This window comes from Manis javanica, chromosome 8 (genome assembly GCF_040802235.1).
Source record: "Manis javanica isolate MJ-LG chromosome 8, MJ_LKY, whole genome shotgun sequence".
NCBI lineage: Eukaryota > Metazoa > Chordata > Mammalia > Pholidota > Manidae > Manis > Manis javanica.
In genome coordinates this window covers 13071208-13359565 of record NC_133163.1, presented here as the reverse complement: position 1 = coordinate 13359565, position 288358 = coordinate 13071208, and the positions used below count along the sequence as shown (strand labels likewise).

Genomic DNA, 288358 nt, shown 5'->3' with positions numbered 1-288358 from the left:
TAGGAGAGTATTTCTTCTCCATTTGGACCTCAGCCTTTTTACCTGCAAATAGGGGTAATGACAGTTAATACCAACATACAGGGATTTTGTGAGAATTAAAATAAGATAAGGCAGGTCAACTGCTTACTGTCTGGCATACTGCAGGGCTCAGTGAATGGTAACTACTACTATTTTTATTTTTCATAAAACCCTGAGTGTTTAATAGTGAATATACACTGTGTGGTTTGGATGATGTGTGATATAAGATATCCTAGGGAGCTGGCATCACAGCGAAGTATTGTATTAAACCTTCAATGATAAAGAATCAGAAACTACTAACTGCCCCTCAGTATCCATTCTCCCCTTTTCACTTAGTAACAAAGCTGAGACTGCATTTTCTAGTCTTCTTTGCTGCTAAGTTCTGGCCAAAAGAAGTGAAATCACAAGTGTTACGTAGGACTTCTGGAAAAGCTGATTAAAAGCATCTGACTCAGCTCGGAGGAGAGTCCCTTTGTCCTCATTTTTTTCTTCTGGTCTGGAATGATGATGTGATGGCTGGAGCTCCAGCATCCACTATGGAGTGTGAGTTGACCTTGCAGATAGAAAATGTACCTAAGGATGACAGAGCATTATAGGAGCCTGGGTGTCTGATGACACTGTGTAGAAGATATTTACCAAACATTATGGAAGTATTTTAATATTCTAACTATACTAGCCCAGCCAATATTAACTGATAACAATGAATAATGATTGAGAATAGCAATTGAAAAAGGAAAACCAAGGAGAAGGTCTTCAGGCCATAGACACAGCTTGAGTAGAGGTTTAAAGGGTGAGCAAAGCACTTGAGTTATAAACAGTGAGAACTTGTAAATCAACCTGACCTGACGGGAATATTTTCTCTCTTTTTTTCCCCCAATTTTTTTTATTGTGTAAAACACATGTAACATAAATTTTGCCATTTTAACCATTTTTAAGTGTGGAGTCAGTAGTATTTAATACATTTATAATGTTATGCAACCATCACCACCACCCATCTCTCTAACTCCTTTCGTCTTGTAAAACTAAAACTCTATACCCATTAAACACTAACTGCTTAATTCCCCCTTGCCCTAACTCCTGGCAACCACCATTCTTATTTTCTGTCTCTACAATTTTGACTACCCTAAGTACTTCATGTAAGTGGGATTATATAGTATTTGTCTTTTTATGATGGTCTTATTTCACTTAGCAGAATGTCCTTAAGTTTCATCCATGTTGTAGCTTATGTCAGAATTTTCTTCCTTTGTAAGGTTGAATAATATTCTATTAGATGTATATATTACATGTTGTTTATCCATTCATTGTCAATGTTTCTCCCATGTTTTAGTTTGTGAATAATAGTGCTCTGAACACAAAGTCTCTTTGAGACTCTGCTTTCACTTCTTTTGGGTATATACCCAGAAGTGGAATTGCTACATCATGTGTTCTATTTTTAGTTTTCTGAGGAACTGCCATACCATTTTCACAGTGGCTGCACCATTTTATATTCCCACCAACAATGCACAAGTGTTCCAATTTTTCCACACCCTTGTCAACACTTGTTGTTTTCTGTTTTTCCGTAGTAGCCATCCTAACAAATGTGAGGTGGTATCTCACTGTAGTGTTCATTTGCATTTCCCTAATGATTACTGATGCTGAGCATCTTTTCATGTGCTTATGGGCCACCTGTACATCTTCTCTGAAGAGAGAACGTTCTCCTGAGTGTATGTGTGTACATGTGTAGGTTTTATGAGGAGCTGGAAGGTATCATTGGAAATAACACCAAAGAGGTCAAATGAATCAGATTACAGAAGCCTGTAAGAGGCAGATTCAGAAGCATTCTTGTATTTGAGACAATAATGAGCATTTGTGGGTTTTCAGGTGGGCACGGGACTAGATGACCATTGGAAGTAAGAAACTGTGATTCTGCAACGCTGGATAGTGTTTTAGTTACCACTGCAGTGGAACATCCCTTATCAAAGAAGTTACAGTCTAACCAGAGTCAAGGGGGACTGGGGGACTGGGTATGGGTGGCCCCCTCCTTGGGAAGAGTGTCAGGGTCACACTGCAGAAACACACAAGATGGGAGACACTATTGCTGCCACCTTTGGAAACTACACTGTGGCACAGTGTCCTTCCTTTTCAACACCTGTCTTGCTAATAAGCTCCTTAGGGTGGATGCCTTCTCTGTCCTTGCAGTTCTAGACTATTCAGAAGTATCAGGAGGCTCTCATTATTTTCTAGATGGGATATGCAATGTGCACCTAAATTATTTATGGAAACCAACCATATCTTTGATGGAAAATGTCCAAGGAAAAGCTTAAGCATTAAGCTAATTAGCTAATGTAATTGAAGCAAAGGAAATAGTTGAGACTCTAAGTATGACTCAAAAATGAAGAGAAATGGATTTTTCAGTGGGAGGTGATACATTTCCTATCAATATCTAAAATTACTGGCTTTATGAGTCATTCATTTAGCAAAATTTCCTTAGTGCCTACTAGATATATGCACTGTGCTAGGTAGGGCCAGGTTGAAGATGCAGATGACCCAGTTCCTACCCAGAAGGTGCTTAAACTTAGCAGCAGAGACCACACACAACACAAAAAATGTGCACTATGATGTGCTAAGCTCTTTAATGGAGGGATGCAAAAGGTTCTCTGGTAACACGGAAATAGGTATGCTCAAGGTCCCCCTAGAGCTAAGTTTTGAAGGAGTTTAAATGTACCAGGAACTCAGGGGCAAAACAGGGTGCTGACCTCCCAGGTGACCCTAGAAGCTTCTTGAGTTTGAGTCTTCTCAACCATGGCTGAATGTTGGTTAGTCGCACAGGCCCAGAGGTTAAGAAAATATATATATGGTTTCTGTCTCCCATGATAGCCTTAAGATGAGCAATAGCAAGTCAGATACACACCAGAGACCCATTATACAGCAATTGGGGCCATACAGTAGAGGGGCAAACATCCCCCCAGATCTCTACACATCCAGAGGGAATTATCTAGTCATAATAGGGACAATAATCAATGTCCAAAATTATGATTTGGGGCCATCCAAATTTTAAATGATCTCTTAAAGATCCATTGTTTAAATGAGGTACACTGCATGGTTACATTTTAAAGAAAGTTTTGTATCTTAAAGGAAAATCAATTATCCTTGTATAAATTTACAAAAACTTTTACACTCACTTTGATCTAATTTTCTTGACATCCCTGTGAGAGAGTTCATCCCCATTTTCTTAATGATGCTCAGAAAATTCAAGTGGTTCCTGCAAAGTCATGCAATGAAAATCAGTGGTTTAACTCCAACCTATTTCTCCTGACACATTTTACTTTCTTTACTGGATAATTAACTTCTGTGAACAGCTGATCCTTCCATGATGCCAAATAAATGACAGGGAAATGAATTTGAGTTAATATCACCAGGGGAGGAAGCAATGATCTTTTATGATTTAGACCTCCCTGCTCCCCAAGGTCACTCTAAGTTTCCGCATCCACACTGGTTGGAGAGGGAAGGGAGAATGCGGGGCATTGCATGGGATATTTTCTGGGCCAGGTCAGGATGTGGTGTGCATTATGTTCCCGGTATTCTTTTCACCAGAGCTCAGTTACATGGCCCCATCTTAAGGCCAGGGTCGCTGGGAAATATAGCTCCCAACTAGCCTCAAGTTCCCAGCACCACTTTCACTAAGAAATAGAAGCGTGATTACTTGGTGTTCAGTTGGTCGTCCCTGAAGAAGCCAACACTTATTGAGTGATTACAATCTACCAAACAGTATTATAAGAGTTCTACTGGTATTCATGCATTTAATCCTCACAACATAACTCCATGCGGAGGTGCTACTATGAGCCCCATTTTATGGATGAAGAACTTAAGGAACAGAGTTGGTGAGTAACTGGGATTCAAACCGAGACCCTGGGGCTTGGCTGTCCCTGTCCCATGCATCCCTCGTTGATCTGTCCTCTGAGGTATGACCTGCACCTGGTGCCTCCTCTCCACCTCTCTCCCACTGTTCCAGGTTATGCCCTCTTCAGTGTCTCATGTCCCTCACGTCCTCTAGTTTGTTTCCTTCCAAACACTCTCTCCTGGGCGCCAGCAATCTTAAATGTCAAGTGTGAGCCTGTCCCCGTACCTTTCAACCAGCTCCGGTGTGTTGTCCTCAGGATAAAGTCCAGACTCTTCCCTGTGTTCTAGGCTGACTCTGACATCTCCACCCTCATCTCTTACCAACCTGTGCACTCCAAACACTCTAGGTTCAGCCGCTCTGAGCTGCCCACCATTTCCACACTCACCAAGGAGCCTCGTTGTGAACCCACACTTTTGTAATGCTGGTCCTTCTTTCTGGAATGTTCTTCCCTTCTTGCATTTGCCTAATTCCCAGCTCCTCACGATGGGGCTCAGAAGCCGCCTGCCCCATACTTCCTTTCTGAGCTTCCCCAAGCAGGTCCCTCCCCTCTTCCGTGTTCCCTGACTTTGCACGCAGACCCCAGCCCTTCCCACACTGCCTTGTTGTTTCACTCAAGTGTCTCCATCCCCAAGCCAGGAGCCATTAGGTTCAACACAGTGTGTCACATGATCATTCCCATGGGGCCCAGAGCAGCAGCTGAACTCTCACGCTGCCACAGTGTCATGCAAGGAGGAAGGGAACCAGTGTTCTGTGGCCTTTGTGACCCTGGTTGGCCTCTCTGTGAAGGAAGAGGATTTGTCTAGTGAGTGGTTCTTAACCCTGGAATCCTTGCAAACATTACTGATGGCCACGCATCACCCCAGAGAATCTGATTCAACTGCCCTGGTGATGCTAATATGCAGCCAGGGTTGAGAACAACTCTGGATGCTTCTCTTTAATGTGCCCATAAGTCCACTGGGATTTGGTTGAAATGCTGGGTCAGATCCAGTAGGTCTGGAGCAGGGCTGGAGTGTCTGCTGATCATTGTAGCTCGTGCTCACCATGTACCAGGCACTGTTCTAGACTTCTATTCTAGTAGCTCATTTAATCCTCCCTCCCATTTTATAGATGAAGAGACAGGGCACCTGGAGACTAAATAACACATCCAAGGTCATGCATCTAGGAAATGACAGAGCCCAGGTGGTCTGGCTCCAGACTGTGTGATTAACCCCTTTTCCATATTGCTCCTCTAGTTCTGCCAGTGAATATTCATTTACCTGTGCTTCCCACCAAATATTTGACGAGCCCCTGCTTTGAGCCAGGCTAAGGGTTGGGCACTGGGAATACAAGGACTGCCCAGGACAGAGCCCAAAGGCAGACCTTGAAGATGAACCTGGGGGGCTTTCTCGTTGGAGTGTCCCTGGGCCTATTTGGCCATCCCACAGAGAATCCCAGCCCCTCCTGCAAGATCCACACTGATGAACAGCTCCTAACATTTGTCCTGACCCCTAGGTGGGGGGGGTCAACATACAGCCACCCATGGGCTTTGGATGGAGGTGGGAAGAGCGGTCTGGGGCTACTGCCCCTTTCAGCTCACAATCTCCTTCTTCTCCCATCCCAGCTTCTTGGGTTTCAATCCTCTTCAGGCCCCATGCTGCTCCAGCCTTCGCATCTAATAGGCTCAGCCCAAGGGGCCACATAACTGCCAGCTGTTGACAAAATCAAAGTCAATTCCATTCTGTTATTTACTAATTACTTAGTTATTATTTTGATGGCTGGCACCCAGCCCTCTGGGCTCCCGTAAAACAAATTATTTTCCAGCCCACACCCCTCGGGTATATAATAGAATCTTCTGTTGGAAAACCCAGCAGGTGTACTGGGACTCCATGGTTCCCTGTGTCCCTTGCTCCTGGGAACTGACTGCCTTCACCTGACCAGGTGGGCCCTCCCAGGGTGGCTGCCCCATCTGGTGACCTCAGGAGCTGAGGGCAGAGCTCTCCCTGTGGACCCTGGTTGCTATGCTGGCTGATGCCCTGAGCTTCAGGTTGGGGAGAGGGGAGGGAGACTGGGTCAGGATGAGAGTTACCCAAGTCACAGGGAGACAGACAAACTGAGGGAAGGCTTAGCCAAGGCCAAGTCCTCCCAGGCCCCAGCTGCTCTCTCACTGGGTTTCGAATGCCCCAGCATCATTCCTCCACTGCCAGGCTGGGAGCTCTAACAGCAGCTGAATTTTATTCGTCTGTCACCCCAGGAGGCAGTGTGAGGCTTGACAATCTGATGATGTCATTTGCATCCCATGGGAGGGGAGAGCCCAAAGATTGCAGTTCTGCCATTCACATTTGACTCGCCTTCCCAATAGCGCACATTTGTCACACATGCTTCCCATACTAGGTTATGCTCTGGCATCTTGTATGTTCATAGTCAGTATTTCCACTTAATGAAATCCTGTAAGTTGCAAAATCAGCTTATAAAATAAACTCTTAGGCAGCATTTGCTATGAGGTTTTATTAATTCCCTGAATGCTTCTAATGGCCCCATGAAGTAGCTATACTCATATCCATATTTTACAGAAACCTGAAGCACGGAGAGGTTAAGTAGACTTGCTAGTAAGTGCCTTAGCTAAGCTGCCTCTCCTGATCTTCTCATCGCCAGCCTTCTTCTAGTTCTCCGATGTTGTATGCCTGCCTTGATCATCATAAAGTAGCTTCCAGACTTTTTGCTCATGCACCCCACCAGCAAAAATTTCCGAGCCTCCATCCATCCCATATATGTATGTTCAAGTGCCGACAAATTCTGTTCAAGCACTGCTAACAGGAATTAACAGCTCAAGGCCCAATGGACTTAGTGTCAAGGACCATCATTTACAACGATGGAAATAAACCCATTATTCAAATAATCTTCTTGAGAATTTCAAATTGGAGGCAAGGGGTAATTGCTTATCAGATCTGCCACCAGGTTTATGGCAATGCAGATGAAAGTAAGGGCTGTCCTCAGAGGAGGGGAGGGTCAGCTTTGTCGTTTGCTTTTTCTCCTGTGCATCCATGATTAATGCTATCTTTAGTCCATAGATTCTTTGCAGGAGTCTTTTAAAACCATCTGTCCACTTAGTGAGAATTGGTTTAATGAAAAGTAGATAGTTTACAACCTAATTGTCTGAGCAAAGCTGAACTACCATTGGCACATAACCAGTTTCATTATGCCACTTACCCCTGCACACTGCGGCCACCTGCCCCAGGACAATCTAGAGTTCAATTTGAAAATTAAACATTAGAAAAGCTTCATTTCTTTCCTAATTTTTACGTAAAGGTCCAAAGAAAAACTCTAATATTGCCTTTCTGCACTCAAATGAATCAGTTTTTGCACTCCCTACCCTGAGAGTCTATTTCTTTGCTCCTTTAATGTTTATTAGCATTTCTTCTACAGTTTTCCAGAGTTCTTACATTTGATTCTGCCATTTTTACACAGATTAAGCCTTAGGATGACCAAATAAACATCTAAAAATATCCATGGATAACTACTTGGTTAAATAAACACACACTCAGAAACACAGTTTTCAAAAACACTTTTATGTGGGTGTCAAGTTCAAAATAGGTGATTTGTGTTTAGTATTATATATGGTAGAAATTCTAAGCTTGATTTAAAGACATCAACTAAACAAATGCTCTGAAGGGCTTACAATTCTTCTAAATAGTCCCTACCTACCAGTCACTTGTTAAGTCAATATTTATAAAGTAACAGGCATGCGTCTTAGTTGGTCATGAGCTGGAGTGATCATGGGATTAGAGGGCTCAGATAGGCTTGTAGTTCCCAAATAAGAGGAGAGATTTAATAAAGGAAGCACCACTATCTTGGAGAGGTTAAAGGTCACACAATTGTGAAACTGGATTAAAAGTCAGGTCTTTGGTAGCTGCTGTAGCATACGGACAAGTACTTTACTCTTTGGTGTATTAGGCAGCTATTGCCACAGTAATGCTGTGTAAGAAAATACTCCCAAGCCCAGGGGCTTAAAAAAATCAATTATGGTCACATTCATAGGTCTGCAGGTCCTTTGTACAGTGAGGCTGACCTGATTCCAGATGCCAGTCCCTGGGCCCCAGGCTCCAGGCTGCTGGTCAAATTCAAGCCTGCTCTACACACAGCTGGCTCATCTTCTGGGCCCAGTGTCTCCCGGGGGCTTGTGGTCTGCTCCACTTGTTTCATTATAGGCCTCAGACTGAATGGGCGTGTTCCTCCATGGCCATCACCAGAGCTCGACAGAGCAAGCCCAACTGGGTGCACTTATTTCAAGGCTCTGCTCGCTTTATGGCCACTAATATTCCAGTGTCACATGGGCAAGTCCAAAGCCAAAGGGTGAGGAAGTACACTCCATCCACTAGGAAGCTGCAGTAAGGGCGTGGATTCAGAGTGCTATCATGGGAGAGGGACAAATTGAGACCAGTGACTCCAGCTATGCATCTCGTTTAAATTGGTGGCATGTACGCTGGCCCCAGGATCCTGAAAGCATCATTACCGTCTGAGCCTTCTGGATGATCTGAGGAAGAGGAATGCACAAAGTGAAACGGGGAAGGCTTGCCTCCTCACCCCGTTTTTGCTGAGACATTTAAGTAAGTGGGGTGATTTCCCCTGGCTCCCTGATGCCTTGCAGAGATACTTTTCAGCCCCTAGGGTGTGAAGGTAGTCCTGACAGGTAGTCCTGAATTTCCCCGTGCAGGGCTAAGAGGCTAGTGCTGCATCTCTGCAGGGGCTCGCTGAGAAGACCAGAGGAGGCCCCAGTGGGCACCGTGGCACTGCCAGGTCACCTCCCATAGGCTGAGCTTTGCACAGTGATGGAAGGAGCAGACGCAAAGTCGGAAGACTGGGAGGCAGTCTACTTGTGCTCCAAGTCCCCACAAGGATGGAGGCAAGTCTAAGCCTCTCTTCCTCCCATTCTCTGGAAATGCCCCAGCTCTTGCGGAGGAGAGCACCACCAGAAGCAGGGATTTCCTGCCACCAGAAGCAGGGATTGGAGCTCACAGGAGCCCAGTCCCCAGCTGCCTGATGGGACTGAACTTGGGGCTGCCACCTGCCCGGAGGATGGGGCTGGGTCTGTGAAGGATTGCAGTTCTGCCTCCACTGGGGCCTTCTTTTAACTTCTTATCAAAATTTTCCAAACATACAGAAAAGCAGAGAGAATAGTTGAATGAGCTACCATACATCCATTACTTAGCTGTAACATTATGCCATAAATCTTTATCTATTAGTAACTAATATAACCATAATAAGACTACTGCTGCAACATTAATATTTAATTGTTTATCATCCTCTGGTACCTTTAATTTCCCCCAGTTCTCTCAAAAACAAGCCTTTTCACAGTTTGTTTAAATTAGGATTCAAACAAGGTCCACTCATTGCATTCGGTTGGCATGGCATTTAAGATTCTTTCAACGTATAACACTTGACCTTCCTTTTAAAAATGCCATTCATATGTTGAAGAAACATGGCCATTTGTCCAACATTGGACATTTGCCCTACAAAATGGCCAACATTCTGAATTTGACTGATTGTGTTCTTGTGCTGTTTGGCATGTTCCTCTCTCCTCCATTTTCCTGTCAGATGGATCCAGTGGCTTACTTAGATTCAGATTTAATGTTTTGGGGAGGAGCGGCTTCACGGGTGATGCTGTGTACTTATAGACATCACATCAGGAGGAAAGTTCTATCCAGTTGTCTCACTTTTAGTGATGTTAAATTGATCAATAAGTGCAGGTGCTGTCAGCCTGACCTATTATAAAGTTCTCCACGAGTCTTCTACCACTTCTACCAGTTTTAGCAGCCAGTGAATAGACAGGTCCAGTATTGCATTAGGAGTTGCAATGGTGATATTCTATTTCTATCATTTTTCCTGCTTTTATTTGTTCTAATCTCTCTGTAAAGAGGAACTTTCTCATATTAGCTATTTGGTTATCTTCAAGATGAATTTATACATCGAAGGCATGATAAATGCTTGATTCTTTCTCTTTTTTAGTTTTCAAAATAATGAGGTGTCACCTTGGCAACCTTCAAAGGTGTCCAATAAGGATTTTCTTTTTAAAGCATCATTATGAGTAGGTTTTTAACATATTTAAGTGTTTTAATCCATTTCAACCATTACCTTTGATAAGTAGATATTCCCATCTTTGGCTAGTGGGAGCTCATTCAAGTTGGTTCTTATGTCCTTTTGACGTGAGTCCAGTAATCTTTGATTGTTTCCTTGCTTTCACACAGAGCAAGATGATCCAGATTCATCCTGTACATTTCCTGCTCCAGCCCTAGAATTAGCCATTTCTCCAAGGAACCCTGGTTTCTTTTCATGAGAAATAGTGCTTAGAGATCACAGTCTAGATGCTAAGTCTGTTTACTGCTACTGGGTTGTTATTGCTTCTAAGACTTTTCAGTGAACAATGCTAAGGAAAAAAAATGTAGAAGGAGGGAAGCGATCCTGACACTTCAAATTTAATTAAAGACTCTAGGGTAAAAGTTTATTTAACTTGCTAACTTCATATTTGTCTCTTTCCTCTAACTCAAGTACTTATTTGCCCTGTCTATCCACCCATCTATATCCATCTGTCTTTCTACAAACATCCATCCATATACTCACACACATTAGTTTCAAACTAACCATGCCAACATTGACACTAATAGTAACCAAATGAATTCACTTAAAGATTGCTTTGTGTGTGGTTTCTTCCTTAGGATTTATAGTAAAAAATGTGCTTTAAAAATCCCTGGAAACCATATGGTTTTTCTCCACATGGTTACAGTACCAACTTGATGTATAGTCATTATGACACAAAATTAGGTTCATTTAGTTTCACGTGTAATAAAAAAAAATTTTTTTTAGAGATTCTTTGATTTCTCTAAATTTTTATTTATTTGATCCAAAGTCAAAACTGTAAAACAAGATACATTCAGAAAAGTCTGCTTCTAGCTTTGTTTGCCTCCCTTGCTCTTATTAGTTTTGAAATTCCTTCAATTATTTCTTTTTGAAAACATAAGTGCATACACATATGTGTATATGTATTTCCTCCTGTTCTACACACACAATAAAACAACAAACTATGCACTCTGTTCTGTATCCTCCTTTAACAGCATGTTTCAGAAATGGAAATACCGTTATTTAAAGATAGTTCTCATTCTTATATATAGCTCCATAGTACTCCATTGTATGGATGTACATAATATTACAACCAATTCTTTATTGATAAATATTTGGGTTATTTCCAGCTTTTTATTATTACAAACAATGCTTCAATGAATTATCTTGTGCCTATATCATTTTGTATTTTTTTCAGTGTACTTTTGGGAAGATTCCTAGAAATGGGATTACTACATCAAAAGCAAATGCCTGTGTAATTTTGCTAGTTATTGCCAAATTCCTGGTAAAAATTGCATATTTTTGTTTTTTTGTCAGTGTTGCATGAGAGTACTAGCTTTCCTGTGGCTTCTCTCTAATAGAATAGCTTTTTAAATTTTGGAATTTTGCCAATATGATAGGTGAAAATTGGTATTTTTGGTTTAGTTTTATTTGCATTTTTCTATCTTCATAGATATACTGGCTATTTGCATTTTTTTTCTGGGAACTGTCTATTCATATTTTTTATCCATTTTTATATGGATAGAGTTTTTGAGTTTTTGTTAGAGATATTAACTCTTTGTGATAGAAGTTAAAAAATATTTTCCAAGTTTATCATTTTATCCCTGTACTTATGGGTTTTCTAATATGAAAAATTAAAAAAAACTTTTTATATTATGAACTTGCCATTCCCTTTATTGCTTCTGGCTTTTTAGTCATAGTTAGGAAAATCTTTTTCAACCACAGGCTGTAAAGGTTGTTTGTATTGTTTTTGTTTTTACAATTAGATTTCTGATTCAAGTGAAATTCATCCTGGCATACAGCATATGACTAGATCTAATTATATATTTTTTCTGTATGGTTATCCAGTTGTTCCAACATGATTTATTAAAATGTTCTTCTTTTCCTTCACTGCCTTGAAATGCTGCCTTTATCAAATATTCAATTTCCAAATGTACTTGGGTCTATTTCTAGATGTACCATCAATAGGTACATTCGTAGTATTTATGTACCAATACTACACTGTTATAATTATAGAGGCTTTACAGTATGTTTAATATCTTATAATGCTAAGACTCCTTATTACTCTTATTTTTTAGTTTTTTTTCTGACTACTCCTAGTAGCTTTCTTTCATATGAATTTTATAATCAACTTCTGATGCTCCAGGGGAAAAATGATGGTATTCTGGGAGGGGGAATCTCATTACATTTATAAATTAACTTATGGAGAATTGACATTTTTTTACAATGTTGAATTTTTCCACTAAAAACATGGTATATGCATCAGCTTGCTCAAGTGTACATTACTTGCATTTCAGGAACTTAAAAATTACCTCCCTATTGGTTTTACATATTTCTTAAGTTTATGCCAAGTATATATATTTTTATTAAGGTATCATTGATATACAATCTTATGCTTGGGTTTCATATGGGGAACATTGTGGTTACTACATTCCCCCTATTAGCAAGTCTCCGCCACATAACCACATTACAGTCACTGTCCATCAGTGTAGTAAGATGCTGTAGAGTCACTACTTGTCTTCTCTGTGCTATACTTTCTTCCCCGTGCCCCCCCATAGTATGTGTGCTAATCATAATGCCCCTTAATCCCCTTATCCCTCTCTTCCCACCCACCCTCCTCAGTCCCTTTTATGCCAAATATTTTGTTTTGCTATTATAAATAGAATCTGCTCTTGTGTTATTTCATTCTAACTTATTTTATATTTATGAAGACTTGGTTTCTGCATGTTAATTTTATTTTATTACTACTTTATTAAATTATCATTGTTTATAGCAGTTTTTCCATATTCATTTGGCTTTTCCAAATATATATAATCATATCATCAGCAGATATTGTTTCTACTTCTTCCTTCCTGATTCTACCTGCTTTCTCTTGTCTGATTGCATTGGCTAACACCTCCAACACATATAAATAGTCCCAATGTGCTACTCTTTAACATGTGGTTGGGTTTTACTTGCTAGTAGTTTTGTTGTTTGCTAGATTTTTATTGAAGATTTTTCTATCTGCATTTGTAGGTGAGATTGGTGGGGACTGATTTTAACCACTTCTGTGGTACCCATTCATAGGTGACAGCCTGAATGCAAAGATCCTTGTGAACTTCATTTTGCATCTTTTTTCTTCCCTTCCTTTTCCACACTGGCTGGTGTTATCACCTTCATGATATACCCTCTCTTTACTTTCTTTGCCTCACTCTCCACTGGTTTTTTCCCAGTCTCCTCCATTCACACTCATGTTTGTTTTCTGCTCTTTCTCCTTCCTACAGATCAATGAAGCTTGATGGTATTGGGAAAATCAACAGGCTTTGGACTCACACAGACCAACCTGGTATTAAATCACAGCTCAGCCACTTACATGCTCTATGACTTTAGGGTTGATTGAAGAATCTTTTCAAGCCTCAGCTTTCTCATCTATAAAATGGGGATGATAAAAACTCCTTACTTCACAGGATTGCTGATAACAGCAACACAATTAAAAAGATAGCACAAGAACAAGTTTGTTAGAACTGTTCACCAGTCGCATTCCTTTTTCCTAAGCTTAGATTTAGATGACAATTTCTGCTCTTCCTTGCAGTTAGATATGACCATTTGCCAATGCAGTAGCCAATGGAATGTGGTCAGAATGATGTGCGCCACTTCCAGGTAAGGTCTATAAAAAACTTCCCACATGTAATTGCCCACTGCCTTTTACTTTCTGCTAGTTTGATGCAGACATGCAAGGTGAAGATGGTAGAGCTGCAATGTGGAAGAAAGCTAAGCCCCTGAATCACCATGTGGAGGAGAATCACCTGCTAATCAGAAACCTAGTTTTCAGCTTTACATGGATAAATAACAAACTTTTATCATATTTGACCCATTGTCCATTTCAGGGTTTGCTTGTTACAACAGCTTACATTGCCCTAGTTAATACCATGCTCAATAAACATGACATCTTCCTTTGACTTTCCCTTCTTCTCTTCTCTCATGACCCAGCTCAAAATGCCAGCTCCCTGGTGAGACTTCCTCCAAACTCTTTAAGTGAAATTAACGAGTCATTCAATATCTGTGCTCCCAGGGTACTTACTATAAGCCCTGTCCTAGTCACAAACTGGGTTGTGAATTCTTTGTTTCCATGTCTTGTCAAGGTTCTGGTCCAGAGCTGGTGCCCACTCAGCAAGGGTTAGTGAATTTAGTGGGGAGTAAGTAGGTAGTATGCAGATGCATCAGTTACATGTTCTGAATAAGGATTGAAGGCTGGCTAATGTCTGCAACAGGGTGAGGCAATAACACATTAACCTCATACAACCTTTTTTTTTTTTGTAGATAATTATTTTTTATTGAAGGGTAGTTGACACAGTATTACATTAGTTTCAGGTGTACAATACAGTGATTCAACATTTATATACATGATAATTCTAGGTACCAGCTATCACCATACCAAGTTGTTACAATATTTTGACTATATTCCTTATGCTAATTACATCCCGATTACTTATTTATTTTACAATTGGAAGTGTGTACTTTTTTTTTTTTTTGTGAGGGCATCTCTCCTATTTATTGATCAAATGGTTGTTAACAACAATAAAATTCTGTATAGGGGAGTCAATGCTCAATGCACAATCTTTAATCCACCCCAAGCCTAATTCTCATCAGTCTCCAATCTTCTGAAGCATAACGAACAAGTTCTTACATGGAGAACAAATTCTACATAGTGAATAAGTTACACGGTGAACAGTAGAAGGGCAGTCATCACAGAAACTTTCAGTTTTGTTCATGCATTATGAACTATAAACAATCAGTCCAAATATGAATATTCGTTTGATTTTTATACTTGATTTATATGTGGATACATTTCTCTTTATTATTATTATTTTTAATAAAATGCTGAAGTGGTAGGTAGATGCAAGATAAAGGTAGAAAACATAGTTTAGTGTTGTAAGAGAGCAAATGTAGATGATCAGGTGTGTGCCTGTAGACTCTGTGTTAATCCAAGCTAGACAAGGGCAATACAACATCCACGGATGCAGCCGATTTCTCTCAGAACAGGGGGGGAGAGGTTCTAAGCCTCACCTCTGTTGATCCCCAATTTCTCACCTGATGGCCCCCCTGCGACTGTGCCTGTCTTAGGTTGTTCCTCCCTTGAGGAATCTTACTCGTCTCTGGCTAACCAGTCATCTTCCGGGGCCATACAGGGAAATGTAAAGTTGGTAAGTGAGAGAGAAGCCTTATTGTTTGAAAAGGTTAGTTTTTTACTTCTTTGCATATTTATGCCCTGTGGCTTCTATGCCCTAACTTCATACAACTTTAAGTCTCAGCAAATTGTTGGCCTAGTTGCAATTTTGGGACACTGCCAGGGACAGCTCTCAACAAAAGCTCCTGTTTTTGCACTGGTACAAATGATGTAGGTTGCATAGGCTCTTCATCTCATACCACATGAAGTTCAAGTCTTGGGTCTGTCTGGAACTGGCTATGTGGCCTTGGACACACATACACGCACACACCCTGGCTCAGAGAGCTGTATCTGGGAGGGGGAGCCCATTCCTTCCCTGAGGGTGGGCCCAGGGAAGCTGAGCTGCAGGGAACCGAGGTTGGCAGAGGCAGCCCTATGGCTTCTCTGAGGTTCCATGTGGCATTCATGTCAGATTCTGAAAAGCCAGAATCAAAGGCCCAGGCCTCAGCTAACGTGCCTTAGTTAGCTCTGCCCATCTGTCTTGCTTCTCCTCAAAGGTACCGTCACATGAAGACTTTCTGAGGCCCTGTATTTGGAAGAAATTCTGGGGCCCGCCACCACCCCACTAAATCATACAAAATTAAAACAATACTGGTAGCATGTAATCCAACTGAGTTCTGATTTTCTTCATGATTATCACTTTGATAGTGCTTTTATGACATTACGTATCAAAATCTTTTAAACGTATTTTATTTTTCCTCATTTATTTTTGGTGCCCCTGTTTGCTGTCCTCTTCAGCACCTGCTGTAGGATCCAGGAGGCAAGTGATAGTCATCTTAAAGCACCTTGAAAACTGTGCATCCCTGGTACCCGTGGGAGTGGAGCCCAGTTCCTGTCCGTGTGGGTAGGTGCTAATACTTCCCCTCACACGTGGCTGGAAAGGAGCCAGGTCTCAGAGCTGCAGCACCTCTCCCCAGTCCCTGTGGTGCTCAGAGGAGGCAGGAAGTCTTGCAAGCTGCTGAGCGTGGGGATGAGGGTATGACAAAGGGCGCTGGGGACGGGAACAGGCAGGGAATGGAGAGGCTGAGCTGGGAGAAAAGCAAGCAGGGAGGGGCCTGTGGAAAACACTACCTGCGTCATCCCTGGGGCTCTGGGGGAGGCAGGAACAGTGTGGAAAGAGCCCAGGTGCTTCCTGGTGCAGGGGCCTCAAAGCAGTTGGCTAGGATGGTGGCTTTGGGGAATGGGGGGTGGGGCTTGGCACTGGGAACAAGGAGCCCCTGGCTGGCCTCCCAGCCTTTCTTCTGATGTCCCAATTGGCAGCAAAGCAGAACAGTTAAAAAGCATGCACTTTAGAACCAGATTGTCCAGATACAAATCTGGGCTCCATAGTGCACTAGCTCCACGACCTCGGGGAGTCACTTAACATTTCTGAGAAAAGAGTTAGTTCAAACTGGAAGGGATCAAAAAAGTCAACTAATCCAGCATCCTTGTTTTACAGATGCTGCTGCTGAGGTCCTGAGGGGGGAAGGAACCCTTCGAGAATCCTAGCTGGTAGGAGGCAGCAGTGTAGCCTGAACAAAGAACTTGTGATTCCCATGCAAATACTTCATCCAGTATGTCATTGTGAATATAGGTACAAACATCCACCCACCAATTCCCCTGTTTAATCATTAGCGTCCCTGACCACCTATCATCCATTTGTAAATTCACTGATTCCTCCATATACCCAACCATGTATCTCATCCCGCCCATCTCCTATCTATCACCCATTTACCTGTCCATTCACCCACCCATCTATCCATCTGTCCCTCTAATCAACTATTCCTTATTCACCCATCATCCTTTCCATCATCCATATATCCACTCATCTATCTACCCCTCTTTCCATCTAACCACCACTACATCTTTCAACAGGGAATGACTGTTGGGTACCTAACCATCAGTGTTTGCCATAAGCTATGAGAAGTTACAATTATTACTTTTAAATCTTTTGCTCCTAATTCAGCTCAAAGTGGCCACCGAACTGGTATTAAGGTCACAACATTGTGCTAAGCACTGCTGGGTTGGGATAAGGAGTCGGAAAGCAAAATAAAACAGAAAACATTTTCTCCTAAAGAAATTTGACAACTAAAAGCAATTCAAACCTCTGATTGGATCTTGAGCTGGGAAAATAAGTAACTATAAAGGACATTATTGACACAACTGATGAAATTCTAATATGGACTGTGGAGTAGAAAATAGTATATTGATGGAATGTTTGATTTCTGATTCTTATAATTGTACTGTGGTTGTATATATATATATATATAAGAGAACATTCTTTTTCTTAGAAAATTCATACAGAAGTGTTCAGGGATAAAAAAGATATCTCCAACTTGCAAAAGATTTTTTAAAATTATGTATTTATTATATACATATGCAATATATATAAACATTGCAACATGTAAAGTAAAATGTTTATATAATATATAAAATATATAAAAGTATATATATGTAGAGAGAGAGAGAGAGAGAAAGGAAAGCAAGAAGTAAGCAATTGGTGAATTTCAGTCAAGAATATAAGGGGGAACCTTGTAGTATTCTCATAAATTTTCTGTCTGTTTGAAATGATATAAAGTTAAAAGTCAACCCCCCAAATCCAAAGTCCCTTTCTATTGGAGGTTACAATTAGATGAGGGAGATACCCATGGGAAATCCAGATGTATGTGAAGTGGACAAGACGTATTGATCTGAGTGGTCATGCCCCTGCCCCTGATCCTGTACATGTACATAATGAAGAACTAGAGGGCAGAAAATGGGAGAAAAACTGTAGGGGCTGGGGGGCTGAGAGGAATTTGTGGAGTGGGCTTGTGAGAGCTGCAGTTTCAGAATGAGAGGCAAAGGAGCCTCTGGGAAGTCTGCTATGGGTTATGAATCTGTTTTTGTGAAAATCAAAAATAAAGATAGAAATGTCTTTTAAAATTCCTCTTGGTTGCTAGTCTGTCTTTTACAACTTCATGCAAAGACTGATTCTCATAGAGTGTTGCATTTTGTTCAGGTTACAGATATGTAATGGCTCCCCATCAATCAGTGCTACGGCAAAGAGGTCACGGGGGAATGGGTGGGTCAGAGAAGCTCTACCTCCAATAGTCACTGGAAGATGTTGGGGGTAGAGCTTGAGGTGTAAGCAGCAGCTGGCGAGGCAGGGAGGAAGAAGCCGCCTTGGCAAACAGGTGGGGAAAGGGGCCGGCAGACAGGATGGATAGTTATGGCGCACTGTAGTAGGCCCTTTTACATATCTATATTTCACTAAATACATACAATATCCCTGCTAACTATGTTATTATTAGTTCTGTTTTACAGTTAAGGGAACTGAGTCACAGAGCGATTGGCAGAGCCAGGAACTGCATGGCCCAAAGGTCTGCAAGGCTACCCTGCCACAGGAGCCATGGCTTGAGGAGATGGTAGCGAGAGATGAGATGGGATGCGCCTGAAGGGAAAAACCTTGAATGCTAGGAAGAGAAGCCCACTTTACCAACATGGATTCCCAGAAAACTCTTAGTTAGCAAAAGGGCCTGGGGGGACATGGAATGTTAAGAATTGGGGCCAGGGGCTCACGATCTTACCCAGCTACAACAGTAGCAGGGACAGAGGAGGCCACCTCTTAGGGGGCCCGGCTGGCAGACCCCCTAAGCCTGATTGGCTCTCCTCAGGGCAGGAACTGCTTCTTTCTCCACGGCACCAGGCACATTGAAATTCAGAGAGAAGGAATTGTGATTCCGCGTGGGCAGACTCCAATTGTGAACTTGCCAGCTGCCGCTTCCTATCCCTCCTGCCACAGGACTGGGGGTTGGGTGGGGAAAAGCCCCCACCCCCAGCTCCTTGCAGAATGGATGATGATCGGACGCGTACCAGCTCGGTCCATCCAGCCTTCCACTGCTTGGTGGCTTGGACTGCAGCCCTTCCCACCTGGCCAGCCCTGATTCCAGAACAGGCCGTTCCTGGAGGGGCCGAGGGGCCAGGAGATGGCTGAGGTCGGGAGGAACGGCTCGAAAGCAGGATGAGGGGAGCAGGGAAAGCCAGTTGAAAGTCATTTGGAATTTCAGCAAAGTAGAAGTAGGATTTTTCTGACCAGGCCAGGGCTCCGTCTCCTTCCGTCGGCTGGAGGGAACCTTTGACGAGGCCTATGGGATGGCTGAGCCACACGATGGAAGGGGCCTGGGTCTCTAAAGGACAGTGAGGAGAACAGCTAGCCAGCCATTCTGAATGCCTACCGGAACTAGGGTGACCAGAACTAATGTCTGCTGCAGCAATCTGTTTCATGTTTGGGTCTATTTGTTATAGCAGTTAACCTACTCTAATTAAAACACAATCTGAATTGTCAAGGCATCATGCAAAGAGTCCCCTACGCCTGACTTTACCACCAATTCTCTCTGTCATCTTGGACCAGATGTCCAGATGGCCCTTTTCTGGGCCTCAGTTTCACCATCTGTGATAAAAGAGTAGTTAGATGATTTCCAAAGTCCCTTCAATTATGTGATTCTTTTTTTCTAAAAGGTGGGCAGCGAACCTCGAGAATAGAAACCCAGCCAAATATTTGGCAAAATGCCTCACAACATCCTTAGTGATAATATGGTAAAAATGGAACCTTGACGGTTGTAGGTGGAGATGGGTCACGGCAGGTAGATTAATGATACCTCAGGAGCACTGATTGTAGATCAATAATAAATCTGGAAAGGAGGTCTTCAGTGACAGCCACAGGGCTCTTTTAGAAATCAGCAATTTGGATGAACACACAGAAAGAAAGCTGAACAAATACATGAAAACACAAAACCAGGAGTGCTGGCTTGTAGATGGATGAGAGACTAATGGCAAAAAATGGTCTTCATAGAGCAAGAGGTTGGGATAAAGGCAACAAAGGGAAATGAACTAAGAGAAATGCAAGTCCTACAAAACTCAAGGGCTGAGGGAATTCTCTGCTGTGCAAAAGTGACCTGGGCATTTTTGCTGACCACAGGTTTTCTTCGAGTGAAGACTGGGCTGTGGCTGCTGGAGCCCCACAGCATCGGAGGCTGTACCAAGCAGCCACATACTGGGTCCAAGGAAGGGAAAAGGAGGTACCCATCCTGAGAGGTCATACCTGGGGTCTCCTGTGCCATTTAGGGGACCACTGATGCTTTAGAACAGGGGTCAGAAAACTCTGTAAAGGCCACATAGTAAATGTTTAAAGCTTTGTGGGCCACATAGTCTCTGCCTTAACTACTTGGTCTTTGTAGCACAAAAGCTATAACAGACAATAGTAAACAAGTGCGTGTGGCCCTGTTCTAATAAAATTTTATTTACAAAAGAGAAATAAATGTGGTAGACCAGATTTGGCCCTTGGGCTATAGTTTGTCACCCCTTAGTTTAGAAAAAGGACAGACATGTGACTGGTATGGTGAAGGTTCTGGAGGTTGAGGTATGTATGGATTGGTAAAAGAACTGGGTGGAAAGTTCAGCATGTCCACTCAGTGGTCCCAGAGAGAAAACAATAATGGGGGAAAATTACAAAGAGCTTATTTTAATTCATACCAAGGAAGACTCTATAAAAATAAAGGAGTGATTTTACATCATCAGAGGTGCGCAAGCAGAAGCTGAGGGACGTGGGAATTGGTCTGGGTGTTCCTTAATGTCCAGTTGTGCTTTGGGGTGAGAACTTCTCTGCCTCCCATGACAGCCCTGTCTTCCCAGCATTCCCAGTACTCAGTGCTGAGTTGGTACATCCTGCCCACACAGTGAGGCATGAGTAATACATTGGTGATGCAGCCACAGTCCCTTTGATTGTGAGGCTCTAGGAGTCAGCGACACATCTGTATGGCTGGCTTGATTAGAGACGCGTGGTGAGCCCTGTGGGGGCCAGCAAGGCTTCTGGCTGCAGATATGCTCCCCCTGCCTACATGGGCAACAGAACACTGGCTCTTCAAATGAGGGGCCTGGCCTAGGACTGAGCATTCAGAGCTTGGTTTGTGCCCTCCCCTGGCCAAGATGGTGAGAGGGATTAGATAAGTTAATTTCTCTAATCTTTTTCAGCACAGTCATCTCGGGACCAGGGCACAGCCACCATTTGATTGCAGATGGAAACACAAGCCTCCCATCTCACTTTTGGCCGACCCCTGGGAGGAGGCTTGTGAATAGAAGTGGGTCATCCAGGTTTTCTTGAGGCAATATTCTGGATCTCTTCACCTCAGTTCCATAAGGTCAAGACTGAGCTTGAACAGGTCTCATTCAATCCTGTGACAAATCTATGAAATGGGGAGCTAGCCAGGAGGTTTTGGTTGCTAGTAACAGAAACCCCAACTCAGCTGGCCATACTGAAGCAGAGGAGTAACTGACTCATAACCAAGGGCATGAGCTGTCCAAGTTAGTGGGGTGGCTGCCAGGTTAAAAGAAAATCCAAATGGCTTAAACAATGAGGAAACACAACCATTATCTCAGCAAATAACATTAAGCAACATAGGATCCCAACCTCTCTGGCCATAGCTGATTGGACCAAGGGGAAGCATCAGACTCAGAGCAGCCAATCAGTACCCTGGCCAGCAGCCAATGGGAGAGTCTGGAGTGGGGGCTCTGCCCAATTAGGGTGCTGGCAATTAGGAGGTCCAGGTTAGATCTTGCTCTTGGGGTTTTGATCCAGATTGTTGGAGAAAGTTTGGGACAATTCCTAGAGGCATCTGAAGACAAAAACCCCACTTAAGATATTGAGTAGAGAAATGTGAGCCACAGGATGAGGAAGCCGCAAGGGAATGAGGAGTACAGAAAGCCAGCCTAGAGAGGAGTCTGTCCCTGTAGCTGAAACGGATTTTTTCCAGTCTCCAGTTTGTCCTGGTCCCCCCACTCCCCCAACATTCTGGCCTTTATAAGCCTGGCTGAGTGGCTCACCATGGTGGCCATGCCAAGTGACTGCCTGGCTGGGTTGCTGTCCTTGCTGTTCCCGCATCTTTATCTCTGACCTCCCACCAGCCCCTCACTATCACCTGAAAAGCTTTGAGGAGAGCAGTGAATCCCCTGGAATTCTGAGTAACTCTCTTCCAGGATCATGATGGGGCATAGGCCTTACTTTGTGGGTCAGCTTCTCTCTCCCCAGGACACCCCTCGAGGAATGAGGGGTTACTGGGATTGGCACCCAGATCTCTGGCTCCCTGGACCTCTATGCCATCAGGGAAGGGGGTAGGAAAAAGAGACCTAGAGAAAGGAGTGAAGGATACAGACAAAAACACCAAAAGAAGGAGGAGGGATGAGGAGGATAGAAAGGAAACGTGGGGCCCCTTTGGGTGCTGGCCTTGTCCACTCAAGGCCTGCTCAGCCCTCACTTTCTTGTTCTTCCCTCCTCCGTATAATCTCCCCGGAGTTCTGCTTCCACCCCCCAGCAGTTGCCATGGTTATGGAAACCTGGACCTAGAGGAAAGTTCTCTGTGCTTGGCAACGAGGCTGCAGCACTGCCTCCTGCCTGCCTGCCTGCCTGCGCGTGGGTGGCCAGCTAGACTGCTGCCAGGATTTGGGGCCAGCACCATGCTCCGTGGAGACCCAGCCCTCCCCCCACAGGATCTAGGGTGGAGGCCCTGGCATGACTGGCACCAAGAAGCCTCAGAGAATAGGGCTAACTCTGATATGGGACATTGGGCCAGAGAGCTGATGGGTGACAAGGGCAAGTGCAATGAGCCTCTGACTCCCCTGGGCACCCTCTCCTGGGCTTGGCTGTGAGTCCAGCAACCATGGTGCACCTGAGGACATCACAGACGGCACTAACGACACGGCAGGCCAGCCCCAGGGCACAGGCAGCTCCTGAGCCAGGGGCATGATGGTCGGAGCCTGGGGACAGCACCTCTGCCCCCGGTCCCAGACAAGGTGGTGGGTGGGCTGTGCTGGGTGCCACGGTTGCTCTCAACAGCCCTGATTTTCAGTGAAAGTGAGATCGCAAAGCCAGCCTTTGGCAGCCTTACTCTAGTCTCTCCTGACAGGTCCCACCGCCCCATCCTGGTCACTTTCCTCCGTCCGCATCCTCCCCCAGACTGAGCCTTGGTTCCCAGCAGGAGGCCAGCTACCGCCTTCCGGGGTTGGTAGGTCCTGGCTTCACCAGGAGTCTCCTGCCTTCCACCTCCCCAGCTCCTTGATTTGTCTTCTTTGGACCCTATGTTTTCAACACCTTTGTCCTTTGAGTCAAAAGCATTTACTGAGTAACTCTACACACCTTAATCCATTTTTTGATCATCAAAATCTCTTAGAACCCAACTTTGACTGCCCCAGAAGCCGAGACATGGGACTTGCGTGGTTGTAGGGTGGATATATGGGACAGTTTCAAGACGTGAAAACTGATGCTAACTAAGGGCTTAGTTGCCCACTCCTCAGAACCCTGTAGTTGAAGGCCCCCAGGTTGGCGCGAATGGAATTTCCCCCAGGTGGCATGTGGGTTGTCCTGGGAGCTCTGGCCACTGAGCAGACTGAGGCCAGGCTGAGCCATATCATGCCTACCCCACTTCCCCATGGACCTTGACTGTCCAGGCAGTTTGGATGTACGAAAGGCTCTTGTAGTTGCTGCTGAGAATCCAGTTCTTGGGAAAAAAAAAAAAAGGCCTCTGCCCTGTTCCCAGTGATATGACTTGGACAGCAAAGCGGCTCATTGGGAGCAAAAGGCTTTCTCTGTGCAATCTTACTAGTCCCAGAAGCTATTATCCAAAGAATAGAGACTAAGTCCATGGTTCCTAATTTTCCATGAAATCTAGCAGTTGGAAAACTTTAGAGATAGATTTAGCCCAATGTCTTCATTACACAAGGGTGTGAACTGAAATGCATGCATAGGCAAGGGATGGGGTAGGGGTGCAAGTTCCACCTTTGTCACTCCCAAGCTGTGTGATTACAGAAGATCTGCATCACTTCTCTGAGCCATATGTAAAATTAAGTTATCAACCACTGTTAATTCCTCTATCAGGTTATATGTTCCTTAGGGAGAGGACCATGCCAACCTCTTGCTTTTTTTCCACATTCCTACCACAGAGAACCTGACATAGTAGTCTTGGCTTAGTCAAAATGTAGGGTAAGCCATGAGGACATTCCTTCCCCAGACCATACACCACTCATTCATTTCATTCACTAATTTATTCACATTTGTTCAAACAAAATTTATTGTCATCACTTATGTGTTGACAACACAGCAGTGCAGAAGACAGACTAGGAGCGCATACTTGACTGAAGGTGTCAGACGGGTGGTCCCACACATTGGAATGTGGGAAGTACAGGATGCCATGTGAACAAAGATCACCCTCAGTTTTGCAGAGCTGAAGACTTCCCTGAGGAGGTGACAACTTAGCCAAGATCTCAAAGAGAAGGTTTAATATAAACAAAAGAAGAAGGATCAGAGTTCTAGAAAAGATAAGTGCAACCAGGATGTGGAGGGGTCCTCTGGGGACCCACAATTCTCCTTCCCCAACTTCCACTTCCCTAAGAAACAGCCTCACCCAGAGGCGGGACCATGAGGAGGTTCAGGACCACGGAGAGCACCACAGCAACTAGCCGCCATTTTCTCTCCCTAATCCTAAAGGGCAGAGCAGAGCCTAAGACCTGAGACAGGGGAGGGCAGGATCTCTGGGGGTTTGGGAACTATTAGCCTGGGAGCGGAGGGAGAACATGGGGGACTGGCCGAAGGAGTGTGAAGGGGAGTGTCAGTGCAGGGAACTGACTGACATGTCCATTGGGGTGAAGGCTAAAGTCAGACCCAAGGGGAGCCCAGAACTGGCCACAAGGAAAATAGTAGGATGATTGAGATATGTGGTTCTCAATTGGTTAGAATCTGAAGCCCTTTGAGACTCTGATGAATAATAAGAATATAACATAATAAATGAGTAAATTACATAGTATATCAGAAGGTGATAAATGTTGTAGGAAGAAGAAAAACTCCCTGTGCTCTCCCCCAGACCCCCAACAAAAAACCCTGAAGTGAACCTAAAATTTTGGTATGATTTAAGTAAGAGGTTTTCAGCATGGCCAAGCCCTCTATGGATACAGTAAAGAAAGATTCCCTCCCCAGGGTATAGCCTACTGTGCATGAAAGTCAGAGAGGGGTGGGAGAGTAGGTGAGAACAGAAGCGGCGCTGAGACTGCCTGGATCCCCAAGTCAGGTGCGAGGGAGGACTCCATGCTCCCTGACCAGTTGCTAGGTGAATCCCCAGGCCTCTGGCTCCTGGCTTCCCTGCAGCCCCATCCCTCCATCATCATATTTATCAATTGAGCACCTATGTCAGATCAGTCACTGTTCTAAATGCTTAGGATATATCAGTGAGCAGACAAAGTAGTCAGTGACTCCAGAGAGATTATATTCTAGTGGATGGAGGCAGATAAAAATAAAACAACAAAATTATGTGGTATATTAAAAGTGGTAAGTGCTATGGGGGGAAAAAAAGGAAAAAAGTCTCACAGGGTAAGAGGGATGGGGACCATCAAGGACGGGCTGGGTGGGGAGTCCACTGTAATTTTAAATGTGGAGGTCAGAGTGGGTTCACTCAGTGCAAAGATGTGAACGGGTGGAAGGACGTGGCCACGCAGATATGTGGGGGAAGAGGGCTCCAGGCCAAGGGAACGGCTAGTGTGGAGCCTGGAGGGAGGGGACTGCGGTGTGTTGGAGGAACCGCAGGAGCAGTCAGGAGGAGGTGAGAGGGATGACAGGGGACCAGGTGGGTAGCTCGGGCCGTGGAGGAAACAGATTGGATCAGGATAGATTCTGAAGGTGGAACAAATGGGGTTTGAGAAAGGATCCAGGGAGGGATGGAAGAGAAAGGGAGGAGTCAAGGGTGACTGAAGTTTTGGCCTGAGCAGCTAAGGGGGTGGAGTTACCATCAACAGGGACATGGAAGCTGTGGGAGGAGCAGGTTTGGGGTGACGGGACAAGAGCTCAGTTTCAGTGTGTTCTTTGGAGACAGCCATCAGACGTCCCAGCAGAGACCCTGGAGGCACTGGGAGGCGTTTGGGATTTGATTCTGGATTTCACAGCCAAGAGAGGCTCACATGGGACAGACCCTCAGAAGGCTTCCCCGGCCCATGGCCCTGTCAGAGCCGGCTCGTCTGCACACATTTCCCACCGCTGCTTGTGTTTGTCCAGGGCGGGTTGTCACTGTCTGCTTGGACAGCCACTGTGTGTCCGAACGGTCCTGACTGAGAGAAGTTCTTCTGACACTGAGCAGACTGATGTCCTAGGGGCCTCAGACCACAGAGAAAAATTCAGAAAAGAGACCCAGGGCCTCCCAGTGTGAGAGAATGAGGTGTAGAGGAGATAGAGGGGTTCTTGACATCTTCCCCCTGTCTGACTTCAATCCTTTGTGAGATGAGGTTTCCCCAAGCCACCCCAGGGCTTCCCAACAAATGCTTACCTTTCTCTTAAGCGGGGTTCCGTAAGCTCTCCAGCCACCAGAGACCTCCACCCAGCCAAGCCAAGTACTGACAGAGGGGCTGGAGGACTCAGTGAGAGAGTGTCAAATGCTCAGCCCAGTGCCTGGGGCAGAGACAGTGCTAGAAGCAATGAGATAATCACTTGCATCCAGAAGGGTACAGGGCAGGGAAGGAGACTGTGGAGTTAAGTCTTAAGAGGTAGGTGGAGTTAACCAGATGAAGAGAGGGATAAAGGGATTCCCTGGCCCCAGGTCATCTCTTCTCCACACTGAGCACACCCAGCTCCTGTCACACACCCCTCCTCCATGGCAAGTGTGGTCTTGGTCTTTACCGGCAGTGCCCAGGCCAGAGCTTTGGGAGAGAACATAGCACAATGAAGAAATATGTGGAGACTACAGCCAGATCTTCAAATCCAGGCCCCATATCTCCTAGTTGTGTGGCCTCAAACAAATTCCTCAACCTCACTGTGCTTCCGTCTCCTTATCTAGAGACAGGGGGATCATATCAGGACCTACTCTGTAGACTTGCTGTGAAGATGAAGTGGGATAACGCCTGGGAAGAGTCTAGATACGGTAAGCACTCAAGAAATGTGAGCATCTTTTATACTGGGCCTGACACAGTCCTGGCCTCAGCTTCTGCCCAGCCCAGCAAACCCCAATAGGTCTGCTGCGGTTCAAAAGCCTGCTCCAGTCCCTGAGCTCAGGTGGTCCCGTTTTACAGTGAAGGAAATGAAGGTAACTCAGAATGCCCGAATGACATTTCTCAGAGCTTACAGCTAGTCCAAGGTAAACAGTGGGTGGCTCAGGGTCTGGCTAAGGAGAGAGGCAGTTTCTGAGGGTCGGAGTGAAGGTGTGGTGGGAAGTCGGGGGCTGGGAGCAGGAAGCAGAGGAGACAGGCAAGGTTGGGGGTTGGGGGCTGGGGGCTGGGGGCTGGGGGCTGGGGGCTGGGGAGGCAGTTTCCAGCAGGAAGAGGGAGAGGAAGCCAGGCAACCCCCTGAGGGGCAGTGGAAACTCTGGTTGCAGACACCTGGCTGTCCCGTTAGGTCCTCACAGGCCCCTCGTGCTTCAGCTCTGGGTCTGGGCTGCAGCAGAAAAGCCATTTGCTGGGTCACCCCGCAGCTGGGACAGTCCTGGAGCTTTCTTGGCAGGCCAAGTCAGCCGCCCCCACCCTGTTTCATTCCTCTGCCCAGTGGCTCCTCGGAGCCTCAGCCGCTGCTCCAGCCTGGCCACGAGCTAATGGTGTACCTTGGGTGGGTTGTTTTACCTCTTAGACCCCAAAACCATCCAATGGGAGTGCCCATCACCAGAATGGAGTGCCCCGGGGAGCCAGGGACCTTGTGGCCTGTTGTGTATCCCAGAGCCTACAATGGAGCCAGATACATGATTCTCGGAGAGTATTTGTCAAGGAAATGAATCAATGAATGACTGAATGCCCAGCTTGCTCTGAGGGTAGTAGTGGGAACCAGATGAGTGAACAGGCAGCAAACCAGCTTGGTGCCATGCTCCAGACTGGTGCACACACCGGCAGGTGGACCCCTTCCTCAGGGGTCAGGCTTCAGACTCTGTAAGTGGAGTCTGGCTCATGGTCTCCCCTCCCACCCCAGCTTCTGCTCCCACATTCCTGGTGGCAACATCATCACCCCTGATCACCGAAGAGGAACCCCCTCAGTATTACCCCCTTCATCTCCTGTCCATCATCTGCTCACTCTACGTTCTAACTAATCCTCAACGTCACCTGCGCTCCGCATCAGAACTCCATCACCTAAGCCAGACCGCATGCTTGCTCTCCTCTTACCTACCAGAGTGACCCACCTGGTCTGTCTCAGTCACTCCTCAGCTCCCCAGCACCCCACACACCATTCCATCCACTACGCTGCAGCCAGATGGTTCTTTCTCTTCTAGGGCTGCTCACTGGCCTCAGGACAGAGTTGAAATTCCTCAACAGGGCTTTTGCATGGCTATTAGAAACGGGCCCCTACTGATCCCCAGCCTCCTCCTTGTCCATACTCCCCTCCTCTTCCTATACAACACCCCCTTATGTTTTAGGAACCACTGTGCTCTTTCCATGCCTCTGTGACTTTGCACATTCCGTTCCTTTGGTCTGAGATGTGCCTGCATGATAAACATCCATCCCTCAAATCCTTCAAGAGTGCCCAGGGAAACCCATCCTGACCACCCCAGAGTTGCATAATTTCCCCTAAGACTTGAACAACTTACTGTGAACACATCTATTATATGAATCTCTTATGTTGTACCTTAAGTATTTGGATGTCTTCCTCCCTTATGTGATATTTCTAGAATAGGCTTATGGTTTATTCAGACTGAACATGAATATAAATGTGAATATTTAAATAATGAGCAGTATCTCGCTCAAGTAGGCATTCATAAATATGTAATCAATGAATGTATTGATGGATAGAAATGATGGGTGGACAAATGGAAGGATGGAAGAAAGAATGACTGGATAGATGGAAGAAAAAAGGCAAGATGGATGGATATACTGAAGGAATGAAAATGGCAGGAAGAAAGGACAGCTGCATGGAAGAAAAGGACGATAAATATTGAATGGAAGGATGTAAGGATAACGGATGGTGAATGGATGGAGATATAGGTGGATGGGTGGATGGATGAAGGGGAAGATTAGGGTTTGGATGGATGGATGGATGGGAAGAAGGATGGAAAGATCTAAGAAAGGAAGTGTGAAAGATGAATGGATAAAAGAATAGTTGGATAGAATGGATGTATAGAAGAATGAAGGGAAATAAGGATGAAATGACAGAAGATGGATAGGTGAATGGATGGATAGAAGAAGAATGAAACGATGGAAGCAAGAATGTATGGAAGATAAGAGGAAGAATGGAAGAAGGCTGAGCGAATGGGTGAATGTGCAGATGGGATTCATGGACAGATATGAAAGTTTTTATGCCACTTGAGCTCCTCAGCTTTCTCATGGGGCAGTCTGGAGCTCCCAGGTCGTCCCTAAAGCGGGTCCCAGCTGCCTGACCTGGTACATTCACACTGTGTATTTTGACCTTAGACAATCCATTTGTGGTTATTAAAAACTAGAATGCTGGGGATCGGTTAGTTCAACAGATTCAAGACAGTGTCAGAGAAAATGGGCTCAGAGAGTTTAAGCAGGTTACAGGCAGTCTTGTGGTAGCTACCTTGAAGGGCAGCTCTTCTGACTCCCTGCGGAGCTCTGCATGCTACTCTTTGATTTGCTCAGATCCCCTCCCTGGAGCCTCATTCTAGCTGCGCCTGCTTGTCTGCTAACCTGGGAGAGGTTTTTGCATGGAACAAATGAGAAAAGGAAATGAGCTCAACCTAGGGTTGGAGCTGGGGAGGCTTGAGGGGAGTCAGCAGCCTTTCCACACCAAACGTGACCCAGGGCACATTCCTGAGCAGGAGAAAGAGAATCTGGTCCAGGGCCAGCCTGCAGGCACCCTGCCAGGGCCATAACACAGGAAAGGTTTGGGCAGCACTAGAGAGCCGTCCTGGTGCCCAGAGAACCCCCGGGGGAGCTAAGGAGGCCAGGGGGCCCCTCACTGACTCAGAGCAAGTCCTGAGCAGGGAGGAATGTGTGGCCCTCAGCTCCTGCCTCACCTGCCCTCTGCAGCCAAGGTCCGCAGGCTGAATCTCGACTGCGTCCCCAAGCCCCACCCCCCTAAGCCTTGTCCCCCTGAATAGCACTCACTGCTATTCTCTTTTGTAACTCTTCACCGCAGACTTCATTAAGGCAGCTTCCAGAAGATGCCTGGATACCTGTGAGGCCCACACATTGTCCTGCATCCCCACACTCAGGACCCAGGAGAGCCATGCCGGGGATATCATTTGCTCGGTCTCCTTCTGCACATGGCCCCACTCTGGGACACCTGGCGGTTACCTTCCCTGGACCCTCTACCTTCACCCTCCCGTGGAGGCTAATCAGAGCCCCTTGAGGGGAGGGGTCGGGCTTTCTACTACACAGACGTGGACCCGGAACCCAAGAGGGTCAAGAGAGGTTACACAGTTTAGTCAACAGCAGTCGGATTCTGGAAGGTACTATGAAGGGGAGCTAGAGACTTCCCTTTTTTAGCTTCTGGGCTAATTTTGTGAATCCTGCTGCATGTTGGTCTCCTTTAAGGCAGCCTAAGGACAAAGCATGTGTTTTTGAAACAAACATGTTTTTGGTGTTTTCTTTTCTTGTTTTCTTCCTGGAAAACAATTCAGGGCTTTCTTTTCATGCTTCATGACCATCGTGACTGAAAAAAACCTGCTTTGGAAAGTCCGGGGAGAGTCCAAGTTTCCTAGGGAGGCCGGCCTGGCCGGCGAAGTGTGGGCTTTCTCACTTCCTTCGGTGCAGACGTGGTTGGCCGATCCCTGCCGGCCAGCCTCCAACACTCAGCTCTTTGTGGGCCTCATGCCCGCTGTGGCTTTTAATGTTGTTATTTTTCAGAGTTGAGAATCTGTGGTTTTTAATTGCATCTCAGGATACCACCCCACTCTGTTCCCAACCACTGCTCCCCTTACAGGGGGAACAGAGGGACTCAAAATTAGGTTTGAGGCTCTGTCATGCTGATAATTCACTAAAACACACAGATATCTGTATTTATTCATCCAGAGATAAGTACTAGGAACCTTTGCAGAGAACTAAATATGACGTCTAATTTTAAAATAGATGTTTGTGTAAATTAATAGTGAATTGTACAAATATATAGCAAAAGTGTGATAATACTGTACTTTGGGATATTCTTACTGCTTAAGAGTCCAGCATCCTAATGGGCCTCCTGGCCTCTACTCTTGACCCTTTGTGGTCTGTTTTCAGCATCATAGCCAAAGTTGATACTTATTGCACGCACATTTAGGACAGGGGTCAGAAAACTTTCTCTGTAAAGGGCCATTTTAAACTTTGTGGGTCACACAGTCTCAGGGCAGCAATTCAATACTGTACAAAGCAGCCATGGACAAAGGTAAATAAATAAGTAAAAAAAAAAAAAAGTAAATGGACTGGCTGTGTTCCAATAAAACTTTATTTACAAAAACAGGCTGAGGCCCTGATTTGGCCCTGGGGCTCTATGTTGCCAATCTTTCTTTAGAAAGAGGACAGCCATAACTGACTGGTATGATGAGCATTCAGGAGGTTGAGGCATGTGTGCATTAGTGAAAAAACCTGGTGGGGCTCACTGGGGAGAAGATGCAAAGAGCTGGACACCTGCCCTTAAAACATCATGGGGTGGGGGAGGGACCCTCTCAGTGGCCCCAGGGGTCGGCCAGAATGAGGGGGAGCTAAGGGAAGTTCATTTTATTCATGACAAGACAAACCCCATAAACAACAAAGGGGTGAGTTTACCATCATTAGAGGCATGCAAACAGACACTGGGGCATTAAGCTGGGTGTTCTTTAATGCCCAGTCTTGTTGGAGTGAGAAGTCCTCCGTTTCTGCTCAAAGTTCTCCATAGCCACTCTGTGGCCCCTGCTTTGCTCAGAGCAGAAGCCGAAGGCCCCCCAGAGACTGGAAACTCCACATGTCCTGGTCCTACTGCTGCCCACTCCTCTGCCTCCCTCTTGACTCCTGCCCTGCAGGCCTCTGGGCTGCTTCCTGGGTCCCTAGACCCACACCCACCCCAGTGCCTCTGCTTCAACTGATCTGTCTCCTGGAATTTCATGCCCAGACCTCCCCATACCAGCTCTTATGTTACCCACCACCAAAACCCTATGTTACTGTCCTTCCTTAGCACTTACTTCTACTTAATAGGCCTTTTAGTTTGCCGATTTATTTGGCTGATGGTCTGTCTTCTCAACCTCAGTGTCAGCTGCCTGAGGCAGGACTTTGTGGGTCACTGCTATACCCAGTGTTTAGTACAGCGCTGACTCATAGTAGGTTCTCAATTAATAGGCACTAAAGATAGCAGGGGGGATTTTTCAAAGAAATTCCTGTATGTCCCACCCACCATATGTCCCACCCCACTTGCTCTTCTTACAGCGTGATGCTGACGTGCCTTCCTTTGAGTAGGGGTCTGCGCTCTCTCCCCTTTGAATCTTGGCAGGCTTGCTACTACACTGGAAGTGACATCACGTGACTCTCGAGACTGGGTAGAGAAGGCAACAAAGCTCTGTCTTGGGCTGGTCGCCCTTGAAATCCAGTCACCATGGCATGAGGCAGCCCGAGCCACATAGAGGTCACGTGCCAATGCCCCGCCCGGCAGCCCTGGCTGAGGGCCCAGCTGCCAGGCAGCCTCAGTTGCCAGACACGTGCATGAGGAAGTGTTCAAAGCAACTCCAGCTCCAGCCACCGTAACCACAGGAGAAGCTCTAAGCAGGAACCAGTCAGTCCCCAGAACTGTGGGCTCTAGTAATGTTGTTTTAAGCTACTAAGCATTGGGGGTAACTTGTTATTTAAAGAATACTCGGAGCCAGCAGGCTGATGTGCTGTTTGTAAGTTGCAGGTCCCCCACCTCACTGTTCTGGGCTCCCCCTTGCCACTGACCCCTTGCTGGAAGCCAGGCCCCCTTGGGGTGGGCTCTACTGTTTCTGTGCATTTCCTTGGGCCCTGCCTCCCTTGTGCACTCTCCGGAAGCTTCTCTTGGAGCTGGTGGCTGGGGTCTGGGGGCCTGCCCTCTCCTCTGGAATCGCTGAGACTCCTGTTCCCAGGCGTGGCCCTCTGCCGGGGACACTGCTGATGCTCTCCGGGCCTGGGGAGGTGAGGGGACATGCCCTTCTCAGGCTGCCCGCCCTCCCTAGAGTGGCCAGAACAGATATGTCTGCATGGAGGCTGAGGGTTCCTCAGTCATTGTCCTTGATTCTGGTTGTCCTGGAAACAGCTTGCTGCTCTGGGTTCCAATTGCTGCCCCTGCCAGCAACAGTGGGAAATTGAGGCACCGCTTGTTTTATAACCCCCAGCTGCCTCCAGGTGATCTGGGAAACCTCTCCTATTACCACAACCACTTCAGGCCCTGGAGCTAAAAATATGAGTCCAGGGAGAGGAGAAAATACTTCTCTTCTCGTTGCCACCCAAAGCACTCCTCTTTTATGGATATTCCTCCCAAGATGATAGGCGGCACCTACGCCACTCAGAGTTCACCTGAAACAGGCCCCTGGTGCCCGTCTGGGATGTGGTTCAGCATCACCATCTCGGCATGATGATACTGAAAGTCTGGCCTATTCGGGGTCACCGTACATGAGTGCCCAGTTCCACTTTTCTGCTGCCAGTGCCCTCTGGCCTGGGCTGGGGCAGGTTCCCCTGCACTGGCCTTTAGGAGAGATGAAAAAGGTACTGAGAGGCAGGACAGGACTAGGGCTAAAAGCTTGGGCTTCAGAGTAAACCAGACCCAGGTTTCACCTGGCTTTGTGACCTTGGCCAAGTCATTATCCTCTCTGATCTCTGAACGGATTCATAGTAGCCCCTTCTGGGGCTGTTGTGAGCATCAGTGAGGTAATGCGCAGAATGTGCTTTGCAGAGGGCTTGGTGCATAGGAGGCTTGCAATAAACAGCAGCTGTCATTTTTGTTAGGTGGCTTGCTGAGATCATGCCACCAGTCAAGGCACAGGCAGCCCTGTGTCCCCATCTCCAGCGTTTTATCCGGTTCTGACTGCACCCTGCCTTGCGTCACACTTGCGAGCGCATGCCCCCACCCCTGGGGCTGCGTCCTCTCCTTCCTGTCACCACTGGTCGGGAGACAACCCAGGGACCCGACCACAGCGTCACAGAAACATCATCCCCTGGGGCTTGCAGCAAATCAGAATGAGCTCTGTCCTGGCAGACGCCCCCACCCCCATCTTTCTTCTTGTTCTCTGCATACAAAACAGAAAGCAGGGTCCAGGAAAGGAGGGCATTGAAGGCTGATCTTTGAGTCAGGATCAAGTGGGCCAAGGCTCAGCCGTTAGAAGCAGTGTGAACCCTCAGAGGGTTTGGGAGATGTGGCCCTGCCCCTTAACAGCTGTCCTTGGGCAAGTCCCTTTACTTCTAGGAGCCTCAGGTTTTTCATCTCTGAAATGGGCAGTAGTTCCAGCCCTGGAACACTGGGCATGCCTGCCTGGCTTGGGTTGAACCAAGGCCCTTCTCTGAGGCTACCCAGAAGTTGGTCTCCCCTTTCCTGGGCCCATAGTCCCTTTCACCCCACCCCCAATAGGACTCTCATGGTGATATATGTGTACAGGCCCATTTACCATTCACCTGTGAGTACAGCTGGGAGGGAGGCCCATGTCTAGCCCAGGACCTTATGCAAAGAAACCAGGCTGTCAGAGGAGCAGATGCTGACTAACTTGTGACCCCACAGCTCCAGCTGGGACTGAGAACCAGCATCTTGGGGTGAGTCCCAGGCAGAGGGGCCAAGGAAGGCTGCTGTTAGCTCACCTCATCTTTGGGGAATTCCTAGGCACGGCCCAGGGAGCAGCCCAGCACCGACCACTGCAGGCAGGGCTGACTCAGAGGGCTTCTCCACCTCCCAGAGTCCTGGAGCCCCAGTGGCACCTCAGCCAAAGAAATGTCTAGAATTTACCAGCCTGAGCTGTTTGACTTTCCCCAAGGGTTTCATCCTGAAAGCTTTGTCATTCTCATTGCCATCATCCAAAAAACTTACGTTCTAGTTACGATATACCAGGACTATGCTAAGTGCTCAACACATGAGTTCACTCGGGACACCAACTCCAGACGGTGGGTTCTGTTTACTGGCCTGGGACCCAGAGGAGCTGGGTAACATGCCGCATGTCACATGGCTGATGGATGGCAGAGGGGGACTCTGTGTTTTGTGTTTCTGAGAGCAGCAGCTGAGAGCCACACACAGAATGGTTCTAGGCCCATTTCCAGGTACGCTGTTAGCCTGTAAGCTCCCCCATGGGTCACCTGGGGCCTTGTGAGCGTTGATTTCTTCATTTGTACATGGGAACAATAATGGTTAGATCTGTGGGGGCACAGGGCTGGGTACAGGAGGAGCTCAACACCCATCCAGGCTTCAGTCGTTCCCATCCACCATCTGGCCAAGGCCAGCTCAGAAGTCCCCACTGTCATCCTCTGGATCAACATCCCAGGGTGGCAGGGGTAAGAGCAGAGCCAGGGAGGAGCCCCTGACTTCAGAGCTGCCTACGCTGGGGGATGACATGTGTCCTTGATCCTCCTCCGCCAGGCCGAGAGCCTGGGTAAGCGCCTTTATAGAACACGGGGTCAGGCTCACAGCGACCTCAGGGCCTGGCCCTGAGCTGCAGGCTGTTTGCCAGGGTAGGGTGACCCTGCGGTCAGAAGGCCTCCCCAGGACGGCCCACCTCCACCTTCAAGGAAATCCACTCTGTTCTCCAAAGGATTCCCTGTGTGAGTGTCCTGCTGGCCAAGGTACACAGGATCTTTGTTTGCGGAGCCCTGGGTGCAGCAGGAGGGAGGGTGGGGCTCGGCCAAGAGAAGCACCTGGCCTGGAAGATGTCCATCAGGCACCTGCCCAGTGGTCATGGGTATCCCTGGGAATCAGCTTCTGACCCCGAAAGCCCCCAACCCCAGCCCTCCTGGGTTCCCTGTGAGGCGAGTCTGAACAGGAACCTCAGGGCTGGAGAGGTAGGGGTTTGCCCTTCGTCTGCCGAAGAAGGGAGGCAGGGAGGGTGGCCCTGGCTGAAGGTCACACATTTGCTCTGGCCCCCAGCCACCTCGGGCTGGGCCTGCCCCGAGGAGCCCGCTCACACGCCAGGGGCCTCTCAGGTAGCCCTCTGACAGTCTCTCTGAAGGACGGAGGCAGCCTCAGGCCTGACGGATGTCTGCAGGGCTAATGGAAGTTCATTTTACAGCCACCAGAGAGGATCTTATTGCTGGCTGCACCTCCCATGGCCCCTAAGAGTGTGTATGTGGAAAACAAATCCTATAACCACCTTGTAGCTACCACTGTGATGTTGCCCTGGGAGGGGCATTAAAACGTGGTAATTTATTAATTGCAAGCATTAAAAATAGCACTGTGATTCTTACAACTCTGTCTTGATGTTAACACATTAAGACCCTTAAGAAAGATCATGGTTGGATTGTTCTCTGCTTCTGGAGACCTGGCCTCAGGGACTTCAGGGCAAGTGGGCTGGGAGGCCTCCTCCCACCCACCCCAGGGATGGCAGGAGGTGGTGAGGAGTCCGGACTGAGGCAGGCACTGACAACCAGGGTGCGAGGGCAGGTGGGTGCCTCCCAAGTCAGCTCCCTGCAGGAGACGGAGCCTTAGCTGCCAGGCCTGTCACAGCGGCTTCGCCTTCGGGACCCTGGGTCAGGAACCCTCCACGCCCACCCGGAGCCTCGATGTCTCCATCGCCACTTCAAGGAGCTGAGCCGAGTGACCTCTCTGATGTCCTCCAGCCCTGCCCCTGCATGGCGAGGACCCCCAGCTCAGCCCCAGGGAAGCCCCTCTGACTGGGGAATCACCTCAAGCAGCCTGGGGCTTGAGCAGCCTCAGGAAGGAAAGAAAATGCTCTGTAAGTTGTCATAACACAGCGGGCCTCCAGGCACCTCCTGTTTACCAAGGCTGAGTAAATACAGCCAGGCCTTAGCAACAGGCACAAAAGGGCCCTTGTGCCACCCGCCCGGCCTCCTGCCCTCCCCTCTCCCTGCTCAGTCCCAGCTGGTAGCGCTCTGAGAGGCCAGGCGGCCTGGAGGGTGGCGGGGCGGGCGACAGATCTGCTGCGTGCAGGCTCTGTGGCATGTCCGGAAGGTAGCCCTCAGGGACCCCTGCCCTCACAGGCAGGACATTCTTCCCATTTCAGATGAGGCTTGCTGGTCAGAGGTGGAGGCCTGGATCAGGGAAGCAGGGGGGTCTGTGTCAGTCTTGTCCGTGAAACCTTAGGAAGCCCTGAGCTGCTCTGGGCCTCATGACAAGGGGCCACACCACCCTGCCGCACCTGGCTGACTGGGCATCAAATGAGGCAGCGTTTATTCTATGGCCCCTTCCCCTGGGCAGACAGAGGGGATTATTTCAGGCCAAGGGGCAGAGCGGGGTTAGGCTGATAATAAATGGTTTGTGGCCCTGTCCAGAGCGAGGAGCTCCCAGAGGCTGCTTTGAGTAATGAGGGGCTCCACTCCTGGAAGTCTGCTCTGGGAGAGGCATGGGGGACAAAGGGCTGAGGACGGCACCCCCTCTTCCCACAGGCCCTCACTGTCTCAACAGGGAGTAAGACAGATAATGGCAAAGGGCTTGTTTCTGCAGCATGTGGAGTGTTACTACAAATCAATAAAAGGATGAATGGCCCCATTGAAAAATGAAGAAAAGAATGAAAAAGTAACTCATAAAATAATTCATAAAAGACTGGCTGGTAACACTTAGGAAAAAAAAAGATCAACCTTACCAGTAACAACAATGAAAACTAAAGCAATGAGATCTTCTTTCTTCCCTCCTATTTGATTATCAAAAGGTTAGAAATGTCACTGCTAGTCTGGCAGGAATGTGAAGACGTGGGTGCCTTCGGAAACTAACACTGCTGCTTACTAACTCTTGGTTACCGACCTGAACTTCGTGTGCCTCACTTTCCTCATCTGTAAAATGGGTAATGACAGCACCCACCTCACAGGTTTATGGGAGGGCTTAGATGAGTTATTATGTAAAAAGTGGGTAGAGCAGTACCAGGCAAAGAAAAGGTGCTTCAAACATGTAGCTAATATTTATTTTTATCCTTACTGTTGGTTCAAAGGACAATATAGAACAATCTTTCTAAAGCCCAATTTGGAAACACGTATCTCAGTTTTAAATGTGCCCATCAATTTCAGATCTAAGGAAATAGACAAGTGGGAAAAGAGCTCTACACAAGGATATTCATCAGAGTATTGTTTATAAAAACAAAAAATTGGAAATAATCTTAATATCCATTAGGAGGGTACAGAATAATTAGATTACAGTCCATCTATCCAATGGAATACTGCCCAGCAATTAGATCAGATAGGGTGGAGATGTTTGTATTGACACGGAAAGTTCTACATGTTCTACCGACGCCTGAAAATGCAGGTCACATGACAGCCGATACAAAGAAATCCCATTTACGTGAAATTGTGGGCACACAGATTTATAGGTGTGCTGAATAGAAACATCAAGGCCCACTTTTTGTGTCTGGAAATGGTCCAGGGCATGGAGTTAAATCGGGGGTTCTTAATGGGGATGGGATAAGGAAGGTTCATCTTGATCGCAGTGCGTTGGAAGACTTCATGGAGGTGCCTGCCCTCCTTGGGCAGGGGAGGGCCCCTGGTCAGTGCAGAAGGGCCCCCTGCAAGGTCAGGACCTGGGAGGAGTCCAGGGGTATGAGAGACAAAATAGTGCAGCTAGAAAAGTAGGTGGAGGCCACGTCATAGTGACTGGAAGGCCAGAGGCAGGGACTGGATCTTTTTGGAAGGTGCCAGGAGTTTGGGGCATGGCACGGGCTCTTATCTGGCACCTCTGCCCTCGTTTGGTCACTCACATCCAGGCCTCACTGCCCCAGGCAGGACAGCCTTGGGAAGGAGGGGACAATCCCAGGGAGGCAGCTGGCGTCCCACATAGGTGCAAGTCCTTTCTGCTTGAGGGCTGCCGGAACTGTGGCTGTGACGCTTTCCTCGTCCTGCAGGCCTGGGCCACCCTGCGACTGGAAATGAGAGCCGGTCCCCGTGGGCCTGCTGGGACTTGGAAGCATGAGGAAAAGGGCTGGAGGCATCTGGGGTCAGCCGGCTCTCCCACCCCGGAGTCTGATGAAGACCGTGCACCTCTCTCCAGAGCCGCCGATGGCAGCCTGATCAGTGACACAGGGAGTGGGCCGGGAGGTATCAGGCAACCGAAGGGAGTCCCTGCTCCGTTCTGCCTGCCAGGGCCCTTGTCTGGTTGTCCAGAGATGCACTGCTGACACTTTGGGGCTGGGATAATTCTACGTGGTGCGGGCTGGCCCGTGCACTATAGGGTGTTTAGGGACACCCTTGGCCTCTACCCGCCAGATGCCATAGTAAACACCCCCATCCAATTATAACAGCCCAGAGTGTCCCCAGACATTGCCAAACAGCCCTGGATGGCACAACTGGGTGCTCCCAGTTGGCAACCAGGTCCCTACTGTGACCTACATGGCTGGCAGCCCTTTCTGGGACTGGGTAGGGTACCCACACCCCAGATCAGGCCTGGCACCCAGATGGTGCTTCGGTAGCTAGTGATGGCTGAATGGGGGGCTCAGGCCGGACCCCCCACCCACTGCAGAGAGAGCAGTGGTTGCCAGAGAGCAGCTCCCCCTGCCCTGCTCAGGAAGCTGAGAGCCCCACTGTGTCTTCCCACCACCCCAGGCTCTGGCCTCCAAGTTGCCACATTGAAAAGAACCAACTCCTTTGAGTGAAACAGCCTTTAGGGACCTTTTCAGACAACTGCCCTCCCCACCACCACGCCCTCCCTGCACACGGGGAAGACAGCCCTGCTGACACGGCTACCGGCTGGGGGGTGGGGGCCCCCCTCTCCTTGGGCTACTGAGCATGCACCCTTGACACCCAAAAGCACTGATGGCTGTTACATTCTCAGAAAAGCAGCCTGGGAAGGTGCTGCAGGTGAAGCGCCTCTTGATGTGCAGGGAGGGGCCAGAAGGAGGGCCCTGGGCCTAGCACTGTGTTCCTTCACAGCCCTGTGTGGAGAGCTCTGCATGGCACTCCTGCAGCAAGCGTCCCAGGGTCACGAGCAACACAGGTGGGGGTTAATTCCAACTCAGACTCTCATCTGGGAGGGATTCTGTCACCTCCTTCTGCCAGTGCTTGGGACAAAGACAGCTGCTGTTGGAGGGGAAGCTGCAGGGCCAGATGTAAAAAGCAAGAAGCCATTCTAGTTAGGCAGTTGGCCAGCGGGGCACAGACTGCGTTGAAGGAAGGAAACGCACAGCAGCTGCCTGGCTGGGCTGACCAGACGAGCGCTCAGAGCATGCGCAGAGTCAGAGGCTCCAGACCTCGTGCGCACAGTGATGCAAGGGCTCCTTCCCAGAGCTTGGACGGGGGCTCACAGGGCACACAGGGCTTCAACACAAACCTAACGGCGAGGCTTTCAGACAAAAGCAGAAAAGGACACGTCTATGAGAAAACGATTGTCACCAGTCCCTGGAGAGGACAGGCCAGACCCTGATGACCAGGGCCCACTGTCAGGGCTCAGCCATGGCTCCCCATCCTCGGGCTCTGTCAACCGAGGGGCAGACATGTAGTCCAGAAGGGGCCTGACAGCCAGCTTTCCCCAGTGAGTCGTCTTCGTAAAGTGCTGCCACCTCAGGGCTTCTCCGCTCCAAGCGGTCCCTGGAGTCCATCAGGAGGGATCTCACTAACGCACCCGAGCTTCTAAACGACTTCCCATTTTTCCACAGTTAAAGGGGATTCCAGGTACCCGGTGACATTGTGAGCAGAGGGAAGATGTTTGGGTGAGGCCTGGTGAAGAGTGGGACCCTCTCGAGAATGCCGTGGTCAGATGTCTGGGTTGGGGGACACAGGACATTATGATCAAGATTCAGAAGCCTGGGGTGGGCACACCAGGTAAGCTGTCCTATCCCACTTAAGCGAGCTGTCCACAGCAGGCCTCTTTCTGGCTGGGCTTGCTACTGTTATGGGCACAGCTGTACTGGAACTTGGGGTCCCTTCCCCGCTGCCCAGGGAGTTTAAACCCTCGTGCTTTCTGCGTCTCCTGTCCTCATATTGCCCCCTGGAGGAGGGATGCACGATGGCGTTCCTGGTCACACGGGCACAAGTGCCAGACATTGTAACTGGCTCTTCTCCTCCTCTTTCTGGCCATCAGAATCCCAATTTTGTTCAAAATAACAGAGTGCCCAGGCCTAGGCGATGAATCTTGCCTCACTGATGATCCTGTGGCCCTTTGTCAGATTCACTCTTTCCCAGCGTCCCTTGAAGATCTAGGTGGCCATTAACTGAGTTCCAGGCAGTGACATGTAAGGGCAAAGCTGTGGGCAGGTAGTGGGGAGGACATCTGGGAAAGCTCTGCTCTCTATAAAGGGGCAGCTGTGAGAGAAGAGCTCTCTGAGGCTGCCTTTCCTCTTCTTCCATGCTAGAAGGCAGACCTGACGACAAGAGCTGCAGCAGCCATCCTGCCACTATGTAGCACCCAGTTAACACTGAGGGTGATGGGCAGAGAGACAGGAAAAACCTGGGTCCCTGATAACCTCACCAAGCTGCCAAACCACCGAGAAACCCCCTATGCACAGAGTCCTTGTTAAACAAGTAATTACTGTTGTCATGGCTTAGCTGGATTCTGATACTTGTAGCCAAATGTCAGGCAAGCAGTGAGGTGTGACTTGCTCCGCGTGGGCTTATGCCAAGCACCTGGCACGGTGGCCATGACCAGGATCGTGTATGTGGTGCACGTGGCTGCTCACTCTCATGGGCTCATGTGGATGAACAATGGGTGTGAGAAGTGTATGTACACATGACCTCTGCGGTCAGAAGATGATTTCAAGCCCAAGTCCTGTGACATAGCCCTGGCCCTTGGGCCATGCCCCTGGCCTTCCTGAAGCACAGTTTCTTGAACTAAATGGGGAGAATAATGACAACTAACTGAATTGGCAATGAATATATCAAGTCTCAGGATAATCCAGAGGTAGGTCAAGAGTCTTGGTTCCACTTGGGAAGACTGAGGATTAAAGAGGTGCAGCGACAGGGAAAGTTGTGAGCTAAGAAGTGGTGAAGGTGGGGCTTGGGCAGGTTTTCTGCACCATCCTGTGGCCTCACACAGCGCTTCAGGTGGTAGAGGCTGCGTGTGCATGTGTGTGCAGGGGTATGCAAGCAGGGGTGCATGTTCACAGTCACAGGCCAGTCACACAGACTCTCCCAGACTCCCCGGCATGTGCTCCCTCCATCTCCCTCGGGGTCCCTGGGCCCTGAGGTCCCTCAGCGGCTGTCCTCTGCTCCCTTCTCCAAAACAACATCAACAGCAGCTTCGGGCGACAGCTCCCAGGGGAAGGCCACCTCCCTCCTGTTTACCAGCTGCCGGCACCTCACCCCCTGGGCTGCTCCTCGCTGCCGCCAGCAGGTGTGTTTCCCGGGCTCCCAACACTTCCCCTCAAGGGTCGGTTTCGGGGCAGCTGCTCCTGAGGAAAGCTTCCCTCCCCTTTGATGCCAAGACCCCAATACAAGGGGTGCTTCTCAGCCTTCCCCAGCGGGACCAGCCTGGGGGGCCGGAATGGGGGGGGGAGGGGCTTGTGTGGGAGAGAAAGGAGGCGCAGGAAGCCAGAAGCTCACAGAGATGGTCCCGGGCTCCTGAGCCCACCCTCACCCTCTTCCCTGTCGGAGTGGATCTTTCCGGTTGCCCTGAAGGCAAAGATCCCCGGGGACCTCACGCTCCGGCCCAGGGGTTGTCCAGCCCTGGCGAACACACTGGGAAACCTCCTGCTCTCACCTCGCCCTACAGGATGCCTTTCTCCTTCCCTGGCTCCTGGTTCTCACCTCCTTGCCCATTTTCCTGGCACAAGGAGGTTCCAGTCCCTGCCCCGCTCTCCACAGCTCAGGCAGGCCCGGCTCTTGGGCCCCACCGCTCACCTCCACCCTTGAGCCACAGCCTCACCTCCATCATTGTTTTTCACAACAAATAGGCTGTCCTGTTGTTCTGCCCCAAGGGAGACTTTGATCCAGCCTGGGACCTGAGCCAAACAGTCATTAAAAGAAAGTACAGCCAAGGAGAGGGAAACATTGCTCTTCTGACAGGACAAAGCCAAACACTGTCCCACGCCAGGCCCACTGGCCCTATCCCAGGAACTCAGGGAGAATCTCTGGGAGGGCCAGGCAAGGTGGGGGCCAGTAAGGAAGGCGGGAGAGGGGCGGTTATGACCGGGCCTTGCTGTCCGGTTGGGGTGCAGAGCCCAGCTTCATTCCCGCTGAGGCCTCGAGGGAGTGCCCGGCCTCCTGGGGATGACCACCTTGCAGGGCTGGGAGCCCCGGAGGCCTGGCACGGAGCGGGCCCCAGTGAGGAGGGTCTCCTGAGCTCTGTTGATTCCTACATCTTCTAAAGGTGTTTGAGAGGGGACAGCACTAACCTGAGCCTCTCACAGGACAGGGGACCATCCGAGGCCTGTGTCGGGTGGCCTGCCTGACATTGCAGAGCAGTTGGGGCATCCCTGGCTGCATTCTCTGTGGCCCCTGTACTCATCCTCTGCCTGGCCGCCAGGAGACACCGGGCAGTAAAGATGATGCCCTTTAGAAGCCTCACGTCCACCCCCAGCTGGGGAAACTGAGGCCCAAGTGGGAACTCTGATGGGACAGGGCCTAGAATTCACGTCTTGCCCTACTTAACTATATAGCTGTTGCCTTTGAAACATGATTACATTTGGCTTTTACAACAAACTGACAAATGAATACCCTCCATTTACAGGGGAGTAAGCAGAGAGGGGAAAGGACAGACCCAAGGTCACACCGCTGGCACACAGTGGAGCCGGGAGTCTAACCCAGGGCATCTGACTCCATCAAACTATCAGACCTAGTCGTTAGTGTTGTTAGGAAAGAGCACCACTGAGTTTGGAGCCCTTCTGAATGGAGGGACGGGGGGGTGTCCATGAAGACGCAGGGACCAGGGAGCACAATGTAGAAGGAGCAGCGGGGCAGAGTGCAGGGGACGTCTGTCTCCGGGAACGGTGGGAGGAGGAGCCCTCAGCTGGGGGACACAGGGCCTGTGGGCAGAAGCAGCTTCCTCCGGGCGCCTGGGCCCGCTGGGCTTGGTGGGCTTCCTCTGTCTCCCGGCCACAGGCCTTCCCGGCCTTGCTGCCCCCATCCCCTGACCCCAGAGGAGCCGTGTGGTCTTGGTGGGGCGTTAGGGCAGGACAGGCTCCCTCCCTGACCCCTAGCACAATGTCCCTTCTTGCAGCCGCAGCTGGGCTGCGCGCTACTTCTGCCCTCCCCCATCTGATCTCTCCGTGAAAGCTGACGTGGCCAGAGCCCCCAAAGAGAGACCCCCTCCTGCACTGGCTGATGGGGGAGCTGTCCTGCAGCTCCAGGCCCTGAGCCTGTGTTGGTTGCCTGGACAACAGCAGCCCTGGGGAGGCAGGCCTCACTGCTGAGAGGAGGTGGGGAGCCTGGGGGCTGGGGAGTCGCAGCCCAGCCCCCTCATGCCTCTGCACAGTAAGGGGGGGTGTGAGGGCAGGGTGTGTGACTGGGGGAGAGTTTCTATATGTACGCGGGAACCCGGGGCTTCTGAGCATCAGCTTCAGGTCTGCAGGGGAGAGGAGAGGTTGCACTGGCTAACCCTCCCAATAACCCTGTGAGTCAGGGAGCATCGTCCCCCACTTAGTAGATGAGGAAACTGGGGAGGCCACTTGTAGGGAGGCGGGGTTCCCCTGTACCTGCTGGCTCTAAGCCCAGACCCTTCCCCTGCCCCCTTTGTCACTGTGGGTGCAGGGCCGCATCACACATTTCTCTCTGTCCTGGTAGGCGGGGCCTGGTGCTCCTGGCGCACCTGTAACTCCTCCTCCTGGGGCAAGCTGGGGGCAGCTGTGCAGGAGGCTCCATGCAGGTGGGTCCCTGGGCAGGGGCAGGGTGTGGGCCCCACAGGACTGAGGACCAGGGAGCGCCAGGAGGAGGCGGCAGGGGAGAAGGCCATGGGTGCTGAGCACCCACAGGCAGGTGGGGTCCCCAGGCTCCTGTGCTCATCCCTGGCCCTCCCACACCTGACTGCTGGGAGGGCCTGGGCTCTCTGGGAAGAGAACTTGGCAAGCCCTGTGCTGACTACCCACAGCCTCCTCATTGGCCACCCCATTGGCTGGGCCGCCCTCACAGCCAGCACCCGCCCTGGGAGTAAGGACCACTTGGCTTTCCAGGGAACTTGGTGGCGAGAGCTTCAGGGACGGACAGTCCTGGCTACGAGTCCTACTCCAGCCGCATGTCGGCTGTGTGGCCTGGATAGGCGTCTTCTCCGAAGCCTCAGCCTTCTCATCGGTCACAGGGCGCATGTCAGTCTGTGGGGCTGCCCTAACCAAGCACCGCGGACTGGGGGGCTTGGACAACAGACATTTATTTCCGTGCAGTCCTGGAGGCGGGAAGTCCCAGGTCAAGGTGTCGGCAGGGCTGGTTCCCTCTGAGGCCTCCCCCGTGTCTTCCCGTGGTCGTCCCTGTGTGTGTGCCTGTGTCCTAATCTTATAAGGACACTGGGGCCACCCCAACAGCCTCATTTTCACTTCATCACCTCTTTAAAGACCCTCTCCTCAAATATAGTCACATTTTGAGTCACTGGGGGTTAGGACTTTAACATAGGAATTGGAGGGGGTGCACAATTCAGACACCATGAGTGTGTGCCTTGTGGGTTTCTTGTGAGGGTCATTAATCATGAAATGCAGTCAGCACACCTGGGCGCTGCCATCTGCCCCGGGTCTTACACACCCTGACAGCTCAGGGGGTGCACAGGCCTGTGCCCAGAGGAGACGGGGGTTACTGGAGTCTGGTCCCTGGCTCTCACAGCCCAGCTCTGAGGGGCCAGGACGAGGTAGTGGCACACTCTCCTTCCTAGATGGGGAAACCAAGGCGCAGAGAAGCCATGCGGGGACCCGCAGCCGCACCTGGTAGGGGGCGGAGAGGCACCGGGCTGGGGGCCCAGCCCAGGGAGAGGTGAGGACGGGGAGGTTTCCTGCTCTACCATGTGCTCCTGGAGACTGGAGGAGGGCCTGGCCTGAGCAAGGGGAGGGTCTCCATGGCCCCAAGCCATGGCCCCTGCCCCAGGCCCTGCTTGGCCAAGCCTCCACTTCCTGAGCTGGCCTCCAGGACAGGCTGGGCTCCCAAAACCCTTCCTAAAAAGGAATCAGGCTGTGGTAGCCCAGGCTATTTTTAGACAATTGTGTTGAAAGAATCCCCAAAGTACATGTAGCATGATGCTTTTTCCTTCAGGAAGAAAGGAAAGGGAGTAAGTGGACCCTCCTCCACTGGAGAGGCCGTAGCCGTGGCCCTGGGGTTCGGGAGCTCGGGGCCTGGGCCCAGCGGCCTGGCTCACCTCGGCCGCCTCCCCAGCCTGGGCTCTCAGGAGGTGAGGCACACAGGAGCACCCACTTGGCAGGCGAGGAGACTAGGGGCGTGCTGTCCTTGACCCCATCCCTGGGCTTCAGTTTTTACAAACAAAAATAAAAACAGCACATTAAAGTATAACTGGCACACAATTAACTGCATATATTTAAAGTGTGCAATTTGGTATGTTTGGACATATATATATCCATGACCATCGCCACAATGAGGAGAATGGGATGCCCACCATTCCCTCAAAATGTCCTGATCCCTGTGCACCTTCTCCAGCCTCCTCATTCTCCTCCTGCCCAGGCTGCTACCCGTGTGCTTTCTGTCATATAGATTAGTCTGCATTTGCTAGAATTTTCTGTAAATGGAATTACACAGTATGTCTTCTTTTTTGGATTGGCTTCCTTAACTCACCATCATTATTTTGAAATCCATCCATGTCGTGTATCAATAGTTCATTCCTTGTGATCGTCAGTCATATCCCATTATGTGGATACACCACGATCTGTATCTCTATTCTCTGTTGATGGACACATGAGCGGTTCCAGTTTGGGGCTAGAGAAAGCAGCTCTGAAGGTTCATACACAGGTCTGTGTGGGGACAGATATATCCTTTACTTCTGGGTAAATATCTAGGAGAGGAATTCCTGGGTAACTCTATGTTTAACTTTTCGAGAAACTGCCAAACAGTTTTGCAAAGTGGTTGCACCATTTTAGAGTCTCACCAGAAAGATATAAGGGCTCCAGTTTCTCCACACGCTAGTCAACACTAGTTGCTGACTGTCTTTTTGGTTACAGCCATCCCAGTGGGTGTGAAAATGGAATCTCGCTGTGGTCTTGATTTGCAATTTCCCTCATGACTAATGATGTTGAATATCTTTTCACATGTTTAAGGGCCTAGATACCACTTTTTTTAAAAAAAACATAACGCTTTAATTTTGAAATAATTTTAGATTTACTGAAAAGTTGTGAAGATACAGATACATATGCTCTTCAATCAGGGGCATTCCCATAATATTGGCCCATAATATCCCCACAATATTAGCACCGTGTATTACTTAGCACATTTGTCACAGCTAGGGAATCAACATTGGAACATTACTATTGACAAAACTCCAGACTTTATTCAGTATCACCAATTTCTAACACCACCGTTCCTTTCCTGTTCCAGAACCCCACCCCAGAACCCATATCACATTGTATTTCTTGTCTCCACAGGCTCCTCTGGCCAGTGTCAGCTTCTGGAACTTCCCTTGCTTTTCATGCTCTTCACAGTTTTGAGGACTATGAATCAGGTATTTTATAGAAAGACCCTCAATTTGTTTTTTTTTCTGATATTTTTTCATGACTTGACCGGAGTTGTGGGCTTTGGGGAAGAAGGCCGAAGTGGAATGCCTTCTTATCCTGTTCTGTCCAGGGTACCTGCTATGCACATGACTTTCTGCTAGTGATGTGGACCCTGAACACTTGGCTAAGGTGGTGTCTACCAGGTTTCTCCACTATAACGTCACTATTTTTCGCCTTTACAAACTCTGCTCTTTGGATGCGAGTAAGTCCAGCCCACACTCAAACATTGCACTTCCCCACGCCTCACTGTTATTGGAGAATCTTTGCCACGTGTTTCACTCTGACTTAACTTAATCCCAGCTCCCCTCACTGTCCCCTGGCGGAGCTCCCAATAAGCCCTAGGCAATATTTAAAGTTACAAAGAATCGGGGATTATTTAGCCAAACTCTTTTTATCCTTTTTTAAAATTATGGCATCATTGATATACAATCTTATGAAGGTTTCACATGAGCAACATTGTGGTTTCAACATTCACCCATATTATCAAGCCCCCCCTGGCCCCCTGCAGTCACTCAGTGTGCTAAGATGCTATAGAGTCATTACTTGTCTTCTCTGTGAGGTACTGCCTTCCCCGTGACTTACCTATATTGTGAGTGCTAATTATAGTACCCCTTAAACCCCTTCTCCCTTCCTCTTTTTCTTACCCTTTTCACAGATGAAGAAAGTGAGGCCCAGGGAGGAAGGTGACTTACTTAGGATCACACTGCAATCAGAAGGCAAAGGGCCCTGGGCACTGTACCAAGGCAGAGATCCGGAAGGATGTCATAGCCCAGATGAAATGCACAATAGATATAGATATGAATTGGTACATGTGGTGGGTGTTTGTTAAATGAATGAATGACAAGGACTTCCATATGTGATAAGGTTTATCTGTGGACAACACAGCCAGCCATGCAGGACACCTGCCTCCTCCTAGTTAGCTGAACAAACTAGGGAAGCAAGAACCGGTGATGACCGAGGGCAGATAGCCACACAGTCCCGGGCTGTGTGCCCCCAGTGACCCCCCCAGGCTAGCCACACAACAGAAAGGCCAGAGGATGCCAGATTCAGGGTTTCATCTGGCTACAGATGACTTTCCAAGCAGTCAGTTGGCAACTAGGGCCCACACAGTGACAGACACAGTCACACCCTGCAGGCGAGAGTGGCAGGGCAGTTTATTAATACATCCCAAGGGCATTAAAAATGTTAATGGCTTTTGCCCTGGTTCCTACAAGGCTATGGAACCAGCTGGTTCCTGGATGGAAAACAGGCTGTCCTCTTTGGCAAGGCACCTTATCACTCTCTCAGTTTTCCCATTTATAAAATGAAGATAATCACTGGAACTACCTTTGTGTGTCTTTAATTACTTTAATAAAACTCCAGCAAGCTCAGTGCAACATATGTGTGTGTGTGTGTGTGTGTGTGTGTATATATATATATATATATTTGGATGTATATCTATAGATGATTAGTTAACATTGAAAGAAGCCTAATCAGGAATGCCCACTCCGGGGCTGGTTGGTCAGCATCTGAAAGAGTCTAAGAAGAAGCCCATAGTCTAGAGGCAGCTATGATCTACGCAGCTACTATGTCTTCTGTCAGGCCCAGAGGTTTGAGGGTGTGCTAATTAGTTCAGTGGATATAAAAAGTGCTTTTCTTTGGGCAAAATTAATGGTGTTAAAGTGTGGATTTGCACAATCCACGATATTGTACAAGGACCTCTAACATGCCCAGCAGCATCTACCCCTGCAGGAGTACGTCAGGATCAAAGACTCAATCTCATCCTGTGTCTAGATGCCTTTGACTATTTCACTGACTGATTTGACCAGAAGGGAAGCCGGGTTCTGAAACCTGTTGTTAGAATCCTGTGGCATCAGCCTCAAGCAGACCTTTCATGAGATGCTTCTCAGTGCCCAAGGTGCCAGAGAGCTGGGACCCCACTAAGCCCAGACCATGTACCTGGCTTGGCATCTTCTGGCTGATGGCACCATTGTCTTCACCTTGCAAGGGGAGCTTGCTTGGGAGGAGCCCATAGTCCTCACTACCAATAATGATTGGCCTCCACACAGAGCCGCCAGACGAACGCAGCAATTCAAACCGCCCAGCTTGTCTCTGATTGGCTTCCAGACCACCTCATAGGATCGTGAGAGTTAGGTGACATAACCCACAGAAAGCGTGTAATGTGGTGTCTGAACCAACTAACATTTCTTCTAGAAGTCTATCCTAAGAGAGATAATCAGAGATTCTGGGGAAAAAAATGTGAGTATGTGAGTGGCTAAGAGCATGGATTCTGAAGTCAGATGACCCCGATTCAAATCCTACAATGCCATCACCTGACCTTGGGCAAGTTTTTCCGTCTTCTGAAGAAGCCTCATTCCTCATCTGTATCAGTATCTGTAATACTAGGATCACATGCGTTAATAAATGCAGGATTCTTAGATCAATGTCTAGTGCACAGTAAATGCTCAATAAGTGATGGCTAGCTTTACTTATGCCATCGCATGTGGTATAACAATTGAGATAATTTCAATAGCTGACAATAAGGGGCAGGTTAAATAATTTACAGTGTATCCGTGTGATGGAAAGTTATGCTGTGTTTAAATTGTCTATAGGGCTTAATGACAAGGGAATATTAAGTGAAAAGGTCTATAAGTGTTATATATAGTATAATTTCACTTTATTAAAAATAGACATTCATAGGAAAATGCTGGAAGAAAATAGGCCCAAATGCTGAGGAGGTAAACACTAAATGGTGGAATTTAATAACCTTGGTCTTAATATTTTTGAAACTGCCCATGATGGTATAGTTGGTAGAATAACGACCCTCAAAGATGTCCACGTCCTAATAATCTTTCGAAGCTGTGAATGTATTACCTTACATGGCACAAGGGACTTTGCAGGTGTGATTGAATGAAGGATCTTGAGATGGGGAGATTATTCTGGATTATCCAGGTGGGCCCAAGGTAATCACAAGGTCTTTCCATGTGCAAGAGGAAGCAAGAGTTAGGGGCCAAGGGAGGGGCAAAGAAGATCAGAGGTCAGTGATTCACGGCTGGCCTTGAAGATGGAAGGAGGTCATGAACCAAGGAACATGGGCGGCCTCTAGAAGCTGGAAATGCAAGGAGCAAATTCTCCCCTAAGCTGCAAGGGGAAACAGATTTGTTGACACCTGATTTTTGCACCATGAGACTGGTTTCAGACTTCTGGCCTGCGGCACTTTAAGATAATAAACTTGTGTTGTTTTAAGCCACTGAGTTTGTGGCAACTTGCTACAGCAGCAATAGGAAACTCATACAGTGGGTATGTATTTTATAACCACAGAAGAAAAGAAAAAGCTGCTCATTACTTAAAAAAAAAAACATGGGTGAACTCATTCCATTTCCACACAGGGCTCTAAGACAGGAGCTGCCCAGGTTTGGGATGTTAAATGCAATGAGGTGAAGTTCGTAAAATATCTTTATGAAGTCGCAAGCCAAGGTTTCAAAACACTGTGCCAAAAGTCTCATTGTTTTTGAGCTCTACTTGGTTTCTTACTTAATTTTACTGTGTGTAAGACCACCGCTGGCTTAATAAAAATATTTGTAAATAGTTACTTTGTTATCTTTGAACAACCATATTAAAAAAATAACTTTGAGAGAATTTAAAGTTGATCACATATTTTCAACTAGGAAAATGCTCTCCTCTTCACGTGGTCAGATCCCTGTTGCCGTTTGAGGAGGGGCCAGCCCTTTTGCACACAGGCCAGACCCAGGCATTGAGTAGAAAACTGCAGAACCGCAAGTTTCCTGGCTGTGGTTTGCTCTCTGGAAGTCTGCACAGGGTCTTTAAGGCAGAGAACCCAAGGCTCCAAAATGTTTCTGTGGCAGGCATCTTCCTGTCATTGTCACCACGTCGCAGAGATGTCCCCTGACTACCTGATCTAAAACCAGTCCTTTACCCATAACTTAAAACTTGCTCCCAGTAATTATTTATTTAGACCTCTCTTCGCTGTCTCCCCAAATGCCATCTAGACTGTGACCTTCTAAGGCCAGGGACCCTGGGTCTGGCTGCGTGAAGTGTTTGATACATAGTAGTTTATGAAGGTAGGAAAGCCTAGTTTCTGCTGGGATGAGGCTCCATATCAGGCTGGGTACACAGGAAGCCTTGGGAATCTGGCGGTTTGGGGGGGGGGTCCACCCTCCCAGGTTCTGCCAAGGGGAAGTGGGGCTGAAATTTAGGCTGGAATGCCCTCCTTCCCACCAGGCTTTGGGGAGTGGACCCACAGGGGTGCTGCAAGGGAGGGTAAGGCTTGGCTCTAGCCCGTGAGTATAAACACACTGGCAGTGAAAGTCATGCTCAAACAGGCACTGTTGGTGGAGCACACAGGCGTGCTGAGCACTGGGCTTGTGTTTTACACACGTTCTGAACCTCTGCAGTGATCCTGTTCTGCTCATTTGAGAGATGAGGACGCTGAGACTCAGCAGGGACTAGTGGCCCTGGTAAGGTTGCTGGGAGTGGGCATCCAGGCCCAGACTCAAACTCCAGCCCAGCTGGCCCCACAGCCTGAACTGGACCCCAAGGCACTGCCTTAGGGCTGCAGATGGGAGCCGCCCGCAGCATCCTCAGGGCTGGTTTCACCTCCCTCCTGGACCCCTCTGGCCCCTGTGCTTGAGAACAACCCTCTGGGGCTGAGGAGGTGACGCTACCTGCTGGGCTCCACCCACCCAGCACAAGCCCCTGGCCTCCTCTTCTGGGCAGTGGCTTCCAGCTCTGCTTCAAGTCATTCTGTGTGGGAGGAGGGAGAAGAGAGCCAGCATGGCTCCTCGCCACCCCGCTCCCAGCCCAGGGCGGTCCAGGGCGGCTTACCACTGATCCAGCCTCCAGGCAGGGAAGAACGGGTGTCCTTCAAGCACACCTCTGGGCTCAGGCACTGTTGTTCTTCAAAGTTATGTGAACAAGCCCAACAGCCCTGGGAGGGGAAGTGTTATGCCGCTTCGAGACACCTGCTGGAAACCCTTTTTACCCTGGAGGTGACAGGACCTGGCTAAGCTGGGATTCCAGCCAGATCTGTGTGACCCATAGCCCAGTGGTCACCAGGAAACTCTATTGTCCTCAGAGGTCAGGAGCCAACCAGCAGAAAATGGGGGTGTGTGTGCAGGGAGGGCTGCGGAGGCCGTGGGCAGCTCAACCTTCAGAGGGTCCTGCTACAGCCTGGCCCTGAGGCCTCACATGGTGGCCCCATGGGGTGGGGTCCCCTGCCTGGCATCCAGAGCCCCTACAGCTGCCTGCTGACTCATGTCTCAGCCTGGAAGACAGGCTAGGCAGGGGTTCCTGTTTCCACTGAACCCAGAAGCCCAGAGAGGGACAGTAAATGACTCAGTGAATGTCATCCCCAGGCAGGTGCAGAGCAGGAATGGGTCTCCCAGGGCATGGCCTCGAGGAGGAGGCCTCAGCCTGGACCCCAGAAGACCTTCAGAGGAGCCCATGCCTGTCTGAGACATTTGCAGGATGTCCTTTCCCAGGTCTCCTCCGAGTGCTGCCGGGTGTGTGGGCAGCAGGAAATGAGCGTCCAGGAGAGAGAGGAAGGCTGCTGCGGGGGTGGTGGGAGCAGCAGCCGCTGTGAGGTCAGCCTCCTGGGGACCAGCCTGTGTGCTGTGTATGTGTGGTGGGGACCCATGGGCTCCTCGTGGCCCTGCATGGCCTGCCTGCTGCCCCGTGTCCCCTGGGACAGAACCTGAGAAAGGCCTAAGGCTCCTGGTAGGAGGGAACCTGGAGAGGAGACAGAGCCCAGTGTGGGGGGTAGGAGCCAAGAGAGTGCCAGAGGGCTGGCCACCGTGTACCACCCTGCACTGGTCACAGTTTGGCCTGAATTGGGCAGCGTTCACCCTGCCAGCCACGAGAGGCAGTGGAGAAGAGCAGGAAGGTCATGAGGAAAGGGGGCTTCGGGCACTGAGAGGCTCCCTGAGGGGTAGGGGTCACGGAAGAGGGACAGCAGGGCACGGAGAGGCCAGTCCTGCCTCGTGATTCCCTTCTGCTGCCCGGTCCAACAGCACCGACTGTGCTGGGGGCACTGGGGAAGGGCGGAATCAGGACTGAGACCCATGCCCGGGCAGCCCTGGGCACCTTTCAAAGATTTATCCCTCAGGCGTGGGTCGCAGTCCTGATTCTGCCAGGCCATTTCCACGTGACCCCAGGTAGGTGTCTTAAAACCAGCTTCTGCTCCCTGGTGAATGCACGACATCATTCATGCAGCGGGCTGGAGGGCAAGGAGGAAGGCCAGGGGAGCGAGAGCGCACAGCACACGGCCTGCTTCCAGGCCACGTATGGGGAAGGCCTGGTGGGGTTTAGAGGGTGGAGGCCGGATCCATCCTCACCTTTAAGGGGGCACTCAGGGCTGTCAGAGAAGAGATTGCAGGGCACAAGACAGAAGTAGGGAGAGCACTGCAGGGAGAGGTGGTGGGCTGCGGCCACGCGGTGGGGGAGGTGGAGGGATTGGAGCTGATGGGGTAGAAAGGACAGGATTTACTGAAAGGCAGAACGTGGGCCGCGTGGGCGGGTGGGATTAGAGAGTTCCCAGGTGGGGAGCGATGGGCTTGATCATACTTCCCCCATTCCCCAGGCCCCTTTCAGAAACTCACTCTGCTCTAGGCAGAACAGGGAAATGTATCAGCTCCCACGATGGATTCCAGGGCTCCGGGGCTCCCACCATAACCCTGGAACCCAGTCTCTTTTCCTGAACTGGCATCAGTTGCAGGAAGGCTGCCCCCACACGGTGCCAAAATGGCCAACAGCAGCTCCAGGCTGGCATCCTAAACCCAACAGAAAGGGGCTTTTTTCTAATGTTTTCATAACACAAGTCCTAGGGGGCCCTCTCACTGGCCAAGCTGAACCAATCACTGAAATTGAGGGCTGGCTGGCAACACTGGGCCCATCTTTGACCATGTGGATGGAGAGTGGGGGGGGGGTTCTCCCGAGGGAGAGGGGACACTATGGAGGGGACAGATGGTTGTCAGGCAGGCAGGCAGGGGCCCTTGCCAGCACCCCAGCATGGGCTGATGTGCACAGGAGTTTCTGAAGCAAGGGCCTGGCACAGAGCTGGCCTGGGAGATAGTGGCTAGAATGGTGCCTGGACCATTATCCTTGGGTGGCTCCAGCTTCATGCCTTCTTGGTCCTGACCTGGGTGGGCCCTGACCCTCCAGCCAGGGCAAGCTGCTGCCCCACTGAGTACCTACCCTTTGCTGCCATTATCTCATGTTAAAAATTCCATGACCTGTGACCACCCCACAGCCTCAGATCCCACCTGACAGGGTCATTGCCGAGGTTGGGGTGCCAACTGCTTTGACCAAGGTAGGCTCCTACCTGCGGTCTCTTCCCAGACCTCAGCTGCCCCCTCACCTGCCTGCCCAGTGAGTTAGGAAGGTTGTGTTCAGCTTGGGGGAGGCTTTGAGACTCTGAGGTACCTAAAATCAGGACTCCGGCCCTCCACATTTCCTTGGGCCTTGGCAAGGTGGGGCTGCCCTATAGCTGCTCAGCAGAGTAGCTCCAGGGGATTGGAGAGGCCTGCTCAGCCTCTCTGGTTCTTGGTCTTTATTATCTGCTGTTGGATTCAGTCCCCAGCTTCACATTTGGCCCCAACACCCCACATCCTCCCTTCGTGGTGGCAGGAGGGTTGCTGCAGTTCCAGCCTCACCTTTCAGATTTAAGTCCAACAGGAGAGTAAGAGCCTTTCCTTACATACAGTTCCCACTTTAATTGCACCACTTCAGGTCACTTCAGGTCACATGCTCATTCCTGATCCTGTGTAGCCAGTGAATGCAGGATGTGGGTTGCCACACCTGAATCCCATGCTCCAATCCCAGACACATGGGGGGAGTTGGAAAGGTAAATTCCCACACTAAAATCAGGGCTGGGCCTCCTACTGCCCAGGACTGACCTGTCCAGGGGGGCCCCCAGGAACAGAGCCTTAACCTCTCTCAGGTCTGTGGGCTTTCATGAATGACACAGGCCATAGGTCCATTTAAAAATCATTTTATTATTAACATCATCTTCCCATTTAGCCAAGTGTCTGTCATGTATAAGGAATGTCGGTAAATATTCCATTTGAAGCTTCTTTGTACATATTTCCATCGATAAATAAACTCTGAATTCACATAAAAAAGTTAAACTTAAATAACTCATATTTCCTTCTCTTGTAACAGGCATATATTGGTAAAATATAAATATTCTCGGACTCAGGCTTTGTTTTAAGTGAGGACAGTAATTCATCCTGTGGTACAATTATTGACAACAAAACCAAGAAACTGTCAGCTGGAGTCCTGGCTTGGACCAGCACGGAGGCGGGAAACCGAAAATTCACATTTGGTTTCTGGGCTAAGGGTTGGGCAGGAGTGGTGATGGGGGGGATAACAGTTTTCTTTACAGCTCTGATAAAAATAATCTGTTTTGTCACTGAATTTTAACTTTGAATATATTCTTCTACATTTGCTGATTAATTCCATAATCGTTTTACTTAAAACTGAGATGTCAGCTAACAAAATATGGCACATAATCCATTTGTAACAATGTCAGTAGATTCAAAAACTATCATTGGGCCGGCGAGAACAGCAGGCGTGGGGAGGGCGGACTTGGGCTCGTCTGCTTCGTTCACTGTGGTCACTCGCATGTCCATCCATGCCCGGTGTGCGGACGGGGCCTCCTGGGCTTGAGCGGCAGTGAAGCTGGCGGGCGCTGCTCAGAGCACCCGGGGGATGATGGTGAAGGGCACCGCAGGGCTGCTGGCCTCCAGCTCCAAGGCCGTCAGGAAGCACTCGGTGGCCGCCGCGTCGTTGCCCTGAGCTTGAAGGACCTCCCCCAGCCCATTCCAGACCTCGTGGGCTGTCGAGTTCACCTGCACTGCATCTCGAAGGATCTTCTCTGCCAGACTGTAGCGGCCCAGCTGGTGGAGGATCAGGGCCTGCAGACATCGGAGAGACACAGTCAGAGAGACTCTATAGAGCTCTGGGCTCATCTCTGTCCTTAAGTTGCAGCTACTCCTTACAGGGGTGCAGGCTCAAGCCCTTCCCCCACTCTGCCCTAATAGTCAATTGCTTGAACCACATGAACTGGCCCACACTCAGCTCAGCCATTTTTAGACAATAAAAATGTCACTTTACATGGTTCATCTGAATAGTTAACACCTAGGCACGAAGCAGCTGGAATGGCCAGTCTGCACTGAGCCCACAGGCCAGTGTGCATGTGCTGGTGGCACCTAAAGACATGTCATCTGGCGCATTTACTATCATAATGATTAGAACAGGCAAGTTTCAAATTGCTCACAGTCCCCCTACCATAAATAAGCTTTTGCTTTCATTGTCCCCTGCACACCCCAGGCTCACTCCGGCACAGCTGTCATTTTACACAGCTTTAGTTAGGTGTTCTGCGTGGGCCTCCAAGTATTTTATCATAACCATGTTTCCAAGTTGTGCATCCCCACTGCTGACATGTTGGTGCTCTTTCACGCACCAGACACGCCCTCATTTCCTCCATCTCCTCCTCATGGGGACACAGCTGGGTCACACCCAGTCTCTTACTATTAAAAATTGTGTGTGAAGAACACCTTTCTAGACAGTGTCTTTTCACTTTTTTAGAGTAGCGGATTCAGATCTTCTTTACAGCTCTGGAAATGGAATTTGACTGAGAAATACTCATGTATTCTGGGTATAAATGGATAAAAAGGAATCGATAGAGGCAGGACAACAGGGGAGGGACGCAGAGTCCTCCTCAGGCTCCTGCAGAGGCCCTGGAAGAGGCTCAGTGGAACCAGCCTGACAGGCACTGGGGGATTCCTCCATTTGGGCAAATTTCCCCAGACTGGCGTGACTGGTTCAGGAGATAAGACTCTCTTTAGGGTTCTCCAAATACTTTGCCAATTATATCCCCAAAGGGCCATCTGCCCCCATTCCCCCCCATCACTGCTCTTTATCTTTGTTCATTTCATAAGAACAGACTGTCCCTCCTTATTGAAACCTGCATTTCTGTAATAACAACTGAGGTTGAATATTTCCCTTGCCTTTGTTTACAAGCCTTGTAGAAGATTGCTAGTCATCTGCTATCATAAGTGTCTAGACTGTTTTACAACTCTGGAGATTTTTTTCTTTGAACAAAAGTTTTTAGTTTTCAGTATTGAATTAGCCGATCTTCAGTTATTTTTTTTGTCACTTCAAAGCCTTGAAAGTTCTCCTTTTAAAGAAGTGACACATGTTCAATTCTATTTATTGTGATTTGCCTTTTTAAAGTCATTGTCTGCTTTTTACCTGGGCAGACAGGAGTCTAAGTGGATTTCTTCTACTTTGCCAGACATGAACTAGCTAATCCTCCTGCCCCTCACTCCTGCGAGGTGCCGCCTGTCGCACAGTGAATTACTAACTGACACAGGGGCCTTCTACAACTTCCCACTGAGCCCCAACACTTCACTCTCACATTAGTACTACACTGTTTTGATTCCTGTTACTCCACATCATGTTTTAACAGGTGGGATTAAGCCTTTCCTCATTGCTCTTTGCTTCTAATGTATTTTTTGACAATCTTGCCTTGTATTATTGCAGATGAATTTAAAAATCATTTTGTTCATTCCTCTTAGGAGTTGAATTGTACTTGCATTAACTCTCTAACTACACGTGGAGAAGCCTGACATCTTTACAATGTTTAGTCTTCCCACCCAAGAATGTGGCATGGCCTGCTGGCCCTTCAAATATCACCCTAAATCTCCCAATAAAGCCTGGCATTTCCTTTCTGTGGCCCAGGTGCAGCACGGAGGAGGCCTCCCCAGTGTTCTAAAGCCTGAACTTCACTAGGGGACGATGGACAGCAGATAGGCTCTCAGGAACAGAACCAGCCAGCAGCAGGGCACAAACATGCTGTCCAGGGGCCAGCTGCACGCAGCCTGAGCCCCAGGCCCCAGGCAGAGGCTGGGCCTCCTCGGAAAAGCTCTGGTCTCCAAGATGGGCTCTGTGAGGCAGGCAGGCTGATGACTTCACGAGGCAGCTCGGGCTGGCCTCTCCCCAGGGCGTGTGGCCCTGAAAGTGGTGTCTGCTGGCTGAGAAGCGGCCTGACTGCTGAGAATTTCCCACACCTAGAGTACCCAGCCCGGGAGCTATGAGGCTGAGCTGGGAGGAGCACAGGGTCAGCAGGGTGGCAGCCAAGGAGACCCACGGCCCCAGGACAGCGTGTGACACTGTGGAGGAGTCCTCCCTACAACTCCAGCCCTGGGAGGGGAGGCAGGTCAGGAAGCCTTCCTGGGCCAGGAGGATGAGGCCTCAGGCAGAGAAGCTGTCCTCCCCGTCCAGGGTGCGGAAGGCTTCAAGGTCAGCTCTACCCTCTCCATGAAGAAAACTGAAAGGACAGTGTATGTTTCCTTCCTCATGAACATCCAGACATGCCTTAACAATGTCTGTGCTGGAGTCCCTGCAGGGCGCAGGTCCTAGGCCAGAGCTGAGGCTCTGAGAGGGTCGCGCCCTCCCTGGAGCTTTAGAACGAGAGAGGTGGCTAGAATCCAGTGCTTGAAATTAGGCCTTCCCCTCAGCTTCTGAAATTTGCTCTCCTCAGACTGCACGGCCTTCCTGGCCTCCAGGGTGAACTGCTGTTTTGGCTGCCTTCCCAAGGCTGGTCAGGGTCAGGTTGGCGGGGACCACAGTGAAGCTCTCTGTGTCAGCACACGGAGGCCCCTGCAGAGGACCCCTTCCCAGTCTCCATGCGGTTTCTCCTCTCAGCTCTCTCCCCAGAGCCCCCACTCTCCACACAGCTGTGAGGAGATATGGGACCTGTGGGCTGAGAACAGGAGCAAACGGTCAGCATGGGCCCGGCTTCCTAGCAGGAGGAATATTAAGAGCAGTAGCAGTAGCAGTAGCAAGCACTTCCACGGTGCTTATGTCCATGGTTCACTTACTTCACCTGGGGACCCTTCCAAAGCAATGTCACGTGGCACCGCCAGGACAGGTATGCACTGGGTCCAGGCCTGCTTTTTCTGCTGTGGAGAAGGTGCCCACAGCTGAGGAGCACCTATTCTGTGGTGGAGAAATATCCCCACGCGCCAGGTATTCTGATCCCCTTCTGCAGGTGAGTAACTAGGCTCCCGGGAGCTCTCCTGCACTGCTGGCCACTGCAGAGCTGGGTGAGCACCCGCATCTCCTAGCTATTAGAGCACGGCCGAAATCCACGTGGGTGTGGCAGTAAGTAGGTGCTCCTAGGGTGGTGTTCTGCCCACCCTGGCCCTCCTTTAGAGAAAATCTGAGCTCCATACTCTCACTTCCCAACCTTGATGATCAGGTGGAAGAATGGGAGGCCATTTTCCCAAGTTACATTCATTAGGACATGAGGGCTAATGAGCTCCTGCGTCTTTTCTTCTAGGGGACATCAGTCTGAACTCACTCTAGAATATTCTGATTTAACCAACAGAGAAATGAGAGCTGGGAGGGGGTCTGGGTAGTGGCAGCAAGACAGCAATAAAAGGAGCCACATCATATGTATGCCTTTAAGTCATGATGTCTGCGTATCCAGTTACTGGAGACACACCACCTTTTCTCTGGGTGGCTCTACCAGGCAGGACACACATGCTGTGTGGGCTTGGCAAATGGGCGATGAAAGACAAGCCACCTGGTAAGATAGGAGGCATCCTTGGCTACATGGCTGCAGGTGGAGAACATCAGGTAGGTCCCACCAGGCTCTGCCGCTGTAGAACCAGCCCTGTGCTGTTTGCTGTTTTCTTCCTGCACATGGTCAGTTTTCTCCCCATCAGGCGCCATGCTAGGCACCCATATAGCTTATCTCATACTTACTTCTTCTTTAGATACAAGGAGACAAGGTTCAGAAGGTTCCAGTGCCTTGCCCACGGTCACAGGGCCAATGAGTTCGGAGCTGCAGGCCAGCCCAGGTCTGCCTGAGGCCAAAGCCCCCCTTCTCCCAACATCTTCCCGCCTGCTTGCTGCTGCCTCTGTCACTTTAAAAGACAAGCCAGGAGCCCCTTGAGGCCCCCTCAGTTTTTCCTGAGAGACAGCAAATGAGCATCTGCCACAGTGTGTCTCCCTTTCATTTCTCCAAGCACGGGGGGCTGGTTGTTGCTCCTTCCCACGGTTACGGTTGGGAAATTGCTCCTCTCCAGGCACAGCTTTTCTCCGGCCTAGGCCCGCTGTTTGAGGACACCCTGCGTGTTCACTCAAGAACTGGGAGGGCTCCTTGCCTCCCTTTGGTGGCTCCCATGCTGGCCGTGGTCATGAGGCTTGGGACGGCTGCAAGCGCCAAAGGCCTGGCAGGGCCTGTTAACCCGAAGGTAGACCACTGAGATGTGGACACCTGGGAGGACCAGGGCCTTGGCCCAGTGGGACCTGGAGGTCACTGCTCTCAGCGGCAATGACCTGCCCCACCCTGCTGGAGTGGGGACAAGGACACCAGCACTTCTGCTGGAATTTTGTTTAGAGAGTGGCAGGCACTGAATCTGGGTGTATCTCCTCCGGGAGGCTCCAGGGTATATGGCAGGGGGCAAGTCTGCCTGCAGAGAATCAGCCAGTGGACGAATCTGTCCCATCACCCCCAGCCCTGGGAGCTAAGATTGTTTTTGTGTTCTTGGGTTCTTGTGGGCTGGGAAATTTCCAGCCCATATACCTGGACTTATATTCCTAATGTAGGAACAAGCTACCATTTCCAGATGACCTTGAATCTTCCTGAGCAATCTGTTTAGTGGAATTAATTCCTCAAGCTGGAGCTGCTCAGGGAGACTGCCAGCTCAGGCTTGGCAAAGGAATGAAAAATCAGCTTCTCCCCAGTGCCCCCAGCAAGCCAAGAGCAGCTCAGAAATCAGTCACACAATGGGATCCACCAAACAAGCTCCAGCTGGGGTCTGAGCCATTGCTGGGTGCCAGTGTTGCTGGCAGGCTTTGGCCAGAGGTGGGCCGGGCCCTGGCTGTGCCTGGCCATCAGGACTGCCACACCACCCAACCCCCTGCGCTATGAAGGCCTCCCTGGGTCTGATGTGATGTGCTCTTATGCACTAGAACCCTGACATCCTTCTCAGTGCTACAGGACCTACTTCCTTTCTTCTCCAAAGATCAAAGGCCCAACTCCTGAGGCTGGCATTTAACCGTTCTCACCACCTGCTAGATCTAACTCTTTCCCCGCAGAGACCTCTTGGTCCCACCAGGCTGGTCTGACAGCCCACGCTCTTCCCAGGATGCAGCCCCTAGTCCCCATCCACCTCTCCAACCTGAGTCAGCCCTGGCCTGGCCCTCCTGCTGGAGCTCTGAGTCCTGATGATCCCCATGCCCCCCAGAGGCCAGGCCACACCGCCCTCCCTCCCCAGGCAGTGCTACTCAGAGGCATGGCTCCTGTTCCCAATGGGCAGGAGACAGATTCAAAGAACATACTTTATTACCATAATCACCTGTCTTCTCATTATCAAAATCCAAAACCCACTGAGTGAGTGCTCAGATCCCAGCTATGGAGGGCCAGAACGAGCCTGCTCTTAAAGTTCCAGGCCCAGTGAAAATCTCAACAAAACCTCGTAATGGCTGTCAGGCACTGGGCGGTGCCCTCAGCCAGCAAGATCCTGTCCGGCACTCGGTCACCTCTCCAAGTTGGGGATTGCGGATAATGTTGGATAGAAAAGAAGACCTGCCTAAGACACTTCCATAGATAGTAAGCGGCAGAGCAGAGACGTGAGGGCAGTCCATGCTCACAACACCAGGCCCCCTTCCCACTTGGAGAGGTTGCACAAACAGGCTCCCATCCTTCCCAACCCTGGCGTCTCCGGAGCCGCTGTAGGTGAGGAACCAGCTGGGGCTGGTCGTCGAAGAAGAGGGAAATCACTGAGAGGTAACTTATTCATCCTTTCCTTCACACACAAATGAGGACAGACTCTCAAGCTTGTAATTATTATAATCAGGTGTTTTGTACAAATAAGATCTTGGTGCTGTACCAAATTGGAAGGGATTAAATTAAACCTGTTATTTCAAATGAGACAAAATGGACTTGGCTGGTGTGCGGACAATTAACATCTTCCTTGCTTATGTCTTTCTTTTTTGGTGATAAGTGATGCCTAAGGACTCACCACTTCACCACACGCTGAGAGAGCCGGCACAGGAACGCTGGGCAGGCTCTTGCGTCCAGTGCTTCCTGCCATGGCCCTGACTCAGCTGACCAACAGCAGGGCTTCAGGACAAAAGCCCCTTTGGGAGACTAGACATTCCCATGGTGTTCTGCCCAAGTGCCAAGTCAGCCCTTTGCTGTGCTCAAGGGCATGTTGTGAGCCACTGCTTGTCCCTCTAGGAGTACAGGTTCAGGGAGATAGTGTCCCTGCAAGAAAGCATCTTCCCAAAGCCTAGCCATGGCTAAGAAGAAGTCACGTGGCTCAGCTCTGGTTGGGTTGAGCGAGCAGTCTCTATGTGGCTATTGCTTTCTCCCAGGCATGCTGCTTTGGAAATTGGACATCTGGCAGCAGGACGGAGATGAACAGCTCCCTCATGCTTTCCACGCTGGGCCTACTGCTACTCCGAACTTCACCCCGTGGGCACTGCACTTGGCTTCTCGGGAAGAGAACAGCACACTGTTCTTGCCTCGCTGTAGCTGGCCTGGGTTTTGCAAAGGCTGCTGGACCCCTGACGTTAAGGGTGGGATTGGAGTGCCTAAAGATCTTTCTGTCCCATCCAGGGTCGGAAACTCCACCATCATACACTGCAGGGGGTAGAGGTGGGAGTGGGGGGCTGAGGGCAAGGGTTGTTAAGAGGCTCCTTCAAAAACACAAACCTGGGAGGACAAATGCATGGATCCACCAGGCTCTACGAATTTTTGGTGTGCACGGGATTATAACTAACATACCATATGTTATATTGATTGCAAAGTACTTTCGCAACTATCCTGTGCAATAGGTGCATTAATCAAGTTGGCTTATCTCCAACTCTGCTCCCCACTAAGTTTTGCTGTTATGCTTGCAGGGTAGGGGCTGGGTGAGCTGTGGTCATCTCTGTACCACCAGGCCTGATGCCAAGCAGGTGGGCAGTAATCAAGACAGAATGAACAAATGAGCAAACCCCAAATGTCTAAGAAATAAGAATGATGCTTAAAGCCACCATTGCCTGAGTTGAGGTCTGTCTCACCCAGAGCCCATGTTCCCGCCCTCTACAACATGCTGGAACAGGGTGGAGGATTCTCCCAGCACCCATGAGCCAAGGGCCTCAAGGTGGATCTACCCTGGAGGGGTGGGTAGGGGCTGATGACCAGACTGGCCACTGGCCTCAGAGCTTGGCCTGCACCTGAGCTTCTGGGGCCATTTGAGCCGAACTGGCACTTCTAAGGCTTTTGGACAAAGGTACATAAGCCTTTCCCTGGTGGGATCCTGTTATCAGGACACTGGGTTTGTGGTGGCAGCTAAAGGAAAGCCAGTCTTCCTCGTTTGTCAGCCCCCGGGACAATGACAGAGCTGCTGAGCTGGCTGCGGCCTGAGCTGTGAGACTGTGCTGGCTGGAGATGGCACATCGGGGGGTCAGGACACAGGCAATGGGTTGGGAAGGGCTCTGCAGGCCCTGGGCACTGCTGGGGACCGGCCTGGTTGGAGGCGGAAGGCTTGGCGCTCTCAGGTAGGGGGTGTGTAGGCTGAGCATGTGGACCCCAGGCTCACAGTGGCTGAGTTTGAATCCTAGCTCCACCATTGACTTGGACAACTTCCTCTGGGTCTTAGATGCTTTATCTGTGTAATGGGGACAAACCCAACACGCAGGGGAGTCGCAAGGCTTAAATGAGACAGAGTCTGTCAAGCGCTCCACAGAGTAAACTTCTGGTAGCTGGCTGCCATCACCAATGTGAACGTTATGATCTTCATCATTACTATTAATGACTGAGGGGAGGGGAGGGGAGGGCTGTCCATGACACCACAGTGAGATGATGTCACTGCAGTCCTGTCTCCCTCTGGGCCAGAGACCATCTGATTTGCCTTTGCACGTGTGGCACCCACAGTGGGCCTGGTCCAGAGGAGGGTCTTGGTGAACATCTGCTGAACGGTTGGAAGGATGGACATGTGCATGGTGGGGAACACTGGGATGGTGGGGAGGAGAGAAGTGGGCGTGGCCTTTTGCCAGTGCTTTCCACCTATTAGCTGCCAAGAGTTATGGCCTCAGGTCACCCTCATCCATGCTCCCAAGTCAGACATGGCTCATTCAGGGCCTCCTCTGCCTTTCAGGGGTACCAAGGCCGCTGTCAGGGTGGGAGAGCCCCAAGGGAGATGGTGCTGTCCCCCAAGAGCCCAGTGGCTTGCCATGGCTGCCCTTCAGGCTGTTTGCTTACACTCTGTACTTCTGACACTGCTCCCAGGAAAGCTCTAGAGCCACCTACAGACTCTGCCTGACACCCCTTAGCAGATGAGGAAACAGAGAGCCAGAGACAAGAGCTTGCTCAAGGCCATGTGTCTGATGGATGCAGAGCAGGGCTAGATGCTCGAAGCGCCGGGAGAAAGGGCCCTGGTGTGGCACAGGGCATGCAGCAAGTGCCCCAAAATTTAGACTCCAAGCACAGTGCTCTAAACTGCCTTCCGCCCAGCTGCTTACTGCTTATCCTGCCTGTGGCTACATGCATGGCAGAGTGAAAGCCTTCTGGAAGCCTACCAGAACCCCAAGAGTGGCTTCCATAACCGGAGAGATAACAGGGACCCCACATGAGCTCCTGCCTCTTCCCAGAAGCTGTCGACTGGTTGGACTGGAAGTGTGTAACTGAAGTATAAGCATCAAATGAGAAAACCCACCATTTCTTTTCAGGTATTTGCATTTTTCTCCTGAAGATACACTTGATAAGAGAAAGCCAGGTAGGTGGTGGTGGTGGTCTCAAAAATGTTTTTCTTGTGAACCAGAATATAAATAGACTGCAAACCAGTGCCACTCTGAGAAGCCCACAGGAGGGAATGGCTTTGGAAGGATCTCCTTGGGGAATACGAAGCCTAGGGCTGCCCTGCCTCCCTTCCTTCAGAGCGGCCCTTTCTTTTCTGGCAAGTGTCAAAGGCACTGTCAGTTCTGAGCTTGAGCATCTTGTGGGCGCAGCTGAGGGGGCAGCCCTGAGCCTGCCCTGCTTTCCAACGATGCCTTGAAAAGGAGCTGAAAACATATGAGGGTGGGGTGGGGGTGGGGCCCAACTTCCCTACCTGGGTTTCAGCAGCTCTGGGTGAGGCCTGGTCTATACTGGGCTCTGTTTGTGATTCATTTCTGTTCTGAGTGCTTAGAAATTGCGCTGGCTTGCCGGGGGCCGAGTGTGTGGGTCCTGGCCAACTATGCCAGCCTTGGAAGGGCCCGATTATCCAGGCCAGGAGCTGCAAAGGAGCCAGACTCTAGGCATCTTGACCAATGTCCCCTATATTTCTCTGCCCACTGGAGCGCCAGATTGGGGTGGGGTTCGCACATTGCAACTCAGTGCCCTTCACTAGCTCGGTCAAGATGCGTCAAGGGAGGCCCTGGAGGAGGTGCCTCTGGAGTTGGTGCCACTCCATTTCCTTCTCAGCAGGTTGGAAGTTTTGGGGAGGGACTCGTCTTTGTTTTGGCTATTTTACTCCATTTTGACTCAGGTTCCCCCAAAGGCCAAGGTTAGCTATTCCTGACAACCCTGCACCCATTGAAGCCACAGAGACACAGGGCTGGCACAAGGCTGCCGCAGCTATTACCTTTCCAGGTCCCATCTATCCACCCCCAGGCTCCGGTGTAGACAGAACATTCATGAAGCCACTTGACCTTCACAGTGACAGAGGGCTGTTGAGGTCCTGTTCCAGGGTTCTGGGTGGAAGAGCACAAAGGAAGACTCTGGGGGTCAAAGGGGAGGAGGGCACATCAGCTAAGTGGCTCCTGTCCTGGGCAGGGCTGGTGACTGACTGCACATTTACTGAAGAGCGGCTCCTTCTGACTGGGCTCTGGGATTGAGAAGAGCTCTGGACGAGGCTAGTGGATGCCAGGCCCCCATGGCAGCCAGCCTTTATCTACGACGGGGCTGGAGACAGAAATTACCAGAAAATCTCACATCCTTACAACTGGGTAAGTCTGGGGCCAGGAGCAGCGCAGTCGTCTGGGCACAGAACAGACATCCCTTGGAAGCTCCCTCTCAGGGTGTGCTGGGAATTGGTGCTGAGCATTCCAGAAGGGAGGAGGCCCAGGCCCCAGCTGCTCCCCTCCTCCACCCAGGGGATGACCAGATGCGGCTGCAGAGGCTGCCTGCACCTTCGTTCACACAGGGTATTTCATGGATTCAGGAGGCTGTGCTCTCAGGGGGGCCCTTTTCTAGGTCAAATATTTTATTTGAAGAAATGTGCCTTTTGGGGAACAGGCCTTTCTAGCATTGAACTCAACTCAGAAGGAAACAAAACTCAATTTTTCAAAAACCCCTTATTTTTCTAAGCCAGCAACCAACAAGCCATGGAAGCAGAAACCCTCAGGATTAGGAAGGGGGCTTGGGCCTCTGCTCTGTGATGTGGAGCCTCCCGCTTTTGCTTGCACTCTCCAGTGATGGGGAGCTCATCACTTCCCTGGGCAGCCCACACTGGGCAGTCTGCACTGTTGGTTAAAAAATGTAGAGCCCTAAGCTTTTACCTAATTCCCTCTTTCCGGTGTTTACTGATTCCTCTGGAGTCATGTGGAAAAATCCCCTCCCCTTTCTACCTAACAACTCTTCAGGAGCTGAAGAAAGTTTCCAGAACAGCTCACACACACTCAGACAACACACACTCACTCCAGGGCTTTAGAGGAATGGTAAATTCAGGCCTCGCTACTCCCCCAACCTCACTGAATCCCGCTGCTTAATGTGGCCCCAAAGGAGTCCTCACTGTGGGTTCAGAAAAGAAGCCAACACGCCCCAGGAAAATGTGAGTGCGGCTTTTCTTTATGTAAACATCTGATCGGCAGAATCTTTTAAAGCTGTTTTCTTCTGGGATGGTTTGGAATATTCTGGAGCTGCTTATTCTACAATCAGCAGAGTGACGGGCTGTCAGGCAGAAAATACCAGCAGTGAGGAGTGGTGGACCGTTTGGCCATCAGCCAAACAGCCTGCCCAGCCTCGAGGGGATTTCCTTTGGCCTGATTTCTTTGAAACTGGGTGCTTCCGTATAGCTGCCCGAATATCCACAGGCGGTGGTGTCTTTTAGAGAACAGTCATTGGGGATTGGTGGGAGTTTAGGGGTGAGACCTCAGTCAGCCAGTCTACCAGCCACTTCCAAGCACCGAAGACCAGTCTGCTCCTACCGTGGACAGACGCCCAGAGGGCGGTCAGGGAGGGTAAAAGGCATGTGAGCATTCCCCAAAGGGCCAGCCTTCTTATTTTATAGGCAGGAAAAGGGGTGAGGGGACCCTGGGCAGACAAGCCCTCTGCTAAGATCACAGTGAGCCGAGGAGCAGCGGCCTGGGTCCCAGGCAGGGGCTGTTTGCTCTGCCACAACCAAGGCTGCTTCTGGTTCTTCGCTCCCTCCCACAAAATTGGGCTGAGTGGCTGTGCATGTTCTGACCACACTGTACTGGGCACTGGGAGCTCAGTGGCACAGGCTGCCCCTCTGGCCTGGAGGGGTCAGCTTGCTGAGAGCTCCGAGCTGGGCAGGCCTGTCTTTCATGAGCGGAGGCCCAGCGTCTGGAGCAGAGTGAGGCCTATTGGAAGGACGAGGGAGGATATTCCAGAAGAGATAACATGATGCTCCTTGTTTTTTTAAACAAAGAAGGTGGCTGAGGTTCGGAGTCAGGGTGACTGGCTCACAGGCGCATAGCTACAGCTGTCATCCAAATCAGATCTGACCCTCCAGCTTCTAAAACTCCCTGTGAACAGAGGTCCGGCCCTGCAAGTCTGGTTCTTCCTGGAGATCGCCCCTTCTCATTACACCTGGTCTGGGGCAAGAGCCTAGTTCTTGGGCAGTCACAGCCGAGAACAGCCTTACTGATGACAAAGAAATGAGGAAACGGCCCTGGGAAGGCAAGCACCTAACTCAGTTACCAAGCCAGGTGGAGGCCAAGTGGGGTCTCAGAATGCAGGTTTCCTGAGGGCCAGCTCTGGGCTCTGCTCTGTCAGGCCACCAGGATCTCCTGAGAGGGTGGCAGGCATTTAGGGGACCAAGAGAAGCATTCTAGGAGGCTTTCTCTGGGTTAGCTGGCTCTGGACCCCATGGCTCATGGCTGGGCTGTCCAAGAAGCAATCCTCCCCGGGGGATAAGTTCTGGGGAGGGGACTTCCCGTCCAGCTCTGTTGGCCTGCCTGGGCACTGCAGGCCCTTCCTTCATGTGGAAGCTGCCAGACTCCAGAGGCCCAGACTGTGGGCTCTCCAGGCCCAGGTGACCACCAGAGGGCCTGGCTTGAAGGGGCGGATGGGATTGCCCATGTCTGTGTGACATGAATAATGCCCACGCTACAAGCCCACCCTCTTCTGGTGGCTGGGAGGGTGACCCCCTACCCAGTGGCCCGGGTTCTGGGTTACAGATGGGACCTGGGACGGCCTGGCTCCCTTCCCTGTGACCCCATGCCCGCCCCAGCAGCATTCTGCCTGGTGAGCTAATCTTACAACACCCCCCACCTGTAATCTGTGATTACAGATGGGCCCTCTGTGCCCTGGCAGTCTTGCCATCCCAGCTACGACCGGCTGCCGAGACCTGAGTCCCTTTGCTTGCCCACCAGGATGAACGGTATGGAGGCCTTGCTAATTGGGAACAAGAGGGAGAGCTGACGCTCCTGACAGAAGAATGGCTCCCCCTCAACATCAGTGTGTCTGCACCCCTCTCACATCAGCCCTGGGAAGATGAGGTGGCATCTGCTTCCTCACTGAGAAACAGTGCAAAGGCAGGCTTGGAACTGCTCCCTCTCTTTACCCCCAGTGCCACCCCACCCCCAGCCTGGGAGGTGGATCACTTCTATCAGTGCACCGGCCGGGTGTCAGGCACTGCTGCAGGCAGGGTCCCGCCACCAGGCTGGGAGGGTGACAGGAAGTGCTATGGGCAGACAAGCCCTTTGGGGGTCGGGTGAGCTCCCTGCCAGCTGCACTGATAAATTCAACGCACATGCACACAGGCACCACATACGCACTCCAAGCTCCGCACAGTGCACTGACCTAATTGCAGAAACGTCAGACTGAGCAAGTCCCAGGCAATATCAAAGGACATCAGTGGAAGGAATCTCAGGTCTGCCTCTGTGCAACTCAGGTTGAGCAGGGGCCCTGGCAAGGGGTGAAGAAGGGACAGGAGGAAGCCTTGGGGTCCCCAAGATGCAGGAATGCTGGGCATCCTTGGAAGCCTGAGACAGTTCTTGGTAATATTCCAGATGAATCACCAGCCTCCCCTCCCCCAATTTGCCATTTAAATTACATGCTTTGTTGTTGCAGTGAGCTTGAGCTCAGGGGCTGGGCGTGAACACGAATATTAGCTACCAGTTCTTAGGCGAGAGAATGCTGCAGTTTGGCCCAGTGCCATGGACCTGCCACAGCCCAGCCAGCATTTTCTGGGGGTGCTAACACGGCTCCCCGTGCTCGTACTTTTCCACTGGTAATGGGCAAGAGACTCCTGTTGACTTACTTGTGCATCTCCCTGGTTGACTTATTTATTTTTATCTGCCTTCCCCAATAACAAGTCAGGCAGGGACGCAGTGCAGGGCGGCCTGGAAGGCAGTGCTTCCCCATGGCCCGAGTTACCCACGCAGTGGAAAGTTTGGTGCTAATCACTCCCCAGAGGTCGAAGCCCAGCCTCTCACTCTCAGGGGATGCGGTGTTTGGGAAGACAGCATCCCACCCCAGGCCGGTGTGGCCCAGCCGGAGAGGTGTGGGCCTCTGGGAAGGGCTGAGTGAACTGGGCCTGCTTCAGGCCCACTTCCCTAGGTGAGAACAGAGGTCCAGACAGATGTCTCGCTGCCCCCGGAAGCTGGTGGGGACAGGGGTGGGGGGGGCGGGAAGAGACACAGCCCTACACTGGTGCGGGAAGTGTCTGACAAGCTCTAGAGGAAGATTCTACCATCAAAAATAATTCACACAAGGCCACCCCAGAGCCAAGGTGAAGGGCTTCCTGGGGTCCTCCGGCCAGACAGTGGGGGACTCCGTGAAAGCCCAGTGCTTGGCTTTCTTCCCAGTGACCGTGACGGACCCTCCTTGTGCCTCAGTTCAAGCTGTCCGCAGAGGGAGTGGGGGAAGGGTGCTGTGTCCCTGCATTTGGGTCTGACCACGGATCACCAAACACTGAAAGCAAACGCCCGTCCGCTTTCACTTCCCCTGGGACGTCCTGGCCTTCCCCGAGGCAGGAGAACAGGGCTGGGAGAAGCCCTGCTGGTGGAGGACATGCCCTCCCAGGCCTGCTCCGCGGTCCACCACCAACTGACCGACTTTGGCGGAGCCTTCTCTCAGCCTCACCTTCCCAATGTAGAGGACGAAGGGGTGGAACAGATGATCAAGATGCAAATTCTAGGGCTTGGTAAAACCTTCTGTCCAGCAAGTATTTTTTGGAGCACGCACTGTACATGAGGGTGTATCCGTTCTTTCAAGACATAAACCTCAACTGGAGAATCAAGCAGAAAACACTGCCAGACAGACGCTCTCTCCTCTGGTATGTGTGGTGAGGTGCCCACGGCATGTGGTGGGTGAGGGGTGAGGGGTGAGGGGTGAGGGGTCAGGGGCACAGCTGACATGGCTGGGAAGGACTTTCTGGAGGAGAGGCCTGGCACAGTGCTGTCCCCCAGCAGCAAAACTGGACACAAACAGAAGAGTGGCCCTGGAGCCACACTCCCCAGTGTGTGGCAGCAGAGGTGGGAGAGAGCTGCATGGGCGCTACTGGACCCCGCATAGCGTGTGGTCCCAGGCAGCCAAGTGGAGTGGGACTCTGCAGGGTCACTGTGCGGTGCTGTGTGGCTTTCCCTCTGACTTGGGCCCAGCGTGTGGCAGGGACAGAAGGTGTGCTCACTGTGAGCACCGGAGGACTCCTGGATTTACAGGAAACTCTGGAAAACTAAGAAAAGCCAACAGTGCAGAGGGGAAGAGCTCTGAGCTGCTGGACTGAGCAGCTCAGGGCAGCGAGAGGCAGGGGCTGTGGGAACCCATTTCCATACCCCCAGAGACCTGCATGGTCCTTGAGACCCAGTGCACACCAGTAAATGCTACTGACTGAAAGGCAGTCCGGCACCTGGCACATGCTTAGTATACTGTAGGCACTCAACAAATGACTGTAGCATAGGTATCACCCCCCCAGCTCTGCACATCACCCACTCACAGCAGCCCACAGCCCACCAGGAGAGGGCTGGAAACCTTGCCCAGCCTCCATGCCAACTTGTGCCTCTGGGCAGGCTGGACCAGGAGGAGAGGGTGCCATCCGGGTGGTGGGATGACAGGTGTGCTGCTCAGCCAGGAGGCCTTCCAGGTACCCTCCCTGAAGGCTACCCTGGGAGGCAGCCTCTACCTGGACTTCGTGGAGAATATCAGCTACATCAGTAGCCGCCAGGCTGGCAAAGCCCAAGTGCTCCCACAGCCTGGGTTTTGCACAGGCCCTGCCGGGGTCTGCCCATGGCCCTGCAGCCCTGAGGTGCACAGTTCCCTGACAGCCACTGAGGCACAAACGCCGGGGGATCCACTACCTGCTGCAGGGAATGTGGTCATTTTGGCCAGCACCTCCCCCATCCCTGCCAAGGTCTGGCATTAACTATTTTTCCATTTTTAAACAGGAACAAACAGAAATGATAAGATACTTTCTGATGGAAGGAGGACTGGAATTGATAGGCCTTGGAAAGAATTTCTTCCACAAATAACAAGAGAATTCACAGCACAGATCCGGGCAGGAAGGTGGGGCAGAGGGCTCACTGGACTGCGCTCCATTTCCCCTCACACCTCTGGGCTTTCCTGGTGTGCCGGAGCTGAGGAAAGCTGAGGTTTAGTAAGGAAGATAAAAATGTAGTTTGCTTGGAAAAGGGGATTTTTTTTTTCTCTTGTGTTTTTGTTATAAACTTTCTTCCAGGGCCCCAGATCTTGTCCCAGGGCTGGAGTGGTGATGCTCAGATAGGCTGGGGATGTGCAGGGAGCAGCTGCCATCCGGGAATTGTATGAAGTGCATGGCTGCTGTGGACATGGAGCAGAGACTCAGCCCGGCGCTTTTCCCATACAACTGAGCTCTTATCACTGACCACTTCAATACGGAATAAATGAGCATCAAGATTAGAGCCATTTCCTCAAAGTTCCCCCATCAGCTCTGCTGGGAACAGCAGTGATGTGCCTGCTCCCCGAATGGAGGTGGGGGGCTGAGCCAATGTGCAAGAGCCACCTGCCGGTTAATGGGCCGGCTAACAAGGGGCACTGACGCCTGTGCAGAACCTCCAAAGTGGCTTCCCCCAGGGCTGAAACAATCACTTGGAGGGATATGGGGGAAGTGAGAAGAGTAAATTAAAGAAACAGCAAATATTACTCCTGTGGTTAAGCTCATGTGACTCTCACACCGTGTGGACTGAGGAAAGGAAATTCACGGGGAGCCACAGCAGTGGCCTTTCACAGGCAGGGGTGACTTGCCTGCAGGCTCTGGCTGCTGAAGAGCTGAATCAGGCCTCAGCCTCCCTGTAACCCACCTGGGCAGCCCCTGCTCTCTGGGGTGCTTGACGAAGAAGTACACCCTTTACTTCTCTCAAAGAATGGGGAAGGGCAGGCCCACTGGGGCATGTCCACCCACACAGCCTCGTGGAGGCCGCTCTGCTTCCCATGGGGTTCTCGCAGCCACACTGTCCTGGGAGAAGGAAAGGCACAAACACTGGCAACTGCTGGAAAGATCCTACTGCCCGGCAGGTGCTCAGAGCTGTGCCCGGCCCTCACAACAGCCCTGCTAGCATGGCGTCTTCATTCTGCACGACAGAGGCTAAACAACAGGTCCAGGGTCATACATGTCGCCAGTGGAGGGCAGAGCCAGAATTCAAATGTGGGTCCTTTTTGCTCCAAAATGTGTCCCACCCTTGCCTCCCTCCCTGCCACCTGCCCCAGCAACGGAAACTTGCTTTCTTTTCCCTGAACCTCCACTCTGCTTTCTGTCTCCCCCTAGAGTGGCAAGGTGAGCCCAGCTGTACTGTGCCAACAGCACCCTCTACCCCAGAAGTCCTGAGGCAGGGACACTGTGTTCTTCTCTGCCAGTGTCCCCTGCTCCCCCTGCTCCTTTCCCCTCATTAAACCTTTGGATCTGTGAGTCCATGGATGTGCCAGTAAACTGGTTCTCTACAAGAAAAAAAAAGGCCTGATTTGTAGTGTTTGCCAATTTCTGTGGTATAAATACTCCCATCGTGGCCGACTTCAAGCTGCCCACAATGTCACTGTAGGAGGCAGGGGGAGATGAGCAGACTGAGCCTGCTGGCTCCGGCCTGCATGCCTGGCCCTCCTGACTGGCAGGAGCAGCACGGAGCCCTGGTACCACAGTGGAGGGACTGCTGGAAATGCAGGCGACGCTGGTGTTGCATGGTATGCTCTCTACGGCTGAGGGTGGTGCCAGCACAGAAACATTTTCTTCAGGGTTGAGGATACAGAAAGGGAGAGAAGAGAAACGTTTTCTTCTGTCACAGAGCAACTTGACTTGGGGAAGCTTAAGGCACCAGTGAAACAGCCTCAGAACACCTCCGGGAAAATGGGGCCGGAGGCTCTGTCTTCTCCCACCCAGTCTCCAACCATTAAGCAACAAGGCCTTCTGAGGCTGATTTCCCTCAAGACAATCTTCCTGTAAACGGGGCTGTGTCCCGCGCCACCCTCACTGGTGGGTGCATGGCATGTGTGTGGCGGTGGGGGTGCCGGAGGGGTACTGGCCAGGAGGACGACACTGCAGCCGGCCTTCTTCAATCATTCCAAAGGCAGCAGCAGGTTTGTCGCCTTCGTATGAGATGCCAGGCAGCAGGCAGAGGATGTAACAGCTTGTAGAGTTCTGATTAGATCGCCAATTATAACTCCATTGACCTGCCTGGCTTCAAAAGGCCTGGAAAAATGCATGTTGCTTTTAAGAGGAAGAGGATTTTGCTTCTAGTTTGTTCGGAGAGAGCCCTGCAGGGACCCCTTGCTTCTGCTTTGGTTCTAGCCCCAGGCATCTGTCTGGATGCCCGCTGGCCCAGTGCAGAGGATGAGGGAAAACCTGTGGGATATGGATCCCTGGAGGGGAGGGGCTCTTCCTTGCAACACGCAGGCTTTGTTCCTGTAGCCACGAAGAAAGACACAGAGTCGTAGCCCACAGGCTCCCCTGCGTGTGTGCGTTCGTAGGCTAGCAGTTTCTCCTTCATTTGGAAATGACATTGTTTCAAAGAAACAAAGGCTCTAATCAAGACTGGCCTCTTCTCAAGGCAAGATCCCAGGCTTAGAGTCAAGGAATTCCGAGATTCCTTGCGGAAACAGTCACTATTGGTATTAGCTTGGGGCACCTGTCCTCGCCTGGGAGACTGACAACTGGCAAGGGAATCACGTGTCCAACAGACGTGAAGAGGGAATGGCTCACGTTGCTCCTAAGAACCAAAGCACACGTCACTGTCAGACACCATTACAGTCCTCCTGGTGCCTATGTGTGATCACATCTCATTCCCCCACGGCCCGGTGGGACGGACACCATCATTCCCACTCACTGAGGGAGAAAGCGAGACCGAGAGAAGAGACCCCGCCCCTCACGTGGAAGCTTTGTCCGATTCATGCCATTCCTGCTCCTGATGCTTATCAGTGGCTTTGCTGAGACCCTTCCTCTGCGTGGTGGCCTCATGGCCATCAACAACCACTGCAGGGCGCAGGGCCAGCCGCAGTCCAAAGCCCAGAGTGGAGCGGGGCAGTGGAGACAAGGCGGTCTGTGAATCTGGCCTACATCCCAGCTACAACGGGGATGAGCTGGGCAGATGTGGGAAAAGGATGCAGATGACCAGAACCCAAGTTTCCTCAGTAGTCAGGTTCCCGTCCTGCTCCTGACATGTTAGTGCTCCCTGGGTTCTGTCCTTGGCCGGCTCTCTCTCTTTTCCTCTGTGAAATCATGTCCCAGGCCCTTCCACAGCTCCAGCTACCACCTAGGGGCCGCCCCTGCCCCCTAACCATGGCTCCAGCCTCCAGCCCGGCCCACCAGCCACGTGCCGTGGAGCACCTTTCCTGGCAGACTGGCTGCCCCATCTCAACATGGCCAACCAGACCTGCACCTCCTTCATCCCACGGCGGCTCCTCCTCCTCGTCCCCTCACGTCAGCGAAGCAGCCTATCCGCGCAGGAGTCTGGGAGTCAGCCCGGGGCCTTCCAGTCCCCTCACCAAGCCTGACTGCATCTACCTTCTCAACAGCTCTTATCCTGAACTGTCCCCTGTGTCACTAGCAGAGTCCAGTACTCAGTGTCTCTCAGCTTCCACCTAACACATCCTCCAGCTTCTAGAACGGTCTCTCCAAAATGCAAGCCTGACCACATTAAAGTTATTCTTGATCCTGAAAAACTTCAAACCTGCAGAAAAGAGGAATGGCTAATATAATGAGCACCTGTAGACCACCTAAATTTAACCATTAACATTTTAATATTTGCTTTATCTTGGGGGCAAAGGATAATATTTTAAAGTAAATTATAGGCATCATGACATATTACCCCTAGAAACTTAAGCAGGAATCTCTAAAAAATAAGGATGTTTTCTTATATAACTACCCCACCATATGACACCTAAGAAAATCCACAGTACCTCCTTACTACCATCTACTCCCGGGCCCACATTCAGATTCCCCTAGTCGCTCCATACGTATCTCCAAGAGCAGGTTTGTTTATTAGCTATTTGAGCTCCATCTGATCCCCAGCCTGTGGGAGTCTACACCGCTGCTGAGCGGCTGACACTCGGCCCCCAGGTCGTGCTTCCTGTGGAGACTTTTTCTGTCCCTCCACTTTGTACATATGGCCCTTGTGCCCTGAACATCTGTCGGAGTCCCCATGACTTCTTATATTTATGTATACAGATTTATGACTCTCTTCCAGACTTTCAGTCCTCAGGATCTGGTCCAGAATCCATCACAAAACTAGGTTCCATGTATCTTGTATGTATCACCTTATTTAATTTTGACCACAGTTACTAGGAGGCTGCGCTGAATAAGTGGCCAGTGACTGTGCGTGGGGCTGGAGGTAAAGCTGGAACCATGCCTGACACAGAGCAGGTGCTCAAATACCAAGTCCTTTCCTGCTTCACAGCCTTTTGAGTGACTAGCTACTGTTCTGAAAGGCTTATAAAGAAACAATACCTGCAAAGGTATTTTAAGAGACAGGTGTTACATAAATAACCAGCAGATGAGAAAAGGGAAGGGTGGCCAGGAGGGGAGGGAGGGAGCCCATGCCAGCCAGTATGCCTGGTAGGAGGTGAGAGTGGCCAGTAACTGGGGGGAGAGGGAATCTGCTGCTAGGGCAGAGTTGAGTTCAGAGTCCCAGGAGCCTCAGCAGAGGAACTCTCTAGCTAAGGAGCTCTCAGAGTACTTTCTTAAAGCTCTTGGAAACCTAGAGCCTTCTGGAAACTGGGGCCCTAATTCAGTGGGGCTGAGAAGTAGTGGTGGCCTGCCAGGCTATGGTCCTGTTCTTTCCCCAGGAGGCTGCTGGGGCCCTGGGAAGGCACACTAGGGACAAGGCCACCTCCGGACCCAGGCCAGTGCTCTCACCAAATGTCCCTTGGGGGGCTGCGGCATGCCTGCACCCCATTCCTCAGTCAGCAGTGCCCACCAGGTTCAGAAAGCAGGGCCCCAGGCAGGCTTCTGCTGGTCTGTGTGGGAAGAGGGGCTTGCCTTGGCGCTAAATCACGGCCTTCCCAGAGCCTGAGGGTTTGGGACTGGGTGATTTATAGTATTTCGTCACTGGTAAATGTCTCTGCTTCTTCCTAAGCAACCCCTCACCCCTACCCTCTTAGCAACAGGGAGAGTGCCAAAGATTACCCTGGAAACTTCCCTGCTCCCGACTGGGCTCACAGACAGTGCCACACTGCTGATCTAGGCCCTGCAGAGACGGGCACTACCCAGTGGCAGTGGGCAAAGCACCTCTAGGCAGCCCGGAGGCAAGCAGAGAGACCAGGACTTCACTCCAGCTGGGAGCAGGAGGGAAGGGAGGCCAGCTTGGTGGCTCTGGGTGGGGACCTGCACTCGTCCCCACCGGAGCAAGGCAGAGGACCCTGGTCGCTGGGGCCAGGGTCTGCCCTGAAGGATTCGGAGAGGTGAGGTCTTTCACCCCACCCCAAGAAGGCAGGGCTATGATCCCATTTCATAGAGAGTGGGTGTGAAAACTTCAAAAGTGCCAGAGTCAGGATTCCTGGTTGGGTCTGCCTCTCCCTGCTCTGTGCCCTTGGCAAGTCTTTTCCTCTGCCTGGCCTCAGCCTCCCCATCTGTAAAAGGGGGTGCTTAGATTAGGGAATTTCATTGGCGTTCTAAAGCCTGCAATGCTTTCAGTGCTCTGGGGAGTGTCAGGTTCAAAGCTCTCATCTGCTCTCTGCCCATTTCAGACCCTCATCCTTCACGTTGGTGCAGAAAAGCTGCAAACAGCACTAGGAAGAGACGTCTCATGGGCTGTCCTTCCAGACCTTGGGGCTGAAGAGTTCTAAGCTCAATCCAGACAATACATAGGGTGCACCTGGCTCAGAGAGAGTCCTGGAACACTCAGTGGGGAGTCTGGGCCCAGCACCAAACGATGGGGAAGCAGTCTGGGCATGAGATGAGTTGGAGGCAGCCCAGGGGGCCCCAAACCCACTCTCCTGTGGTGGTAGCCACACCCTCTGGCCGAGTGCAGAGGCGGGCAGGGGTGAGGAATCTGACGGACAGCAGCAGGGCTGAGACCCAGGAGGCCTGAAATAAGGAAGTTCGGAACGGCATCCAAGAACGTGGAGCAACCCAGGTAAGTGGGAACACGGATCAGGGAGTCTGGTCCAGGCTGGGGAGCAGTGACCGTGGCAGGGCAGGAAGGCAGCGGAAGTGAAATGCCAAATTATAGTGGAATAATGGGGCAGAATTTCTAAGAATAAATGGTTTGGATAGAGTATGTCAGATTTTAAATAATTTTAGATCATAATTGCTAATGAGATACTGAACTGTATTGACTGTAATTAGTCATCTAAGACTCCAAAACAGAAGATAGAAATAAACATAGAATTTTTTCCTTAAGCTGCAGCAAAGGACGCCTAGTGACATGGCTTATACTTCAGAGCCTGGAGCAGGTGCTGCGGGTCGACCTGGGGACCTGGCTGTGCCAAGCTCACCTGGCAGGAGCCCTGCCTTGCAGCCTGACACATCCCCTGTGAGCTCCAGTCTGTAATATGTCTGGGCTGAGATCCCCTTACACAGGAAGGTTCCATTAATTACCCCTGGCCTGGCCTCCACACAAAACCATGTGGCCACATCCTCCATACCATGTCGACACAATTTCCTGCCCCCTTTCAGGAGGCACCATGCCAAGGTCAACCCACCAAACACTGAAGTCCTCTCCACAAAGAGTCAGCCTATTTAGAAACAGCATGTTCCAATGGTATCAGCTCAAAATCTAGCCAAGGGAAAGAGCACCCAGGCCTCTGGGGAGCTGCATTGGAAAGGAGGAATAATGACATCTGTGAGTTCAAGGTCCCCCCGCCCTCAAACTGCCATCTCTGGTCTACAGAGGCCACTTGCCACCTCAGGTATGGCCTTTTCCCCACGGAGTTGACAGATCTGTGGACAAAGAGCTCTACACTGGCTTGGCAAGTGCTTCATAAGAGGGAAGTCAAGGGACTGCAGGACCCTCTGTAGGGGAAGGGTGGGGGTCAGGAAAGGCTTCTCCCAAGTGGTGAGAGCCAAGTCAAGCTCCATGACAGCCTGGCCCCTCCTGACGCCCAGGCCAGCCTATGGTGCCTGACCAGCCCCTGCCCTTCCGGTGGAGGGCTCACTCCCATCCCGGCCGCGGGGAGGGCCTGTGCGTCTGGCTGGGTCCGCCTCCCCTCTGAGCCCAGACCGGAGAGAGGCTTTCAGTCTCTGCTGGACAAGTGACGCCAGCCGGGCTCCACTCATTCCTACTCCTTTCCAGCCGAACAGCCTGGGCTATGGGCTCAACAGAAACAGTCAGAAAGTGATACTTAAAAGCAAAGGAATCATGCTTTGGGCCATCTGTGTGCCATGATATATTCTTTTTTTTTGTAGATAATTATTTTTTATTGAAGGGTAGTTGACACACAGTATTACATTAGTTTCAGGTGGACAACACAGTGATTCAACATTTATATACATGATAATTCTAGGTACCAGCGATATATTCTTATTTCAGCTCTTCCAATTGCTAAAATTTGGTAATGCTATTTCAGAAGGAAAGCCACACCCATGGTCAGATCATTTGGAAAGGAGATGCCTCACACACCGGCAAGTAGACATGGAGGGGCGTCCACCGTTGGTGTGCCCCAAATGACAGGGCATGCCAGTAATACAGCTGGTGTTTACGGAGCTCTGGGCAGCCCGTATGAACTCATTCCCCACATAGTAAGACCACCAGGGGCACTATAATACTACGATCCCTGCTTTATGAAGAAAGCTGAGAAAACGGAAGTTAGGAAGATTAAAGAATTTAGAGGGTTATATAGTTAGGAAGTGACAAAGTTGGGACTTGAACCCAGGCAGGCTGGCTCCAGCACTATGCTCTTCCATCCCTGAGCTGCCCTGTCATTCAAGCTGTAGGCTCTGAAATGACTCTCCTAATGTCCAGCCTTAGTATTTTCCAGCCCTGGTTCTGCTCCTAAACTCGCCGCGTAATCTGGGGCACCGAGAGCACTTTCTCTGTCACAGCCAGAAAGACATTCTCTGTTTCACCGCATACGGTGAGAATGAACACATCAGATACGGCACAGAGGTTTTAAATTTCCTTGTAGAGGTTAAGGTTACATTCATGCCAAATATTAATAATTCTGGAAAAGCCCTCAAGCTGTTAAAGGAGCTGAAATGCAGTGTGTATCATTAAAAGAAGGGAGAGAAGGCGGAATGAAGAACAAAGGCCAAAACATCCAAGAATGCACTACTTTTTCCTTTGCACTGTTAGTTTGAATCCCAATTTCAGGAAGTAAAGATATTAGAGAAATTAAGGCTTGTACACTTTTCCAAGAGCCCTACCAACAAGCACACAGATGCACAGGAAAGGTGGACATCAAATATTTCATAAGTCCTTCTTCAAGGAAAAAAATTGTTCTCAATTTTAAAAGCACTTTTTTAAATCCTAAAAGTAAATAAAGTGCAATTAATAGATGAAAGGGCTTTCTCATAGACGATGGTAGTTTTGTTTCCTGCCAATCATTCTATGTACAGAAAGAAAATTAATACTTTGGATGAAAGAGATCCATTTCTAAAGATCAGCCCTTGAAAGACAAAGGTTATCTCGACTGTATTTCATTAGCTTAACTGTACCTGGGTCTTACCCAGAGAAAGAGGGATCAAAGGCCCCCCGACTCTTCAAGACTGGTTTTCTCCACAGGGAAAAGTGGAGATGTGCCAGTGTGAAACCGTGCCCTGTGTGTCTGTGCCCTGGGACCCCCTCGGGCCCGTCCCCCACTTACTAGACTGATGGATAAATTAGACACACAGCGCAGCTGCCAATCTCCAAAGTAACCCTGAGAAGTTCACCAATTTCAGCTGTGTCTTTCCCCCAACAGAGGCACAGATTGGAAAACATGATTCTTTACTAATAAGATATGAAACACAAGCAATTTTCCCCAAATCTCATTGAACAGACTGACATTTTAGAAGATGGGAGAGAAAGAAAAGCACCCAAGTCTCATCATTTCGCAGAGCAAGCTGCTTTCAGTAAGCAAGAGCTCCCCTCTTTCACCAGTCCCGGAGTCAAACCCTCCCTGCCATCTTCCCAGCTTAGCGTGCATAACGGGAAGAGGCACTTTCCCCACAGCGAACACACAGTCAGCTGGAAGGCAGTTTAAAGAAGGCTCCAACTTCAGGGCCCCTTTGAACTTCAGAAGCACCTCTTCTCTGAGTAATGTTGTTAGTCAGCCTTGACGTGATGAATACTTTTGGATTAACCTTTAGAGGTGTTGAAACAACTCAGAATGTAGTTAACACTCCCTGAGACATATCCCGCTGCACTGTACAGGTGATGTCCTCCTTCCAGGCCTGTCAGCTTGGCGGGCCTTTGGGTTCTTCACGATAAAATGCACATTTCAGACAGCTCAGCCATTCCCTACACATGTACTCTCTGTGAACACACCTGCAACACTGCCTCTGAAGTTTTATCACGCAATGTCACTCCAGACTTCTAATGTTTCAGAAAACATAAGATTATGGAGAAAACTCTCAAATGTCCAGAAGCCATCTTGATCAAACTGGGGTGTGTTCATGTCTTACAGCCCACCCATGGAAGACAAGCGTGCGCTTTTGGGCCCGTGGTGCCCCTAACAAAAGGCTTATTCTGTTAGCAGACTGATCCCTTACGGGAATGTGAAAACTGCATGCCCACTGAGCAGACACCCCTTCCAGCCCTCCTGGGGTGTCCTGTCCACACTGCAGTCCAGCGCCCGGGCTCCCGGAGCAGCCGGCTGGCCGGCACTAAGCCACCCCTTTGTGTGGGGAGCTCCACCAAAGGTCTGTCACCACTACTTCCTGTGGCAGAGAGGGTGGCTGCCCCTTTCTAGGCCCCCTGCCTCCTCGCTGGCCCCTCCCCAGCTCACGGGCCTCTCCAGGCTCCCCAGGCATGCCTGCCTCCTTCCCGCCACATGCTGCCCACTCCACTAGCCCCGGGCCACCTGGAACTAGCTCCTGTCCACACCTGTCCTCACCCTGTCAAGTGGATCACAGGAAGACCTGAGCAGCCTGCTGCTGTGCTCTGGGATAATTCGTTTCTTGGCAATACTGCCCCTCCTCGCCTTACCCACTGCCCTCCACGTAATCCTCTCGGCTCCCTTGTCTCCTGAAAGCTCGTCTTCCTTTCTTACCCTTCAGTCCCGCACGTTGCCCTCCGAGGCCCAGGCTGACCTTGTTAGAGGGCATGAAGGTGTCACCGTCGGCAGAGCCTGTCCCTGTCCTGGTAATGTGGGCCACGGCAGCCCGGAGTCTCTCCCTATCCTTGGCCTGCATACAGTCACCCTGGGATGCCATCCCTCTGCCCTCAGGCCACTGTGAGCCCCGTTTCCTTCGTCTCCCCCTACTCCAGATCACAGAATAGCTGGTGTGGAGAAGGTTCTCTATGCTTCATTAGCTCATTTTGGGTACTGGGAGCAAAAGGCTTTTTCACATAGCATATAGAGGCATGTAGATGTATACACTCGTGTGAAAATGATAGGAAAAGAGGCCTTGAGGTTTTCTGGAAGAAGTCTGATCACTCCATGAATTCCTCTCCCTCTGTCAGGCCGTCTCCCTTCGGCTCGCCGCTCCCTTCACACCCGCCCGCACTCAGCTCCGCCTCCCTTGGCTTGTGCCAACTCATTATTAATATTAAACACACCATTTCTCTTCTGCCTCCTGTCTATACATGAATTCAAACACATACAAGCAGGCTAAAACTATTAGAAATATGTCCATTCTCACCAGGTTTAATTTACTATACCTCTTGTCAAGACTGACTTTCTATTAACTTTAATGAATACCACCTGCCCTCAAGTCATTATTGCTTTTTAACAATAGTAATGTTTTCAATTCTGCTTATATCACACCTCTCCTCCAAGCTGGGTCTTGTGATCTGGCACATGCTACTGCTGACAACCCCTGGAAGTTAACCGATAATTGCTCTTCACAGAATCAGCACGAGGTCCTGACTGGTTCTCTGCAGTCACCTGTTTGCACCTGTAACAATGTGGCTTCCCTCCTTCAACGCAGTTTGTTCAATGGTCCCTTCAGCTCCTCTCCTTTCCCCTGAGTATCAGTGCTGCTACCCACACCTGTCCATCCTCTGGGTTTCCCACGAACTCCAATTGGCCTGCAATGGGAACCTCTGTGCTTGGTTCTCTGATAGTCTCCGGTGCTCATGTTCTTCAAATTCCTTCTAGTCTTGGCCTTCTGGGCCTCACTCTGGCTTGCACTGTCACGTGCACACCCCTCTCCCTGGGTGCCAGGCAACTGTCAACATTCATTTCTGTTTCCACCTCCCTTTGCCATGTAAGTCTAGTGCCCCTGGCTCTTTCCTGGGACTCAACCTAGTAGAAAGACAGCTTCTGATCTCTCTGTTGACCCCTTCCCCTTAATTTAGGAGATTGCAAACCAGTCTGGTTTCCATGAGGGGAGAGGCAAGACCTTGTGTGACTCGGTAAGAGGCTTTAGTTCTGGGTCTAATTTGTGTCTGCTAATATTATCCCATTCATACAACTGAGGAAACTGAGGCACAAAGAGGCTGAGTAATTTGCCTAAGATCCCAAAGCTAATAGGTGACAGCACTAGGCTTCTAATCCAGGCCAGGCTGGACTGGAGCCTCATCTTGGGCCTTTGGCGTGTCTGGAAACAAAGCTTTCCTGCACAGCTTGGGGAGCGAGGCAGGAGAGGGCTGTGGTGTGTCAGGGCTGAGGGCCGGGGGCCTGGGGCTGCCCATCCACAGGCACCAGGAGCCCCACCAGTGCCAGTAGTGGGGGGACCTGCCCTTGGCTGCAGCGGAACTGTGGGGTGTGGGCTGGACTGTGGGGGGCAGGCTGGGGAAATAGGCCAAGGTGCTTCACTCACAAGGTCACCAAGAAGGAACCATCCCAGTGGCACTTTGGGAGTCACACTGATGACACTGGGCAATTTTGTATGGCAAGAATCTAATCTCCTCGGCATTTGTAGGCTTGCTGGTCTCCACGTGCCTCAGGTCTGGATAGTTTTTGAATATATCAGGTTGCACTGAGAAAGGTCTTGAGAGTTTATTATTATTACTATTTCCTACTGTTTATTATTATTACTATTTCCTACTGGCAAGACCGCCACAGCAGCTAATGTCTCTGAGCTTGGGTATTGCCCCCCGAGCCCACAGGCGGGCTCCACCTGGCCACCACCCGGCCCCGCCAGCTCCCGTGTTGGGCCCACAGCCGCTCCTTCCAAGGGGAAGCACCTGGCGTTTGTCAGGGAGCTCAGGTGTCCTGAAAAGCTCCAAAGGTGAAACAGAAAACTCTCCCAGTGCGATTTTCCTATTTGATCTTTCATCTCATGTGTTCCCCTAGGGGATGAATAAGAAATACCTCTCTGAATAATTCATAGGCCACAAGGTAGAAACATGCTGCCTCTTTTTAATAAAAAGGCCAGATACATGGTGCTGATTATACCCCTTCTGTGATGCTCTAGCAAAAGTGTGGAGATCTGAGCTTTTTGCAAATTCTTCTTACAATGGTGAGACAAAAATTAAAAGCCGTGTAATATTTGTAATCACACAGACTAATGTTTGGATAATACGTAAAATTATTTATAAAGCTGTATGGAGCTACAAAATGCTCATAAAGTGAAGTTGAAAAAAAAATAAGTAGCTGTAATTATAATAAGGTCTGATTTATTTTTAAAATGGAAAACCAGTAGTTAGTTATTTTTAAAACTGCTCAGCCCCCTTCTACATTTTGCAATGTTAGTAGAGAAATGGCAAGAGAATGAAGGCTTTGGGATCCTTTGGAGAACATCTGCCTTATGAGGCATGAAACCACATCCTTTTAGCATGGGACGGAAACTCCCAGCCTGTTGAGTCGAATGTTTTCATTTTACAGGAGGGAAACTGAAGCATCCTTGTGGACTTTTCCCAAAGTTACAGAGCGAGCAAGTGACCCTGCTGAGGCCAGAACTCTGCCCCCAGACTCCCTGTCCAGTGCTCAGCCCTCATTTCACATCCCACTGATTATGGAAGCACACTAAGGGCATCTCAGCTCTTTCCAGGGCTTTTCTTTCCTGTGGTTCATTACATCAGAGATCTCCAACCACTAAGTCTGGAACGAAAATTCAGAACCCCAGTCTGGGCTGCAGGCACTGGGAAAGCAATGTGCTGTTCGCCAGCTCCTCAGACCCTGTCCGCTTCTGCGTTCCGATGTGGACTCACAGGAGAACAGCAGACTGACAGCTTTGTGGGGCAGCTGTGCCCAGATGTGTCCTTAGCAAATGAGAACCCGCCAAATTGACCGAAACCAAAACCGAGGGAGGGAGAGGAGCCGGGCAACCCCAGGCTCTGGCCCAGGCATCCAAATGAGGGACGTGCGCGTTTCTGGAGAGCCACCACACCCACACGGCAGTGTGGGAACTGGGTGACTTACCTGGGTCCTCTCGGTGCAACAGAGCCCCCTCCTCTCCTCTGGTGGGATGCCCTACGGGCCAGTGGCCTCACAGAGAAGCTGGAGTCTCCAGCTCCCCCGAGGTAAGAGTCCCCCAGTTTGTAAAACTCTGACTTCAGTATTGAAGTCTCCCTGGGGTGTGGATACACCCCAAGGTGGCAGCTACAGTGGCTCAGAGACCAAGATGAGAAACAGTGCCCAGGAGACCACTGACTCAAACTCCCCCTCACACCGAACAGGACGCTGTGTAGGCCTCCTGGGGCTGGGCCCTGCCACCTCCTAGGGCCTCCACCACACAGATTACAACAGGAAAGGCGCCACTGGCTTTGTGCAAATGACAGCCTGGCAGGCTAACCGCATCTGGCTTGTGGAACTAGAGGAGGCTTAAAGGTCATAAGCTCCCTGCTGCTCCCACAGGGAGCCCCAAAGCAAGAGTGGGGATCCCTGCCTGGCTCTCAGACTCACCAGTCGCTGCATGCTCTTCACATGGGTGGGACTGATGGATAAGGCCTCTTCATACCACCGCCGGGCTTCGTCGATGTTTCCCCGTAGCTCAGCAACCTGGCCACGCATGTAAAGGACGTTGTGGGACATTGGGAAGAGGTTGGCAGCTTCCTGGGTACAGGCTGTGGCTTCTGCAGGCTTCCCAATGCCAATGTAGACCTCAGCTGTGGGGAGGAGAGCAGGAGACAGATGCTTTCCTGGTTCACTGCCCTGCAGAGGCCCTGCAAACAGCTATGACTCTGGTTGGGCACATGTACATTCCCCCCATGGGAGTCTGTCAGGGGTCCATCTGGAATAGACAGGGCCCAGAGCCAGCCATCCTTCCCCCCGAGTGCAAACAGCTGCTGGCTCAGCCCTTCCCACCCACCGTCACACAGGGGCTGGGGTCACTCTTGCTGGGGAGCCGCAGAGGGTATATATGTGGCCACCCAGGAGGCGGAATGAGGCCTGCCTGGCCCTGTCCACAAGAACACCCACCCGCAGGGCCCACCTGGAGCACCCTGGCATCTGGGACACCTGCCCTCAGCTCTGACACCACAGAGAAAGGGCTGGAATGAGCCCAAGGACAAGCAAACCTTCTGGGGCAGTGTTTCCTGATGCCGAAACATGTGGCAAGGGCAGCAGGCTGTGGCTTCCACAAAATAAAATGGCTGTTCCATCAGACCCTACCCTCTGGCCAGGGAAAGTTCCAGCACTCTGGGGACCATTAACCGTATAACATCGACAGAGCCCTTTGACAAGCCAAGCTGTCCCTTTCAAAAGAGCAGGAAAATGACCTTTGCTCCAAACTCAGGCCTCAGTTCTCTCACATGGCAAGTCCCAAACTGCTCTGCAGCCCTGGCCTCCCTGAAAGAGCCCTTGTGCATGTCCTAGGGCCCCCTGTCTGTCTCTGAGGCCCTCAAGCGCCATCTGCTCCTGAGGGCCCCGTGACCATGGAAGCCCCACCTTCCCAGTGCTGGGACTCCTCTCCCGCCTCCTCGGCCGCATCTGCGGAGCGGTGCCGGAGCCCTGCTAGGCGGTTGCTGGGCTCTGGACCCCGGGCCCTTCTCCCTCCTGCCTCCGGGGCAGCCCCTCCTTATCTGTTCCTGCCTGGCCATTGGCCTCTGTGCCTCAGTCAGTACATTTGTGCCCGTATGTCCTAGGTACGTGTACATTAATATATCATGTATTATACGATGCACACAAAGCAGAAATGGTAGACCACAATACAAAAGACAGGAAGTTTTACTCTTTCCCCTGGTACCTCACGAGTTGTCTCCTGGAGGCCACCATGGAACCCGCATTGATGGCACAGGCCTCCTCCCAGCCCTCACCTCCTGGCTGCCCACAGTGCCTCTCTGACCCATGCAGCTGCTGCCAGATCAGCCTGTGAGGCAGAACTCCTGACAGGTCACCTGCCTGCCCCCAAATGCTCCTTCTTGAAGTCCTTCTACTTCTGTTTGCCCCTCAGACAGCCCCCTATGGAGGCCTTCCTGACCACCCCAATTAAAATCTCTGCTTTCTACCCTGAGCACAGCCTGGTTCCCTCCTGGCCTTCTTTCCCTAATGAACTGACAGGCTTACCTCATTCCTCATGTACTGTCTGTGTGACTTCCTAGAACGTGAGCCATAAGCCACCTGAGGGCAGGGACTGTACTCACTGCTGTGTCCCCAGAGACTAGAACAGTGCCTGTCACAGCCGGAGCTCAAGAAATGGGTGCTAAACGCAGAAATGAGTAAAAGGCAACACTACCAGTAACAGTAGGGAACACGCAAGGCGCAAGGGCCTTGTGCCAGGACGTGCTCCAATTTCTCCTTTTATCTGTATAGATTCATCCCACAGGTACTAGTTTATCCTCATTGTACAGATGAAGAAACTGAGGCACAAAGGGGCTGATTTGTCTAAGATCCCAGGGCAAGTTAGACAGAGAGCCTGGCTCAAAGCCTGTGCCCTTGGCTTCTACAGAGAACAGTAACTCTCCTGCCCAGGAACAAGCGCCAGGTGCTCTGCCTGGCATTTGGAGTGCTTGGGTTATGGCTGCACTGCTTCCTGCACACCGGCTCTGCCAGGGTGAGACTGCTGTTCCCATTTGTTCATTCTCTTGCCTCGGCTGGTCACCCCCTCAGGCCCTGTCAAGGCCTGGCTCGCTTGCTGCCACCTCTGGAAGCAATCTCTGACTCCTTAGCTGAGAGCGCAGCCCTGCCTTGGCACCTGATGCCTGTGTCTCTGGGCGTGTCTTTGTGAGGGCCACAGGTGTGCTCAGGACCGCAAGCGCAGCTGGGGGTCGTCTGTCTATCTGCCCACCTCCAGCTCCCAGCGCAGAGCCTGGGCAAGGGCAGGCTGCTGTCAGTGTTGATGCTGCTGGCATTTTGCCCTCAGCCAGGTTGGATGGCCCCTCTCCTGAAGCACCCCCACTTCCCTGATCATATTCATGCCAGTTACTGACTCCTCGGGCCCTGATGGAGCGCTTGAGAAAGCAGGTCTTGCCAGGGCACAGAAGCACCTGCACCTCCTGTCTGTTCTTCTGTCAGTCCTGTCCTCTCCTTGGAGTATAGAGATGAAGGGCTGGCCCGGGGACCTGTCGGGAGGGCCTGAGGGCCTGTCAGGCATGCAAATTCGGACAATTCAAAGACAACTGAGCCCTACGGGGCCATCGCTGGTACTGTGCCCACCTCACGTCCTCCAGAGATTCAGCTTACCAGGGACTTCTGAGCACTTACTACACACAGGGGCTCCACTGAAACAAAGACAACATGTACGGTCCTTCGGTTTGGGCGCGGACAAAGGGCGCCCCTCCTGGGAGACACACCCTCCTAATGACTGCAGGGCTGTCCAGTGTCTTTCAGTAACATAATTCCCTCTAAGCTCTTGCCAGAGTCGGACGGGTGCCCACTGTGGTCTTAGGTTACCCGAGCGTGGCAGTAATTCAGGAGAGCTGTACAGAACGTCCCTCTCACTGTACACTTGGCTCCTGACTTGCTTCCATTTTGGGGGTGAGCTTATATACATTTCCAAGATCCCCAGGGCCTAGATCTGTCTCTGGGTGAGATACACTGGGCCTCTCCCATCTACATCTCTGGGGGGAAAAGGCCAACCTGGGAGAGGAGGGCCTGAATGCTTCCAGAATTTTTATAACAAGTATCACGGTGGGAGGAGCCTTAGACACCAACATGACAATGTATATGCAAGTCCTGTTCCGTGAGGGCCTCTGGGAGACGGTCTGAGACCTAGCCCCTGGGCTCACATGAGGCCGACTGTGTCTTCACGGCCCCAGATCTGGTGCTGTCATTCCCTGCAGGGGGTGAGCAAACGGAAGACAGACTAAGCTGAGTGATGACCACAAAGGTGGGGGAAAGAAGTCAGACCTCCAAGGACTTCTTCTCAGGGCACAGAGGTTAGGAGGAAACCCATCCCTCTGGTAAGTCCTGTGCTCCTCGGGTAGATGGAACAAACACATGGCCTCGGCTGTTCCCAAATCTGTCCATTTTAAGCTCAAATGGAAGGACACAGGGCAAAATGTACTGCAGTGATTTTCAAGCCACTTTCCCCAGTGGAGCCTCTTTTTTCCAGAGATCTTAGCAATGGGCAGCCTGCTTCTCTCTTGGCTTGGTTCCCTTGGGGCCTCTGAAGCACTGCTGGGGACTCTAGGGCACCCAGCCTGTAAGCCAGTGTCCCGAGAACATGGAGGATTCAGGGCCTGGGCCTTGTGTGCCGACTTGGGCAAGGTAGGCAACTTCTCTGGGTCTGTCCACCTGTCAGATGACACATCTCTCCTGTGCAGTGGTGAGGACCTGGAGCCGCCAAGAGGGAGCTGCAAACAGTGAGGGCAATGCTTAGCCAAGCCCTGCCCTGTTCCAGACTAAGGAAACTAAGGCAGGAGGAGGTGGAATGATAATCACATTTGGGCGGTACAGAGCCAGCCTTTCCCTTTTACCACGGCTCCTTTGAAACAAGGTCTGAGAATAGTCATTCCCCCTTTATGGGGAAATAACATCCTAACAGAACATACAGTTTTAGGCTCCAGGATGAAACCTGAGTAGTGGGATTTTTGAGATCAATCAAGTCATCTGATTGGGTTAGTGGAGGAAGAGGAAATAGTCACGAGGCTTCCCCAGATCCCTGAACTTCCCAGAGGCGGCCTTTACGCCAGGTGTACAGTTGGCCCCCGGAATGCAAGAGGCCATGTGGGTAATTAGTATGAGCCTGTGCTGCTTGCAAAGTCTGCCTTCCTGGGAGTCCACAGCTCAAACAAGGACCAATGTCTTCCTGGAGGAGTTTCACAGATGTCCATCTCTGATCCCAGAGGGTAGTATCTCCCTCCTTTGTGTTCCCATGGCACCTTCTAGAACCTCTATCATCCTCTTGATCACATCACCTTTTCTGGGGGACCTGCCATTCTTTGCCCCTTGTTTCGAGCAGGAGCTCATCTGCTGCAGCCCTGAGCCCGGCCCCTTCCCCAGTCCTCCCCCAGGTCCTGCCTGACAGCTGCGTTTGGGAGACCTGGGTTTACCCACAGGGCTTTTCAGGGCCCTCCCGGCCAGTGCCTTGCTCCTGGGATGCTTGCATTCTTGTTTTGCTCTGGAACACATGTCACTGAGCTATACCCTTGCTACAGGGAGGCCAGCAGTTGGGGACGGGTTATTCAACACAGCGGTGCTGCATTGGGGAGCCAACTAAGACCAGAAGGCCACATTCTCCAATTCCAGCCCCCTAGTAACGAATGGAGCTGGGAGCTTGATCTCCATCTGTGCCCCTGCTCCATCTATTTCTTAACTGTTCCAGAACTCAGGAGGTAGATAGAGGAGTACTGTTCAGACTTCTTTCCCAAATAGGATCGGTGTTTTCCCCACTGAACTGTGACCCACTCCCAGCCATAGGCATAGGCTTAGCACAGGCTCTAGCATGCAGGAGACGTCAAGCCAAGTCTGGAGATACACAAATGCTGGAGGACGGTCAGACGGCAAGCATTTCTGCGGCCCAGGTCAATGAAGAAAGTCAAAGGCCAGAGAAGCAACAGCAAATGAAGTTTCCCTGTCCCTTTCACCAAGGGCTGGACTCAAGTTAAAAACGTAAGTGAACAAGGGGCCTTGCGAGCTTAGGAAGATACAGGAGCCTGCACTGAAGGCATAGTGACACAGAGCAGCGCCGGCTCCGGAGCCCATGGGCTCCCGAGCGGAACTCACTTCGCTGCAGCCTCAGTGCCCCCACCACAGGTGTGGCTCTGAGAGGTCACTCTGACAAGGTCACGGGACAGATTCTGTCCTGATCGCTGGCAGCGGACAGCCCTCCACCAAAGGTAGAGAGCGCAGAGGAAGCTCTGACTGCCCTCTTTGGAATCCCTTGGTTTGTTCTTGTCATTACCATGAAAAATGCTGGGAATAAAATCTGCCTCCCTTCCCCTAACTGCAAACCTTCAGTGGGTCCCTATTGTGGGTGCGTGTAACCCAGCTGTTTTTACCTATGGTGCGTTACCTTTCCACCTCTCCCTTTCCCCCCGGTCCAATTTGAGGGCTTACCTCCACACCTCTGCTTGCGCTGTTCCTGCTCAAACTGCCTTCCCTGAATCTCCACCTGTCGAAGGCCCACTTCTCCTCAGTCTAGGCTCCACCAAGCCCACCCTGCACGTGATTTCCCGGGGGTAACCACCTCTCACACTCTGGTTCTTCTGCCGCCCTGTGTGTTCTGCCTCGTACTACGGTGACCTGTGCAGGAGCTGGTTTTCCCACGAGATGCCATGCTCCTGGAGGGCCGGGATCAAGGCTGCTCCACTTTGCATTGCACCATGCCCCCTGCATGACTCTGCCCTGCACAGAGCGCCTTCTGAAATAGTTTGCTGACCCAAACTAGATGTGATGTGAAAGGGCTAAACTGTACTGGGAAGAGATGCTCCTGACTGGGGGACTGGCAGCCAGTGCACCCACAATCCCGCACAGGTCAGTTTCCTCAGGCATTCATTCATTCCTCTAATGCTTGCCAAGGACCTGCTTCATGGCAGCTTCAAGGCTGAGAACTGGCTCACAATATGCCTGCCCTGGGCTCAGGGCTGTGCAAAGGCACTAGGCAGAGCAGGTCTGCAATCTAGCCTGTACTCCACCGGCAGGCTGTGTGCCTGGCACAGGGCTGTGTCTGTCCAGAGGAAACCCTTTTCTTCTCACAAAGGTGCCTTAGGGAGCCAAGCCTGCTCCCTGGGGGTCTGTCTACCCAGAGGGAACACCTCTTCTGAACTGACACAAAGGAGCAGTATATCTCAGAGGCAGCCCAAGGGCTGTACCTAGTGTGGGTGCTGTCCGAGCTTCCATTCCCCCTGCGGGCTGGCAGTGGGAGGAACAGACTCATGCGCCATCAGGGACTCCCCAGTCTGAGGTCTGGCCTGCAGGCAGGGAGGTAGGCTAGCAGATGCCCTGACCCCTCAAAACTATTTCCTTTACCCTAAACACTGCTTCCCTAAAAGGGGGTGACTTGTGCTTGGGAAACAAATCTTAGCAACTTAGGTCTGGGATAGTCCAGCCCATTGTGGGCAGAGGAGTCCCTGGAGCGGGCAGGGGCCTCTGCTTGGAGCAGCAGGTGCTCCCTGAGCACACCTCCAGTGTTTCCACAAATTCCTTCTTTCATGCAAAAATCAGCACAAGGGCCCAAGAAGAAAGGGGTCATGTGTCCTGGTGTGTTTCTGTCACCCTTCCAAGTCACCAAGGGCCAGGGGAGGCATTCATCCTTATCAGCTCTCCCTGGAACTGATCTTCATTCTTAGGTGGGGAAGGTGGGGAAGGTGGGGAAGGTGGGGAAGGTGGGGAAGGTGGGGAAGGGAAAGGAGGCAATGATTTTGTTTTCATGGGTCAGTCCTGACCTGAGCTTCTCTGGGCCAAGCCCCAAGCTGGGGCCCGTGGTTCCCCAAGATGAACACAGCCCAGGTCCTGTCCTCGCTGAGTGCCTGGCCACGTGCCTCTGCCAGGGTCCCAGCTGCATGTACTTTTGAGTTTGCAAATGGCTGTGTCAACCTGTGAAGAGTGACTGCTTCCCCAGGGGTTTGGTGGCATGGCAATGAGCTCCTCATCCCTAGCTGCATCTGTGATACGCATTCTCCCTTCTGGCTTCGGCCCAGCTCTTCACCTCCGGGTCCTTCCCCAGAGCCCCACCCCTTTGGCTGACCTTGACTCATCCCGCAAAGAGGACAGAAGCCAGCAGGGCCTCTTCTCACCCCCAGACCGACTGGCCCATCGGGGGCTCTACAGCCGCCCACTGTCCCTCTGCCTGGGCCCTGACCCCACCACTGTTGCCTCCTCGAGGGACTCACGCCTTCACCTATCCTCTCTCTCCTGGATGTCAAGGGTCCCAGCCTTGACTTGATCATCTCCATCTGAGCCCAACATATTTCTGGGTCAGTCATTTAAGCCCCCCGACTCAACCCCACATTCCCTCCCAGCTATGCTCATCTCTCTTCTACTCCACAGGGGCTATTCTTGCAGAGGTGGTACCCCCCTCTGTCTGCATGTGCTCAGTATCAGCAGGGCCCCATGTCCACCACTCCGAAACCTGAGCTGTCACCATCACCAGGAAATCCCACATGCCACCTCCAGCAAAAGCCTTTGTCTCCACCTTACTCAGCCATTTAGCAGCATTTCCTACAAACCACATCGCCCTTAAAAATAGTTATTTTAATAGTTACTACGTGCCTGCACCTGCTGAGCAACCTCCATGCACCATGTGGGTGACTGCCAAGCTGACCTCATTCTGCAGAGAGCACTGGGGCTCAGAGCAATTAGGAATGACCTGCCCGGGTCACACTACCAGCCATGGTGGGACCAGGACCGTCCGTACCTAGTCTGAGGCCAGAACCCAAGTCCTTGACTGTGCACACAGGCCCCTTTGCGAAGCCCTCTGGCTGCGACACCACCCCTCTTGGGCTTCCCCCTCCAGCCTTTCTGGCCACTCCCTTTAGATTTCTTTGGCTTTTCTCTCCTCCCCAAATTTTAAATGTGAGAGGGGCTCAGGTCTTGGCCCTTTCTCTGCTCCATCACCATCCCTCCCTGGGTGCTCTCATCATACCCCCTGGCTTCAAACCCTCATTCTACATTTTGCTTTTAGCCAAAATCTGAAATGCAGGCTTGAATAACCAGCAGCCAGCTAGTCATCTGCACCTGCACGTTCTCAGGCACCTCGTACCGCCAGGTCCCAACAGGATCCTGCTTCTCTTCCTCGCTGACCACAGCACATCAGTTCTGGCCCCAGCCTTCCCCTTGCAGAAGATGGACTCACTAGGCAACCACTGACTTAAGCTCCAAATGTAGGATTTTTCCTCTTCCTTTACCCCCATGTCAAATCAACAAGTCTCATCAGTTCCACCTCAGAACTCTCTCAGCACCCACTTCTCTCCACCCCTAGTGACACCACCTCAGACCACGCTGTTCCCCATCACGTGGACCAGTGCCCCTAACTTTCACTCTGCTCTTTCTGCTGCCTTCCATTCCATTCTGCACATTTAGCTGGAGTGATCTTTTAAAAACCTCAATCTGATCTTTTCACTCTTGTGCATGAGGTCCTTTGATACCAATGCTTTGGGGATTAAGTTTAAAGACCTTAACATGGCTATTGGGAGCCTTGGCCTGATCCTGCCTCACCTCTGACCACTGTGTTGCTTTCTATTTAGGTTTCAAGCCCTGAGGCCCCTGCCACGTCTAATACTCCCCCAGACTCCTAACAGGCCCTCCTGCGGGCGGCCCCAGGCCTCCCACCACCATCCCTACCACGTGCTGATCCCTCCTTGGGTCTCTGCTCCCATGTGCCCAGGCCTCCTCTGGCTGCCTGGCTGGAAAGGCCTCTGCTCCCAGTTCTCCCAGGAGCCATGCTGCTCCTTCGTGGCACTTGGCAATGTGGGAACTAAGTGCTTCTGCAATTTTTTTGTTTCACATTCTGTAAACTGTAAATAAAAGCAGGGACTGTGTCTCATGACCGCTGTACTCCAGATGGCACAGAAGCAGATGCTCAAAGATGCTGTGTTGAACAGTGCCTACCCTGGCTGAAGACTGGGGTTCTGAGGACACACTGGCTGTGTCTGAATTCTGGCTTCTCCACTTATTAGCCATGTAACCTTAGGCAAGTGATTTGACAGCTGTCTCAGTATCTCCATCTGTAAGATGGGGTGAGTAGGGAATTTATACCTCCTAAGGCTATTATGAGGACCAAGAAAGTTAAGACATATAAAGTCCTTGGAGTATGTCTGACACATGCAGAGTGCTTGGTAAACATTAATGGCCTACAACTTGCAGGTAGCTAATCAAACCCTCCAGGGCAGGAGCAGGGACAGGTCTGGCAGGCTGACTGATCTTGACTGGCACTGTTAGGGGCCAGGCCTGGCCCCTGGGAACCAAGTGTTCCCTCCTGCGAGCTCTCCGTGCAGTGACCCACATACCACCTGTCTGGGAGCTGTCTTCACTTCATCCTGGTGGCCATGCCACAGAATTACCCTCCCGGCCCTGCTGAAGCTGCCTCCCAGAGGCTGGGAGGAGCCTGGCAGGTGGGGAGGGTACAGATCGGGCCAAGACCAAGGAATTTGTGCGAGTATCACAGCTTTAAATTCCCGGCAGAAATCAGAAAATCTGATCTTGCACATCTAAGAATAGCCGTTGGTTTTGACTATGAGAGGTGCCAAAGTGAAAGCTATAATTATTAGTAAGTAACAAGCAGAAATTAACCACCTACCGCAAAGTCATTTTTAGCTGCCATCCCAGTGGGGAAAATGAAAGATGGGCCCCAAGAAGCTGCCTGGCTTGGGGAGGACTCTGCTTGGCTGGTGCGACCCTGAGTGACTGTGAATGTACGAATTTCCAATGGCCAACAGGAAGGCTTGCATTCTAAAGAGGAAGTTGAATGGTTCCCAGGAAATATGTCTTGAGGTGCAACAAACATCAGATGCTCAAACTCAGCTCTCCTGATTCCTGCCCCAAGCAAGATCACGGAGGCACTTTAGTTCTATTTGGCCTGGGTTTCCCTCCTGCTAAGTGGGGGAAATAACCCCTTCTGACCTTCTTGTAAGATGATTTATATACAAATGGCACTGGAAGGCTCTTGGAACTTTCAGGGAGACCTTAAAAATGGATAGTTAAACCCTCCTACACTGCTGGTGGGAATGTAAATTAGCTCAACCATTGTGGAAAGCAGTATGGAGGTTCCTCAAAAAACTCAAAATAGATATACCATTTGACCCAGAAATTTTACTCCTAGGAATTTACCCTAAGAATGCAGTAGCTCAGTTTGAAAAAGACATATGCTCCCCTATGTTTATTGCAGCACTATTTACAATAGCCAAGAAATGGAAGCAACCTAAGTGTCCATCAGTAGATGAATGGATAAAGAAGATACAGTACATATACACAATGGAATATTATTCAGCCATAAGAAAACAAATCCTACCATTTGCAACAACATGGATGGAGTTAGAGGGTATTATGCTCAGTGAAATAAGCCAGGTGGAAAAAGACAAGTACCAAATGATTTCACTCATCTGCAGAGTATAAGAACAAAGAAAAAAACTGAAAGAGCAAAACAGCAGCAGACTCACAGAATCCAAGAATGGACTAACAGTTACCAAAGGAAAAGGGACTGGGGAGGACTGTACAACACAGAGAAGACAAGTAGTGATTCTATAGCATCTTACTACACTGATGGACAGTGACTACAATGGGGTATATAGGGGGAACTTGGTTATGGGGAAGTCTAGTAGACATAATGTTCCTCACGTAATTGTAGATTAATGATACCAAAAAAAAAAATGGATAGTTACTTTCAAAATGTCAAACCCAGATGCAGAAATGAAAAGATTGATAAATGTATTCTTTTTAAAACTAGCCAAAGAACAAAAAACACAAAACCAGAGGAAATATAGCACATATCATAGACACAAGGCACATTTCTTTGACATGTAATAAATGCTTACAAATCAAAAAGAAAAGCTCAGTATCTAAGAGGATAAATGGGCAGAAGCCATGAACAGACACTGGAAATACCACTTTTCACCTATCAGATTGGTCAGAAGTTTGATAGTTTGTTTTGTTGGCAAGGATGTGAGAAAATGGACACTCACATGTTGACTGGAATGTAAATTGGTACAATTCTGGGGAAGGCAATGTGACCAAATTTATCTATCAATTGCCCTTTTAGGAGTTCATCTTACAGAACAATATATAGAAGGATACTGATTGAGGCATTGTCTGTATGGCAAGATACTAGAAATAATCTAAATGTTGATCAATGGAGTACTGGTTAAATTATGATAAACTCATACAATGGATTTATATTATTCAGCTGTCAAAGTATGAGCCAGCCTTATTTGTGCTGATGAGCAATGACCTCCGAGTGTGCACAGCATCTCTGGAGGGCAGAGACCGCTGACGGTGGCTCCCTGTGGGTGAGGGAGCCGAGGCCCAAGGGGAACCTTTTCACTCTCTTTTGTACTTTTTCCACTGTGCACCACATGCATGTATTAAAAAATAATTTAATGTCAGTAAAAAATTTAAAAAAATACAATTGTCATACAGGTCTAAACAAACCAAAGAACTGAAGCACACAGCCCATGCTGGCTGGTAACCAGGTGTCACAATGAAAGGCCTAAGGCTTGGGGTCAGAGGTGTTCAGGACAGGAGGACAAGGGGCACAGAGGCAAGGGGGTACCCAGGGAGCAGGTCCCCCCCCCCACAGGAATGGAGGGGCCCTGTGTGATCAGGCATTCCTGGTCTTCCTGGGTCCGGGCTCCCTGCCTTGGCCCATTTCCTCAGAGCACCTGGTGGGTCTCAGGTGTCTAATTCATGAGCACTTTGCCATCTAAATGGATATACAAGTGGCCCAGGGACCTGCACATATAATAGGCTGGAAATCGGAGGTCATCTCAGTGGGTACTGACCTGCAAGCCAGCCTCAAATCTGGGGCCACCTCCACCAGGGGCTCCCATCATAAACTCCCTCTAAGCTCTCCAGAAAAATAAACCAAGAGAGAAAGAACCCACAAATGCCACAGAAACCCCATGGCCTTGGGTGCTAGGCCTTGATCTAACTAGCTTCTCCTAAAGCTTACAAAATTTACATAATCAGAGTCTGGAATCTGGCAGTATTGCTAGAGCTGATGATGGAAGCAGGTATTGCCTAGCTTCCATAGTTCTCAAGAACTGCAGGCCTTTTATTTTGCTTCTCAGAGTGGTAGAGCTCAAATCACATATGCTAAAATGTATAGCTCAGTGGAGGCTGTTTTCTGAATCTTCTGAATTTACCTCTTCAAAGACTATAATATATGGTATGATTCTAAATCTTGACTCAAAGTCATGGCTTTGAAAGAATGTGGCACAAATCTATAAAGATTCCAATTTACATCATTCATTCATATTACGTAAGTCTTCTGCATACTCTGCCCAGAGTGTGTAAGCCAAGTATGGCACTCACTTCCCATCACTCAATTTTAAAAGCCTGCAGAATGTTAAAAAAGCCAGAGCCGTTATAGCAATGTGAGCTGTGTTCTGTTCTATAAGTCATGGCAATGAGACACGGATATTACATGGTTACATAAAACTCCAGGATAGTTCCAAACTGAATTCTAGCAACCAAGTTCTTCAGTGTTCTAATAAGCAGCTACAGTTTCCTCCCAAGAATCATGGCAGGCTATGCAAAGAGGAACAAAGTCCGGAGAACTGAGCGAGGGGCAGCAAGCTACGTGGGGAAGCTGTCCCGGAACTTCCTGCTCTCATGCAGGTCATTAACTCTTCTAAGAAACAAGCAAGAGAAGCAATGCCTGTGAGGCCCAGGGACAGAGTTCCAGCCTGGAAGGCCTGCGTTCAGCCCTCTGGGGTTAGACTTGGCCCTTCAAAACCTTGACTTCAATTCCAATTTGAAAGCCAACTGCCCTCACACTGGCCCTGCAGGATCAGCCAGTCTCTCCTGGCCCAGAGACTAAAGTATACTCCTCTCTACGGTCTCTGCAGTCACTGCTCATGAAGGCGACCGAATAGGACAGGCACCAGGTCCCACACCAGGGTCGGGGCTGCTCTGTAAGAGCCACAGAGGAAGGCTTCACTGCCGCTCCTGGGCCCTTGGAGTCAGCTCACCCAGGACCTAGCTAGAGGCCAAGTGCTGGCAAGCATCTGTGCAGGAAGAACAATCAGCACATTCATGAATCATCCCTCTTTTGTACTTCTGCTTAGAAGAATATAATTTGTTAATTTGCAATAGTTGTTATGGCTCAATTAAAGATGCCAACACAGAAGAGGCTGGCTGAGCTTGGCTCCAAGAGCCAAAGCCAGGTAAACCCAACCATGCTTCACAGACGAAGGTCTGCCAATGGTTCCAAACATCAGGCAATTAGCCTTGGCAAAAAAGGAGTAAACAGATAGACGCTGGGGGATAAAAAGCACTTTACCCAGCCAAGCTGGACTTTCACCACGCACCCTGCGAGTCAAGCCTGAGAAGGCCCAGTTAGGGTCTTGCAGATCAAGTGATACAACTTGAGGAATAGAAGTTAGCTTGTATGTAGAAATGTAAATTCGTAAGTAAATCAACAGCCATCATTTGCTGCAGCCTCTGTATAGTGGGATTCACTTTGCTAAAATGCCTGCATGCTGATTTATTTTGGGGATTTCCAGTGATGCAGAAGGAGCCATGTTGAAACTGGAGGAGGGGCAATCATACCTGCTTTCCAGGCAAGGGTCCCGGTTCTGTGGCTGCTGCTCCCTGCCTCCCGCTGCGGATTACCAGGAGCGCAGAGGGAGGGAAGTGGGAAACACCAAACACGTGGCCCCTCCGCTGGCTTTGATAAAGACACCTGTGTTGTTGACATGACCCTCCCCTCTCCCAGGGACTCTAAGACACCACTGTCAGGATGTGCCAGGCATTGCGCCCATTGATCCTAGGGGACAGGTGCTATTAACTCTACCGTACAGATGAGGAACCGGAGGCTTAAGTCTATACAGCTGGCAAGCAGTAGAGCTGGGACCCCACTCTAAATCTACAGGGCTGGAGCCTCGTGCTCCAGCAAGTCTGGGCTTAGCTCTCTGGCCCCTACTGCAGCACAGACCCTGTAACTCACACAGCAAGCTCCCCGGAATTCCTTGGAGCCCAATTCAGAAAATCTTTCCCTCTCTCTGCCAGGCTTTGGGTCAGGGTGTCAGGTCAGGAGAGGGATGGGGAGGCACAGAAGCAAACAGTTCTCACAGAGAAGTAGTAACATATTGGTGTGTGAATGCAAAAGCCTCTGATAAGGGTTACAGGATAAACAGGCAAGTGCCCACAAGACCCTACAGCCTCTGGCCAGGTGGAAGGTTGTGGGTGGGGGTGGGGGATGGAGGGCAGAATGGTACCTGCGTGGAGCCAGATCTGTGCCAACGTCATCCAGGGGTGTAGCGGGCCCTGCTTGGGGGTGCTGCTCTGCAGAGATGAGGCCACTTCTGAAAGGGCCTGCTCCACTCTGGAGGCTGCTACGGATGTGGCATGGATGGAGCCTGGGGAGGTGTGCGAGAAGACGGCATTAGGAGGGACAGGGCAGACCCAGCCGACCAACCCCCACCTCCCAAAGAGACAGACGAGTCCAGGACTTACACACACGCCAGCCCCCATGATGTTTCTGAGTTTCATTGTTCACAGAGAGATACAGACAATCACTATAGGCTGGAACTTAGTTTCCATCCTTGCTTTAGCTAATCTCTTTAGCACATGCTATGCTAAGTGGCCCTTCCAGGAGTTCAGTCTCGCACAGTGTGAGGGTAGGGGACAGAACAAGGGTCGTAGCTACACACACAGCTGGGATAACATGGGTTGAAATGGGACATAAATGAGGTACTACACAGGGAAGTTACCAAGAGACCTTGTTGGGGCCTAACTCCAACATAAGGGCTGGGGGGCATACACTCACCCCCTGGAGGGTATCTGGAGTAGACGGAGGCCATTGTCAGGACACACCCAGCAACTTCCCACTTCATTCCCTGGCCATTCCCTAGGGCAACACCCCTAGATTTGGAATCATGTTCTAGGACAGGACTTAAAAACTGCAGAAAAGCACACTTTTGCCCTAAGTCTAAGCAGCTGTTATGGAGGCTAATACTGGACTAAGGAAGAGTGGGTAAGTGGCAATGACACCAGGGACTCAGAAGCCGAATGTCCTATGAAACCTCGTTGTCCTGAAGGCCAAGGAGAGGAGCCCACTGGGCGCGTTCACTAGCCAAAAGACGTTGGTAGAACTTCAGTTCAGAAATCAGAAGACTCAGCCCTCTTCATGTTGACCTCTGATGGGCAGAAACCACCTCCCTAAACAGGGCTTGCTCCCCCCCTTCTTTCCAACTCATCCTTAGAGGTACAGTTTCAGAACAGAGCAAGAGTCTCAGGTAATTTCATATTTAAAGCTGTTGATATTCATCTTCAACAGCAACAATCTTAATTTATAATTCACTATAAAGTGTAATATGGAGATGGATATTCCAATTGTTAGTGGTAACTCTCAACTTAGAAGTTTAAAACAGTGATAACATAAAAAGACAAATGCTGACCAGGGCAACAAATTGAGTTGGTTACACTCTGGATGAGACAAAGCTGTGAGCCTAAAAATAATTTCTGTTGGGGCTTTGAAATGCACCATAATTTATTCATTTTAAGAGAATTTGCAGTAATAGACTGACCATCTAAATTGTGCTTTGTGTGTTCCAACAGGAAGGAAACATGGATTCCTCTACGGGGGCATTGCTGGAGGTGACGTAGGGGAAGTGGACAGAAACCAGCCTGGGACTCCATCGCCCCGGGTAACCCATACACAGATGGTGCCCACGGGGTGAGCAAGAGGAGGGCACCTCTGGGAAGGGCAGCGTGGCCCCAGGGCGAACACGGACACCGAGGCGGCCCGCGGGCCCAGCTGAAAGACACTAACCGATGCCATTATGATCCGGGAGAACTGACCCTTGTTACACCAGGTGTGTCTGACTACTTTTTATTTTAAAAAGAATCTAAACAGCAAAATGATTACACCGCTATTTTTTGAGTCTTGTTTTTTTAACTTGTTATGGAAAATCAATATTTTAACTTTGATAATAAGGTTTTGATGTAGTTTCCCTGAGGTATTTAGTAGCAACTATTTTTTAAAATAAACTAGATGGCTGTTGCTATGTTCTGACATCACCAAGCCAGCTGACCTTTCCACCAACAGTGGCTCTCAACCCTGGCTTCACATCAGAATCACTTGGGGATTTAAAGAATCATGAAGCCACAGCTACTCCCCAGAGCAGCTGAATCACTAACTCTAGGGGTGGGGCTGGGCACCTATTTGTTAATCACCCAGGTGATGCTCGCACGTGCAGCTCACCCGGAGGGACGGGAGGCAGGTGTTAACATTTGGTCAAGGAAAGCCTGAAGGCATATTCCACACATGCCAGCCAGCAATGAGCTCTCGGGCATCCCCTTAGTGCAAAAATCTGGGGCACAGAGTTCCAGAAAGAGTTTTTTTTTTTTTTCAGAATAGTGGTTCTCAGACCTCCTGGTCACAGAATCTTTAGACTCTCCAAGGTTACTGAGACCCTTCAAGAGGTTTTCCTTACATAGGTTATGGTTGTATCTACTGATATTTGCCACATTACAAATAACTGAGAACTGTTTAAAATATTTATTATTTTTTTAATTACTAAACTACTGCTAGAAAAACCTACAATTTTCCCATCAGGTTCTATGGCTCCTTTGCTAGAAGTTGTGACTTTGGGAAGGGCAAATTTTGCTATTTGGGTTAACTGAGTTTTTTTGGTCCACAAATGAACCGATCAGCACTATTGTCCAAGTTCCTTTTATTTGCGATGTGTCTATATACAACTAAATTAATTCACATAATATATGTCACTGTGAATAAGGTCAGCCAAATGATGGTGACTAAGTTTTAGTGAACATGGCCTGTTCGGGGCACTCTGATTAGTACTGTATATATATTACTTTATCTTTACACAATTCTGTGAGGCAGGTAACAAAGTTGTCTGCATTGTTGGGATGACGAAGTTCAGATTTAATGAGATTTTATGTAACTTCTCCAGTTATATAGTTAGTAGGTGGCAAAACCAGGACTCAAAACACTAGTCTGACTCCAAATCTAGCCTTTAAATCCAGCTCTAACCCCTCCTCCTCCTGGAAGGCCACTGGGAGGCTTCTGTTTCTTCTCCCCACCACAGCCCTGTAAAAAGTTAGGCCAGGGGTCCTCAGTGCTCTTATAACACTCTGTGGGCATGGTTACCACAGACCATATCATTCTGTCTTAAAGTTGATGTAGCTTTCTCTCCTATGAGACTGTGTGGCTCCAGAAGACAGAAACCTGTCCTTCATTTAGGTATTTTCAGGGGCTGGTCCATTATAGGTACTCAGTAAATAACTGGAATGAATGAATGAGTACTGTCAATAGACATGTCACTACAACATTTGGAAGACAGTGGTCCCCTCCTTTGGGAGCCTGTCTAGCCTGCTCTACTGCCCTTTCCTACAACAGCTCAGAGGCCAGAAATTTCCATCTCAAGGGCTTCTTAGTACGACTGTCATCACTTCCAACTACCTGGCCTACAAATGACAGTGGCATATAGTTAAACACTGTACCAGTTAGTGACTTTCCCCATTTCTAGAACCAGCCCACAGTAAATGTGGAAATAACAGGTTTATCAAATAATGTTTCCTTCCTGGTCAACCCCTTTTTACACACATTTCACAAGGGCAGAGACCCTTCATGTTCTGGACTGGGGATGGATGTTTGAGCATTTTGATGTTAATAATAGCAAGTGACTAATGGTAAAATTATTTAATAGTTAATGTTCATTATTCCTAGTACTAACAATGAATTCTTTGACTGGATTAGAATTTGGCAGAAATAAAGGAAAATCATTATGAATCAGAATGGATATATCAATTTAAAAGATAAACAACTTTATCTTACTATTTCATAGGATTGAAATAAGTGTCCAAATAGATACTATATCAAAATAGATTTTGGTTTATGTAGGTAAACAATTAGAAATACTAGTTCTACCCAATATGCTTTTAAGGTAACCCTTTCCTGTCTCACAAAGCAAGTGTATTCCTACAGTGTACAGAGGGGTGAAGAGGGTCATTAGTCCAAGGGAAATGGACAAACTGAGGCTTAAAAAACAGAGGGAGGAATGTAAAATCTACTTCTAATTTGAAGTTCAGGACTCTAAAGAAACAAACTTCCAAATAACCATGTTCAGTAGGTAAGGCTGGGAAAGTGCCCGGCTGTTGGGCATCTCTTATTTATCATTACTGAGAAGTGCCTATCGTTGTCGGAACCCTGAGGGCTGAGCAGCTATTATGCTCCACCAAGTCCCTCAGCCACAGGACACAGCAACTCTGAAAAGTCACTGCAAAGTCAGCTGGACTACAGGCTGACCCAGGCAGGTGAGAGCAGGTCCTAAGATCCATCCTAGGTTCTGTGACCTAATGGTCCAAATGGCCCAGGGGGCAATAAGGTGAGATCTCTAGTTCCTCACACCGTCTGCTTTCTGTTCCTTCCCAGCCAGATGCCTGGAATGCCATCTGCCACACTTGATGCAAAAAGGCAAGATGCCCACTTGAAGAACTGCTCTGAGCCCTCCATCCAGGGTTTTCATCTGGGGTCCCCTGGACCACTGTGTGTGGGGGTGAGGAGGGGAAAGGCAACAGAGAGGAACCAGGAACTGCATGAAAAGGCATTTCCCCGTGAGCCAGGAGGACCAGCAGTCAAGGCCACGGACCTCAGGAAGTCCAAGCTCTGAACCCCGCCCGAAAGCTCTGAACCCCGCCCGAGGTTGTCTGACCCACCCTCCTACCACCTGCTGAAGCTTGTTGAGAAGCCCTGCACAAGGAGGACTCTGGGAAGCCAGCTCAGATTGCCTTTGCAGCTGAAGCCTTGAACCATTATCTTTTCCAAAGCACATTACACCTGCGGTTAATTTCACATAGACCTCAAACACAGCAACCACTTATGAACTCTATTTCATTCAAAGCTCATCATTCACAGGGATCTCAGAGCCAGATAATTTTGTTAAGCAAAAGGCAAAATAAGTTGTGTTGTTTGGTTATGTTTGATAGCCCTGTCTTGTCACAAGCAGGGTCACTGAATGCATGGCGTATGTTTATATTTCAGGCTATCCTTTGACTGTCCTGGTAGCATTAGGAAGCAGCTGTAATCTGAATGATGGCCGCTCCCCTCTCCCCTCCTCTCGTCACAGCATGAAGATAAACGATCTCAGATGACACTCTGCCCACCTAGTGATTTGTGAGCATCAGTCCAGAACAAGGGACAACTGTTATGTGTGGGGGGAAAAAAACTCTCTACCAAGTAGACAGCAGTGGACACAACTGACGTGTGTTCGCTCAGCCCAGACTTCATGGATGGCCCACGTGCTTGTATATGGGGAGATGACGGTGCATGGGGCTGTGCCCCAAGAAGCATTTCTCTGCTTGTCCCCCCACATCCTCTCTGCCTAATGCTGTAGTAGCAGACATCTGCCCGCCCCCCGTTTCTCTGAACACAAACCGAGCCGCTCCAGCAACGGGCGCACAGAAACCACCACTGCCAAAGAAGCTCTGCCCTTATTTTCCCTCAGTCATGAAGTGACTCAGTACTACCTGTCAAAAGAATTTATTCAGCTTCCAGTTCTTCAAAGCTGCATCCCCCAATTAAAAAGAGCAGAAATTCCACTTGTAAAGACCCTGAATTCTAAGCAGCAATCTGAATGACTCAGCACCTGCCAGAGAGCTTTGCTTGTAACTTTTCATGTTTAACAGGAAAATAATTTGTTCAAGATAAGGCTTGAAAGTAATTTGGTCCAGTCCTGCATACCACTGGCAGCCCAGGGACCTTTTCACACCTGCCCCCTGGTCTCTGCGGACCAGAACGGCTTTGGGCCAAAGGTTGTGGCAGGTGAATAGGGATTATTCATTTTCTCAAGGGGTTGGGAGATGGGAGAATCCACTCACTTCAACCCTCCAGTTACGCATATTTATCTGTATCTTTCTTTCACATTAAACGTACCACCTCGGGCCCCAGGACACCTGCCCTCCTTGCCGGACCTAGCCCTGTGCTACTGCAGAGGCTGGTTTGGGGGTGGTGGGCTCCTTACACTGTCCCGTCAGAGATCCCCTTCCACATTTCTCATTCCGTAAGCTCTGCCACCCACATGTTGGGGTTGTAGTGGCTTTACAGGCAACTGCCTGGTGCTGCCCAACTGCCTCTATTAGGATTCCTGCTTGTGGATTCCTCTAATAACTTTGCTCACCATCCTAGTCGATACTTCCCTTTTTTTCACCGAGTGGAAAAGAGATCAAAACAGCCAAGTAAAACAGGACAGCAAAACCCACGGTCCCAAGACAAGGTCACAATTTCCAAACGACTTTAACAGAGTATCAAGCACACTTTAAACCTGACAGGATGTGGGTCCCCTGAAAGGAGAGAGTTCTTTCCAGGGAAAGCTTTAGGGAAGGATCCCACTGAGGCAGGGGAGACTGGGCTATGCGGTCAGCAGTGGGCATGCAGGGCAGCCCAGCATGCTGCTGGCAGGTGTTGGCAGGGCCAGGTGGTCACACGGAAAGCGTGGAGGGAAGCCGTTCACAAGCATGCAGGCAGACGCCAGCTGTCAGTGAGCTGCTCGGGGCTCTGGGCTGGAGACAGTACCTTCTGGAGGACTACACCGGGCAGATGCTTCCATCTCTTCTGAAACCCTCCCCACTGCATATTCATGAGGCTGTGTCTCTGGACTGAAGTGCCCTCTGCCTGGGGAAGGCTGCGTTTGTCTTTGAATGCAGCATGAGACAAGCCCCCCAGATTTGGATGACATCTAATTACTGGACACATACTCAACTTTGAGTGCTAATTACTAGTGATATCAATCTCCTATAATTTCATTCAATCTTGTTTAAAGACTATTTTATTGTTAAGCAGGGGCAAGGAGTGAAACACACCACCTGACTAGTTACTTTCTGATGATACACATTTTCAAATGTTAGAAAATGTTAAGTCAAAATGCTAGCCATAAAAGAAAAAATTATCTTGAGTTTACTTCTCAAGACTTCATTTGGGAAGTGTTTTTTCATTAATCTGTTTATTCTCTTCTCCTGGTTATACATTCCTAAAGAGAACAGCAGTTGTACCAGAAACAGTGATAAGAAAAACTACGCCAAAGACCCAAGTTGCATTCTTGATTTCAGCCCGTTCTTGGAGAGAATAAAACATCAACACATGTTTCTCTCCAACGTGATGAATGTTAGACACTCAAGATTGGGGGCACCTGGGGACCGAGTCTAAGGAGTGACAGCAGCATGGAGAGCCGTGGCAGCTGTATTCCAACTTGACTGTTCCCACCTGGTGACTCACTTCCCACTAGCTGCCCCGACTGTAGCTCAGGGAGAAGGGTCCCTGACGGAGGCTTGAAATCAGGAGGAGCTACTGACAAACCAAACAGGCATGGGCGAACAGCGTAATTAGTAAACTTCTATTATTACAGATGAGGGAACTAAGGCCCAGAGAGAGTGAATTGCCTGGGTTCCTCTGTAGAACTGGCCCTTGAGCCCAGGTTTCCTGACCTTTGAAACCAGATCATACACAATAATATTTCCCAAACTACAGTCCCTGGAACACTGATTTCACAGAGTGGAAAAAATGATGAAATTAGCTTGGGAACACTGGGTCAAAGGTTAGAGTCTTTTTAATTGCAGAACTTCTCAGAGCCTTTAATGTGTTAATTTGAACTATGAGTCACTAAAAGGGAGATATACTATTTTCCCAAAATATTTGGCTGGAGAGAATCAGTAGCCTAGGAAACATGCTTTAGAAAGTGTAATTCACTAACTCTTTAAAAGAATACTACCTAAAACACTAGTCCTACCTCAAGAAATTGCTCAGTTGCCTTTACATTTTGGTAGATGTAGTCCAAGTTGGAGGATGTCTGTTTAACTTCTTTTAGGAAAATTAGTTATTAGAATTGGTCTTCTATGCAGCAATAATGGTTGAACTGGAAAAGAATTTCAAGATTCTACTGGTTCCCTCTACCCCAAATTTGCAAACGACCTACACGGTGGAAGCTGGGTGTCTCAGGCTGCTAACCAGTCTACTGCCCACCAACCCATTGACATCTTCCCTGCAGTGCCTTCTCCTGTAGTCCCTCCCAGACAAGTACTGCCTCCTCAGTATTTATACCCAAGCTGTGGGGGATGGGGCCCAGGTGGCAGAGTGGGCAAGCAGGTGGCAGCTTAATGACCACGCATATCAACATTCTTAACAATCAATAACCACAACACACGTTCCATGGTGGAGGGAAGCGTGCCTCTGGAGACCCTCAGAAAGATTAATAGATATATTGGTAAACTACTTACTAACTGAAAAAAGGGAGGGAAAACCATGAAAGTATACTTCTGGAGAGTTGCCTTGGAACAACAAATCAAACCAAAAATTAAAACCAAGAAACAAAACATTTGAAAAATCAAAATCAAGGCTAAAAATGCAAATAGAGTTCTAATAACCTTCCAACTGTAAGTCTGGCAGTCTGGAATCGGATTTCAATTCAAGAGTGACACCTGTTTTTCCACTAACAATGATATCTTTTTTTTAAACCAAAGAAAGGCCGACTGGGCATTCCCTCCTCCATTTAAATGTTCACCCAGCACATGAAAGCTGATCAACTCATGTAATATGCTTTGTTTCCAGGGCAGGAAATTCCGAGGGGAAAGGAAAAAGAATCAAGCAGTTTTCAGATCTTTCCACACATTAATCTAATTACGATTCCAACCCTGTGTAGGGTTGGGCTAGTTTTCATTCCTGTGAAGTCAAAGGATCAGTTCACCAAACTTTGGGTCTTGGCTATCTGTCCTAACGGGAAGAGTCGGAATTCAAATCCATTACAGTTTTAATCAAGAAATTCTACATTTATCAGTAATGTATGGCATGTTTTCTCCTTTTCTAAATGTCATATCTGTAGGGGAAAAGAGATTCTTGAGCGCTTCGGTCTTAGTTAAAACACCTGGTTACTGGCTAGGCAGACACACCCTGAAGATGGGAAGATGACTCACAGCTTCACAAAGAATAAACAATTGAGCACTGCTTGGGCCACAGTACATTCAGCGGAAAGCCCAAGGGTGCTGGTCACTCTCACAATTTGCTAATTAATCTGAGATTGAGTGCCCCACTGGAAGAATGAGACTTCAGTCTTCAAAGGCGGAAAGGAGCACGGAGCTCTCTGAGATTCCACATGAGGCATACTGGTAGGGTGGGGAAGTAGGTGGCTTTGTAGTCCAGACAAGAGTGGATGGGGCAGTGGGAACATAAAATGTGATTCCAGAACAGTAAGATACCATTAAAAACAAAACAAATCTGGGCAGAAGTCAATGTAAAAAATGATTTTTCTGAAAAACTGAAATTGGCAGTCATCCCTAGGCATTGTATTAAGGGGAAAATGTCTATTTTAATTGAATTAAAAACATTAGAAGTTTATAAACATTATCTTCATCTCCCAGTTCATAAAATGGGGATGGCCATTGAAGACAAAGTTCAGAACACTTAATATGCAGATAAGTAAGGTCAATTCAAACCATTTGCGGTTTGAATGATTTATTTTAGAAGATAGCCTCCTGCCTGCCCCGACTTTGTGTGCAAGTTTAACAGAGCAGGTTGGTCATCCAAAAGATTAGAGAAAGGAGTTCTTTCTGGCAGCGGTTCCCCTCAAGAACTTTGGTTCAGCATATAACTCAGCATTTGGAACAAAGATGCAGACTTATAAATCATGGATGTAAAGATTAAGACATTCTGGCAGTGCTGCCAGTAAAATGAACATTAAATAAATGAGTGAAAAAAACACAAGGGTGGTCTCACTGGTAAGATCCATATGTAGGCCCCATTTAAGGACTTTATCAACCAGGGTTTCATTTTAATACAGGGATCTCTTTTTCTTTTTAATAGACAGGTTCCTGAAAACAGGCTTTCAAATTTACATGTTATTTAAAAGCCAAGATTGGATTAAAATATTTAATTTTCCTGCATAGTTCCATGACACAGACCCTACATTTTCCTTTCTTGCAAATGGAAAACAATTTATAGCATTGTTTCTCAAAATGTAGTGCACAACCCACTGGCATCGGAATTATATGTGGGTCTTTTATAAATCCAGATTCCTGGGCCCCTCCCCAGGCCTCTGGAATCATAAACTGTAGGTGGGGGCCCAGGGGCTCTGCAGTTTTCAAAGCTCTCCGTGTGATTTTAATGCACAGCAAAGTTTGAGAACCACATATTTATAGGGTATATGGCCATTATTCTTAGACTACTACCTTGATTACTACATACTTGTTGAATTAATTTCTACTTTGAAAACAAAAATACTTCGGAATAAATTATTATTTGCAAAATATTCTAATAGGCCTGTTAAAAATAGGATTTTTACATATTTATATCAACCCCAAGGAAAGCACAGATGTACCCAAGAACTAGAAGCACTATTCTAGAAAAGCTTCTGTTTTTTCTTATCAAAATAGGTTTCCTTTACTTTTCAAAGAGGATGTTGGAACTTGGGCACTAATGTCTCCTGCCCCAGACAGCTTTTGGATTTTCCACTTAGCAAGATTTTCTCTCAGATAAATTTGATGGAGTTTCCTATCCAGCTTATCAGTTAGGAAGATTATCAGAAAACGAAACATCAGGCAAATGTAGCAAGTCTAACAAGAATGGAAAAACCAAAAACCATGTTTACACAGAGGGGGTTGCTGGCGGGGACCCGGGTCACTGAATGAATGAGCTGCAGGGGGCCACACAAAGGTGTCGGGTTTGGGATGAGAATGAAGATGAGAAGATACAAACAGGTGGAGAGGAGATTCGGTTCTTGAAAGAGAAGAGGAGGAGGAGGAATCTGACACTAAAAAAGTGAAAGAGAAAAAAAAAAGGATAAAGGCAAAAAAAACTTTAGAAACACAAAGAAGAAAACTAACTTTTATATACTCACATAAGCTGCAAAGAAAATGAGGTCATGTAATACACAATCATTCCTCTACTGGACAATAGAATACAAGTGCTTTTTGAAGAAAACAAATATGTTGTTTTTTTCCACTGGTTATTTAATTGTTCTGCAACAACACCATGGAATAAAAATAACTCATTTACCTGGGCACAGATTCAGCATATGATCCACTGAAAAGAATACATCTTTAACTTAAAATATCCAGGATATTCTAGAGGAGATGATTTGCTTTTCAATTGGAAAGATGGACTCTTCCTAGATTTGTTCTTTCAAAGAATACAAAGTTTTCTTGAAAACTAGGGTTTTCCTAGGTGCAACAGTATGCCATGGTCCCAGCATCGGGATGATGGAGTGCTAAGCTTTCTAAATTGTCTTCGGTTGGGTGTGTTGGCCGGGCACTTTGAAAAGGAAGCTGTTAATTGCCATCTTCCTGTCTTATAGCTGGAGAGATACACAGAGATAGGGGACCACCACAGTGACAATTAAAAATCTGCCCAGACAAAAGGGACCCAACTTTCAAATTTAAAAAAATTATTTTGCTTTGGATAAATGTCTGGTAATATCTACAAATGATTAAAGATAACTCTCCTTATTCCACATCTTGTTTTGAAGGCAAAAGGGAGACAAAAATCTTTTTTCAACCTCTGTTCAAGGAACTACCAACTTATTCCTAAGAAAATGACTCATAACTTCAAAGTTAGGACTGTCACTCCATTTGATTCCTCTTTTTCCAGAGCTGGGACCTATTAAATGACAGAGGTGGGGTGGGGAGGGGAGCCAGAGGTGATATTGGAAGGGAAATCACATTCATTAAGGGGTCTTTTTCAGTTTGCCATCCATTTAATTAAGCCAACATCTTAGTCACAGCGGACTTGGTCAGTCCAAAGCTTTTAGACAGGGATTCCCTTTATGTTATTCCACTGCACAGGGATAATGTCAGAGATGGAAACCCATATTCTAGTTAATGAACCATTTCCGAAATCAAAAACACTGAGCCTGCACTTTATAATGACCCAGATGAATAGTGGTATTATATATTATATATTTTTTAAGTTCTTATCTGTTTGACATATATATTGAAATTTTAATAGGTGAAATATGATGTCTGGGCTCTGCCTTAAAACACTATAAAAATTAAGTGTGGGATGGGACATATGTGTGAAAAAATGATACTAATTATTGAAGGTTGGCAATAGGTACATGGGGATTCATTATAATGGTATCTTTATTTTGGCATTTTTGAAAATTTTCCACAGCAGACAATAAAAAAATAAAAGGAAATAAATTTTAGGTCTGGACCATAAAAACAAACGACCCCAAGGGGCCTGTGGCTTCAAGGAGTCTGTCTGCACAGATTCAGGATGGGCAGGCTGGTGACGGTGGGAGGCCACCCCGGGCTCTGCCTGGGAGTCTGCCCACTCGGACACAACCGTGGCTGTGTGGATTCGGGACTGCTTTGACCTGAGATAAGCTCCTTTCTTTTTCTTCACAGCCCAGATGCTTTCCTAAACGAGCAGTGCTGCAGTGGATATTCCACGTCAGCCAGCCTCCTTGCTCACAGGGACTGAAAACTACAGCAAAGGCAGGGAATGTGGCTGAGGTCGCAATGCATGGGCGAGTGCAGAATGTGTATCCGTGCACCATGGAACACGTGTGCCGGAAAAAAGGATGAAGGTGTTGTCCACGGATGAATAAGGAGGGGCTTTCAGAGATGCTGTGAAGTGAGGAAGCCAGGTGCTGGACAGTATACATACAGAGTGTATATGTACAGTATGCTATTTCTTACATAAAGGACATAGGAAATAATATCTGTGCTTATTTGCATGAGAAAAACACTGAAAGGGCAAACAAAAAGCTAATAAAAATGGGTACCTTTAGGTGGAGGGACAGGGATTGAAGCAAAACTTCTCAGGGTACCTTCTGAATCTGAGTCTTAAAAAAATCTGTGGGTTGTTCACAAGACAGGCCATCAGACAGTGCACGGATAAGGATGTGCTGGCCCTCCTGTGACTGCCCACTGAGCATAACTACACAAATTGGGTTTTATTAATCAAGAGGGAGGCATCTTTTCCATTTTTTGGTGAGTCTTCCTAATTTTTAAGAATCTTTGATTTAAATTATTTCAGAATGTCTTACCCTCATTTATAACTAGCCTGCAATTGGCAAGGCCTCCCAACATGGCCTTCCATTTTTCTGATTTCTGGTGGTGTGGAACCAATGATTTGGGGCTCTGGGGGCAGGGCTGGTGAAGGAGGTGTTGGGGAGCTCCGGTGGAGGCACAACAACCACAGTGAAATGGTCACTGGCCAGTGCCGAGGAGGCTGCGGTTTCTCCTCCTGTTCCAGGGCACCCGCACCCGCGATCCATATGCCAAGCACTTGGGCTTGCAGGGGGCATGCGTGAGAGAGTGGGGCATAAATGCCACTCAGGAGAGGGGGGGGCAGTGAACCCCCCAATTCAACTGTGCCACTAGACACACCTCACTTGGATGCTATGGCATCTGAGAAGGCTTAACCCGAAGGGGATGGCTCCTGAGGGCTCTAGAAAAATGTCCGAAGGGCAACAGGAAGAATGAGTAACAAGGGCCCCTAATATTTTCTGCCATGATCTGTATTCAATGTGATGTGGCTGTAAAGCCTTGGGACCTCAGAGGAAATTAATGTCTAAGCCAGCTGGAAGGAAAGGGGTCTGAATTTAGTATGACTGTCCTCATAGGATCCTCAGAGGGCGTGAAATGGGAAGACAGAGCCGGCAGCTGCAAGCAACTGTTCTGAATCAGCCAGAGCTGCTGCTGGTGTGGCAATGAGCTTCACCTTTTCCTGCAGCCCGGTGTCCGGGCCACCTGTGCAGCTTGTCCTGACAGCCTGGCCTTCCCTTTCCAGCAATGGGGAGGGCTGGACCCGCGAGCAGAACTTTGCTGGGCTAATCCAAGTCAGAGTCTGCCTGGTCCACCCCAGTCCCGGGCTTCTGCAGGGGAGAGTTTCCCTGTGGCCCAGGCTGTGTTTTGCACAGGAGCTGCCAGCCATGCTAAACTGCACTAATTGGCAATTCATGCTGCTTCCAATTCCCAGCACTCTTTGGACCTAAGAGCCTCAGGGCTCAGGGATCAGACTTCTCAAATTGGGTAAGAGAGCCTAGCATAGGAATGCAGTCTGCGGGCAGCTGTGAGCCTGGGCAAGCACCACACCTGGCTCCCGGAGGCTCTCCCCTCCCACCCACCAGGGCAGAGATTTTCCAGGGGGTGGCTGTACATGCCTCAGGGTGGCTCTCTGACTCTTTTTGGAGGGGCGCAGCCAGGTGCTGGGTCCTGGCACAAAGGCAGGAGAAGGACCTGGGGGCTCCTCTCAAGAAGCCAGCCTGTAAAAACTAGGCAAACCCAGAGAGGAGTTCAGCCTCCCACAGGGCCCTGCAGGGTGGGGCCAGAGGCGATGGAACCAGATTTCAAATGATGCCCCGGAACTACTACTCTTGAGGTTCAAAGTGGAAGGAATTTCTTTATATTTTGTGGGTCTGGTGAGCCATAGTCGTTATTACTATTAGAATTGTATGTTTGGAGTTTACAAAATTACAGAGGTACGTTCACTCCTCTGTACTTAGGCAGATGGGTAAAGGTAGATGACAAAGAGAGGTAAATATTTGCTCAGAGGCCATTAAGTATTGCAGGCTGCACGTGGGGCAGTAGCGTCAGAAGCTCAGAACGCACCTGCCTCCCTACAGGGTCTTTTTGCTCAGTGTGTGTTCATTTGTGCAACTGATTAGAAATCAAAACCTTGATTTCAGCAAGGTCTGAAATGTAAAGAGAGAGAGAGAGGAACAGAAAAGCAGAGGCGAAGCTTGATGGGGCTGGGAAAATCTCATTTTAGTTTCCAATTTGGGGATCTGAGGGCAAGGGGGAAAATGGAAAGACTTGGAGAAGTTGAGTTGGGCAAGTAATATTACTTCCCCACTGTGAACGCACACTTCAAAAGACAGGAGGAAATGCACCTTATCAAGAATTTAACGTTTCGGTAGGGTTCCCCCCCCCCCCCCCCGCAGCCTTCATCCCACTGGCAGTCTTCATCCCACTTCCCTCAGGGCCAGGCCCCACATTTCTCATTGACACCATTTTGTCCCCTCTGGCTTTTTATTCTCACCTGTTTCAGGATCGCTGAAGTCTGGCAAAGTAATTGTATTAAGCTGTCGTCTGTCAGCAATGGTTCTATCTAAGAGGCTGCTCCCACGTCCAGAATCACTGCAAAACACAGCTATGAATGTCAGTCATTTGAAGGGTGGGCAGGGCAAGGAAAGAGAGTCAACCAATACCGACTCCTCAAATGCGGTCACAACTTCTGTGGGCTTCGACATTCCCCAGCACCTTTCCATTTACTACAAGCATCCTGCTTCCGGGCTCGGCCTGGGACTCCTTTCAGGAGTCAGTATCACAAACATGGCCTAACCACACCCATAGACCCTTGCTAATTTTAGCCTCTTTTGCGTCATTACAAGATACCAAAACAAAAACATCAAGCCAGGTTCTCCATCCATGCTATGGGGGAAAGTGATTGGCATTCTGTGCAGTGAAATCTTAGGACTCACGGAGTCCATAAATGCACCACCCAGGAGTTGTCCTTGCGCACCAACACTCCTCACAGGAATTCTGAGCCCTTGCTACACACAGTCACCTGGGGAATTTCTAAAAGTCACTGATGCCTAGGTCCTGCTCCAGCCCAAACAAACCAGAATTTCTGGAATAGTCGACATTTTTCAAAGTTCCCCAGATGGGTCTAATGTGTAGCCAGATTTGAGAACCTATGGCCCCTATTCTCAAAGGGCCATCACAGCCTCGTTTGCGTCCCTATTTAATAGCTGAGGAAAAGGGGTTGTGAGGTCACACCAGGAGCTGGTCATGGCAGAGCTGAAGCTGCAGCCCCTGTCCACTGTTCCTAGGCGGGAGAAGTCGGCCGGGAGAGAACACAGCAGGGTTTTGGCGCTGGCCTCGACGCCCGTGCTCCTGCCAGCTTCCTGCATGGCATCCCCCTCTCCAGCTTGCTCCTACAAAACAGGCTTGGCACCATTCACTTGGCAAGCCACGTGGGAGACCACATCAGGCCTAACTGGAATGAAAAAGGGTTAAGGGACCTTCGCTCATACAGAATCTTATTTTTTGCTTTTGTTTTTAATTTTAAGAAGCTTATAAGCAAAAACAATCACATTCCTCTTTCCCCTTCTATTGTGATATTCCATCAAAGAAGCTCCAAAAAGAATCAGAGCTGTCTCTTGAGGTTTATGTCTTGAGTGCTTTTTTAAATCCATTTCATTTTTAGGATGGGGGCTCTGAGAGTGGGGTTTTCTTTGTTGTTGTTGTTAATAAGTTCAAATTCTACAATAAAGGAACGCAATTTCCTTCCTCTGTGCAGCTGTTGCTAAGTGGCACAAATAAGATTCACTATGAAATGTAATATGGTTTGCAGGCTGCAATTTCCACGTCCAGTGATGGAGTGAGAGAAATCCACAGGAAACAGAAGGAAACTTGCCTCGGTGCCGACCATTTGTCATCCTATACTTACTACATCACTGGACTCACGGTTTTTGGAAACTGTTCTATTAATTATTTTCATGACTGAGAAACAATATTATGTCTCTGCTCAGAAGACAACATAAAAGCACATGCAGATTCTCATCAATCACATTCCTTACTGATTATTTCTAGCATTGGCCTGTTCATGTATGTATTTTAATAGAAAAAAACATTACAAGCTTTATTATCTGCATATTGCAGTGGCTCCCCCTTAGGAGTTTTTCAGAGGATGTAATCTCAAAATACAGTGACATTTTCCAACACTGTGGGGATTCCCAAGGATGCACAATGAGGCGTTGACATTGCAAAGGCAGGATTTGCCTGGGTTTTTGGTGAGCCGGATCTGAGGAAGTGGATCACAAGTGTTTGTTTCAGCCATAATCCTCCAGGTTTCCTAACTCCCCAAGTTTCAGAGCCCAGGATTGGCTGCCGCGTGTGATGCTGGGTGGGTCCTGGAATGCAGCCAGGGATCTGGGTCCTTATCCTACATCTGCCCCGAAGGAGTAGGTCACTTTGGGCAAGGCCACTCTCCCTGTGCCTCAGTGACTTCCCTATCAGGGGCAGGTAAGTCAGCTGGGTAGGGCTGAGCTGAGGTCACGTTGACAGAGCATTCTGAAGACTTACAGCTTCTAGGCATGCTTTGGGTGTCATTATCAATACATACACCTACGTATGTGATTCTGAGATGAGCATGACTGGCTAGGTTATGAAGACAACTTACTCCTAGCCTTCTGGTGTGATGGGAGGTGTGGGAAAGCTGAGTTAAGGACCTCCTCCTCTGAATGTTAGGCCCCAACTATAATCAAATTGTTAACTTGTGACCCTCATACACTGAAAACTACACAGAATCTATTTCTTCTCCACCAGTTGAGAAACCATATTCAGTTACATTCCTTAGTTGCCTTCCATAGTTCCTTTGCAAACAGTCTATAAGCAGCAATTAACTATGCAAAATGGGGATGCTTTTGCTTCCTCTCTGAATGTTGTCATGAGAATTCTGCTGGATGTTTAAGCAACTTTTAGGATGCAGAGTATTCATCAGTCAAGATTTGCCTTTGTTATGACCCACAGAATGTGGAAGAAGGGGCAATGGGAGGCCTTGGCCAACCCTTGTGTCTCCTTTATCCTCTCACTCTGGTTGATCTGTCTCACGGAAGTGTCCCTTTCTCCCCCTGTCTGCTTCCGGACCTCCGGTGACCACCCACTTCCTCCTCACAGTCCAGTTACCTCACTTCTCTGCCAGGCCCTCTGGCTGCCGGAAGCACCTCCCAAGGAGAGCAGGATGGGAAGGCAAACCACTCCTGGCCAGGGGTGCAAGCACAGGGTTAAGGGGGAGGAAACTGGAAGGACCCCAAATCCACGGGATGTAAGCACATATGCAGATATACACACCCAGGTAATTCTGTTCCCTATGAGGACTAGACATTCAGCATCAATTGTAAAGATGGTTAAAGTTATACTGGAAACTGGAAGCTTCTCTTGGAAACTGTATCTTCCATAGCCAAACTTAGATTAAACACAAGAGGCAAGCTGGTGGTGGACTAGGAGTCAGAACCCTAAAGTTCTTGTTGCAACCTAGCCTCCTCCAGCTTCTGCAGTAGTACCTGGTGCACCATAAATACTGGATGTAAAAGAGGGGCCTTGGGCAGGAAATCAGAGCAGCGGCAAGTGGGAGAGGGATCTGTTTTGCTCCAGGCCTCTTCAGGCTGGGTTACAAGAGTCAAGGCAAATTCCCAAGATCCCTGAATCTCAATCTTCTCATCAGTAAAATGGGTATGATAGAACAAGACATTTGCCTGCTTTAGGGGGCTGCTTTGAAGATGAAATGAGAGCATGTTATATAAAAAGAAAAGCTTCACCAAAATGCTGGTGACTACTGACATGGGGATTCCAACTTCTGACTGAAGTCAGTGCAAAGAAATCTTTTTTTTTTAACTTTAGGTGCTATTCCTTCATTAAGCGATTGAAAGATGACTGAGGAAGAAAAACTTTTCTTCCAGTTATATGGCTACATGATGGCGATGGCCAAAGTGGCAGTGGCAAGCAGGGGAAAGAAGTGGTTAACAATAAAAAATAAAAACAAAGGAAAAGAAGGTGGCCATCAACTCAGAGAGGCAGCACAGGTGGTGGGAGCTTTGATGTTAGACCTGGGTTTGAATCATAGCTCTGTTACTTATTTAATTGGGAAAACGTAGGCAAGTTATTCAGCCATATTTAGCTTTGATTACTTTCTATAGAATGGGAAGTAGCTGTCTTGGAAGCCTAACACAGGGATTGAAGATAACATAGAAATGGCCCAGCACAGTGATGGTGCAGGGAAGGGGACTGCCATCCCCGGCTGAACGGCTGGAGCATTCAGTTCAGGAAGGCTGCTGGGTCTTCTGGTGAGTCTCTGGTCAGAAGTCACACTGTCCTGAGGCACTGGGTCACTGTGCACAAGAACGGAAGGGGCTTTATACTAACAGAGGGGAGACCAAACAAGAAATGGATTTCTACTCTAAACGCATGCAAAACAGCAGGCGTCAGGAAACTAATCCAGGCTGCTGAAATGACAAACACCTTGGCAAACACCTGAGAGAATGCCTCCCACCATTCTGCTCACAGCAAGTGGGATGCATTCTCAGATGGCAGGTGGAACGCTCTTTGCAAGTTGTCTAAGGCTCAATTCAGCGACCAGCTCACCGTGAGATTTTCCTTGAAGCAGAAACAAAGAGGAGGGGGATGCACTGCAGAGTGGGAAGCTATGTCTATTCTCAATCTGGCCCCACTACTGCAGGTCCTCCTCTGTCCCTCACTGTGTCACTGCTCTGGTGGCCTGTGCCAGCCCCAAGATGGAGCTGGGAGGGGACACAGTGGGAGGCCCTGGCGGGTTGAGCAGAGGCCCCGGCCCCAATGCCTGAACACTCTCTGAAACAAGGGTGCCCTCAGCCAGGAAGCCACTGGGGACCTTCTCCGGGTAGAGACCAACCGCCTCCTGCCAAGACTCTCTCTGCTCAGTTTTTATTTTTCTCAGCAGGAATGCTTCTCATCACTTACTTGCTCATGCAGTCTACCCTCTTCTAAAGCCCCGTGTAGCTTGATTACAGACTCGAGGCTGTTGGATCCAGAACTGCCTTATCTGGAGCCTGCCCAGTGGGCCGCCCCTGGTCAGGACACAGCCCTGCCCTCCTAATGCTTTATTCCATCGCCAGGGTCCCATCTTACCCGACCGTAATGGGAGGATGTCTAAATATGCACAGTGGTGAGGGCTACAGGAGAAACATTTATTTATATCCCAGAGAAAATAAATAAAGTTAAAAAAGCAAGCAGGAAGTTCCTTAATAAGGGGCTGCTCCATTACCACCCGCTCCCTCAACGCTTTGGGAGCAGCTGGAGGGAGCAGCTCGGAACGGGTGTGTCCTCCTCCACGCCCGCCCCCCTCCCAGACTGTGCCTGGAGCCGGGGTTCCTCTGCTCGGCCCTGGGAGATCCTGCAGGAAATGGAGGAAGTATGGACACAGCCCAGGCATTTGGTTAAGTATTTTTAAAAAGCTTTCCAATTCTGCTATTTTTTTTTTCTCCTCACATTCAATATTCTTGGTTGCTAAGTGGGAGGAAATGTGGGGAGGTGGGAGAGGTGTGGAGAACCGAGGGAAAATTGGCAACATGAAAGCATTTATTTTCTCATTTCTAAAGGGAGTGCAGGCAAAGGAGCTCGCTCCAGGCTGGAAGCAGCTGGCGTGCGCAGCATCTCCTGGTAGCTGGGCCTGTGGCAAACACTCTTCCCCAAGTCCTGTTGCTGCTAAGAGGCCAGGAGCGGGGGGCTTTTAAGGAGCACAAATATAGGCATTTTCTATTTCTGCTTACAGACTAAGAAAAGTAGCATTTAAAAAAAAAAAGATCTTTATTTTCAGAACATACCCACAAAAGGAAGAAGGCCAGTTTCCTGATTATCTGTTCACCAAGAGGAAGATGGTAATACAGGCCCCGGTTAGAAAGGGGGCTCTTGGCGAATTCCTGCCACTCCACCTCTGCAAGGAGTCAACTGGCTACTTGGTGGATGTGGGACTGGACAGCGGGCTGGCTTTCCAGCCTGGCTCCCTCCCTTCTAGCTGCCCTGTCCCATGAAGCCTGTGGTCACAAGCCTGTCTAATGATGGGTCAGTTCACAAGGACCCATCCCCTTAACAGGGCCCTGGTTCAGAAACTTGTAAAACAACATCTCACACTGAACCTGCTTGCACTGTTACTTTCCTAACGCCCAGCCACCTTTCTTCTCCCCAGGCCACCAGCCTGCGTGCCCACCTCCTGGGGGTGGCCCTGGGCAAGCCACACCCACACTGCAGTTATGATTTGAGTAGCATATTTTTAGGCTCCTGACTTTGAAGAGCATAATGTAAGAACTTGAAAAATACTCTGAGTTTATAAGCAGTTGTTTGCATTTACTGGCATCACTAGGTCCCTTTTCATTAAACTATTTCCCTCACAGGGCAGGGCACACTTAGTAATCTAAATACATGCCAGGAAAAACTGCCCAAGACTTGAAAATGGGCACGATAGAGTTTATTGGTGTCTTTCAGTGGCATGCTAGGCTTGACCAGTGGAGCTTGCTGGGTGAGAGAAATCAGGCAGAGACCAGTTGTGGATTGAGCCTAACAGGTCATCGCGGCAGCGGAGGCCAAAGGAACCCATGACTTGGAGACTTCATTGCCCCTGGGAGAAAGTCCCCTTAGACACGGAGTGTGTGAGGCTCCACTGTTACTATCTGCTGCTCACGGGGACCTGGAGGTACACAGGGCAACAGGGTTAATGCCTGCTGAATGCTGAGCAGACATGGCACGGTTAGGCAGGGACCCACGCGAAAAACACACAGAACAGGTAGTGCTGGTCTCTTACCTGGGGTTGGTGAGGTTGTAGCAGGATTTCCATATCTGCAACATGTGCTTACAAGTGAGGAGCGCCTCATCCGGGCCCCGGCAGAGGGACTCCAGCTTCACTTTGGAGAACAGCAGTCTGGGGCAGGGAGACAAAGGGAGCAAACAACACAGCTCAAGCCAGAGAGTCCCCCCCAAAACAAGACAAAATGGCTCGGCTTAGCCCTGTACTCACTCTAGAACAGGGTGCCCGAAGGCTTGGTCCCAGGGAGGCAGAGGCAGCAGGGCCAAGGACTCCAGAACTCTAGGTCAGTACATGGCTTTGCCTAAGTCTTGCTCGGCACTAAGGCAAATGCAGGCATAACATGGCCATCTGTGATCAGTTTAAAAGCATCAGAGTGGCTAATTTTATTCAAAACAGGGATTATAGCAAGGGGGTGCTTTTTAGAACAAAGCCAGTTTATTTGCGAAATTTCAAAACCTCAAAGTTAATCTTGATTTATTTACAGAATTACACAAGAGATGTGACTCAGTTTGATAGAAATATCTACAAACAACCTTCCACAATGATCCTCAGTGAAGGTGAATACATCTCTTTAGCTTAAAACCCCTGACCTGAAGGCATGTAAAGAAGGAAGCCCTTACCTCTCTGAGCTTCCCCACCCTGCTGTTCAGGGGCTGCGACTTCATCAAGTCCCCCAAAACCACCAAGAATCCCCTCCCTAGTTTTGTTGCCACCAGTGGCTTCCCCTCCATCCAGACCTTCTGAGGTTAAGCTTAGAACCTTCTCTCTTTTGGCCCTCCAGGGGTCTCCCGTTTCCAGTTCTACTTGGGTCTCTCTGTACACACTGGCTCCCTTGGTCCCTGGGCTCATCACTACCACCCGTGTGAAAGGCCCAGTGTGAGCCCAGGGACCTTCCTGATGGTCTTCCTGTCCCCCGACTTGCCCAGCTCTCAGAAAACATAAAGATCTCCGAAAATCATCTTCATCCCCAGCTCGAGAAACTGCAATGATTCTTTACTGTCTGTACAATAAGTCACACTTCCTTTTGGACCCCTCAGAGCACTCCACCCACCGGCCACTCCTACTTCCCATCCCACTCTGTCCAAGCATCCCACCTGACCTTCTATTCCTACCAACATGATTCACTGGCCAAAGGCTATGTTTCTTTCATTACTCTGTGAATGTATATGCAGGTCCTCAATCTTAATCTCTCCTAATCCTCGTCTCTCCTTCATTCTTTTAATTCAGCTAAAACCCCACTAATCAAACAAGTCTTCCATTGATAACACTGTAGGCCTCCATCTTCTCTACTCAGTATGTATCACATTAGCTGGTGTTTGTTGTTAATAAGAACGAAAAGAAGCAAAAGAGAGGGAGGGGTCTTGCTTACTAAGGCCTCTGGCATTTGGCACTGCACCAGCACTACCAACGTCATCTTTGCAAGGGCCTTTCTCAGGAGGCGGCATCGGCCTCCCTCAGTGTGAGAGCTCCAACCTCTCTTCCTCTTACCTCCCTTCCACCGTGCCTGCAATTGTGCTCAGAGGTCAACCGGCCTTCAGTCAATATTTGCTCATGGACTACTTTCTCTATAAACTACGTAAGATGAAGAAACACATTCCTAGTGATTTAAGGACTCCAAGGTACTTTGGAGGAGGAAAGTCTTTCCCCCCCACCCCCTGAGATGGGATGGGGGTGGTCCTGGCTGCACCACCCTAGCTCAGGGATGGGCTGGCACCAACCCCTCCCTCCTAATGGGACACAGGATGCTGCCCAAGGTGGCACTGTGGCTCCCTGGGGCGTCTGGGCTGCCGTCTCCTTAAACCTGGGTTTGCAGAAGCCTAGGACAGTAGGATGATGGGCCAGGTAAAGAAAGGGATGCAACTTCTGATCTACTTGCAGGTGGGAATAAAGAGGGAAACCAGATGAGAACAGGGAGTGGATTCTGCTCAAAAACATCCACAAAAGTCCCTGAGGCCTTTCCAGGGCTGCCTATATGGAATGGCAGCCATGCCCGGTGTCTTGAGGGGATTTTAAGGAGCCAGAAGCTAACTCCTGCTGGTGTCTTCCTGAGGCTAGAAGGCAATGGAGGTAGCTTTATGCCAGACACTCCCACCAAACTTGGGTCAACTGGGAGATACGTATCCCTCCAGAAAGAGAGGATTGTTTCAGCGGAAGAAGCTGCTGCCACATGGCTGCCTATCAGCATTTGGTGGAGATGTATTCAGAGACCAGAGACCCTCCTGGATGAGGGCTGGGTGCTGAGCAATTTTGGCCACTGAGGGTTCCACCTAAGAATGTGGAGATGTTCTCTGGGAGGCACACCGAGTTCTTCCGCCTTAGCCAAGCTCCGAGCTTGCCAGCCCCAGGGACAGTCTTGAGGAAGGTGGGGAAGGTTTCCCTGCATACCAGGCAGCACTGTGGCGCTGACAGCAATTATCCACGAACGATTCCTTCAACTTTACCCAAAGTACTAAATGCCAGAGCTTGTCTCTATGCCTCAGTTTGGGGGAACAGTTCTGTGCAAGGCTTCTTGGCTGGAAAAAGAACTTCTAATTAGCATGAAATAACAGCTTTCAAACACTTGACTCAGGATATGGAGTTGAAAAGGTGTGGGCTGGATTTAAGAGAGCCAGACAGGAAGAACAATAGTACAAGTGCTGAGTACAAATGATGGGAAAGGCACCTGGGAGTGAGACAAGAGGGGCAGCAGGAAAGTGAGGCAGGCAGAGAAAAGGAGCTGGAGAACACAGGCAGGGGACCGACAGCAGCGCCCCGCAAACGTGGCCAGGTGTTTCCATGTGGGGAGGAAGACCGACAAGCCCAACTCAGACCTTCCCTGGGATGCACAGGTAAAAGCAGGGGATGGAGTCCGGGTCTCGAGATGGTGCAGCCTCTCCCTTTGCCCCAACCTTGTGTATAAGCCGGAGAACAATACAGAAAACAGACCCAGTGATGCCCTCATCAGATCTGCCGAGCTCTGTTCACACATTGCAAGACTATGGGAAAACATCTGGCTGGGTGTCTGCTCCACCAGCACAGACATGAAGAGCACACGATGATCAGCATGAATTTGCTGCAGCTCATGTCCAGATATTCTACATGCAGTCTACTGAGGAAACCCCGAGGCAACAAACAAACAAAACAAAAAACAAGTTATGAAAAGACCTGGGGCCAATCAGCACTGACTGCCTTTCAACGTGAGGAACTGCCAGCCTGACAGCGCAGAAGAGAGGCCAGGCTGAGACCAACTGCTGACACGTCACCCAGGCCCAATCATGAATCAAGATGCCTCTCTAAGTATACTCACAAGTCACGTGCTGGGAAAATGGTCTACTCGTATCTCCTATCCCTGGCTCAAAGTTTATCAACCTAGTTAAAACACTTTTGTTCAGAGACTCATTGAAAATTTATAGGAAATTCATGACTAGGACAGCCCTGTGCAAATACCAATCTCACTGTTATGGGCAGCTGGAACTAGCGTCTGATACAATGCCTTTCGTGATCTGGCTCCTGCCCACGTGCCTAGCCTCCGTCTGCCCACTGCCCACCACGGACATTCCCCGTTCAAGCCATGACTGACTTCCTCTAGATGTCCCTCTCCTTTGTGCCCCTGAGTCTTTGCCCATGCCACTCCTTCTGTCTGGAATGGCTTTCCCATCCAACCATTTCTGCTTTTTAAGCATCTACTCATCTTTCAAGATTCAGGTCAAATAGCACATGTTCACTGAAGCCGGCCTGAAGTAATAGGAGCTCAAGCTCCCAAATGGAAATGCAATCCCAGAAAATACAAGTGCTCTCAACTGTGCAATAATAAGCCACAAGCCAGAAAACTCTTGCTTTCAAGACAAGTAAAATAATAACAGTAACAACAGCAGCTGCCTGACACTTTAAATATTTAATCGCTGATTCTTACAACCCTGCAAGTTAGGTTGAGAGGTGAGCAGTTTGCCCAAGTTCACACTGCCAGCCACTGGTAAAGCAGAAAGGCAAACCCGAAACTGTCTGACTCCAAAGCACCGAACAGGAAACAAAGGGGAAGAACAGAAAATATTCTAACCACACTACTGACACTAATGAAGACACACAGAATTATCTAACCCATCGCCAAATATTTAAAACACTAAAACGTCAAAGATCTGTGTTAGATACTGTGTGGAATAAAAATATAGTTCCTTGCCCTCAGAGCACTTACTTGTCCCATCAGAAGAAAAGACCTGGTCGTGAGTTTTAGGCAGGACTGCCGGCTGAGGGACAGACTACAGCCCTGCAACCTGAGTAGGGCTGCAGGAAACGAGGAGGTGGGCTGCTGGGGTGCTATTCCCAGCACACATCATACGTGGCCCTTTGAGAAATGATCAAATTTGTCCATGCTTTTGTGAGTTGCCTCTGTCACCCAAAAGCCAGGCACATTTGAAGGACCCGACCTAGGTAATCAAACTTTCACGTTTCATTAAAATAAACAGAAATGACATTTTACCGTATTTTTCGGAATTTTTTTTTTAAGACTCCCAAAATGACTCTAGAGATAACAACCATGTTTGGCTGAGTGTTGAGCTTAGAAAAGAGATGCAGGCACACTTGGTGAAGCTCTGGGGCATGTGGCATTGCGGCTTTTCACTGGGCACTTTAGGGAATGTATCTCGGTGGCATTTTCTCAGGGCCATGTTCGCTGTCTAATGGTCATCTACAGGAAGACTTACTTGACCCCCTGGAAACTGCCCCCAGTCACTGGTCACTCATTGCTAGCACATGGCTCTAGCTTAGTTCTATCTTGGGCCCATCGCCACGAGTGCCAGGCTTCAGACTGCACTCCTTGAGCTCTTCGCAGACCCCACAGCTCCCTGTCTGTGCTCCTGGTGTTCCATCCACCTGCCTGGAAGACCCCTCCCCAGAGCCCCTCCCACCCCAACTATGACAACCCCGCTGTTGACATCTTCCATGACCCCCATCCCATGCAGAATCCACCTCCTACTTCATCTCACATGCATACAATATTTTTTGTAACCTGTTTCTTCACCCCATGTTTCTACAGTTGACCACCTATATGTCAATGTGCCTGATAATGAATTTGAATTGGTTCATCCTTTTGTCAATCATTTAAAAGGTGTCTATTATGCTCCTGAGGCTATAAAGGGGAATGAGACATGGTCTTTCCCTGCCAAAAGCTCACAGTCTAGAGTCATATACACAGGATATGTGATGAACACAGACAGATGTGTGGACAAAGTTCCTTGGCAGCACAAAAAGGAGACAGATTCTGCTTGGGGCTCATGGAAGACAACAGAGAAGACAAAGGAATTCCACTATTGGCAGGAGAGGGCTGCTGGGGAGGAGCCTTGCAGGCAGGCGACCAAACATCTCGAGCACAGCAGAGAGGTTTGAGTGTCCACAGTGAGCTCAAGGAATGGAGTCTGGAATCTGGGATAGAAGGCTGGGATCCAAGATAAAGCCGAAGGGTAGGTATTCCTAAATTCTGACATCTAATACACCTTACAAAGCTTTCTGACGAAGAACTCTCAATGAGAATAAATTGGAAAAGCCTATAGCTATACTAAAGTAACAATTTCCTCCTATCTTACTTGGCATTAAAATCGCACTCATTAAGTACTACAAGGAGGAAACACACCTATTAACACACAAAACCTTCACTAATTAACTGACCTAGTGAATGCTGTATTCAAGGAAGATGATTCAGAAATAAAATCAAAAGAACTGTGCACACTCGGTCCTCTGTGCTGACCTGTTTGTGCGGCGTGGGCTCAGCATGCCAGGGACTTGCTCTTTGTTTACCTGCTGCGTGTAGGCAAGGAGGCAAAACAGCTGTGCAGAAGAGCAAACGGTCTCTGCCCACGAGGAGCAGTGGCCAGGGGGGCCTTGAATACCACCTCCACCCCTCACCTCCAGGGAGCCTGACCTGAGAGCTGGCTGCCCAACCCCCAAAAGAAAGCAAGCATCTATCACCAGGTAAAAGAAATACTCTATCAGGCAGAGGTTGGGATAGTGAGCAGGCAAGCATGCTGAAATGGAATTTTAAATCGGGAAGATGGTTTGGCAGCCACAGATCAGAATGGGAAGAGAAACCAAAAGAGGTGCCCCCAAAGCATGTGGTAACCAGGAGAAGAGGGATGGAAATCTGAAACCAGATGAGTCAGCTGGCCACAGAGTGAAAGGACTGAGAAGCAGCCTGTCACCGGCTCCAGGGAGGTATGCCATCAAACAAAGGTAGCCAATACGCCAGAAGGGGAAGGAGGGCTTCCAGGTTCCAGTGTGACTTTCATGAAGGAAATCTTTTTCAATTCATTATTCCCAACATTTCCGATGGCCCCCTCTGTGCTGGGCTTGGCACCTTTGCTCTCCTGGCTGGGTTTCCAATCCCAGAAGGTGGTTTTCTCTGCAAAAACAGCCTCTGATCCTGGGCTGAGTCAATGTCGCTGATGATCAGTACTGAGAGGCCTGAGCTTCCTGGCCTGCCACCAGGGGAGCGATGAGGCTGGTTTCCAGCTGTGAGGGACCCAGAACCGAGACTTCAAACTGCCCCGGGGATCCTCTGACAACTGCTGGAAGGGATGGGAGGCATGGAAGGAATATATTGACGGCTCCCCCTAGATACCAAATACTGCTTGGGGTCTCACTAAAGGGAGTGTTTCCTCAGTGTCAACTGAATGAATGATCTAGATAGTCAATGGTTACACAGGAAATACACACTTTTTATCATCTGGTTTACCTAATTGCTGTATTGACATGTAGTTCATCAGCTCATTAGAAAAAAAATGTAGATTTTTCCAAATAATCTACAGTTGGAAAAGGCCTTGAGAGGTCCTGCAATGCTTTGTCACTCCGATGTGGTCTAGAGCAGGCAGCCTTCGCATCCCCAGGAGCTGCTGAGAAATGCAGACTATCTACCCATTCTTGACCCAATGGATCAGAATCTTCATGTAACAAGGTTCCCAGGTGATTAGTGTGCAAAATTTAAGTTCAAGAAGCACCCCTTGAGTTCATCACTCTCTATCCTAACCTTAAATGGTCTGATTTTTTTTTTTTAAAGATCTCCAAGAAAAAAAGAGTTCCCATAGCCCCTTTACTTAGGAAATGCTACCTGTGGATTTCATTCCAGTAAGAATTTTGGGTGTATTTTGTTCTTAAACTCAGTGGGTATTTTGACCAACCTCCTACTTTAAGCTCACAAAGGGCACCCCACCTGGGGGCATGTACAGATGCTCCCCTTCCTTCTGGAGGGATTCCCTGGATGGCTTTCTGATGCCTGTGCTATACCTGCCCCTCTCCAGGTTGTCCCTGAGTGTCTCCAGGGAGGGTCAGTGTACCCACTCGGAGGCACCACTGGCATGGTCACCCACATACAGGGTACCTCCTGAGCCTGCAGAATACCAAAGTAATCACTGCCATGAGATCCTTCTCAGGGCTGGAAAACTGAAATGTCTTCCAGAACCAGGCAAGTAAACAGGGACTGGGTTCAAGATTACCAGTGTGTGTCTGGAGTCACGCCTGGTAATCAAAACTAAACATTTTTAAAATGTGTGCTAACCCAACTAAATCCAACACTCACAGGATACCAGACAGAAACTCTGTGTCTACAAGCTTTCTGGGGATCAAATCTGAGTACCCGATTTCCTTTACAAAACCCAGAAGCACCCGCTGAGTCCTGCTCAGTTTGCCAACAGAACCGCCCAAAGGAGGGCTCAAGAGTACGGCTCTTCTTACAAGTTCACCTTCCCTAGGAATAAGCCCTGGAGGAACTGACCCAGGTGGTCATTGGCAAACTTCTGTTTCGGAGTTTTGAACCACTGAGAAAGTTCTAGAAAGCTGACTATTTTTTAAGGCCCATTGTTACTCAAGAATAGATGCCATGCAGTGCGCAGGTGTGTCTGAGCAGGTCGTTCCATATTTCTCCCATGCGGGCCTTGCTGTCACTGTTATCACTGTTATCCCAGCCCAGGCTCTGAAATCTACTGTTTCCTGAGAAAATCGACACCACGTTTAGTTAGCAAGAGAAAGTATCAGGAGCAGATGACTCACTCTACAGAACTCAGCAGCCCCTCAGCCTCGGCTGGGAGGCTGTTTGTAAGTGATGGAGGTGCAGGCAGACGGTCCCCGGCTGCCCCTGAGGATTCGGCTGCGCCTGTTGGTATCCTAATCCTGCCTCCTCTCTATGACAGGCAGGAGCTCCTGTTAGATCCCATATCAGTTACATTTTGCTTCTCATTTCAGTCAAAGTGTCAACAATCTGGAATACTCCCCCATCCTTCTAGTGATATTTTTAGAACAAATAAACAACTGACATATTTAGCTGAAATAAATCACCTCAAGAAACCCCAGTTTGGCTCATTTTTTTGTTTCTGCTTCAGCTATTATCCTCAAGTCCAATAAGCATCCTGGAACCAGCACCTAAACTGGAAGGGACCTGGAAGCAAAAACATTTCTGGAATCACACTGCCTGTGTTTCAAGCACCTCCTCCGATGCCTGAGTCTGACATTTTATGAAGGGAGTCAGTGTGTCTGGTGCTATCTGCAAAGCTGCACAGAACGGACGCAAGCAGGGCTACTTCTGGAGTGTGGTGCCAGGGGCCGAGGTGGGTGCAGGGTGAATAGGAGGTGGAGGGCCTGCCCTCTGGTTTGGTGAGCAGGTCGGCAAGCAAGTGCCTTTAGCACAGTGGCCATCTGGGAAGTAAATGTGTGAACAGGAAATATTTGAAAGCAAGTCTTCCCATTGAACTACTATGGTTCTAAAAAGAAATAATCTATTCTGTCTGAACAACAAAGCCATTGGTCATTTCTAAACTGGGGGAGGGGTGAACCAAAAGTAAATCAGCTGACCTGCCACTCCCCAAAGCCACCTCTGGAGGATTTCTGTGTCGTATTTCTGACTCAGTTCCCATGGTCCTTCTTTCCCCACATTCCCAAGTCTGAGGATGGAAATGAGGCTTTTGGGCTATTTCAGTGCACAACGGCAGATGTCAAAAGAATGGGAATACTACAGTCACCTAGACCCAGAGGGGAAAGGGCCCAGGCCAGATGTGACATGGACTTGAAGGAACCCTCAGAAGTCCTGTGATGGAGAGGTGGGGCCCTCCACTCAAAGCTGGAGAGGGCGCCAGAAAGGAAGAGACCTGGCAGGGTGCCAGGGAGTTGAACCGGCTCTTTTGGACCAGCGGGTGGACACACCTCTCTCTGGGATTGGATGCCAAAGGGGACCATGAGTCCTCGCACCAGAAACCTCTCCTGTGAACCCTGGCCAGTGGTGGTGATGCACGGCTTCGGTGTGGCTGCCCAGTCTAGCCTCTCCCAGCTTCCAGGCCTTCTGAGGTGCTCCTCCACCCACTGCTGGCTAACGGGCAGGCAGGCATGCCCTGAATGCTTCCTCTCCAACATCCTCAGAAATAATTCAGAAAGGGGGAGCTCTTTGTAAAGGAAGCAGGGCACTCCTGAGAGAACTTTAAGTCAGAGGACAAACTGCCACATGTATGTCCAGTATTGGTCACGTGGAAATGGGGAGAAGAGTAGGCCTCCCAATCTGAGGACAAGGCTGCCGCTGGCTCTGGAGAAAGAGGATCTTCTCATAAACAAATTTGGCTTCAAGTGAATTTCTCCTCCATTTCCTCTCTTCCAGTTCTTCTACCCTTGTCTCATAAACCCAATTTTCAGTTTTGAAACCATTTTTCATTGCCTTTTGGAGATGTTTTTGCCTCTTGACAAGCATCTGCATTTACTAAAGGCATCACACACCCAAAACCAGATAGAAAGATTACATAAACGGGTTGGTGTAGCAGGAGGCTGCTTGCTTGGCTCAGAAAGTCCCTCCCAGCAGGAAGAGTCGCTATTGATCCACAGCCAGAGTGTCCCAAGACAGAAGAGTCCCGCTGTCTCACCTCAGCCTTCCAAGAATGTGGGAAACTCTCCCACCACACACATGCCAATGAGTAGAGGTTGGAAAGTTGATTTTTTTAAAAATTGTGGTAAAATATACCTAATATGAAATTTACCATTTTTAAGCATACTGTTCAGTGGCATTAAGCACATTCACCTTGTTGTGCAACCATTACCTCTACTTGTCTCCAGAACTTTTTTCATCTTGCAAAGCTGAAACTCTGTCCCCACTAACTGGTAACTCCCTGTTCCCCTCTCCCCCAGCCCCTGGCAACCATCATTCTACTTTCTGTCTCCATGATTTGCTCCACCGTAAGTACCTCACAGAAGAGAAACCAAGAAACCACACAGCATTTGCCCCTTTGTCACTGGCTTATTTCGCTTAGCATAATATCCTCAAGGTTCATCCGTGTGGTAGCATGTAACAGGATTTCCATCCTTTTGTAAGTCTGAATAATATTGTGTTGCATGTATATATATCATATCTTGTTTATCCATTCATCCGTCCGTGGACACTTGGGTTGCTTCCACCTCTTGGCTATTGTGAATAATGCTACTATGGACATGCATGTACAATATCTATTCCAGTTCCTGCTTCTAATTCTTTAGACTATTTACCCAGTAGTGGGATTGCTCATCACATAGAAATCTATGTTTAAGTTTTTGAGGAACAGCCATACTGTCTTCCACAGAGGCTGTGCCACTTTTCATTCCCACCAGCAGAACACAAAGGTTCCAGTTTCTCCACATCCTGGCCAACACTTGGTACTTTTTTTTTTAAATAATAGCCATCCTAATGGATGTGGGAAGTGGTATTCCACTGTTTGCATTTCCTTAATGATTAGTGATGCTAGAATGTTGCCATGTGCTTATTGGCCATTTGAGTATCTTCTTTAGAGAAATTTCTATTCAAGCCCTCTGTCCATTTTTTACTCAGGTTTTTTTGTTGTTGTTGTGAAAAGTTGCTTTTAAATAAGCTACTGTGCCACTGAATCTGTTCCACTTTGATCTATGGTGTCTTCAGGCTGCTACCCCCTCTCCTTTACCCAAAGATCACCTCCCTAACCTGTACCCCAGGGACGAGCATCCCTGGGTTGGCTACCTAGCACTCCTCCTCCCAGACATCCTCCAGGTATCCATGGATTGTTTCTCTAACTTAATGAGATGAATAGCCTTTTCCCTTGTGGTCCAACTTCCTATCAAATGCAAATTTAATAGGCATGATCATTACTCCATCACCGAGCTCAGACATAAAAATAGCCCATTAAACCCTGGCCTCTCAGTAATCACTACATAGAAACATTACTCAATATGGTATTTCAACTTAAATTGAGTTTCTCAGAGAGTGTGTGAAAGTGAGACAGAGTGAGACAGAAACATAGTCTTACTTGCCAGTAGTGATTTTTTTTAACCAGATATACTCCACTCAAGTAAAGATTGATCCTAACCATATTTTCTAGTTTGTTGATAAATTAACAGGGGAGATAAAAATCCTACTCATCTGGATTGCTGGCTCTGAGAGAGCATGAACCATCTCTCTAATTCATGGCAGCATCCCCAATACCTCACACGGCACTGAATGTGGTAGAATTTAGTGTTTCAAAGGTAGTGATTAAGAACACAGATGTTGAAGCCAGACTGCCTGGGTTCAAATCATGACTCTACCACTTAGTAGGTGCATAATTTTGAACAAACTACTCAACCTCTCTGTGCCTCGGTTTCCTTATCTGTAATATGGAGATGATAATTCACAGGAATTCCTCATTGGCCCAAGAATTCTACCATCTTGGGCCAATGAGGAAAATTATTATGTAGAATATATTAATTATCTACATAGCTACTGTGGTTCTCATGATGACTGAATTAGTTAAAAATGTGTTAAGTGCTTATAAGGGGTGCTTATAACAAAGCAGCATAAAAATGCTAGTGGTTATTCTAGCTAAATGATTGGATGAATGAATATTACATATGTTTGCTTCTTTTCATACAGTTAGTTTCTGTTGGTGTAAAAAGAAATCTGATCATCTGACAAATGCACATGTACAAGAATAGAGACCACATACAGAATAGAATTTAGAAGAGCCTGTGGTTTTCCAATCAAGTGACTTATGATTTGTTTCAATATCTCAAAGTTAAGGATCAGAAAAGACACTTAGAAGAACTGTCCAAACACCTTAATGATCCTCTTTGTATTTGTATCCTTTAGAGGTTTCAAAAATTACTTTTTTGTGCTTTGTGGTAACATTTGATGGTTTCCCACCCGTGCTATCGATTTGATGACCTCTCTGAGACAGGACCAGAAAAAAGGACATGAATATATTCCATTTAAATTGGAAAGAGAAAAATTCAAATCAATTTAAAATCTGTAATTAGGTGAGTTACACAACCACAATTTGTTCAGAGCAAGAAACTAAACCCTGGTGATGGCTGCCCTTAGCAGCCATTGTAAGGCTTGCTGAATAAGAATAAAAAATTTTAGTTATGCTAAAGTTATATGCCTCAATAAGTATGATACTGTGTGATACATTTTCCAAAGACAAACTGTCAGTAATAAACTGTTAGTTCTCATCCCAATATTTTATCTGAAAATGAATTTCTGATGGCAGAAACACAAAGTGTGTAAGGGTTTGATCAAAGCCCTGGCTAACAGATTGCCACACTGTCTCTAGGAGAGAGAATTTTCCAAAATCACCTGACACCTAATTCTACCTTTTTGGGCCAATGAGGAAAATTACTACGTAGAATATATTAGTCATTTAGGAAATTCTTGCAAAGTTCTACTTCAAAAGAAGAAAGATGGAGTATAGTAGATAAGCCAAGTACAGTAGTGAGTTTATCAGAATTTATGAACACTCCTCAATATAAAAATACGTACTTTCTTAAATTTTATTTTGGGAAAAACAATGCATTAGACATTTAATACATAATCAGCAAATATTAATTTTTCATCCCTTTGTTTATATATTTAATAGTTAAAGGGTTAAAGGGTTCCTCCAGTAGAGGAGGAACAAAAAAAGACAAGACACCTTTAGAAATGGCAGATATTAATCCAACCATGTCATTGACTATATTAAATGTAAATGGACCAAACACTTGAGACAAAAGGCAGAAATTATCAGACTAAATCAAAAAGCAAGATCCAACTATCTCATATGTATTATTGTATATCATTTCTAAAAATTATACAATACCAGTTCAGTTTTTAAAAGTCTGGTGAATCCCATGCAGTTTCCAAACTTAGCTGTTTCATACATAGTGAAATGTAAATCATCAGCTACAATGACAATTAAAAACAGCCAGAGAGGAAAGACAGATGGCATTAAAATGAACTAAAATTAAACAATTGAGTTCTCAACAACTACAAAAGGAGCAAGATCACTTGTGTTGTGAAAAAATGTGAGCCTAGAATTATAGGTTGAAAAATCTCTTTTGAGAGTAAAGCCAAATGTATTTTTAGACACAGACGAGAAAGTTTTCTAGCAACAGACCCTCACTAAAAATTTCTAGGATAATCAGTAAGCCTCAACAACCAAAACAGAATGTTTCTTTTCCAAATTAGTAAAGGAAAACTATGTGATAAAAACATAATTAATCTAAAAGAAGGCAAGAAAGGAGAGGATAAGATATGAAAAAAGGGCAGCACAAATAGCACAAATGATGTGGGAGACACTCACGCAAATCTATCAGTATTTACAATAAGTGGAAATGAACTAAATGTTCCAGATAAGACTGTCAGCCTGAATTAAAAAATTGGCTATATATAATGGGCAAAAGAGTACATCTAAAACATAAGGATGTAAAAAGTTCAAAGTACAAGAATGGAGAAAGATATTCTAAGCACACACAGTGTAAATAAATGTATGTGTATATGTACACATATGTAGATATATGTTGTGGATGTGTGTGTATAAACACATCAAATAGACTCTAAGGCAAAATGAATTAGGTGAATTAGGTGACTTATTATATAATGACAAAGGGTTGCATTTACCAGGAAGACATAGCAATTCTAAATATATGTGCACTTTATAGCACAGCTTTGAACTATATAAAGCAAAAATTGCTATAAAAAAATTGCTATAACTAGGTGGTGAAATAGGAGTATCTCCCAGCCTAGTGGTAGATTTCAACATATCTCTGCTCAATAATTGATACATAAATAAACAAAAACATCAGTAAGATTAAAGATCAGAATAGCATAATAGCTTAATCTATTAAAATTATACATAAATTATATAAATCTAATAAAATATATAAAAATTTACCCACAAAATGCAGAAAACATTCCTTTCAAGGATGCATGGAATTACTTACAAGAAGTAGCCACATGCTGGACCATAAAACAAGCCTCAATAAATTTTAAATTTATATAGTTTATAGTTTCTGAACACAATTCAATGAAATTATAAAAAGTCCCTAACAAAAGTTGAAAAAAAAATCCCATATATTTGATAATTATAAAATATTGTTCTAAAATAACTAATGAGTCAAAAAAGAATAATGGAGATTTAAAAACATTGAGACTAAACAATAACAAAAAATTTACATATTGAAATTGTGTTTTATAGCTAAGGCAATACTTAGTGGGAAAGTTTTAGTCTTATGTTCCTATGTTAGAAAAACATGAAAAACAAAAATGAATGAACTAAACATCCAACTGGAAAGATGAAGAAGGAAAGCCTCGTAAAACAAAACAGACCTCAAAGAAAATAGAAAAAAAGAAAATGATAGAAATAAGAACAGAAATTCATGAAAGGGAAAGTAAACATATAGTTTAAACATATACCTGGTTCTTTGAAAAGGTCAATGTAACAGACAAATTTCTGGCAAGACTGTTTAAGAAAAAAAGGAAGGCACATAAAACAGTATTAGGGATGAAAAAGCCTTAACCACAGAAGCTGTATGACAATAAATAGATAATTTAAAACATTATGAACAATTTTGGCCAATAAAATTAATGTTTAAATGAAATGGACAAATCCTTAAAATACACATATTATATATTACAGCTTATGTGTTATACACAGCTTAAAAAAATAAGAAGTAGAAAACCTGAATATCCTATAATCATTTTTGAAAAGCATCCGAAGTCTTTGCATAGAAAAAAGCCCAGCTCTAATCTTTCATGGTACCTGCACAGTGTTTGCACATAGTAGTCACTCAGTGTTTGTATATTTAAGCTTTTCATGTCATTAAAATTCAAAAAAAGAAAAAATACCAGCTCTAGATGGTTTTACAGGCAAATTTTATCAAAACTTACTGTTCTAGGAACAATCCAATCTTATACAAATAATTCCAAAATACACAAAATGAACTGCTCCAACTAATTTTATGAGGCTGGCCTAACCTTGATGCCAAAATCTGACAAGAATATGATGAGAAAGGAAAATTACAAGCTGTTTCACACATGAACTTAAATGTAAATATTCCTTAACAAATAAGAAAAGTTGAATCCATAAAAAAGCTAATATGTCATGATCACATTGGGCTTATTCCATGAATGCAAGGTTAATTTAACATGAAAAATTATCAATTAATATGACATTCACAGATTAAAGGAGTAAAATCATATAATCATCTCAATAAATACAGAAAAAGCATTTGATAAAATGAAATATCAATTTATGATAAAAAAAATATTAGCAAACCAGAAAGAAGGAAATTTCCTTAACCTCTTAAATAGTATCTATAAACAAACCTGCAACAAACATACTTCTTAATAATTAAAAATTGAAAGAATTTTATTCAACTGTACAGAAGGTCCTAACTAGTATACTAAGGCAATTTTAAAGAGTTGAAGGATTAGAGAAAAAACATGATTTTTAATTATTTCAGATAAAAATCATTGTCTATATAGAAATTCCAAACTAATCTGCATATAAATTGTCAGAATTAATAAGAGTTTAACTGGCTGTTTCAGCAAAAAGAATGTACAAAAAAAATCAGCTGCCTTTGTATACACAAGCAATAAATAGACAGTAAATTTGATTTAAAAAATACTGCAAACATACACCATACACAAAAGCATGGAAATATTTTCGGGTAACCAGGAATAAATGTAGCAAAAAACTGGGCAAAATATTTATGAAAAAATTATAAAATTTCATTAGGAAGAATTTTTTAAAGGCCTAAATAATTAGAGATACAATGGCTGTGAATTAGAACACCTACTGTCATAAATATATAATTTTCCTCAAACAGAGCTATTAGATTAAACATATACCAACAGGCATTTTTGGTGGAACTTGACAAAATAATTCAAGAATTTATATGAAAGCTCAAAGGCCTGAGAAAAGCCATGACACTCCTAAAGAGCAAGATACAGGGATGGACCTGCCTCACATACAACGAAGGTGTGACACTGAAGAGACAGAGGTCCTCACATGGAGATGGGCACACGGACCAACGGGACCAAAAAGAAAGCTCAGACACGGGTGCCCCCCCGCCCCATCCCCAATGATTTAGATTTGATTTAAGACAAAAGTGGCACCATGGGTGACAGGAAGAGGACGCTTTTCAGTACAAGATGCTGGGACAACTGGGAATCTATACAGGAAAAAATTACACTGGATCCCTCATGTAATACATACACAAAACAATGGATTCTGGATGGACCCTTAGATTGAAGTGTGACGGGGAATGGGAGAACTCTTAGAAGGTAACGTAAGAGACTATCTATGTGCTCGTGGAGCAGGGAAAGGTTTCTTAAACTAGACACAAGAAATTCTATCCAGAAAGGAAATTATTGACAAATTCAACTATTTTAAAAATAAGAAGTTTGGTTCACCGGAAGCAAATACAAGGCACAAATTGGGAGAATTTTTTTTGCCGTACATATTACCAACAAAAGGAGTTGTAGCCATAATATATAAAGAAATATTACAAACTAGTGTGAAAAAGTCAACCCAATTAGGAAAGAAGAAAGATATCTACATGTGCTTAAGAAAAGAGAAAAGCTATGTAACCAATAAAGAAATAAAAAGGTGTTCAATCTCATTAATAATGAAGGGCATCTAACTTAAAATTCACAATGTGATGCCATTAGCTAGCAACCATATGGCCAAAATAAGTCTGATTCAGATTGTTGTGTATGGAGTCACATGGGCTCCTGGGCATTGCTGGTGGGTGTGTAAACTGGCACAACTTCCTTGGAAAACTGTTTGGAATTATTTGGAAAAATTTGAAGATGGACATATTCTATGACCGAATGATTTCACTCATAGGTCATACCTAGAGAAATGCTTGCACATGTGCCCACGAGACCTGTGTGAGAATATTTATAGCAGCATTGTTCATGATAGCCCCCAAGTGAAAACAACATATATCCATTTATAGTAGACTGGAAAAATATGTACATCTTGACACATTTATATAATAAAATACTATTTATCAGTGTAAATAAATATATTGCTGCTCTGTGCATAAGGATGAACCTTAGGAACATAATGCCAGGCAACAAAACCAATTAATATAAGGATATATTTGATACAATTCCATTAAAAATATTTTTAATATGCAAAACTAGAAATTTTTATTGTTTAGGAGTACAAATATGTATGGTATGGAAACACAAAAGAATGCTCAACATTCAGGATGGTAATTAACCTGAGAGGTGAGAGGTAAGGAGACAGGATAAAGAGGCACACAGAATAATTCATGAGAATATTAATGTTTGCTTTTTTAAACTAAGAAATGGGTATATATATGTTAGCTTTATTATTAAATATATTTAATACTCTTTTGATCATACTATTTAATAAAAATTTTAAAAGATCCTAAAATACCATATTTAAAAACACATTTGTAGTAGTAATAATAATAATAGCATGAATGCCTACCAATCATTGAGTGAGCACCATGCACATGTGCCCTACGGATCAGCTAAGGCAGCTGAACGTCCTTAGGGGGGCAGCTGGCCTCTTCAGTATTGCCCATCCTTACTGTCACCATGGAATTGTTGAAGTTGTTAAGTACCTTGAATAAGCTTAACAGGGACAAAAAAATCTGTAATTCTCTGCACCAGACTAAGAGCTAAATCAGTTCTCTGTTCAACAGTTTAACTGTTCAGCAAGTGAACAAGCCAGACTCTAACATGGGAGGCGTTTTCACCTCCGTCTCGCAGATACTGACCAAACATGACCATGTACTCAGGCCTTGGTAGGTGTGGCTGGCTGGACACAAGAAACCTGAGGCATTCCCAGGCTTCCAAGAGCCTACAGTTCTGGAGACAAGCTTGTCACAAACAAACAGATAATGCAACCCAGCAGCCGGGAAACGTGCCCACGTAATCCTGTTTAGGTTGGTGTTGAAATGTTTCACCCAGGTTGGGAAGAAACCATTGGATCCACAGACTACATCTGGCCCCAACTTTTTATAAAGTATTCTTAGGAAGAAATTGCCCATCATAAAGGAAGAAATACAAATATTTCAAAAGCAAACAAGTCATTGGCTGCTCTCAGACCTGCTGCCATATGCTTTGCTTTTTTGAGCTTACAGCTTAACATTAAAATAACAGGCTCGCATTCCTCAAATATCTCTACTGCTGTTCCTTACTTACACTACTTGAAAAGGCTGTCAGCTGCTGTCACTGAGAGGCATTGCCATATTAGCCACGCTCCTTATTGCTTACTGTGTGGTGTGGCTATTTAGTTTAATAAGCCCCTCTGGGATGACACCTGAGGCCATCTACCAGTAGCCACATGCTGGAGTCTAAGTCTAATGAGGGTGTTGGGGGGTAGGAGGCAGGGAATGTCACTTTATAAATACTGATGAGAGAGACTGGATTCAATTGCATCGGGTTGTACTTTACTGATGGGTAAAGAACTGAGTTTTGTTTTGTTTTAAGTGCTTTCACCACTTTAACGTTCCACGGGATAACCAGCTTTGGATAAAATCTAGAAGAAATATACTTGGTGTGCAAAAGAGCAAGTTTGAGATCTGCAGCAAAGCTCTTTAGTTCTCTCCGGTTAAGTAGCAGAACCTACAGAAGAAATTTCTAGTCAGACATTTTCTAGATTATAATGAGAATTTTCTCGATGGGGGAAGATAAGTGCCCTTTTCACTGGAAGACAAAGAAATGTTTGTAATGAAAATGTGTGAACCAATTTTCCAGGAAGAGCAACTGAACCGAACTGATTAAAAATATAGCAAGGTGAGGAGGCAGAGAAATAGAGCGATCCAGACCCACTTAGAATTAGTGACTGCACTTGTTTCTGAAAGTGAAGAGAGCCACCCAGGCCAGCAGAGACATTCCTTCCCCTCTTCCCCTGCCCCAAGCCGCCCCAGCCCCATCACCGACCCTGTGGCTTAGACAGCTAGAACCTGCCAGCACACAGGAGTGTTTACTGTTTCTGGTCTCTGTGTACTGGTTACTAAGCTACGCCACTGAGGATAAAATGGGCACTGAGTAGCCCAAAAGACGATGAATGTCCTTTTCAACACTGACTAACCAACAGGCCTGGATTCAGGAATTCGGAGGAAGGATGTAAAGATAAGTAGATAATTCCAGCATATGGTAGTTTCTAATGACAATTCTTAGATTAGTACAAATACTGATGGATTGATGTAGGAATTCCATTTCCTACAGAATAAAGCCAAGGCACAAAGAGGTCAGCACCTTGATCAAAGTTGCCTCAAATATAATAATTACCTGGAACTAGTGGAAGTTCCTGGAAACACAGCACAAACAAGCTATAAAGCTATGTTGCCCAAATTTCAGTCATTGGAGTTTGTTCAAATAGCTTGTGCCATATCCACGTATATCTGTATTAGTATTTACTTAATATTTTTCTTTAAATTGACTCTACCCATTTAAAGAATTCTTTATCTCCCTGTGAGCAGTAAGTCATATGAAATCATACTTTGATATGCAGTTCTATTTCTTCTAATGCACATTTAAAAAGGTGTAACTAGTAAGATAAAAATGTTCATCCACAATTCATCTAAAATCATCTTGTGTGCTCCAAAGGTACACTCTGGGAAAGAAATGGATAAAGTATTTTAACTTAATAAGCTTGACCTAACAGACTACATTTGTTTGTCAATATCATGGAAACACAAGAGTAAAGGGAATTTTGTACTATTTATGCCCAGGATGTCCGTGATGGACTTAAATTAGACAGAGTGGAGAGAAGAAAAGGGAAACAAGTCAATTTAACACTTTTAGAGGAAGGGAAAAAAAAACCCTGGGTCACTTACATAAAATTTTCTGGATACTCGCTCAGGGCCATGTCGATGATGTTCAGAGCATCGTGGTGATGCTTTTGTGCCGACAGCAAGAGGGCGAGGAGGTGCAGGGAGTGGGCATCGTCACCTTGAAGCTGGAGAGCTTGGCGGACGTACCCCAGAGCCTCTGGTATCTGGTTTAAGACAAACCAAAAAGACTTTTCACACACACACACACACACACACACACACACACACACACACACACACACACACACACAAGTAGCCACCACTGTGATATCTGATTCCCTGTAAATACCCAGACTTGTTTCGCCTTGTGCCACATTCAGATATTCAGATTTAAGCCACCTTTACGATAGCCCCGTGTGACATTAACCACCAACAGGAGAGCAAGTGCCGTCTTCAGGTGACAGTACAACCAATGAAGGAGACACAAGAGTCCTGTTTTCCTGTGTAACTGCCCAGACCAAATCTTTGATTGCTCCCTAAATAAATAATTTCTCTTCTTCCACAAAATTGATCTACTTCTGATTACACCCAAGGTAATTCCACTGTAAATGGAGATGCGTACAAAATGCGTCCCTTAGATGTCAAGGAAGTATGCAAACAAACAAACCCCCCAACAGCTTTCCAAACTACCACCCAAAATAACTGCAACCAAGAAACAAATTGCAATGCCACACACCAAACAGATGTATCTAAACTCAAGTAGGACCAGATACAACTGTAACCTTCAAAAATGCAACAGCTGTTCAAGTCTTTCTTCAAAATCATCCAAGCACAGGGTGGATAAAATGCATGCATAGTGGATATTTGAACACCCAAAATTCCATGCAGGTTTAACAGTAACTAGGGAGGAATGAGAACTTGAGGCTGGATTTTGAAATTGAGCTTGTGACTGAAGCCTTCTTACACAACCAGCTCTGGGACTCCTCCCTGACCCCCCCACCCCCAACCTCAGTCCCTAGGCTGGACCTCTTCACAGCTCTCCCCCTTCTTCCCAAACCCGCAGCAACCTCACCCCTTAGGAGGAAGCCACAACTTCCATCTTTCCCAAACCTGTCTGTTTTCCTTTCTGAAACTCCACTTTGGATGGATTTAGGTTATAAATGCTGGTGACAGAGGCTTTCTGCTTTTGAGCCACAGAATCACGGCTGTCATAGCTGGAAGGGAGATCATGGCCACCCCTTCATTTACAGGGAGGAGCTGGTCCACAAGTGAAATGGCTTGAGCACTGTCACCTGGCTATTGAGTGGCTCTCAATCTGACTCCTCAGCCGTCCTCTCCTCCCGCTCAAATGGCACTGGCTCCAAGACGAAGAGGGCCTCAACCCCCAGCCCTGCTCAGTAGGGAGACACTTCTACAGAGGTCCAGCCTGGTCACACTGTGTGTCCACAAAGGCTGATGCCACACTCACAAGGTTCCATCCACTCATCCACTCCTCTGGCTGACAGCCTTCTGGGTGCACAGTGCTCAGCCAGCTGTTAGGCAGAGGCTCAAGAGGAAAGTATACTCATGGGGTCAATCTGCAGGACGCAGTGCCATCAGGGACCAACTCATACAGGGCTCAAACTGATGTCTTTCAGGGCTGGCTGACTTGAAGGGATTCGAAGTTGGTCCTTCATTCAACGAGTATTACTGAGTGCCTCACACATGTCAGATAGTGTTCCAGATGCCAGGGTGAAGCAATGATGACAAACATGGGCTCCTGCTTCCTGGCACCTAAAGTCTAGTGAGAAAGACAGATACTCAACAAAAGAGCTGAGCCGGAGGAAGGCAAGGTGCAGGCTGCGGCAGGGAGGAGGCTTCATGGAGAAGGTGAGAAGAAGTTCCTGGTGGAGGGGAGGTGTGGGTCCAGATGTGGGTCATCAGCCCCGAGCTGCAGCAGCAGCCGCTCTCGATCCATCCAGTTGTGAGCCACACCGTGCCAAGTAGGAGGACCTTTCCAGGGGGTTATCTTGGTTTCCTCCGTCGCTAGGTCACCAGTGGGAGCCACTTCTCAACACTGTTCCCAGGCCTCCGGGAAGGCAGGGGCATGCCTACCGCCCAGGCCTGCCAGGAGAATGGCATGTCTGAGGAACTGACCCTTGGTTCACCCTCCAGTCAGCACTCAGGAATGTGCTGGGGTCACCCCCAGTGTCTTGCACCTGGTGGGCAGGCAGGCCTGTGGCCAGAGTCTCTGGACAGCTGGGAAGGGATGGGAGGGTCTGAGAATGGCACGGCAGCTTCCAGAAGAGGTGAAGGCCAGCAGAGCTTGCCCTTCCAGCAAGGAGAATACTGGGGAGTCTCCTCTTTTGAGGAGCCACTGTGTGTAATTGTTCATTTTTCTACATATTGTGAAGGAACTGGTGTCTTCTGTCTACGCCTGCTGCCATCTTCCTGTCAATCACAGATTCCCTATGACAACCAGACCCCACCTGGGCTCTTAGCAAGGACAGAGGCTCTTTGATGAATCCTGGGTTCAGGGTATAGATCATGTGCTGCATCCCATGTTGCCCTCTGACCCCAGCTTGGGCCCTCCAGATTTGTGGATTTGATCCCTAAAAGCAGAGCCTGGCACACCTGCGTCTTCACAGAAGCTGCTCAACTGACCAAAACACCAGATCTTCACCATGAGGACTCAGCATCCTCTGAGAAGGGACCCTGGCTCCAGGTCAGCCCCAGGGGGACACAGACCAGCTGCTACCTCCCACTAGATGCTGATGGAGCCTCATCAAGATAGGGTGTACACTGTGCTCAGGGGACATTCGAGGAACTGACCTGTCTGGAGATGGCAAGCTGCAGAGCCAGGTAGAAAGCTGCTTGGTGATCTGTAGGGGACAGGCTGTGGGCCCTGAAAAAGCATTCACGGCTGTTAGTACACATGCGAAGCCATCCTCACCTTCCCTCTCCACCAGTGTTCACATGTGATTTTTACACAAGCTACATGTTTAACTGTTAAATGTTTCATTTCAGCTCTTCATTGTCCATTAACGGATGTTCCACATTCTTTCTCCTACCACCGCATGTAGGTGGGCCACAGAAGCACGTTTCTGTGTGTTGTCTGGAATAACAGCCACTGACCCTCAGCTTTGAGGAGGAACCTGGAGGTAAAGGATCCGCAGGCCCTGAGGTCTGACCCTCCCAGCAGATGCCTCCCTTGGCCGAGCAGAACCGTCAAAGTGTCATGTGGGGACACGCTGAGGCCATGACTGTACTTAGCAAGGTGGCAGCTGCCTTGGTTAAGTTTTGGCTTGGCCTTAATACTACATCATCTAAATTTATGGATTTCAGAGAGACCACACGGCAATCAAAGATCCAGCTTTGCTTGTAAAATGAGGTTTTGGTTTTTGGAAGAAAAGAAGGATGCTCCGCCTTGAAGCTTCTGCTAAGCTCCACGCAACTTATAATTCAGTCCATGTACCTGTGACGTCTAAGACTCTGGGGCCAGACCCCTAGACTTGGTTTTATTAACTGGCCTTTGACACCAGATGGCAGAAGCCCGCAGTGGCCTACTATTTGACTGCACACACAGTCATTCTTGCTTTTACATGGAAGTCAACTGTATTTCACCACGAACACCTCAAAATGTCACCACATACAAGACATAATTCTGTGTTTAACAGTCTGGGGTGGGAAGAGGGGAAAAAAACCTACTTTTACTTTCTTTAAAAGGCACTATGGAACAGACTAATTGCCAACGGTGGGACTCAGATAGGAAGCAAACATTCATGTTGTTCTGTAAGTAAAGGAGGATTTTCTACCGGCAGAAAACAAATTCAAGCCAGGTCATTATGGCTTTCGGTGGCAGACATGTCACAGATGGCTTTGGACAGTAATAAGGCCTTTACTGGAACTGCCTGTCTGCTGTGGAGAAAAAGGCTAAAAAGTCTTATAGGTGTTTGCCATCCAGAAAATTTGCTAAGTCTAACAATCTGGGGTGGCATTTGACAAACAGGGGGATTCATGTGCAGGACAAGCAGGGAGAATATGTGTCCTGTTATATTTATCTTAAGAGCAAACTCCCATTCCTGGAGAATCTGCACTAGTGACCTAGTGACCTTGCTAGGCTGAGCGTGTGCCTATGTTGTCCCTTTATAAATGTCTTATTTCCACCCCAGGCCTACTCAGTATTCTCCAGTTTTTATTATTTCACAAGTACTGGTTTTGCATGAATTTGTACATCAAAGAATTTTCCTCTTGGGTGTTCATAAAAAGTGAGATTGGGATGTCATGGTTTCTGTCTCTCCTAATTATTCATGAAAAATGAATACAACATTAATTATGAAGAGACTTTGAATTACTTAGCATTATTTATTTCCTCTGCTCTTTTTCCACAATTAATAAAGCCAAGTTTCCACAGCCTCAAGAAGAATCCCTCAGAGCTATAATTTTCTCAGCCCAGTCAGGATTTTTACAAATGAAGTTAAATCATGGTTGCCTCTCCCAACACCAACCAAGTGACAAGCTGTCAATGGTCTTGGTGAATTCAGGGAGCGGGTAAGGATAGGTCTGTCCAAAGCCCCGCCCTGGTCTCATCAATGATGACTTAGCCACAGCACCTTGAAAGAAACGAACCAGAAGTGCTAGAAATCTTATCGTTTCTGGGGTGCATTAGAACAACATGTGAAGAACTAACAACTTGGCTAATAATGGACCTCTAACTATAACTGCCAAATTTCTAATGAGGCACAACTTAAATATATACATTAAAAAAAACGGTATTTTGATAATTTGGCTAATGAGTTAAACTGAACACTTTAGACTATTAAAGAAAAAAAGGAAATAAGGAGAATGCCCCCAAAATAAGAAAAAGTGCATGGTGTTGGTCTCATGGCCACTCCAGAGAACCTGCTTCAGCTGTGCAGAACAACTTCGGCAGCTAGGCTTCCTGGAACACAACCACTTCGGCACATGCTCCCAGAAAACGTCAAGCAACGCCTGCAACCGGAAGGACACCAGTGCTCCTGAAAACGGCAAGCCTGCTGGACTCTGCGCTTGAATTTAAAGCATCCCCATAAACACCATTCCTGTACGGTGAGCACCTGGTGGGGCTGCTTAGGGAGACCCAGAGACCTAAAAATGTCACCGTGAGAACATTCATAAGGTCTTCCCTTGTAAAGAACCTCCATATCCATTGATTCAATTTCTCTTCCATAAAGACAAAAGAACTGTTTTACTGGCCCACTGATGCTGCCCATCCATCCCTCCATCCACCCACCCACCCATCTATCTATCCACTCATCCACGCATCCATTCGCATTGTGCAGTACCTACTATGATGCCAGGCCTTGCGCTGGCCTGCAGATGAGTAACACAAGTACCTCTCCTTGAGGAGTTCCTCTGCCCCCCACAGAGGGGGACACCCCAAGTGATCACTACAGTGCAATGGGAGCAGTGCCCTGAGAGAGGCAGGCCGGGTTGCTATAGAAAACATGGGCTGGGCCTCCAAGACCACCTGGCTACAACTCAGAATGCCTGAAGGTCCACCCCAGTGCCCTCCTAGACTCTAGTTCCAACATCCTCTAGAGCTGAATCAAGAATATAGAGAAGGCTGATCAATTCTGGCCCTGGTCCACAAGGCACATAATTTGTTAACCATAATAACTACATTTTATGAAGCATCTACTATTACGCATCTTGTCCAAGAACATCTAGCAGAAGAGGTGAAGCCAGAGGTGAAATCCTGAGGCCTGGTCTTTCCACCATATCACCTGCTGCCTCGGTGAGCCAGTTTGCCTTGAAGTCCCCTTAGGTACTGACTGCAGTCCTGATTGCATGGGATTTGTATATTATTAAGTCAAAAAAAAAGAAGTACCACCCTGGTTAAATCTATTACTCAGGATTATGCCATTAGCTATATCCACAGGATAACCAGCTTGCCCTGGTTTGCTCAGGATTTCCTGGGTTTAGTGCTGAAAGCACCATATTCTGGGAAACTGCTCATTCCTGACAAACTGAGCTGGCCAGTCGTTCCACACACACAAAACATACCATATTCAAACCTGACCTCAAGCAAGAGGAAAAGTAGGCGATACTGTGTGCCCTATACCACACTGTGTGACACCATGCCACCTCTTCCTTGGGGGCAGCCCAGATCTCTGTCTGCTGTGCGTCTTGTCACTGAAACATGCTCTCAACTGTGTTCAGGCCTGCTTTTCTCTGTAGCATTTGAGAGTCCACAGAAGCAGCCACTAGATCAATTCAGCATCTTCAGAAAGCTCTGCGAATAATACTATGCTTTTCTTCACTAAACTTTTATTCAGGGCAAATGAATTGGCTCAGCTGTGTGGGCTGAGCTTATGAGGGTACAAATAGCCAAGGGTCTCGATACTAAGATGCAGTCATGCAACTGAAGCCTTCAAAAATTGCCTTTCTGATCATTTTAGAGAACAAAAGTTTCTGAATTCTGACTCGTCATACTTAAGAGTTAATTTTCACTACTATGTATTTTAAAGGTCCCTACAATTCTGAGTAATTTTCACATATTCTTATCTGCAACCCCATCCCTTTTTGAATTAAACTGTTTTCTTTTTAAACAAAAATTGCCCAACTGTAGTATAAACAGAATTGTAGGGAGCTTTAAAATACATAGTAGAAAAAGTACTTTTCATCCAAGTGGTTTTAAAGATCCATTTTACATTTAAGAAATAATACAAATCATTCTTGTTTAATTAAAATCTTTCCCTTATAGATTTTTGTTAAGTCTATGATGCACTAGAATAGTCCTAGTTAATGTGCACTTGAAACAAAATAATTTTATTCCTTTGAAAAATATTCCTTATTTTACACAAATACTAGTTGGGCTTAACCTTCCCCAGTATAATAACATAAGCTAGTAGGATGTTATTATCTTTATTCCCATAGGAACTAATATTTAAAAAAATATCTTTGAATTAGAACCTAAGAAAAAAGGAACAAAAAGAATTTCAGGCCAATGGATAGCTGTTATATAATGGGGAGTTATGAATTCTGGCAGCTCAAGGCGGACCACCACCACAGCTGTTTTTAGAGAGCCAGTAAGATGTGCTGCTTTAAGAAAAGTAAAACAGATGTAATGACCACTTTCTTAGGCATCCATGTGTGGGTTTTACAAAGTAGGACTGGAGAATTTAAAACTCCAAATCATTTGAAATGGAAATGCTTTCCACACTCCGTGCCGGGGAACATGAACAAAAGCTCAGCACAGAGACTCCGCGACTGTTTGCAGCTGTCACTTGGTACTTTTTGTCATCAGCCAGTCTGGGACTGGCAGAGTCAAGCCACCAGCAAGCCTGCCATGAAAAGGGAGAAATGAGATGAGGGCACTTCGGACTAAGCAAAACCAAGGAACACCGATTTCACGGAGAAAGGGGCCCGGACGCACCGACAAAGCTGTAGGCAGCCCGAGGTCTAAGGATGAAACCAAGCAAAGCCTCGTAGCTATTGAGGGGGGCCTTGGGAAATTTCAGAGACATAACTAAGTTTCTGATACAGTTCAAAAAAAATCATCGTGACTCAAATATAGTTGAGGTGACAGGATCAATACTAATTCAAGATGTGACATCAGGGTGCCATACTTTGAGGCAGTGATTCATTTCAGTGAGTTATTAGACCTGCAAGAAGAACACAATTAGGGCAGAGTGGTCCAGTAAGCACAAGAAGCTGGGGGGAGTCAGGAGACCCTGATTCTATCGGGAACTTAACAGCTATCTGACTTGAGCAACTCGTTCCACTCCCGCACCCCAGACCCTGCCTGCGGTCCACAGGCCCCTGGTCCTGCCTACCTCATCGGTGTGGGGGCGGAGTGAGGGAAATAAGCGCTGTGGCACGCTAGCACTCCCTGGCTCTCCTAATGTCACAGAAGGCAGACGGATGGAGGCGAGCACAAGGTACTGCGGAGAATGGCGGGGGCCTGGGACTTCCTGGCCCGATCGTCTCAGCATAGCATTTCAGAGACTGCTCTAAAATCTGCCCTCTTCATTTCTTTATGTAAATAGTGGCAGCTTGACATGTTACAAAAAAAAAAAACTAGGATAGAATGATCCCTTTTCTAGATGATAACAAATATCTTTAATAAAAGGAATCATATCTCTAGACATACAAAGTATCTACCTTCTTAGAGCTGATATCACTTTATTAGGAATGAGTAAGATGTGCCCAAATGGATCAACAGATTAAGAATGCAGATCTCCACGGTGACAGGGCACACAGCAAGTTCTGACACTGTAGGTTCGGTGTTTGAGACGAAAGGCTCCCAGAGGTAAAACACTGTTTACATAATCTTTATAAATATCTCTTCTTTTTATACTTATCATACTTTGGTGTCAGTATGCACAGCCGAGTGAAAAGATGAACTCCCACTCACCTCTGAAATGCAAGAAGCGCCTTTCTCTGTAGGACCTCCTGCATCCCTCGCAAAGAAGCTAAGAAAAGGGTTCAATTAGTCAGTGGCAGGGGAGATCAGGGAGTTTCTGACAAATAGAAAGCTCATCACAAAAACTATACATTCAACTGGATTAAGAGCAGCAAATTCTGGGTATGAGCCCAGTCCTGTCCGGGCACCATAGAAGACGGGAGATGAAGTCCTGGCAAACCCAACACCCGTGCACTCGTTGGACATAACTGTGAACATGCCGAGGACAGAGTAAGTTGGCTGGTCACCCTGGCATCCCTGCACCTAGAGGGCTGTTTTCAAAAGACTGGCTGGGAACTCCGGGGAAGCACATATGTTTTCTCTAGCACAGGCATGTAACTCCCGGGTGAAGATGGGCTCTACTGGGAGGGTATAGAAGAGATTCAAGCACCAAGGGTGTTAGATTAGACGGCCCTCAGCGTCCCTTCCAGCACTGAGAAGCTACAAATCTGGGCCAAGGGCACTAATGTCATGAAAGGCCAGCTTCATTGACACTTGACAATGGCCAGGATCTTTAACACCCTGGTGTGAACACAAGGGGCGGACCAGGCACGCCCAGCACCAATGCTATGCTGGATCAGCTGAGAAGTGGGAAGCCATCTTGCTGTGAGCCACCACTACCCCTGTCTGGAATATGAGAGAAATGGCTCCCTTGGGGTCTGTCATAGGAACTAAAAGGGGCTTTTTACTGGGGCAGGATAAAAAGTTCTACAGCAACTTGTCTGTGGTTGGAAGGGAAGGAGGTCCTTATTAACAGATCCACGAGGGCACATGCCATCCTGACATCACACTGAGACTGGTGGAAGGCTGCCCCAGGGGTACAGACAAGGCTAACTTAGAACAACAGTGACTGAGCTGCAGGGCCCCTCAGAGGTGATCCACCAGAACTGGGAAGGCAAGATGGTGCCCACAGGGTCGAGTGACTCCCCCGAAGTTACGGGGCTAATTAGGGGCAGTCTGAACGAACACTCTATATGGACAAATATGTGACACTGAATTTACACTTCACTGAGAGTTCACTATAGCTAAAGCAGTGTGTGGGTACTGCCAATGTATCATATGTGTATGAAAAACTAGCAAAAATATCCATTATTGCAAATCAACTGATATGCAAAACTTTTCCAGGGTCTTTGATATTTTAAGAAAGATAAAAGAAAGATTTGGTGTAATTTGTAAAATAAACTATAACAAAACTATAAAGAAAGAAATAGAGAGTGGGCATTATAAAAGTTAGGGTACTATTTTCTTAGGGTACTTATTTACATAGAGCCAAGGGGGTCTATGATCAGGAGGGGGCATAGGAGCCCCCAGGGAGGCTGGCACAGTTCTACCTCCTCAGTAGAGTGGTGATTACAAGGATATCTGCCTTATTCTAATTCATTAAATTACATATTCAGTTTTGGATTTTTCTTTATATTCATGTTATACTTAAAATCTTAAAGAAATAATAGAGTTCAGAAAAATAATTATCAATTTATATTTTCTGTAAACATATATTTTAACTTCATTAAGTATACAAAACATAATTTTAAAAAATTTCTTTAATAGCCAAAAGCCTGTCCACCAAAACCCTAAGTACATCCCAAACATGTAGTGTCACTGTGTGGGTATTCGGTATTTGGTGAGCTACTGCACTGCTGGGGTACCTATCTGTGAATTACAATGCAAACGGAGAAGGCGTAGGTCTTGACCAATCAAGGGAAGCATCCTGGGAGAGGCTGAACCCTTCTACATTCCTGTACCTAAGATCCAACATCCCTTCACAGGAGAACAGCGGAGCCAAGTGCTGGGGAAGAGGCAGGCCGGGTTGGGTGGATCACCTCTCAACGGTCTGCGTACCTGGCACCTCACAGCCAATGCCCTGCACCTGCCAGGTGGGCGCCCTGTGCACTTGCGAGGAGTGCCAGGAGCCCTGGGAAGGTGGCCTCCGTCCCTTCCCTCCCATTCTCCAGCGGGTCCTAGCAAAGAGCACAGCACAGCAGAACGACCCAGGGCATATACCCCACTGAGCCAGAGGGGGCCTTGGGAGCCCTGAGGGGCAGACCTAGGCAGCTCCCGTGGGCGGGGCCTCTCTCACCGTCGGTGGCCTGCAGACTGTATGTGAGCCCCAGAGCTAAGTAGCCTTTGGCCTTGAACTCCGACGTTTTCTCGCCTGCGTCAACAACAGTTTTGGCAAACTTCTCGGCCTCTTCCAACTGAAAAACCAGACAAGTTAAAAACAATAACAACCTGCAGAATTTCTAATATGAATTCCCACAAGCATCTGCTGCCAAAAACAGATTTCTGATGAGTCACTGTGAAAATAACTCCCAAATCTTGCAGTTTCACTCGGGTGGTTCTGTTTTTATTTGAGCCTCTCTAACGGTCCTCGGGGTGCCTCTTTTCTTGAAAGGTCCTCCCCCTTGCCTTTTTTCTTGAAAGTTTCCCTTGTTGTTTTTTTCTTTTCCAAAGTCACTTCCAAACTTTGTGGAGTTCTATCTTTTTGATCTTTTTTTTTCTCACTGATTGGTTTTATTAGGTTGCGGTAGGTATTAGAAGTTGAATTTTACATACATATGCAAATAATAGAGTTTATGAAATGTTTTGTGTTTAGGGCTTTCCTTTTTTTAAATGACATAAAGAATCCATCTAGACTTGGATTCTCCCACAAGCTCTTAAAAATTTCAAGACTCCATCTATTTATTTTACGACACACAGGACATGGAACTGGCACTGGTGGAGTCCAGTGACAAAATGTGCACCTGTGAACTACACCCACAACGAGACCTTTTGCACAATTCATCAGAGGCAAAAATAATAAGATTTGTTCCTTCAAATATGGCAAATGTTGATATTACTGAAGCTGGGTGATAGTACATGGAGTTCACTGTACTCTTTACTGTTGTGGTATTTGGAAATTTTAATAATAAAAATGTAATAAAGCATATACAGAAAAGATTTGTTACTCTCATTTTTAAAAAAAACCCATCTGGTTTACTTGAGGCATTAGAGGTACACGTTAGAGTCACGAACAATGCCATAGCTGGGAGGAACATGGCGCTGCTGGAAACGGGTGTTTTCAGAAATGAAGGGTGTGGGCCACTCCTCCGCCCACTCCTGGAGCCCGGCTGCACTGGCCCCTTGCTTGTGGCACCAAATTGTGGAAACCTGCACGGACCACACAACGCCTTCACAGCTGCGTGTTTTAGGTGACAGCCTGCTCTTTCAAAAGGCCTTTTTCCTTTCACGTTTGCCCAAGTAAAATTTAACAAAAGTAGAGCACTTTCTTCACAAGATACACTTTTGTCCTGCCGGATGAGAAGAAGTGGGACAAGCAAGCAGCAAGGACCACAGCAGGAAAACCTTAGCAAGGCGCACAGGCTTTTAGAGCAAAATCTTCTCACTGCTCTCGGTGCAAAGTTAAAGAAAAGAAATTAAAACTCCATCACACATGGCAATTATTGATACCTCTATCTCAGCAATTAGTCTGAGTTTTCTATTTTCTACTCAAGTGGTGTAGTTTTGAAGTACCAGAGCTTGAAACCAGACTGTTCCCACATTCAGATTTGCACAAGAATATTTCACAAGGAAAGCCCGTATGAAGGAAAAGGAATGAAGAACGTTCGGTTACACTTGAGCTGAGGTGGAGGGGCACTCTTGGCTTGCTAGGAAAGTTCAGCTCTGCTAAAAGTGACTCATTCAGTGATATGCACCTTCTCACGCCTGTGTCGCTTGCATACAGCAAGATGTATCTGAGTAGGAATTCCACTTCAATCCTCATTTCCTTTTGGAACCACATTCCCATGAAAAGAACCTGGAGTATCCTGGAAGCATATGGATTCCCCTTAGCCCTTGGTTCAGTCAGGCCCGAGAAGGCCAGTGGCCCAGGCCAGGGGTCTGGGGCTCTGAACAGCTTTGCTTCTTTGTAGCTGAAGAATTACTACTGTTTTCTTTCAGTGCTTTAGAATGAACAAGGTTGGTGGCCCTGCACACGAGGGGGGGCCCCAGCCCTACTCACCCAGTGAAGGGAGCCCATGCACAGCTTCGCAGCAAGGAGAGGGATGGTCGCATCATCAGGCCTCAGGCGGATACACTCCTTCAGCACCTTCACAGCGCGGGCAGACTTGGCAAAAGGAGATCATTTCAGTGGAAGTGAAAATTTTGACAGAACCAAACACTAAAGCTTTCTCAGAGGGGTTTCCGGTTAAGATGTCCACTTAGTGAGGTTTTCTAACTTGGGTCCAACCAAGCAGGGGCCCGGGCATGGCCATGACCAGAGCTTGGGTTCTCGAGTGATGGGAATAAACTGGTTAAAACAAGTGGAAGTGCCTCCCTGGAATCCCCTTAATTTTGTTCCTTACTTGTGTAGCCATTATAAAGACAGTGGAGACTTATGTTAGTATGAAAAATAAGCTATTCAATTTAAAGCATATCCTCCTCAATTTCTGTTCCCATTCAGCCCAAATAATTTTATAGCTCAGATTTAACAGTTCACTAAATGGCAGATTCTGAAATGGCCCAAATTACCGAGAATAACAATGGCTACTACCTTTACTGAGTATGTGTCGTGTGGGGTGGTGTTTTGCACCTTGTGAGTATCATCTCATTTACCTGATAACAGGTCTATGATGTAGGTACTATGATAATCCATTTTCTGAAGAGCAAAGTAAGTGACCTGCCCTGGGTCTCACAGCCATGAGGGGCAGCCCCAGGCCTCAACTCCAGCAGCTGGACTTCACAAACCATGCTTTCAACCAATATCAGGCACAGCCTAATATAATATATTGCTAAAGAGAACTATAGGATTTTCCCCCAACCCCTAGAATAGGTTTATACTCTCAGATGAGTGAAAGGGTGAGTGGAAAGAACTAGGCTGAGTGTAAGCCACTTCACATGACAGTTACAATGGCTAGAAAAAGGCAAATATTTCAGAATTCTTCTCAGTGTGGTGTCCATGTTGGCCCCCAAATAATTAGATTGTTCATTTACAAATGACCACAGGACAGTTTAAATGGTTTAGACTGCTACAAGATATTAAATCACCCCCTTGGACTTAGAAGACACTAACCACTGACATAGACATTGCATATGACAAAGGTTTACTCACTTTGCCAGCCGCCATGAGAGACAGAGCGAACTGGTACCAGAGGTGGAACTCCTCAAAGGCAAACTTCATGGCTCTTTCCAAGCACTGGATTGGAAAGAAGAACATAGGCAGACATCTGAGAACTGGTTCACAACCGGACAAGGGTGAGTTTGTGTCTGTGCACATTAAGTCCTCCAAAGTCTGCTTCCCTTGAATACTTCAAGCATAACCCTCCAGCAAACGTCTCCCAAACACACAGGACGCCCTGGGCCAGAAGCCAGGACAATCCACAGTGGACTAAAACACAACTCTTGATTTCAAGTAGCTTCTCATCTAGTACAAGGAAAGAGGTAGGTACCAAACAACTCAAGTGTACAGCCCGAATTGACAAGTGTGGGAAACAAAGCCCAGTGGGAAAGTGACCACAGGGTTCAGAAACGGCATTCTGGGAGAATGGTATTTGAGCTGGGCCTTGATTGATGAGAAGGCAAAACTAACAGCTAGGATTTGGAAATGGCGCTGTGCAGGAAGCAGGGAGGGGGTACGGCCAAAGATGCGGCTGCACAACAGCGTCTGCTTTGACTTTTGATGGGAGCAATCCAGTATAAACCAGCCTGGGGCATAGGGGCAGGGATGGGGAGAACCAGGCTGGAAGGCAGCCACAGGCTGGGGACATGGCAGCTCCTGTTCAAAGTCCTTCCATCTCCCTCCTCTACCGCAGCTTTGGTTGTCCCTCTTCTGTGCTCCTAAAGTTCATAGCTATATGTTCACATGTGTTCACACGGTTGTCGGCACCCTTCCAGCCCAGCCCTGCCTGGTACCACTGTGAGAGACTGTCAAGGGAAGAGACCCTGACTTGTGTGTCTCCTGGTGTCTGTCTATGTGGGTCACCTACAAACGGACTTCACTCTCGGTCAATGAGGAGCCTCTGGTTTCTGCAGAATGATGTGATCACATCAGAGTTGTAAGGAAGATCATGGGCGAGGGTGGTGCAAGACCAGAATGGAGACAGACTAGGAGGAAGAAGGTGGACAGAATGGTCCCAGGACCTCAAACTAAGAAAGGAGTCTGACGGAGAGTGACCAAGGACAGGCCACCCCAGGAAGTTGAGGTTGGGGTGGCTGGTGGGGTGGAGGCACTGAAGAAGACCACCAAAGTCTGTCTCTGACCTGTATTCCTGGGAGCAAACCTATGGCAGTGTAGGCCCCTGTGCATGTGTGTGTGTTTATGAGAGAGAGAGGTTTTTTAGAATAAAAGGAGAAAGGGGAGGAGAGGTGTTTATTGATGAGTTTTTGGAACATGGTGTGTCTGAGGTGTCATGGGGTCGTTTACTGGAGATGGAGACAATCTGGGGCCTCAAGAGAAAGTCTAACAGAAGACATATAAGAAACTGAGCGGAAGGAAATTGAAGAACACATAAATCAATGGGAACATATCCTCTGCTCGTGGATTAGAAAACTTAATTATCGTTAAGATGTCAATATACTACTCAAAGTGATGTACCAAGCCAATGCAATCCCTATCAGAATCAACCGCATCTTTTGCACAAACAGAAAAACCCATCCTAAAATTCATAAGGAATCTCAAGGGACTCTAAATTGCCAAAATAATCTTAAAAAGGAACAGAGGTGGAGGACTCACACTTCCTGATTTCAGAGTTTACTACAAAGCTATAATGATCAAAACAACATGGTACTGGCCTAAGGACAGACTCCAAAGACTTGAAAGCAGAGATTCATATATCTGTACACTCAGGTTCACCAGCACTGTTACCCACAACAACTAAAATGTGGACATGAGCCAAGTGTCCACCTATATGAGGGATAAACAAAATGGGGTATACATACACAATGGGGTATCACTCAGCATTAAAAAGGAAGGCAATTCTGACACAGGCTACAGCACTGGATGAACCTGAAGACATGCTGAGTGAAAAAATAAAGATCACTGGATTCCACTTACGTGAGGTACTTGGAGTAGTCAAAATCACAGAGATGAGACAGAAAGTAGAGAGGGGGTTGTCAGGAGGTGGGGAGAGCGGAGAATGGGAGTCAGTGTGTGGGCACAGAGTTTCAGTTTTATAAGATGAAAAGAGTTCTGGAGATGGATAGTGGTGATGGCTGTGCAACTGTATTGATGTATTTAATACCACTGTACTGTATGCTTAAAAATGGTTAAGATAGTAAATTTTGTCATGCACATTTTATCATGATAAAAAAGCTGGGAAGAAAGCCATTCATGTGAGAAGAGTTGAGGTAACTGAAAGAGATCAGATCACCTCAGGAGAGTATTCAGAGAGACAGCAGAGGACAGAACCTTGGAAAACATATCGATTTAAGGAGAAGGGACGGAAAAAAGAGCAGGAAAGGAAGCTGAGGGCGCCTGGGGCGTGGGTACAGTGGAACGTGGTGACATAGGCAGGGCTTCAGGAGGAGGAACCACAGGGCCAGAGCAACGGAGGCCACTGGGGGCCGCACTCTGTGAGGGCAGCTGGGGGCTGTGCTGGAGGAGGCGCCAGGCCGTGGGGCCCGATGAGTAGAGAAAAGGTGAAGATGAGCAGGGCAGCAAGGGCACGTGGATCCTAGGCCTGCGGGAAGAAGAAGGCTGTGTGTCTTGTACTCCTCCTGTTACGGAGGCAACTTGGAGGGACAGGCTGAGGAACTCAGAGAAGAAACTGAGGCGATGACCTAGGGCCCAGAAGAGCGGAGAGCCAGGTCCCTGGACAAGCAGGCCCTGGTGTAAGGCCTTCTCTCAAGGGGGCAGGTTCCTCAAGATGAAGAGGAGGGGCCCTCAGGCCAACCAGTTTTCTCTGTGAAGATGGAATGAGGTGGTTGCTCAGAGAAAAGGAAAAGAATGGAACCAGGAGTTTTTAAAGAGAACAGAAAAGCTTTAAACAAGAGCAAAGACTTTACCCTGAGGGGACAGAATGTTCCCATGAGGGGGCCTTCTAAGACTGCAGTGTGGTGCCCGTGGCACGTCTCTAGCCACGCTCTGTGGCCAACCAGGAGCAGAGGACAGTGACAGCCAGAATCTTTGGAAGGACTGGATGGACGAGGAGGGGGAGCAGGGGGGCTGGGGGGCTGAGACCAAGGTCCCACAGGGAGGGTGACACACTGGAGGAACAGTAAAGGAGAAGCAAGGTGGTGGGAGAGCAGAGAAAAGAACTGTGGCACCTCGGTGGTATTTACAGAGATGGTCACAGTTAATGTTAACACACTTACTGGTCAATGTTAGCTGGCTTGCTGTGAAGATCTGCCTTCACAGAAACATACTGGAGAGTGAAGTAACGAGCAGTTACTGAGCACTGACTGTGTGCCTAGGGATGGTAGAGGGTGGGTATCTGCAGATGCCGAGTAAGACGAACACCTGGCCCCTCATCTTGCTCACAATGGCACGCTGATTAGCTTAAATCTTGGGAGTGGACCTAACTCCATCCTGGACGATGCCGTGCTGGTGGGTGAGGCTCCAAGATGGCTCCTCAGGGGGCATACACTTTGCCCTCTGCCCTGGCCCTTCCATTTGCCTGGGACACAGACTCAGTGCTAGAGGTCAGGCTGCCGAGAATTGAGACGCATGAGGACAAAAGCCACTGTCCAGGATACCTGAGCAGAAAGAGAAGCAGCACCGGGCCCCAGAGGCCACCAGGAAGTGGAAGCTGCCTGGGATGCAGCCCCTCACCAGACTTCTTGCTGCAGGGCAAAAAAAATAAACCCATATTTGGTTAAGTCACTGTAAGCTGGTTTTGTAAATTACACCTGGATACACCTCTCACTAACACAGACCCTGAAGGAGGAGCTGGGGTCTGAACCTGACAGAACCCTCTTAACTGCTCTGCTCTACTGATGGGCAACAAGAAGCCATTACTTTACCTTTAAGAAGCGCAGTACAAAGAGAAACGAAAGCAGCTTTAAGCATAAAAAGATGAAGTAGGCAAGACAGGATGGTGGGGGAAGACCTGATCCAGGTGTGGGGTGGCATGGGCTGGGAATAAGCGGGGGAGGACAGGGCTTAGGGAGAGAACACCAGGCAATGAAAAGCCAACAGTCTTAGAAACCGATTTAGGGAGGGGGCTGCGGGTGACGAAGGAGGAGGAAGCTAGAATGATAATCATATTGGCTGGAATCAGGCAAAGGAGCCAGTATGTGGAAAGAAGGGGGAGATGATCGAAAGTGAGGTTTGTTCGAAACAGCTCTACTCAACTCATTCACTGAGATATAACCACTAAGTACTTAAATATATACACAGAAACATTTAAATGTTTAAATGCTTGTTCCTTCTTTTGCTTGGAGGAATGATAAATATCCACTGTTTTTCCTGATAAACAAAAGGAGCTCAGCAGCTGAAACAGCCTGCTCTGCATCAAAAAGCTAGACGCTATAAATAAGTGTGCATCCTTATTCTCTTGAGTGCCAAAGGCTAACAGACTCATTATACTCTGTGAAAAGCACTTACTGGAAGCCTAATTGGTATAGAGCTCTGTTCCAGGTGCTATAGGAAAATACCAGCCCTCCTAAACAGTAGACTCAGAGAATCTCGGGGCTGCGACAGAACCGGGGGAGCATCCAGCTGGAGTCCCAAAAGGAGAGGACCTTTGTCGCTTTGGCTGCCTACCACCTCAAAACTCTTCTGATTTCTCCTTTCAGCAGTTGGGGACGGGGGACACCCCAGACAGAAAAGAGGCAGTAGGAGTGCATCACATGACCCAAGCCCCGCCAGCCTGTGCATAGGGACTAGTGAGGTGGTGGAGGGGCCGCGGAAGGTCGTCCCCAGGGGCCAGGCCTGAGGGCCGCGGTAGCAGGGCTGGTGGAAGCCCTCCGGAGTGAACTGTGTCCTCCCAAACTGGGTCAGAGGTTTTGTCCCCTTAATTTTTGCTCATGTACATTCTTCAGCCTTGTGTGGAACCTGTGAGCAGGACACACCGATAAATGCCTTTTCTACTTGCATTAACTGGACAGGTTCTGCTACCTACAACCACAGCCCTGAAGCCATACCCAAATAGATACTTCAACCCCTACCTCCTGGCCCCCAACAAGTAGTTGTACTATTTCTGCCTGAGAACCTTCCAGCATAGATAATTCACAACCTGAACAGGAGCTGGAAATAAAGAAGCTATGTACCACCACAGATTGAACAGGGCAGGCCAATTAGCCTCTCCATACACAGAGTCCTCACTGTAAAATGGGAAATACAGTAGTAATTAATATAGAGAGTTGCCAGGAGGATTAAATTAATGAATACAGATAAGCAACAAGAACAGTACCTCATAAACAGACTAGTAAGGACTAAATAAAGGTTCACTATTTCCTTTTTTAAAAAAACTTAACATTCTTATATTAAGAAAGAAAATTCTGTAATATCTGTTACTTTACCCAAATTCAATACATAAAAATTCAAGTTTATAATACATTCTATCAGATAATCATTTACTTTACAAAATGCTTCTGCATTTCAGAAAAGGATTCAGTCTGACACCCTTGAAAGTAGTACACAACTTTATGGAACCAGACTAGAATACATGTTTATTATTTATTTCCTTAACAAGTGATATGGATTGAATGTGTTCCCCCCAAATTCATGCTGAAACTTAATCCCAATGTGATGGTGTTTGGAGAGGGGACCTATGGCAGGTGATTAGGTCATGAGGGTGGGACCTTCATGAATGGGATCAGTGCCCTTGTAAAAGAGATTTCCTGGGCCCCTTCAACCACATGAGGACACAGTGGGAAGTCGGCAGTTTGCAACCCAGAAGTGGGCCTTCACCAGATATTAAATCTGTTGGGGCCCTGATCTTGACACTTCCCAGCCTCCAGTACGTGTGAAACAAATGTTTGTTGTTTGTAAGTCACCCAGTCTGGAGCATTTTGTTACAGCCCATGCAGACTGAGATGACTAGCTTTTGGAAAACACAGACTGTTAGCAGGGAGCTATCCTAATTCTTTTAAGAACTGCCCATGTGGCAAGGAAAACAAAAGCAAAAATGAACAAGTAGGACTATATCAAGCTGAAAACCTTCTGTACAGCAAAGGACACCATCAATAGAACAAAAAGGTACCCTACAGTATGGGAGAATATATTCGCAAATGACAGATCCGATAAAGGCTTGACATCCAAAATATATAAAGAGCTCACGCACCTCAACAAACATAAAGCAAATAATCCAATTAAAAAATGGGCAGAGGAGCTGAACAGACACTTCTCCAAAGAAGAAATTCAGATGGCCAACAGACACATGAAAAGATGCTCCACATTGCTAGTTATCAGAGAAATGCAGATTAAAACCACAATGAGATATCACCTCACACCAGGAAGGATGGCCACCATCCAAAAGGCAAACAACAACAAATGTTGGCGAGGTTGTGGAGAAAGGGGAACCCTCCTACACTGCTGGTGGGAATGTAAATTAGTTCAACCATTGTGGAAAGCAATGTGGAGGTTCCTCAAAAGACTCAAAATAGAAATACCATTTGACCCAGGAATTCCACTTCTAGGAATTTACCCTAAGGATGCAGCACTCCAGTTTGAAAAAGACAGATGCACCCCTATGTTTATCGCAGCACTATTTACAATAGCCAAGAAATGGAAGCAACCTAAGTGTCCATCAGTAGATGAATGGATAAAGAAGATGTGGTACATATAGACAATGGAATATTATTCAGCCATAAGAAGAAAACAAATCCTACCATTTGCAACAACATCGATGGAGCTAGAGGGTGTTATGCTCAGTGAAATAAGCCAAGCGGAGAAAGACAAGTACCAAATGATTTCACTCATCTGTGGAGTATAAGAACAAAAGAAAAACTGAAGGAACAAAACAGCAGCAGAATCACAGAACCCAAGAATGGACTAACAGTTACCAAAGGGAAAGAGGCTGGGGAGAATGGGAGGGTAGGGAGGGATAAGGGCAGGGAAGAAGAAAGGGGGTATCATGATTAGCATGTATAATGTGGGGAGTGGGGGAAAGGGGAGGGCTTTGCAACACAGAGAAGACAAGTAGGGATTCTACAACATCTTACTATGCTCATGGACAGTGACTGTAATGGGGTTTGTTGGGGGGACTTGGGGTAGGGGAGAGCCTAGTAAACATAATGTTCTTCATGTAATTGTAGATTAATGATAACAAAATAAAAAATAAGTAAATAAATAAATAAATAAAAATAAAAATAACAACAAAAAAAGAACTGCCCGTGTGCTCATCCTGACAACCCTATCAGGTTGGACAGATCTATTATGGTCCTCCATTTACAGATGAGGAAACTGGAGCCCAGACAGCCTCCCTGACTATGCCAGGTCTCAGGGAGCTGGTGGTAGAGCCAGGATCTGAATCTAGGCATTCTAGTGCCAGAATCAGAGCTCTTAACCACAAACTCCACTGCTTCGGAGACTTTAATTACAGACATGCCACTCACAGTTAACTTATCAGGCCCACACATGCTGCAGAAAGCAAAAGATAGCTAAATAAAAAGCCCCTAAAAATGCCACATGTTCCCTGAACTATTTCTGAGATTCAGCAATATTTTTCACAGCTAATGGGGCCCTTGCTTCCATGGACTCTTTGGGATCCCTAAGGTTCCTGAGGACTGAGGCGTTTCCAGCTTGCAGAATTTTCAAGAAACTTCACAGCCCACCTGGTACCCACTGCACCGCAGTGGCCAATGACACAGCGTCCCTGGCCCATCTCAAAGGCACTCCATTTGTGTGCATCATGCATTCTCTGTACCGCAGCATCTTCCTCAGACCCCTCTGGGCCTCTTTCTCTCATAACTTTAACAACCCATGGCCATAGTAGGCCATAGAGGTGTCACAAAGAGGATTAGGAAGTAAGTCCACAATTACAAAGCAGCCTTCACTCCAATTCGGAGGTCTCCTGAAATCTGGCCACCAGCATATACTGCTTGGATGTATAACACAGGCTCCCCTATGTTCCCAGGAACATTGAGATTGTCTAAGTCCCTAAGCAGCCCAGGGCAACATACCTCAATTGCACAAGGAGGCCCTCAGCCAAAAAACACATCTATGAAAAAAGGAACTTGGGTTGTCACGGGGGCATTTGCTTTCCACAACCTCAGCTCCTTATGGGAGCTGTTCACCCTGCTGCTGTTTGACTATCCCTTTCAAGCACCCTAATCATATCTGGATGTCACAGAGTAAGTATTTCCAGTTTTAGTGGAGTAAGGAGATTGGGAACAGGATGTATGCTATAAAGAAAAATAAAATAAAATAACTCACATTTTAATAATGGTTCCAGCCTAAAGTACTGATGAAATGGACTTAAGAAGACGCAGGTGTTTTGTGCATGGGGTGGGGCTGCTTCAATCTCCCGGCCCCGCCAGGGGGCTGGTGGCAGGGAAGGAGAGAGCAGAGGCAGGGGTGAGGCCGGGAGGAGGGCAGCTGCGTGTTGAAGGTGCTGGCTCAGGGCCGGACTGCCTAGGCTTAATCCAAACTCCTTGCTCACCAGCCATCAGGCAGTTAGGGGGTGAAATGAAGTAATGCATGGAAATGCTTAGAAGAGGGTCCTGAAGGCTAAAAACATGTCACTATTGATGTTACTTTTACGAAACAAAGAAGTGGCAGACCCTGTGGGATTTTGGGTTCAATCTGAAGGGGGAACGAAGGGGAGAAAGAGGAGCCCTGGGAACAGGGTGAGGTGCCAGCGGGTGGCAAAGGGAGCCTCTGAGTGGAAAGGGAGATAGGAGAGCAAGATGCGGGCCCTTTTACACTTCCGGTGTCCAGTGGGGAGATGGCAGTGTGAGTCTGGGGAGAGGGCCCTGGGGTCCAATCCAGGTCTGCAGATCCCTGAGTCACAGCACGTGATGTCTCCAAATCATCCCCCTTACAAGAAACGAAGATGGATTTGGCAGTGGTATTATCTCTGCCAGGAAAGATATGCCCATTTGCTGTAAACATACTACTGCCACCTCTCTAAATCCCAGATAACATTCATTTAATACCATGAATATTTGGTAGAACAATAATTAGATACTAAATGCCATCCTAATCATTTGAATGGTAGTCAAAATGTCACCTGCAAATATGTTGTTTCCTTTTGGTAGCAAGAGCTTATCCTTCCGAGTCACTTATTTTGGCTTTTCAGAACTCAGCCATCTCTGAGGGGACCCTAGGAATAAGCAGCTCTCCTGGCACACGGAAGGGATTTAGCAGTTACCTTCCCAGGACGCAAAGCCCGATTACACGAACTGGGTGCATGGCCGTGACAGCTGCACGATGCCACAAGCAAGGAAAAGCCAAAGTCTATTTTTGGAATTGAAGAATGAGACTCAGCATCCAAAAACCCATGGGGGAGGGGGCAGGAATAAAATAATCAGCTACCCCTCAAATTTAGCCTGGAGCTTAAGTCTAAAATTCATCATGATTGAAACAGAACAAATAAGAGTCAACTGTCTTCATTATCCACCTGTGGAAATGTTGGCTGTAGCCTCAAAGTCCTCATAACAGAGATCCTTCAATTGATTAGGAAGGTTTCCTTTTCTACTAATATGCTTAATGAGTCAGAAAATAAATGTAATTCCTTGCAGATGTATAACTGTTTTTTTAATTGAACACGGTAGCTGGATACTATTTCATGTCTTTACTGCAGCAGTGAAAAACTAAGCAATTTAGACCTCTTGGACCATTATCTCAGACCCACAGAATGGTGATACCAGAGAGCATGTTGAGACCTTCGAGGCTGTAGAGTCCCACTCTTTCTTTATAAATGTGGAAACTAAGACCCAGACAGGAGGCATGCTTACGGGACTACCAGCTACAAATAAAAAGTACCCCCACCCAAGTTTTGAGAAAATGTAGGCTATGTCCATCAAGTTTTGCTCAGGTTTTCTCCCCTTAAACTAGAAATAAAATACAGCAAACTCATTTCTCTTTTTGAGTTAAACAGCAATACTGCTCTAAGCAGAAGAGTCTCAAAGCTTTATTGCTTTGGCAAATGCTTAGATTAAAGAGCAACCCTGCCTCTGGCCATGGTAGGAGTAGTAGAAGTGGGCTGCTTTTCAAAGGTCACCGACTTTATTACAGGATTTGAATGCTGGACGCCATCCTCTGGCGTGCTCTTTACTCAACTATATAAAGCAACTTGATCAAGTTTGCACGTGAAGTACTGGGTCTCCAGGGTCCTACCAAATACTAGTCCATCTGCTGTTTTGCTGTTATAGCTGTTCTTTGTTATTCTTGCAAAATGAATCACTAAATTCACTTAGGAATGGATATCTGATGTCTCTACCTCCTCCCTCCTCAACTGCCAGTGGTCTTTGCCTGTGTCCTGGTTTTGGGCACAAGGTTTTAACCCTTCAACCATGGCTGCTGCTTCACCCCTGCAAGGGCCAAGGGAGGGAAGTAGGAGTTGAGGGTGCAGAGGCCCAGGGCTATGTCATGTATAGAATAGCTGCTCAGTGAATGCTTGAATGAAGGAATAAACACAGACCGCGTTCTGGGATCAGTCTCTTAGGTCTCCTCTAAGGCTGGGCCACAGACAGAGACAAGCTGTGAGGACTGTGGTGACAGGCAAGGACCTGGGGATGACATCTAATCAGAAGGGTCGCTCTGCCTGTTTTCATAGAGTTTAAAAACTAAGAATCATTTTATAGATGAACATTTATCATTAATTTAATGAGAGGAAATACTAACTTTGAACCCAATTAAGTGAAATGTCATTCCCCCACCCCCACAAAGCAATCCCTTTCTTCTGGTTAATAGACCTGTATTACAAAAAGTTGTACTATTATACTTTTAATTTAATCAATAAAAATTTTGTGGAATTTGTTTCCTCTACTGTTATAACTATACAATATCCTTAATTTTGCCAAAAGTTCCTCAAAGCCTAAAATATACAGTACCTGGTCCTTATGGCAAAGTTTACCAACCCCCAAACACTTCATGCTGGAGGAAAGAAGACAAGGTAACAGCTGCCTTCAAACATTTGATGTTCTGTCAGTGAGGCAGGACTGGACCTGCCCTGCTGTTACAAGAAGAAAGAGCAGGTGAAAGATGCAAGGAGACAAATTTTAGATCAATCCTTTCTGATAACCAGAGAGGAATGGAACAGTATGTATTACAAACCAAGAGCTGTGCTGGCCTTCTTACAACTAGTATCTTGCTGAGCTTCCCAACAATAACTTAAGTAGAGGCCCACAGTGGTTAAGTATCTTTCCCAAAGTCACACAGCTAGGGAAGGACAGAGCCAGGATTTGAACCCAGATATGCCTGACTCCAAGGCTGAGTTTCATACTATACAAAGAAAGACCCAACTAAGGGTCAAGGATCATTTGCCAGCATTATTACAGAGGCGACTTTTACATTAGAAAGCAGATTACCAACACCACCAAGAAGAACAGTAGCGTGCACTTTGCATAAACTCTCTCTAATCACTACCTCACAATAACCCTTGGAGGCAGGTCCTATTATTATTATCTGCATTTTCCACATAACGGGACAGGTTTAGACAGGTAAAGAAATCTGCTCAAGTTCATTCTGGGCATGTAAAGTAACAGAATTGACACTCAAACTCAGATCTGCTATCAAAACACAAGGTATTGTTAAAATGGCAACATTATCCAAAGTTCCCTACAGAGTCAATGTGATCTCTCTAAAAATTCCAACAGTTGTTTTTGTAGAAGTGGAAAAGCCAATCCTAAAATTCCTGTGGAATTGCAAGAGACCCTGAATAGGCAAAACAGTCTTGAAAAAGAGTAAAGTTGGAAGACTCACACTTCTCGATTTCAAAGCTTATAACAAAGGTACAGTAATTAAAACAGTGTGACACTGGCATAAGAACAAACATATAGACCAATGGAATAGAACTGAGATCCCAGAAATAAACCCACACATCTATGGCCAACTGATTTTTGACAGGAGAGACAAGTTCATTCAATGGGGAAAGAACAGTCTCTCAACAAATGTTATTAGGCAAATGGATTTCCACATGCAAAGGGGTGAAGTTGGACCCACATACAAAACTTAACTCAAAATGGATCAACAACCTAAATATAAGAGTGAAAATCATAAAATTCTTATGGGAAAACATAAGAGTAATATTTATGACATTGGATTTGGCAATGGATTCTTAGATATGACACCAAAAGCATGAGTGAAAAAAGAAAAAATCAATATGCTAGACTTCATCAGAAGTAAAAACTTTTGTGTATCAAAGGACATTATCAGAAAATTTAAAAACATCCTATGGAATTGGAGAAAATATTTACAAGTCATCTATCTGTTCAGGGTTTATTATCCACAATAAATAAAGAACTCCTATAACTCAACAACAAAAAGACAGACAACTCAATTTAAAAATGGGCAAAGGTCTTGAATAGATATTTCTCCAAACAAGATACAAAATACCAATAAGCACATGAAAAAATGTTCAACATCATTAGCCATCAGGGAAGTGCAAATCAAACCTACAAACCATTTCACACCTACTAGGATGGTTATAATAAAACAAAAATACCAAGTGCTGGTGAAGAAGAACCCTTGTGCCTTGCTGCTCGGAATGTAAAATGGCGCAGCTGCTGTGAAAAAAGGTTTGGTGGTTCTTCAAAAAGTTAAACATAGAATTACCATATGACCCAGAAATTCCACTCTTGGATAGAGACACAAAAAAGGAACAGAAAACAGGAATTCAGATAGGTGTATGCCCATGTTCACTGCAGCATTATTCACAAAAGGGGGAAACAATTCACATGTCCATCAATAGATGAAGAAACAAAATGTGGCATATATATATATATACACGATAGAGTATCACTGAGCCAAACAGGCATATGCGAAGTCCAATTAATGCTATCAGATGTATTATCACAACATGGCTGGACCTTAAAAAGACTAGGCTAGATGAAATTAGCCAGATACAAATAACAATTATTGAATGATTCCATTTAATGATGTATCTGGAATATGCAAATTCTTGGAGACAGAAGGTGGATCAGAGATTAGCCACTTCTGGGACTGAAGAGGGAATAAGGAGATATTGCTTAATGGGTAAATGTTTCTGTTTGGGGTGATGGAAAATTTGGAAATGGTCATGATGATAACACAACATTGTGAATGTAGTCAATGCCACAGAGCTGTATACTTAAAAAAGGTTAAAATGGTATAAAAGTTCATTAATGGTTGTAAGAAGAAAGTAATGATGGTTAATTCAAAAAACACTTCCATAATGGTGGGAATGTAGGTTCCAGTGGCCATGTCAGTAGCTGAGACTCTTTGGGGCAGGCCTGTCATGCAAAAATGACATAGCTGGTCCCTACTGGGCTGACCCCCAAACTGCAGCAGAGTTTGGATCTGAGCCCGTGCTCTGCTCATAGTGGGCCCACCGCCTCCTCTGCTGCCTATTCCCCAAACTAAATGACCTTTAACCTTTGGGTCTACCTAGGGAGGACACATTCATTGCACATCCGGAGACAGTTTACCTTAAAAAACAGAACAGGGAGCAGTATGAGAATGCACATTAGCTCTGAAGTATTGATTTATTCAGCAAGTTTTTATTGGACACCTACCATGAACTAAATGCTCTGCCCTGATCCCTCAGCAGTCGGTGGCTCCATTAGTCAGGACACACCGATGCCTTCTAGACCTTGGCCCGGGGTCAGGGCTGGGCTTCTGCAGTACCAGTGAGGCAGCATGAAATCCCAAACACTAATATAAACTAGCAAATGGTGTTAGGCAGACTTAGATGTTCAAGTGTTTTTCACATGCTCCCTGATTAAGTCAGCATTTGGGTTAGGGATGTGTAGAGGTCCCTTTGGTACAAGCACTAGCCAGACAATGCTACCCACAGAAGTATAATGTTGTTGAGATTTACCATAAACAAATGAATATGAGTTAAACAAGAAAGATAAAAATATCACTTCTGTCTTTAAAGCTGCCATGCCTATGCAGAGGGGACACATACCCCGTTCCAAAAGGACCCTATAACATGCTGTCAAAATGGAGCCATTAATAGTCAAATTCAAGAAACAAACCTCCCTAGCAGCTTGGGTTCGTTCTAGAAAGCAGAGGAAGCAGGGCTTGTTGCTTTACTTTTAATAGCGCGGGTTGTCATGCCAACTAGTGCTGCTGTTTAAATTGAAGGGGAAAAAAAAAGAAGGGTTCCTTCCTACACAAACCTCCAGCAGGGCTCACAGTTAGTCTAAAAACCATGAAAACTCACAGCACGGGAGATACGGTGAACACTGTGCCTGTACTGAAACCTGTTAGAATGAGCTTGATAGACCCTTGGTTTGTAATGCCTTTGCCCAAGGCTCCCTGCCTGTACCCGGCTGAATGGCGCCCTCAGAAAAAGAAAAGCTTTATGCGGGCGCACACAAAGGCAGCCGACTTTGAGTTGGGAGAGGAGCCTTGCATCTTGAATAAACTCAGCTGAGGAGAGAGACAATTTTCTTGCAAAAGTGGCTCTGCTACCGCCGAAAGCACAGTTCTTAAAAGGCTGGGCCTGCACAGTGCGGAACAACACACCCAAAGGTGTCAGTGTCAGGAGAGAAGATGAGCCACAGGGTCGGGAATCTCAGCAGAGCCCCCTGACCCCCACCCCTGTAGCTGCAGGAGTGCTGAGGGGCCAAGTCGCCTGAGTCGCTGAGCCCAAGAAGGAAAGCGGGGCCCTAATGTGGAGGGCGGGTGCTGGTTGCAGCCAGGAGAAGGAAGGGACATATGAGGACAGGGTGGGAGGGAGGTGAGGCCTCTTTTCTCACCACAGCCGGCTGGTTGTTGGCTCTTCTGCTAAGCAGAGGCTCTGCCTCATGTAAAGGGAGATCTGTGCAGCATTGCCGAGACAAAGAAAACCGGCTCACAGACCAGCCCAAGGGGGTGCAGCTGGACCACATCGGCGAGGGGCCCAGCAGTCTGCACCGTGACGTCAGGGCTGACAGTCTGGCCCCATGCTCCCCATCCAGTGTCCTCTCCTGCACACCCCTATCCTGAGTGAGAAAGCCCTCGGTTCCTGGACCCTCAGGCCTGGTGCTCTTGCACCTCAGTGGGTAGTGAACTATCTCAGTGGGGGCAGGATTCTAAGTGATTTGTTTTCTTTTCCATATTTGTATGTATTGTTTGATTATTCAAGGACAGTGCATATGGCAGAAAGACGAACAATGGAGTCAATTTCTTTAGGAGGAAAAGGAAAACAAAACAAAAGAGAGAAAAGAGAAGCGGGGAGGGGAAGTGCTGTCAGAGGCTTTGGAACAGAAGGGTGGCATGCCCATCCCTGTGTTTCAGAAGGCTCACTCTGGTGGTGCAGCAGGGGATGAAGACAGGAAAGTATAATACTGCCCCCTAAATAAATGCTAACGAGGATGGGCACTGACATTTGTGTGGCCCAAAGAAGCAATACAGGAAGTTTAAAATCCACTCATGTCCCACTAACGACCACAGCCAATGCCCGTCAGCTGACGCCTGGATAAACAAGGGTGGTGGGTTCCTACCATGCTCTTCAGCCAGCAGGGGAATGAAGCGCTGATTCACCTGACGGCGTGGATAACCCTGAAAACGTGCTAGGAAGCCAGACACAAAAGGTCACATATTCGATGATTCCATTTATGTGAAATACCCCAAATAGGTAAATCCACAGAGTCAGAAAGCATATAAGTGGTTGACAGGGACTGCTTAAAAGGGATGGGTTTCCTTACAGGGCGATGAAAATGTTTTGGAATTAGAGGTGATGGTTGGATGACACTGAACGTACTAATTGCCACTGAATGGTGCACTTTAAAATGATTCCATTATGTTATATGAATTTACCTCAATTAAAAAATAACCCAGTTAGCCTTTTAACCTAAAGTCCTGAGAAAATGGAAGGGCAGATGAGAAGCAAAGAAAAAGAAAACGGCAGCATTTAGAGAAGCAGGACCGTCTAAGCAAGATGTGGCTTGAGACAGAGGGGAGGGGGTCTGCGCTCAGCCACGGGTGGACCGAGCCCGTCCTCAGTGGGAGAGTGACCCAAAGGCGGCGGTGGCTGCCTTGAGATGCCGTGGGCCTTCGCCTTTCTCCTCCGATGCCTCCTGTTTTGGATAGAAGATGTGAGATAACACAGCCATCAAACATTTGCTGGGGGACATGCTAACTGCAAAACTAAGTAGAAAGAGCAAGAAAGGCTGAAGCCAAGTATTCAAGTCCTTTATTACTGGCTGCAGACCCTGCATGGAGCCCTCCGCAGCATCAGCCACACCAGACAGCAGCTGCCTGCTGCTTGGCTGCCTCCCTCTAGACTGGGAGCCACACACTGGTCGGCACCGTGCCACATTCGTGGCAGTATCCCTGGCCTTGATCACAGCCCCTGACACATACAGGGGGCTGCACATATGTCTGTTCAAGAAATGGATGTCCTCCATTTTATATATTTTATCAACCAATTTATATTTTTAATAGATAAAACACAGATATGGGACAAAATCCAAAGAGCTCCAAGAGATATACAGGGATACATTTCCTTTTCTCCTCCCACCCTTCTACTCCAGCAACTTTGAGGCAACGTCTGGCATTGCCTCCATCATTTCAAACATGACTGGTGCAATGAAATCCCAAACTGCAAAGTCTCCAACCACAATGGACTACTGGTCATCTGGTCATCACCACAGATGGAAGCTACATGTGATATCAAGGTGAATGTCGGGTGAAAACAAGGTCCCAGCATTCTGTGCTAGGAGGAGGCACATTCCAGGGAGCTGCCAGCTTGGGAAGGAATGCTGGAGGGTGACAGCCACCTCCCTAGAGTCATTCATGGCATGACAAGAAGTCTGTGAGCAGGGGCCACCCAGCCTGTCAACCAAGCCAGCCACCTCGAGCTCCTCACACCTGTTTTGGATGTACGTGAATTTCAAGCTCAGGAAAAGCTACACGGCTGTGTGATGGAATGAAAGCAGACTTGCGAACTACACTCAAACTCAACCTCGGACTGAAGGAGATACTGAGTGGTTTGTCTGGAGGAAAGAAGTTTGCCTTAAAAGAACTCAGCTGTGAGCTGGGTGACACCATCTCCGCAGATAGGCTGCATGGCGGCTGCAGGAGACAGGTACTGAGCTGGCCCAGAGGAGAGGGTCCCAGGAAATCAAAGCACCTGTGGCAGTATGACATCTGGGCCAATTCCAAGCCTGGCCAGCATCCCAAGAGGTGTACCATGTGTGACAGGAACTTCTGGACACACTGCTTCACCTAGCTGGGTTGCCAGGGCCTTTTTTGGAAGACTGAGTAACCATTGCCCTGTACAGTCACCAAACCAAAGACTAAAAAAAGATCCAAGCCATGCAGGCTCATCTGTTCTCCAAGGCTCCTGCCTGATGCGGCGGTGGGCAGGCTCGAGGCTTGAGGGTGAGTCGGGAGCTTATCTGATTTCAGCCAATCTGTTACTGTATTTCATTCCCTGTCCTCATGCCCAGAGGCTGTTGCAATGTGTGTAAATTTAGAAGGAAAAAGATAAATATCATGGAAAAGTTCATTTTAACAAAGTGAGTTGTTTTCTTTCTTCCTTTTTACTCCACTAAAGGAAAGATAAAATGATCTAGTTACTTATTTAGCCCTCACCACGGTGGAATTTGGTATTCTGGGCAGCAATTCAATAATGCAAAACCATAACCCAAGATTAATCAACTTCTTCTGACTCTGTAGAAAAGTCAAGCTTCCATCCTAGAAACCAAGAGAATGAGATGACAGACCTCCCAAAAGATATACAATCAACTAGGGTCCCTTCTGAACCAGCCAAAGCCTCTAAATGAAGGCAGAGTTTACATGCAAGCCTGTGCCAGCTCACCTGACAGTACATGGTGCCTGAAGTTGTCATTTCACCAGGAGTTACACATTGATAAATAAAACCTGGTTTATAAGGAAATTAGTTTCAGAGATGGGAGATTTGAGTTATGATGGAAATTACACTGAAAGAGAAACTGCTTGAGAAATGCTTGCCTTCCTCACACATAGACTCAGAGCCAGTGGGTTTACGGACCACTGGTAGGAAGTGATCACCACTGAATCCACCACCTAATCATTTAGCTCAGTTCCCACTGACAGGAGGAAAGCAAAGTCAAGCGGTGGACCCACAGTTGAGACAGGAGGTGGGGAAGGCCAGGACAGGGCCATAGCTCTACCCAGTGCTTACACCACCAGCACCACCCTCTGCCTGGAAGCAACCAGACTCTACGGCTATACCTCTGACAGCATCTCATACTGGCCTCTTCTTCCAAGAGCAATAGTCAGTAAATCATAGACCACAGATGCACTCTGCAAACTGATGAGGCGGTCGCTCTTATGCTCAGGTATCCTGCTCAGCACAGCATCCCGGTTGGCCTGAAACAACATGGAAGAGAGAAGCACATGGTAAGCCAGCCTGTGCACACAGGTCTCACTGTGCAGAGAAGCCATTAGGCAACCCTACCCCTACCAGCTTGCAGAGGGTCTGGAGACAAGGGCAGGAATGAGTAAGAGGCTTGTCACCTTGAGTGGCTGCCTGAAACTCCTCAGAGCACCACAGCCCATGATATGTGGTGTTACCCAAACACTGGAGGCCTGGAGGTGTGATCCTAGAGGGCACTAATTCTGTCAGCAGGCATTTGGAGGGAACTTTAGAAGCCAGCACAAGCACTGTGATTTCTCCTGGGCTCAGGTTCACAGGCAGCCTTGCTGCAGACACAGCTGTGCTCTGGGTCAGCAGAATAATCCAAGTGAGGCCCTGCTTCTGCTCTATGTTAAAAAGTAGGAGAAAATTCCCAGCCCCACACTTCCCATCATCAAATGGTGAAATGAGGCACCATCAGTCCTATAGAGCTATTCAATCTTGCTTAGGGAAGCACAAAACAAATAACAGAAAGCAAGCAGCAAACAGATTTTTGTTTTAACAGATACTACCTCAAGGGAACACCTTGCCTATTTCACATCTCCACTGCTTAGCACAGAAATACAGAAGGCACATTCAAGCTTATTAATCTCATCTATCTAGAAGTCAAATGCTCCTTACAGCAACTTGGGTTCATCGCTTTTGAAATTTAGTTTTTCAACAGAGTCCTCCAGACATACCATATGTATTAGGGACTCTAACTACTAGCTCATTTTCTTTTTCTCCCTACTACAGAATTCAGAATCAAAGAAGTTAAATTTTATCTGTCCTTTTTGTCCCTGTTAATTAACAGAAGTGTCCAGAACTACCCATCCCTACGAGCACAGAAAGGGCCCCTCAGTTTTCACTGTGCAAGTGGGACATGAGATACTGGGGTCACTTGTCCTGGCAGAGTGACGTGGACATTCTTGCCCGACATTCAGAAAGGCCATGCACACACCTTCTCTCTCACTAATGAGACAAATGTTGTCTTTTTCTGTGTGAGTCCAAGGCATTTACTTTAAGTCACCCATCAGTACTTACTCACTTAAAATCTCCTTGCTCTTAAATGTCAAAGACAAATAAGAATATATAAGACAGGCCACTTCCTACAAAGTGAGTCATCTCTTATGGAAGCGAGCCTGCTTTTGAAGATTTCATTCTAAGTTTTTCTTGTTAGGGGTGCCTTTTGAGCCAGGAAGCTCTGAGGGAAACAGGGCCTGCTGTAAACGTGGTCTCATTTTATATATTTGCTATATATATGTTCCATATTGAGACCAATGCCTGGAAGAGAACAAAATATAACCATTTCAGAGAGATTTTCAGGTTATGCCAAATGCACTTTTCTTTAATTTTTAGAGAAAGTCTGTTGGTGTCTTTTGACTAAAAAGGTACTATATACAACCTCAAACAGATCCACAAATAATAAAGATCCGATCCCAGAATACTGTCTCAGTGGTAGCTGTGCAGTATCATCCTGATAGCTCCTTTCTCCTGGCGAAAACCAGCTTGATCTGAGGTGAGAAAGCACCAGGTTCCACATAACTTTGTGTAGGTGGGGAGACTGGACAAATTTATGCTTCTCAATTAAAGTCAGAACCAACAAAGAATGTTTCTGTCAGACACCAAAAAACAGAGCGATTTTCATTAGGTTCTGAAATTGAGTGCATTCATTTTCTGTCTAAAAGCTGAAAAATCAAAGAGTCAAGGGACATGAAAAAAGGCTTCAAAAGACAACTTAATTTAGATTTCTACCTAGATAATTGAGGAATGATTTACAGGGAGAACATACTCATTTTGGTTGGAAACTTAAACTTTCACATTTACTTCATATTTACAATTACATATGATGTCATTGGATTTCACCATCCTCTGAAGAGATTCTGCAAGAATTAAATACCACAGAGCCACATCTATCTCAAAGGGATCTCAACTTTGGGTATTATTAGTTCCTATCACTTCAGCTAAGGAGCAGGAATGGAAGACATCATTCCCGAGATATCTATACTTAGAGCAAGCACCGTAAAGACATGGCCATGTTTTCCAAATTCCTAACTGGAACACGTGGCCTGACAATGGAACGTAACATTTTCAGTCAGAATTGTCCAGGAAACCTAAAATGTGTGGCATTACTCTTTCAGAATTTTTACAGCATAACCAACCCAAGTTTGCCCAAAGGAAAGTAGCTGCCCAGCTGTGAAGAGTCCAACTGGGAAGGAGGGAACGTTAGGCAGGGGCGCACACGAGCTGTCCCGGACCAAACAACGGACGACGAAGCCACACTGAGACCTGCTCACCTGAAAACCAGTTTCGGGGTGCCACCAGGTGCCAGCCCATTCACACATGTGCCTCCCTGACTGTGCCAAGGCAGGGGAGAGAATGTCAGTGACACCGTCCTAGGCTACCAGCTAACAGTCAAGGGGGCAACCTGTTTCCCTCAGAGGAAGTAAGGCCAATGATGTCAAAGAGCTTCCAGATAAAAAGAAGTGGTAATTCAAGTAGTCTTGCAGCTGTGAACATCTCCGGGCCATTTCGCAGAACAAGAAAACAGAAAGCTTTGACTTCAGGCAAGAAAGCTGCCCTGATTGACTGTCCCAAGCCCCTTGTGGTGGCCACTTCACTTAGCACATGCACATTCCTTCTCCTGCTCCGTGTCTGTCGTTACCCCCTGAGTGTACTTCACACCTTCGTTTAAGTTATATGCTTGGGGGAGAAGGGAAACACCGTGTCTTGCTTTCGTTGTGACTCCTCCTCCCCCTCCTGTCTCCCCCTGCCTGCCTGGTGGGAGGCAGGGCAGGAGCAGTGTGATCTGTCAGAAGAAGCCCCACGCCGCTGTCGGATATCTCTTGTTTTGCCTGCTTTGGGCCTCAGGTTCCTCATCTGTAAAATGAGTGACTGGAGGTGAGGCCCTCTCGGTCCTTTCAGGTTCCGGAAGCTTGCCATTCTGCTCAGGCACTCAGCATACACCTTCACTTGCCAAGGCACTAACTACTACAACATACATTACTCCCAAAAGTTTCAAACCAGGGCTGTCATGCTTAGTGACATGCAGAGGAGAAACCCAATAAATGGTAGCAATGAAACTCCAGACCTAAAATTTGATATCCTGGCCAAACACTAAGAAAACATCTCAAAGGAATCTGATGGTCTAGCAGAAGTTCCCTCCCAACAGCAGAGCCAGGTAATAGTAGCAAGTTCTGTGACCCAACAGGCTTGGGACTTTGTAACGTCCGGGGACAGGTGGGAGCTTAGGGAGAGGACCTGTGTAAGTGGACCAGGCAATTTCATCAGGCACCTGTCATAAAAAACAGAGGTTCCCATGTCCGACAAGTGATTCATCCCCGAATTCTCCCTCCCACCCAGCAAATGGAGAAGGCTCAGAAAGCCCCCCTTTGGGGGCTCCTTTCCCTTTTAAGGTTCCTTTGGTGGTCATTTTCGCTGGATTACTTAGTCATTATGCACTATTGTGTTAGTGTTCAGTCACCACTTGGTGGATAAATGAATGAACTCAGATGCCTGCTAATTGCTAAGGGAAGAGAGGCTCCATGCTCCAGACGGATGAAACACTACCAGCCAGTCCAATAATTAAGAAACACCCCTCTTTCTAAATCTCTACTGTTTTTTCCCACCCAGGTACCCTCTACAAAGTACTCGCCTCTCAAGAAGAGGAGTCGCTTTACTGATGGAGTTGCAATAGTAAAAAAGGGACTATAGGAATGGGAGAAAGAAAAATGTAAAAACACATTCGACTTACCATTGATTCACTAATCAGCAGTAGCAACAGGGCTTCTTCAGTATTTTCTTGAGGACAAAAAATGCTGTGTACAGAAAATCAATGTTGATATATGGCAATTTAAAAATAATACTAAATACATGACTATGAGCAGAACTGAATGCTAAAACTTCTAGATTTTTATACAGAACCCATGAAAAATATAGCATAATTTGGACACATGAATTAATTTGCTTATTTCTATGGTAATCTGTGGAATATATACATTTTAGTTATGCATTTTAAAGGCAAGCAACAGATTAAAGCTGTAAACAAAGTTAAAAGCCCAAATAACATATATGCCTATTACAGAGGCAGAAATTTAGATTGCTACAAACTGACATTATCTAAATAATATAAGCTTTCTCCTAAACCCATTATGGAAGTATAAACTGCACATATTTCACTAAGTAATACTCTTCTTACCTCTTATTTGCTAATTGGCATTTCTTATATTGCCCTTTATCTTATTATGGAGTAGAATGCAAGGGCTAACTGTCTTATATTCAACCTGTTTTATGGAATTTGGCTGGACTCTAACATCTTGGATTAAAAGAAAAGCTTCTAAGTTCAGTGTTGCTCAGAATTAGAGAATAAAAACCAAACAGAGCTCCAATATCCATTCTCTAGGACCTATTTTTTTGTGTGTGCTTTGAGAATTTTTAAGGACTTGCAGCATTTTTTGTCCTGTTCTGAAACTCTAGAATCCTTTGTGTAGAACTGTGAGAATTACCACCAACTGGGCCAAACTCGACTCATCTTCATGGAAAGGGAAGGAGAATGCAATAGAAATGAACTTGGTTGAAAAACACTCCTGGAAGGCTCGGAGATGACTAAATGAAGAAAAAATTTATATCTTCCCAGAAGTAACATTACAATCATTTAAGAGATGGGATGATTTCCCAAAAAAAAAATGGCCAAAAAAAGCTTTCCAAATCATTATATATACTTGTTCTCTTTGAAGTGCTGGCAACTTTTGTATTGCACCACAGGACCAGGAGGAGCAAGACCAAAAAAGCACAGTGCCTGGTCCTCTTTTTAGGACTCTGACGTTCCTAGAGATAAGGGAACACCTGGAAGATGGTTCCTTTCACTCTTAAGGGCTAAAATTTCATGAAAAGCCTGGCCTGATTCTGTAGCAAGATTCTAGGATTTTCAGTGACTTCCTTAAAGAGGTAGTTTGAGGTGATCTGGGTTTTTGGATGATGGAACACTTCTTTCTCCTTAAATTCAGAAAACAGACCCTAGAGGCTTTGGATTAAGAGGGTCTGTCCGTGTGTGTTCATCCATCAATCATTTCCTGATATCCCAGCTTGTGCTTACATGCAATTGGGACCTTACCAGTAAAGCAGTAACATTAACCATTTTTTTTCATGGCTGGCCCATTCTGCACTGTCCAGACTAATTAAAAAGAGAGAGAGTCCATGCTAATTGTGACTTAACACCAGCCAATTCAGTCTACGGGTAATCCCCAAATTCCATGTGAGCCATCCAACCTGCTTAAATGCTAGGTGGAGCTATTTTAACCAGAGCTGTTAACAAGTAGTGCATTAACTTGTTCTAATTCCACCTCCTCTACCCTTCTTTTCGAGGCAGCAAGATGGGCACGTGGGAGCACTGCACAGCTCTCAGGGCGGCAGGAAGAGGTGGGGAATGGGGGAGGGAGAATGGGTGGTTTTCAGAGACATGCCTGAAAAACGATACCCACCCTCCCTCCCTCCATAATTATGAGTTCTCTAGACCCATTTCTGGCCACTCCTTCTTCTGCCCTGTTCTGGGAAGTGTGGAGCTCAGGGTGGATGGTCAAAGGTATGGGGCCTTCTTTCTGTGACATTCTCCCCTTGGGGACCAAGAGCCTCAGGAGACAGAGGTGCCCAGCCCCTCAGCCTTGTGGCGTTGGAAACCAGGGCCTAGACTCAGAGGAAGAGGATTGAAGGGCCAGTGGGGGGATATAAAGAGACAAGGAGAAAATGGATCAGCAGGCGGCGGTGAGCCTTTCGAGGGCTGGACTGGCGGGCTGGCGGAGGAGGGCAGTGCCGACGTGCTGGCTAAAACGGGAGGCCGCGTTCTAATCCCAGCCACATTACTAACTCACTGGCTGACCTTTAGGCAAATTGCTCATTTTCTTACTTTGGATGAATTTACCAACCCATTATCTGATTCTACAGAAGAGGAAGGGAACAAGGGTGAGGATTCTCATTTATAAATAGTGATTATGATCTTGCCAAGGCTTCCAGATAATAGCCCTTTCTTAAAAAGTTTCCCCCAGATAGGTGAAAAATGTCACTGTATGTGATAGAAATGATCATACAAAAGAAATTAATCCAACTTTATCAAACTGCATTGCATCTTTCCATCCTCTTTAGCTGTTATGCAACTCATGGCGAGCTGGACATCTAAAGGTCAACAGCACCACCCCGGAGGCAAAGCATTCCAGGTGCTTTGGAAAGCCTTGAGCACCTACAGACCATGAGCAAGTGGACCTGTAAATAATGACATCGACCCCAAGGCCAAGCGATGGTGCCTTTATAATTTTAACATGCCTGGCTGTGGCACTCCTGGGAACTCCTGGAGAAACACCACCTGGACCACCGCCAGCCAGAGAATTGCTGAAGAAACAAAGCCAACTGTGGCTGCAGTCCCACCCCTGCCCTGAGCCACTCCGTTAAACATGCAGAGTCCCAGGTTTGTGCAGAAGGACAAGGCTTCTGAGGAAGGAAGGATTTAAATTAAGCATTAAGAGTGCCTCTTAATTATTAGGGATCCAGCCGGCCCAATTTGAGTCTCACGCAGGCCTCTCTGTACAATTCTAGAAAGGTCAAAATCCCCTCATGACAAAGAATGAAGGGTCCTTCAGTTAAATCAGCCCAAGTCGCCTGAGCCATGCTGTGGAGTGGATTGGATGAATCCCCACAGCACATCACCTTGCACAAGGGCCTCCATGATCCTCTCCATGGTGCCTCAAAGGTGCACCACATACCCTAGCGGTGAGAAGGGGCAGCAACTGGAGTATAGCTGGTCGTTCACACAGCTTCCGTTCTGCCATCAAGTAGTCTTCCTGACCCTTCAACACCCCTTATCTTTGTATTTAAACAGCACCCCATCCTTACCATAACCTCTGCATTGGCTACCAGGAGGTTCAGACCCATATGTAAGTACTCCATGATACTCAGCTTCTCCTCCCAGGCCTGCCAAGGAGTTTAGCACTATGTCTGGCATGCCCAGCTTTCAATCAACTTTTCATTATCCATTTCCTGCCACAATAGTGGTTTTTAATCTCTTTCTTTACTTTGTGCCAATGATGAAGTCTAATATGTATTTAACTATCTAAGCCACTTCAAATGCTTCTTACAGGGAAGAATACAATGATATGCACACATATGTCCACTAAGAAATATGTAGAAGAATGCACATAGCCATACTATTCCAGTTAGCCCCAAATGAGAAACTCAAATGTCTATTATGAGTAGAATGGACTAATATATATGGGAGTATGTTAATAAAGTGGACCACTATGCAACAGTGAAAAACCACTATCACTACGCGCAAAAACATGGGTGAATTTCTCACATAAATGTTAGACAAAAGAATTAAACAGAACGTAGTTCTTCATGTATGATTCCATTTGTATAAATTTCAAAAATAGGCCAGAATAATTATTGTGATAGAAATCAGGATAGGGTTACCCTTGGGTAGGGGGTAGTATTTGGGAAAGGGTATAAAGATGGCTTCTTGGGTCTGGCAATGTTTATTTCTTGATCAGGATGCTAGTTATATGGAAGTGTTCACTTGGTACGAAGTTTTGAACTTCTGGTTTGTCTGTTTTTCTTAATGTATGCTATATGTCAATAAAAAGTTTGCATAAAAAGTAAGTATGCAAAAGTCAGTAAAATATTTCACAGAAATACCTAGAATAAAGGAAGTAAGGGGGCCCATGGCATGGGACCCCTCCCTTCTTTTCTATCTGGGATTGTCAACATTTTATTTCCTTTCAAAATTCGAGATGGGGATAGAATGAGCACCTTGTTTCCACTTCATCTCCAGGTTGTAGTGACAGGGAGAGGGGCTTCCTGGGAGAGCTTACTTTCCAGTTATATTCTATTATGACCAATTATTCTGAATGGTCCTTGTGATCTGCTGGAGCTGGAAGGATCCCCTAAAGTTTGCTTTGTACTTATATTTCTCATAAGAGACTGAGGAGAAGGGAGAGTTTGGGGTTCACCTGAATGGGGTTTGATCATTATCTACAGATTTGCTTTTTCACTCCCCAGTAAGCAAAAAATGAGCTGGTGATAATGTGATAATGGTGAACATTTTTTTTCTTTTGCCTGAGTTGATTGATTTTATGGTTCAGCCTTGATAATAAGAAAACTCCAAGACAAGTATAACCCCAACAGGTTTTCTCTCTTTACTAATAAATTATAAATAGGGTTGTGAACACACAAAACTGGAAAGCCCAAAGCTGGTGGTGACAACTGAAGGAATAAGGACTACTGTGGAACATTAAGGAAATAGGGAATAGAAACACAATGGAGAAAACCCACACAACCAAAAGTTGATTCTTTGAAAAAATCAACAATATTTGACAAAGTTTTTAGCTAGACTGGCCCAAAAAAGAGAGAGAGAATACTCAAATTACCAAAATGAAAATAAAATAGAAGAGGGGATAGGACTATCAACCTTACAGAAATAAAAAGTATAAGAGGAACAACTGTATGGTAGCAAATTAGATGACTTAGATGAAGCAGGCAAATTTCTAGAAAGACAAGAAGAACAAAAATGGACTCAAGAAGAAATAGAATAAATTAATAGACCTATAACAAGTAAAGGGATTGAATTAGTAATAAAAAACCTTCCTACAAAGAAAATCCCAGAGTCAGATGGCTTCACTGATGAATTCTACCAGACATTTAAAGAAGAATTAATACCAATTCTCCACACACTCTCAAACAACAGGAGGAAGGAATAGTCTTCAAGTCATTTTATGAGGCCAGTATTGCCCTAGTACGTAAACTAGACAAACACATCAAAGAAAAATACCAGTCAATATTTTTTATGACTATCTGCATACCAAATACTAGGAAATCAAACTTAGCAATAAATAAGAAGGACTGTACACCAAGGCCTAGTGGGAATTATCAAGGGATACACGGTTGGCTTAACATCCAAAAATCAATGAATGTAATATATCACATAAACAGAATAAAGGACAAAACCTTCATGATCATCTCAATAGATGCAGGAAAAGCACTTGACAAAATCAAACACAATAAAAAATATTCAACAAACTAGTGCTAGAAGTGACCTCCCTCAACCTGATAAAGGGCATATATGAAAACCCATAGTTAACATCACAGTTAACTCAACGGTGAAAGAATGGATGCTTCCCTGTCTTGAGATTAGGAATAAGAAAAGGATGTCCATTCTTTCTGCTTCTATTCAACATTGCACTGGAGGTTCTAGCTGGGGCAATTAGGGAAGAAAATGAATAAAAGGCATCGAGTTTAGAAAGGAAAAAGTAAAACTGTCTTTATGTGCAGATGACATGATCTTGTATATAGGAAATCTTAAGGAATCTGATACACTATTATAACTAAAGATCTAGTTCAGCAAGATTGTGCTATACAAGATCAATGTAGAAAATCAGTTGTATTTCTATATACTTGCAATGAACAACCCAAAAATGAAATTAAGAAAATAATTCCACTTAAACAATAGCATCAAAAAGAATACACATACAAAACTTAGGAAAGCTTAACAAAAAAAAGTATAAACCTTACACCCTGAAAACTGCAAATTGCTATTGAAAGAAATTAAACTACATAAATGGAAAGACATCCCGTGTTCACGGATCAGAAGACTTAATATTGTTAAGATGGCACTTCTCCTCAAATTGACCTACAGATTGAAAGTAATTCCTATCAAAATCCCAGTTGTTTTTGCAGAAATGGGCAAACTGACCCTAAAATTCATATGAAAATGCAAGGGGTTGGGTAATGGCAGGTGTGACTGCTAAGAGGTACTGGGTTTATTTTGGAGGTAATGAAAATGTTCTGAAGTTGATTGTGGTAATGGAGCACAATTATTTGACTATATTAAAAGTCACTGAATTGTACTCTTTAAATGAGTGAATTGTATAATATGTGAATTATATCTAAGAAAACAGTTTAGAAAAACCTTAACAGATTGTGTGAATCTGTGCGAAATGAAATGCGCGACTCAGTAACCAGTCCTTGTATAGGAATGCTGCCTTTAACTAGTAACTGCATTTTCTGGATGTGTATGTTGCCTCCATAATGCTGGTATAGTTGGGAAGCTGATGTTAAAACAATGGCAAGGTCTGAGTGGTTCAGGAAATAAAGGAGAAGTGGCCAGGACTGTGACCTTTTCTGCACTCAAGGGGTGATCCACACTTGAATAGCACCCAAATAAACATCGTCCATCTGTGTGTCCAAACTGATTGGGAGAGGGAACAAGACTTGAGTTCCTCAATATACCTGGCACCTAATGTACCTGTCTATTAAGGGAAAAGTTAAGAATATGCTCACTCTCCTGAATCCATACAAGAAATGCAAACTAAAGAAGAAGACAAGGGAGAGAAATGCCACAATTAGCTTAAGAGAATTAAGGGGAAGCTGCCTTGAAAACTACTGTCCCCTTTGAAAATACAACACTCATTTCCAGAAATCACACTTGTGGGGTCTGGTCACCCCCCTCTCCATTGGTGCCTTCTCTGGGGCCTCAGGAGCAGCAGCTTGCAGTCTCTCAGCCATTTTTCCATTTGATAACAACAGAAGAGGGTTTCCAAATTTATTCATACATGTTCTAAGGGGGCTTCGTGGAGAGACTCTGAAAAGCCAGCGTGACTCGATCTTGTAGGAACAGGCAAAGATGGGAAGTCAGGGCTCCGACAGGAGGGATCAGTCTGGGTCAAGAGTAACTCCTGCCTCCCAGCCCTTCTCAGGGCCTCCTTCCATCGCCCTTCACCTGACCTGGGGCAGACCCTTGCTGAGACTGTGGTAGTTTTCCTCAAAGGTGATCAAGTCCCAAATTCAAAACTTAAAGAAATTAAGAAAATCTAAAAAGACATCACCTTCTAATCACTTGCCAATTATTTAAGTCTCCCTCTTATTGCTAATTCAGTTTGAACACATTTTAAACAGAATTACTGAAGAAAAGGAAGGATCAAGGAATTACTGAAGAAAAGAAAAAAGGTTAACTTGGGTTTACTAGTAGTTTTGTCACCAATTCCTATAGCATGCTGGGGTTCTTACAATAAATGGAATGAGAATCCCAAAGACCAATAGTAATGGCGAAGAACAGCAGCCAAGCACTGAAATCAGAGAATTTTCCTACTTAAAATGTCCACTAGTACACAGGTTATTTGCTGAAGTTATGAAAAGTAATAAGGTATCACTGTTAAATTGGTAAATGAGACTTTTTCATCTGGTTCTCCTTTAGGGGAACCATCTGCCCTTGAACTTTGACTCATCCTTGAATTTTCCCGAAGTTTCCCTCCCATCCCCTAACCTACAAACGGGGACAGCAACTCCCATACTTCTCTCCTGAGTAGATGCGGGCTTTCCGAGTGAGGGTGTAGGTTTTTGTGTTTGCTCCTTTCCGGAGAGGATCGTCCAGGGGTGACTGGCACGGCGGATCCTCCAGAGGGTTCCAGTAGCTCTGCTCACACATACCCCGCAACAAGATCTCCGCCAACTGCCTGGCTATTGTCTGGGAACACAAAGGGGCAAAGGCATAGACATGAATCTATTTGGTATCAATCATTCACTCACTTAATGAACATTTCTCAGTCATCCCTTTGTGCTGGGCACTCTTCCAAGACTCATAATTAAGAATGTTTACTTCTATGGTGAAAATTATATCAGTTGATGACAAAAAAGAAAAGAAAATATGATACACTAAGATATTTGAGCAAGTTAAAAAAAACAAGTTCATGACCTTCAAGAAAACACAAGTCCATGCCCTCTGGTGCAATGAACATGTTTTCTATTTGAAACAAGTGAAGCTTACAGTTAAGCTCTTTTCCAAAAGCTCTTATAAATAATAGATGAACTGCAAATATTTTCATCACCTCCCTACTGAGGTCTGTTAAAGCCCCAACTTGGCAAAAAGCCAGTACTCAACCTAGATGATGTCATCCCTGAAAAAAAATTCTCTCTACTGATGTCAAGATGATGTCCAGTGTAGATTTTGAGACTGCCTTCCATCTTAGAAATCCCATAGGCCAGTCCTACATAGCCCCTCTGTGGGACTCAGTACCTGAGTGCCCTGTTCTCGCTGTATCCCAAGCCTCCCAAAGGCTCCCACTGGTCTCGCACAACACAGAAGGCAAGGTGAGGACCTGATCAAAAAAGACCTGTTTCCAAGCTGGATGGGTATCTCTTTTCTCACTGTAGAAACCCAGAAATATCTGGGTCTTGTCCTCTGAAGTTAGATGCAGATTCTATGCCTTTCCAAGCTCTCTGTAGCTCCCCTGCCTTAGAACAGTACTGTGTATGCTGTATGAGGGAGAGGCGTAGATTGTACTAAGAAGTATCTTGTTGACTTATGCATATCAGTTAATTTACCCTTCTAGTAATCTTCTAGTGACAAAGAAGAGAAGTAACAGCAGCAAAAAAGTCCCTCTGCAAACAAAAGCACTGCATCTAGGGTAGGCCAGGCTAGCCCAGGACCAGCCAGAGGTGGCAAAATAAAACTTCAACCAACTTTCCACAAGGTCCTAGCATTCTTTGGAAGTCACAGACAAAGGGTGCTATTCTTCCCTGAGAATGAGCCTTTTTTAATAAACTTACAGAAGAGAACTTTACTAGGCTTTCATCCATGTGAGATCTCTTAAAGCACCACAAGGAAACTTAAATGCAACCAAATCACTAGCTTAGTGGTTTCTGATAACCACTGAGTAAAGGCAAATTTTCTTTATTGTTCCCAAATAAGACCCACTAGCTTTAAATGTCTATAAAAATGTGAAATTAAATGCACTCCTATCATCCCCAGCTGAGCCATCTGTAAAGATCTCCTAAGAGCACAATTTTCAGGACCTAAACAGTTCCTAATCTGTTTTCTTAAACCTTCTATTATAGTTTCATTTTGATCTCACTGCAGTCATATAAGCTAATGACTTCTGCTGGAAGTCTCAACTGGCAAAAATAACCTCCACTGACAATAGCTGAGAAAAAAAAATGTTAAAGGAGAAAAATGAACAAGGAACTTCATTTTCTGGATATATCTGCCATGGAGAGATTCTGATGTTGTAAAAACTTCTGCCCTAAATAGTTTGCCTGTCCACTGCTAGACAACTCATGATAGATTTCATTTTCCTGCAGGGTACTAACCTTCCAGAGAGACTTTTAAAATGAGGCTTCAATGTGACTGCATATTTTAAAGGTATCACCTCACCGGTGCACTACTGACTAGGATGGGTGTTTGGTTGTATTCACTAAAAAGCTCAAATGAGGTTCAGAAAAGGAGATTAAAGATGAGAAATTACCAGCAAGAGCACCAATATCTATCATGCCTTTTACTTTTTATGCTTAGGTTTTATTTAGCTTGCTTAAAAATTGTTGGTAACTATCAAACAAATTCAGAATTTAAGGAAGGAGAGGAGGGAAGTGGGACTGAAAGACTTGAACTTATATGTATGTACTAGGTCTTTAAATGCACTTTTTTGTATGTATTTTTTATTGTAAAATTGACACAACATGAAATTCACCACTTTAATAATTTTCAAGTGTATGATCCAGAGGTATTCAGTACATGTACAAAGTTGTGCAACCTCACCACTCTCCAGTTCCAGTTTTCATCACCCCAAAAGAAAGCCCTGTACCTTTTTAGGTAGTCACTCCCACACCCCTCTTTCCAGATCCTGGGAACAACTAATCTGCTGCAGATTTGCCTGTTTGGGACATTTCATGTAATACACGGCCTTTTTGTGACTGGCTTCTTTTACTCAGAATAGTGCTTTGAGGTTCACCTGTGTTGTAGCATGTGTCAGTACTTCATCACTTTTTGTGGCTGAAGGATATTCCACTGTACGGATATACCACATTTTGTTTATCCAGTCATCAGGTGATAGGCATTTGGATTGTTTCCATCCTTTGGCTAATGTAAATAGTGCCACTGTGAACATCCATGCACAAGGTTTTGCTTGAACACCTGCTTTCAAGTCTTTGGAGTGTTAATCTAGCAGTGGGGCTTCTGTAAGCAAACCTTTAAATCCTTCTCTGCTATGATCTCACACAGGATGGAGTTTACAAAGCAACTTTTCCATCTCATTAGAATATCAGAAATTTGTAACGACCAGCTAATCTATAGAGAACCATATAGTTATTAGGTGGTGAAAACACTGTTTTATGAATGGCATTAACAGGAGAGGTTTTCTGATGGTCAGTGTAAACCAAGGTACCAGTGGAGAAGACCTACAAAGTGCTTCTCAGCTAGGGTGGGCAAAGAATCACTTGTGGAAAAAGGATTCTCAGGTCCTGTGCCAAACCTACCCAGCTGGCATTTCTGAGGTCAGGCATGTGATGTGTATTTGTTCAAAGTTCCTCAGATAATTCTGATGCACACCTTTGGAATCAGGTATGTATTCAAGGAATCAGAAACAGTTTACCTTAGGTCACTTGAAGGATCATCAACCAAGACTAAAGGTATGCTCACCTCTCAAGTGTGGCATAAAATGGGAAGAGACTCCCCTTATGTTCACACTAACTACACAGTAGCTGAAAATGTCTAGTCTACACAGACTTCTTTAGAAGCCTCTTTACTGGACTTCTCAGAAAAAGAAAAAACAAATTTGAAGAAAACTCTTTTCCTTCCTAACATACCTCTATTCAGAATCCTACATTACAGGATTTTTTTATGGGGTAAAATATATTAATCTGAATAGCATAAACCTTAGACAGTAATGAAAGATATTCTCTAATTCTGAAAAATAATGTAGAAATAAGCATCAGCTAGATAGCCACAGTGTATTCAATGCATCTGAGCCTTTTAATGGGAAGAAACCATTTAATTCCTTAATGAAATACATATATTTTTGAAAGTCAACAATATGAACAAATTCTCCATATTTAAACAATTTTCAAAGATCAGCTTTTTAAATGTGCTTTAAAAATAATTACAAGAACACCTGCCAATATAATCAGTTATTTTAACAGTCTTTCCAAATCTTAAAAGAAGCTGTTCAGAATGACAAGTTTTGTGGACTGTTGAGAGTAGGTCAGTTTGGGAGAAAAGATAATAGGCAATAATTTTTATTCTATTTTTTCAGGGTTTTCTTCCTTAAAGAAGTCTACAAATTGAAATGTTTTGTTTGAACGTCTTAAGGCACCCATATATCACATCAAAATAAAAATAAATATTGGAGACCAAGTAAGTTCTTGGTGGGGGTACGTGTGAAGCTGCTCACCTTGTCTTCCCACCCATAATCTGAGGAAAGCCTGTGGCCCCCCCATCCGGCCCCGTGAGCTGTATGTCCATATCTAGAACTCTAGCAACACCAAAATGAGGATACAGCCTCATTTCCCACAACAGGAGTCTCTCAGCCTTGCCCAACTGAACATCCCGTAGCACTTGAATGATTTACATAATGGATAGACAACAGTATGGATGACAAAAGACAAAAGAAATGGGACTCCCACATGGGGTTGTGGCATCAGTTGCGACATGTGGCATTGCTTAGCCTCTAGCAAGCACCAGGCCTTCACCCAGTCACCCACGGCTCGGGCTCTGCAGGGCAAGCTATGGAGATCTAACTAATGAACTCCCCAGTCAGGAAAATAAAAGGATTAAAAGGAAGAGAGAACTCAACAGGAGAGCCAAGCTGCTAATCACCCAGTTTATTTAATTAGCTGTTATTTCTTATCTAAGTTCTATAGCCAATAAAATTATTCAAACAACTAGGAGCTCCTCAGGCTCTGATCTGCTTTGCTCTATCTGGGTTTTAGTATGAAGCATTAGTATACAACTGACCCCTTCACTACACTGGCATCTGGGAGGGCCTACATTCTACGCCTTACAGAATGCATTTCTTAGGTTTTAAGAGACAGCACTACCCGTGAGCACCTGAAAAGATGATGAAGATCATTAGCTATCAAGGAATACAAATCAAAACCAAAACGACAAAATGCGTCATATGTACTAGAACGGCTATAACTAAAATGATAGACAGTAAGACGTACTGAGGATGTGGAGAAAGCAGAACCCTCGTAACTGCTGGTGGGAATGTAAAATGGTGCAGCTGCTTTGAAATATAGTCTGGCAATTCCTCCAAATGTTAAACACTGAGTTACCATATGATCCAGCAATTCCACTCCTGGGTATATATGCCCAAGAAAAATGAACACATTTGCCCACATAAAAACTTGCATAAGAAGGTTCACAGCAGCATCATTCATAACAGTCAAAATGTGGAAACAATCCAAATGTCTGTTGACTGACAATGGACGCATAAAATGCATTACATCTGTATGATGGAATACCATTTGGTAATAAAAAGGATAGACATACTCATACAGGTTATGACATGAATGGAGCTTAAGTGAAGGGAGCCAGTCACAAAAGACCACATCTTGTACAATTCCATTTATACGAAAGGTTCAAAATAGGCAAATTCATAGAGTCAAAAATAAACTAACAGTTGCCAGAGGATGAGGGGAAAGGGAAGAATGGGGCTTGACTACTAACAGGCTTGGGGTTTCTTTCTGGGGTAATGAAAATATTCTGAAATTAAATATTAGTGACAGTTGAATGATTCTGTGAGTGTACTAAAAATGACTGGCTTTAAGTGGGTGAACCGTATGTATGTAAATTATATCTCAATGAAGCTCATATATGTATGTGACAGGGAGAGAGTGAGAAAACACATGAAGTGCCCTGCGGGCTTCAATCCAATTATTAGTCACGCTTACCATTCGGAGGTTTTGAGTCGTTCTTGTTTCTACTGCTCTGAGGATCTCTCTAAATCTTCCAACTCCTCTTGTCAAGTTCCTGTGTGCACACAGAATTTGACAGGGTTTCCATCTGGCGTGTATTAATATTAAATATTTTATACACATATTTCAATGCATTTTGTCTACATAAAAGCTGTTGGCTAGAGTTTAAGCAAATAATTATTCTGCACATCTGTCCATCTTTGTCCAAGTCTGAGAAATCTGACCTAGGATTTGATGGTCTTTTGTGCTTCCACGATCAAATTTCCTCAAGGAAATTGAAATTTGAAAATCAGTTCTGAGGCCAAAAGAAAAGCACAATATCTTGCAAGAGTGTATCAGTGGCTCTGTAGCTTTCCTCCTCTATGGAGCAGTACTGAAATCTATGTTTTCCCTCAAAAGGTGGATGGCAAAATGGTACAGGAGTATGAACAAGGCATTGCATGTGATGTGGGTAAAGGCTTCTTGTAAACCGGCAATTTACATAGGCAGGACAAAGATAAAGGGTATGAAAACTGAGGGGCACCACGGAGCAACCACTCGGCATCTTTGAGAACGTAAATGACTTCCCACTAATCCATCTGGGCAACCCTCCTCCTCCCGCCCTGCCTGAGGAAATGAAGCCAATCGTCAAAGGCCCCTTTTGGAAGTGAAAGCGTGCTGGCTGGGCCCTGAAGCTGCGGGGCTGTGATCAGAACACGCCTCATCTCACTGCCCCGCCCTCACAGAGACATGCTTGATGGCACATTTCATTAAGGGACGAACAATTCTTTAGTAACCTCCTGGTCAATATATCCAGGCCCCCTGTTGTCCTCTCTGGAAGCTGTGCTCGGCCTGTTCAACTGGGGACACTTCCCAGCCAGTCCCTTTACATTGAGTGCTGTCACAACCTATGACATAACTCGGTGATATTTATAAACTGCTCATTAGAACACATCTCGTCTTTCCGAAAAGCCACAGAGCAGGTCAGCCGGTGCGAACCTGTCAGCCAGCCTCTGCAGCCCATGGCAGATGCTCTAGGTATTTGCTCTCCTCTTGGATGACATTTTAAATTGTGCAAAGATATTCAATCAAACTGAATGTGGGTTCTGTATGTTACAGGCACTCACAAGGGCTATTAATTTGTATCTTAAACCTACATGACATCCCAGGACTCCCATTCACAAGAACAGCCCCAGAACTTGAAGATAATAGTTTATTGGCAGAGGTACATAAACACTCCCATATCCCTCTCACCCACACATATCAGATGATATCAGATCAGAAGCTTTATGGTAGCATAAAAAGAGAAGCTTGTGCTCAAGCACTCCAAGCAGTGCTAAAGGAAAGCTAACAGAGATGTGAATAAAAATTAGGTAATGAGCCCTGGGACGTGCAATCTACTCTGCTTTCCCCTTCATTTGTTTTTACGGGATCCATGTTTGCAGGCAACAAAGTATATTTGCTTTGGACTGAAGCTTGATTCTCCTAAGTAACATGGGGGGAAGGAAATAACTACAACTAAAAAAGGGATGGGTATGAACACAGTCATCTAATTTTATTCCAGAATCACAGATTAACCTCCTACTATGTGCAAAAGCAATAGCATTTTGAACTGTATGAAATAAGGGTGGGACTGAGGCAATAAAATTGGAGACTCAGGTTTAAGGGGCTGTTTTCCCAGGAGGAAATTAGGCCTTGAAAAGGCAGTGGTAGCAAATCTAAATATTACAACCCAGGAAAGGCTACAAGATAGGAACTGTCATTCAAAATGTCTCCTGTGCCCTCCTTGCCCAATGAGATACTTATACAGCTACTGAAGCACAAAATTTTCTAGCTATAAATGAGCCAACACAAATCTAGTCCATTATGACGCAGAAGTGAAACAGCTTGCTCCGGTTCAAAGCTAGTAAGAAAGGCAGCTGGAAGCTTTCTGCCACATTCTGTCATCTTTCTGGGCAGAAGAGAGGTAAGTTCTGAAACTGAGGGCAGCTACAGAAGAAAGAACAGAATACAAATACGGAACTCAGGTCTATGTTTTATATCACTTATATGTAAACTACTTACTATATACGTACTACAAATTTTATGCATTCCAGTGACCACAGCTAAGGAGATACTCCTAGGAACTGGTTCAAATTGGAAAGAAATCATGTTGAACACAAGTAAAGTGATCCAGTGTCAGAGCGTAAGGCCTCGGCTGCCTTAAAAGAGAAAAGGAGGGCTGGGGAAATTCAACTGCCCCGACGGCGCAGGACGGAGGCCCTCTGGTGGAGGCCGGGGGGAAGTCTCTGCAATCGAAGCGAGGCAGCATGATGAGGCAAAACCAGCAACCGGGGCTTGTTCCTCACTAACTGGGTGCAAATGCAAGTTTTCCTCAAACCGCTTCTAGTTTACTTCTGGAGACAGCTTACGATTCAGAACCAAACCCTTCCTCAAACTGTGAAGAATCCTGCTTGTAAACAAAGGACCCACAGTGGCCACGGAACGTCTGGGGGCCCGGGACCTGCTCGTCAGACGGAGGTGGGCGGCCGGGCTGCAGATGAGCCTGGCTGCGGGAAGAAGGGTCTGCCAGTGAGAGCACACATTTTAAATACTGGATGAGGAAAAAAGGTCCCCAGATGCAAAAACATAATTCTCAGCGACTCCTATACCATTCATACTTTTTTTAGTCACATAATTTTACTCAACCAATCACTTCCACTGTTGCCATGACAGCAGAAAAAAATGTTAAGCTGGATGATAATCACAATAGAAAGGAACAAAAAAAGGAAATTAACTTATAAGGATTACATTCTAAATGCTATGAAACACTCCAATTTGAGGGAAATAAAAGCACATGAGTGCCTTCATGTCTCTAAACTATGAATTTATTCTTAAAATGTTGAGATCCATTTAAGTATCTAGAATGAACTGTTGCTTAAAAGCTCACTCCAAAGGAAGAGAAGGGAGCCAAGGAATTTCCCTGGTTTTGAGGGTTTCTACAGACCCTTCACATTAGGTCACTTATTCCATTTCAGCGCCCTGACTGAGAGAGTGCAGTGATGTCAGATTTCATCACAGTAAACCGGTCTCAAAATGGATGTTCTTGCCAGGCCATGACTGGCAGGCACTTTGCCAGCTGTCAGAACTCGGGGTTCACTCTTGCACCTTTCGGGCAAGCTTCCTGAGCGCTTCCCACCACGTGGAATGGTTCCCAGCAGCTAGGCTATCACTGAAGAGAAAGGGCCTGTAGTCAGTCCCTTGAGCACCAGCTGGCTGTTCAGTCCGACAAGCAGGCACAGACCCTGCTTCCACTTGCCAGCGTCACTGCCTGTCCCCAGCCCAGCAGGGGAGCTCAAGCCAGGGTCCCACAGCCTTGTTCCTGTTCAAACCCAGGCACCTGCTGCTCTGTTTTAGGCAGGAAAGCCCACCCACTTGCCACCAGGACCCAGGCTACATCTCCCTTGACCAACTTCTACTTTTTCTTCTCTTCTCCCTTTTCTGTCTGGTTTCATCCCTCATCCCTCTGAACCGCCTCCTTTCAGGTCTTGCGTGCTGGCCCTGAGGTCAGTGCAAAAGCATGACTTCCTGAGGACACCCAGGGAGGGCACTGACTTGCCCCCTTTCCCCCTTGGGACTTGCAGCAGCAGTTCTGAAAGCTGGTCTCTGAAATTTTACATTCTTACATACAAGCCTACAGCAGTGCCTCGTTTTGCCCTTCTGTCCTTCCACTCTGACCCCATTCACAGCTCTTTAATAGTACCTGTGCCTCTGTACTATCAACTCCCAAGGGGGACTGGGTCTGGGAAGGAAGCCAGGGCTCCAAAAGCAAAAGCAAAATGTAAAACCAAGGCTGGGAGACTTGAGAACCATCGCACCTCATGACGGGGTCTCCTTCAACAGCAAGTTCAGGACATTTCTTTGTTGTTGTAATTTCTCTTTTCATTTTGTGGGAATAGGCAGGGAAAAGCCAACTTTTCCTCTTAACTTATTCTAGCGAATTATCTTCTGACCTCCAAGTTTGGCCCAGGCCACCAATACACTTGAACTCAGTATCAACTGTCACTGTCATGCAAACTCAAAGTTCTGATGTGAATGAAATACTTTTTATACTGGATATCAAATTCCTGATTAAGGAAAAGGTACCCCTACTAGAGTATGTTCAGTATTTTTTCTCCTCTATGGTTAAGTTCATTTTTCTCCTTCTCTATGGTTATAGTTCAAGATCAATAAAACAAGTCAACACAATAGATCTCTCAGAGTTAAGAAATTGTTGGGCTTCCTCCATGTTCTTTCTTACCAACTAGCACTCTGACATCTTAGGTGGTGGGTCATTTCAGCCGTTCTTGAGCACTGTTATGTGAGCTTCCAGGCTCATTCCCAGGTTGTACCGGTGAGCGTGGGATGGGATCCCCACCTCAGGCAGCTGAGATGGCTTTGCATCTCCCGTAAGAACCTAAGTGCCTAAGAACCAAAATCTTTGTCACCGATGTATCCCAGACCCCTCAAACAGAACCTGGCACACAGAAAGCACTCAATATTTGTTGAATGACTGAAATTCAGAACTAGTATGAGCTGAATGAGTCAAAACCACAAGCAGATACATTTTCTCCATGTTTCTTGTCTCCTTTGTTCGTCCCGCATGTGGCCTGGCCAGCTGCACAGCAAAGCACTCTCTTAACAGATGGCGCCTTGTGTGCCCTCTGGGTGGTGTGGCATGGGAGTGGCAGCGAGCAGTGACAGGCCTGTACAGAGCAACATACCTAGGCATGCTTGGCCCTCTTTGTTCCCACCTCTCCTTGTCCCAACTGCTGCCCAGAGCCAACCAGGCACCCAGGGACACTTAGTAAGCTATGTACTCCCCAAAAAAGCAAAGAGTGAGCACAATCTTATATTCTGAAATCCCTTTCCCCATCTCCTTACTTAAAAGAGTCTTCTTGATTACAAAAAAGGACAACCAGAGCAGTTATTTCTTACATCATGAGATGCACCCCATCAGTATTCTGGACATTGTCAACTTAGAACCCTAGAAAAATAGAAATATACCACATGTCTCCAGGTCAGTTTCTCTTAGTTCTCAGCCTTGGGGATTGCTTCGCCTTCTTTTATATAACCCTTAGCATCATCTATTTGGAAAAAGTTTGGAATCAAAACAAACATCCAGATCTGGAAAGTGGGAGAAGAAAAAGACATCCTTCATAGTCCAAAAGGACGCTTCTGGCCAGCTGTCAGGGAGCTGTTTTTCCCAGAATGGATTCCAGCTTCTCCCTCTGTACGCACTCTTCGCCGCATATCCAGTAACATGCATTTGTGAAGACAGATGGCTTGCTGAAGTCAGGGGCAGGGATCAAACCCACAACCTTGGCCTCGTTAGCAGAGGACTCTCTCTGATCAACAGAGCGAGCCAGCTGCAGCCTAGTGATGGAGGGTGTGACAACCATCCAAGCGGGGATGTGAACATGCAGGCGCAGCTTCCGGAAGTCTCATATCAAAGGTAATGGGGGTTGCATTAGTCTTAACAGCATTTTTCAACTACCTCAGCAACTACAGCTGCCTTGGGACAAAAGCAGAGTAGATGGGTGTTTTGGCCAGCCGGCCAGGCAGCAGGCAGCATGCTGAGCAGGCGCTGTGTGCCGGGCAACATGTTAGGCGGCAGAGGTACATGTCAGACGGCACTAAGAGCCTCCTCGGAGTCGGGACAGGGACGCACAGACAGGTCCTTCCAGCACGGCATGCGAAGGCCCACAGACGGCCAGACAGCCTGCCACCAGAGCTCAGGCAAAGGCCCCTGAGGCTCCAAGGAATCGGAAATGCCCAGCTCACGTCCTTCCTCCTCTCCAGCCTTTGGGGGTGAGTCAGAGGGTACCAGTCCTCACTGAGAAAGCATGCTGAGCGCCTGCGGTGCGCCAGGGAAGAAGCAGGGCAATGCACTCCTGAGCCGGCCAACGAGCTCACTTCCCCACCAACTTTACTATAGCGATGCTCCTCAGCCCGAGCAGCCAAACAGCATCTACACAGAGCTGGGCTCCTCAACCCAATAACGCTTTCAGCGAGCAAACCAGGACTTACCTAACATACCAAGAGTGCTCTTGAAAGTATTTCCCGGGAAATCCGGTCACTTATCTACATTCTTAAACTCAGACTAAACAGAACACAGACTCTGGAGCCGGGCAGCACAGGCTCAAATCCAAGCTCCGCAACTCACAAGTTGCCGACCTTGGGCAAGTGCCTGTGCCTCAGTTTCCTCATCTGTAAAACGGTGCTAACAAACGTGCCCAGGTCACAGGTTGGTTGTAAGAATTAATGAGTTAATATACATACTAAGTCTCTTTAAGTGTTAAACATTATTACTACTTTTATCCTCAAAACTCTGCCATTGCTCAAAATACTTCTGGAATTCTGGACTCTACCTTCCAGTCAAGTTGAAGCACATGAAAGTCTATTTTACCTCTTTGGAATCATTTAATTTTGAAGAAAAAAAGGTATTCCCAGTATAATTCATTCATTCACTTTGCTATTTATTGAAAGCCTACCATGCCTACAAAGACAAAAGATAACTGATGTCAGGTGAGGAGACTAAACAGCTCCTCTCTCTGGGGCTCTGTGCTCACTTCCTAGGAAAAGATGGTGACATCTCCTGAGAGAAGCGTCCACGGGGAGGAGCACAGCGTCTCCCCCAAAGGCTACGGGGATGGGTCAGGGACAAATGCAACACTGAGGGAACAGAGGGCTTGAGGGTGCTGGCAAGGGAATTCTTGTTCTAGCTCAGGCAATACAGCTAACATTTGGAGATTGTTCCGAATCCATCACCATAGGCCAGGCCAAACTCAAAAATGTGGGCGGTCAAGCCACTAAAAGTGGTTTAGTGGCTCAGAATGGTTGTGTGGGTGGTCGAGCCACTACAGTTTGAGGAGAGTGTAATAGAAACGGACATGACAGACGTTCAGCACCACCATAGTTTCTTCCACTGAAGAAGGGGTTTGCTCCAGATCCGGCCGGAGCTGGAAGACACGCACAGTTAACATGAAGACAGAAGGCAGGGCTGGGGCTCCAAATGACCTGCTTCTTAAGAAGGGATACAAATTAATTACACAGAACATTGCTGTGCACCAGACTAACTCAATATTCATCTTAAAGTCAATAATAAAGTAGAAGACTGACAATCTAGGAGGTAGAAATGGTCTGCTAACAATATGACTTCAAACATTAGTCAATTCTTAGCAGCAAAGTCACATAGGCAGAAGGTCTTCTGACCACCTTGTTCATCCAGTCACCCAGGCTGAGGAGCAGGAGAGGGGCCGAGAGGACCCAAGGGGAGCAGAGTCCTTCCAAATGCACGGCGATGCCTGGGCTGGAAGTTAAGTCGGGAGAATTCTTATTTTTTTCCAAAAGCATTTCCAAAAGAACCTCTGGGGACAATATTTCGAAAGCTATGACAAGTGAGAAAAAATCCAAGACACTCAGTTAGAAAAAAAAAGACTTTTAAATGTACAGGGGTCACGGGTCTAAATGCCTTCAGGCCAAGCAGGAAAGGCCACGAGAGGCCAGGCAGTGGCAGTGATGGATAAAGCCAGGCTAGATACACACAATAAGGAAAGGAGGAGCTTTGCCATAAAACTAGTAAATAAAAGCCTCCAGTGTTTTTCTTTAGGAAATAAAACAGTGTTCCTCAGTCTGAGGCAGCATGGCGCCCTCTGGGACTGTCACACATTCTTGTGACTCACGTCCAATGACCTGCACAGGCTTGGAAGAGGCAGTTGGGGACAGAAAAGAAAGCAAAGGTTGAGAGTGATCATGAGAAGAAAAAGAAGGGAGAGTGGAATGTGAGACATCTGGAAACATGGCAAAGGGAAAACCTACCAGATACCAGGCCTACACTGAGAAAGGAGAACTTGGGCCACAGGCTTCACTTTGCCGTGCCTGCTTCCTCTTCCACTACATGGACTAATCCCCACTTCCGGTGCCCGAGAAAGTTGGCACCTGCAAGGCTCCTGGCCCTGTGCTCAGAATCATGTCAATCCTCCTATTCCCCAACTGTCCACTGCCTCCCACCACTCACCAGGTGGCCCTGCATTCCACACATAAACATTCATTGGGTAAGAGCCAAAAGCAGCCACGGGTGTGTTTGTGTATTTTGGTTCAGCAGAAAATTGTGCAAAATCAGAACGGGTTTCTATTATATACTATGTTAAAATTTTCTTCTAAAACCCACAGATATTATTTAGCACCTTCTGTAGTTTTATAAATGAGGAAACAAAGGCTCAAAGAAATGATGCAGCCTGCCCATGCCCATCACACAGGAGAGCTGGCGTGTGAATCCAGTCCTGACCTGATTCCAGAGCCCAGAGACGCTGAAGTCACACAGTGGTGTCCTACAGAAACCCACAAACAAACTGGAAATTGTGACTAACTCCCATGAATGACATGGAAACAAAAGCACCACAGAGGCAGAAGGGAAGCAAGAAAGATCGGGAGCAGCGAGGCCAGGTCAAGTCTCTACCTGGACACTCAGCCCTGAGAGGACGGTCTCCCCTAGGGCGGGTGGGTGACACGAGGACTGCAGGGCAATCTAAGCTTCACAGCAGAAACAGAACTACGGAGTCAGTTGGCATCCAAGAGATTAACATTGACAAAATGATGACAACAGGAAACAGGTCTGTCTGCAGGTTATTGGGACGAGCTTCGAAATTAAAATCTTCCATCATCTAGCACCTCATTTCTTTGGCTCTTCCCAGTCAAAATTCAAAGCCAGTCACTCAGATGGTGAGTATATCTTTGGACCATCCATAGGAAAAAAACTTTGGTAAGCACATTAGCAGGGCTAATGTGACCTGTGAGGAGAATATTTAATTCGCTTAGGGGAATAAGCGGTTTTCAAGCCCCTTGAAGCCATCCAGAAGAGCTGACATTTATTAATACACCACTGACAAGATAATGAAAACTGTTCCACTCTCTCATCAAGAAAGCCCGCTTCAGATTTTTGGCTCCTTCGGGACAAGCACTAGGACAGAATAAGATGCAGCTGTTCATGTACTGCTCCTGCGCTGTTGCGAGGCTTAGGTGAGGTCACAGTCATCACTCAGCAAGTGTTCACCATCAGCATCCTCTTCTGAGATGACACGAACTGATTCCATGCCATCCCCCAACACATTATTCCAGATGGTTCGCCCGCCAAGCTACTGAGGCAGGCAGGACTTTACTACCTTCAACTGGCAAAGAGGGAAAGTGAGTCCCAGAGAGTGAAAGGGAGAGGGCTGCTCAACAGTCCGTGAGCGATGGGCGGAGCCAGGGCTAGAATCCTGGCCTCATGATTCCCAGTTCAGGGATCCCTCCCTGGCCCCATGCGGGGGGGCACTGTTCTCTCCCACCTTTCATTGCTTCCCACCAATTCTTTTCTAAATTTTTATTGCATAATGTATAGACACCGAAAGCCATTTTAAAACAAATACATCACTTAGGGAATTATTATAAGACAAACGCCTTTGCATCTACCACACAAGGAACGATAAGACAACTGCCACTCACCCAATCCCAAAAGGCCCCTCCCTCCACCCAAAGTAACTGGTACCTGACCTTCATGGTAATCCCTTCATTCTGCTTCCTCCGGCTCAGCACTCAAGTACGCATCCCTGCGCTATAGTCTGGTCTTGCCCACTTTTTTTTCTTACTTGATGAATCTTAAAACATATCATCTCCTGGTTCCCTTCTTACTACTTTATTTTCCTTACAATTTATCTGTTAAAGAATCTGAACTGTTTGAACCTGAAGAGTTTCCTAATGGCTGGAAAACGACCCAGTCATGGTACAGTTCCACATATTACTCTGTTCTCGGTATTACTTGCAGTTGACAACTTGATACCAAGGCTTGACCAGTCCAGATGTGACTCCTTTGCAAGACTTTGCAGTGCTGTGCCCTTCTACCAGGAGGCACATTGGGTCTGGCTGTTGCTCTTTTTTCTGATGTCAGCAACCTTGGAAAGCTCAATGGTTGGATACATTAATTCACTGGGAATTACAAAATGGTGATATTCTAATTTTCTCACTGTCTTTTCATTTATTAGCTGGAATGACTTTATAGGGAGCTGTTTCCTTTCATTTAATATTTAGTTTTCCTGTTCATATAGTAAAGGTAGGAAAAATGTTTGATTCTTTTTTATGTTTACTTGTTAGATACTGAGTTGGAGTTCTAATTTAAACATATTTGATGAGTCTACTGCAATTTTTGTCCTTGTTAAAATTCAGATGGTCCCACATTTGGCCTGAATTCTTTTAACATGATCCTAGAAATCTTTGCTAGTTTCCTTGCTATCTGTTATGTAAAGATGTTCCAGACTTGTCTTACTTGTTTCCTATCCCAGAACTTGAATGAGGTTTCTTTTACTGGGAAATGATACTTCAAGATCACAATCTAGGCACTAAGGATGTTCACTGCTACTGGGTCAGTCACTGAGCCAGACCTCCCAAGCCTCTCCTTCTCCTTCTCTCTCTCTTTCTCTCTCTCTCTCTCTCTCTCTCTCTCACACATACACACACACACACACACATTCATGGGTATATATACACACATGCACACATAACACACAGACACACATGTGGATACCTTACGATTTCATTCTAATTCAATCATTCAGATTCAGGAGTAGAGTTTTTCCTTAATTTCTTCTATCTTAAATCTATTTTGCCTTTCTCCATACTAAGAATCTTGTTTCTCAAGGACACAGGGATAGTACAGTTAGAACATCTCCAAAGTATTCATTTGCTTTATTCTATGCTACACAAAAATGCTTCAGAATAGCAATACTAAAAATACCACCATCATTACGATTACTGAAAAGTTAAAAAAAACTTATTTTCTGAATATGCTATCAATTCTTTCATTTTTAAGTGTATGTTTGTACTATATTTGTTACAAGACATGAAAAGAAATAGGGAAGTGACCTAAGCTTATAAAAAAGGTCACTATAAACTCACTGTGAATGGACCCATGTGTTGTATTTAGCAGACAAATATTTAAAGAAGCTATTATAAGTACGACAAAAGAATTAACAGAACTATGTTTAAAGATTAAAATAAAAGGAGATGAAAATGCCTCAACAAACAGGGAATTTCAAAAGAGAAACAGAAACTGTGAAAATTCCAACTGGAGATTTTACACTTAGAAATGTGAATGGATTAAACATGCCAATCAAAAAGTAAAAATTTTTATACTGGATAAAAGAGCAAGATCCAACGATATGCTCTTATGCTGTCTTTGCGAGATATACAAGAGAGGTACTTTAATTCAAAGACACAAATAGGTTGAAAGTAAAAGGATTAAAAAAAATGTACCATGTAAACAGTAACCACAAGATAGCTGGAGAGGCTACATTAATATATGAGATAAGATAGACTTCAAGTAAAGAAATATTACTAGAGACAAACATGAAAAACCTACAGGTAAACATCTTATTTAATGGCGGAGGACTGAATGTTTTCTCCCTAAGGTCAGGCAGAAATAAGGTAAAAATTTCTGCTCTTACCACCTCTATTCAACATTGCATTGGAGTTCCTGACAGTGCAGTAAGGCAACAAATGGAAATAAAATACACACAGTTTGGAAAGGAGGATGCAAAACTGTTTTTATTCACAGATGACATGCCCCCATATGTAAAAATCCTAACATCTGTTTAAAAATTATAAGAACTAATCAAGAAGTTTAACAAGGTTGCAGGATACAACATCCATATATAAAAATCAACAGTATTTCTATATTATTCAAAGAATAATCTGAAAATGAAATTAAGAAAACAACAGTATAAAAATGAATAAAATTCTTAGGAACAAATTTAACAAAAAATTCACAACCTATACAATAAAACCTATAAAACACTTTTTATAGAAATTAAAGAAAATCTAAATAAAGGGAGAGACACTAGATTGAAAGATTCACTGTTAATATGGCAATTCTCCCTAAATTGATCTAGAGATTCACTGCAATCCTTATCAAAATCCTGGTAGGCTCATTGCAATCCATACCAAAATCCTGGAAGATTTTCTTTGGTAGAAACTGACAAGCTGATTCAAAAATTTATATGGAAGCTTCAAGGACTGAGAATAACCAAAATGATTTTGAAAAAGAATACACAGGACTTACATTATCTAATTTCAAAACTTGCTAAAAAGCTGCATATTCAAGACAGTGTGGTGTTGGCTTATGAATAAATATAAAAGTAAATGAAACAAAACAGAAAACTCCAGAAATAACTTTTATATTTATGTCCAACTATTTTTTTTTTACAAAAGTGTCAAGGCAATTTAATGGAGAAACCACTTTTCAACAAATGGTGTTTGGACAACTGGATATCAAATGCCAAAAAAAGCCCCAAAACTTTGACCCTTCCTTCACCACATATGCTAATATTAGCTCAAAATATATGAAAGACCTACATGTAAAAGCTAAAATTACAAAACTTCTGGAATAAAACATAGTAGAAAATCTTTGTGATCTTAGATTAGGCGAAAAGTTCTTAGCTGTTCTACAAAAAGGGTGATCCATAGAAATAAAAATTGATTAAATTGGACTTCATCAAAATGAACTTTCCTCTTTAAATGACATCATTTAAAAAATGAATACAGGCCACACGCTGGCAGAAAATATTTTCAAATTACATATCTAATAAAGGACTCCTATCCAGAGCACATAAAGAACTCCGAGAGCTTGACAAAAAGAAGACAACCCAACTGAAGAGAATGGAAAGAAGCTCGATTCTCATACCTTGCTGGTAGGAATGTAAAATGGTACAGCCACTTTAAAAACAGCCTGGTGGCTTCTTAAAAAGTTGAATATAAATTTATTATATGACCCATCAATTCCATCCCTATGACTTTATCCAAAGAAATGAAAACATAGGTCTACAGAAAGATTTGTACATGAATGTTCATTGCAGCATTATTCAAAATAGCCAAAAAGTTAAAACAATCCAAGTGTTCAGTGGGTGAATGGATCAACAAAATGTAGTATATGCATAGGATGGAAAAACTACTTAACAATAAAAAGGAATAAGCTACTGATAGATGCTAGCACGTGAGTGAACCTCAAAAACACTGTGCTAAGTGGAAGCAGCAAGACACAAAGGACAGCATAGTCTGTGATTCCATTTTTGTGAGATTTCTAAAAGGCAAATTTAGAGAGACACATGGATCATTGGTTGCCTGGGGTTGGGGTGGGAGTGGGGAATAACCACAAAAAGGCAGGAAGAACTTTTTAGAGTGGTGCCAATGTTCCAAAGCTCAATTGTGCCAATGGTTGCCCTGCTCTACAGATTTACTGAAAACAACTGAACTGTGTATTCACAACAGGTAAATTCTTGAGCTATAAATTATACCTGAATAAAGCTGCTAAAAAAACAGAGCAGCTAGCTTTATGATGGTGCCTCGCTCCCTCCTCCTCCCCCACTTTTCTCTGGACCTTTCCCTTCTTTTGTCGGGTGCCGCTTCTTGATCAATTTTCACTCTGCTCTCAGCAGTTTCTCCTTACTGCGGGGCCCAGCCGCAGTAAAGAGCCCCACTGGGTGGGTTTCAAATCTTCCAAGGAGCCAGACTGGCCCCTTAGACCTTACTTGGTAAAATCCTCTCATTTCAGCTGAGAATTCTCAACTCTCAGAGTATCCAGACAAGCTGCCCAGCGAGTCTTTGGCTATTTTAGGGCCCCTGCTCTCAGGCGCTTCAGATGCCCCACGGCTTTCTTCTGCTTTCTCCCACACTGATGCAGCCAGCCTGCTAGTCTGTAGCTGTTGGTAGTTTGTCCCCATCCGCGTGGACTCTGGGGCTCACGAGAATACCCTGTCATCTAGTTTTACTGTAAATGCTGTTCTGGGGTTTCTGGTCTGGTGCCTGGTTACTCAATCTTTTTAGGTGGATATATGAAGAGATGCAAAAACCCTGTGCTGCCACTGTTGTTATCATCTCCCAGATTGCTCAGCTGCCGATGCCGATGTCTACATCTCTCTCTGGGGAGCTGACAAGCCCTCATTCTGTGGATTGTACATATTTATTTATCAAACCCTGTATAGAACTTTAGAACTTCCTATGTGCCAGACACTGTCCCAAGCACACTAGAAGTACTAACTCACTGCCTCCCAGTGCTATGAAGTAGGTACTATTGTTACCCCCAGTTTACAAATGGGGAATTGAAACAGAGGGAGGTTAAGTAAGTTGGCAAGGTCACAGCACTGGTAAATGTAAGGGGGATGATTCAAAGCCAGGCAGTGGGATGGAGAGTCACAGCTCTTCACCCACTAGACGATGCTGCCTCCCTACTGCACAGAAAGTGTTTCTGGCCTAGTCACCTTCAGCCATGACTACCACCCCGTCCCACAGCCCTGCCAAGATGGAGAAGTCTGACCCCTCTCAGGTGGTAAATCTGACCCTGCCCTCAAAGACCAAGCTCAAATGCCAATTCCTCAAGACACTGGATGAACTCAGCTTCTTCCTGCTTCCTCCCTCCTCCCTTCTTTCTCCTTCTCCCCCTGCCCGTTCTTCCTTATGGAGCTTTTCACCAGGTGTTACAATTATTCACTGACATCCTTGTCTTCCCCATGAGCTCAGAGAACATTCTTTTGTTCATCTCATATCCCCGAGCTTACACAAGAACTGGCACCCAAGAGGCTCTCAATAAACATTCATGGAATTGGGCAGGCAATAGTTGTTGTTTTTTTTTTAAACTAGCTCAAAATGTACTTGAAAGCAATATAACTGCATCTTTTTAAAAAAAAATCTGTAATTCAGAGGTTTTACTAAGTCTGGCTAATGAGTTTTTCTGGGTATTCTTCATAAGAAACAGATTCTTCCTGGTATTTTAACTGCTTGTTTCCAACATGCAGAGATTGCTGCTTCTGATGCTAATTTGCCAGAGAGATTCAAAGGCAAACCAGCCACCATACCCATCAACCAAGCACCTGCCAGCAGGGAGAGGCCGCAGGAGGAAGAAAGAGCAGAAGAAAGTACAGCGTGTCTGTGCCAGACCTACAGAACTACTGCCAACGCCACTTGTGAACAAAAAGTAAAAATGCAAACCCAAAATAGAAAGGAAGGTGGAAAAACCAAATGTCAACTGAAAAAATAATTTGTTAATTATTAAAAATCTTGTAATGTAATGCAAGATTTTGCTGTGAGGACATACAATTATATTGTAGATTTCCTTATTGGTGTATAGATTTATCAGACATTGGCATACAAATATAAAGGCAGGTATTTATAAGAAAATTTATGGCCCAGCTCATTTTCAATAGAAGGTTCTAGTATTTCCTAAGATAAGTTGTAAATTCTCCAAATATGTCTCAGTCATTTTCTGGGCTTTAGCTCAATCTCTCCCCGAAACTCTTAAGAGTCAACTAAAAATACCTCTACAAAAAATAAAAAAGAATGGTGAGATTCTTAAACCTATGATTTATAAAGAAATAGGTAGGAAATATACTTTGAAAAGAGCTGGGGCCTCCACAGCCCACCCTGCCCTCATGTAAAATATTAATGCATTTGTCACCTAAATCAGGCAAGGGGAAAAGCAGGTTAATGAGCTTTGCTCTGGCCAAGAGCCAGGATAGGGATGCTGTGTGCTTTCCTCACGCGGTCCTTCCCATCCACCCAGCTTCCCCCGCAGATACATCTGGACCCACTGGCACTGCAGCCCAGACGTCACTAAATTACCAGGAGTCCCCCACAGTCTGACAGGCTCAGAAAGGGTGAAATGTGGCTTCCTTATTGACCAGACAGGATGTGAATTCCTCTTTCCCAACACTCATGTGTCATTTCGATGCTCTACCCTTGAGGCGCTGCCTACCAAGGCCATACTCAAACACTCGGGCATGATTCTGTGTCCAACTTCATCCTGAGAGGCTTCAACTTGAAGAGCTACATACTTGAAACAGCACAAATCTGGAAGGCTCTGGGAGCAAATGTTCTCAAGCAACTAAGCTACAGAAGATGTTAATTCTCTTTCCTGCCGTAGGAACTCTGGAATCCTATCCAGATGTGTACATGCTAGGCTAAGCAAGGAAGCCTACATGCACCAAAATTCTAACAAGCTAGGAGCTTCTCAGAAATGGGTCTGTCAGGCCCTGCTTGAGGAGTTTCTTATAATAAAGCCACCACTACTATAAATATCCTCCAATCTCAGAAACAGGCAAAAAGCAGAGGTCCCTATGATCCTTTCAGAGAACACATTATTTCCTACTGGGGTCAAGGACATTACTGGATACATGGGCCCCTCCCCCCTCCTTTAACAGAGGGACGTCATGTGCAGGAAGACCACCTGATCAGAGCACATCTTCCTCATTACCACCAAGAATCCATATAGGAGCAGTAAGTTCCATGAGGCCAGTCCAAGTTGTCTTGTTCATCCTTATATTCCCAGCAATTAGGACAGTGCTCAGTATATTCAGCTCTCAACAAGTATGTTCTGCATTAGCTCATTTTAAAGAAAACACACAACTGTTGGGTGTCTGTGAGCCATAGCCATCTAAGCTGAAAATGAGTTAATGCACTCATTCATTCCTGTGTAATTCCTTGCCAGACACTGCTCAAGGAACAGAGCCCTGTCCCAAGCAAAACAAACAAAACTTCCTGCTAGACTGGAACTCATATTCCAGTGATGGGAGACAGACAATAAACAAATTGGATAAGGAAAAAATACAATGTGGGCAAAGGGTTAACAAATTTCCTCTTCTGCTTGAGAATTTGACCTTAGGTTAACTTTCCAGTTCTGTTTCCCTGGAAAACTTAATAAAGATAAAATGTCAATTATGTTACTAGGCAACATTGCTTATGATAAAAATGACCCCTGATTGATAACTTGCATCTGGACAGGAAAGAACTATAAATATCTGATGGGGACTTTGTGGCTTTGGGCTTCCCTGAATGTGATGAGCACATCCCTTGGGGACCCTGAACACTTGGGGCCTGTCCCACACCTACTAAACGTGAGGCTCGTTCTCTAGCACCCAAGCTGTCATTTGAGCAGGGAAGTACAAAGAGAACAGCTCCTGGGTGGCTGCATGGACTGTCGCGTGCATGACTGACACAGAAGAGAAACCCCTGACAATATCCAGTTGGCAGTTCATGGTTTTGTTCTAGATCTTTCTAAAGAGATGGGTGTCAAGTGTGGCTGAGGAGCGTCTTATGAGATGGAACGTTGAACTAAACCTAAGAAGACACCTGGTGGGCATTGTTTGTAGTGTATTTGATGCTGGTTAAATGTTAAGGAGAAAAATAAAGTGGAGAAAAAGGACGGGTTTGTTGGACAAGATGCCTGAGGATCCTTTCAGGGGTAAACAAGGAGCACTTCCTACCCCACCTTACCTTTCTTTCCTAGTTAGCTCCCATTCACTGATTCCTCTCCAGACTTCTGAGTAGTTACTTCCTTCAGAAAACCTCCCCTAACCCCCAAATCTAGGTCAATTCCACTTTAAAACCAACTCTCATAGAAATGGGTACCTTTCCTCCTGAGCACTATCTCTAGTTACACATCCAAGAATGTAGTGATCCGATTCATCTTAGAGAGCAAGAAGCATATCCGGCGGCTCACCATTTTCTCCCCAGCACCTGAAGAATGCCTGGCACAGAGTAGGAGCTGAATAAATGCTGGCAGAACAAATGCTGTCATAACATATCATCTAAAACCAAACAGAAGTGGTGGTATTCCTCATACCACAGTGTGTTCCTACTGTGTTTCTGTTTATTCAGCTACTCGCATCCAGAGCATGACCCAAGAGTGGCTCTGCAAATATACTGCTGTCTACATCGGTAATTCCCAAGGATCAATCTCCAGCCAAATCGGGAAGTATTGGGAAATATAAAAAAAGTTTACTTTGACTTTTAGACACCATATTATATAACTGTCTCTTTTTAGGAAAACTGGCAAAGTAAAAGTCTAACGTTTTTAAAAAGTAGCATTGTCTTCTCCCCCTTTCCTAAGGATTAGCCCACTTGTAATTATTTTCCTGCTGGATTAGAAAATCTAGAGGACTCATTTGCTGTCTCAGCCCTAGTTCCAAGTACACAAATACTGGATGGAGGAATAAATGAGTGAATGAATAAACAAAGAATCTCTCCTACCCTCCTGCCCCCATTAAAATAGAAAATCATCAGCTTAGAAGATCTGTTGTGAAGAACTGGAATAAAATCCTGTACCAGTTCATCTTTCAGGGAATTCCAATGCTGAATGGTGGCTAAAGGAGGCAGCAGACAGCTGAATAAAACCATGGGGGGCAGGGGATTTGTGAGATGCAATTAACTACCAATTAACTCACTAGTTCCTGCCCCTCTCCTCCACCCCCAGACTTGGGAACCCTAAAATGACCTATGCCGTCCTGCTGAAGCCACGGACAGAGCAGCATGGATGCACCCACCTTGCTGAACACAAGACTTACTGAGCACAGGAGTTTCAGGGCACAGGACTCCAACGCTCAGTAAGAGCTAGCACTTAGGAAGGACACTGAAAGCAATTATTTGTCCTCCGTAATTCATCACTGAAAGTGGTCTTGGAGTTTCATAATTAGAACTGACAAAGATTCCTTTGTTTCCATACTGAAGTTTTGATGGCATTAAGGAATTAGCCAGACCTAGCCTACAGTTAAACAAAACAGAGAAGATTTGGCTGATGCTTTTTATTACATAACATCTAGACGGGCTTTTCAAAGTCCTTATTTTCTAAGTGCAATGCATTCACTTGAACTATGCTGCTCAGCACTCCCTTCCCAAGAAGAGGGTACGAAGAGGCTTGGTCAATATGGTCCGAGTGGTGAGACAACTGGGCTGAGTGTCCAGAGGAGGAGGTGCAGCTGCCAGCTGTACCACCTGCTTGTGTGACCCTGAATGACCATATGGCCTTGCTTACTGACTGTTTCTCCAACCAATAAACTCCAATAGGCAGCAGCAGTGTCTGACTTGGTCATTTAGAACAGTGTTGGGCCTTAGTAAGTAGCCTAGTAAGGTTCTTGATAAACATTCATTGAATGATGACAGAAAGTGATTTCTCCGGACTTCAGATTGCTCATGTATGAAGGGCAGTGACTGAAACAAATGTGATCTAACACAGTTGAGCTCCAGGATTTTCAGGGAATAGATTGGTTCAACTATTATGAAAATTTTCCTGAGTAGTGAAATGACTCAAGTGAAGTATGTAGCACGGTGGCCTACGCTGATCAGAAGTCTTCCAGACACATGACTGCCTGTGTGATATGTGGCATCGCCAGCGTGGCCCTGCCTGGCCAGGCTGTGGGAAGGTGCTCTACGCCCACTCTGTTCTATCACCTCCCCTTCTGAAGCTGCTGCTATAGAGGAAGGGGCCCCTGAACACAGACCTCCTTTCCCCTCCCTCACTCCCTCCGCTGCCCCACTTTCCCTTAGTAATAGCTTAACTTCGAGTAGTTCCCACTGAGGTCAGAGTGCAGCCTGTGGCCAAAAGCCAGTTAAAATGAACCAAGTCCACCTTGAAATGGTGGACATGATGCTGGTGCCAGACTCCCGCCCAGTAGACTACCCTGTTCCAGCCCCTTTCCCAAGCCCCACCCTGTGATTCAATGGCTTCTCCACACCCGGGGAGATGAATTATCTATTCCTTAGCCTGGTTTTTAGCCTTCCACTATCATCCATCCTTCTGGCATGAACTCTACCTTGGAAAAGAAAATGGAAAGGGAAATTGAACGTGACCTATATACAATGCTGCCACTTCCTCCTGTACGGTTTGCTCCTCAGCTACCCCAACTGACCATCCCACCAAAAGTCTTTTCAATGTCCCAAATGTCTTGTGTTATGTGATCCAAGGGTCACACTTTGGTCTTTACCCTCATTAACATCCCAGGAGCATTCAACACTGGTGATCCCTGCCTCCTGCGGCGCGCACCTTCCCCTGCAGGCTTGCGGAGGACACCCACCCCCTTGTGGTTTCCCTCCCACCTCTGGCAGCTCCTCCTTGGCCCGGCTTCCACTCCTGCAGCTCTCTGAGCTGGGTCCTGGGCTGTCTTCTCTTCTCACTCTCCATTCTGTCCCTCACTGATCTCAGCCTGTGCAGGACTTCGACTATAACTAATATACCGAAACTCCAGCCTCCCCTCTGTGCTCACATACCTCCAGTTGGGCATCTCACAAGCATCCCAAACACAACCTATCCAAAGGCAGATCCTTGATTTCCTCTTTTCCAAATCTGATCCTTTCCTTGTCCCCACTGCATCTAACCAGTTGCCCCAGACTGAAACTGGGGAGTCATCCCTGATTTCTCCCTTCTCTCCCTCCCCAAATCCAGTTCATCATCTGTCCTAACACCAGTAGTCGTAACATACATCACAAATCCACCCACTTCTCTTGGTCCCTGTTACCACTGTCATTTTGAGCTGAGCATCTAATGTCTCACCCACCTACTATCACCTGCCCTTTGTTCTGGTGACTTGAGGATGTGTCTCTGGACAAACATTACCCTTCCACTGTGTAGTTCCACAGTAGACCTGCCCTCTTCAGGGTACGGCAGACGGAGTCTGTGACTCTCCCCTTCCAACTCAGCTCCAGCCACACGGACTCCTTTCAGATTCTTAAACACATCAAGCACTTTCCTAGGTTAAGGCCTTTGTACATGCTGGGCCCTCTGCTTAGAACGCCTTCTCCTGCTCTTGGCATGATTACCTCCTTCTCACCCTTCAGGTCTTGATCTCAATGTCACTTTCTCAGGAGGCCTGGCCTGACCACCCTAGCTATATAGGTGCCCACCATTATTTGCTTTCCTCGCGGCCATTCATGTCCTAGCACCTAGGACAATTTGTAATTATGTACACTGGCTTCCTTGTTCATTGTGTGTCTCCCTCACTAGACTGGATCCTCCCTGAAAGCCTGGACTATGTCTCTTGTTCACCAATATAGAAGCAAGCCTAGTACTTGGCACATAGCAGAACTCAATAAATACAGGATGGATGACTGACCAAATGTACTGCCTGCCAGGACCTGTGCTGAGAAGTTTATAGAAGAACCCACAGACTCCTATATACACCCTCTGTCCAGTCAGACTGGTCTCCTCATACCATGCAGAATATAGACAACAGCGAGTTGAGTTCTAACTCCCTACTTCCACCCATTAAGTGGACGTTGCCCTTGGCTCGTCCCCTGTCTGTCTGCATCTACATCATTTCAAGCTCACCTACCCAAAGCTTTACTTCCCTTTTCAAATCATGCAGTCGTTGTAATATGGCAGCTTTCTTATTTGCTTTTGTGGCAACCTGGACTTGCTCTGTCAGAACATGTATAAGCTATCCTGAAATTGCTCGTTTTAAACCTTAATTCCCCAAGAGACTGTAAGTTCTAGGAGGGCAGGACTTTGTCCCTCCTCTGCACTATTATACCCCCAGTGCCTGAGACAGGGTCTGGTATCTAACATGCAATTCATCTTCATTGAATGGATGAATGAATGATCCTACTGAATGAACGAATGAAGGGTCCTGGGAACATCACTCAGGGTGATCTTTCACTTCTATACAACCATATTGTCACTTCTAAAGTCACTAAAGTTCATGTCTTACCTATTTTATTTTTTCCTACTATCTCCCAGAGTACAGGCCCATATTTTTTTAAATCTCTGAATCTCTTGAAGAATGTCATGTACAAAAAGCTGATACATATTAGATGCTTACTGGAAATGTGCCTGAATTCTCTCATGTTTACTGCATTTAACTCATAATATAAAAACTGGTGTACAGTTTATAAAAAGTGAAATTTCTTATCACTGCTATGAGGAAGCCAGCCCGAATGCCAGAATGCAAAGGCCAAGGCCAGGCTGCTCCAGTGCCAGCGGAGGCCAGTGCATCAGGCAAGCTCCCCCGCTTCCTGGCTAGCACTCGCCCCTGATCACATGGGCTATGGGAGCCTGTCTGCTGTTCCTGCTCTCCGAGGCTGTAAACGCAGAAAGCACCTCCTCCCAGGAGCCCATGGGACACTGCAGCCCTCACAGCCCCTTTTTCTGCCTTCTAAGTCTAGGCTCCAGTGAGCAGGGTTGAACAGTTGCAAAAGTCTGCAAGATCACCAGGGAAGTCTAGAAACTTTTTAAAGCCAGTGCATAGTGGTGATCAGTGGTCTATTCATTTGACTATATGTACAAACAGAACTTCAAAAACCCCTTCCCGTCACTTTATTCCCTGGCTTGGCTCCCAGGACCTCCAAGGAACCCAGTCTGACCATACTGCCTGTCTTCCTTTCTCTGAGCCAGGGCCTCCCAAGCAGAACTCCATGATGTGTCCTAGCAAAGAGTGCAACCCATGGGCTCATCTCCCAGGTGTCATGGTCATTTGCCTTCCTGTTTGATTTATCCTCACCCTACCTGAATTAGCAAGCCAATTCAGAGCTCGGGAGGCACACATTGGAATTCATTTTGCTCACCCTGAACACCTGATGTGGCTGACAAGCAGCAAGGTTACTTGGGATGCTTGCTACCCGTGGCTTACTAGAGATGGTTAAATATCCCTAAAACAGCATGCAGCAGGTAACTGGCGTCCTAAACCCGAGCTTCTCTGGCAAGGACTCAAGTGGGGAGCAACATTTCTCTTCTCCTTAGAAGGCTGAGAGTCCCCGGATGAGGCCATTTCTCTGCCACTAGCTGCTGCTCATGGATAACACCCAGTGCTACTGCGTCAGCCCACCAACCCACCTGCCTTCCCTAAAACACCGACATGGCCATCATTACTGGGTGGTATACCAGCTGTTACACATCTGAGCAGAGCTCAACTCAACCATTAATGCTCTGCCTTGAAAAATCTGTGGTGTGAGGCTCAGTGATCAAATGAGTGATGCCTGCTGCTCAAACTTCCACTTCAACTGGAGTCTGACCTTCATCTGGCCCCACGTCTAGCTGGAAAGTCAGCCATGCATCACCATCGCTGCAAATTACAATTTACCACCTGGTGCCTTGCCTTGACTCATCACAGAGCGCTTCCACGGGCACTGTCCTATTTGCGCCTCCCATAGCTCCGTGAGGTTGGTGGCATTAGCCCTACTTAACAGGAAAGGAAACCGAGACCTCTGAGGAGAAGAGAGGCTCCAAATCCAGGTCCTCTGGCTCCAACGCCCCAGCTGCCCCGCGTCCAAGCACCTGCCTGGGTAAGGCCATTCGAGAACCCTCGGAGGCAGCAGCCCTGGCCCTCGCAGGCTACTGCTCTCTGATTCCACCCTCTGCAGAGCCTGAACAAGATGTTTTTTTCATCCTTAACAAGCTTGCTACTGCCACCCAGAGGGATAAAAGAAACAGATGTGAAAGAGACGTGGCGGTGCTCCCAAGCAGACCATGCCCATGACTCGGTGCTGGGCGGGGGCAGCGGTATTCCCTCCCTCCGGGAGGAAAGGGCACAGGAGGGGCCAGGCAGAGGGGAAGGAGGGTGAGGAAGAGGAAAAGGAGGGGAGGGAGGGAGAGGCTGGCGGGGTGGAGCGGAGAGGAAGAAACAGATGAGTGTGACACGCTGTAGGTGAGACATGAGGAAAAGTGTGGTAAGAAAACAGCAAGCAGAGAAGACTGGGAACCACCCTGGCATCGCCTGGCGCTGGGGGGGGTCACAGAGAGGCAGGGTGATGGGCAAGGCCACCGTCTGAGGGTGGGGCCGAGCCCCTCCTGGAAGCGCTGGCATTGCCAGTGCAGCGGTACAGGTGGCAGGAGCTGAGTCAGAGCCTGGCCCAGAGCCTGGCCGTGGTCACTGCACACACGGGGCAGCACCCCGGCCCCCGGCCCCCCAGGGCGCTGGGGTCTACATCACTGGGCTCTAAGGTTCTGGGCTTGGCTTCCTCTTCAAAGACAGCCAAGCTCACCAATTTGGCACTCGCTTTTGGAAAAGATCGGAGAATTGTAAAAGAATAAAATTAGATACTGAAACACATTAAGTCTTCAGGGATGACAACTAAAAAGCTGAATATATTTAAGTATATTTCTAAAGAAAAACGTGCTTTATCAATTTCCATGTCTTATTGCAAAACTCTTCTATGATGCCTTTTCTTATCCTTAAAAAATGAGTCCAACCCCATCCATTATATCCTTCCAGATACATATTTTTAGAAGTGCAGAGAAACAAGGAGAAAAGCAAGACAGGAGCAAACACATCAGCATATGAGACTCTAGGAAGCCTCTGTGCTCGGGGACAGAAGCCACGTCCCTCTGTCCCCACTCCACAGAGATGCTGGCTGTGGGCATCCTGTGACGAGTGACCCCCAAGTGTGGCTCACGGGCCTTGAGTAACCCCCTGGTTCAAGTCAGGCACTCTTGGCCTGTCCAAACCCTCCCACTGCTTTCTCTCCGTACACCCACATTTTATGGTCTCAAAACTGGCCTTCGCTTCCACCTACTCCAAAGAAATTTCTCACTTCTGCTGCACAGCGCAGCCTCAGAACACTGCAGCTGCCCAGGGCCCTCGGGGGCAGCCGGCCCTATCCTGTCACTGGTCTTTAGAGCCCAGAGAGAAGAGCATGAAGAAAGGGAAAAAGGAGAAAAGGTTCAAAGGTAAGCAGTCTCTCAAATTTGGTTATTTCAGTGGGAATCTCCTTCAAAGTGGGTAAAATAAAGAAATGAGCCAATAAGCAATTCTTGGCATTTGATCCGTCATGTAATGCAAACCTCTCATCATTATTTTCAGCTGGATTCCGGTGAGCAGCCATTCCCATGACCCTGCCTCTGCTTCCTCATCAAAGAGGCTTCAAGGTAGATGTAGTTATCCAACCCACCCTTACGGATCTCACACAAACAATTTCCATGGAAGGCATTGGTTTGGTACCGTGGGGCCCCAGGGGGACTAATTTCTGTCTGTGTACTTCTGTAAGCAAGCACAATTACATACACACACAGGTTAGAGGGACAGCAAAGGTTGGGGCCCCTCTCTGAGGACCACCATTTATTGTGAAATGGGAGAAGAAAAAGATTACTGGAAAAATATTCCATGTTCCCTCCCTTCTCCCTCCCTTTACTTATAAGAGCAAATAAAACAGAACTCAAAACTCAGCATAGGTGACTTGTGGTATGGCTCAGACGGTCTCAGTCGTGGTAGATGAGGTCACATTTAAGAGCATGTTCGTGCCAAGCCACCAGGCCACCCACACCTGGGGGCATTCCTGCGGCCTTCCATGGGCCTTGCCAAGCTGAACTGGCGGCCTTTGGAGCTAAGCAGGCCTTCTCCACAGTTTAATAGGATTTGGAAAATAAGCATTTACTCCCAACAAATGGAAAATGGACGCATGTGGCTCTGAGCCACCAGGCAGATGAAATCCCACTTCCATGAACTACACCCCAAGGTTTGAAGCTCTTAAAAATGAAGAAGGAGCAACTCCATTGTTCATTTATTCAAAGGCTGGGACTTGGGTCCCCTCTGCCATTCAAAGCACTAGTGACTATTCCTAGAGGAAGGGAATGGGCCTCTAGGGCCTCCCATGCACAGCCTAGGAGGAGCTACAGAGGAACCAGATACCTACTGTTGGTCTTCACATACATCTATCCTGCAGCACAAAGTCAAAACAAGGGACAGCTGAAGAGATTTGGAACAGAACTGGCATTTCTCAGAGAGCAACACAAAAAGGAAAACAAACATCAAATGCATTAGACAGCCGGCTCTTAGAGCCAAACTAATAAAGCTTTCCTATGCCCCTTGCAAAGGCAGCTCAAGTAGAAAATGCTCTTAGGTGGCATTATAGCCACAGTCCTTTCATAAAAACCACCTGAGATTTGGCAAATACAGTTCTCTGAACTGATCAGCCTTTCAAAGGGAGCTCATCCTGTGTACCAGTTTCCAATTCTTAACATTTCCCCCAACAAAGTGGAGGCTATTCAATGCCATCCCACGAGGAAGGGTAGCATGCAGCGCGGCCGCCACCAGATGGCCTCTCGGCCTGGAGCTCCACGCCTGAGACTGGTACTCACACAGAGGGCCCCCCTCCCTTCACCCGCCTTCATCTCATGGGAAAGCGGGAGGGCAGGTGGAGAAGAGACAAAGAGCCTATGTCGATTCCTTAAAAATATTCCAATCGTAGTTCATATTTAAAACTGCTTTATTATAATAACTAAACTGGAGACAGCATTATAAGGCTATTTTCCTTCTTTAGGAACTTGATTTAAAAAATGAAGAAGGCTTACCCATTTTTGAAATAGAGGACATGGGCTCTCTGAAGTCCTGTTTCTAGGAAAAAACCTAGTTCTTGATCGTGGGGAGCAGGGCCAGGCTTAGGGCTTCTGTTTTGAATATTAGTAAGTATTACCTAGAAGGGGAGAAAATTGGAAAACTAATCAGATCCACATCCAAGCCGCCTTCCTTCAAACCCTGTCTCTAAATGTGCTGCACGACTTGAAAAATCAACTTCAAACATCACTACATGGGGACTTGTGCAGAAGTGCAAGGGTTAGGAAAACAGAGGATGACTTTGATCAGACAGGGAGCAGCCAAGCAACCAGGGGCACGCGCGGCCCTCCTGGCCCTGGGGCTGAGGATCGAAGGGCACAGGTGAGCACCTGATGCCAGGAGAAGCATCAGAGCAGGAGTGGCTGTGCTGAAGGCCGGGGTGTCGACAGAGAGGCCAGGTGATGAGGGAGCAGGTCCCAGGCACAGGCAGGAACAGTCATCACCCCCCAACAGCTGAGGTTCGCCGAGGCTCACCCATGGGCTGACTGCAGCTCCAGCCGTACATGAGCCTGGCGAGCTCCAACAAGAGCTGAGCACCGTCGTGATTGGCACTGGCCCTAGAATTCGCCAGGGAGAGCCAACTCTCCAGGCTTCAAAGCTGAGGCCTGTGGACTGCACAGCAGCCACCTATCCTCAAGGAGAGAGCTGGCAGAAAACAACCTAAGCTACTCTCTCCGAAAACTGGACCTCTTGTCAACAGATAACAAGGTTCTAATGGTTTACATTTTTAGCCCTTCAACAAAGACTACCAGCTAATTAGGAGAAAGACTTGCAAGTTGAGGGGGTTATAGTGAAGTGTAAACATGTATCTACTATTACAGAGGCTACTTTCTTTAAACTCACAAGTCAAATAAAGCATTTATCAAGCAGAAGCTACAGTGGCCCATTTAAAAACCATATAAGTGTTCCCCAAACGTGCTGTCCACATTTGCTGAAAGTCACCAGCTCTTCAAAGACCCAGCTGTTAGCCAAACCCCAAACATCCTAGATGTCTTGAAATTATTCTCCAAATGGAGTTGAAGCAACTGCTGGTTCTCTAACTTGCAAGCTTCGGGAAAGGGAAAAGAAGAAGGCACACAATGAACGAGACGCTGTGAAATGAAATCCAAGTGGTGGGCAGCCCTTGAATTTGAATTGACTACATCCCAGCATCTTATCAAAACAGCCTGGCTCCTTCCCGACTTAGCACTTGGCTCTGCAAGTGCTAAGCAGGAGGTGTTCCTCCTACCCCTGGGAGCCATCATTTTCGTTCTACTGCATGCTCCTCCCCCAGCCTCCTTGTAAGTGTTGGAGACGTACAGAGTGCAGTCCTGGGTACTTGTCCTCTCCCTCCTAGGTCTCTCTCAAGATGATCTCATCCATTCCCCTAAGCTTCAAAAATCATCTATGTGCTGCCAACTCCCAAATTTATAATCTCTAGTCCAGACTTTCCTGCTGAATCCCAGACTCATATATCCAATTACTTCCTTGACATCTCCACTTTGAGGCTCAAGACTGAAACTGTTAAAAAAATTATCCCTTATTTGCTTCTGAAAATTGTTTAAATTTTTTTAAATGCCAGGATTATTTTAAAGTAAAAACAATTCAGTACAAGAAAGTTAAGTCATCTCAAAATTCCACCACAGAAATAACCAGTTAACCTGTATTGAACAATAATTCAAGTGACTTCTATTCATATGTACCAAAAGACGAGAAAGATAAATGCCATTTTACAAAAAGTTAAATTGTGTTATGTATGTTAGTTTTAAATTTAAACCATTACATATAATTTTAATTTAACAGGAGAAACTGAAGTGTGACCAAAGCAATCACTCAACTTCAGAAAAATGTGGAGTTTTTTGCACATAGTTCATAAAAGGTCTCTCTAAAGTTAAAAATATATTTATTATATGTATGTATATATATATATATGTTTGTATATACACAAAGAGAGAAAGAGATAGAGACACAAAATGGCGGGGGAGAAGTAGGTCATTCTTTTACTTACATATTTCAACTTTATACAACATTTATTGACCCAGGATAAAGATGAGGAAATTAACATATTCATGCTACCTTCTACCTTGCCTTCTCATCAACCTCCTACTTTTGTTATCTTACTATTTTTATATTGCCAAGTTTCCTAACAATGATGTTCTACTCCATAATTGTTTTACATCAGTTCTGTATTAAAATGCACTTATTGTTTCTTGAATTTCTTATTTTGAATCACTTCTTGGTTGGGAGAATATTGCCAAATGGGCTCATGGATGTTACGAGCCCTGAATTCTTTTATGTTTGCGAATGTCTGTCTCTTGCTTCTATTCCTCTAAACTTCACTGAATATGACACTCTTGGATTTCACACTTCCTTTCCTCAGAACAAGGTAGATTATACTCCAGTCTTCTGACACTAAAAGTTGCTGTGGAGAAGCCAGCCTTGCTGTTCTCCCTGTAGATGATCTGCAAAGAACAATCCTTTTTCCCCTGAAGTCTACAAAATCTACCAGGAATTGTTCTGCCAGTCATCATTCTGTGTCAACTGTTCTTAGAATACAGTGGGGGAACTCTCAACCTATAAATTCAGATCTGTAGTATAAAGGAATGCCCTGGAGTCAGACTGCCATTCGGGGTTCAAAACCCAGCTCCACCACTTTGAGTACGTCACAACTTCTCTAAAGCTCAGCTTTCTTATTGGTAAAATGGGTAAAATGGCTTTCTTACAGATAGCATATTGTTAGGTCTTACAAACAAGTCTTCCATCCAATCTGAAAACCTCTTTCTTTTAATTGTTTAGACAGTTTACACTTAATATAAAATATAATTTTTGGCATGATTGGAACTATCTTGCTAGTTGTTTTTTATTGTCCCATCCATTCTTTGTTTCCTTTTTCTCTCTCATTCTGTTTCTCTCTCTTTTTTTTTTTGGATTGATGAGTCCATTTCATTTCTACTAATGACTGGTTAATTATGTCTCTTGTTTTATTCTTATTTTTTTAATGGATGCCCAGGGCTATACAACATAGCTCTTTAGCTTACCACAACCTATATTCAAATAATATTACACAAATTCATATATAGTATAAACACCCTATAACAGTATATTTCCACTTCTTCTCCCATCCCTTTATGCTGTTGTTGTCAAATATTTTATTTCTATGTTGAGGATCCCATAATGCATTGTTACTATTTTTGGGTTAGACAGTCAATTATCTTTTAAAGAAATTAGAAGAGAATATCTTCTGTGGTTACCCTCATTGTCACCATTTATGATGATCTTGATTTCACTGTATGGATCTATTTTCTTCTGCAAATAACTTCTTTAACATTTCTTATAATGCAGGTTTGTTGGCAATGCATTCCCTCAACTTTTATTTGTCCTTAAAAAAAAACTCTTTATGTCATTTTTTCTGAAAGGCATTTTAGAATTTTTTATCCAGTACTTTAAAGGCACCTCTCCAGTGTCTTCTGGCTTGCATAATTTCTGATGATTAGTCTGCTGTAACTATTATTTTTATTCTTTTGTATTTAGTTTCTTTTCTCTGGCTGCCTTCAAGATTTTTGTCTTTGGTTTTCAACAGTTTGATGATATGTCTAAGTGTGTGCTTGTATTTATCCTGCTTGGGGTTCTCTGAGATTCTTGGATATGTGGTTTGCTTGTTATAGTAATTTTGAAAAATACTCAGTCATTTTCTTCAAATTTTTCTTCTGTTCCAATTTCTTTCTCTTCTCCTTTTGGGACACCATATATGTGTATGATATTTTTACAAAGCTTTTGTATGTTCTGTTCTGTTTCTTTCCCCTCATTCTTTCTTTTTTTTCTTCTGTGTTTCTGTTCAAATAATCAGTATTAGCCTATCTTTAACATAAAGTTTTTTTTTCTTTTTCTCAGCTGTGTCCAGTATTCTATAAGCCATATAAAAAGTTTTTCATCTCTTATATCCTGTTTTATTATTTCTGGCACTTGAGTTTTACTTTTTTATAGTTTATATTTCTCCACTGAAATAGTTCCCATCTCGTTCCATCTGTTCATGCATGTTTTATACCTTTTCCACAATATCATCTAATATTCATGGATATTTTTAAGTTCCTATCTGATAATTCCAACACCTGGGTCACTTCTAGGTTTTGTTTTGTTTATTGCTCTTCACAATAGTTCATTTATTCCTGTTTGTGCATCTATCTCTCTTTTTAAATTTAATGTTGAAGATTGTGTATAGAAAAACAACTGAGGTAGATAATAGCTACACCTTAAAATGGGCACCCCTCCTCTTCAATCAGGCCTTAATTTCTGATGATTAGTCTGCTATAACTATTATTTTTATTCTTTTGTATTTAGTAGGGGTTGAGTCAATCAAGTCAGCAGTTGAGGTTGGGCTTTTGTTGTTTCTATAATTACCTCCAATGCACCATAGACATCAAATTCCTCAAGGAGTGGCCTGCTAACTTGTGTTTACTGTGGGACGTGGGATACCACAGAGTTTTTCTCAGTGTTTCTATTCCATTCTGTTTTCATTAGTACCTGTATTCTTGTGCTACACAGGGAGTCTCTTTCCATGCTCATATCCCTTTCCCAGCACCATTCTGCTATTACTTGTTACTTAGTGCTGCGTCTGTTGTAAGCCTGGTGGCAGGAGGGAGAAATTCTTAGTTCTTCTGGTCCAGCCTTAGTCTTAGGAAGGGTCAGTATACCTGGACCTTAAGGATGGGGCTTATCTTCAAGCCCTTTCTGGGAATCTCTCTCCTAACTCCTAGAATGTCTTCCTGAAACAAGAGCTACCTAACTCCCACCCCCAGGAAAACTTCAGGCATGACTACACTCCTAAAGAGTCCAGATTCAGCCCCAAACTGAAATCTCTATTACCATCCCATCTTAATAAATAATGTCATCCACACAGCCACCCAAATCAGACACCTTGATATTCTGGGGAGTGAGCCTTGACACCTTGATATTCTCTCGTATCTAACCTATTACCACATCCCTCAAATATGTTTGTATTTATCCATTTCTGCAACCATAACTACCATTTCTTCATCTAAGCTACCACCACTTCTTGCTAGAGTTCTACAATAGCCTCCTAAATGGAGTCTCCATGTCCTCTTTTGCTCCTTTACTTCCCTTCCACTCTCCACAAGCAACCTGATTTTTTTGTAACACAATCTGGATGATGTTACTCGTATGGTCTTTCTCACCTCTCAGATATCACCTTAATTTCAACCTCTCAGAAAAGCCTTCCCTGACCACCTAACATAAAGTAAGCCTGCCTCAAAAAAATAAAAAAGATAAAGTATGCCTGCCTCTATTATTCCCTCTCATTGCATCATCTTCTATTCCCTTATTGCATTTATCAAGGTGTGGTCTTACTTGCTTACTGGCTATCTCCCCTCCATGGTGCTGCAACTTCTACAGAGTCAGAGGCTACATCTTCTTAATTTACTAATGAATCCAGTGTCCACTGAAGTGTATGATGCAGGGTAAGCATTCAATATATGTAGTCAATGAATGAATGAATAAATTTGCAAGATTAATCAGAAATGCAGGAAAAAAGCAATAAGAAAATAACCTATATGCATTAGGCAGTATATAAACACATAAGCTATCTTATTTATTTCCCCCCCCCCAAATAAACCCTCTCAGACACACACTATTATCCTCTCTTTACTGAAGGGGAAGGGGAAACTAAGACTGCTCCATTGAATGAGTTGCCAAAATCACATGGCTAGCAAGTGGTAGAGCTGGTGTTAAACTCAGGCCCACCTGACTCTGCACTCCAGCTCATCCCCTTTGCTCTGTCAGTCTGTGTTTGCTTGCAGAATGAAGTCCAAAAGACAAGAGGCTACCAGGATGAGGCTTTAGGTTATAAATGGGAAGAATGGGAAGGACACAAGGCAGGAGACAGAGGGAATAGCTTAGGTCAGGGTTTACCCTGAAGTTTATGCCCCTTGCATTAATCCCTTCTTCACAAACAGCCCCTAACACATGGACCTGGGCAGGAGCATTGTTTGGCAGCATCAAAGCCACCACTTGTTCTGTGGATAAGCACTTCCCCAACACAGGACTGCCAACAAATATCCTTAACAAGAGCATCCTGCTTTTACAAATGCACACACCCAGTGACTGAGGAAGCATGGTAGCAAGGGGGCAGGAAACAAAGACTTTAGGCCAAAAGACCCCAGGTCCAGGTCTGCTTCTGACACTCCTCAGTAAGTGTGAACTTAGGACAACTCCTTTGATTTCTCAGATCTTCACTGTCCTCACACTAATGACATACCAATATATACCTCACATACATAATTGTTATGCAATGCAAATGAGAAACTTAATGAGCATATAAGCATTATAATCCTTAATGGAAATGCATTAATGAGTTACCTTCAAGTAGGAACAAAATAAGAATATTTTCCACCATCTTTATATTTTAACACTCTTTTATAAAGTTGAAGACAGGGCATGATACAGATAAGATGGAAAATATTAGAAAGGAAGAAAAAGCAACAAAAATCATTCCTCTACCATATATTTGTATTCTTAGAAAAATGAAGAAAAATCTGCTCTATTTTTTAGAGGAGTTCAGCACTGTAGCTAATAACCCTATTTTGCTATCCTTGTCCAAGATTCAGCTCAGGTGTCACCTCTTCCAGGAGCCATCCCTGGGCTTCCATCTGGTCTAAGACCCTTCTCTGGGCATGCCCCGGCCTCTGAGTGCTCCTATCAAAGTGCTCCTCACTGGTAGAAGCCTGGGTCTCATGAGATCTTAAGTTGCCTAAGGATGTGCTCTGTGCCCTATTCATTCTACTGCCCCCGATGTCAAGCACAGTGTGCAGAGCATAGAAGGCACTCAATAAATGTTTGCCTAAGTAAATTAAAAAACTAAAAGCATTGCTAAATGTGAAAATATAATGAAAAAAAATAATGATCCTATCCACAAAGCAATATAAATAGAAAAGATCTGGGAATAAAATTAATCTCCTGAAATCTGTAAACAAAAAGTTTTCCAAAATGGACAGAAATATCATGGTCATAGACGAGAAAAGACTAAATAACAATTCCCCAAATTAATGTACAGCATTAATGAAAATTCAACCAAATCGTAATAAGATTTTTCTAGAACCCATCAAAATTATTCTAAAGTTCATCTAGGAGTATCAGCAGAAAAGGACAAAGGGTATTCTGAAAAATAAGAGCAACAAGTAGTTACTAATCCTTTCAGATGTTAAAACCCATCATAAAGAAGTACTTTTGAACAGTCGTACTGGTGCGAATTAAGGTTAGCAGAACAAAATAGGAAAGTCAGGACTTACTGTTGTATCTAAACTTTAATGGAATGACTTACAATGTACAACAGAAAATATGAAAGAGATAAGATCATTTTAAGGTGGCACTGAAATTTGGGAAAAACATTAATTTAGAGTCATTTCTAATATACACCAAAATAAATCCCAAGATTTGGAAATTAAAAGTTGTTTCCATAAATATATGGAAAATAGTTTAGAACTTCTTAAACTTTTAAAATAGAGAGCTTTAAATATTTCAGCTTTATGAATAAATATAATAAGAAAGATAATCAGATTCACCTATATGTAGATTTAAAGTTTATGAGCAACTTAAAAATGGAAAATTACTGATTGGGAAAACATTCAGAACAAATATGATAAACAGTTAACATATTCATACACATAACCAAATTATAAGAAGAAATACTACATCCAAAAATTATAAACAAACCAAAAAGAAATGTAGCAAGGTTAAACATAAAGTTACCATATGACTCAGTAATTCCACTTCTAGGTATTTACCCGAGAAAAATGAAAATATCAGTCTACAAAAAATCTCGTATATGAATATTTATAGTAACATTATTGTAATAGCCAAAAACTGGAAACAACTCTTAAATGATAAAATGATGAATGGATAAACACCATGTGGTATAGGCATACAATGGCACACTGTTGCCAATAAAAAGAAATGAAGTGTTGATACATGGCTGCTGTCACATGAATGAATCTCAAGAACATTATCCTAAGCCAAAGAAGCCAGGCATAAAAGATGGCATATTGTATGGTTCTGTTTATATGAAATACCCAGAATATACAAACCTATAGAGACGGGGGATATGGCAGGTAGCTCAGGAATGACTGCTAATGGGCACAGGGTTTCTTTCGGGGTGACAAAAATGTTCTGGAATTAAATATTGGTGATGGTTGCACAACTCTGTGAATATATTAAAAGCCACTGAATTGTCTAATTCAATGGGGAAACTGAATACACTTTAAATGGGTGAACTATAGAATATGTGAATTACTTCTCAATAATGTAACTTGTTTAAAAAACAAAAGAAATACAACTAGTAAGCAAATAAATTAAAAAAAATTTTCACCTGACTGATAGTCTGAGAAATGACAATTAAAACTGCAAGATACCATTTTCACCAAACAAATGAGGAAATTCACTTTTACACAAAAGCAACTCTGTCAAGACTGCAAAACAACTATTACCCTTTTGTACTGCCAAAGGTACAAGATGCTAGTATGACTTGTAGAAAGCAATTGGACACACAATTGTACACGCAATGTATACTAACAAGAATGCTAAAAATATCCCCACTTCTGGGACTTTCCCTTAGGAAACAATGCAAAACAAGGGAAGAAGTGACCTGAAGGAAGCTGGCATCACATGATTATATATAACTACAGCTCAGACCCAACAATAAATTAATCATATCACAGAGGCCATCCACTTGATGAAATATTATATAGCCATGAAAACACTCAGAAGTTTTGACAAAATGTTGAATGAAAAAAGACAGATATGAACCCTTTAGTGCTATAAAATTATAAGGGCAAAGACTGACCAGGAATATTGAAAATTAAAACAAGCTATGTTTCTTTTCTGGTTTCTAGACTTTTCTAACTCACTTTTAAGAGTGTTGCAATTTCCTATCCCCATTAGTTAGAGAGCAGGCTCAGAGTCAGAACACATGTCCTGGCCAGTTAGCCTCTTACCATTTCTTTAAGGAAGTAATTCACTCAGATATATTATATTAAGCTATGAACTGTAACCTGCTGCTTTGGCTCAAGTGACATGGTAGGAATTGGAAAGGGGAAAGAAAGGAAGAATCTGTCTTGTTCATATTGTCTCACATTTTAAAGCCAAACAACTCAGACCTCATCAGCAACACTGAGTACTTTTCCTAGGACATCTGATTTGAACTCAAGACACTCAGTAACCTTAATCTAATCCAGCTCTCAATCCAACACCTCAGCTGTGTCACTGCAAGTTCTTCCTGGAGGGAGGATGTAATAAACTCAAGGCACACCCATGCTGACCAGCAAACAGCTCCTTGACGAACAGGAAATATGGGTTCGGCCCTGCAGTATTTGACAATCAGTCGTTTCTTCTCAAAACTTTAGCACTAAAGTTTCCCATAAAAAGTCTATGGATGTCCCATAATTTAGCATTAACTTCTTTTCTAAAATAGGGTGTAAAGAAATGAACTGTCAGCAGAAGGTAAAGTTCCACCCTGGCACTGCGTCTGCTCAAGAAAGCCATAACCAGCTGGTTGGCTGATGCATGCAAAGGACAGAGACAGGATGACTTCATTTGCCAAAAGCAGGGCTCATATTATGATGTTCAAGGATGAAGTCATCTTTATTTCTATCGTTGCACCACTAGAAACTCCTTGAGGGACAAATAACTTGATTTACTGTTGGCATAAAGCCACCCTCTGAAGATAAACTAATCAAGGCCAACCCTTGTCATTTCTAATTCTATTGGCTCTAATTAAATTTATTTGATTAAATTTTTATGTGCACAATATTAGAGGCATCTTTTTTTCCCCTTCTGAGACAAACTATCAGAGAAAATTAGATGTCTCTGTATAACCCTAATAAAGCAAGGACAACAGTAAACAACTATTAATGGACACAGCTTTCAAGTTTTCAAATTTTCCTTGGCCCTGATTTCATGTTTGGAACAATAACACATAGAAAGCTCCTGTCATACTGGGCGGAAGACACTGATGGCTTACTGGTTCTCTGGCCCCGACAAGCCAGGCAATATTAGCCGCACCATGAAAATGGAAAGCGGAAGTACACAGAAACAAATGATTGGGCCAAGGTCAAACAGTCAGGAGTGAACAGAAGTCCAGAGACCAGATATGATATCAGGACTCCAAGCAAGAATTAGCTTCTGCACAACAAAGGAAAAACCAAATCCTCCTGAAAAAATTATTCCATAAACATTCCCCTAAAACTTCTTTAACATTTTTAATAAAACAGTATGTTTATAATATTCCAGATTCGAATCTAAATACCTGAAATCATCTGACAGTGGGAAGATTCCACTGCCAGGTGACACAGGTATAGATAATGACAACAAAACTAACATTTACTGTATGCTGGCCATGGATTAGGAAGAGCAGGTGTTAAACCATGTTATCCTTACAATGGCCTTATAGGAATTATTATTGCCATTTTTGCCGATGAGGATCTTGAGGTGGCACAGAGAGGTTGAGTAACTCGCCTTAAGTCCCACAGCTAAAAGGTGGCAAGCACAGGATCCCTGCACTGGCAGGTGCTTTATTGATGTGCTCTGCTGCCTCCCACAGCTTAAGTTAGCTGCCTCGGGGGAAGCCAAGGTCAGCCCCTTTTCTGAAGAGTCACTGCCCTTCAGGAAGGAAACAAACCTAACATCATTGAACGTACCTGCTATTAGTGAAATTCAGAGAATGGGGTTGCCCCAGGAACATGATTTGGTGGTTCCAGATGATGAAAAAACATGTACCATGACACTCCAGTGTCCTCAAAAGTTCTCCCCAAGTTTTATGCTTGCTAATGAATGAAGTTAAGAGTCAACACTAATAAATAAAATGCTAAGAGGTCCTGGCCACCAGAAATTTCTCCACTGTAGAATGGCTGGTAAACAAGGGGGTAACCTGCTGCCTCTGCCCAGGAGAACAAGTACAAGAATGGAGTGTGGGGGATCTTCTACTTATAAGGGCTGCCTGCCTATCTAGAAAAACAAAGCCCTATTTCTCTAAGCTTGTATCTAAGCTTTTATTTCTATTTCTCTAACATGACTGTTCCCAATTTAGCATAATTCTTAGAAGTCATTTAAGTTCAAAATTTAAAAAAAAAGAAGCCAAGCAGGTATCTTCTGCACAGCACCCATTATCCTGCCTCATAAAAACCCTCAAACATCCACCAGGCCCAGTGGTTACTTAAGGAAGGTCATTTTCCCCTGGACTTCTCATCAAACAACAGATAATTTCTTAAGCACATGCAACAGTTAAAACTGTTTGGTTCATTCAGTCTCTCTCATTGCTAACATCTCAGCTTGCTGGATCTGGGGAGGCCCAAAGCAGTTTCCCGTAACAGAAAAGTCATCCTGGAAACCAGAGCCAGAAATGTGGAAGTCATCTATATGCCCTCAGATCGAACCCCAAGCAGAGACCGCCCCCACATGCTAGGAAGAGCTATGGCTCACGTGGTCAAATACTTCCTGAACATTTTCTGTGTAAGGGTGTGGGAAACCACAGCCTGGGGTACTGAGGTGAGTGAGCCCTGGACTTGGTGTCAGAAGGGTTGAAATCTAATCCTAGATTGGCCCTAAATTCCTGTATGTTCTCCCTTTGGGGCCTCCATTTTCTTCTCAAAAATCTAACATCTTATGGTCGCTGTTTTCCCAAAACACCGTATGAGTCTCCCGGACAGTCTAAAGAACTCAATGGAGGATAGACGGTGACAAATGAACACAACAAGTACGTCCAGACCTGCCCGTTCCCACATCATGAAAGACACACGGAACAGACGAACCTTTTCACTTCCAAGCAGCAGAAAACAGCCCCAACGTGACGGGGCTGGACAACAGCTGGAGTGGAAGGTGCAAAATAAGGGTCCTAAGTGGCCTCCAGCTTCCTGTGCCTGAGCTCAGGATCCCTTGCTCGCTTGCTTTCTCTGGTTTCATTGTCATACCAAAGGCAAAGCCCTGACTGCTCAGAGAGCACCATCCCAGATGGGCTCCGGGCACACAACCTGATCCAAGCAGGTCAGTGACAGTCCCTAGCAGACCTTTTCATAACCATAGAGCTAAAGCCTCCCAAACCCAGATGCACATCACGTTAGAATACTGTCCATGCAAGTGCAAAGGAAGGGCAAGAGTGATTAGCCACCTACAGGGCATACTGTCGTTTCCTCTCTCAGGATGTTAAAATGTGTCCTAAACACTGACATATATCTATTTTCACAAAGTGCCATGATCACCACCATCTTCTCCTTGGCATTAAAGAATATAAGTAAAGCTCTGAGCCCAGAGGCAGGCAGGTTGAAGGTTTTCCAGAGGCTGACCCCACTTCTCTATGATCTGATTGGCAATTTTTAAAGATGATCAACTAGAACAAACACATGGTCCTCACTTACCTTTTCTATCTCTTGGAGGTACAGGAGTGCAATGTCCCCGGCTTTCTCATAGCACATAATGACTTCCTGTTCCCGGGCCGCATGAAGATCACTGGTAGAAGAGGAAATAGGCAACTTCTCTAAACAGAGTCCTAAAAAACAAAATCAAACGTACAAAAACCAGGTGAGTTGTTTCTCATGGGGCTTACTTTTTTAATATTGCTCTAGAGGGCCAGAAAATGGTCCCAGGACATCACAAGCTGTCAGAGCTCAGCAGACTCTCTGCCCTCTGCCTTCTCTCATTAGGGACAAAATGGAACACCACAATGGAGCTCCAAAAAGAATATCCAGAAGTTACAGGTGAAAGATGCCCCTAAATATACAGAGAGTACCATCTGACTTCAATACCCAGGTTGAGAACTTGATTAGGTGCTTCACCATGATCCCATTGAGACCTAACAGAACTTTCCGTTCAAATGTGTCCCAAGATCTTTACAATAAGTAAAGACAGGCTCATAGCACAAACACTAAGCACAGAGCATCTTCTTGCCTTGAAATGTACACTTAACCAACTGAACATTAAAAAAAAAATGGAAAGGCTTTCAGGAATCTCAGTGGTTTCATATCTAAGAAATCTTTGCCTAATCCAAGGTTACAAAGGCTTTCTACGATCAGTTTTAAAATAATTTTTGTATATGTTGCAAGGTATGAAGTCTACCTCTTTGCAAATAGATATCCAAATGTTCCAGTACTGCTTAGCGAAGATTTTCCTTTCTCCACTGAATTGCCTTTACACTTCTGTGAAAAATCAGATGGGCATAAACATGTGATTCTATTTCTGGATTCTCTATTCTGTTGCAATGACCTGTTTGTCTACATTTATGCCAACATTCCCCGTCTTGACTAAAGAGCCCCCTGTATCTTTATATATCGTGAAAGTGGTGTTAGTGTTCCAATCTTGTTCTTACTTTTCACTTTTTTGGCTATTTAGTCCATAGCATAAAATGTGCTTGTACATTTCTAAAAGTTGGCTGGGATTTTTATTGAGATTATGTTGAACTACAGATCAATTTGGGGAAAACTGGCATCTTAACAATATTGAGTTTCCTGACCCATGAACAAAGTATGTCCCTTCAGTCATGCAGGTCCTTAACATCTCTCAGTAAGGGTTTGTAGTTTTCAGTGTACACGCCTTGCAAACCTTTTCTCAGATTTACCCTTAAGCATTTCATATGTATTATGCTGTTGTAAATAGTAGTTTCAATTTCAGTTTCCTTTTGTTCAATGCCAGTATAAAGAAATACAATAGATTTTTGAGTACTGATCTTCTGTTCTGCAACCTTGCTAAATTCACCTATCAGTTCTGCTACTGTGCTTTGCCGATTCCATCAGAATTTACACAGACTACCATGCTGTTTGCAAATTAAAACTGTTTTACTTCTTCCTTTTCAATCTGGATGCCTTTTATTTCTATTTATTGCCTCATTGCCTTACTGAATTAAGAACCTCCAGTACAATGTTGAATAGAAGTGGTGAGAGCAGACATCCTTATCTCATTCCTGATCTTAGGGAGAAAGTATTAGTCTTTCACTATTAAGTTGGATGTGAACTGCAAGTTTTTCACAATGTTCTTTATTAGGCTGAGGAAAATCCCTTCTTTACCAACTTTACTACAAGTGTATATCAAGAATGGATGCTGGGTTTTCTCAAGTCCCTTTTCTGTGTCCATTATGAGAATCACATGGCTTTTTCTTTCAGTTTTTTTGATCTCATGAATTACATTGATTTTCAAATGTTAAACCAAACTTATTTACTGAGATAAACCCCACTGACCATGATGTATTATCTTTTTTTTACACTGTAAGTTCGGATTCATTAAAATTTTGCTTGGAACATTTTTTATCTATGTTCATGAGGATTATTTGTCTGTAGTTCCCTTGTAATGTTTCTGGCTGGTTTCAGTACAAAGGTAAAATGACTTAAAAAGTAGTCCCTCCTCTTCAATTTCCTGGAAGAGTTTGTATAGAATTGTTATTATTTGTTCTTAAATGTTTGGTACAATTTACATGAAGCCATATGGACCTGGAGATTTCTTTGTGGAAAGCTTTTTAACTATAAATGCAATTTCTTTGATATAGAGTTGTTCATATTATCTCTTTCATCCTATGTGAACTTAAGCAGTTTTTATCTTTCAGGTAGTTTGTCCAGTTCTTCTGAGTTGTCGAATTTATTGGTGCCATGTTATTTATAATATTCCCGAATCCTTTTAATATCTGTAGAATCTCTGGTGAAGGCAATTCTGATATGGGCAATTCATGTCCTCTCTTTTTATCCTGAATAGTCTGGCTAATGGTTTATCAGTTTTATTGAAATTCTCAACAAAGATCTTTTGATTTCACTTATTTTGGTTTTGCTGGTTTTTCTCTACTGTCTTTCTGTTTTCTATTTCATTTATTTCTGCTCGATCTTTATTATTTCCTTTCTTCTGTGTACACTGGATTTATTTACTCTTCCTTTTCTAGTTTCTTAAGATGGAAGCTAAAGTACAAATCTGAGACTTTTTATCTTTTCTAATATAGGAATTTGTTTATAAAAATTCTTCCTAAGTTCTGCTTTACCAGTATCCTACTAATTTTGATATGTCATGTTTTCATTCAGTTCACAATACTTCCTAATTTAACTTTTTATTACTTCTTAGAAATGTGCTATTTAACTTCAAAATACCTGGGGATTTTCCAAAGATCTTTCTGTTATTGATTTCTAAATTAATTCCATTATGGTCTGTACAGTAAAGACTAAACAGGTTTGGGACATTCAAATACTACACATTCTAAACAAAGGACTGGCCCTTGAGCAGTTCCTGGCAGGTAACCTCTAAGACCTTGGAATATCCTACCTGATAAGAATGTCTTTACACATCTGGGCCTGGGTTAGATTTTGTGAAATCTATGATAGTTAGATTTACAGTGTAATTTATGGTAGACTCCTTGGGCCATACTATATTAGTTTGACCAGTTAGAAACTGAATAATTAAAGCCAGTTCCACGTCTATATAACTGACCCCTAATAAAAACCCTAGACACCAAGGCTGAAGTGAGCTTCCCTGATTAGCAATACTAGGTAAGTGGTGGCCGACATCACTGCTGAGAAAATTAAGTTTATATGGCCCCACCAGGAGGCCACTAACGCTTCAGTCTGGTTTCTCCTGGACCCTGCCCTAAGTGCCTTTTGACTTCACTAATTTTAATCTATAGCTGTTTGTTGTAATAAACGGTAGCCATAAGTATAACAGCTTTTCTGAGCTCTGTGGGTCTTTCTAGTGAATCCCTGACATGAGGATTGTCGTGGGAATCCCTGACGCAGGTCAGAGAACATACTTTTAAACCCTTCTAGTTTGTTGAAACTTGCTTCTGGCCCAGAATATGGTCAATCTTAGTAAATGTTCCATTACACTTGAAGGGAATGTGTATTCTGTTGTTGCATGGAGTGTCATAAAAAAGTCAATTAAGTCAAATTGGTAGAATTGGTAGATCGTGTTGTTCTAGAGTTTTACATCCTTACTTACCATCAGCCTACTTGTTCTGTCACTTAGTGAAACAGGTACTGGAGTCTCCGAGCTGAACTGTTGGTGGTCACTTTAGGGTTAACTTAAAAGCAGTCTATTTCAAATGATATTATACCACCTCACATATAATGTAACACCTTTACAACTGTATACTTCCATTTCTCTTTCCAATCTTTGCTCTTATTATATACATTTTATTTTTACATAGGATATAAATCCCACCCTACATGGTTATTATTTTTATTGAAATGGTTTATTACCTTTTCAAGACATTTAAACAATAAGGAACAACCCACATAGTCACGAATACAGTCATTATTTCCAGTGCCCTTCATTCCTAGATTCATATTTCCTTCTGGTATCATTTTCCACCTACCTAAAGGGATTCTTTTAACAGTTCTTGTAAGGCAATTCACCTGGTGATGATTTCTTTCAGCCATGGTAGGTTTGTAAAAGGCTTTATCTGGCCTTCATTTCTGAAAGATATTTTTATTGAGTATGCAATTCAAGGCTGACAGTTTGCTTTTATCCCCCTAGTACTCTAAAGGGACTGCTCCCCTGTATTCTCACTTGTATGGTTTCTGACAATAAATCTGCCATCACCCTTGTTTGTTCATATGCATGTGATTGTCTTTTCTTCTGGCGGCTTTTAAGATTTTCTCACTGTCACTGATGGTGAGCAGTTTGGATTGCTTTGGTTTAGTTTTCTTCATGTTTCTTGTGCCTGGGCTTCACTGAGCTTCCTGGACCTGAAGGCTTATAGTTTCCATAAAATTTGAAAGAAGGTCAGTGATAATTTCTTCAAAAAAATGTTACGTTTCCCCCTTCTTAGTGGACTCTCATTACACATATATTAGGCCACTTGAAGTTATTGCACAGCTTACTTATACTCTTTCCAGTTAAAAAAACATTTTTTTCTGTTTCATTTTAGGTAGTTTCTATTGCTATGTCTTCAAGTTCACTAATCTTTTCTTCATTGTCTAGCCTGCCATTAATCACATCCAGTGTATTTTTCATCTGACCTTGTAATTTTCATCTCTAGAAATTTGATTTAGGTCTATTTTTATCTTCCATATCTCTACTAAACCTTTTAAACAGAAGGAATATACTTGCAGTAACTGTTCTAATATCCCTTCAGGACTAGATGCTCAATATTCATTCCCTTTCCACTGAGAGTCCAAGTTGTTTATTCAGTTGCAAGAAAGTCACTTAGCAGCCTCTCCAGTGTGAACTTGTTACAACCTCTTAAAATTTTATTTGGAGGAGACCACAAGTTAAGCTGAACAAATTCAGTAGGATTACTAGTCAAGTTTATTTATATAAAGCACTTAACAAATATTTGCTGTTATTACTATTAAAATATTACTATCATAACAAACTGTTGTATACTCAAAAAAAAAGAAAAAAGAACAAATTCACCATTTGGTAGAACAACTCCAGAGCAACTCAAAAGCAAGCACTTGACTGGAGCTCCCTAAATGTACTTTAAGTGTTCACTTGTGCAAAGTTTAAGTCACCAGAAAACAACAAAAAGAGATAAACAGTTTCATAATCTGCCTTCTGCTTGTATGAGAAGCAACCAAATAATGTGCAAGTTGATACTGGGGATTTAATATAAAGAAAACACATTTTCCAGAGCCCGTCAAAGGGCCGGGTAAACAAAGGGGTCTATTCTTTGGCACTGTGTATGCACCACTGCAGGCTGCACTGACCACTAATGCTCAGGAAGATGACAAAGGCCCTCAGGGGCCTGCCAAGCCCACTGAATGAAAGAAAAGCCACATCTAGTTCAACACTGTTAGTCTATCATCTGTGTTGTGAGTTTGAAGTCCTTGAAATCCAGTCATCCCGGGTTACAATTCATGGCCAGGAGAGACTGGTGTTTCCTGTGGGTTTGTGTTCTAATTGGGAAAACATGTGGACACCCAAGGTCTGGTCTGGCAAATGGGTCCCCAGCATGGAGTCTATTCTTGGGTAGGAGGCCCTTCATGGTAAATATTGTTCCTTTCCTTCTACCAAATGCTATGACATTCATTCCGTGTGCCACTGGGCACATCTTGGGGCAACAGCAGAGTCTTGATTTACCACAGTGAATTTGTGGCTATGCAGCTCAGTTCCAGAATATATATTTCTCTGTCTGTGGGTAAAACTGCAGTATTTCCAGAATTTCTCGCCTGACCTTACTACATCTCCGTATCAATAGGTGTTTCCAAGGGGTAGACGGAAGTGGTCCATATCACCCATATCAGCAGGTGACTGCAAGGGTGAGAGGAGCGAGGGTATATCTGGACCAGAGAGGTTTGGAGGGGGGGGGGCCTTTTTACAGCTGAGTTGCAAGAGACACCGGTGAGCAGAAGTGGACGACTGCTTCTAGGCAATAAGTGGGTTTCTCCCACTTTATTTCTCCCTTTGACTGATTTTGGCTACAAAGGTAATTTGCCCTGGGCTGGGAACTTATTTTTTCCCCCAAGTACACTGTCAAAAGCTGATTACAGGACCTCTGGACTGGACTATAAATTTTCAAGTGTCTGGGATCAGATCAGCGCTGTCTGAGAAGCAGAATCCTGAGGTCACAGCCCAAATTGGCCCCCGTTAACAAGTCAGATGACACCTTGTCAGTTTGGAAAGCTATCATCAATAATGTTTTTAGTTACTTTCCTTTTCCCAGAGAAATGCATGATAAAAAAAAGTGAAAAATGGACCTGACAAATAGCTGGTGTGGCAGCAATACCTAATGAACACCTCAGTAAGATCTGAATCTTCAAATCAAAGCTGTGCAAAGAGCAGAAAGTAGGTGCTCCATGACCAATCACCAAGGCCAACTTTAAAGCATGGGTGAAAAAAGTTGCTGATCACATGCTGTGAACTAAAGAATACAGAGTAGGTACTGGATCCCAAGTTTGTCTCCCTGCCACACAGAGGGAATTCTCAAAAACAGACTCACTTCTAAAAGGTCCTTTCTATGAAGAGTAACACATTTTAATAAATTAATGATAATAAAATCATTTAGATTACACTTGATTGCTTTGAAAGCTCTTCCATGTGCTTTAGCCTGTTTGGTCCTGTTGAATGGCACTACCTCTCCCAATCATGTGGAAAAAGAAACACAGTCTCAGAAGAGGTAAATTACTTGCCTAAGGTCTGTGCAGAGGCCAGAACTAGAAATTATAAGGGAACCCAGTAGCTAGGGTAAATGGTCCTGCACTAGGAAATATTCTAAGAGGAGAAACAAGGACTGCTGAGTCTGATGCACGTTGGAGTGTCGAAAGCAAAGGTGCTATACAGAAACACCAAGAGACCAGGGGGACATCACATCTGGGGGTGGCAGGATACTACACAGCTGAGGAGCAGGCTAAGGACCTGGGCACTTTCAAAAGATCAAATGCACCCACCTCTGAATTGCTCTATTTAGGTGTGACTTACAAAATATAAAATAGCAAACAGGACTCTCCACCCTTTATTTCCCTCTACATGGAGGTCTCATCATCCCTTAAAGGGAGTTCCATTTCATTTCCCCAATTGCAACATATCCTTGGAGGAAGTGGAGAGCTACACATCTCATTGTCGAAAACGTCCGTGATCATGGAGGGGTTAACACCCCAAATTCTTTCGGGATTGTCTAAACTTGAGATCCCTCAGCTAGAAGCCTATCTGGATATGTAAGACTGAACACTTTCAATAATAATAAAGGTTCATGTACCAAGACCCCACTCAGGACCCAGCAAGATACCTGGGTTTTGACATGCACAATTTATAATCCCCACAGCCACCCTACAAAGAGGGTGTTAACAGTACCTTACAGATAAGACTGAATTTAGGGCTCTACAGCTAGTAAATGATAAAGCCATTTGACCCCTGGTCTATCCGACTACACAATATCCTGTCTCACTGAGCTGCTGAGAGCCTACTCAGTGTCTGATAAGAGCAATGGCCATAAAACTGAGTTTCGAATTATAAAGGAATAGAAATCAAAGCCGAGAGCCCTGGGGCACTGATCTTCCCTCTGACCAAGAGCTTCACACACCTAGGCAATTTCCCCGATCCCCAGGCCTCCCTCTTCTTGTCTGTGTCACCAAGGGTTGAACTACTGGGACACCATCCTGAGCTGCACAACTTTAGGAGACCAACAGCCAAAACAAATACTTTGACTTTTTAAATCACATTAAAATGAACAAGGAATTAATTTCTTATGAAGTTATGCAACATGGTAGAAGCTGTAAAATATAATTATATGAACTGTGTATTACAACATTGGCACTGATTTCTCATTTATCTTAACCACATCTCTGGAAGCCAGTCCTGCAACAGGTACACACTGATGCTTTGCTGTAACCTGACCCACGGGGGAGTTTACAACTGGAAATGCCAGAAAACCTTTATTATAAAACCATGTCTGTGATAATCCAGCCCTCTGATATGGACTTCAAAGACAGTAAGACAATTTCCAGGGGTCTCAATTTCCAAGGCTGACAAGAAACTCAAGAAAAGAGATGCAAGATCCTCAAAGCAGAATCCTGGCAAAGGCGGCCCCAGAAGGCTGGTCCTAGTTGTCACCTCCAGAATGGTGGGGCTCCCACAGGTGTCAGATGTCAACTTACTGGGAGGACAAGCCCCTACACAGGGTGCAGCGAGGAGAGAGGCAATGGGAACCACCAAACGCTGGGGTGGAGGGTGGGGGTGCTGGCCGAGGTCTCCTGTGAGGTCCCTGTCAATCCACAGCATCTATGATTTTCAGTAGCCTCTGGGCTGGGAGCCATGGTCCGCCCCTTCTGGATGCTTTTGGAAAGGCTGTCTTCCTCAAAATTTTACAACTTGATTATTTCAAAAAAGTCAACAAATGACAAGCACCTGTTAATAAAGGTCTTAAATAATAAAGGAAAAGAGAAGAAAATGCTGTCTTCCTTTCAGGGTCAACATATTCCTTTTGGAAGGTGTGCACCTACACACACACACACACCACTCATAAGAGAAGAGACCCTGAATTAGACATTCACCTGCTAAAGCTGATGCTCTCTCAATGTCCCTTCCATAAAGCTGTGAGCAAATAAGATGCTAATTCAACCTGAAACACTCCCTAAATGAGAGTTTGCAATCCAAATTTATGTTCTTTAAGTCTCTATTTAGTAATATAATAGTAATAACAAGGAGTAGTGAGTTCCAGCTATAGGCCGGCCACCTTTCTCACATAATTCATCCAACCTTCACAAGCACTTTAGGAGGGAGGATTTGCTCTCACCCCCATTTTAGAGATGAGGGAATTGGGGCTCTGGAGGGTTAAGTCACTCACACAACTAGTAAGCAGCAGAGCTACGATTCCACCCCAGGAACCCTGACTCTGAGTTCTTGCTCTTAGCCTTTACATTACACTCTCCCACGTCTCTGATTTATCTGTCTTTATATGTAAGGCAGGACTATGCGGTGGCTAAGAATGTGGTCTCAGGAGCCACACTTGCTGGTTTCTAATCCACAGATGACTTTACATGTACAAAATGCTAAGTGCTAGAACAGTACTAGGCACAGTTAGTACTCAAAAAATAGTAACCATCATGATCATTCTTTACATCACTATTATCTTTAGGTAACAGCAGGCTGGAAGGTCTCCAAGTGGGGGGCATTTTATTCACTATATTATTTTTCTATGTATTTTAATAACAGCTCTACTGAGATATTATTCACATACCACAAAATTCACCTGTTTAACATGTACTGTTCAGTGGCTTTAGTGTATTCACATAGTTGTGGAACTATCACAACTAATTCCAGAATATTTTCATCACCCCAAAAAGAAACCCCATGTCCATTAGCATTTCTCCCCATTCCACTGGCAACCACTAATCAATCCACTTTCCATTTCATGTAAATGGGATCATACAATATGTGACCTTTTGCATCTAGCTTCTTTTACTCAGCACAATGTTTTCAAAGGTTACATCTATTATAGCAAGCATAGAACTTCATTCTTTCTCTCTTTAAACTGAGGTGAAATTCACATAAAATAAAATTATCCACTCTTTAACAATGCAGTGTCACTATATTGTACAACATGCATCTCTATCTAGTTTCAAACACTCCATTCCTTTTCATTGCTGAATAATATTCCATTGCATAACACATTTTATTTATCCATTCATCAGTTGAACGTTTTGGGTTGTATATACTTTTTGGATATCATGAAGAATATTTCTATGAATATTCATGTACTGGTTTTTGCATGACGCACAGTTTCAATTCTCTTGGATATACACCTAGAATAGAATTGGTAAATCATGTGGTAATCCTGTATTATATTATTTTTAATCTTTGTTCTAAAAATCACATCTACTATCTAACTGCCAAACTTCCGAGTAAAACATTAAGAAGTGAAAATACATGGGCTTTTCAATAAACAGACATGCAATCACATCTTTGCCTCTCTATTTACTAGTTCTGTTACTTTGAGCAAGTTGCTCAACAGCTCGGACTCATGGCTTCCTCATCAGGAAAATTAGAATAACAGCACCCACTCCAAGTGATTATTATGAGGCTTATAGTCTGAGTCAGGCATACAGTAAAGTAAGTACTTAATAAATATTAACTAATTATCAACATTACCTTTCCTGGGGGCCATGACAAGCCTCATCAATTTTTTTGAATGTCATCTCAAAAATACAGAAAAACATGGATAAGAAGATAACAATCACTCATATTCCTCCCACTCAGAATTAAATACAGTTAACATTTGGGCACAGACCCTTTGCCTTAATAATTCATGATGCCATGTAAACTTTGGTCTTGGCTCTAGTTTCTCTCTAAAGGATAATGGACTCATTGCCCTACGGGCTGCCTACAGTGCAAGATTGCCTGGCTGACCCACCTATAGCTGGGAGTGAGCTGCGTGAACAGGTGCACCTGGCCTTTCCTCATGCCAAGTCTCACTGAGCACCAACTGTGTGCTGGTGAGCTGGGCTTCACAGAATACTTGAGAAGCTCTGCCTCTAGTGGAATAGAGGAGAAAGACACTGTCAAAACAATGTATAAAGTGCAGTGCCTGAGACAGACATGGTACACAGAAGAACTAAGACCAAGCACCTCAAGGGACCTTCACCTAAGGCTCCAGCCCCAAAACTTTCTTTGGTCTGAGTGTCTTTTTGCTTCCACAGAGAGAACTAATAAGGGGCCTATTAACACAACCAACATTAAATATGAATATGGGTCATGGCAATAAAAGGGCTCTTACTCTTCTTACACCATCTAAATATAAACAGGAAGCTTCAACCAGCAACCTGAGAAGAGTGGCTACATGCAAAGCAGCATCCAGCCTCCCGCCACTCACAGAATTGCTGAATCTAGATGGGAAGAGGCCTGAAGATCAGTCTGAGACACACAGCGGTGGGAGGCTTGCCCAGCAGTTCCTCCCACTCTCACACCCCTGCCCCACATTTTCTGGGTTTGGCCCATTGGCAAAAGGAAGCACTCAGCAGAGATTCCCCTGGCTCTGCCTCCACCACCCTATTCCCTCCCTCGGGGAGCTGTCTTTAAAACTACTTTCTTTCTGAACCCAGAGAGATCTCAAGTCTTCAAAAAAATGAAAAGCAGCTTTCCAGAAAAAAAAAAAAAAGGATTCCATATCTTCTCTTCTTCTGCAGATGAGGAAATTTAAGCTCAGAGAGTTCCTGACTTGACCAAGGTCATACAGAGGGCATTGTTAGCGCCAACTCTGAGCCCTAATCCAATGAGCTAACTACCTGAGCAGGTCCACACAGCCCCCAACAGACTGGCAAAGGTTTCTGCCAAAGAAGCACTGTCAGTGGTTACTTGTCTGTGCTGAAGCTCCAGGAGGCCTAGAAGTCACAGTCATCAGCAAATACCCCATTCATAAAGGTCAGAATCAGACTGTCACTTCAAGGCTTGAACATTAATCTACCAAGAATAATCCAGGAAAATTCTCCATGGGCTTCTACAGTCCTTATTACTAAGATATTTTGGTTCATAAAAAAAGGAGGAATGTTAACCCCCCTACCAGAATACATATTTGCAAATCCTTCCTCTGTTGTAGTGATCCATGCACTGAATGTTTAATGTATTAAACATTGTCAATTCCGGAAGGGTCTGCAAAATGTGCTCGCGGAGAATAAAGGCACGTTAATAGCAACTGTCTCTGGCCTAGGCACAGCCCAGGCCCATGCATAAAGCCTGGGAAAGCGCGGCTTTCTAGAAACGTCCCAGGAGTCCTTAAGAGGCTCGCTGACCTTAGGTTAATGACGATGGCTGGCAAGTTTGCCCTTCCCCGATCCCTGACCTCGCGTGGAATCTCGGAATGACCCAAATTTCCGGCCTCCGGGGCACAGACCCACCCCGTAGGAGCGCGCCGGACGCGCGGGGCGTCGAGGAGGCTCGGCGCATGCGCGCCCACGGGCCCCAGGCAGGACGCGGCTTCTGCGCCCCCTGGTGGCAGCGTCCGGTAGCTGCGGGGAGCCTAGAGTCCCAGTTGGTGCCGCCCAGCACAGAGCCTGGGGCACTCGGCTGCTCAGAGGCCTTCGTGGAATTCCGGCTCAGCAACGTGCCCTCAGTACTAAAGAACCATACGCTTACGTAAGCATCCCGAGTGCTGTCTATGCTGTTCTGGGAGAAGGAAGTTTTCCTTCTGTAACATCCACACTGGCTCTGGGCACCGCTCAACACAAACAAGGCACCCAGTGTCGACACAGCCTCTGAGTCCGGCTGCGGCAGTCTCTGTACTGGGAGTTCCTACACAAACGATGTGCCAGCCAGCCTGTGGGGCCAGCACTTGGCAGCAGAAGAGAAAAAGGGCCAGGGATACGGAACAGGGGATAGCCCTCCACTCCTCTTCTTAAATGGTGACTCAACCCGTTTCTAATCCACAGGCTGGTTGTCAAGATTAAGGGCATTAGGGGACAAGTGCTTAGAATGGTGTTTAAAAGGAAGTATTTTTAATGCTGTAATAATCATTAATAATTTACTATTATTATTTTAGAACCCGGCACAGAGTAGACATTCAACAAATCGAGTTCCTCTCTCCCTGCCTTAGGAGGCTGTGCTGTGCCCTGCAGGGCACTGCGGGCCGCTGTCTGGTTGACGGGTCAAGGCCCCGGGCTGGGAGGCTGAGCCAGAGCCCACCACAGCTTCCTGCTCCTCTTCACCAGCCTCAGTGCAACAGCAAACCGGGAGCGCCAGCTCTGACACCCTCCTTCTCCACAGAACAGTCTGTGCTCTGCTCCCGCCCCCAGAGAGCTCCGAGCTTTCCAAATATGGATGCTTTTTTCATTCCCAAAGCATCGGGAACATTTGGGGGAAGAAAAGGAACACCAGACACGGTTTGGAAATGACAGCAGCCAAGTGATAGGTGGTGGCAGGACAAGCACTGTGTGAGGAGTCAGGAGGTCTGGCTTTATTATCCATCAGGAGTCCAGACCAGGTGATATTCCTTACCTGGCCAGCTTTTTATAAATCTAGCCTCAAGGAGATCCTAGAAGTTAAGGACCCAAATCCTAAGAGTGAAAAATACAGCAGCCAGCACACAATGCAAGGGAGAAAACTGCACTAATAAGGAAGCCCAAATAGTCATTTGCTTTCAAAGAAAATGAGCCGTGGGAGATGGGCTCTTCAGAGCCAAACCACCTGAGAGATGGTCTGCAAATTGGGATAGTTCAACTGAGTGTGGCTGGGGTACAGGAGGAATTAGAGACAAGACTATTTTCTATCAGGGCCCAAACAAAATCTATTTTCATCTAAAATGGGGAGGATTTCAGAATACACTGAAAACACTGCGCTTTTGCCTAAGTGACTTGTATGTCCCTCAGGGGGTGTTTATCTCCAATGGTGAGCCCCTGGATGCCAGGGGAAATGTTTAAAGAACCATTCCAAATGCAGGGACACAAAGCAGACAGCTTAGATATGACACAGCCTCAGAGCACATCCCAGAGTCAGCACTTACATATTTGGTTGAATGAATTAATTAATCATATGATCTAGTTTGAGAGAGGCTGTGACAGATGTGAAATAATTAAAAACTGAATGCCAGTTTGGATGATACCACCTATAAACAGAGACGGACTCTGAGAGGGGAGAGATTGAAGTGGACAACAGCCAGAGAGGTTGTCACTGAGGTGTCGCCTAGAGTGGACTCCTCATGGGGAAAAGGAGAAGACTCCAAGTTGGGGGGAGAAGACAAGCAGAGGTGGGGAATGGGCCTGGTAGGGGCGAGGGCAGGTGGGTGGGCGGGCCGCAGGCAGCCTGGAGCAGAGTGAGGCTAGGACAGAGCAGGACCTGGCGCCAGCCTGACAAGACCAGGATACAGCCTCCAGAATCGGGAGAAAAGTTCAGCCATGCCTAGACCTGAGGACTCATTGGGAGCCCAGCTTCAGCAGTAAGGGGAAAGATGACGTCTGCAGGGGGATAGGGGTGGCCCACTCTTGGTCCCCTCAGGGTGGAGTTTTCCATGGCATATTGAACCTCAAACGGACTCATCCTGACACTCAGTCCTCTGTCTACTTACTGACTTCACCATACTTTACGAATATAAATCTGCCACAAATGTACAAATGCTCAGGTGTTTTAGGCCTTATAAACCCCAGGAAAAAGCTCTGTGTCATCCACGTCCCTCCTCTGCCTCATTATCCTCAAGCCCTCGCCAGCACTCTGCCTACGACAGTACCCGCCTCTTACCTGCTGGGGCTTACTTCTCGCCTTCCCCACTCTCTGTGGGACTCTTGAGTTAGCTTCAGTCACTCCTGGGTTGTCACTAAATCTACACACGGTCAGTTCCTGAATCCTAAGCAACAAACCGATGGCCTGGAGACTCTTATGCTGAGCAGCAGCAGCCCAACAATTAGAATAGATCCCTGCACAGCACTCCCTTGTGGTCACAGAGGTATCACCATGTTCAGCTGAAACCCAGTACCCACCTGGCCCACCTCCAGCCAGGGAAAATCGGCTCCTCCTGCAATCCTTACCTGGCTCCACATCGTTACTTGCCCACTTAGCTGGGCAAAAAAACCTTGATTCCTCCCTCAACCACCTTCCCATTCCAACTCCCCAACACATACCAACTCCATGGTCTGCTACAATCCAAGCTTTTACACATAGATCTGTCAGGATCTATTTGGACAAAGGAATCCCTCCAGCTCGTTCAAATAAAGGAGACTGAATGTATGGAATTGTCTACATAGAGGATGAAACAGGTGAAAAACCAAACAGATGGTACCACATCCCAGAATCCCACAGCAGCAGGCCTCTAACATCTCTAGGGCTGGAGAGGACAGAAGAGAAGCAGCCCAGAAGCTGGGGCTGCTGGGTAGGAGATGGAACCCAGCAATCTCCCTTGCGGCAGCCAAAACCACACAGGGAAGGTTTATCTGACTGCAGCTGGAGCAACTGAACAGATGAAACTGCTGTCAAGGGTGCCACCTGGGGCAGAAAGACAGAAAAATGCCTGCTTCTCTCTCCTCTTGTCCTCCAGTTTCCTGCCGATGCTTCCTGTTGGCCCAACCCAGGCAGAAACCAACTGAAGAGGACACCTCGGAAACAGCCTGCAGAAGTCAGGCCCCCTGAAATGCAGAACAACAGAGGGGAAGGGCCCAAAGCTAGCTCACCTCCCAACCAGTCTCCTTCCCCATAATCTTTAATTCCTTCCAATCGATGTTCCCTTTGTGCCAGAAAGATCTTTCTTGCTTATAAACTTAAGTCATTCCTCCTGCTTATAACATGACCATGGTTGGCAGTTGCCTGGCAAGAAAAAACAGAACTCGTCCCTAGGCTGATTTTGTAAATCAGTTGCAAATATAGGAAGTGCTGCTTCCCTTGACTACAACATGTACTGAGTTTATAACATGGGGTGAGCTATTACTCAAGGTATTACTGCAGAAGGAAACAGAGGCTATTCCTCCAAGTCATCCACCCTGAAACTGCTAACTAGCTAAAGATCACTCCTTTCTGATTAGGGTTGTTTGCCATGATTGAGAGGCTCAGGGATTCAATGACAAGATGCCACGTAGAAGAAAGTGGAGAACAAGTAAAGGCTATTGGAATCTGTTAAAATAACAGAGTGACAAGAGATTGAATCGGTAATCAAAAAATGTCCTACAAAGAAAAATCCCAGGCTCAGATGGCTTACTGGTGAAATTTACCAAATGTTCAAAGGATTAACACCAATCATTCACACACTTGTCCAAAAAGTAGAAGGAATACTTCAAATTTCACTGTATGAGACCAGTATTACTTTGGTACCAAAACCAAAGACATCACAAGAAAATGACACCAATATCCATTATGAATATAAATGTACAAATCCTCTACAAAATATTAGTGCACCAAACCCAGCAACATATAAAAAGGATTATAGATCATAACCAAGCAGGATTTATCCCAAGAATGCAGGGCTGGTTTGATATATGAAAATCAATGTAATAAACATTTTAAAAGAATAAAGCACAAAAATTACATGAGTATCTCAGAAAAAGCATTTGACAAAATCTAACAGTCTTTCATGAAACAAACATTTAACAAACTAGAAATAGAGGAAAACTTCTTCAACCTGATAAAGGCCATCTACAAAAAAATCACTGCTAACATCATACTTAATGGCAAAAGACTAAAAGCTTTCCCCTAAAGAGAAAGATCTCTGCTCTGCTCATTTCTGCTCATCATTGTACTGGAAGTTGTAGCCAATGCAATTAGGCAGCAAAACAAAATAAAAGGTTCCAAGTTAGAGGGGAAGAAGTGAAACTATCCTATTTACAGATGACATGATCTGATACATACAAAGTCCTAAGTAAGAGCTAATAAATGAGTTCAGCAAGGTGATAGCATAAAAAATCAATATACAAAAATCAGTTGTATTTTCTATACTCTAGCAACAAACAACCTGAAATGGGATTAAGAAAATAATTCCAATGATGGTAGCACCGAAAAGAATAAAATACTTAGGAATAAATTTAACAAAGGGAATGTGAGGCTTGTATACTGAAAACTACAAAACATTTTTGAAAGAAATTAAAGAGGACATACCATGTTCATGGAGTGGGAGACTTATTATCATTAAGATGGCAATACTCCCCAAATTGATCTACAGATTCAACAGAATCGTTATCAAACCAGCAAGCTTTTTTCTTTTTATGCAGTAATTAACCATTTGATCCTAAAATTTATATAGAAATGTAAGGGATCCAGAAAGACCAAAACAATCTTGGAAAAGAACAAAGTTGGAAGACTCACATTTCCCCACATCAAAACTTACTATAAAACTACAGTAATAAACACGGTGTGGCAGTGACATAAGGACAGACATGCAAATCAATGGAATAGGATTAAGAATTCAGAAATAAATACTTACACTAAGTTCAATCGATTTCAACAAAAATGTCAAGACAATTCCATCAGGGGGAGGGAGGGATAACTGTCTTTTCAATAAATGGTGCTAGAATAAGTGGATAGCCACATGCAAAAGAATAATGCTGTACCCTTACTTCATACCATGTACAAAAAACTCAAAGTAGATTATACACCTAAATGTAAGAGTTAAAACCATAAAATTCTTAGAAGAAAACATAGGAGTAAATCTTTGTGCCCTTGATTAGGAAATGGTTTCTTAGATAGAACACCAAATGCAGAACAATGACAAAAGAAAAAAAACTGAACTTAATAAATTTAAGATTTTGTGTTTCAAAGAACACCATCAGAAAATAAAAAGACAACCCACAGAATGGGAGAAAATATTTTAAAACAATGTATCTGTAACAGGATTTGTATCAAGAATAAGTGAAGAACTATTACAACTCAATAATATAAAGACAAATAACCCAATTAAAAAATGGGCATGAGATATGAAGAGACATTTCTCCAAAGATGTATACAAATGGACAATAAGCATATGAAAAAATGGCCATTATCATTATTCATTAGGAAAACACAAAAGCCATAATGAGAGGCCACTTTAAACACATTAGGATGGTTGTAATCAAAAAGACAGATAATAAAGAGTTGACAAGAATGTGGAGAAACAGGAACCTTCAGAGTAGTGCAGCTGCCTCAGAAAACAGTTTGCAGTTCCTTAAAAAGTTAGAGTTATCACGTGACCCAGTAACCCTACTTCTAAGTATATACCCAAGAGAAATGAAAACATATATCCAGCCCAACTCTTGTACACAAATGCTCACAGCAGCGTTATTGATAATGGCCAAAAAGGGGAAACAACCCCATGTCCATCAAGCGATCTGTGGATTAACAAAATGTGGTGCATCTATACAATGAATATCATTCATCCATAAAAAGGAATGAAGCACTGATTCATCCTGTAACATGAATGAACCTTGAAAATAGTATGGTAAGTGAAAGCCAGACACAAAACATCGCATATTATATGATTCTATTTATATAAAATGTCTAGAATAGGCAAATCTATAGGGACAAAAGTAGATTAGTGGTTGATTAGGGCTGGGAAGAGGGGCATTAATTAGGTAATTGGAAGTGACTTTTAATGAGACCAGCTTTCTTTCTGGGTTGATGAAAATATTCTAAAATTGTGGTGATAGCTGTACAACTCTGAAAAATCACTGAATTGCACACTTTAAAATGTACTTTATGGAATGTGATTTATATCTCAATAAAAGTTTTTTGAGAAGTTATACAGCATCTATGTAATACGAAAACCTGAAAAACACAGATGTGCCACAGGCAACTGGTTCAAAAACAACTGTAAGGCACACCACTGTGCACTTATTTAAAACTGTTTTCAAAAATATTTAATGACACTGGAAAAATAATTGTACACATGCACATATATGCCATGGTGAAAAAAGCAGAATATAAAATAGCACATATAGAATAATTTTAACTGTGTATAAAATATTATAAAATATATATTATATATCATATAAAATATGTAAGTACCTATAATTTATATTTTTTATATTTGTAAATTTTATATAGTTGAAGATCTTTAATAGTGGTTAACTAGTTCAGTGGCAATATGGTGACTGATTTTATTTTCTGCTTTACATTTTTCTTTACTTTCCAAATAGCCTACACTTGATACACAACTGAAAAATAAAAGTTCACTTTCAGATCAAAGAGATTCTATTCAGTGTTGGCCAGAATGAGGTGGCTGGCCCCACACACTGCTGCCAGGGAGATACAAACGTACAGCCATTCTGCAGGCAGTCTGACAATACGTCTCTTTGGACCCAGAAACTCCACTTCTGGAAATCTCTCCTGGAGAAATCATTAGGAACAAGCCCAAAGACCAGGCTGAGAAGGCGTTTGTCTTATGCGTAACAGTAAAAAGCTGAAAACAACCTACAGGTCCAAAAATAGAGGCTTTTTAGTGAAACATATTATAGCTTATCCACACAATGAAACGCTGTGCAGCTGCTGAAATGCTGCAGAAATGCATCTATTGTCATAGGAATTCCTTATGATATGTAGTGAAGCAAAAAAAGCAGATCATAAAAGCAGTGTGTATGGTATAATCTTGTTTTTATAAAAACAAATCACATATATAAATATGGAGAAGACCTGGAAGGAAATACTAAAATGTTCACAGAGGTTGGCTCTGAGTAGACCAGGTGATGGACATTTTTATGTTCTTTTGACCACTGTATTTCTTATTTTTATATAATGCACATGTACTTTGTCTATGTTAAGAACAATAAAATAAAATCATGGGGGAGGGGGCAGGGGTCAACCCTAGGGACAGCCAGAAGCACCACTGGCTGCCCAAGCGAAGAAGCATGACAGACAGCCTCACAGCACGGGCTGCTCCCAAACTCGGGGTGGGCTCAGGCGACACAAACCCCTTTCTGTTGACCTCAGGTTGATGTATTTCAAAGCCTTTTCCCATTCTGTCTCAATCAGTCTTCTTGGGACTCTTATCAAAGTATTATTATCCCCACTTTGCAGATAAGAAAAGCAAGAATTAGATTAAGTTACTTAAGAAGCACAAAATAGAAGCAAGGGTTCACATGTGATCTGACACCTGACTTTTACCAGCATTCTCATTCCAAATGAGAAGCTATGCTCATTTGCAGGAAGAGTAGGGATTCTAGAGTCCACAGGCCTTGCTTTGAGTCCCCCCTCACCTCTGAAATTCAGTCTCTATTCTGCAGGGAATGGTAATCCCCAGGGCACAGACTGCTCTTGGAACAAAGTGCAATCATGCAGGTAAATTGCCAAGCATCACGTCTGACTCTTAGGGCAAGGCTCCATCCATGCTAACCCAACAGGAACCCCCACCACCTCTCAGGCAGCCCAACCTGGAGGCAGCTGTTGCTGTTGGAAAGACCTCCAGACATAGGACTATGTTGGACTTAGTGCAGTTTCCACCTTCTGGCTTTGGCCCTGTCCCTGAGGCCAGACCAGAGACGTCTCTCTACCCCCAACAGCCCTCTACCTGCATGAGGCCGGCCCTTCCATCCCTGGAGACTGCCCTTTTCCAAAAAGCACTGCTCCTTCAGTGCTTACCAGCCTGCTGTGGTCAGGTCCCAAGGCCATCTCCAGTCCACTGTGACTATGTCACACAGTGGTCGCCTGGCTTCTCCCTTCCCCTTGTCCCCTGCAAGGAGACTGCCTCCAGGAGAAAAGGGCATAAAGGCCCCGGGGCCTCTTTGAGAGGAGGGCTTCTATTCAGAGGAGCCACCCCTGGGGATGCCTGTCATGGACGCTAGCCCTGCTGCTGATCCTCCGGATGGGACCACGCCTCTTCATCGCCACCGTCATGCAAGGCCTAAGCCAGGCACAGGACAGGTCACTAGATGGGAATGTGACCCAGCTGGGGTCAGCGAAACACAATGAGGAAGTGGCTGCAATTCCTGAGACTTACACCCAAGAAAACCAGAGTGAGCAGCCGCACCAGCCCCCTGGAGCCTGAAATGGGAATTGACACAGGAGAAGGCGACCTGAGCAGTGGAAGGAAAGAATCTGTCTTTGAGCCCTGAGTCCAGCTGCCCCTGAAATTAGATTGGGTTGGGTTTTCTTTCACTTACAACTGAAAGGGCCCTAAACCACAGATCTTGGCAAAATTTGAAAATGAGGCTCCAGCTTGGGTTGGGAGGTCAGCTCCCCATCACAGCTTCCCGGTCTGCATTTCCCCACCACCAGAAAGCTTCACGGGATGGACATGTGGCTGCTGGCTTGGATTTGCTCGGCCATCCTCTCTGTAAACAAAACACATCCGCTCACTCTGTCTGGTGAACAGCTGGCCGGGGCTGGGCAGAGCAGACGACAGGGACACCCCACCACTTCGTCAGCCCCTCCCTGCTCCCGCGTCCCCCCAACCGTCACACCTCTACCTCTGAGCACACGAGTGGCCTCAGCTCTCTCAGTGCGCCTCCTCCTGCAGCTCAACAGACAGGTTCTGGTCGGGAGCCCAGGCCTGAGGCTGTCAGTTGGCCCAGAAGACTTCACCCCATGGCCTGGAGGGCGCAGGGGCCCTCTGTGTGATGGTAGACCCCAGAAGCTTTGAGGTGCAGCACAGCCAGCCTGGAGCCAACCCACCACACCCGGGTTCCCCTGGGACAGCAAACTACCATCCTCCAGGGGGGCACCCCCAGCAGGGCCACCCCAATAAACATGTCTCCACTTCCCTGGGGGAAACTGGCGCTGCTCCTGGGAGACGCTATTCCAGGATGGAGAAGTGAGCTTTGAAGCAGAAAAGTAAACCACCTCCCAGGAAACTGTTTCCTCTACTCACCTGGTCAGGTCTGGCCTCCCCTGGACACGCAGCACTGTCAGAATTAGCCCCTGAAGGAGACACAGCGATACACCCTCCTCCTCCTTTCATAGTTCATGGGGGGAAACCCCTCATTAAAGATATATGCTTCCTCTGTGGTCTCAATATGTGACAGCCCTTTAGGAGTATGACAAATACTCGAGTCATAACCACCCACTGGCAGAAGACTTTCCAGTCCAGTTTTTTTCAAGCGTTTTTCTATACCGCCCAGCTTCCCAGGACAAGCAAACTATGGTGGAGGACCATGGGCAACACCTGCCATCAAGGCGCTGTGCCCCTCATGCTCATTTATCCAAAGTTTGCTCTGTAAGAGGCCACAGAAGACAGCAAGCAATTTCCAGTACCTCTTCCCAAAACATTTTGTCAGGGGATGTTGGACGTCCTCTGGCCTAATGACCGCTTATGCTAAGCTGAGGTCTGTGGGTGTGATGCAGACACTCGGTTTTCAAGCTGGAGAGAGCCAGGCTAAGAGCCAAACCTTTCTGTTTGGTGCTTTTGAGCTCTGGGGAACAGGCAGCACTTCTGAAAAGCCTCCCCTGGGAGCTCCACTGCCCCTCCCCACTGCCCACTTCAAAAGGCAGGAGTCTTTGTTCCTTCTCTGACACTGTGCCCTGAGATGGGATGTTCACGACACACACGACAGGCAATCCAAACAGAGCTCTAGGGCCACCTTTATACCAGGAGGCAAAAGAGGATATAACGTTTTTGGGAGGTCATTACTTAATTCAGTGACCACCTCCCCTCTGCTATTCTTCATGGCACCCACCCTTCTGAAAAGCCTGGGAGGCCCCTGACCTCTGCAGACTCTAGATAAGGGGAGGTCCTTAGGGGGCCAGCCCGGGGCTCTGGCCAGGAAGGAAGTCTGTTCCGAAGAGACAAGCCTTGCTCTCTGGAGCCTGACCAAGAGATGGCTTCCCCTCCTCTGCCATCTCCCCTCTTATCAGCCAATGTATTCAGCACGTTCCTTACTAAGACAGCTGTCTGAGAACTGTGTGAATTGTTCCTGCCTCTTAAACACTCTCGAATCAACTGATCTATTCCCATGTGAATGGCCTTTAGTGATAGAACCCTTAACGTGGGCCAAACTCCGAAGACCTCTGACCTTCCGGGTCAGCCGGGGAAGCCTGGTGAATGCACGATGAAGTATGTCCGAGGCCCCACCCTCAAGCAACCACATTCGGGTAACCTCTCCCCCTGCCCCGACCACTGAGCACTCCCCCATCCACCACCACACCACCAGCTCTCCCTCTCTAAGCTGCACTCCAGGCCTCAAATCTTTGCCTCATCTCCCCCTAAGATTCACCTCTAAACATATTGGTCCCAGGCCCCACTCTGAGAGCCAAACCCTCTGCCAGACACAGCAGATCCACGAGGGCAGCTCTCCCCTGTCCCCATCATGGATGTCACCTGGGGCTCCTGCAGAGGTCTATCCACTGAGGCCAAAACCAAGGGATACACGTGAATAAAAATAGCTGACCTTGCTGATCTCCCAGGCACTATGCTAATACTCTACATGTGTTCACTCACTCTCTACAATAACCCCCTAATGTAGATAGTATTATTATCTCCATTTTATAGATGAAAAAACTGACCCCAGTGAGGTGACCGTAATTTGCATAAGATCCTATAGCTAAAAGTGACAAAGCTAGAGCTCAAACCTGCCCAGTCTGCCTCCAAAACCCCGTGCTCTTAAGCAGGGCATCAGGCACAGTTACAAACCCAGCAGCACAGGAGGAACAGGGAAAGGGGAGGAGGCTGCCGAGAGCTCCCAGCACCGTGCCCACCTTCTCCACCTGGGCACAGAGGTTGTGCAGCTTGACAGGGAAGTCTCACCCCCTCATCCTGGCCCTGCCTCCAGTTTAGTTGTGTCACAGGGCAGGTCCCTTAACCTCTCTGGAACAGTCTACCGAGTGGAAAATAAAAGGTGTGTATGAGAGATGAATGTAAAGGCCCCATTTGCTCTTGGAGGCAAGTTTCACCATGCAATGCAGAGAGGAAGTTTAAGACCACACCACTGTTTCCAGTTCACCACTCCCCTCCTCTTGGGCACCAATCCCAAGCCTCAGGACCTACGTTCCTTTCATGCACCTGAGTACCGACAACTGCTTTCTCTCGGCACCCTCCAACAGGTCCCACCTCGGCCAAAGACCAATCGCTAATGCACAGGTCTCATCAGAGGCTCACCCATCCCCAACTCCCTTCTTTCTCCCAGGTGCTGGAGGCCATGGTCCTATAGTGACTTCTCACCAATGGACTGTCAATGAATGAATATGTTACTTTTGCTCACCCCAGACATCTCTCTCTTTCCCCCCTTCCATTAGCTGCAACACACCAGCAACCCAGCTTCAATCACACATAAGGACTGTGCCCTAATGGATGGGGAGGAACAGTAACCTCAGAGAACACAGCTGTCCCTCTAGCCCTGACCAGCTGGACAATTACAGGACTTCCTTCATATTGAAGCCAATGCATGTTTTTTTTACTTTATTAAAACAGGGGACATACCAAGGCTATTTATAAGGAGGGCATCTGCAGGAAGGCAAGCCACAGCCAGCTCTCACTGTCCTAGCTGCAGAAAGTCACCCATGACCAGTAGATCTAAGTCCCAAAATAGACCATGGCCATATGTCCACTGTTCCCAAGCCTCTCCATCTGGGAAAAAAACATCTGTGGCCACTTGATGTCCTGGAGATTTCATCTGACATCTCAGTCTGTATCCTAGAGCAAAGATCTCCACTCATTTGATTAACCTGACACTATCAGAAGCTCAAGAATTTCTCCATTTCTTCTATTCCCGCTCGGTTTCTCTACTTAGGTTTAAGAGAGAGGAGGAAAGCACAGGGCAGTGGGGGGAGCTGAGATCCACTGAAGAGCTCCAGTAATGGAAATGAACTGAAATTACAACCTTTGGGAAAGAGATCCACTTCGGGCTCTGTTAAGGTGTGATGCCAGCATGCTCTTACAGGTATTCCCCAGACTAGCAGGGAATGACTCTGAATCATTGAAATATGCTCAGCATGTACCTATAAGCAAAGAAAATGCATCCGGCCATGGCAGGCTAGGAGCAAAGGCACCCAGGATCACCTGAATTACATGATGGGCATCTCGGGAGAAATCTGAGCAAGGGAACTTTTATAAGCTTTGTTCAATAACTGAACACCAATTATGTGCCAGATGCTGGGCTCAGTTCTGAGGAGGGCAAACAAACAAAGCCGTTCTTCCTTCCAAGGGACTCACAGACTGGCAGTGGAGTCTGATAGTGGGACAACTAATTCCAATACAATTTTCATGTAATCCTAATCTACTGTGCTCTGACAGCATCAGATAGGACTGACTGAGTGGGTGAGTCCCAGAGGGCTTCACAGAAGATGGGACATGTGAGCACAAGGGACAGAACCTTCAGGAAGAAATCTGGGCGAGGCCAAGGGTTAACATGGGGGATGAGGAGGGTGAGGCTGAGAAAAGGGGCACAGGTGCAAATCTAGGGTGTCCTCCAGTGACCTGAATGCCTTCCACCTGAGGAAACCTCACTGGCCCAAGCCGTTCTGATCCACATGCCAGCAGAGCAGAGGGAGTAAGAAGATGGGTGTGGACTTGAGCACTCTGCAGACCGAGCCCTCCCGCCACTCAGTGGGGAGCACAGCTCTGGGACCTGTCTCTGACTCAAGTCCCTGCTCTCCCACTTTCAGATGGAGAACCCTGGGCAGCTTGTCTAGTCAACCTGTGCCTTAGTTTTCTCATCTGTAAAATATTGTTCTTTCTTATCTGGAAAAAATAAGAGTGCCTACCTCATAGGGTGGTTGTAAAGATTGGCTGAGGTACCCAAACAAAGGGCCCAGTGCCTGGCACACAGTAGGCACTGATATCATTCCAGTAACCTCACTCAGCCTCATTTCCTTTGTTGGTAAATTAGGGGTTTGGTGGATTACAGAAACAGTAAAGCCCTACCACGCATTGGCCCATCAGAGGTTCTCAGCAACTGAATGATGTCAGCTTCTGAGTCCCAGTAACCCAAGTTAGCCTCCCCTAGCGGGGGGAAGAGCTCCCAGCCATGGCTGAAAGTTCACTGACATCTCCAGGCTCTGGCCAAGAGCCCTGGTCAAGTCAGACCTCAGGTGACCATGGAAAAGTTTAGGTGACCTCTCAAAGTGTGCAGACAATTCCACTGCCTACGACAGCAGGCAGGTGGCATAGGGAAGGGTCGTGGGCTGGGCACATGCCCATCCAGGGGGCAGCTACGCTCGGCTCCAGCCTGGTTTTGCCCTGGGGAAATGAGGGGACAGCTCTCCTCTTCTTTCCAACAAGCCAGAACACCAAAATTTTAACTGGATAGTCCCCATTTGGAAATGTTAGCAAGTAATTCAGAAGCACTGGAAACACTGAGTCAACCAAACAAACCCTGCTCAGGTGCCATCAGGCTAGCGGCTCACAGCTCCTGACTTAAGAGCACCCTGTACACAGCATTCGCTGAGTCCTTGTCAGCCACCTCCCCTTAGAAATTCTCAAGGACGCTGATGAAGAAAGAAAAGCCAAGAATATTCCTTCCCAGGGTCAAGGCCAAGAGCCCCTTGACCTTCTTGGAGAACTGGCCTTCTCTGGCATCTCCACAAATGAAAGGGACAAGTTCTCTCTGCTATTGTAAGTGGCTGCTTGTGGTCCCCCCGCCACTGATCTTTCGAGCTAACATTTATACCAGGCTCACTATGTGCCAGGCACTGTTTCAGGCATTTTACATGCGCTACCTCATGTAATCCCCATGACAACCCAGTGAGCACTTGATCGATGTGGAGACTGAGGTATGCAGGGGTTAAGAGCTTGCACACAGGGTCACACAGCCTGTACACAACAGAGATGAGAGCTGGACCCAGGCAGATGGGTCAGTGTTGGTGTTCATACCCATCACTCCACACTGCCTCTCACTTGGCCAACAGGCTGTCCGGGCCTGGGTCCTCTTCCTCTAGCTGAGGTGACCTTCCCTCTCCCTGTATACCTGTGACTCTGCACGTGCCTGCAGAAGTCAGAAACCCACCAGGGCCAGGCCTCTGTCGCCAGCCAGCCTGTCCCGACGGTCAGCTGCCTTGCTCTATGGCTGGGGCTCACTGCTAACCGTCTATCACTCAGGACCAGACTAAGGGACTGGGTCTCCTGTCCCGCTCGCCTGCTTGGTATGCAGAGACCAAGCTGGCAGTGCTGCCCGCAGACAGTCTGCCACTACCAGGCTGTCTTGAGCCAGTATGAAGGCCTGAGCTCTTGGTGCTAAGCAGGCCCCAGAGCCACCCCTGAGCCCCAGCTAGCACCCCACCTCCTGGCTACAATCCACCAGGCCCCAGGCCAGTTGGGTGACTGGAGTGACCAGGTGAAGCTTTGTGTGGAGAATTGTTCCTGGTCTGACATCACACACACACACGCACGCGCGCACACACACACACACACACACACACACACACACTCTCTCTCTCTCTCTCTCTCTCTCTCTCTCTCTCTCTCATACACTCACACTTCCCATAGGTCCAAGGCATGTGGAGTGGCTGAGCAAGCACCAGGGAGAGGAGGGTAGAGACCCCAGCACACCCCAGGGCTCAGGCCAGGCATACTCAGGACCCCCGGGGACAGCCTCAAAGGACTGTGCCCACTAAACCACCAGAACGTCCTGTCAAGAGGGACAGCTCTTTTCCCAGCCCACAGGGATGTTTAGAAGATTAATTAGATGAACCAGGCAGTACTCAAGGCTCCCCAGGGAACTAGATGACTATGTGGCCCCAGCACAAAGCTCTTACATGTGCCACAGGCTGGGTCTTCATTCAGCATTGCTGTGGACAGCCAAGTCAGACAGCTGGCAGCACACGAGTGACTGACTCACTGCTTTCTGAAGCCACCCAGGGCCCAGACGGCTGTGCCAGCCATAGCCAGTCACAGTGCATGGTTTGGACAGTAGGTGGCAGGAAGAAGAGGACCTGCTTCAAAAGGTGCTCTCCTTACTGGGGCTGTTAGAATTCAAAGTGTCCTTCTGCCTCCAGGAAGTCTTCTGGGCTTTTCTGGCCTCTGGTGACATCTCCTGCTTCTGGAAAGCTGCTACCCATGCCCAGCTTCTACCATTTGTTGCCTTGTTGATGTTTTAAAATATCATTTAGTAAGCATTTAGTATGTGCCAGGTACTGTGTTAAGGGCTTTATATACATTATTGACTTAATCCTTCTAATAACTCTGTGAGGTGATATGATCATACCCATTGCACAGATAAGGAAGTAGGAGCTTGGCAAGTTCAAATAATATGTGTCTCCTGCCTCTCTATCATTTGTGTCCCCATGGGACTGCGTCTCTAGATGCATCAGATCACAAACTCGTGGCAACAGGGGAGCTACTCACACTTCCTTCCATCCTCCGAGCACCCAGGCACATGGTCAGACCCTGGACGACTGACTGTTAAGGTGTCTCCACATGCGGCGACCAAGTAGCCTTAATTAGCCCAGAGGTGGCATTAATGAATCAACAGTGGTCAGCCACGGGCCAGTTGGCCGTAAGAATCCCTGCATGTGCTGTGCAATATCTTAATCACCAAGAAAAATCCCTGCTTAAGTTGCATATTAACTATCAGGAGGCTCTACCGAAATGTGTTTCCTTCATTCCTCAGTGATAACTGAGGAACCAAGCCCTGTGGAAACAACATGTGGCTGGGCCTGAGAGCCCCCCCCACGGTGTGTGACGGGGCTGATGCAGCAGCCTTGCGGGGGGTCACTGGAGTGGGTTGCCAGCCAAGGGCACCAGGGTCAAACCGCCAGCACAGGGAGGCTCTGCTGGCTCCCAACAGCGTGGCCTGGGGGCCAGAGGGGGGAAAGTGCTCCGCGGGAGCAAAGGCGCGGGCCTCACCTTTGGTAGCGTGCGCCTCGGCAATGACCCGCAACCGGGAAGGAGGGATGGCTGTCAGCGGCACATCGTCCAGGCCCACCTGGGCGTAGATGTTGAGCGCTTCTTTGTAATCGCCTTCCACATAATTCAACTTGGCCATAATCAGACTAGATTCTTGTAGGAATTCTGACTAGAAGGAAAAGGAGAGAAAAAACATTTCCTGGAATATTAGGTATTGATGCTCCCTTGGGGTCCAGCCACCAGCTGCCACAAAGCCACACAAAATTGTATGCATAGGTGTTCACAGCGGTATTGCTCACAAGAGCCCCAAAGTGGAACCCACCCAAATGCCCATCAGCTGGTGAAGGGGTGAGCCACGTGTGGGGCAGCCACACCCTGGATACTGCCTAGCCACAGGGCGGAATGAAGCACTGACCCGGCTACCAAGCAGATAGATGAGCGTCAAGGATGTTACACTAAGTGAGAAAGCCAGTCACAAAATCACATACATATTGTAGGTTTCCACTTACGGGAAATGGCCAGAATGGGCAAATCTACAGAGGCAGAAAGTAGACTCTAGTGTTGGCCTAGGGCTGGGAGGGTGGGGAATGGGAGGTGACTGCAATGGTTACAGGGTTATTTTTGGGGTGAGGAAATGTTTTAAAACTGAGGTAACCATTGCACACCTCTGTGAATATACTAAAAACCACCAAATTGTACATCTTAAATAGGTGAATTATATTTCAGTAAAGCTGTTGCAGAACAAAACAAAATGAAAATGCTGAGGCTCCCCTCAGACCCCTGGGCCAAGAACAGAAAGATGCTTTATGAACAAAGCACCTGCCTCAAAAAAGCCATTCTGGAAGGTCCCACCCACTGCCCTGGGGGCTATACCACAAGACTACAGCCCAACTAACCCCAGGAGAGAAGCTTTCTAACGGTACAAAATGCCAGAGTGCCTTCTTTTTAGGGGCTAACTTTCCTCACTGAGCCATTGCAGCTTATTAAGGTGGCTGACCTCTGGCCCCCTCCCCCAAAGCTGCAAGCTCCCCCAGGCCTCTGCCAGCCAGCCAGGAGTGGTTGGCTTCCCCAGTCCCCACCCACCAGCCTCACCCTCTGCCCTCCCTCCCCCCACCACTCATCAGCCGAGAAAGAGGCAACCCCAGCATCTATATAAGGAAACAGATTTATCACCCTCTCCCAGACCTGCTCCTCAGAACCCTAGCTATACAAGGCTAGATTTCCCAGCTGAGAGAAACACGCCCTGGAGCTGCACTCTTCTCTGAGCTGCAGCTGAGAGGGGTGGGTAAGACACAGGTAAGCAGCGAGCGTGGCTAAGCAGCTGTTTCAGCCAATGTGGTCTGCTTCCGGGCATTTCTGGAAAGGGACCAGGGCAACAGGCAGCAACAGTGGAGAGGATGGCAGGATGGGCAACAGGGGCTGAAGGTTGCAAAACAGCTTTTATGAGTGGCTGGAGGGAAAGGCACCAATGCAAGAAATCAGAATTATATTCACAACAGAGAAATCAAAGCAGGCATAAGAAAAGAGAAAAAGTGGCAAAAAAGCACCCGGCCCAGGGGTGCTGCCCCAGGCCTGGGCCAGAGCAGGTTTGGGTATCCTGAAAAGGTTCCTAGGAGACGGTGCGGTGTCCTCCTTCCTTCCCTAAGCTCTCCAGCACCGAGAACCACTGGCCTAAAAGCAAACTGAAGAGGGAGAAGGACGGGACTTAGGGTTTAATACGTACAAAGCCTGAGTTTGGGGTGAAGAGGTTCTGGAGACGGGTGGTGCGATGGCTGCACCACAATGTGAACACAGTGCCGCTGAGCTGCACACTTTAAAATGGGTACAGTGGCAAATTTTGTGTTAAATACATTTTATCAAAGAAAAAAACTTTTAATTAAACTTGAAAATAAATTTAAGTTAAAAAAAAAAAGTAAACCAAAGGGCCAGACAGAAGAGATGCAGGAGCTTGGAGAAAATTACAAATGTGCGGGCACAGCGTGGGCAGCATCGTGCAGAGGAGGGACCCGCTCAGCCAAGGCCCCTGGGCTGCGGTGCTGGGAGGACAGCTCCAGGGCAGCGCCACGCTGCCTCGCCCATGACAAGCAGCTCTCTTGACTTGGATCAGAAGCAGATCCCCCGACTCCTAGCCCAGCCCCTTCTGCCCCAGGGCACTGCTACCTTGCTCCAGCCCTCCCGGCCTCAGTCACTTGTGTCTCGTGGGCAGCTATGTCTGTGCTAAGCTTGAGTGAGTGCCCAGCCTAAGGTCAAGAAGAGAGGAAGCTTCACATTAGCTGGTGTTGCGGGGCAGTGCACCTGTGCCTGCACAGCACACCTGTGGGACTCTGTGACTCTGGAACATTACAAGGTGAAGGAGGCTAAAAATGGCAACAGGAGACAAACTCCCCAGGTAGAACCAATGGGATAGCAATAAATGACACATATCTAGCGCTGTGTAGTTGTGAAGAAACTTCCACCTCTGAGCCTCAAAACAACCCTGAGCTAAGTTTGCTTACAGATGAAAGATGAGAAGCTCAGAGAGGTTAGGTAACTTCCCCAATCACATAGCTTATAAATCCAGAGTGAGCTTAAACTCAGGAATTCTAACTTGAAATTCAGCATTCCTACTCCCACGCGGGCTGCAGAGCCAGCTGCCAGTACCTGGTAAACACTAGGTTAAAGCCTCGAGATGAAATGGGGGTCGGAGTAGGAAGGAAACTAGCCAAGCATCAGGAGCAGTGACCGCCCCCCATCTTCCTCCCCTCACCCAAAGTCACACCCCTGCACCTCCTGGATGGACCCTTGAGTCTGACTGGCTGTCACTGTGAGGTGTGGCCCCATTTGCCATTGTCCCTCCACCCTTGCCCGCTGACAAAGACCTAAGATCACAGAGACAACTGTTCCCCAATTGTGGAGGAAAGCATGGTGGAGCCTTTGAAAGAAAAGGAAAGAGAGAACACTATTTTTAAGGCCCCAAAGGCTCTGCCAAGTCCTTAAGAAACTGGGCTTCCTACACTAAAGCAATGCTCTCGAGCCAGCCTCTGAGGGGTCCGGGGCTGTGTCCAGTGGAGACACACACAAAGGCCATCTGAAAGGTGGCTTTCTGTTAGGGTTTCCAAAAGCCTGCAGCTGCACAACTGACGGGCCCCAACCTCCTTTATTCCAATGCTGGCCAGGCCCAGGCCCCGGAGGCGGCCAGATGACAGAGAAGGACGTCTCAGAATGGAAACCCACAGGTGTGGGGGAAGCAGGAGGTGGGAGGGTCCCAGCCCAGCCCTCCAAGGCCCACCCCATTCGAACCTACAGACACTGAGCCCCAAAGAGAGAAGTGACCTCCTCGGGGTCACACAGCAGCTTGGGGACAGGCACGAGTCCCCGGTATGGAGAGGAAAGGGAAAGCCGAGAAAAATACAGCTTCTCTGGGGGAAATGTACACAAACGTGAGGGTGAAGTCTGCAGAAGCAGCCCCAGGTAATTCTGAGATAGAAAGAGAAGAAAAACAAAAGAGAAACCATCAAGGTTAAAAGGAAAGAGATACAACTCAACACCAACAACAATAAAACCAACCCAATTAATAAATGGGCAAAGAACTTAAATATTTGACATTTATTCACAGAAGATACACAAATGGCAATAAGCATATGAAAATATGCTCAATACCACCAATCATCAGCAAAATGCAAATCAAAACCGCCAGGAGATACCACCTCAAATATTGGAATGGCTAATACTGAAAAAAAACAAAAACAAAAGCAAAAAAAAAATAGAGGATAAAAGGAAAAATGCTGGCAAGGATGTAAAGAAGCTTGAGCCCTGTGCACTGTTGGTGAGAATGTAAAATGGTGCAGCTTTTGTGCAAATACTTTGGTGATTTCTCAGAATATGAAACAGAATTACCGTAAGATCCAGCAATTCCACTGCCGGGTATGTGTCCAAAGAATTGACAACAGGTTCTTGAAAAGCTATTTGTAAACCCCTGTTCATAACAGCGTTATTCGTAAGAGCCAAAAGGCAGAAGCAACCTAAATGTCCACTGACGGGTGAATGGATAAACAAAATGTGCCTTATACATAAAGTGGACCATTATTCAGCCTTAAAAGGAAGGAAATTCTGACATATGCTACAACATGGATGAACCTTGAGGGCATTATGCTAGAGAAATAAGTCAGCCACAAAAGGACAAATTTCATATGATTCCACTTATATCAGGGACCTGGAACAGTCCAATTCATTCAGACAGAAAGTAGAACGGTGGTTCCCAGGGCCTGGGGAATTAGTGTTTCATGGGTAGAGGTTCAGTTGGGAATGATGAAAAAGTTATGGGATAGACGGTGGTGATGGTCACACGACAATGTGAATGTATGTAATGCCACCGAACTGAATACTTAAAACTGGTTAACACAGTAAATTTTATGTTGTGCGTGTTTTACCACAATTGGAAGGAGGTAAAGAAGGAGAAAAATGAGCTCAGAAGTTCACTGAAGACTGCACATCCTCAGTAGACCAAACACCCTAAAAAAGAAGACCCTGAGAAGCTCCGGGCCCAGGGCGGGGATGCAGTCAGCTGCCAGAACAGGAGCGACGTCAGGAAAGCAGCAGGAGCCGAGGCAGAGAGCTGCAGGCGAGGTGGGCAGCGGGGAGTGAAGACCAGGCAAAACGGGATTCAAAAGAGGCAAGGAAGGGAAGAGGGGAGAGGGGGACGGAAAGCTGAGTATGACAAGAGACCAGAGACCAGGGCAGAGGGACAGAAGGGCAGCGCTGAGGTCTCCTGTGTCGTGAGGGTTAGGGTCACTGCGCAGGCCCGGGGAAGGTCCTGCCGGGCCTGCCGTCACCAGGATGAAACCCCACACCGCGCTGGACCACAATAGCCTGGGACATTCATGAGCTGCATAAGTTAGGCAGGAACTCACGTGGTGACACTTCTAATTAACTGCTTTTTTTGGCAATGGGACAAGGTGTCAGGTTGAGGTCTGGAGCATGTACAACAGCTTTATTCCAAGCACCTGGGGAAGATTAGCGCCACTTTTCAGAAAATGTGCTATTGAAGACTCTCACTAGAGAGACCCTATTGGGCCAGAGGCCCCCCAAAGGCAGTCAGCCAGCCTAGAAGCTGACACTCTGGCCACAGGCACTGGCCTGCTCTGGGAGACAGGCCTTGGCAGTGTGCAGACGCACTCCCAGCACAGCCCTGCTCAGTGCTGGGCACCTTTCCCACCCACGAACCGACCAGCAAGGGTGAGGCCAGCACCTCCCCACTGGCCCCCTCCCCCCAGACACCCGCGGTACCTTGAGGTTCCCTCTGTCCAGGGCGGCGGTCAGATGCTTGCGGACCTCTGTCAACTGGGGCCTGGGGCCTCGTGGACTGGCACCTTGCCGCAGTGGGTGATCCTTCAGGTACTGTTCCAGCTTCGACTCCCCGAGAAGCAGCTCTGCCATGTCATCTACAAGGACAAAGCGAGAAGCTCAATGGCAGCCAGGAATGGTCTGTGCCAGGACCCCCAAGGACATCAGGACCACCACACTCATGCACTATGGCACCAGCAGGCCCTTCTGGAACCTCATAACCTTAGATGGAGTCCAAGAAGGTACCATCCTACATTGACTTCTGTTCACTTGGAAACCACATCCCAGGAGTATTACTTAAACAGGAGGCAGCTCAAGCATTCAGTCATTCCTTTGTCACACATACATTGAATCCAGAAAGATGGACACATATTAACATGGAGAGAGCTCAAGGTCAGGCTGAAAAAGCAAAGTTGTCTTATGATTTATTCAGTATGATCTTTACAAAACACGTACAAAACTCAGTGCTATCTATGTATTTTCTAAGAGTGATGCGATGAAACCACCCGGCTCTTTTGTGATCTCTGGCCTTATCCACGGATATGAGCTGGTAGAATGTCTTGTACAGTTGATTGTCAAAACGAGTTTGTGTCTAAATGAACTGACGGCATGCAGTCTGTTTCTGCCTAAAAGTCAAAACCTGACAGACACTTATGCAAACACTGGGAATGTTTGTAAGGTTTTCCTCCTAGGAGTATACTACTCATCATTATAACTTTGTTGATTTCTGAGTTGGTTTATTAATTAGAATAAAAAGCTCACCCCAGGAGCAGCTCTTTGGATTCCAGACATCCACATTCAGATGTTCCTAATAAACTCAGAAAATTCATACATCAGCCTGAGCCCAGTCTAGTTTTCCTGTGATTGGACATAATTGTATTAAAATAAAAGAGCAATGCTGAAAGGTTTGGAAGGATAGTCCTCATATCCACGACCGCAGTTACCACTGGGATGCAGGGCAGGAAGACCTCGGAGGGGGTTAGTGGCAAAAATGGACTTTAGGTTTATCCTTAATATTTTGGTTCCAGAAAGGAGAACAGATGTGCCTATTATTTGTGCAATCTAACATTAACTCAAAAGATATTCTCGGAGGACCCACTGAGATCTGGAGTGGCTGGTCTACTGAGAGCTGTAATGCGAACCTCTCCAGGGCCTCCGGTCAAGGACCAAAGCGGCCGAATCTATACTCTCAGCAGTGCTTCTGCCTGTGTATTGGGAAGCCTAAAATAACCTTTTAGACATGAGACCTGGGTCCTGGGAGGAGCCAAGCAACGCCAAAACAGGGCTGAGTTAAGTTAAAGAACACAAGGATTCTTTAGTTGTCCCAGAAGAAAAAGCGAATCACCTACAAGCTCAGGAGTGCTTCAGGCAGCCCCCCTCCCTCCGCCCTGTGCCAGCATGCTACACCGGAAGACCCCAGAGCCATGTCTGCAGAGGCCAGGGGCACAAAGTGCAACCCCAGCGACTGGACCCCATCAAAACACCCACAGGTACAAAAGCAGCAAGCAGCATCCTGCCAGAAGCATGAGCCCTTCTGGAGAATGACACCCAGCTAATTAAGAAACACAGGACTCAGGGATGAAGGATGCATAGACAAGGCCAGAGAGGATCAGAGCAGCTGACATGCAGAAAACACATGCCCACAAGAATTACAGCTGTAGACAGAATGCAGCTTATTAAAACAAACTCAATGCAAAAACAATAATGTATCCAAAACTGGCAGGAGCATCAGAAGGCTATGTCCTCATCTTTCAAAACATCCTATATATGTTTAAAGAAAAAAAAATGACTCCGGTCTTTTTTGAACTTTACTGGATTCTTTTAGGAAATGATGTTATGTGGTAAAGTGTTTATGTGGGGCTCAACAATTCCTCCTTTAGATGCACTTTGGTTTCTTTTTCCCAATAATACTTATTAATACTTTATTTTTTAAATAAAAGACTGCTGCCCAATAGAAATAAATGCAAGCCACGTAGAGTTATTTAAAAAATTTTAGTAGCTGTATGTTATTTATCTTCATTTATGTCTATGTCCCTAGAAAGCTGTTCTAGGATGCATATTACTCTATGACATAGATTTCTGAATGATAGGATTTGGGATAATTCTCATCTCTGTAGTCTGAATTATTTTTATTCAGCAGAATCATTTATATTACTTTTAGGAAAAACTGTAACTCTCCTTTAAAAACTGGATGTATGTCAGTACATTCACAGTGGTTATTCTGAGTGGTAAGACTACCAGTCTATGCTGAATTTCTTTTTTAAATATTTCAAATTTCCAAAAAATAAATAAAACGAGATTCAGACTTCTAGATTTAAATCCCAGTTTGTCACTCTGTGACTTTGGCCCTAGGATTTAACCTCAGTGTTGAAGGATGTGAGCAGGTATTATGTGCAGCAACAGGGCTGTGCCCTGGAAGGGAACCAACTTGCCCTCCGGCTCCTCTTCACCCTACCCCACCAGCTGGAACATGGTGGTGCTGGTGGAAAATGGCACATCTGTCCTTGGCCACGGGACCAAAGCCAGTCTACTGAGGATCGCAGAGCAGCATGACATAACTAGCCTGGAGAGATATAACATACACATAATGAGTCTCCCCAGGCCCTGGATTGCTTATGATCAAATATTACGTGAGAAAGAAACATGAACTTCTACCTTGTTCTTACTTAAGTCCCTGTTATTCTGACCTTTGCTACAGTGGCCTAACTGGCACCCTTACTAGTTCTCCCAAACATGAAACAGGCTTTAAATTGAGAACCACCATCTGAGAACACCTCACCCACCCCAACTCTCAGGCTCACTGATTTCTAAACAGAATTCCCCAGAACCCAACTCGGGGCTTTGGCACAACCCCCAGTCTCTTCATCTCTCCTATTTCATTGATTTTACATCCTAGGCTTGCAAAAATGTTTATTTAAACAAAGGGCTGCATAAAGAGGAATGTAAAACCACCACCTGAGTGCTTCATAGGATTACAGTCTTTTAGTTCATTCATCTCCTGACACTGGGGGGAAAAACCAGAGTCATGCGGCCAAGACATGCAGAGCCCAGCTCTGTCAGAACAACCCAGAGGAGGCAGGGCAAAGTTCAGCTGGGAGGAAGACACTGTCCTTAGAATTAGGAGACACAATCTCTTCCTTCATGGAGGTTCTAGTCCTTCAAGATCATTCAACATGATGCAGCTCTAGTGAGATGTACATAATCCCGGATGGATGGAGGAGGAGACAAAGCCTTCACCAATTATGTTACAGGTATACATTTGCAAAGTGCAAAGTGTGGGGAAAGGCATTTCAGGCAGAAGGATCAGAATATGCAAAGGCATGACACAGCTTAGTTGTTTGAGTAACTCCAGGTAGTTTGTTAGAGATGAACCATGGAGGGCGGGGAAAGGAAGAAGGGAACAGTCGGGAGAGTTTCCTGCCAGGTAGGCGAGGATCAGCTCCCCAGTTCTGGAAGCAGAGAAGTTCCAATCTAATTTGGAACTTAGCCATGGTGCCTCCAAAATACCCTTTGAAATGTTTTAAATTTCCAGCCTCCAAATTATCCCTCAAGCAAATTACGTTTTCTTTGTACCCCTTCTAAAAAGGTCCCTGCCACTCACTGTCCCAACCAGGAGGGCAAAGATTATAAAACATCAATGAGTTCAGGTTAGGGAAATCTGACAGAGGCTACAAGGCTCAGTCCTCATGAGGGAGGGTGCTCAGCAGCCTGGCCAACACCCCTGGGCACTGGATGCCCTTGTCAACGACAGGCTCCCAATTCAAAAACCACTGGCACCTAACCCGCTGTTAGTGCCCAGAGGGCATCCAGCTATGTGCTGGGACAGCGGGGCACAAGAACAACAGGCTCCATGGGGCATATGAGAAAATTAATTCCAGCTGGATTAAAGAATTAAATGTGAAATAAAGGAGGATCAAAATGTCAAAAATAGACTTTTACTCCCAGCCAAGATGGAATAAATTTACCCTCCTATATGAAATAACCACAAAACCAAGACAGAATATATGAAAAAACAGTTTTTAAGACACTGGACATCAGGCAACAGAACAAAGAAATCCCTGAGAACTGGGTAGCAAACAGGCTGAGCCCCAGGACTGTCCTGAGCATTTTGGCTGCAGACAGAACCAGGACCTTACATCACAGTCAGGCCTCATGGAAGAATTCAATCTGAGTGTCTCTTTCCCCCCTCACCTACTCACACTCACCAGACACAGAGTAGAGTCCAGCTGGGCATTACCCACTGCAGTGGGGCAGTAGAACTGCAAAGTGGGGCTAGCCATGTACTTTCCAGGATGGAAAAGCCCAGCAGTACCCTGGGGAAGGAAGAGCTCTGGCCTCAGGCAGCCCTGGGTTTGAATTCCAGCTCCTTCGCTTATGAGCTGTGCAGCATTGGGCAAGTAATTTAACCTCTCTGAGCCTTAGTCTCCTCACCTGGCTACTGAGCAGTTGCTGAATAAATGTTAGTTACTGTCACTGTTACTTTCATTCATTGTGGGCTTACTATTTCCCAGAATGTTATTGTTATGTTGGATCTAGAGGAGCCAGAAAGCTCTATGGGACACAATCCCTGTGTTCAAAAGGCCTACAGTCTTGTAGGATGACATGAATGTTGTGTGATATTCATTTCTAGCAGAGCCATAATGAGCTCTTACTAAATGCCATGCAGTGTGCACAGCAATTTACCTCCTCCTGTTAGTTCTCCACGTAACCCCAGGACACTGACACCATTATTATCCTCTCACAGACAGGGAACCAGGTATGCGAGGTGAAGCAACATGCCAAAGGTCACAGAGCCAGTCTGTCCTAAAGCTGGCATCTGAACCCAGGCCATGTCCCTATGACATCACCCCAGTAAGCCAGGCATGAACCATGTGGACATCAGCTTTGAGAGAAGCTGCGGAGCGTTGCTCCTAACCAGCCAGGTGACCCTGGCCAAGCCACTTAACCAGTCCATTGCAGGGCCAAACAAGCAGTTTCTACATCACTCACCTACCCCACCTGTCAGGATTCTCAGGTGGCCAGAGTGAGGAGGGGCTCTGGGACACCCAGGGCTCATTTCCCCTTTCCCAGGGCTTTTTTTGGGGGTGGTTTAAATGAGGCTGCAGAAACCAGCTCCCCAGTGATTTATACAGAGACAAAGCTTGAAGCCGAATAGAGAGCAGAACCCTCACCTAGAAGAGTAAGGGGCATTAGCTGGTCCCGTGGCTCATCTCCAAACATCCATGAGCTTCACGGCTGGTCCGCCTGACCCCCAGGGAGGGAGGGGCTGTGGCCTTTGCCTCTTGAGGTAACTTGTCCCTTCCTCACAGCCTTCTCCCTTGCAGGATAAGCAGCTGACACCCAGACATATGATCAGTGGTAAACAAAACAAAAAACCAAACACTAGGGTTTCTACTCTAGTTCAGGTAGTACTTGATATCAACACAAAAAAAATCTCAACAACTCGGTTTATACAACAATAGAGAAGCATTTAGTTCTATTTAAACTGTTCTTGCTGTGGCTCTGATCCGAGAGGAAAAAACAAACCCCTGTTCAAGTAGGAACTGGTTCTTCAGTGCCTCCTTTGTTATATAGCAAAGACAGCCAGGGTCTCGCTTCATCTCAGCATGACCTCAGTGAATTCCCCCCCTTGTTTATTTGGCTTTTTCCAAGTCACAGCTAGCTTAACTTTTGTAGTACTTGCCATCTGTCCACCCCTCAAAGAGTGTGGACAGGAAATAGACACTACCAGATAGTGTAGATAAGTGTGTAAACTGGTATGAGTGTCTACAGAGGGCACTTAAGCAATATCTATTGAGCAATTTATGTACCTGTACCATCTGACCCAGAAATTCCAGTTGTAGCAACTTATCCCATAGATACATGCAGTCTTGAGCACAAAGATGTACATCTAAGGATGTTTACTACATACAGTCCTCATGGTAATGGCAAAGGATGGAAAACAACCTGGAGGGTCCTCAACAGGGGACCTGTTAAATGAATTCTGGTGTACCCCATGGGATGGGACATAGTGTGTCCAAGAAGCCACGGGAACACATCTAAATACAACTCCATGGTAGCCTGATGGCACAAATGGCTGCAGGTCTTCCTGCTTCCCTGAATCCACAAGCTTTGTGGCCTCTCACATGGACCCTGGGCTTGGCCACGTGACTTGCTCTGACTGACAGCACAGTAGCAAATCTGATGCGCACAGCAGCTTGGAAAAGGGCTACCTCACTTCTGCTCCCCTCATGCTTCTCCGTGACCACAGTGAGAATGTGCGTGGTGAACCCGGAACTAGGAGGCGGAAAGGCCGCATGGAATAGAGCCGGTGGTCTCAGCCAAGGACCAGCCATATAAGAGAGCCCAGCCGGAGTGGCAACGGCACTGAGCAGACCCACAGCTGGCTGCAGATGCAGGAGCGAGCCCGGGCAAATCCAGCTTCATGAAAAATCATAAAGCTGGCTGTTTCAGGGCACTATGTTTGGGGATGGTTTGTTACACAGCAACAGAGAGCAATCTCAAAGATAAATAGGGCCTACGGTATGTAACCACTGTGGGTAAAAAAGCAAAAATCAACACTATCCTTCCTTATAAATGTACAGACATGTGGCATATTTCTGAAAGGATGCCCAGGAAAGTCCTAAGAGTGTTTGCTTCTGTGGAAGAGAGCAACAGGACACAGAGATGATGCAGGAAGGGAGTTATTTTTCAACATTTACCCTTTTGTATTATTTGGGTTTTGCAACCATGTACACTCATTACCAACATAAAACATAACCCAATTAATTTAAAAAGATAAAGGACAGCCGCATCATAGTGTGCCCCGAATCCAGTGTGGAGAGTCACCCACAGAGGGGGTCATGCAACCGAGTCCATCACTCAGAACCAAGTGAAAGAATTTTAAATCTGAAGTTACTTCTGTGAGCTCATCACCCACTCTCCCTGGCCACCAACGTGTCAGGCACACTCCCTTAGACCCTCAGCAGCCTTCCAAGGCCACGGCACTCAGTCTCACCTGAGGATTCCTTCTCCTGCCAAAATTTCCAGGCATCCTAGGAGACCCATTTCAGGGTCACCTTGGAGACAGATTCTCCACTCTCTGGGCCTGAGTTAACCTTCCTGAGTTAACGTTCCTCACAGAGCTTTGCACATTCACTCATCCGCCTGCATTTATTTAGCACCTGGTAGTCCCTGGAACTCACAGCAGGGGACAGATGAGGTCTCTGCCCTCATGCAGCTTCATTCCAGACAGGGGAGACAGACAGACAAGCCAGAAACGTCTAGAGAGTGGTAAGAGATGTAAAGAGAATGGAAGCAGGACAGAATGACAGCGAGTGGCTGGGTGATTACTTGAGACTGTGCTGTCAAGCCAGGGAGCGAGTCTCCCTGGAGAGGCGTGTGATACATGGATGATGAGACAAAGTCAGCATGCCAGTGGCTGAGGGAAGAACATTCTCTCAGCCTGTGTCAGGGCGTCAGGGCTCTGGGGTGCGGGCACAGCTGGGGTCTTCTAGAACAGCAAGAAGGCTCATGCGGCTAGAGCAGACGGAGCGGATCAGCCAGGGTAGTCAGCGAGGCAGGCAGGGCAGACCAAGAACATTCTCGCAGAAGGTAGTAAGGAGTCTGGCTTTCAGTCTAAGTGCAAGTGGCGGTTTCAGAAGGGCGCAGGGGAGTGTGTAAGCAGGGGCATGAAATGATCTGATTTAGGCTTTGAAAAGGCCCCTCTGTCTGCCTCGGGGTTGGAGCAGGGTGAGGTGGCAGCAGAAACAGTTGGAAGGTTACTGCAGTGATTCCAGCCAGAGATGGGGCTGGGAGGTAAGAAACAGTGCAGAAGGGAAAAATAGACTGAGTGAGGATGCAGTTTGGAGGTAAAATAAATAAGACTTACTAATAGATTAGGTTGGAGGTGCAATAGACAGAATAACATCCCCCAGAGGTACTACATCCTAATTGCTGGAACCTGGGACTATGTCACCTTACGTGGCAGAAAGGACCTTGAACATGAGATTAAGGATTTGAGATGGGGCATTATCTCATGGAGGATTATGGGTCCTCAGAAGAAGGAAGGAGGGGGTCAGAGTCGGTGGAGGTGTGCTGACAGAAGCAGGGTCATAACAAGACGGGGCCTGGGGGATGCTGCATCGATGGCTCTGAAGACGGAGGAGGCTACAAGCCAAGGCAGGCCGGCTGCCTGCAGAGGCTGGAAAGACAAGGACACAGGCTCCTTCCCAGAGCCTCCAGAAGGAGCACAGCCCTGCTGACACTTGATTTTAGCCCAGTGAGTCCCATCCGCAACTTCTGACTTCTAGAGATGTAAAAAGGCAAATGCCCGCTGCTTTAAGCCAGTAAATTTGTGATAATTTTTTTGCAACAGCGAAAGGAAACTTATGCAGGAGAGTGAAGAGAGGAGAAGGATCGAAGATAAAGCCTAGATTTTCAATTGCACATGGAGTGGACAGTGGTACCATTTTGCCATTTATTGAGGTGAAGAGGAACAAAACTGTTTCGACCAAGTTAAATGACATTTGATGTCCAAATAGAGAGACCAAATCAGTGGGTGGAGGCCCATGTCAAAGCTGAAGGGGACTGCGCAGGAAGGTCAGGGAAGAGAAACCACAACCGTGTCTGTTACAGAAACCAACATTAGGAAGTTTCCAGAAAGAGGGAGTGGTCAAGTGCGTTAAAAGCAACTGTAGTATCAAGGAAGATAGCACAAACAGAGCCATTAGATTTGGCAACATGGAGGCAACGTCAGAGGGTGACCTTGACACAAGAAGTCTTGGGCGTGTGAGGCACACAAGCCCAACCAGAGTGGGCTGAGGAGATGATGATTCTCTGAAGAGGCCCCGCCGGAAGGGAACAGAGAGATGGGGCAGTGACTAGACGGCTATGCAGGGTGAAGGAAGGTTTAACAGGAAATCCTAGGGCATTTGTATATCCTTCAGGGAACGATCCAGGAAAGAGATGTCTGCAGCAGCAAAGTCCTGAGAAGGTGTGAATGGAAGGGATTCTGAGCAAAGGTCAAGGGGCTGTAGGCCTGAAAGGAGCTGGAGCTCCCATGCAGGGACAGGAGGGAAATTGGCCAGACACGGCTGAAGGAGACAAGGGAGGGGTTCCTAACAATTTCTGTTTCCTCTGTAAAGTCCGAGGCAAGGTCATGAGCGAGAGTGATGGGATGGCATGCAGAGTGATGGGATGGCATACAAGTTCTAAGAGAATAGGTACACTAGACATCTTGGAAAGCAGGAATTGGAAAAGTGGCAGTGCCTCTGAGGTCAGTGGTCATCAAGTGCGGGTGGTCAGCAAGAGTGAGGCATCCTCAGGCAGCGAGCCACTGCTCAGCCGCATGCATGGCAGGCAGAGAACTGGTTTAGCCAGGGCAGGGGCACAGGCTGGACAAGGGAAGGGCGCATACCTCGACTAGAAAATACAGATCAGTTGTCCCCACACTTGTATTAACATGTAAGTCGCATCCTGTCACCCCTCTCCTCAGACCCCCCAGTGGCTCCCCCTCACCCCAACGTGAAAGCCCAAACCCTGTACCTGACCCCCAGCTCTACCTCCACCCATCACTCTTACTCCAATGCTCTAAGTCCAGTGCTCGGCGCAGAGTCGGTGTTCCATGAATACCTCTGGAGGGAATCAATCAGTCAGTACGTGTCCTTCACGGACAGGGCCCAACCAAGCACCTCAGTCCGAGGAGTCTCGGCTTCCCCATGGGCTGCCTGACATAGTCAGAGCACGGCTGTGGACCGGACACAGGCCTTCCCTTTTCTACCTCAGGGTCTCCAGTGTTCCCCCTCTATGATCTCCGTTTAAATTCTGACCCAGTTCACAGGGCCTGGCTATCTGGAACTCTTGCCTGAAAGGCAAGGAGGGCACACATCAAAAATTAAGGAGCTCGAAAGAAGTCAGCAGAAACAATATTCTGGGAAAACCTTGGTAGCCGGAGTCCAGGCTTCATGCCAAAGCCTCCCCCTCTTGTCCATACACCTGGAGAAGCTGGAAGGACAGGGTGGGAGGGTAAACTATGGGAACAGAAGACAATACTTGCATTGAGCTGGCAGAATAGACAAGTATACTGGTCACACACACACACACACACACACACACACACACACACACACACACACACACACACATGCTTCCCCTAGAGAAACCTAGTTTACAAAAAGAAAAGGTAACTTAAAGCCATTAGCTTGGAGCTGGTTTGGCCCGTCCCCAGAGCTCAGCAAGGCAGGAAGTGACTCTAGCAGGGCAGGGGGATGTTATCAGGCCAGCCCAGAGGGCTTGGAAAGGGCCCTCTCAGGAAGCCAGCTCCACTCAGACAAGTTACATGGACACCCACACGAGTCAACAGGCATCTCTTGAAGACTCAAAGCCCCAGTTCAGTCCCTGTCCTCAAAGAGTGTGATCTACAGGGAGAGAGGTCTCAACAAGTCCTGGCCTGAGGGTGTGGACAGGCCACCAGGACATTCAGAAGGGTGTCAGAAGTAAGTGAGGTCTGAGCCGGGCTTGAGGGATTTCTCCAAGCGAGACTCCAGGAAGAAGGGAGCCTGGACACAAGTGGTGAGTATGGTGGGGCAGGGGCAGGATGGAAACCACAAAAGGATGTGGGCAGCTGTGAAGGGACTGAGGGACCCACTTTCAAGAGCTGACTCGACTCTGTTGGCCCAGTGGACAATGGGAAGGGAGCGGTGTTTATTGCAGGGCCCTGGCTTGGCACCCCCAGCACTGTCACCTCACCTCACTGTCACCCCACTACGCCCAGCTGCCTTGACAGAAAACACTGCTTCCTGTTAGGCTGGAACCTGCGAGGGCCAGCGAGGGCAGGTCTCAGGGAGCAGGCCTCACAGCAAAGGGGCTGAGCCACCTGTATGTGAGGAGAGCAGGACAGGGATGGTCAGCAGAGGAGAGGAGGCCCAGAACGCCCCTGGGAAGGGCCGCTCAGCAAGGGTCCACCCCGCAGTGCACAAAAGACATGAGCAGAGAAGGTCATGGGCATTCAGTCAGCCCAAATAGCAATCCATCAGCCACCCAGCCCCAGGAGGGCAGGGCCCCACACAGTGCCCCTAGGGATGACACCAAGACTCCCAGCATCTCGGGTGACCTCCACAGCCCTTGTCCTCTACCACTGCCGGCCCTGACCACATGTACGCCCAGCCTCTGTGTCCTAGACTTGAGCATAAGGACGGTCTTAGCGATCACTGCATTCCAGGCCCTCAGGACAGGGGCTGACACAAAGTGGGGGCTCAGCAGGTATCTGATGAGTAAATGAATCTAAGTTAAGTCCTTAAGGGCTGAGACTGAGTTGTTCCTTTAACAATTAATTGAGAACCTACTGTGTGCTAGACATATTATTGGTGCTTCCTATATAGCCATGAGCAAAAGAGCAGAAGAGCCCTGCCCTCCTGGGGCTGACAGCCCCGTGTCCTCATCACACGTCACAGCACCCCCATCCCCTATGCCAGGCTCACTGAGGCAGAATGAATGGCTGGGAAAGGACTGTTGGGGGTGGGTCTCAGACTTGGGTCAAAGGCCTGGCTCTGCACTGACTAGTTCTGAGCCCAGCTAACACTGACTGTCGTCAGACGCAGGCCGTAAGCCGCATGCAGTGCACCAGAAGCCCATCTGCACCCAACCCTGGCACCCCCACGGCCATTGCTGCCCTACCCACTTCCTCCCCCTGTACAGGACTGAGTATCTGGACCTTTCCATCAGTCAGGCTGCTTCAGACGATGCTGGTGCCCGAAACAGCATCACCTCATTTATTCCTCAAAGCAACCTTTGAGATAGAGGCTGGGAGAAGCTGCCTACGTCACCCAAGGCCAGACGAGCAGTAAGTGGCAGACCTGGGATGGGAGCCCGAGTCTAACAGGACAAAGCCCACTGTTTTCTCCTGCACCATGTTCCTTTGCTCTTTGCTATAATGCCTCCATCCACCCAATAGTGTGAGCTTGCCCAGGGCTGAGGGGGATCCCAGGGAGACGGACTTTCAGGACTAGAACCGGGAAAGTCTTGGGCCAACTAGGAGAAGTCAGTCATCCTAAAGCCTCAACTCTGCCCAGGGCCCTCCTCCTGGTGCTCTGTCAGGTCTTACCCACTGCCACCTAAACCCACCTGAACCTTAGCCCCCCAGGAAGCCAGCTGCACCCTGTAGCCCTGTAAACGATACTACCATTGCTCTCAGGGAGGCACTCTGTCCCACCACTTGCACAGTCATGTTCACAGTCTAGTCCTGGGACTCCCCGAGCCACAAGCACCTGGGAGCTAGTTAACAATCCTGCTTCCTGAACTCCAGACCCACAAAGACCTCCCAAGGCAGAAGCTGAGCCCAGCCTGGGAACCTGAGCTGCTTACCAGCCCTCAGGTGACTCAGCTGCCTGGGGCCGAATGACTGCCTCGAGCTAGAAGCTTCCTTCTGGTGCTCACTAAACACAGGCTTGTGATTAAACGCAGGGGCTTCTAGCCCTGACTGATCACATAAACCACCCAAGGCTCGATTTAAGGACGCAGATCACCCCTACCATGGACCGGGGACCCACCACGCCAGAGCAGAGGGCCTGAGAATCTGCAATGGCCAGGCTCCCTTAGTTCAGTGTTTCTCTGCACCTGTCCATAGACCAGCAACATCAGCATCAGCTGGGAGCTTCTTGAGAATGCAGAAACCCAGGCCTTGCCCCAGACCTGCTGCATCAGAATGCCAGGCAGTGTGGCCCTACATCTGGGTTCTAGCAAACCGGCTTGGTGAGTCTTGGATCCAACCAGTTTAGAAAAGTATTAGTGCAGTAGAAAGAATAATGGTGCTAGAGTTGGAAGTGGGTAGAATCGGCTCAGAACATCTCCAAGCCTTATCTGCTCATGCCCTGGCCGAGCACTAAGACCTTGACCCTGTTCCTCATGCAGTTGTGATGATTAATCATGTATAAGTTCATGTCCATAAAATGGCACACAGCAAAAGCTCAAGAAATGCTTGCTCATTCTTTTTTCCTACTGGCACTATCTTAACACCTGTGAAGTCAGGAAAACTAAGGTCTCAGAGCATCAAGTGATCGTACAAGGTCACTCAGAGGGCAAATGCACATGGACTCTGACCCCTGGCAGGCCTCTGAAAGGACTAAAACACCTATTCTGCTTAGTTCCGACACGTGCACCCTCTGCTATGTCTGATGAACAGGGAAGGACAAAACAGGAGGGTGACGGGGACAGGAAAACTGTTCAGTTTCCTGTGCCTGTGGCTGCCTTTATGTGTTACGTGGCCCTCATCTAACCCGTGCTTCCTGATGGAGTGCCCAGTTCAAAGCTGGCCTGGCAGCTGGGGGTGCCCCAGTTAGAATGCCTTCAGCAGCAAATAATGACTGAACACCACTCAGTGTGTCTTCAAAGAGAAGGCATCTTCTCACACAAAAGAAAGTTCAGGGAGGAACCGCTCCAGGCATGGTGCCACCAGCAGCTCAGCAATGTTGTCAGGAGTCATGTTCTTGTGACCCTGCACTACCCACCCTCCACAGACCAGCCTCACTCCTAGGCCAGGTGCCCATATGGCCATGAGACGGCTGCAGCTCCAGGTCCCAAAAGGGAACAACATTCCCAGAGAAAAAAGAAAAACTATCCTTCTTCCCTCTTAGGCATGCATGGAGCCCCCTCCTACCACAAATGCCTCTAATGTCTCATTGGCTGGAACTAAGTCACATGCTTGTGCGTCAACCAATCCCAGGCAAGGGAGTGGACCCATGAGGCCAGAGCCCAGGGCCACCTACAGTGAAGCACAAGGGAGAGGACTGAAGGGGCTGAGAGCTGAGCAAACCTGGGCTCAGTCAGGGAGGAGGAAATTGAGTGCAGTGGAAAATGCTGGATTGACAACTGGGGGGCCTGTGGCTGTCCCCAGGCCACCCGACAACACCAGCCCCAGAGGTAAATACCAGCCCTCGCAGGACACCACCTTGGCCCTCACTTCCATTCTGGAAGGCCGGCCTCACTTTTCTAAGCCTATTCCAATGGCTGAGGCCTCCTCTAGAGAAAGTCCTGTGGGCCATTTAGCACGGCACCCCAAGTGTGAGCTTAACAGCTCACGACCGCACAAACACAGCACTCTGTCCTCTCGACACCGGCCACCTGGGTGGGGAGACAAGGTACACGATGAGATGGGCACGAGTATCTCTTCCCTACCACTCGGAGCCTGAAATTCCTCCAAACAGGGGCCTGCCAGGGGTCAGAGTCCATGTGCATTTGCCCTCTGAGTGACCTTGTACGATCACTTGATGCTCTGAGACCTTAGTTTTCCTGACTTCACAGGTGTTAAGATAGTGCCAGTAGGAAAAAAGAATGAGCAAGCATTTCTTGAGCTTTTGCTGTGTGCCATTTTATGGACATGAACTTATACAAGGTACACGAGTATCAGGGAGGAGAAACAGCCCTGAACTGGGAGATGGGAGATGACAACACCCACCACAAGCCGGCGGCTGAAGGCCTTCCCCATAACAGGCACCTGATGGGCACTTCTAGGTGGGGGTGCTGGTTGGGGTTTTTTCCCTCCCTCTCATCTGGTCTTTACAACCACCCTACAAGTTTGGCACGATGTTGTCAGGAGTCATGTTCTGATGTTGGCACTGTTATTACAGGTTCATAATCCCTTATCCATAATTTTCAAAATCCAGAACTCTCTAAAAACCAAAAGCTGACTTTGCTGTTAATTTATTGGGCAGCAAAGCCTCAACTGAACCAAAACGAGATTATTTATGATCTATTTATCCCTTCTGCAATGACTGCTCATACGTTTTGATGCAGAAATAGTGACACGTTTTATTATGCAGTGCAGCCCCTGAACCCCACCAGTAGTGCCATATAATATCCAGTATATGTTCCATATCCTTGAAAATTCTGCATTCAGAAACACATCTGGCCCCAGGGGTTTCAGGACAGGGACTGGGGGTGCATGTCACCACTTTACACAAGGTGAAGCAACTCTCTTAGTTAGGAAACAGCAGAACCACACTTGGAACTAAGCAACTGAGCTCACAGGCCAGAACTCTGACCCACTGTGCTTCCACCACTCACCGACTGGTGATTTCAAGGAAGATACCCCCCTCTGTGGACCTCACCTGTTTTCTCATCTATAAAATGGGGAGCTTGGACTGGATAAGTGGGTTTCAAATGTGGTTTAAAGCCGATTAGCCCTTCCTTCAAGGACACCTTAAGGAAAAGTGCCACTGCTCCAGTGAGCAGGGCCTGCCCAGCCCCAGGCTCTGAAAGCGTGTTCCCAGACGGGCTCCTCAACAGCACAGTTTGAAAACTGCTATGCAGCGATCTTTTGGGGCCATCTGGTTCCATCATTATATGGTTGTCTTCTCGAAGCAAACAGCCTTTTCCATGAAAGAAGGGCACCTGGAAAGAACTTGAACAGACCCTGACAGACGGACAGGCTTTTGACCTGCAGAGAGGAATCTAGAGCCAAACAGCATGTACGCAGGTGGAAAGACAGTAAGATGCGTGAGAGGTTCCGGGAGGCCAGGCCAGCCAGGGGAGTTCATGTGCCAAGGTGATAGGAGGACATGCTGGAAAGGTTGGCTGATCAGGCAGATGAATGTCAGGAATCCTCTTCCCTACCACTCGGAGCCTGAAATTCCTCCAAACAGGAGGCCAGGAGACAAGTTGAGCAGCCCAGCCCCACTGTGTGCGACCACAAATTCACAGTCCTGCCCTCACTACAGCAACCACGAGCCCCAAAGCTTAGCTCAGAGCCATCAATATGTTATTGTCAAATAAGTGAATCTTGTGATTCCAAAAATCAGAACATAGGGTCTGCCACGAAGACATGTTCTTCAGAAGACAACAGGACAGAGTAAGAGCAGGATGGTGGCCCTGGGCAGGCCAGGGTGGAGGGCCACCAAGGTCTCACTGGTGTCCTTCACGCTGTCTGGGGGCAGTATGACTCCCAGGAGTCCGCAGCAGCCCAGGAAGCTCCAGAAGCCATTCTAACCAACAGGGCCACCTTCTCAGCCCTGCAGACTCTCAGGCTGTTTCCAAAGAAGCCTGTCACGCTGGTGGGGAGCCCCCGTCCACCATTAACTCTTCCCTCTTTGGGAAGGCTCCAGAGGCCTTAGTGAGGCCAGAGGAGGTCCAGGAGCCCAGCCTGCCTCCAGGAGGGGAAGCCCCAGGGCTGGCAACGGTGCCATAGGGAGTATCAGCTATTGGCAAATGCAAGAACTTCACTCCCACTCAATGGTCTAAATACATTTTGAAATCAAACTTTGCCCTAGAAATATTCTTTGTTTCAGGCACCATTTCCCTACCTACCCATCACTAAGAGGTAATTAAAGTGTCTCATAATCACGCCTAATCAGAAGGGCAATGATCCCTTAAAGGAGAAATTACCATTTGGGGCCTAGTTGCTCTCAGGGAGCTCACTAACTGAGCTCCTGTAAGAAGATTAACAGACGGGCAAAGATAGAAAGAAGCAGTTGCTGCCTCAGGAGGGAGTGGCTGGCTGTCGAGGCTGGCTCGGGCCTCCAAGATGCCTGTTTCTGTTATTGAAATATGTGGGAGGCATGAGTTCAGGTGTGTCAGTTCTAGCCAGGTCTTTCTCCCATCCAGGTGATATCCAGGACTTGGCCTGCCTTGCCTGGGTTACGGCGAGTCAGCAGAAGGAGGCAAACACCAGTATTTTGCATGTACCAAGGTTCACATTTATCAACTCGTTGCATCCTCACAGCCACCCTAATGGAGCAGGATCACTAACCCTATGGTACCCACGGGGAAACACAGGCTCTGATGGGTTTAGTGGCCGGCTCAAGGTCACCCAGCCAGCTATAGGTAGAGTCCGAATTCAGTAATACAGTTTCTCACAGGGCAACGAACCTCGCCATTGGGAGGCTGGAGGGTGACATTCTGGGGAAAGAGGGCAGCTGGGACCTAGTCTTGAGTGGAATTTTCTCCCCCGACCCCCTTAACTTGTGTGATGACACTCTTGCTGGAACTCACCAGGGCCTGGCATAAAGCTGCCGCACATTTTGGTGTTTTGAGGAGTGATTAAAGGGGTGACCATGGGCAAGTATGAGGCAGAGAAGGGATTTCTGGGTTCTGTTTTCAGCTTGGCATTTGCCCTTTTCTTCCTTATCCACCTCTTGGCAAAACTGTCTAAACCTGTTTATCTCCAAGGAGTCAGGCTGGAGCAGCATGCCCTGAGAGTGTCTGCTATTTAGAGCCCTCGTGGGGAGGGGCTGCCAGGCCCCCTTCCCTAGGAAGCTGAGGCTGCTGGGGGGCAGCCACTGCTAGCAGCAGCATTGGGAATGAGTGCTTCCACTGCTCAGAACCCTCCCGTGGCTCCCACCTCACTCACAGAAAAGCCAAACACTTGACCATGACCTCTGAGGCCCCAGGTGACCTGGCCCTGCCACCCCTCTACCCTCATCAGGCCTCTACCCTTGAGGCCCCCTCCCCGGAACACACTTCTCCATCACCTTAGGTCTTATCTCAGATGCTGCCCTCCTAGTGAGGCCCTCCCTGACCACCCTATTTAAACCAGTAGTCCTGTACTCCCACCCTACCACACTCCCAACGCACTGTCTCTCCTCCCCTCTTTATTCCTTTGCTACCACTAACCACCATCTCACATCCTGTAAATCTGACTGAATGATTTGATTTATCTGTCTCCCTACCGCTTCCCCACTGGAATGTGTGCTTCATAAGGCAGGGATGTTTGTCAGTTCTGTCTGTTTTGTTCACTTTTCTATCCCCAGTGCCCAAAACAGTGACTAGCACATAGCAAGTACTCACTATTGTGGAATGAATGAATGAATGAATGAATGGCTTGCCTACTAAAGCATCAGACTCTTGTCTCTGAGATTCATTAGCTCCTTCGATCCTCCTAACAACCCAGACAAAGTCTTTAACTCTCCATTCTAAGATGAGGAAAGTGAGGTTCAGAGTGGTGAAGGGTCTGGCTAAGGATACAGTTAGGAGGAGGCAGGGACTCAGGCATTGGTCTGGCTGTTCCAAACATGATGGTCTTGGTCTTTTCTGCCTGTGGCTGCTTTCAAACTGTCTTAGTGCAACACACGTGACAATAACGTGCTTTCCTTATTCTTAGAAACAAATGCTTTAGCTTAAGGATTTTGCCAAATATGCCCAGAACTTGATGTCTAGTGTAACCAAAAGGATTTAAGGGGGAGGTGGTATCCCCAAAGCGAGGAGGAGGTCCTACCACCAGCCCAAGGGAGCCCCTATCAGCCAAAGCAAGGAAAGGACCCACCTTCAAACACATAACCCCAAAGAAGAGCCATAATAATTCTGGTTTTGTTTCATCTTTTTTCTTTGCTTTATTTTTTTTAATCTTCCCCCTGAGAAATCTCTTTAACTTTTTCAAATCTGGATGACCTTCTGCCATCAATGGTCCTGCTCACCTGTAGGTTATGAGGCCGAAACCTATCTCCCATGAGTTTCCTAGAACCAACCTTACATACAGACCATGGACCACGTGTCCTGCAGGACCCACTCCCCCACCGAAATCCCATTAATGACTGTGGCTTAGGCCCCAGGGCCCAGGCCGTGGGTAGAGAGCTGAGCCTTGGGGGTTCCTGAAGGTGAGATGGGCCCATGCCACAGACAGCCCATCTATCCTCTCGTTCCAGAGCCTGGTGGAGTTTCAGTCAGCCCTCCTACCCTACCTGTCATCCTCAATCACATCATCGCATACGTTTTCTTTAAATCATTTCTCACTACCAGCAGCTACCCCGTTTATAGATTTCCATATTGGCTATCACCTGTCTCCTCAGAGGAAGCTGAGAACCCAACGATAGGAGATCAGTCAGTCTGCTCACCTCTGCTCTACGCCTGGCACAGATGGGCACCCAAATATTGGTGTAATGAATGAGTAAATAAAGCAGGAAAAAAAAGTGGGTTCTGAAGGAAAGAACCAGGGAGCTCACAAATGAACCCATCTAATCCTAACATCAACCTGCCCTGAAGGTATTACATGCCCACACGGCTGGGAAGTGACACAGGAGACCCAAGACTGTCCGACACCAGGAAGAAATGAAAAAATGCTGCAGGTAAAGAGAGGAGAAGCAAGAAGATGAGCTGGCGAGCCTTACAGGGAGGACAAGGTCAACCTGCCACGGAGGCCCATGGGACTGAACACCTTTTCCTCAAATTCTGAATGAACAGAGAAAGGTCAGCATTGTCGATGAAGCTGAGCCCAGGCAGATCTGTGCTCCCTCCACGTCCCTGAGATAACTGTGGCACTGCATTCACCCAGGAAACGCCTGCCCAAAGCAAGCTACCATAGTTGACCGTGTACAAAACCAAGTTCTTATTTCAAGGCACTACTGCCCTAAGAGGCACGAACATAGACCATTCTTGAGGACACGTGGCATCCCGCTTCAGCTGGGGGTGAGAAGGTTAAAAATAGTGCCTATGTCCTTTCTTAGAGCAGTGTCATTCATTCATTCATTATTGCATTAATCTGTTTAGCCAGTTTGTGCTTACCCAGCCTCAGGAAGCCAGAGATGAAATAAGACAAAACCTCTGCCCTCTCGCCAGTCCATTGGTGCCCGCAGTTTTGGCGGTACTAAAAGACAAGCCAATATTAACGACACTTGCTTCCAAAACAAATAAGGCCACGTGGAGCTATGCTCTGAAATGGGATTTTGGATGCAGTTTTGATTCAGTTGGGCACAAGAACCAACTCAGTCAAGGGGGGTTATCGGACTAACTCCTGGCACCAGGTCCCCACTCAGTGGCTCCCGCAGAACCCCTTCTTCCCTAGGCACCAAGCCCCTTGCCCACCCAACCCCGTCTCCCAACATTCTTCAACCACATTTCCACTTGCCCCTCCTGACTCTGTTTCCCCTATATTCCCAAACCTGACCTCTCTAGGTCCACAGCTTCGACATCCTACACTCTGCACCCCAAGACACACATCTCAACCGGTTTCCCACCCTCCCCACACACTCCAAGTCTGAGCTTCCACCTGGAGCCCCTTGAACGCCGTATGTTTACAAACCGTGTTTCCCAGGGGTCTCTGTTCAACACCTCACTCGCAGGACCCCTGCAGATACAGCCTGACTCCCTGAGCCCACCATACACACACCCTGTAAGCCCCGGCACGCTCACGGCCAGGCCCGCAGGGAGCACCCTCCCCCCGTCGCCTCCAACTTCTCAGAACCCCCAGGCCGGCCCCCGACCCCCTGGGCCCCCCGACACCCCGAGTGCGCGGCAGCCCGCCTGCACGCCGGACCTCTGCGGCGCCGGCAGCAGCCCTCGCCCGCTGGGCGCCCCCGCCGCGTGACTCCGGGGGCCCGGACTCCCGGGGCCCTGGTCCCGCGCCCATCCCCGGGCCGCGGCGCCCTCGATCCCGGCCGCGCCCCTGCCCGCGCGCCGCGGCCCGGCCGGCGGAGCCCGCGGCGCCCCCGAGCCCAGGCCGGCGCGCCCGGCGCGTACCGCTGGCGAGGAGCTTGGCCGACAGCTGCCTGACGAGCTCGGGGATCCGCTCCCACTGGCACTCGGAGCGGCAGCGCTCGATCTCCGTCTCCAGCCGCGAGCCCGCCTTCCTGGTCGCCATCGCGGCCTGGCCGGGCCCGGCCGCCCGCCCGCAGGCCCCGCAGGCCCCGCCGCCGCCCGGGCGCCCCCGCCGCCGCCTCCCGCTGCCGCCGCGGGCTCGGGCTGCGGCTCCCGGCTCCGCGGCGTAACGGGAGCGCCGGCTGAGGAAGGGGCGGGAGGCGCGCGGCGGCGGGGCCCCGGGCGCCTCGAGGAGCGGCCCCTGCCGGCCAGGGCCGGAGCCGCAGCGCAGGCGGGGGCCGGGGCCGGGCCGCCTGGGGCAGGGCGAGGCCCGGGGAAGGCCAGGGGGGTGAGGAAGGGCCGGGAGCGGGACCCCGTGCGGGGGCGGGGCTGGGGGCCAGCGTGCGGGTGGAGGGGTCTGCAGGAGGGGGGCATGCGGGAGCGAGAAAGGGGAGGGAGGGGCCGGGAGGGGGGCGGAATAGGGTCTGTAAAAAGGCGGTGACCCGGGGAAGGTCACTGGCCAGGCAGGACTGTGGGGCCGGGGGCCTGGTATGCGGCCAGCGTGAAGGGGCAGCCTGCCCGAGCTTGTCCCGCCCGCTCAGGTTTCAAGCAGATTGATTGGTCCGACCTGGGTTGGCCTCTGCCCCGTAGGAGGTCCCCTCTGCCTGATCAGCCTTAGCCCCCCGGCCACCCCGAGGTGGGCGGGGAGGCATCCATTCCAGGCAGGCACAGCACCTGCCCAGGGGCCCCATAAGTGTCTGCTGAGTTGAGTTGAGCCAGACAAGAACTGCTGCCAGCCTAGATGTCAGCTCCCTTGCCCTCTGATGCAAAATAACCAGTGGGGCTTCCTTGTCTAGACCGAGGGCTGGGGGCAGGTGTCCAAGCTGCGAATTCTTTCAGTTATTTGGGAACTCTGCAGCGATCACCTGCTGTGTGCTAGGCACTGTTTTAGGTGCCGGGGACACAGTGGAGAACTAAATAGATGACACTCCTGCCTTGGTGGACCTTACGTTCTGGTCAGGGGAATAAATAAACAAAATCAAGTAGTAAATTAGAAGGTGAAAATGGCTATTTGTAGAAACAGCAGGTTGAGTGGGGAGAATAGAGAGTTGAGTGGTGGAGGGTGTTGCCATTTGAACTCATGGTCAGGGATGACCTCACTGAAGTGACATGTGACAAAGACTTTTAGAAGGGGAGAGCCGTGAGAATGTCTCTGGGAGGAGAGCATTCTTGGCAGAAGAAACAGCAAATAAGTGTACAGACCCTGGGGTGAGAGCATATTTGGTAAGTGGGAGGAACAACAATGAGACCAGTGAGGGTGGCCTGGAGTGAGGGTGAGGAGGTGAAGCAGAGAGCTCAGAGGTAGGAGGAGGTGGCCTTGTGGGCCATTAGAAAGACTTGGCTTTTACTGGGATGTCCATGCAGGACTTTTCACAAAAAAGGGTCATATTCTAACCTGCATTTTAGAACTATCACTGTGGCTGCAGTGCTGAGAGTACTGTCAGTGTTCAGGAGGTGGTGGTGGACGGCCCAGGGTGAGAACTGTGGCGGGGGTGAGGGTCACGGTACGGCGGATAGAGCTGGCTGTCTGGAATGCCACGTATGGGGAGGCGCCCAGTGCTCATCAGCAGCATCCCTTCCCGGTACCTTTCTCCGACCTCCAAGAGTTCTTGCACACAGGTGCACCTCTCATGCCCTCAGCATCTCTGGGGCTGTTCTTGGGAAGAACAGATGCTGTGGTCCCATTTATTAATGAGGAGGCCAAAACCCAGACATTCAGAGCAGGTGAAGGGGTAACATCAGGAGATGCCATCTGATGTGCCCAGCAAAACCTTCAGGCACCCCTGTGACCTGCGAGGTGAGGAGGGCTGGCCTGATGCTGTGGACAGCCCAGGGAGAGGGGAAGCAGGATGTTAAAGTTCTAACAGGTGACTCTTTGGTGCCCTGGACCCTCTGGCAGCACCAAGAGGGAAGCTGAAGGGAAGGAGAAGGACTCTCCCAGGAGATATTTCCCCCCTCCATCAAATCCTCCTGGTCTCTCAAGCCCAGCATGGAGGTCTGTCATAGCACATGTTTGCCTGGAATATTCTCTCCCCTCTGGTCCAACAGAGAAATCCCCATGTATTCTTTGAGAACCAGGGCAAATGTAGCCCAGAAGCTTTGCTCAATACCCGACAGATCCTGTGGGATCGCACAGCAGTGTGATTTCCCCGTGATGGGGCTTCTAGTAACGAACATTGTCATAGTAATGACACGTTTCACTTAATGTGTAGCTGCCTCTGTTACCACACTGCAACGTAAATTATTGGTGTCCGCTTCTGCCCTCCTAACTGCTAAGTTCCAAGACAGGGCCTGTGTCTTCCTGATGGCAGAGTGGTGCTTTCCCCCTGACTTGGCATGTGGAGCCTGGGCAGTGGCATTAAACCTCTCGTGCCTCACAGGCCTGCAGTGCCTTAGCTGTCACTCCTACCCCATAAATGAGGAAATACAGGCAAAGCACTAGGAATGGGGTTGGTACATTGTAAGGGTGCAGTGTGAGTTGTCATTCTGTCTCTCTGTACCCTTTGTACCCAGTACTGGAGGGGCTGGCACAGTGTAGGAGTTTTGGTGAATGAAAAATGAATGAATGAATGAGGCTGGAGGTATCCGAGGTCTAGAAAAAGCCTGCAAATGTGTTCCTGTAGGATTTAACACAACGGTAAGTCTATGTGACTACACTTGAGGCTTCCACCTTGACTGCAGGCTACCCTAGAAGTGGCAGACACCCACTAGAGTCCTGGAAACCATTTGCCTGAGCCCTGAGGTTGCTGGGGTGCAGGGGTTGGTCGCAGAAACTGACAATGTCAGCTTGACCCAGCACAGAGAAATAATCTTCTGGGCTTTCATTGTGTGGAGCCCAAGAGTGGGTCCCCTGACATCTAGGCTCATTCCCATATCTGTGATGTTTTGATCTTTGCCCATTGCCCAGGCGGCTCTGGCAGCTGCCACAGCAGCCCTAGAGATGTACAAATGATTGCATGCAGAGAAGTTCCCCACACGGTTTTCTGGGTGAATTTATCTGCAGGTGGCACTCAGGGAAATTTAGGAGTAGAAAATCATTCATGCCAATAATAGGAATTAAGCCAACACTTTTTTCTAGGTATTAGTATTACAGGCTTGACAAAGATGTGAAAAATCACAGCCTATAATAGGCTGAATCCATCCTTGAGGCCTGGTGGTGCCCGGCAGGAAGAAGGGTAGAAGAAGCTCCAGGCTGACTCCAAGGTGAATTCCTTGAGAAAATCTAGTTTGCCAGGAGCAGTGGACCCAGGCTGTAGGATCAGAGCAAAGGTCAGTGTAAAAGGTCAGTGCCTCTGTGGTCTGGAAACTTCCCAGGCCTCTTCCCCTGAAACCCTGGGGCTGCTGCACAACTAGAACAGGGGGAGGGGGAGCAGAGTGCGAGAGGGCTGGAGAGAGACTATGGGGTGGGGGGAAGGAGACAGTGAGAGGAGTGGGACCTTTGCCCTATGCCTCCCTTAGTCTAAAGGTCCTTCCCCAGATGTCCACATGGTCCCTCTCCCTTCCTTTAGCTCTCTGCACCAAGGTCATTTCTGCCCCAAGGGTGACTCCTCAGGGAGACCTTCCCTGACCACCGGTTCCAGACTTGCTTTCCAAGCCTTCCCTTTTACCCCTTGTCCCTCTACTCTGCTGTGGGTTACTGCTTGCTGTCACCCGATTCATATTTACTAATTTAGTGTTTTCTTTCTGCCTCCCCTCACTAGAATGAAAGCCCCCTGAGGGCAGGGAGTTTTGTTCGGTGTTGTTCACTGCTGCATCCCCAGCACTGAAAACACTGCCTGGCAAGGAGGAGGTGCTCCATAAATATTCATTGACTGGATGGATGAGTAGGTGGTGGGACGGGTTTGGACCCCAGGCCTGGGCATCCTAGAGGACAGGCCCACAGAGAAGCGGAAATCAACCTGCTGAAGCAGGTGGGTCAAGGTAAAGAGGGAGATGGAAATCCAGACATAGGAAAGGGCAGGGAGCTCAGTGTGCTAACAGAACCACTTCTAACCTTTGACCTCGCCATGCCAGGCAGGACCCTGTCATCCGGCTGCCTGAGCCACAGGCAGGCGTGAGCCAGGAGCAGCCAGCCTGTGAGGCACCTGGAAACCACACCACAGCCTGTGGGCCTGCGGGGTCATTAGTGCCTGTAGATGGCTTTTAATTATGAAATATTTGATATACATACAGAAACATAGATAAGAGGTGCCTGTGTAATAAAATAATAAAATGAACACTTGGGAACCTATTGACTATCCCAGAGTTAACCACCGTCTTGAGTTTTGTGTTTATTATACTCTTGCTTTGTTTTTTAAGCAGCCTTATCACCAAACTCGCTTTCTGCTACTGCTTGTAATAAGAGTATAATATGTAATCCAATATATGATATTGTCTGGTTTTGCACTTTCTAGAGATGGTGTCATGTTCTGTAAATTGCTTTTTTGCTCTTTGTGTTCTTGGGTTTGTCCGTTTTGCATGTGGCTGTGGTCCTTCCTTCCTCCGGATTGTAACCCTCCATTGCGTAACTGTACCACACGTGAATCAGCACTCCTCAGGCTTATCAAACCTCCAGTGCCCACGTTTGATTTTAAAAACAAGGCTGCTGTTTATAAAAGCTGCATCAGTGGCTGTATTTTGAGCTGGGTCTCTAAAGATGACCCAGAAGGGCTTTGGGCCCCTCTGCCTTGAAGTACCCTGGGGACCTCTGACTTTCTTCCCCAGGGCCACCTGCTGCTGCTGGTGCCACAGTTCCCACTGCAGGGACAAACCAATGGGAACCTTGCTGGGAACTCCGCTGGGGGCACTAAAGCTGGCTTTTATTTCTAAGTTACCATTTGTTGTCATCTGAGAGGGAGAGCAGATATAGGGGGCCACTGGCTGCTCACAAAAGGCCTGGGCATGGCACAGCCCATGTGTGGGGACTATAATGTTAGGATGGCCTTCAGCTTTGCAAGTCCAGAAACACGTGGGTGCTCCGGGGTGCCCCACTTACTGCCACTAATGAAGCCCACCAGAGACCACTGTTTACACCCCATACCAGCTCTCATTTCTGTTGGAAGCCATTCCCCCACTGTCCCATACCTGGACCCGGTTCCCCATTCCCTGCATGTAGAGCTGAAGTGGTTGTTAGGAAGTTGCTTGGGGAGCATGGACTTGAAACCAGGAAGGGGAAGGTCTCAAGAAGGTCATCATCCAGGCTCTGGAAAAGCTCCATGGCTGACTTGTTCCTATTTCTGATCCTACTTATTGAGCATCTGTTATGGGCCAGATGGTGTTAGGACTTGAGTACAAGACTGTACAAAGTGTGATGCTATAGCTCGGGGAACTCACAGTCTTGTTGGGAAAAGGGACAAAAAAGTGAACAACAGCCTGTGCAGTTGGGCTCAGATGAGTACCTGGATGGAAGGGTTCCAGGATGTCTTCCTGGAGGAGGTATCCTCTGAGCGAAGCCTTGAAAAAGGACTTCAGGTCTACTTCTGCTCACCTACTCTCTCCATCTAACAGAGTGGTCCTGAGTTTTCAAAATCCTGGACTCTAAATAGGGTCATAACATTCAGACACATCAAGTCCCAGATCATCCCCACAATCCGGTGAGAAAAACACAGCT

General features: G+C 46.9%; 1 protein-coding gene across 9 annotated transcripts; it reads right to left on the bottom strand.

Moving 5' to 3' along the window:
* Positions 1 to 55738: 55738 nt before the first annotated feature.
* TTC7B (tetratricopeptide repeat domain 7B) lies at positions 55739 to 282887 on the bottom strand. 9 transcript variants are annotated; one of them, XM_036991605.2, is made up of 22 exons: positions 282652 to 282883; positions 262174 to 262328; positions 256909 to 257077; positions 228776 to 228906; positions 216338 to 216459; positions 190243 to 190321; positions 184872 to 185044; positions 177296 to 177359; positions 173379 to 173516; positions 155259 to 155342; positions 154170 to 154274; positions 152250 to 152367; positions 150125 to 150182; positions 144559 to 144631; positions 141811 to 141971; positions 121750 to 121866; positions 115453 to 115550; positions 111056 to 111217; positions 108693 to 108743; positions 100676 to 100816; positions 86325 to 86527; positions 56309 to 56679 (listed from the first exon to the last, which is right to left on the bottom strand). In XM_036991605.2, the coding sequence occupies exons 1-22, from the start codon at positions 282770 to 282772 to the stop codon at positions 56458 to 56460; spliced, it is 2745 nt and encodes a 914-aa protein (XP_036847500.1). In that variant the 5' UTR covers positions 282773 to 282883; the 3' UTR covers positions 56309 to 56457. The 9 variants fall into 9 exon arrangements, with proteins under 9 accessions (XP_073098082.1, XP_036847500.1, XP_073098084.1 ...); XM_073241983.1 differs by lacking the exon at positions 111056 to 111217 and adding an exon at positions 111463 to 111489 and having other exon boundaries at positions 282652 to 282882; XM_073241982.1 differs by lacking the exon at positions 282652 to 282883 and adding an exon at positions 281698 to 281758.
* Between the last annotated feature and the right edge of the window lie 5471 nt (positions 282888 to 288358).

Bases quoted from the DNA above. Each gene is read 5' to 3' on its own strand.
- TTC7B (XM_036991605.2), bottom strand. From the start codon at position 282,772: ATGGCGACCAGGAAGGCGGGCTCGCGGCTGGAGACGGAGATCGAGCGC. The intron at 216,460-228,775 runs GTAAGTGAGGAC...CTCCCCTTCTAG, and splicing joins ACCTCCAAGAGATAGAAAAG to GTAATACTTACTAATATTCA. The intron at 150,183-152,249 runs GTGAGAGAGGCC...CCCTTTTCTTAG, and splicing joins CAGTCTGCAGGCCACCGACG to CTTCTTTGCGAGGGATGCAG.